Source organism: Triturus cristatus, chromosome 1_2 (genome assembly GCF_964204655.1).
Source record: "Triturus cristatus chromosome 1_2, aTriCri1.1, whole genome shotgun sequence".
NCBI lineage: Eukaryota > Metazoa > Chordata > Amphibia > Caudata > Salamandridae > Triturus > Triturus cristatus.
This window is the reverse complement of record NC_140580.1, coordinates 680,248,907-680,537,264: the sequence shown is the minus strand read 5'-3', so window position 1 is coordinate 680,537,264 and position 288,358 is coordinate 680,248,907.

Genomic DNA, 288,358 nt, shown 5'->3' with positions numbered 1-288,358 from the left:
AAAATGTTTGTAGCTATTTTAACCACCGACTTCAAGCCATGCCTACGTTCATCTGCAACTAAAGAAATCCACTTCTGGGAGATTTTACTGATTTTTTTTAGCGTAAAGAGTATCAAGCGAGAGGTGCTCCTCATATTCATATGTTGTTGCCGATCAAAGATGCACCAAAATTTAGAACCCACAAATGAGTCTATACTTTATTTTATAGAGCAATATGTTACATGTTACATCTCAAAAGACAGTGATGAAAAAGTCCTAAAACACCAAGTTCTCATTTTAAAACACATGAATGTGTGAAGTACTGTCTGCGGAAGTACAGAGCAAAAGGAAAGGTTTACACTGAATGTTGGCTTGCATTTCCAAGGCCTGTTTTTTCAAAAGGAAGAGTCAGCAATTTTTTTGTCTGCAGTCAGACATACGATTACTCGAAAATCAACAAGTACAATCTTGTGATTCTGAAAATGTGGAATGCGAATATGGATATTGAGTTTTTGGCGACCAACTCCATACCTGTTGCTGGTTATGTTACTTTATACATAGCGAAATCTGAAAAGGCGGAGATGAAGGAGATGTGGGAAGAGATTCTTGCTAAAAAGTCTTTAACCAAGAAATTCTACAGCTTCAGTTTGAAGGTGCTTTCACACAGGGAAATTGGATCCTATAATCGCTATGACAGATTGAGTTCAGCTAGTTTATTCTCAAATCTAGAGGGATTGTTTGGGTAAGTTTAGGCCTAGCATGTAGGCGAAATAGAGTGTTGAAGTCGTTTCCTGAAATTCAATACCTTGCAGAATTTGACCCGAAAGTACAGATATTGTCAGAACAAACATGCTGGTCATCTTCTATCCAAAACAGATTCCAAAACTATGTCTGTATGAAATACTCCAAAACTACAAATATAGAAACAATGTGGCTGAGGCCTGGGCTGAACATTCTGCTCTGCTTGCAGAGATTGTGGTATTCAAGAACTCCACGCTATGCGGAAAATGTGAATTCCCTATAAATTCCACTTTCGGCCATTTTTTGGTTGGCGAACTCGAACCATGTTTTTGTGCGTGGTGGTGAGCGGGATGAGTCTTGCCGGGCGCTCATGAGCACCCATGATATTTGCAAGCCGCCTGCAGGTTTTTTATTGGGAGAACCCTTTTTTTTTCTTTTACTTTTTTCCATCAATGGAGGAAATGCCCAGAGACTGCCAGCAGGTATTCTGGGTATTTCACTTCTTTTTCTGCAAAATATGTATAGTGGGGTAATAAATACTTTTCTTACCATGTTTGTTTACCATGCCACCTTTGTCTGGTCAGTGAGTAAGTGTGTTTACCATAGGCCACTATTTGTCATTGCTTCCAATGCTATGTGGCCAAAGGCCATTTTGTATAGTCAGTGTCTACATGCCTGCATGTCTTCTTTGTTTTTGATGCCTCCTTGCTTGTTGTTTGAACATGTGTCTGGCCATTTTGTGCAGCCAGCCAATGTGTTTTTGCCATAGACCTGCATGTGTTCTTTGTTGTGGCCATACCTCCTTGCTGGTTGTTGTTGTTCGACCATGTGGCGGGTGGCCATTTTCTGTAGCAAGCCAATGTGCTTTTTCCATAGGCCTGCATGTGTTCGATGTTTTGGCCATGCCTCCTTGCTAGTTGTTGTTGGCTGACCATGTGGCCGGTGGCCATTTTGTGCAGCCACCATTTCTTCCAGTTTTCAAGCCATTTTCAATGGAAATTGAGAAGCCTTTTTGTTTGTGTTCACTTTTTTACTTTTCCTGATATCAGTTTAATAATGCGCTTGAGGCCTAGTAAATGTGTTGTATATTATGAATATGAACAGTGTTTTGTATTGCATGCTTTTTTAACATTTGTCACCAGCACCTCATTGCAGCCTAAGTACTGATTTGTTTCTCATAGTCTCCTAGTGTATCAGCAATTATTTTTTCTTGATTTTTTATTTTCTTTTGTCAAAATATTATTTATTTTTTTACATTTTTGTAATTTGTTAAATTTTGGATTAGGGGCAGGACAGTAGATTGAGCTTTCTGCTGAGCAAATAGATCCCTTTCTTTCAGAAGATCCATTGGCTTCCAGATCTTCAGCATGAAAAAGGAAGGGTACTCCACCATCTTTTCCAATCCCCCATTCTGCTGATCTGGACGTGGATTGGAACCCGCCACAGGCCGAGACATGCCAGGAGAGGCAAGGGAAAAGGAAAGTTCCTGAAAGCCTTAGAGTTATGGATCAAGAAGAGGAGGATGATGAATCACCCATCATCATGGACGCTACCCCAACCCCAGAGAAGACCAACATTACCCCACCTCAACCTGCTCTGAAAGATGTGGCACTGACAGCCATGGTCCATGCATGTTACAGCGGTGGGGCGATGGGCCATGTAAGTGGGGATTCCGAGGGACGATGCAGAGGAAAAATTAATTATTTAATACATTTTCCCTCTGCATCGTCCCTCGGAATCTTCCCTTAAATGGCCCTACCACCCCACTACTGTTACCTGCACAGACTGCGGCTGTGCACTGATAACACCACCTCCGCCAGCTCCCATATTTGCAAGGCCCCCATGACTTGCATCCACAGCTAGCTCAGTAGAAGTACGCTTGGCTGTTAATACAAGGCTGCAAAGAGACATTGTGTTGTCCAAATATTACATCCATTCCACAGTTCTTGATCCTTGGTACAAACAATTACTAGCTACTTTCATTCCTTTTTCCGAAGGGGATGTTTCATATACAAGACGTGGGTTGCTGAGCAAGCCAGTGACCTGGAAGAAGGAGTGGAAATTAGAGGCTTACTCCCAGCTAGAAGTTCTTGAGTGCAGGCTTCAGGGTTCTAAAGATGGCAGGACTATTGGATCACAACAGCCAACACTAGCAACAAGAACGCCAGCAACAACCACAACTACAGGAGCATCAGCCCTAACCTCTGCACTGGCTTGGTTTCAAGTGGCAGGTGTTAAGTACCCTGCAGGCATGAAGGCAAACATAGGTAGAGCAAGTTGCAGCACCAATGACCATTCAGAAACTAAACTAAATTGATGGCTCAACAGAGATATAGCTGGATCAAAACTCATTGGTGTATTGGTATGGGAATAGGCACCAATGGCCAGCAGACTGGCAATAAAGTATCTGGCTTGTCCGGTAGCCAGAGTGTCTGCTGAGTGTGTGTTTAGTACAGCTGGCACAGTTGTCACAGTGAGAAGGGCCAGTCTCTCACCTCAAAACATGAAGAGATTAATCAAAAAGAACCAACAAATTTATCTCACCAAATTACACCATACCTGAAATATGAAAGGAGGAGGATGAGGGTGATTTGTCATACTCAGGTCATAGTAGTGTGTTAGATGACTAACCTCTGGGCAACCCACCAGAGTTTGAGGATAATCTCTACTTCCCTGACTGATTAGGTCTGGACCACAATAGAACATGATGTTGCTGAACTGTTTTGCTAAAAATAGAATATAGATAGATATAAACTAGGGGAACATTATATATTTTGTTTGTTTGTGCCTGATTGACTTATGCAATCCCACTGGAGGTTACTTGTATGGCTGGATTAGAGTTGGATCAGTGTGCAGTGAATAAGCCTCCCCTCCTTTCCCTTCAAGAACATTGGAGACACAATGCCTGCCTCCGTCCCATGCCTATCCTTTTTTTCATCCACCAGCAGGACTGCCCCATAACATTTGATTTACAAGACTGGCCAATGTGTGTTGCATGCATCAGAGGATCAATTATTGTGTACCACCGTCCTTGGATTGGAACAGCAAACTATTGCACAGATGAGTGATATATGAGTGATTGTGAGTAATGATTCATGTGGTTGTGGACAGTGAGGGAGAGTGTTCAACTATAATTTGTAAGCTTGATTGTAATGATTGGCAATGTTTGTGGCCTGCTGGGTGATCATTTATCCTGAAGGAGATTGGCCCTACCCCTTTCATACTTAGAGAGATTTGCTTGTCTTGTCCACTCCTTTGTTTTCTTGTTCACACTCCTAAAAGACCAGACCAGTCTGTTTAGTTAACAAACACAAATCTACACACACAATTACTCGAATGTTTCTCTTCTTCTTCATCAACAGCAGTGCACTACAGGTGGATCTCTCTCATTTGGGTCGGGAGTCTGAATGGAGTTTGAAGGATTTGTTACTCAGAGTCAGGACTAGGGAGTATGATGGAAGGACTCAGAATGGGACTACCTTAAAAACAGCCATAAGAAGGAAGTTATCAACTTCAGGGAAACCATCATGATGGTGACTCTAAGAGACCTACTTAGATCTGTGGACTGGTTAGATGTGCATTAATTTGGGAAATGCAATGCTGTAGATTGTGTGTCCTTGCTCTAATTTCAAACTCCTCTATTATGTGGTCGGATAGGGGGATGTGGTTGTGGCTTGTAAGTAAATGGAGACAGATATGTGATTTCACATCACCATATTGCTATATACATGCGCTTGGCTAAATGTTATGATGACAGTTGTGAGATTGATCTGCCCAGTACATGCAGCCACTTGCCTGTGATTGGTTGCAATTTGCACTCACTTCTCAGTTAATTGATCACACATGAGTCATAAAATGAAAGATTGCAGCAAATTATGCTCTTTCTCTACCTCTGAGCCTTCTTGGTACAATCCTCATGCAGCTTACCTTCTGTCCTCCTTGACTCCACAATATCATTTCTGTTTTGCAATCCATAGGCCTTCTCTTCTTCCTCACAAAAGGTGAACGCTCCATTACACTCCTGCTTAACTTACGGGACCACTTTAGCCATGAATCCAAGATTGATGGGCAATCTGAGAAGAATGCAGACACACTGCCGAATTTGGCAATACAGTATCATTTTTCTTTTCAGAAACAATTTTTAGAACTGTGTGGGTTCACTCCATAATTTGTATGTTTCAAACCTAAATGACAGATCATTTGCTATATAATAACAACATGGGCCTCTGGGGCGGACAGACTGTTTGAAATGTATGTAACTGAACTGTGTCATACTGATTACTTCATTTCTCTCCACAATATATTTATGATGTGCTGCTCATCGTCGACCATATTAATGTTATCATTTTGTAGTGGTTGTCTTTGTCACACCTTTCCCCAAATCCCCAATCCCATCCATTCATCAAACCCCTAACCCTCTGTCCCCGGCTGTGTGATTTATTAAGGTGTAAGTTAATTTATACCCTAAATGAATCACACACTTGTAGTGAAAGTGACATAAATTAACCGCTGGATCTTCTATTACCTGAGCAACAGCCCACACTGGCCCCATTTACCCACTCACGCATAAAAGTGATCCATATTTTAGATATAGAAAAATATCATTTGTCAGAATCATCACTCAATCCTTGTGTTGCGTAAGTGCTTAACCTTGTCCACTCCAGACTTTGAGTCCACCTTTCCTGACTCAAGTATTTTGTAACTTTATTTTTAATTAAATATTAGCTCCCCATTGCTCAGAAAAGTTACTTTTGCTATTTTTTGTTATTTTATCAGGTATTATTTGTTCTGAAATGATGGTAGTAGCTTGGTGACGGTCTCAGTCTTTGGAAAGCTATGATATAAATGTACCCAGTAACTTTGTGTTTTTCTTTCAATGTAGTTGCCTGTGATGGATAATCCCTGTGATTAATCCAACAGTTAGTGCTCACTTAGGTGGGAGTGGGACCTCCTTCTGATGCCTTTCCTGTTAGCACACTAGCCTGCTCTACTACCACCACCATTAATAATAATAACAGCTACTTGAGAAACCCTGCAGTAACTAAAGGTTTGGACAATCGAGAGAGGTAGCAGCCTTCTCTTTATCTATTGAGGTAAGAGAACTATGAAGTGAAGTAAACTAATTTAGTTAGCAAGCAAGCACCTAACTTCTACTGTAGATAATTAATTGTTTATCTAGGATTTTGTTGTAGGCAATATAGGCCATGCCAGCAATACCCCCAATGGTCAAGATAGTTACAGAGGGTATTAAGACAAGGGTATATAACTAACTATAACTAACTGGTATACACTTCAATAAACAGATTAAAAGGCTCCACAAAATGCAGCCGTGTAGAGTAAAAGTAAAGTGCAAACAAACTACATTAGGCATAAAGTATGATAAAAAATCCCTTTAATATTTAATATGCCCGCCCCTCTCCCTCAAAAAATCACCCCATCCCAACCAATGTCCAACAGAGAAGAAAACCATGCAAGAAAGTCTAAAAACAGCCGGTCCCAACTCCCTTCCCACCCTCTCCGGCCACAACAAAGTCCCTCCCACCAAAAAAATAACATATAAAAAAGGGTTCAGAAGAGGGCATTGTCAATTCAGGTCCAGAGTTGATCCAGGCTTTGCTCTAATCTTCCTTTCGATCAACTGGTAAATTCACTGCAGGAGGTGATGCTGGAATAGCTGGTCTAAGCAGGAGGGGGGGCAGCTGTGGTGGTTAGGGCGTTTGACAGCTGACAGCGGTGCCAGTGATGTACCGACTGGGAGGCTGGAGGCTGTGGCTGGCTGGATAAACTGGGACAGAGGCAGAGACAGATGCTTCTGCCTCCTCATTAATCAGGACCACCAACCTCTGGTATTTGGTCTGGATGGTCTCCAGCCTCTGCTGCTAAAGCTGTGCCACAATCTCTTGCTGTCTCAGTGGGGTTGGTGGACCAGCAGGAGTAGCTATATCAAGTAAAAAGAAAAAAGAAAAACATTAGTAAACAATGCTCTGTGCAAACACTTGTTTAAAATTAAATAGTGGTTGGCACAGCATCAGTACATTGCTGGTCCTCTAAGGCCATTGGAATTGAATGCAATTAGAAGAGTCAAAGGGCCATATTTTACCCACACATGCCTCATATAGAAAGCAATGGCTGTCTGGCTGAGAAGAATTAATGCAGAATAATACAATATTAAAAAACAGAGACATTTTATGTTTTATTTTAAAGGCGGTACCAGTGATGTACCGACTGGGAGACTGGAGACTGTGGCTGGCTGGATAAACTGGGACAGAGGCAGAGACAGATGCTTCTGCCTCCTCATTCATCAGGACCACCAACCTCTGATATTTGGTCTGGATGGTCTCCAGCCTCTGCCTCTAAAGCTGTGCCACTATCTCTTGCTGTCTCGGTGGGTTTGGTGGACCAGCAGGAGTAGCTATATCAAGCAAAAAGAAAAAAGAAAAACATTTGTAAACAATGCTCTGTGCAAACACTTGTTTAAAATTAAATAGTGGTTGGCACAGCATCAGTACATTGCTGGTCCTCTATGGCCATTGGAATTTGATGCAATTAGAAGAGTCACAGGACCATTTTTTACCCACACATGCCTCATATAAAAAGCAATGGCTGTCTGACTGAGAAGAATTAACGCAGAATAATACAAGATTAAAAAAACAGAGACATTTTATGTTTTATTTTAAAGGCTTTCCTAGTAACAATCTAAACAAACACTTTGTGTGGAAAAATTAAAGAAATTACCTCTCATTAAGAAGTATCATGTACTATGGAGAACAAGTTGCTGTGCTAAATTAATGGAGGCATGCTAGCCAGTGCACCGGGTACTTTGTTACTCTGCAGTCTGCAGCTGTGTCAGCTGTGATGGACCGTTATGTTACTATAATTCCAGTGGCCCTGCTCTTCCCCAAATACCTTTCAAATTCTACCCTGATTCCGGAGAGGAAGATGAATAGCAAATAAGATACTATGTCACCCATGTCATGTATAAAATGTGGATATCCTGTCTGCTGTAAGCAGACAGTGGGAAAAACAATGCACTGCACTACAGGGAAAAGAACGAGATATAGAGTTTGTATTTGGCACATTCATCACAGAGTATCCCATCCGCCAAACTTGAAATCATGCACTTAGTCCCACTTTACTCCTTGGCTTTGCCCTCCTCGCCCTCCAGCACAAATTATTTCCAATAAATGAATTTGCTTGACAGTAAGGAAAGCAAACTTGACTTACTCTACTGCAGAGTAAGTTAGAGTAATTAGGCCTGGTAAGTAGAGCTTTTGCTTTAGAATAGCGGGGTGACACTGTTCATCATCATGTGTCTAAGCTTTAGCTTATTCACTCACTGTAGATGGCAAAAGCTGAAAGAGAAACATTTGAACAGTAGCAAATCTTTTATGGGAAACCATGAAATATATTTATGAATCACTTCACATGGTCATAAAAATGTGGCACATGCCAATAATAGATTTCTCAATTTGTTTGGTAGGCTAGGACAGAAGAACTTAGGAAAGAATAAAGTAGTGAAGTACAAAGAATTGACCGAGTGGGCGAAGGGAAACACACCTTGAGTTTGGTTTCCAATGCATCGGAAATTGTAAATGCTTCATTAACTGAAGCAGACACACATTGCAAAGCCAACATTGCAGTCACAAAAGGAACAATACTGCACTTAGGTCACGGGTGGCAAAATGCCATGGGCAGGGAGGGGAGTGATGAATGAGTGGGATACATTCTACCGCGTTTAACAAGTAAATTAGTCTTGAGTGTAAACCAAAAACTAAAATACCCCCCAATTTGAACCATAGTTTTGATAATCATAAAACCAAGTAAGTGAACTAGATGAGCATGCCCTCTCCATATGAGCTCCCTTGTTTCTACATCCAAGCAATTTTTCATTCATCCTTTCATTCTTCTTTATTCACCCAGTGATAGCCACCAGAATGTAAGATTTTTTTCTTTCATTGAGTTTTCACCGAAATCTCCAATTCATATTATCCATCCATATGAACATCCATTCAGTAGCTACCCTTTCACCATACTTTCACCATGTATCCATTTACCGAGTACCCACCCACACATCATCTCACCAATCTACACATCCTTTCACTTACATACCATTTCACCCATCCTTTGTTTTAACCCTCCGTTCTTTCCCGTTTTCATCAACCCATCATATTTAGCATTCATTATGTGAGCTTTGCTGAGCTGCAGAAAGAAGAGGCGATAAGAACTCAAGCATCTCTGTATCTGCTAAAGCAGTGGGTTCATGATCAAGAGTCATGTGTCACAACACCCTTGTAGCTAGTAAGTATAATAGTAATTGTCAATAAGCAAGCAATGTAACTTACAAAAGCCCGTCCCTGTCGCTGCCGTATCTCCCCCTCCGACCGCCTTTGCAGCAGAACCGGATCAGCAATGGTGGTCTGATCGTCTAGGAAAAAAACACAACACAAATTTGTTATTTGCCAGATACACTGCCCCTTGGTTTTTTCAATCGAAAAAATACAACGGCAATACATCACTACAGTTTGATTAGCAGTATCTTCTATCAATAATATCACTCTGGGCATTTTGTTGGTTGACAATGTTAGAAAAGCCAGGTAGTCAAGCCAACCAAAAATGTTTTGCAATGGAGGAGCAGAGTTACAGCCTATGATGATGTCTTTGAGTCATTGAAGCACAATGAAGCGGTGAACTAATGGCCACTGAAGGCCATATCATATGGTGTTGGTTGGCAAATGATTTACAACTGCATAATATCCAGCCATGCTGCCCTGTCACGGAAACTGCTGGTCTACTATTAGGATTGAAAAGAGTAGGTAGGATTGCATAAACAGGCAAGCACCATCAACAGAACAGAAAACAAGATTGTCGCACCCATGTGAACCATGTTGTGCCGTTCGCACGCAGTTTCCGGCGTGAGAACTCACTTTGTGCTGAGTACAATGTAAAATGTCACAGGAACGGATGGAGAGGGCAGCTCCGACCACTCGCAGAACTCAGAGTAGTGCTGCAGATTTTTTTTTACACTACACAGAGTTCAACGTACTGCGACGCCGCAAACTCTGCCCTGACCTAAACGTGACAGAAAATGTAGATGAAGGTAAATTCCCAGAAGTTAGTTGTGATGGTTGCATGAAGGATCAATGCATGCATTCACCAAGCATTCCTTTACACCGCGCACACAACCATACACGACCCACTACCACACTCCCCATTACCATGCATGTCATTACAATGCGCATTCATAATGACACATTAAAAGTGCCATTACCCCGCAAACAGTAACCGTGCATACCACTGCACTGCAAATGTTTGCAACAAAATTGTGCTATATACGGTACTGCTTAAAACAGTGAAAGCTGCACTTACTGCATACCTGATGTAGAGGATGTGAGGTGTGAGGAGGCTTGGGCAAGACATTGCAAAGTGTTACGACTTGACTGTCTGGCTGGAAAGATGGGCTGGAGAGATTTTGGAAGTGGGTGGAGTCTGCTGTCTGGTGAAACGCATCTGCGCGTCAGGTCAGCCTTTGAGAGGCTGTATGCTCCATTGATAAATCGTATCTATTGGTATATATGGATAACATGCCAGCAACTAACAAGCCTTTATCCTTTAACATTTTGTAGATACAACTGCTTATATTAATGTGAGAAAACAGCCATCCTATGTCTCCAAGTGTGCAAGACCCAAAACACACCTATTGTAAATCTGCAAACTAAAGCTCGATCTCTCTTTCTATCATTGTCTTATGTCTCTCACCTATCCTAAGCACTGCTGCTGGGCTCTGTGGCTGCATTCCTGCAGGCATCCTCTCAATCAGAGCTGTAAAAAAGCACATGAACGCTCAGAAGAAAAATGAAAGATTCCATTTCAATGACACTGTGTTCAGGTTTCTCCAGTCCTCCCCTCCAGCAACAAGGAGCAGATGTTAGAGGTAGGGGTAGTGCCCTGCAGCCCCTTGCCGTACCTCAGGCTGCTCAGAGTGCTATACAGTAGGTGATTCCTGACTTTGCCATAGTAGTAAAGGCAGATCAGCCACTGCTTACAGCACTTCCTGTTCCAGTTGAACGCGTGAGGGCTGGGTTTTCTGGAAAGATGGTCAGGCTGCTGTCTTCTCCTTGGCATTGCAAAATCATATGCTTGCCCTTTTAAACAAAGTGATGTAATGCCCCAATATGTGTAATGTTCTGAAATGTCACAGTCTCAAAAATGAACTGAAAACATGTCAACATTTTGAAGAGTGGTTGTCTATTATAAAAGGCCTTGTTTTTACATTATCACTTGGTGTGTCAACTGGACACATCATGTGCGAATTTTTACCCAACACTGCAGTGCATTATGGGAAAATATAGCTTGAAAAATGCCAGGTTTACTTAAAATGTTATGTTTTGAAGCATATGTAGATCAATTTAAAAAAATATATAATATGCAAAGTGTTTCCAGGGAGAAAATCTAGTGCTAGTTTCGGGGTGCTTGATTTAATATGGCCATTGGATGCTAGAATGCATGTTGATTGGATTAAAGAGCTTTGTATGAAATAAAGCTTTAAATACGTATTTCTAGTTTGCCCCGCTCTTGAGTATTTGTTGTGCACAATTCAAAAACTAACCCAAAACTCTCCTTCAGTAGCTTTCCAACATGATGACATGGCACTTTTAGAAGGAGATAAAAGTGTGGCAATTTAAGTAATATTACACTTGTGCAACACTACAAATAAAACACATAATACTTTACTATGCATATGCCTTTATCATTCATGCCTTTACAATGAAATCCATGGTAAAGGCATCCGTACTAAAGGCATGCGTGGTAAAGGCGTATGTGTGGGAATGGCTTTGTGCTAACAGTTATGCATGGTTATGATGCATTGTAATGGCTGTTTTCCATTGTGATGCTTGTTTGGTACAACACACAAAATACATTCTAATTAATCATAGAAATCTGAGTTGTGAACCCCCTGAAAACAGACCGTTCTTCTATTTGGCACTTCTGCAACAAAGCCTTGTTGTTCAGAATCAGAATGACTTGCTGACTTTGACTCCTACAAAAATTGTTTCAATGCTGTAAAAGATACAATTGAGTGCTCTGTATTTCCTATCTATTTGGAAATGTTAAATGATGAGATTGAACAAGAAGAAACACTTGCTGCTGAGATAGCTGGGGGGGAGTTCACAAAGCAGCCAAAGTTCAGGTCCTCTAAGCCAAGATTCTCTTGGACAGCCACAAATTGAAAATGAAGCTGCCATTGATAGGAATGAGGTGGAGACTGCAGTGCAAAAAGCAAGACAGGATAGTATTGATTTGGAAGACTTAGTTGACCAACTGAATGACGAGCAAAAAGAAAAATATTTGGAGGTGAAGGACAAGAGTTTAGCATGGATTCCCCCATGACAAGAAAGAGTGTAAATGCATGTCATTCAAGCCTTTTCTGTTGTATGTCAGCAGTCAAGCTGGCAAAAGCTTTTTAATACACATCCTCACTGCTTTCTTACAGAAGACTACATATTGTGATTTGTTGTGTGACAGTAACAGCACCCACTGGATTAGCTGCACACAACATTAAAGGAATTGTGTTTCATCATCATACTGCCTTTGGAACATGACAATAAACTGGAGTACCAACATTTATCCGTTGAAGCTTGTCATGAAGTACTGAAGAAGTTGTGACCATTAATGATGTGAACATGGTTTCAAACTTAATGCTTGCCTTTGTACTCTTAAGAATGCAACAGTTCTTAGGGGCAGAGAATGATGGAGGAACACACTTGATTGTGTTCAGCGATCTATTACAACTTACACCTGTCAAAGGACAGCCTGTGTTCAAAACACTGCTACACAATGAAACTCAGAATTCTTTGGAGAGTATTGGAAATGTTAATATTTGGTTAAACTTTGAATGCAAAGAATTACTTAGGAATATTTGACAAGCATCTGATGTTGAATAGTGGAATATTTGGAAGGATATTAGAGTTGGTGTTCTTTTGAAAGAGGAAAGCGTCTGCAACAAAGTCGTCTTGTTAAAAACCTGTTTCCAATAAACAAGGAACTGATAGCAAAAGACAGAATGGAACACCAGGGATTCACAGTAATGCTAAATGAAATATTGCAAACAATACTGGATTAATTGAAACAATCTGTTTAAAAAACTACAGGATTAAAGAAATGTTTTAAGTGTTTGCAAGAACTCTAGATTAATGTTGTGCTGAAATATAAATGTTGAGGAAGCATTAGTTAATGGTGCTATGGGTAAAAGTATTGATTTCATTAGCTTTCCTAAAAGAAATGAAATAGAGCTCCTGGCAATTAAATTTGATCAAATTGATAGCATAAAGCAGATTGGAAGTCTCAAAGACTTGTATGTGCGAAGGAACCAGATTTCATCTTCTCTGGCATACGCTTTAAGTATTAATGAATCTCAAGGTTTTAATGTAAATTCAGCATTGGTTAATTTTGGGAATACAGACTTTTAGGAAGGAATGTCATATGTAGCTTTATCTCGAGTTAGAACATTGTGCAGTTTGTATTTGGTTGCATTTGATGACAGCAAAGTAAGTGCTGATCCAAGTTGTGCGAAAGAGTGCAATCGATTAAGAAGTGTTTATGCACCTCATTCAGGAGAGTATCCCATTTGTAAAAAAATGCACCATCTGTCCAAAGCGAAACTTCTAAATGACTGAATGTAGTGATGTTGAACAGATGAAAACGATGGAGAACAAGGAAACTGTAAACAAAAAAAAGTGACAAGGAGGGAAATATTCTAGGTTACCATTTGTCAAACCCTTCTGGTGTCAACTGCTATGCAAATGTTGCTTTCAGTGTACTCTTTCAATTACCTCATCTTGTATTTGCAATTGAACAGAAAGCACTGAAGAAGTGTTCTACACTGTGTGGTTTGTTGCAATGTTTACATAGCGATAGGAGTGTAACACATTGCTCTTCACACATTCGAGACCTTGTAGATATTTGTAGTGGATCTGTACAATTTACTCCAAACACTCAACAGTATGCTCAGGAGTTTATAATGGTCATCCTTGGAGTTTTAGATGAAGAGAAATATGTATTGATGAGTTATTTGGACTGACTTACTCATGGAACCATGAGTGTGAAGATTGTTCTTTCACATCAAGTACACAAATAGATTTGAAGTGGATTCTTTACTTAACACTACCGTATTGCAAAACTGTGTCCTTTGACGGATTGCTCAAAAAAGCTACACAAAACAATACCTGCCCAAACTGTTGATCAGATCTTATGTCAACATTACATTAACAAAGAAGTGCTAAAGTATCTTATATTAATGCTATGACAATGCAGAGCAGATGGAAGAAAATTGGAAACAAAGATTACAAACTTCAAAGCAGGACAAATATCTTTTTCTGGAAGAACGTATACTAATATGGCTATCATCTTCCATGAAAGACTTACAGTTACATCTGGACACTACATTGTCTATTTAAAAATTGAAACTGGATGGGCGGGATGTAATGACAGCAACCTAAAATACAAGCAAAAACTGGCTTTTAAGGCACCAAATTCTAATCTTTTGTTTCTTCAACCAAAGTTTTAAGGAGGATTACAGTTAAAAAAGTGGTATAGTTGATAAGTTGTAGATCCATTGTCAGTATTTAAGTCAACATTCAGCCTACCAGGGGTGATGTCTTTCTAAAGCTTACTATATGCTAGTATTTCTTATATTTCTATTAGTAGTTCTGGTGATGAGGATTTCTTATTTAGCTTAAGATTTTAAAAATTAGTAGTGTAAAAATTGGTAAAACAATAATTTAAAAAAAATAATAATTTAGTACAATGCAGTGTTGCTTAACTGCAACAAGATAGTGTGCATTTTGTTCTACAATCTATGTGATTGTTTTTACCCACTGTTCATTAATGATTCTTTTAACAGTACATCTTTTATGGTGTATGAATACAGAAATTGAGAACAGTAAACAAAGGAAAATGAAATGCTTGTTGATATTTTAACATACCATTACAGCATGCCAAATGTCTGGTGATTTCTTTCAATTATGTCCTTAATCATTGTTCACATTGTAAGTTCATTTTGAAATTCTATAAATTGTGTAATTTACTTTACTAATTAGCTCTTGCAATGTTATTCCATAAGTTTACATTTTTAGGGTATACACTTGTGCACACACTCATACATTTACTTAGACACCCAGGCACACACCAGTGTAGCTACTCACATATCCAGCTACACATAGATACAGACACTCACACACACAGGGACACAATGATACAACAATTAACACACCCAGGCACACGTTGATACTGCCAATGACACACCCAGCTACACATCGATACAGCCACTGAAAAACCCACTTATTCCTTCATACAGCCACTTATGCACCAAGACACACACTGCTACAGATACTGACAAACTCAGGCACACACTGATGCAGGCCCTGATACACCCAGGCAGAGACTAATACAGCCACTAACACCCCTAAGAACACACTGATATAGCCACTGACACACAAATGGATACACTGTTACAAACACTGACACGCCGAGTCACCCACTGATGCAACAACTGATAAACACAGGCACACATAAATACAGTCACTGACATACCCAGGCACACACTGGCATAGCCACTTACACACCCACAGACACACTGATACAAAAACTGACACAGCCAGGCACACACTGATAGAGACAGTGACACAAACTGTCACTCACTTACACAGACACTCATACACCCAATCATTCACTCGAAAGCCACTCACACACCCAAACACTCTCCTATATAGCTACTCACACAGCCACTCACTCACCCATATACCCACTCACCCACCCACTCACTCACTGATACACCCAGTTATACACCCAATCCCTATTCCACACAGCTACTTACACAACTACTCATTTATCCATACAGCCTCTCACACAGACATTCACTCACTGTTACAGCCCCTCACACACCCACCAATTATGCAAAATAACCACTGGCATAGCCAGCCACTTACCCATGCTTTGGCCAGACCTCAGTGATATGGAAGTGGTTGATAGGTCCGAGAGCGATCACAATCCCTTATTTATGCAACTCAGGTGAGGGCTCGTTACTACTTCTATTGAACCCTCAACTATTCAGAGGCCCGGGGCTAGAGAGGTTGCCCCCACGAATTGTAACAGATGCCTGAAGTGGCCAAAGGTGGTAAAGCGAGAGAGGGACCTGTGTAAAATCAAAAGCATAGTCGAAGAAGGCATTGTAGCTCTGGACTTGCCCACAGGCTGTCTCTCGATGACTCTCCCCCAAAATGACTTCTTAGAAGTCTATCATCGGACGGTAGCACGGGTTGGGAATTTCTTTGTGACTCAGGAAAAGGGGGATCAAAAGCGGCATCCCCCAAAAACAGAAAACCCCTGGTTCTCACAAGATTGTAGGGCTATGAGACAGACTCTATCTAGAGCCATTAAATCCAAGGATCAGCTAGCTATCACCAATGCCCGGAAAATGTATTATACCACCATAAGAAAGGCAAAGCGTCTGTGGGACGAATCCCTCTGGCAGGATTTAAAGGTCGCAGCCCTATTAAAAGATTCATCCTCCTTCTGGAATCTTATAAACATCAGTACCAGGGGCGGGGCAGATCCAATCCCGAATCATATAACGGGGTCCCAATGGCATTCACATTTCTCTAACCTTTATTCATCCAGGGAAAGAGAAGGCCATGAGGAGCAGTTGCCGGCATTGGAGCATCCGGAACATCTGGAGCTAGAGCCCATCTTTGGCCTAAATGAGGTCCTTTCTGCAATTAATACAATTGCCCCGGGAAAGGCAGCTGGCCCCGATGGTCTCCCAGGTGATCTACTGCTCCATGAAAAAGATCTCTGGGCTGAATTCATCCTTCGGATCCTAAAAAATCTAGCTCTAGGCTGCCCAATTCCGGACTCCTGGAAGGGGGCGGAGGTGGTGGCTATTTATAAGAAAGGGGCTAGAGGGGACCCTGCCAACTACAGACCGATTAGTTTAATCGACGTAATTCAAAAAGTGGTTGGCAGAGTCCTCTTGACCAGGATTAAGGAGTGGATAGACGAGGAGGGCATTCTGAGCCACCTACAAGCAGGTTTTAGGGAGGGAGTAGGTACCATTGACCAGGTCTTTAGATTCTGTATTATATACTGGAAATCCGTGGTCATCGAAAAAGGCAGCCTATATTTGGCATTTATTGATTTAAAAACAGCCTTTGACCTGGTGCCACGTTCACAGCTGTGGCAGGTACTGCATGACCTGGGCATCCCTCCCCTAACTCTGGACCTCCTGAAACGTCTCCACGTAGGCAATTTTGCTAAAGTCAGGTGGGGACAACAGGGGCAGCTCACAGAGAGGATCTCCGTCGAGAAAGGTGTGCGCCAGGGCTGTGTTATGGCCCGACCCTGTTTTCTCTCTATATAAATGGTGTGGCAGACTATTTGAGAGACGACAGGGTTGATGCCCCAACCCTGTGCGGGGAAAAAATATCTACCCTACTCTTTGCTGACGACACTCTCTTGATCTCGAAAAGCCCTATGGGCTTACAAAGACTGTTGTCCCGCTTCTCAGAGTTCTGCGACTCCAGGGGGCTGCAAATAAACACGCTGAAAACTAAGCTGATGGCGCTATCTCCCTCTAAAAACTTTAAGAACAACATCAAGCTCAATGGTACATCTCTCGAGCTAGTGGATGCTTTTGATTATCTCGGAGTGAGGGTAAATAACAAGCTTAAATGGGCTCCGCACCTCTCAAAAATGCTCCTTGCCCACAAAAGAGCTGCAGGTGCAATATCGAGACATCAGAGGCTCTCATATAGCAGGCCGATAGCGGCGGCTGTTAAAGTCTACGAGGGGAAGGCACTGTCTGCAGCGCTCTATGGGGCGGAATTGTGGGGTTTCGAAAATCTGTCAGAGCTACTTAGATCCGAGAACAAGTTCTTTAGGGACTTAGTCTCGCTTCCCCTGTCCACCCCGCTGGTTCCACTCCGTAGTGACCTTGGCAGACAAAACATCAGTAATATGGCAAGGTTGCGCCCTATACTATACTGGGCAAGGATTAGAAGATCCCCTGAACTCCACCACTTTGCCGCTGCCCTGGACGAGTTATTAAACCTGGGAGCAGATCATAAGATTCCATGGGTATCAAACTTGAAAAAACATCTGCAGAAGATTGGTCTGGAAGAAGCCTGGGCGAGCCAGGTTCCCCCTCCCAAATTTATGATAAAAAAAATCTATTGGGATTGGGTTACGGCCGATACCCCAAGAAATCAGGAGGGTGTGCTTACTGCAAACTTCCTGGATACAAAACCAGCTCCCAGCCTGGAGTCCTTTACGGACCTCATTGAATCACCTGAAGACAGATCTCTATATCTCAAATTGAGATATGGCACGCTCCCACTCTATGATTTTCAAACCCGCTGGAGTAAGGTCATCACGCACTCAAAAGGCTGCCCAGGGTGTGCCTCGCCCACAGAGTCTATTGGCCACTTCATGTTTGCCTGCCAGGCGTACAGGCAACCAAGACTAAGGTGGCTTAAACCTGTTTGCAATAATCTGGGTGTAAGGTCCGCAAGGGTGGCACTGCGTATCTTGACCTACGACACTACTGTCCCTAGTGTAATCTGTGGGGCTGCCAAATACCTGGGATGGGCCTGGAGATTAAGACGCAGGTTGCTCAAGGCGCACCACCGACAAGCTAACCACCCACTCCCCTGACCCTGTGACCATTACTGTTCACTTTATCTATTACAGGGTATTTGTGAAATTGATACGTGTATATACATGCTGTTTTTTAGTCTTTTTAACCATGCATGGATTGAAGCCACTTGTTGTAGTATATTTTTAAACTGTTTTTATCACACATTGCACTGCACTTTTATGATATTTTTATATGTCGAATAAAGTACTACAACAACAACTTACCCATGCAGCAACTCATACAGCCACTCTCTCACTGTTACAACCAATCATACACCTACTTGCTCTCCTATAAAGGAACACACTTGCTTATACAACCAGTGATAGAGCAATCACTCTCCTATACAGCCACTCATACACCAACTCACTCACCCATAAACATACATGCACATCCACTCACTGACCTATACAGCCACTCACACAGCCACTCAGAGAGTCATAGAAGCACTAAGATACCTACTTAGTCTGCCATACAAGCACTGATATATCCATTCACCCATAGAGCCATACAAAGACCCACTCACTCACGTATATAGCCACTAACATCTTCTCACACTCATACATACAGACACTCACATATCCACTCACTCACTCATAGAACCACTCACACACCTTCTCACTCACTCATATAGACACTTACTCACTCACTCACTCATTCAGCCACTGATATACTTACTTACTCACTCATACAGCTAATGACACACCCACTCAGAGAGTCACCCACACACTTATACAAGCATTCAGATGCCCAACTACTCACTGGTGCAGCCACTGACACACACAATCATTCTTTTCTGCAACCACTCATACACTGACTCCCTAAAGCATAAACACACTCACACACCTACTTACTCACTCACCCATACTGCCACTCACACAGGAACTCAGACTCATACAAGCACTCAGACACCCACTTAGTCAGCCATACAGCCACTAACATTACCAGTCACATGCAGAGTCATTCACAAAGGCGCTCACAGACTCATACATTCACTCACACATACAAACAGATACAGTTTTTCTTTTTTTTAAACCAAGAAAGGTGGAACCTTTGATATGTTTTTAGCTTTCTGAACTTTTTTGTGTTTTGTAACATTTTGGGTTTTTGGGTGGTTTCTTTTCACTTAAAATGGCAACTGGAAAAATTCATTTTTAAAAGAAAATATTCAAAACTAGAGTAACAAGTGTCAATGTAAAAAAACAATGAACACTTGTGATTTCTGTCTCCTTCTTGAACAGAAGCAACAGTCACCCACAGTCAAAATCTTTTTGCAATCAGTGCAAACTTTGCCAATTTTTTGTAGTTCTGTGCTCTTTCTGGGAGTGGTTGTTCTAATACTGCTGGAAAGCCATCACCGGATGCAATTGGCATCACCAATGAAGTGGAAGGTTGTGATGTAGGACACTGACTCCCTTCCCTTTCCAGTTGCCTTTTTGTATAGTTTTCAAATGTTTCAGCATGCTTGTTGTTCCATGCAAATATTTTTTTTCTATACCTCCGGAGAGGATCTTATCACAGAGGTTATATTTTACATTTCGGGTGACTCTTTTCTTTCCACGAGGGATGCTGAAACACTTCCAAGATATTGCTCACTTCTTTACAGGGCGTTTTCTCCTCTGAAGAACTGGCATCTCTCGCCTTCTGGTGTTCTTCATCATCTTCTCCAGATGCCATTTTAAAGTAAAAAAGGGTGAAAAATATCTTTTTTTAAGTATTTTTAGACAAAAACTGGAGCTCCAGCAAATATTAGCTTTAATTTTAGCAATGATAGTAAAAGGAGATGAAAACTGGGATGGGACTGTCTTTCCAGAATCAGGAAAAGTGTTTTATCCAATGAAACCCTTTATTCTGTAGTCACAAGGGATTATTTTCCTTCTTTTCTTTACTTTATTTTGGCCAAAAAACATAAAAGCAATATCTATGATAATACAGTACGAATAAATTACTTCAATCCTGTCTAAAAGCAATACAGAAAAGAAGCATAAAAACAGCATAGCAATAATAAAACACTGGTCTAATCTATAAATTCATACAGCGTCATTCTGGATATACAGTTAGATAACCTCTGCTGATGCGTTGGGTTTTAGCGTGGGGTTAAAAGATGTTAAGACTTTACACTAAATGCGGCAGATTCTCTCTAAAAATTTAGCAAGTGAAAAACCTATAACTGGGGACGTATTGGCTTTACAGATTCTCATTCCTATCCTGGTATTTACACACACTGACGTAATCGTGATTTTCAGAAAATGTAAAAATAAAATCTTATAACATAAATGACATTTTTATAATGTACCTCTTTAAGTTGTAATAGTAAAACTCTGATCTGAATCAATACTTTTATAACATGTATATGTGTTTTTAAGTGTTCTTGAAAATCATGCCGATTTCCTGAATGTCTGTGGTACTGGAATGAATGTGTCACAACTGTTTGTGACAAATTCATGATTGTTTTAAAAAAAAGAAAAAAAGCTTCTGGATGCATTTACATTTCGTAGCACCAAAGTAGAGAGAGGGAATATGTGGAGAGTAATAGCAGGAGTTAGACAGAGGCTTTCGAAAAAGTGTTATTCAGTAGTATAGCAATAATGCCTTGGGCCCTGTTGCAAGCAAGGAAAATTAACACTTTGCCTGTTGAACAGGTTGAAAATACAGGTGGTCAATGGGCCCGGTGCATCTTCACTTGCTGCACCAATGTTAGTGCTTTTGTTGTTCAGGAATATTTAATTAATTTTGTCACACTTTTGATCGCAGCACAATGCAATTCTTTTGTGTGATTCACATGTATTTTCTTGCATATTTTATGGCTCATACATTTGGCGTATGGTGCATGCAAAAGTGTTTTTGAATCATTCCAACATTCACATATTCTCAGAGATTCTGTGCCACATAGTCCCGTTCCACAGCCACTATCTCATTGTTGAAATGTGGTTTGCATGGGAATCCACCCAAGGAACATGCATCTGATGACAACATTAGATTGTGACAGGCATTCAGTCAAGGTAGCACCACTCTGGCAGAGGGGTTACTATAAGGGAATCAATTATAAAGGTGCATCAACATGAAAACATTTAGTGATACCCCTCAAGGAGCACTGTGGTGTCAGCAGGTTGCTGATCCAAACTGAAATACAAAGACCGGGAGCTTTGCAGTGAGCTGCTGCACTATCAGCAATTCTGCAGTTGTAGAACATAGGGCAAGGGCGTTATTGCCAATTTCTACAAAAATTCCCACTCACAGTATTTCTTCAATATTATAGAACATACCAAGAGGCTTAAAACGTAAGCATTTTCTTTGTGAGTTGCTCACTGATATATGTAGTATAATAGTACCTATTTGGCATTTTTGATACCTCATTTTCATACTATGTGAGACCAAAAAGTATTTCTGTATTTATTTGTTTATTCATTTTTTATGTTTTTATTTATTTGTTTGTTCCATTGACAAGTATCAGGGTTTTTGGCAGGCTTGTGCTAATGAGGCAATCTGCATACAAAATAAATAATGAGTGCTATCTGAAAAGTATAAGAAAGCACACATTACTAATAACATTTACCCACATGTATAAACTGTTATCTCCTTCTTCCCATAATCCTAGGCATGTCAGATTTCCCTTTACAGAAGTCTAAGAATTTATAAAATGAAGCATTTTAGAATTGGAAATTATTTATTAAGAAATATAATTTTAGTTTATTTTTACCCACTCACAGACCCACACACAGATTCAGACACTAACTCACAAACACACACAGCCACTCACACACCCACAAACCACTCACATACCCATATAGCCACTCATACACCCATACAGCCACTTACACACCCACTCACACACCCATACAGCTACTCACACACACACTCACACACCTACAAACTACTCATACACCCATACATCCACTCATACACCTACTCACAAACCTAGTCGTTTGTTTGTTCGTTCAATTAACTTTATTCAACCTTAACCATTAAGATCATAAATGTGTGATAAGTCATGCATACTATTAATAATATATGTCATTTCCAAAACATAATGATCAATAATTACTAATAAAAACAAGGTAAAAAGAGTTAAGTTAAAAATACAATGTTAAAAACATGTAAATTCATTAAAAAAGTAAAAGATACATACTAAGCAGTGCCATCATTAGTTAAGGTGCAAGCTATGGGCTAATCGATCTCTGATTTACTAGGGCCAGAAATAGATAGGACACAAGGGAAAAACATACATAGGGATCAGGTAACATTTGGAGGAAGAACAGAGCTGGACAACATGGGGTGAATTTTTACTTCTGAAATATTGGGCAAATATACTTTTTGCACTCAATAGTATGAAATTTACAGGAAAATATAAAATGAAGATTAGACTGAGGGGAGGTACTGTTGCATGGGCATGCTGGCAATTCATCAATTCAGTACACTCCCGAGGGAAAGCCCAGCATACAAGGGTTGAGATTTAATCTAAAACGTACTAATACATATCAGTGGCGAATGTTGGTACGGCAACCAAGTATGAGTTTGGGCCCTGAGGGACAGAAGGCAGTCCCAAGTATAATGCTATCATGGTTTTGCTACAATTAGATGCATATCTCTTATTTTCCCGAAACATTTGGAAGCTACATTTAATTTCTGCTTTAGGGATTTTCTGGCAATTAAGAGGTTCATTAAATAATGCTTCTAGGCCCAGACTTACTAAAGTTTCTCTTACATATTTGAGCCAAGGGGCCGTGTGGGCCTGTTCACAATCAAGGCAATCCCTAATGATATTTTGGGTTAGGCCCACCGTGTCTCTTTGCCAGATTGAATGCCATAATAAAACTGGTGCAAGTGAAGTGACATCTGCAATATATGGTACATTCAATTCATGATGCATTATATAGCTCGATCAACTATTAGGTAGGGATAGTAGATTTTTAAAGAAACAATCTTCTAAACCTTGTAGGTGATCAGCCTTCGATGTTCCCCTGATTCCATCTCCATATGTCGCAGAAGAAATGGCTTTAGCAGAATAGATCTTTTTGATTGGCTCTAACGGCTTAGGGGCATATCAGCAACAACCGGCGATAATTATCGCTAAGCGCACTTAGCGCTAGGGTAATTATCGCCGGCTAACGTGGATATTTTTATCGCTGAGATAGCGTGTTATTAGCAACGTTTATCTCAAAAGCGATAAAAATCCTAGCGCTAACTGCCAAACATGAGATTATCGCTGGAAACCCAGCGATAATCTCACGAAGATTGGCGTTAGCTTGATGATAGGGCCTCACATACTTTGCCATGATATCCACCTTCCATAGGATATCATGGCTAAGTCAGTCCTGAAGCAGGCGTAAGGAAAGTAGCACTAACAGGGGTTATCGCTACTTTTCTTGCCGCTATGCTTCATAGCGTGGGGCTTGATGATAGGAGAAATGTCGCTTAGTGACATTTCTCCAGTCATGTCAGGTCAGGAACGCCCACTTTGCATCTCATTAGAGATGCAAAGCTGGCCGTTAAGAATTGGGTGCTAATGCAAGGTTTCACGTGATAGCGTGACCTTGCTGATTAGGGAATAACATTATCGACGCTTTTCGCCCGAAAACGGATGCAAAAGCGGCGATAATTTTATATCGCCTCGTTCCTGATATGCCCCTATGTGTCCAATTTTTTATGAAGGAGAACATAGCCACAGTACATTTCTCTAGGGCGTTGGATCTCTGACCCATACAGCCACTCACACACCCACTCATGACCTGTAGAGTCACTCACACACCCACTCTCAAAGGTTGCAGGTTATAGTCAGGAAATATAATTTTTAAAAACTTCGAATTCACACAAAAATAGAGGTTACAGGGACGTTATAGTTAGGAAATAACATTAGAAAACCTTAGAAATTCACAGGAAAAAACAAAGGTTACAAGGACATTTTAGTAAGGCTCAGATTTCACATGACCATACAAATATAGCAGTTATCTAAGCTAACCATATCTTACACCTCAGCAGTGCATTGCTGATGACCTCACATATTACATCACTCATGACATGGTCAGTGATTTCACTGATAACATCTCAAATGACATAATCCAAAGAACCACTCACATACCAACTCATACCGCCATAATGCCTTGTATACATCCACTCACTTAACCACTCACATACCCATTCATAGACCCATACAGCTACTCAAACACCTACTCACTCATCCGTAGAGCTGCCCACTCATACAGCTACTCACACAACCACATACTCACCCATACAGCCACACACAACCACTCCCTCACATATACAGCCATTGACACAGCCACACACTCACCCATATACATACTCACACACCCCTATTCACCCATACTGCCATTCACATACCCACTCACTCAACCATACAGTCTCTCAGTACAGACACTCACTCACCCATATAAACACTCATTCACTTACTCACACACCTACACAACTACTTACATACCCATTCACACATCTATTCAATCATTCACACACCCAATCAATCAAACATAAAACCAGTCACACAAACACTCACTCTCCAATACAGTCACTCACACACCAATCTGCTTAACCAAACACCCACTCAAACAGCTACTCTCTCACCCATACAGCCACTTACACACTCAATCACTCACCAGTAGAGCCACTTTCACAGCCACTCACTCACTCATACAGCTACTCACACACCAACTCACACACCCATGCAGCTACACAGACACCCCTCACAACCGGATACACACAATCACATAATCTATGTTAGAAATAGTATAACTCCTTAGTAGTACACAAAGTATACTAATATAACTTTTGAAGTACCTTAGTATATATATATTTAACACTCATAAACCTTTAGAAAACACTCACAAGTACTGGATGATGATACCAGTGATGTCATTTTTAGATGTCTGTCCTCAGTGATGTCATCAGTGATGTCACTGACCATGTCATGAGTGATGTAAAATATGAGGTCATAAGCAGTGCAATGTGGTGAAGTAAGTCATAGTTAGCTCAGGTAACTATAACTGCTGAAAGGGGGAGGAGCTTGCCTAGCTGCAAGATGGCCGCTAGGTGATCGAGCTCTGCCATTCACTGCAACTATCCTTCATTATCCGCAGCCTCTAAGACTCCCGACGAGGGTGAGACGGTCGGAGCTGTGATCCTGACCTCCCGCTGAGTCCGCCGATGCTATCCTGCATTTCAGAGTCCCTAGACCCGAGGATACGGATTGCTGATAGCTCGGCCGGCGCGCGGCTTGGCAGCGTGGCCGGCATGTGCGTCGCCTGAGACAGGGATGGTGAGGCGCGTTGCTGCAGTTCAGCCCCTGCTGGCTCCCACTGCGGCTCGGCTCTGGAGAGCCGTCGGTGCTTGACATCCGAGGTTTGACTGGCGCGAGGTATCCTGTGGAGCTCTGCCGTCCACAGACCTGGGACACTGTCCCCGTTGTGCATGGACCACGTATCCGCACTGTGGAGCTGGCGCGGCATGGTGCCCGACGATCGCCAGGTGAGCTGAGTCATCAGGGGTCCAGGGGGTGATCCTTGGCAGGCGCCTACACCACTGCTTCTTTTTGGCCACTCTCACCATTGCCTGTGTCCCGTGTGCTGTGTTGCAGCCTAGGTCGCGCTGCCGGCGGTCCCCTGGGGCCAGTAGACAGAGACTTGTTTGGGTTCTGCACACCACGGGCCCTACTTTACAGTGAAACTGGGATCGTTGTCCGGCTGGAGGTGTGAGCTTGGTGGTCCTGCGCTGTGTGGTGTGCTCTGCCTCTCTTACCATCATCAACTGCTCAAGCGCAAGATAATAACTGGGGCCATATTGTCTGTCTAGTTTTTGGACTGATTCTCCACCCTGTTTACTGCGCAATACCTGGCCTTCCTGGACCCCTGGTCCTGAGTCTCGAGGGGAGGTAGACAGTGTCTTGGACTGCACGTTCAGGGCGACGCCTGTAGATGCTCCCTGAGCCAGCATGGGTAAGCCAGATAAGTCCCAGGCCAAACTAACATTCGAGCACCGCAAGTCGAAGTGCCATGAGGAGGCAGTGGACTCGGCGTTGGTAGATTCGGTTAACTCATTCCGATGACCCAGTGAGTGACATTAAGCAAATAATAGCTGCCATGCAGAGTGGTTTGACGGCTATAGATGCCAAGATAGACACCCTGGTCTACAGGATGGATCGGATGGCAGAGAGATTCGACAAGCATGCCTGGATATGGCGGAACGTCGTATCACGGAAACGGAGAAGCTCAGACCGATGCTAACAACGTGAAGCGGCAAGTAGAGAAGGCTCTGGTTGCGCTGCAGGATTGCACTGAGGATTTGGAGGCCAGGTTGAGGAGATGCAACCTACGAATCATGGGCCTCCCTGAATCCACTTCCACCAGGCCCATGGAGCTCTTCATTGAACAGCTTCTCAAAACGCTGCTGGGGGCTGACACCTTCTCTGCTATGTTCGTAGTGGAGACGCCACATCGCTCACTGGGCCCGCGGCCCCGTCCTGGTGCTCCACCCCGGCCCATTATCGCTAAGCTTCCCAACTACCGGGATAGGGACGTGGCACTTCACAGAGAGAGAGAGACTTGGGCACATTGCAGTATGAGGGCTCCTCTCCCTTTTTCCGGACTTCATCATCAAAGTTCAGGAGGCCCGAAGGCAGTTTGTCCCCCTAAAGCGCAGGCTGCGCAATTTCCGCATCGAGTATGCTATGCTCTACCCAGCGCGGTTGAAAGTGCTTTTTGGCAGCAAGCCACGCATTTTCACTGATCCGCAGTCGCTGCAACAGGCACTGAAGTCCTGGGAGGTGGCGGGCAAACGAAAAAGAGCGCAAGCCGAAGGTACAGACGACGATTCCGCGCCGAATACTCTGGATGACAATGACTGAACGTAGGAACTGGGTCTCATTTGTTTCTTCATATGTACTTAATTGGGCTACTCATTGCTCCGTTGTCGTTTTTTCTGGCCAAAATGGGGGGGGGGAGATTATTTCCCTTATAATGATGATGTTCGATGATTGTGGTATTGCTTCACTGCTTGACGTTATTTCATAACTGTTTGCTTCTGCAATGCTGTTGACATTTACCCAGACCTTCCTAAGATCTTGAGGCTCCATATCCGCTCAAGGTGATATGGTTTTTGGAGACTGTAGCTCAAGATTGCTGGGTAACATCTGCCCCTAAGCGTTACCCGCTGTCATTGAAAATGTTTTGGTGTTTGGTGTTCGGGGTTTCCCTCCTCCTTATTTTAAGGATGGATAGAGTTAATTTTTTCTTTCGCAGGGTTGAATGTATCTCTTGCTCGGTTGGGGTATGCAAGGCGTGGATAGGGGATGTTTTTGGGAGTGTTTTTCTGTATGTTTATGATTTTTCTTTTTGGGGATCACGGGGGATGATTGCCATTTCTTGTTCGGGGGGCTGGGAGGTCCATTAAGTGAGGGCACAGCACAGATATTTGCTTATTCTACATCCTAATTATTTGACCGTATGCCTAATCGGAAGTGTTTGAAATTTTTTACATGGAATGTGAGCGGTCTTAATGACCATAGAAAGGTGCGTAAAGTCCTAGCCTATTTGAATAGAAAAGAGGTTGATATCGCTCTATTGCAGGAAACGCACCTCCATCCCAGCTGCAGTCTGCTGACTGGAGTCGTATGTTGGGGGTTATTCATGCTGCTGGTTTTACCTCACACTCCGGGGGCATTTTGACCTGGGACAATCCTGGTGCGGAGCTCCAGATGGACTGTTGTGAGACTGACCCCTCTGGCAGATACACCATTACGCGATGTTACAATTCCACTATAGATATACTGGTAGTAAACTCCTACGGCCCGAACTATGACAATCCACAGTTTTATCTTTCTCTCTCTCGGGCTATTCAATCACGTGCCCCCTCTTCTGTGGTGTGGGGTGGGGATTTCAATTGCGTGTTGGATCCAATGTTAGACCGTTCTAAGGGTCCCCTGAGGCCACCTTCGACTGCTGCCAGAGCGATTGTTGATGTGTCTGTACAGTTGCAGTTGGTTGATGTGTGGAGGGCTCGTTCGAGGGAGAAGGGTGGGTTTACATACTACTCAGCTCCTCACGATATACATACACGGATCGACTACTGGCTCATTTCGCAGTCCTCGCTAATCACGGTGCAGGATTGTGTTGTGTTAGTGCAGACGTTTTCGGATCACTCACCTATACTGTTGACTTTATCCATCCCTCCTCGTGGTCCCTCTCCCTTCCTATAGCGGTTTCCTCCCCACTCGCTGCTGGGTGCAGTCTTCAAGGCAGAACTAAGTGCAGCTATATCAGAGTTCTTCGAGTTGAATATCGGTTCAGTTAATTCTTTTGCCACAGTCTGGGAATCATTTAAGGTCTACATCAGGGGCATAGCCATCAGTAAACATGGGGAGGTACTCCGTTCCATACGGGGTAGACTTGCGCTGTTGGAAATCTGGATTGCCACGTTGGAGGACGAGCTGTCTCGGGGGTCCTCTCCACAGCTGCTTGACCTACTGAAATCCATGATGGCTGAGTTCAATGATGAGGCAGACGCAGAGGTTAAGCACAAGGGAAAATATGCTACAGCGTGGGTCTATGGGGAAGCGGATCGGCCGGGTTTGGTCCTGGCAGCCATGGCAAGGTGTAGGGTGCGCTCCGGTTGTGTCCCCGTTCTGACTTCGACTAATGGCTCCACTAAATCGGACCCAGTGATTGTTACTGAGCAGTTCTGGAGTTATTATCAAGAGCTATACAGCTCTAAGGTCTCCCCCAGGGATGCAGACATTGTACAGTATCTGGAATATATCGAACTCCCTTGGTTACAAAACTGGCACAGGGAGTTTTTGATGTGACCTATAGAGCTACAAGAGATCCGACTGGCGTTGAACTCTATGAGGGAAGGCAGTGCGCCTGGTCAGGACGGGCTAACAGTTACGTTCTATAAAGCCTTTAGCGATTTACTGCTTCCCCACCTGGCCACGCTGTTCCAGGAAATAGTTGCGGTTGAGATAAAGCCACAAACAATGCGGGAAGCCTTGATCATCACCTTATTGAAGCCCGAAAAAGATCCACACCTGTGTTCTTCTTATCACCCGCTTTCGTTGCTGAATGTGGATGCTAAGATATTCTCCAAGATCCTCGCAAACCGTCTGTCCCCACTGTTGCCTCAGTTAATTGGCCCTGAACAAGCCGGTTTTATCCCCAGTCACACACTTTCACACAATCTTCGTATGGTATTCGGAGTCCTAAAGCATCCCCGTTCGGATGTACCAGCAGTGGTGGTCTTTTTAGATGCCGAAAAGGCGTTCGATTCTATCGAGTGGCCGTTCCTCTATGCAGTCCTGAAACGTGTAGGGGTTGGCGCTGTCTTTTTACAACTGGTTGGGATCCTTTAAAATAAGCCGGGAGCTCGAGTTCTGGTGGGAAATGTTTTATCTGATCCTATTGTCAGCTCCAGAGGCACCAGGCAGGGATGTCCCCTATCCCCGCTACTGTATGCGCTGGCAGCTGAACCCCTGTTGAGAGCCTTGAGAGAAAATCACGGCCACAGAGGCCTCCGCTTCCCTAATTACAATTTGATAGTATCGGCCTATGCGGACGATAATCTTCTGTACATAGGAAATCCGGAAGTGCATCTCACTCTGATTATACGTGAGGTGTTGCGTTACGGGATTTTATCGTGTGTGAACATCAACTGGGATACGTCCTTGATCTTCCCGCTGACTCCCTGCACCACCCCAGTGGAGTTTGATTACCCTTTGCAATGGACTTCTGATCCAGTCCGCTGTCTCGGAATCCGGGTTCATTCGGATGCTGAAACGGTAATCAGAGTGACCTACAGCAGAGCGATAACAGAGTTGAGTGATGATGTGTAACGTTGGAGTCATCTCCCGTTGTCCCTAGCGGGGAGAGTCTCCTTGATGAAGATGGTGGTATTGCCTAGCCTGCTATTTTCATTTGTGAATATCCCTATTATTGTCCCGCGTCATCTATTTAAGGAATTGCGGGTGCTGATGGTCAGATTGGCTTGGGCAGGCAAGGCGCCACGAGTCTCTATGGACACTCTTATGTTGCCATGTTCTGCTGGTGGATTGGGTGCTCTGGATTTCGAACTTTACTATAGAGTCGCTCAGGAGTCCCACGTGCATTCCTGGGTTCACGGTCCCCACACTTTACCACATCTTCATATTGAAAGAGTTGCAGCGGCCCCCGAGCCATTGCCTTGGCTCTTGACTAAAGCTCCGGATCGGCGTTGTGGTATCCTTGACTCGGTAAATTCCGTTGCCCACGCGTGGCACACTCTGCTCGGTATGTTTGGGGGAGCCCAACTGTATTCGCCGCAAATGCGTATAGAATGGTTTGTTTTTAGCTTGGACAGGGGAGTGTTACGTGCCCTGAACAGTCTTGGAATGTCTGACATGGGTGACGTTTTTAAGGATGGCAAGTTGGCTAATTGGGATGACACTATTGAGAACAAGGAATGACCTTCTGCACTCACACAGTTTCAATTTTACCGCACAAAACAAGCATTGCGCGAGGTATTGGGAGAGGAGCTGGCAGAGAATATGGAGTCCCCTCCTCTATCCCTCTTACTCCGATCTTAATCCCCAGTCAAGTTGATCTCTAAACTGTATGTTTTGGCCTTACAGACTAAGATATCTCCATTCACAAAGGCTCGGTTGGCTTGGCAAACCAACATCGGGGGACAACTCTCGGACGACATATGGTTTTATTGCTGTGAGGTCACTAGGAAAATCTCTTTAAATGGCAGGCATAGACTACCACATTTTATATTCCTCAATAGGGTTCATTATACGCCGGAGCGCTTGTACAGATATGGGTTGCGTGAGTCTGACTGCTGTGCTTGTTGTGGCTTTTCGGGTGCAGGTTTTTATCATCTGGCATGGTCAGGTCCCCCTGCGGCGAAGTTTTGGAGTCAAATCTTCACGACTCTGACTGCTATAGTGGGCTCCACTATCACTCCTGATCCACTATTAGCCCTACTGGGTTATACGAAACCCCTGAAAAAAAATGCGTAAGTTGGTAGCCATGGGTCATCTCTTAGCCAAACGTCGGCTGGCAATGAGGTGGATGCGGGGGCCTTTACCTACACTGGCCAAGTGGGAAAGAGACATGGTGTACTGCAACACCCAGTCAGATGTATACAACGAGCTGCTCTTACCTTCTTCCCATCCCTTACGTTTTTGGGGCCTTTTCGCTCAATATCAGGAAGCCATTTGTTCTGCCGACAGTGTACATACAGACTAAAATTGTGTGTATATAATTTACAATTTATCTGCTATATCATTATAGTGGTGAAGCCATTGACACATAAGATTCTAATGTGGGGTGATTACTTATTAAACTAGTATATGTCCCTTTGGAGGAAACGCCACTGTTGTATTGATGATGCTCGGTACAAGGAAAGTTGACTTCCCCTCTTCCCCCCTCTATATTCTTCAGTGGAACTTTGTGGATTGTACATGGCCTGTGTATTTTTTTTAGTTTTTCCTTTTTTACTGAAAAAGTCAATGTGTATTTTGTTTCTTGCAAAAGTTCAATAAATAAATTGATTTAAAAAAAAAAAACTAAAACTGCTGAATTTCCATAGTTTTGTATGTGTGAAATCTGAGCCTAACTGTAACATTCCTGTAACCTTTGTTTTTTTTCAGTGACTATATATATATATATATGTATAGATATATGTATAGATATATGGATAGATAGATAGATAGATAGATAGATAGATAGATAGATAGATAGATAGATAGATAGATAGATAGATAGATAGATAGATAGATAGATAGATAGATAGATAGATAGATAGATAGATAGATAGATAGATAGATAGATAGATAGATAGATAGATAGATAAAGCTACATATAGATAAAAACAAAATTTCACTGGAAAAACCAAAGGTAAAAGTAACAAATATTCAATAACTATGTAGCATATTTGACTCTAAAAACCACAGAAATTCACCGGTTATAATTACCTCAAATAACTATACCTTGTGCCCTAAGAAAACTATAACTTTCACCCCAGCAATGCAAAGTTTTCTCATCAATAATTTCATCGATAATAATTTCCTTGCAAATGTCCAGTGATAATATTAATTATGTCACAGAAGATGTTATGAGTGAGATAATATGTGGGGTAATTAGCAGTGCATGATGAGGGCAATATTACAGTGCAATTGCCCTTTGACCATGGTGCATCATATTTTCTGTTAAATGTGAGAATTCGCCCTGTCTCATAATCCTCACAGTCTCCATGAAATTTTCTCTGTTTTCTTATATTTGTTTCTTCCTCTAGTATATCAAGTCTACTTTCCATCTCTGTCACACATTTGTCAACATACTCTTTATCTTTCCATTTAAAGTTTCTTAGTTCCTCCTGAATTAAATAATTTCATACAATGCTTTGAGAGTTTATAAATGTTTTTCAATCTATGGTATTATGAACAACATGTTAGACTTGAGCATATTTTTTGCTTTGGGAGCAGATGGATACTTTACTGACAGTGGCCCTTTTATGCTCCTTTGCTTCCCTTACATGCAGGAATTTAAAACATTTATTACTTCTTATATGATGTTTATCGATTTGTTCTTTCTATATTCCTTAAAGGAATCCATCCCTATACCTCTTCATTTATTTGTTATTTCTTTCTTTTCTCCAACTTTTTTTATTGCTGGGATGCTTTTCAAAGACTGTCTCTCTATTTTAATATTGTACAGTGCCCTTTCTCTCTGTTTGACACAAGTATTCACGAAGACTACTATTTCTTACGAACTAGTTTGTCCTTTAATTATGTTTACCACTTATTTGTACATTAGGAGGGTTTTGACAGACTTCTGGTCGAGCAATCAAAACCATTAGGTAGAAAAGCGTTATGGGTTGTCTGTATTGCAAATATACTTGGACTTTTTCACTAAATTACTGCCTTGCATGAATGGCTTCATTGTTGTATTCCAAAACTGTATTTTTTACTGAGCGTGCTCCCTCAGCTGCCGTTCCATCTCTCCTGAGGTTGGGGGCTTTTCATTGGAGCTACAGAAGGACTGCATGTATATATATATAGGTGTATAGATATATAGATATATCTTTTTTCTTTTGTCTTTTTTTTTAGCTACTGGCGATAGCCAGTAGGTAGTTATAGTTGAGATCAAAGTTTCCATAGGAAAAACGTTTTTTTGTTTTGCCAATAACTTTGGCACCACTAGACAAATGTTCATGAAAGTATAAATGATCTTCCCCTTTTTGTTTCAACTGTTGTGTTGAAAGTTTCAGGGTGATCTGTCAAGCAGGGGCCTTGAAAAAAGGGGGGCCCCAAAATGCGTTTTCCCCATGTTATTCCTATAGGGATTTCTCAATTTTTGAACACAACTACAGCCTGAACCGCTGAACGGAATTACACAAAATTTGGCAGAAAACTAGATGTGTGTCCACAAAGCTAGCTTTTTGAGGTTTGTTGTAAATCCATTCAGCAGTTTAAGAGATATTTGAGTTTAAAAAATATAGATTGAAAAAACAAAGTTTACAGGGACGTTATAGACAGACTGACATTTCTCTCACGCAAAATCAGCAGAAATTCATTTTCGGAACTCCAATGAGGTTTGTATCCAAAAGTTATCTATTTTGGCAAAGGAAAGTTATGCTTTTTTTCAATCTGCCTTTTTCAATCATGAAGTAATTCACGCCTTAATGTTACTTCTTTTTTAACACATCAATAGAAATGACAACAGATACAATCAACTTTTCTCCATTTAATATTCACTTTGACCAAATGACCGACTCAGGGACTATGAAACTCTGCGAACTATTGAGTATTTTCAATTTGACACCATATGTATCGCTTCCTACGCATGAAAAAGGTCACATTTTAGACCAAATGTTTTCAACAACTGGACTAGAACCAATCGTTCCTTTGCCAATCATTTGGTCAGACCATTTTCTGCTAACCTTTAGGATAGAAAAGGTTCAGGCCAAGTCTCAGTCTTACTGTAAAAATTGGTCGAAAAATTTCAGATCTTTCGATCAAATAATATCTGAGGCTTTAACTGCTATGCTTAGCTAACATCCTATACCAGCCAACAATAATTTAGAACATGATGTATCTTCCTTGGAAGACTGGCTTCAGGAGGGTACCATGCAGCTTGCCCCCATAAAATTACAAGTGGCCAAACAAGGCAGAATTTCAGCACCTTGGTTTACTGAGTCCTTAAGGAAAAGTAAAAGTGCATGCAAAAATCTAGAACGCCTATGAAGGAAGAATTTCGATCCTATAAACAAACTTACATATGAAGCGGCTTTGAAAGCCCACTATGAAAAAGTCTGAGTCGAAAAGAAAAGGTTTTTGGCTGTAAAAATTGAACAAGCTGAAAACTGCATTAAAGAATTGTTCAAGATTGTTAAGGATTTCTTCGCACCTAATGCTTCCAAAAGCTTTTTTGCCCCTACTGATGTATGGACAAACAAAATTGCACAATACTTTTATAGGAATATCCAAACTATACAGGACTCCTTTAGTAGCCCCCGCCAGGACGGGGATAGCAGTTCTGACAGACTTCTCCCCATATGCCCCACTACGGAGAACACCCTTCTGGAGTTCCTGCCTATGCCCATGGCCACCTCACTTAAAATCATAAAGGCCCTGAAATCCAGATCCCCTTCTGACCCCTGCCCAGCTAAAACATTGGCATCGATTGCTGAGGTAATAAATCCAGCTGTCAATCGGACATTGAATCTTTCTCAATCCGAAGGAAGGATGCCAGAAAATTGGAAGCATGGGTAAATTCTTCCACTCCTAAAAAACCCAATAGCCGATCCCTTGGTAGCCAGTAATTACAGACCCATATCGCTTCTACCTTATTTCTCCAAGGCTTTGGAGAAATATGTGAATGCCATCATCACAGATTTTATTGAGGTCAGTCAAGTGCTTCGCCCGAGTCAGTCAGGTTTTAGAGCAAACTTCAGTACAGAAACGGCTCTATTGGAAGTATCAGAGATGATCAAAACCTCCCTTGATAGAGGAGGAAAGGCTGTGCTGATATTATTAGATCTTTCGGCGGCCTTTGACCCCGTGCCACATGACCGCTCCTTCATAGATTGAGGGAGAGCGACATTGGGGGCACGGTGCTTAGATGGTTTACTTCCTTTTTGGACAACTGCCAGCAAACCGTCTGGGCTCCTCCTTTTTCAGCCCTCATTCCTCCACTGAATGTAAGGGTCCCACAGGATTCCCTCTTAAGTACGACCCTGTTTAATATATATATGGCCCCTCTTGCTCCTTTAGCTGAACAATACGGGGCAAAAATCATATCATACGCAGATGACACGCAATTGCTGTTCACCTGTGAGAAGGATGAGGTGCTTAAAGGTAATGAAGTCAATGTTTGCCTAACAAGGTGTTCGACTGGTTTAGGCAAAATCAGTTGCTCTGCAACTCTGACAAGTCGGAAATTATCTTTTTTGGACACAATCCAGGTGAAGAGTGGCATCAATGGTGGCCTAAAAATCTATCTTCACCTGAGAGACCAGTCTCCACCGCAAAAAATCTAGGAGTGAAGTTGGACTCCGACATGACTATGAAGACCCAGGTTCAATCGGTTGCTGGCACCTGTTTCGGGCTTTTAAAAATGATGAAGAATTTCCTCCCTCTGCTTCCTATCCCTCACAGGAAAACCGTGGTCCAGGCACTGATCATATCAAGGTTGGACTACGTAAATGTGTTTTACCTGTAATACTTACTGAACTGCCTGCAGGTAGTTCAAAATGCGGCAGCTAGGGCCATGCTCATGATCGGACCCAGGTCACACATGTCCCCCCACCTTAGATTTTTGCACTGGCTACCAGTGAAACAAAGGTTCAGTTTTAAATCCCTGGTGCTAACTTTTAAGGCCCTAAATAACATCAGGCCCCCGTATATTAGGAATAAAATTCAGCCCTGCAAACCGCTCAGAACTCTGCGGTGATCATCACAGCAACTGACAATTGTGCCTAAGTTTTGCTGTTTTTACAAAGGAGGTCGCTCCTTTCAGGTAGTATCGCCAAAATTATGGGCTAGCCTCCCTTTTTCCCTTAGACAAGAATGTGATCTCCTCAGCTTTAGGCGAAGTTTAAAAACCTGGCTTTTCCAACAGTAGTGCAGACTAGTTAGCTACGGCTGGCTGTTCCTTCATTTGCTCTGTTCTGGGGTCAAGATAGGGCTGGGACACTCCTCGCAGTAGCCATGCGCTTAACAAATACCCTATAACATAACATAGCCTTAAACAAAAATAAAAATGAAATTCATTGTGCATGACAGAGGATTCTAACCCCAATTCTTTGTTGTCAAAAGTAGAGTGCTTGCCAGTGTGCTAATCAGCAGATGTTAGCATGCTCCATTAATTTGAGCTGTACATTTCTATTGATATTGTTCCAAATAGGTATTGCGAAGGCATTGAAAGTATTGTGTTTTTGTTACATCAACATCGATAATTATGACATAATAATAAGTACCTTTAAATTCATATACTCAAAAAAGGATGGATCCAAGTGGGAAACGCCATCCTCCTCATTATTAATTAAACAACAAAACAGTGGGCATCATTCCTGCACATAAACAATCAAACATGGCATGAAGCATTTCTCCTCGTTTCGCCTGTTTAAGACCAGGTTTACACTGGTCTTAATTTTGGTGGTGCCCCATAATTACTCCACCCTTGTAAATATGGGGCAGCATCGAAATCAATGAATGTTGTGGCTAAACGTCCAACGCAACACCTATTGTCGACCCCTTTCAAGCTAAGTATTGCGTGAAAGGGTGCCTTATTCACAAGGCGGCGTTAAGCCACTTTAAGTGGCTTAACGCCACCTTGGGAATAAGACGGACCCCCATCGCCACAGGAAAGTCAATAAAAGTGACATTCCTGTGGCGATAGGGGCCTGTAAATATGTCCGAAGGGGTGACAACTGCGGTTGTGTAGCTGGCTGCTACCTGCCCTTGGTCTATGTAATAAGCTGCCTCCCTCTACCATTACTGAAACATCCACATAAGTTACACACCTATCAATCTCAAATTGGTGTTGTAGGTTCAAGTTGTTGGAATACCGATTGTTTCACTTTTAGTCATACCTGAATCCGAGATCACAAAAATGTCATCAATATGGTTAAGCCACAACATACTTAAGCCACAATATATTGAAACCCTAAATATAGCTAACGAGCATCAAGTGTAAAAAAGATTCTGAGGAAACATTGGGGATTATTCAGTATAGACACTAAACTATCAAATAAATATAGGTGGTTCAGTGACTAAATACCGAGGGACAAAATATAGACTGCCCAAAATATCGACTCCAAAATAACGAGGGACAGAATATAGAATGCCTATCTACAAACAGGTAAGTACTAAAATATCGAGTTCAAAATATAGAATGTTAAAATATAGTTAACTAAAATATAGAATTTTTTTAATGTAATAAAAATACTATAAGAGTAATTAAATAAAAAACACAATTAAATAAAACAGTAAAAATAAGGTAAAACAGATTAAAATGTGAAAATAATAAATGTAATGTAAAATGTTTTTTTAAATATATATTTACTTAATAATATTATAAAATAATTATTCATCTTAATTATAAAATATTTAGAACATTAATAAAAATATATTGACGTGTATATATATAAATAAACATATTATTTAAATATAAAAATAAATAATATATAATAATTAAAACAATTAAAGTAATAATTTTTATGTTAATTAATAATGAGTGCAACAGTAGGGAAAGCGTTGGACGGCGTAGGGGTAAAAATTACTATTCCCACTCCAGAAAGTGCAACAGTAGGGAAAGCGTTGGATAGCGTAGGGGTAACAATTACTATTCCCACTCCAGAGAGTGCAACAGTAGGGAAAGCATTGGATAGCGCAGGGGTAAAATGTACTATTCCGACTCCAGTGAGTGCAACAGTAGGGAAAGCGTTGGATAGCGTAGGGGTAAAAATTACTATTCCCACTCCAGAGAGTGCAACAGTAGGGAAAGCGTTGGATAGCGTAGGGGTAAAATTTACTATTCCCACTCCAGTGAATGCACCAGCAGGAAACATTGGATAGTGTAGGGGTAAAAATTACTATTCCCACTCCAGAGAGTGCAACAGTAGGGAAAGTAATGATTTAATATTTAAATAAAAATAAATACATTAATTACTAATTAATAATTAATTAACAATTAATTAATTATTAACATATATAAATAAAAAGACATATTTACTTAATTACAATTAAATTACTTCCCACCCTATTCCCCTATAGCACACAACCCACTCCAAGTAATAAATTAAAACAATTAACATAATTATCAATTAGGCAATAAATTAAACTTAATTACCAATTAATAAAAATTAATTACCAATTAATAATTAATTATCAATTAATTGTCAATACATACAAATAAAAATACATATTTACTTAATTACAATTAAATTACTTCCCACCCTATTCCCCTATTATACACAACCCACTCCAAATAATAAATTAAAACAATTAACATCATTATCAATTAATCAATTAATCAAAATAAATTACCATTTATCAAAATTAATTACCAATTAATAATTAATTAACAATTAAGTAAGTATCAATACATACAAAGAAAAATACATATTTACTTAATTACAATTAAATTACTTCCCGCCCTATTCCCCTATAAACCCACAACCCGCTGCAGAACTAAAACGCAAGATTAAATTATAAATAATTATTAATTCATCAAAACTAATATTTAATTTACTATAATTAAATTACTTTCCACCCTATTCCCCTATAAACCCACAACCCGCGACGGAATTTAATTACCCAAAAATTAAACAACATAACATTCATTACGTTAAAAATATTAAACATACATTAAAAAAATAATATATATTTTTAACACATATACTAACATACATAACACTAAAAAAAATAGATATTATGGTAAAAAGATATTTTAAATTCGATATTATAGCAATCAATATTTCTTACCTTAATTTCGATATTCTGACCTACTATATTTTGGTGATTCGATATTCTGTCCACTCTATATTTTAAATTCGATATTCTGGGCAGTCGATATTTCTGAATCGATATTTAGGGTGTTCACCATTATAGGTACATCGCCGCCGGTGACTATCAAAAGGCCTACAACCTTAAAAGACACGCTAGTAAAAAAGCGATGTTCATCCAAAAACACCAGGAAATCTAATTTTGAAATAAAGGGTTTCAGAAGATGGTGAAACTGCATGGTATGTAAAAATTTGCATGAGTAAGCAAAATGGCAGAAAAAACTGTGCTTAATTACACAAAATTCAAATCTGTTATTAAGAGCTATATTTTAGGGCAAAATGTGTCTTTGCTTCTATTTTTGACACAAGAATGAATTATTCACAAACAAATAGTTTAAAAAAAACAAAAGCACCATGAACAACAGCCACACATGTTCTGTTGCTGCAGAGCACTTTTGGTAATTTTTTACCAAAAATTATGCATAATTACACAAAGTACTGAAATCATTTGGGGGATTTGTGTAATAAGTAATGTACAATTCCACAAATTATGCCAGCATAATTTACATATTGCTCAGGCCTTTTCAGGATGTGTTAACACTTAAGTATTAAAACAGCAGTGCCAATGCAAACAAGCATTGGAAACATTTGTCTTTTAAAGGCAGGACCTCATGGCTTTGCTAACGTATGTTTTTAAATGATGTTAGCATAGAAAAGATCCAACATTGAGGCAACTAATTTGCACTGACTAACTATCCGCTCTTTTGAGATAGTATTCTCTTATTGTAATTTCCTCCAATATCTCTCGATGCTTCATTGATTTTCTACCTTTACTATAATCACATTCAATGCCTTTTATATTCCCATTCTCACAGCATTGTATTCATATATATTTAATGTTATTTTTTGTTTGTAAAGCACTATCTATCAAACTTCCTGTTTCCACGGAAGTTCATAAGACGCAAGCTCAGTAAATGTATTTCTTAATATTCCATTGTGAAAATGATTTTGTCCCAAAACCTGGCTCTTCAACAGACCCCCTCCTTGATGGACTGGAACCTGCACCCCCCCCCCCCCCCCCCCCCAGCGCCTTGAGACCATTACGGGTGAGTAGTCGCACTTTAACAAACACCTGATTGAATGATTAAATGCAAATCTGATTTTGTTTGCTTTTCTACCCTACATAGTATCTTTCATTAAAATTCAATCTTGAAATGAAAGCTAAAATGTATCTTTTGACATTTTTAACTGTTGGCTTTGTCTTGGCTGCTGCCCTACGTGTGAGAGCAACATCAATAGCACTTCCAGTGGATCTACCATTCTAACTGGTCAATTCAATTCAATTGTGGGTTACTGTAAGAAGTTGGGTTATTGGTTGAGGGGGGTGGAAGCAGCAATTAGGCCACAACCACAGTCCTGGTCAGGGTCAGCCACAAAACTCATGGAATTATCATGTGCTTAACCCTGTGGGTGCTGGACAGAAGAAGTCAGGCTCAACTTAGAGGCAATATGCAAAGTGTGTTATACAGCACACAAAAAGTGAAAGCACAACACAAGAAAATGAAATCCCAAAGCAATTTGGAAAAATAGAGCACAATCCAATAAATAAAATAATACCATAATGGCAAAAATCCAATTGGTAGAGCTGGAGATATTACATTTAAAGTGTTTAGTGAAAATGGCACCTGGCTGAGTCCAGCATCAGGGGTCACCTCTTGGGGATCAGGTCTCATTATAGCAGAGGCCAGCAGCAGAGTTTGGGAAGGTTCAGTTGCAGTTGATCAGCCAGGCAGTTGTGGGAAGCCTATGAAGCTTGTTGTGACCTGTATCTCACACAGGAGGACAGCAAACTTACCCCTTGACTCCCTCTGGGTAGCCTGGAATCAAGGCAAGCAGGGCCAGTCTTCTTTCTTCAGACAGCTGGGCAGTCCTTCAAGCAGCATTGCAGTCTTCTGGCAGCAGGGCAATCTATGTTCTGAATCTTTCAAGGGTCCAGGGTGTTAGGATGAGTCCAATATTTATGCCTGGTGTTGGAAATGACCCTTTCAGCAGGATCATCTTCAAACCTTTTAGATTCCGCCTTCCCTTTTGCTGATCTTGTTTTTGTTTGTCTTAGGACTCTGTGCACTTTGCCACTGCTAACCAGTGTTTAAGTGGTTTGCTCTCCCCTAAAGATGGTTTGATTGGATTATCCATGACTGCCATATTTCATTTACCTCTAGGTCCCTAATAAAGTGCACTATATGTGCCCAGGACCTGCAAATTAAATTCTACTAGTGGGCCTGTGGTACAAAAATATTCAGTCCAGCAATATATGCTGAAACGCACACCAATATATCATTATTGGTGCCACCCCAAGATCCCTCAACAGAAATTACTAGTATGCATTCATTGCAGGGATATAAGGAAGCACAAAATCCTCCTAACAGAATAGATTGATAAATCCACAATCCCAGTAGTTAAATCCTTATATTTCAACTTAGTCGAAAAGGACTGGAGCACCACAAGGTGTAATCAATGATGTTAAAGATCAACTGTTGAAGTTTCAGTCTCAGGTAGCCAAAAAGGTCCACAAGACCATCATAAGGACTCAGAGGAATCAATCATACAGATACTCACATAAACCACACAAGCATACTAATGAGACACAAAAATAACAATACACCAAACCATTAGTTGCACCACTTGACCACAATCAGAACACCACAGTGTCTCTTAGAAAATGAAATTCCAAAACCAAATACACCAAACCTAGCAGGGAAATGTAAAAACACCTAGTTAGCATTAAGTAAAAATTATAATTAATAGGGTACCCAAAACACACCATGTCTAAACAGTAATCAAGTGTGCAGAAAAGTCCACTCATAGTAGATACCGTGTCTCGAAAGTGTATCTTGCCGACATACAGGCAAAGCCAAAAATCATTATGCAACACGTAAATCATGCCAGGAGTGAAGCACATATATTCTTTGAATGCTGTCGTTCAAGCTACACAACACCCTGAGTCAACAAATCATATGAAGGCACTCAATTCTCTAACTCTCAATCATGCTACACAACACCCTGATTCACCCAATCATATAAATGCACTCAATTCTCTTACCCGAAACAACTCAAAGAAAGGTCAATCAATCTGAAAGATAAATTACAAACAACACAATGTCTTCCTGGATGACCATGGACATTCCCGGTGAGAAATACACTTCAAATTAAACTCACATGGCAAAGCACTTATCAAAACTCCTTCCCAACAAATGTTGCTCCTGTGAGGATGGAGTGCATCACTTCTCCATCGATGCCGACGCATCGCCGTGGCTGCGAGGATTGAGTGCTTTGCATTGCCATCGCCGACTCTGCGCAACTCAGAGCAGACGCAGTGCCTCCATCCTAAGGATCGACGACGACCCATTGCCTCCTCTGTTCCTCGCATCATCTTGGCAGTAGATCAAGGCTAGTCCCTGCATCTGAACCACCCTCCATCTCTGTCGATCTGAACTTTTGGATTTGACTCGTTCTTGCGTGATCAGGCTGCCCCGGTTGGTGCTTTTAAGCAGTGTAACTCAGTTTATACTTTAAAAGTTCATAACTGCAGTTATATTTATTGGATTTTTGTCATTTCCATCTTGTTTTATTCGTACAATAATTCTACAGTTTTCTAACCAGGTATGGAATCTTTTTGTGGTGTTCTCACCTTGTTACTGTTTGAAGTGTTGCACAAATACTTTACGCATCACCTCTTAAGTTAAGTCTGACTGCTCTATCAGAAACTAGCAGGAGGTGAACCTATGTTAATTTAGGGTGTTTTGTGTGTTTGTGACTTACCCTTACTAGGATTCTGGTTCCTGCTTGGACAGGGTGTCTACCTTTGCCGACCAGACACCCAATTTCAAACACCTGGTGTCACCCATTGTGTGGGAGATTCCCTGTCCTACCCCCGACACCAGACCTGGAGAGTTCTACCCCTTCCCCTTGTCAAGGTTCCAAAGTGTCTGGGGTGTCAAAAGGTAATGCAGGCCTGGTGTCAGATTCCTTTGTGTTTGCTCTTTTCAAAGCCTTTTGAAGTATAAGTGGGGCTGGCCCCACTTCCCTGACAGAATGTCCCATCCTGTCCATACCTAAGTCCCCTGAGTGCCATTGTCCGGAAGTAATACACAAACCCCAACAACTGTGCCATTCACAATCACATGACCCAGGACACTGGCAGAAGGCACATTTGGCTGGGAGAATAAAATGGCAACTTTCAAAAGGTGGCCCTTTCAAAATTATAACTCAAAATCTGACCCCACTATTAAAAATGATTTTAAATTACAATTAATTTGCATGGACATAGTATATTTTTATCAGCCCCCGTTCCAAAGTTAGCACTTATTAAATGTAATAATATCACCCAGTGTTAGTCAGTGGGAGAGACAGGGCTTACAACAGTGAAAAACAATTACAGCAATTTTTCACTGCCAGGACATGTAAACCTTAAGTACACATATCCTACTTTTTAAATACCTAGCACCCTGTCCCATGAGCATTTAGGGCCTATATTAGTGGTGACTTATGAATATTGAAAGGAAAGGTTTAGCCCTGGCAAAAGGTTTATTTTGCAGGCCAAAATGACAGTTTAAAACTGCACCCACAGGATGCAGCAGCAGACCCACAATGCTACTTTTAGTAGGTGGCACAATGAGTGCTGCCGCCCACTAGTTGCAAATAATTTACAGGACCTGGGTACCGGTAGTACCTTTTGCTAGGGACATGCAGGTAAATTAAATGTGCCTATTAGGTGTAGATCAATTTTATCAGGTTTGAAGGAGAGAGCTCATCACTTTAACACTGGTTAGCAGTGGTAAATTGCACAGAGTCTTAAAGTCACCACAACAAATTGATCAAATAGGAGGGGTGAAGGTGAACATTTTGGGGGAATATCACATCAAGGATGTCAGGTTTAACAGTTACTTGATATATAAAGAAAAGGGGAGTGACCCTATTAACCAAGAGACAGGGTACCACAGGTACAAGGTAAGAAAGAACTCTCTTGGACCATATATTATTCCCAGATATCATACAACTATATTTCAATCTTCAAACATCTGATCACTCAAGAATGTCTAAATGGTCACAAACACGGGCCAAAAGAACAATTATATACACATTGATAACGACTATAACTGGTATAAAAATAATTTTATTAAAAAAGATATTTTCTTAAAAAGTGTTCACGGTTAAAATCAAAATGACACCAATGTAATTACAAACAACAAATAATCAAATTCTAGAATAGACGAGAGACAAGAGACATGTGAAACATTCAGATCATCATAATACGGTTATTTCAAGTGAATCAATTAAAGTCTATCAATGAATTGTGTGATTGGAAAGAGAGAGTTCCTTGAATATAACCTAAAAGAAACTAAGGGCGTTGACGCGTTTCGGTGGCAGTAAATTATTCAAAACACACCTTTATCAGGACAAGAGTAATAATTGTCTCTCCTAGTGATACAATTGCTGGTGCAATTTCATGTCACCTTCTCGGTACATAAGGAATGATCTGCCAACCTCCATCATGATTAGGGCTCCCGGTTTTATGGTATTTATTTTTTTGCCATTTCCGTCTGTATTTATCCATATTTATTTTTTGGGCTTTTTTTCTGTATTTATCCATATTTATTTTTGACACAAGCAAAAGGCGACACTACAGCTAGCATTTTTCCACATTTATTTACATTGACAAGGCACACCTGCGCCCAGTTGTTATTGTTCAACACAATACATTCAGCTGAAAACTTTGCCATTGTAGTACAAGCACATGTTCAAGCTCCTAGAGTCAGAGTGCTCGGAGGACCATATCAGCAGTTTACCTTTGCAACCTGCCACCAGTCGTGTAGCACTTTTCATGACGTGTGTAATTATTGGTATACAAAGCAGGATCGATGACATAGGACAAGTTGTGACCCACTGTTATATGTGCTTCCTAGGAGCTCCTATACTTTAGTTTTAAAACGATCTTCAGTACAACACTGAGACGGATGTCATGTAATAGCTACAATGTACACTGTTCCAAAACAATAAAGACAAAATAGGCCACCGGTGTCTGTAAAAAGTTATACGTTCCCTATCCCGGTCAGAGAAAAGCAACCAGCAGTAATTGTTCGCCACCCACTGCACACCAGGAATACATGCCGATCTCGTACCTCATTCTGTCCAGCTATTATTTTGTGAACTTCCCTCTACACACCCTGCTTCGCCTCCCACCCCCTGCAGCTAAAAACCTCAATGTCGAAATAGTGCACTCTGATACCCTGGTCACAAGGCATGCAGCACGTAGAGGGTATCTGCACTAGCCCCATCCAGCTGTAGTTTCTCCCTTAACACCAGTCAGGAAAGAAACCACGACACCTGTACCAGATATAGCGCCCAAAACCTGAGTTTCAAGGTGGCGCAGAGAAGTGTGATTCAGGCGTGAAGAATCGCTCACCTCTCCACTTAAAGTGAGGTTTGCACTACAAAAGGCCATTCCCCCTCCCTCGCTCCGCGCTATTCAAATAATAAAACGTAAATGAGCACCCTCCCTTTCACTTACACTGGATTTGAAGTGGCTGAGGGGGGCTGTTATGCCCACGCTGTGACACATGCGTCCGACCAAGGTTAGGTGAAAGAAACTAATTAGGAAATGTCAGCAGGGGGTTGGGGGCAGGCAGAGTGCGTCCACAGATCTAAATCAGGCAGAGTGGCGTGGCAACCCTGAGCTGGAGCATGGCTGCACAGCACAAATTTCTAAATCAGTTTCGGTAGTATTTTACCGTTTCTATTTATAAATACAGACAAAGGAAAAATAGTTTCCCGTCTGTATTTATACGTAAAAATCCGTTTAAACGGAAAACCGGGAGCCTTAATCATGATATGGAGACACTGCGATGTTAAAATACTTTAAATATCTTAGGCCAGTAAAAGTCCGCTAATAATGCTTTTCAATGTAAAGACTGAGCTTTTAAAAAAAAAAATTAAAGTATTTTATCATCGCCGTGTCTCCATATCACGCTGGAGGTTGGCAGATCATTCCTCATTTACCGAGAAGGTGACATGAAATTGCACCAGCAATTGTATCACTAGGAGAGACAATTATTACGCTTGTCCTGATGAAGGTGGTTTTTGAATAATTTACCGCCAACAAAACGCGTCGACGCCCTTTGTTTCTTTTAGGTTATATTCAAGGAACTCTCTATGTCCAATCACACAATTCATTGATGGACTTTTATTAAATTGCTTGATTCACTTGAAATAACCATATTATGATGATCTGAATGTTTCACATCTCGTGTATTCTAGACTTTGATTATTTGTTGTTTGTAATTACATTGATGTCATTTTGATTTTAACCATGAACACTTTTTAAGAAAATATATTTTTTAATAAAATTATTTTTATACCAGTTATAGTCTTTATCAATGTGCTTATAATTGTTCTTTGGGCCCGTGTTTGTGATCATTGGGAGATCTTTGAGTGATCAGATGTTTGAAGATTGAAATATAGTTGTATGATATTTGGGAATAATATATGGTCCAAGAGAGTTCTTTCTTACCTTGTTAACAGTTACATTTCCATGGCTGTATGCATTGTATTATTGCCTTTGAATTCTTAGCATTCTGTTTAGATTTCTGAAAGGTTTCTGTGGCGCCTTCTGAAGGGGAGCTTCCTGGCTCTTCTCCTCAGTAGGCTTTGCAATCCTATTACTAGCCACAAAGATTTGTTTGTGATCTTCTCTCACAAAAATGCATTTACGTTAGTTCAACTTCTAATACTTATGCACTGGATTATTCAATAAATGTTGCTCCTAGATAGGGTATAACACTTTTTGGCTTGTGCCCTAAACTAACCGCAAGAAGAATTAGTATTATAATAAACTGTGGAGGATATTCTCAAGAACATGTGATAACCATCAAAAAATTAGCTTAATGCAACTCTTCACATCGCAGTCTATCGCAGGAAAATAACTCTGTGTTAATGTGGTATTCTCAAGCCGACAGCACCATGCAATAGTCCCACGATAACGCGCCAAATGACCACGTTAAAACCAACGCGACGCCGCAAAAATGCGAAACACGAACGCGAAAAAAGTTGCGATGAGGCCAAGCGCAATGCAAAAATCACCGATAACCAGCGACAGGCTGCAATTCCCACGCGTCATGCGGGAAAATGAACTATAAAAGCAGAACAAGAAAAACACCCCAAAAACAAAATAAACTGCGTAGCAACATGGATGCACCCGGACCGAGTTCCAGGTCAAGGCGAACCCCACAAGCCCCACAGACCACCAACAAGGAACCTTGGGCCCGGGGAAGGCCAAGGAGAAGAGGAAGAGGAAGATGGGGTACAGTACGCATGACTTGACTTGACTTGACAAGCGGATCATCGTCACGGAGGTGACAGAACAATAACGACAACTGTCTATCACCTCTGCCGTGTCATTGGCAACACAGACGGAAACATTTTATTCCATCGTGAATGCAGACAGAGTGTCGAGGAGGTCAAGATGCGCTGGCATAATGTGAAAATCCAAACCAAGCAGAAACCAGCTGCCAACAGGAAGGCAGCAACGGAAAATGGAGGTGGGAGTCCAGCGCCACAGGAGGAGCTGGAGGAAATGGCGGCCACAGTCATCAGTGTGGAGATGGTGCAAGGAGTCGGGAGTCCAGACGCAGCTTGACATGACCTGACACAACATCAACAGGGTGAGTAACGAACGGGACTGGGGGAATGGGGGTTACGGGCACTATGGCACACATGCACAACGACATGCAGCACACCACACGCCCACAATGACCCTGGGTCATGTCCCTGATCCCCGTGGCACACTGCAGCATACATACAAACATCAAGTAGGCCCCTGTCCACCATGTGCCCTAAGGGGTCCCCCACACACATCACCAATTCCACAACACACACATGCACCCGTGCAAAACACAGCAAAGATGCGTATTTGTGAGCCACACCGACAATGCAAGTGACACTAAATGACGAGTAGCATGGCTGGAGTACATTCACCATGACATTGTGCACTCCACAACACTGAGGTGGCTGAGTGTGGACCACATTCGGAAACGAGCAGTTCACACTCTGAGACATCCACGTGCACCTACAACCCATGGCATCAAAAACACATCTGCAGACAAACAATGCACAAGAGTGCAAAAACTATCCAAGAGCACAAATGACCCAAGTCGCTAACATCACAGCAATTCAAAAGTCAAAGGCAAACCGCCTCCAAGGGATAAGGTACAGCAAAATCACAGCTGCAGGGGCGACTCTCCCACAATGCAGCACACACACATAGCAATAACAGCACATCCACATGGACGACAATGTGGTACACAGTGCAACTATTACACTGCAGAACAGAGGACACAACTGGGTCAGCTAGTGCGTAGAAAAATGCCAATCACATCTGACATAGCAGGAAACTGTGAGATGAAAATGTACCTGTACAATCTCACCTACGTCATGTAGTCCAAATGTCCACTATCCCGCATCAAATAGTCCGCTCCTCCCAAACAGTCACAATGTACATTGTCATGCAGTCTGTATGTACACTTGAACAATGCGTCAACATACATGCCAGCACAATGTCAACAAGCGTCTCCCCTTCAGATTGCAGAGGGACAAACAACACCTCCAGCAGAGACTAAACAACTCTACAGTGATGCTGAAGAGGACCTCCACACTTCTGACACCGACGCCCTACAACAGTTCATGGACATCTGAGGCAATCGACCTCCAGGAGCAGGGCAGCCCAGCTGCACCGAGGATATCCCAGCTCCTGCACAGACCACACAGCTGGACGCACCCACCACCACGGCTGGCTCCCAGCAGCCCACCGAAGCACACATCGCATTCCAAGGCCAGGTGTCTGACTGCCAGAAGGGGGTGACTGAAAAGGTGCGGGTGGGGTTCTGCCTCATGGGAGCAGAACTATGTCTATGTCTATGTCTATGTACTGCTTCTTGTTGAGCGCATATATCACGCTGGGGTCTCATAGCGCTTTGCCGAGACTCAGGAACAGACAAAAAAGATAACTGGAGAAAGAGAGTAGATTAAAAATAGCCAAGTCTTAAGAGACCTACAAAACTTCTTGTGGTCTATCTGAGTACGAAGATGAAGTGGCAGGGAATTCCAGAGAGTGGGAGCTAACTTCAAAAATGATCTGCTGCCGTACTTGACTGTTCGGACCTTCGGGATTGTTAATAGATGTTTATTAGCAGAGTGAAGAGTTCTTGTTGGCTGATACATTTTCAGTTTGTTAGCCAGGTAATGGGGACCCTGTCCATTGAGAGCTTTATGGATAAGACAGAAGATTTTAAAGTTTATCTGTTTCTTGATTGGCAACCTCAGACTAGGTGCAGAAGGGGAACGAGCGGGAAGGTTTAAAACCAATCTAGCTGCTGTATTCTGCAGAACCCGGAGCTTATTTAAAAGGTCTTCATTTATGGATGCAAATAAAGCATTCCCATAATCCAGACGGCTGATGATTTAGCCCGGGGTCAATGGCATACAAGAGGGCAATGGAACTCATTTAAAGATTTTGCAAACGGCATGCATTAGCCCGTAGCAGGTACGCGCTACATGATTGACATGGTCACACATGGAAAGTTGATTGTCAATCATTACGCTGAGGTTACGGGCTGTTACCTTTGGAAGGGGACAGGTGCTCAAGGTAGAGGGCCACCAATCATTTGTCCATAGCATCAGGGCATTGCCAAAGAGAACAATTTCCGTTTTGTTTGCATTTAGCTGGAGGTTGTTGGTTGACATCCAATTGTTTATATCCAGCATGCATTGCTCAAATCTATGTTTAGTATCGGCAATGTCAGGTCCAAGAGTAATTAACAACTGCGTATCATCGGCATATGACAGTGTGTCGAAGCCGTGATCCTTGATAACTTTAGCTAGGGGGGATACATATAAGTTAAAGAGCGTAGGGCTCAAAATAGATCCCTGGGGGACGCCCCTGTTGATAGATTGAAAGCACCGATTTGAAGTCTGGAAGTGCGGTCACTCAGGTAAGACCTGAACCAAGCCAATGCGGGGCCTCCGACACCTGCCTCTCTCAGGCGCTCCAACAGGATGGAATGGGAGATGGTGTAGAAGGAGGCCGACAGATCTAAACGGACCAAAATGTCAGTTTTTCGGTTGTCCAGAGAGAGTTTAATGCTATCCACCACTTCCAGTAGGGCCGTTTCGGTACTATGGAAGGCTGGAAATCCTGACTGAGAAGGAACCAACACTTTGTTATTTTCCAGGTGTTTGATTAATTGGCCGTTTATCAATGACTCCAGGATTTTACCGAACAGGTGGAGAAGGGAAATTGGTCGGTAATTGTTTGGCTGTTCAGGATCTGATGTGGGTTTCTTTAAAATAGGTCTAACTATAGCCTCCTTCCACCTGATGGGTACCTAGGAATGTAATAGTGAAAGGTTAAAGAGTCTGGTTAGGCTAGGAATAATAGCTAGACTGATTCTTGATAGAACCTGAGAGGATACTGTGTCAGTGGGAGAGCCTGATTTCACCTTTTTGTGTGCCAGGGTGACTTCTTCCAAAGAGAATTCAGAAAATTCGTTGAGGGTAGAAGCCATCAAGGGACAGTTGTCATAGAATCTCTGAATTGGCAGTTGAATAGTAGTATGAGGAAACTGGCTGTAGATACTATCAATTTTATATATAAAAAAAGTAGATAGAGAGTCAACCCACTCCTGTGAAGCTAATTGTGGGGGCTACATAGAAGAAGGATTTGTAAATTCTTTCAGAATCTTAAACAATTCTTTATGGTAATTGGAAGCTTTATTTTTTTTTTTTCCCCAGATAAAAAAAAAAATTGCCGAATCAATATGGACTAGATAACGCCTATGTAAAAGTTTATAATCATTTTGATCAGTGAGGCTTTTTGAGTGTCTCCATATACGTTCCACCTTTCTGGCCGCTAATTTGTCTATTTTAAAAATCGGGAGTGAACCAGGGTGAAGATTTGTGAAGGTGTTTAACTTTTTTCTTTGGGGTAATTTTTTTCAAGGGCCTGACAGATTGCAGTGTCTAGAAGATTGGCTGCATCATTATGGTGGTTAGAATTAGACAGCGGGGGAGTGATAAAATATGAAGAAAATGATTCCAGATTTATTTTGTTCCAGGGTCTATACCATATTGGTTCTGATATAGAATCTTTTTGGCAATTGGATGTAATTGGTATATTGAATTTCAACAGGTGATGGTCGGACCAGAGAACAGGCAAAGGTGGGTCAACCATTACGTTTGGAGAATTTGTAAATAAGAGATCTAGGGTATGGCCGGCTGTGTGGGTGGGACCACTCAATGTTTGTTTAAGCCCTAGAGTACTTAGTCAGGAAATGAGATCGATTGAGTGTGGATCATTGAAAACGTCAATGTGATAATTAAAATCTCCCTGCAAAAGAAAATTATCAGCAGTAAGAAAATGGGGGACGATCATCTCCATGAGACAGCTGGAAAAGTGGACTTTGCTGCCTGGGGGGGCGGTATAATATCACTCCCATCCAGGATCCCTTAGATAAGCTGTTAATTTTAAAGATACAAATTTCTACCCAATCTGCACTAAGAGAATCAATTATAGTGAGTTTAATGTTAGCTCTAAATGCGATGGCTAATCCTCCGCCCCTCTTGTCATTCCTATCCACTCTACTCAACTGGTAGTCCTGGGGGAAGGCTAGAGAGATGTCAGTGGTAGAGGACTCATGGAGCCAGGTTTCCGTGATAAAAAAGAGATCTGGTTTCTCGAAATCAAGCAGAGTCCATATTTCTAAGGCATGTTTAGGGAGGGATCGAACGTTACAATATAACCCTGTTATGTTGTTAGAGTTAAACTTTGGGTCGTTATTATCTGACCTGTTGTGGCCCATTAAAGTAAGGGATAGACCATCATGGCTCCCGCTAGTGTCCAATATGAGGGAAGAATTAATATTTTGTTCAGAGGGAGAAAATCTGCTAAAAGAATGAAGCTCCTGACTTGTATATTGTATGGTGGCCATGAGTATGGAGATCGCCAGGAACCTGTAGATAAAAAAACTTAAAATATGAATGGGAACAGGCAGCGAGGCAGGCGGCAGGCGACGGCCAGGTGCAGACGGGCATAGATGGGCTTGCCTTTTGCACGCTGCCGGCACCCCACTGTGCTCATCCGCTGCGTGTCCAGACTGCATGCCTCCTTATGAACTAGGTCACATAGGTGGGTGTCTAAGTCCCATCAGGACCACCTACACTCACCAACGGAGACACACACTGCAACAGAGACACATGACTTTGCACATTTCGAGCACTGGACCACACCCAGAGCCACAGGATAATCATCCACACCCCCACACTGGACTGGCGTATGCCGGCCCAGTTCACTCCTCTTACGTATTGAGTGGGGGACGACAAAGCTACATGTCCAAGGTCTCACCCGCTGCCTGCAGTGACATGGCTGCGTCCGCTGTACAAGGCACAATGTTCTGTTGTAGGGCACGGTGCCCTAATGCATACATCATGAGCACATGGACACACTCAGAGAGTTCGTTGAACTGGCTACAGGCCCATGCACTCGACACCTATTTATTGCCAGGGTCACATGTACAGTGACGCCTGTGCTGGATGTGTGTGGGGTGAGTGTAAGCCAGTCCTCACGGAGTCGTTGGTGCTGACAACAACTTGAACAGTGATAACAATTGAAGTGCAAGGGATGCCCAGACTTGGGTCCTGGGCTCACTGTGCTACTGGAATCAAGCTATCCTGGCTGAAGAGGGGTGAAACCCCGAAACCAGTCCTAGGATGTTTGTTTCCGGTCCAGGGAGGACCTGGCTTGGCAGTTCGGGCTGGACTGTTCCCATGAGGCACAGGGTCAAGACTGATTTGCATATGGCCAGGTCTAAACTGGGGTGGCATAGTGAGCAAAAGAATGATGGATTTAACCCAGAGCTCTTGAATGGGGGTGAATGTTTTGATTCGTTCTGCATTCCGTCCATCATTTGTGTGTCTTTTGCTTTCTCGCCCTAAGTGCGCCAGGGATGCCCAGACATGGGTCCTGGGCTCACTGTGCCACTGGAATCAAGCTATCCTGGCTGAAGAGGGGTGAAACCCCGAAACCGGTTCTAGGATGCTTGTTTACGGTCCAGGGAGGACCTGGCTTGACAGTTCTGGCTGGACTGTTCCCATGAGACACAGGGTCAAGACTGATTTGCAAATGGCCAGGTCTAAACTGGGGTGGCATGGTGAGCAAAAGAATGATGGATTTAACCCAGATCTCTTGACTGGGGGGTGAATGTTTTGATTTGTTCTGCATTCCGTCCATCAATTGCGTGTCTTTTACTTTCTTCGCAAAGGGTACTAATGCAACATGTGCTTTTTGAGACAATAGTAATTATGTTTCCTTTTAGATAATGTGTTTTTTTAGATTGGGTTGAGGGCCCAGCAGCTTCTTTAACAATAAAGGTTTATAAAAACCATGACAAAACTAAACCAACATAGACTAAGCCAAAAGGCTGGTGTCCAGCACCAGATCTGTTGTCTTTGCCCATGGTTGTTTCTGTTGGAGGAGAATCCCTCAACTTGCTGGACGAGATCAGATCTGCTTTCTATGTGTACTTGCAAAGTAAATGTGAGGCTGGTCTGAACATGTTTGGCACTGCTGCTCTTGCTCCCAGTTCAGCCTGCTTGACCTGTTTGTGTCACAGTTATCTTTTGAAAGTATGTTCTTGTATTGAACACAGAGCTAAAATAGTCCATCACAAATAAACTAGATTCATTTGTGGAGAACACTGTTGAATAAAGTTCATGCATTACACAAATCTTATGTAACTGCAAACAGTACTGAAAAATAAATGCAGACTATTTTTATAGCTACAGAAGGTAAAGTACTTGAGGTTTTTTTTATAGTGGGTGATTGCCATCTTTGCAGCGCACAGTATGTTCTGCGATGCCTAAAGGGGCATTTCAAAGAGCTGATCACGTCAGGCCAACCCAATTACCTTCTTAGAATTCAATAGCGTCAACTGCAAGCAGCAACGATGCAGGTCCTGACTGTAAATATAAGTAATAACATACAGCAGAGGCCGTTTTCTGAAACACACGGAAGCGGTGTGGATGCTAACACTGCTCAGAGCCAATGATCTGATCTTCACAAGCAGAAATAACTCAGGGGAAATAAAGCGAAGGGTGGATCTCACTAGGGTGAATTCTGGGCACAACAAAAAATAAGTAAGTTACTTTATAGAAAATGCTGACTTTAGCTCGGAACTTGATTAGAAAGACAGATGGTGTCCCTAACATTCTCATATTGGAGCTAGAACAACAGCATTGGTTTGAGTGTACTGTGTGTTTCGTTCTTAAATCTTTTCAAGAGTTTTACAATGGTGTATTAATTGTAAAGACATACATAATAATCAAGGTTTTTGACCCCCATGGAGAAAGAGTGGTCAAAGATATATGCTGGAAAATATAACAAAGGCCTATGTATCACAGCAGGTTTGACTATGCAAAGTATTACTGTTGTACCTCCTAATCTCTGGCCTGTGATGCATGCCTAACCTATCTCCTGTGTATGGAGGACTCAGTACAAGGAAGCCACATTTGTTGGTGTAAATGTGGGATGAGTAAGGGGAAGTGGCATTAAAAGGTGCAATGGAAACTATTAAATTTGAGTAGCTAAGGTCAAATTCTGAGGGGCATAGGGAAGCACGTGCAATTATTAAACAAACCCTATAAAAAACTAAGGCTTCTTGCAATTGACCAAAGTTACACCCACCTGTACTCCAGTAGTAACATTGACCAAACTGGCAAAATCTACTTCATACAAGACTTAGAGTAAGGCGCACGCCACATTTGGCTGGTTGATGGTACACTAAACCACTCTCGGAGAAATCATGGTAAGTAGGAAAAAACACGACCATAACATTGTGAAAAATAAAAAAATACACACAAAAATCATTTTTTGCGCCAAAAATTAAAAGGGTAACGTGTAAAAAAGTTTGAAAAAAATAAACACACATACAAAAGTAAATACTACTACAATTAGTAGTCAATACATACTACAACAAGGCTCCTTTCACAATCCTCAATCCTAGGGGAAGTGAACAGGGGGAGTGAACTTCACAACACCCATCAACACGAGAAACTCACACTCTCATCAACCATTCGTACAAACAATTCCCACATAAGAAGGCAAGCCATGGGCAAAGGCATTTTCTCACCACCTTGGTGAATATCTTTGTTGCCTTGGTCATCATTTTAATGAGCAAATACATTAGGAGGAGGCAGAGCATTTATAGGCAGCAGATCAACTGCTTTGGGATGTCTAGGGAAAGAGCCAAAGCGATATAGTTGCAGAACTTATAAGCTGCCTTGATTCTAGAAGCTTCTTCACTGATGTGTAGGATATCTTACTATGGGGCAAATGACCGTTGCAGTTTTTAAAAGCCTGCTTGTTAGACCGGACATCCTTGTTGTGGATTCCCCCAAACATTTTACCTTCACTCTGTTTCCCGAATTTGTTTTTGTTGGCATTAGGACTCCATGAAAGTGCGTGTGCTCTCTCCCTAAAACACGGTAAAATTGTTCCTACACCTGATTGTTACATTTAATTTACTAATATTTCCCTACAATATAGGACTACATATACCCATGCCCTGTAAATAAAATGCTAATAGTGGGTCTGCAGAACTAATTTTGACACCCACTAATGTAACTCTTTAAAACATGTCTCAGGCCAGCCATTGCAGCCTGTAGTGCAGTTTTAAAATGCCATTTTGACCTGGCAAAAGAAATCTTTTGCTAGGCCAAAACCTCCTTTTTTAATACTTGCAAGTCACCCCTAATGTAGGTCCTAAAAGCCCACAGGGCAAGGTGCATTGTTTTTTAAAATTAGGACATGTGAGTTTAAGTTTTAGATGTTTTACATGTCCTGGTAATGAAAAACTCTTAAATTCAGTTTTCACTACTGTAAGGCCTGTCTCTCCCAATGAACAACATCAGGTTCCTGTGTTACATTTAATAAGTGCTAACTTTGGATGGGGAGCAGATAAACATGTATTTTTTAATTGTAAAGTCAGAATTTAAGTCACAATTCTTAAATTGCCTTTTAGAAAGTTGGCGTTCTCTTGTCCTATCCATTTGTGCCTTCTGGGGAAATCCTGGGTAAGGTGACTGAGAATGGCTCTGCCATTAGGTTTTGTGTATTCCTCCCAGACAAAGAGAGAAAAGGGGACCAGATGCTGGCAGGATGGTCCATCTTGCCAGGATGGCTGGGGTGAAGCTGGTCCCTGCCTCATTTACACTTCAACGGGTTTGCCTCCAGCACACACAAAGGAACCCGAGACTAGCCTTTTGTCACAGACATCTTGGAGCCTAGGCAGGGAAAGGAAAGTACTTTCCATAACCGGATGTGTGGGTAGTATAGAGAAAACCCCCACTTCAAAGTATAGCACCAGGTATGAATTGAGGACCCCCAGAACACCTCTTCACTACACTCCTGGACTTGTGTAAGACTTCAGAAGGACTGCCTTGACCCCCAGAGGACTGTTGTACTACTACCAGATGACTGCCCTGTTGCTTGAAGGACTGCCATGTTGATTGAAGGAAAACTGGTCCATCTCCTTGAAGCCAGGACCAACAGAAATGACTCCTGGGCTAGTAGGCTGGCCTCTTGTGTGTAAACTGCAAGGACAAAACACTTTGCTTAATTGCCTAAACCACTGCACCTGGCCTCCGCTGGAGTGAGTCCTAATGCCCCCAAGTGGTGCCCTCCAGGTCCTGGACCCTTAGAAATGGTGTTAGAGGTGTCATTCCTGCTTCCACTAACACTTGGCTCTTAGAGCCAATTTCACCAAAAACTTCTGGGAGAACCAACCAAAGACCAGAATCTACCTGCCAGCCGATCTATCCAACATGCATCGCCGGTTGGCCTGACTTCACTGTAGCTCCCAGTACATTCTTGTCCGTTACAGGAAATCCTCCTCAGTGGGAATTCTCGGTGACACTATCTAACCTCATGGAGACCTGTTTGGCTACAGCCTACAACTTTGTCCCACTGGAGGTTTTTGACTTCCATAAAGTTGTCTGAGTCCAAAAGTAAAAATCTTTACTGGGCTTGACGGTGACCAGCTCTCCATCAATGACGATGATCCAGCATTTCCTACTCAGAGCTTTTTCCAGTCATTGTCGACAGCTTCACAGAGACTTCATATGCATCGATGACTCTTCCATTGACACAGCCTGATGCCTTACCTGCTGAACTTTACCTTCTTTCTTCAAGAAATTTGCAAAGTCCAAAGGTATGCAGAGAGCGGGCCCAACTCGCCCATTGTAATCAACTTGCACACCATTGTTATTGGCCATAATATTTGAATTGACCCGGTCTTGGGCGACCAGTTACCTGTGATTGGCACTTTAATATTTCAAGCACCAAATTTCACTAAAAACACTTTTAAATTCATAATCCGGTTTTACTGATTGGATGTATTATGTTTTAATGTCATTTTATGTATTTGTAAACATTTATTTTACTAAATTGGTTTAGAATTTTTGTCATGCAGTGTTCTCACTTTATTATCATTTGTGTGCTGCATAAATACTTGACACAATGCCTCTAATTCATCCTGAAAGATTTTGTGTCAAGCTACTAGAGGGTTGAGCACAGGTTAATTTAGTGACTTTTGGGGTTCACCCTAACACGGATTGTGGTTGGTGCTTGAGAAGGGTTTCTGTTCACCTTAACCAATAACCCAATTTCTAACACTGCTCATGCACATTAGTTAGCTGCTGGGCATTTTAGTGACATGTTACTATTAGGTAAGTTTAACTTACTCACACTGGGATTGCAGGCATACATAGGAAATGGCATCACACACATAACTTTATCCCATCTCTATATACTCCCATAGATATATTTGATGCACCTTTAGCAAAATATGTCCATGTTTTTTGGATCCCTTACACATATAGTAAAGTGCAGACTGAGCCATCTATCAACTGGAACCAGGAATAAGGCAGACTGGGACCCAAATACCATCTATGTATTAATTGAGCATGATGTATTTCAAGCAACATCAGTGCTGTGAGTCTACTGGATTTTGTGTTGTAAGTGAGTTCTGAAACTCTGAACCACAGATGGACATCTAAAACAAAACCACGCTGTTTATAATCTAGGACTTAAATACTGTCTTCATCTAGTGCAGTTGATGTCTATAGATTTTAAAAATGAAAATCAACACAACTGTAGCAATGACAGTGATTAATAAGCAGTATATTAAAAACTGAAACATTGTGATATAATTTCACAAATGTATTGCATGAGTGACAAAATCAGTCTTTGGTAACCAACCTCTCCCTTCTAGCTTAAAGATAAGGTTTCTTATCACAAAAAGTGATTTTCTAAGTTTCTTAGAAGGCCCCCAGCCAGTGCTTAATTTGTAAATGAAAAGGTGCCGGTGCTCAAAACTCAGCTCAGATGCTTGAGGCTAGTGCAACTAAATGTAGACGTGCCAAATTCCAAGACTGGTGGTCTTTAAACCACCTCATGTCTTTTTAATTTACTATCAGACACTCCCTGCTCCTTTATCTCATCCTTAGTCTTTCAAAGCTCTGTGTTTTTCCCTGTCTTGTGGTCAGTAAATAGCTGCCTTCCTATGATTGGCTAATTACTGCAGTCAATAAAACAGACAGTTAGAAAAATTATCTTTCATTAAACACGGCATTAGTAGCCAGTTTTTTACAAGGTAACTGGTACTCTTTTAAGAGCAATGTGTCACACAATGTAGATTTTCGCTATTTGTTTTAAAATGCAGATAATTACACATTAACAACTTTGTATTTTTTCACATGCACATTCATTTATTTAGCATTCCTTAACAGAATTTTATAATTCTTAACAAACTGTGTAAAACTGTTGGAAGATGTTGTCACACATTAGGATTAAAAAAAAAAATCTGCCTCCTGAAGTCCGTTCCATCACCGGTGCTGGGTTCTATTTTATGGTGTTATTCCCCATTTCTAGTGGCGCCAGGCAGACAGGAGAAACCACTATGATGTAGCTCAGAGTTATCCTCAATTGCACAGCTTTTAATTCATGTCATTCATAAAACATGTGGACTACTGCGTTTTTGAAAGAGGCAAACAGCGATTCGCATTCCTTTTCTCAGCCGGAAAGTAGTGGCAAGAGGGGGGGGTCCTGGGCGAGATGTTAACACAGGCTTGAGAACATAATGTGTGGTCGCAGCAAACACAGGGCTGAGGGGTCATCTACCTTCTCAAAACTCTCACGGCTTCCCAGAGGATGTGCATGAGGGTGTCTCGCTAGTAATATTAGTCTCACTCAAGGTGCACGTGCAGCCTTTCATTTCCTACAGAACAAATTCAGGAGTGCAGACTGGTGCAAGTTTAAGTTCAAATAACATTTATTATTAAGGCGTGAGTGACATGTAGGCTTTAGACAGATTTCTGGAACGGGTTAAGTAAATCACTAAGAGTTATATGAGTGTGGGTTTTGAGTGAATATGTGGGTTCTAACACCATTCTCGCTTACCTGTAATCCATGTCAGCACTCTGAAAGTCTTGCTGCTGTCACTCAGAGACCTGCTATTTGTACTGACTCTTTGGTGTTCTCCATATTGGAAAGTTGCTGTTACCTAATATGACATTACTGTTTTGAGCCGCCCAAACACAGAATAAGTGACTATGCTCTATGCAGGCACACAAGTGCCAACTTCTTCAAAAAGATATTGGGTGCATGTGCACGAGACGATGTGCAATCCCAACTTATGTGGTGCCTGCCCCTATGTAAAATGTTTACGGTCGCCACTGTGGTGTCACATAAGCAAAGCTCATGTTTACTCTGACCGCTTATCTGTGAGATGAGTTTGGGAGAACCTCTTCCTTACTCTACACACTGACTCTACAGTGCTATGACGTAGGCGCCTCTTCTCATCTGGACCAAAAGTCCCCTTTCTGGCTGCACATAACTTCTGATATCCATTTAATGAGACTGTCTTTCATCCAGTGTTGCTTTTCCAGCTAACTACACTGATCATGCAGAGATTTGCAGGCCTATGGCAATAAAAGGAATATATGAACTACAACTCCCAGCATGCTTAGTGCTGTTGGCTGACAAATAAGGACTGACTAGCTGGCACCCTCACAACATGCGGATAGGTGTCAGTTAGGAACAAACACTTATACAGCCCTCTGGTCTTTTTGATCAAAAAATGTATATCCATTTCATGTGATCTCTCCACTTCATTACCTGCCCGCCCTTTAAGTAAAGGACAAATGAGGACTGGATACACAACATAAACACACAAATACACCCCACTTTTGTCTCTAGGTTTAGAAATGTACACTGTGAGTGAAGCTGCTAGTCAAACATGGATCTGGGAAATTTGACAGAATGGCTCAGAACCCAAACACCATACTTGCTCATTAGCACCCAAAACAGGACTCAATGTATGTTATCAGTTCTTGTATATGGTTATGATATACCTCCAGGCCACTGGATTGTAACTCACCAGTCTTGGGCTTCATGAAATGCTCGTTTTAGTTTGTGTCAGCCCAGTTGATTTAATCCATCTGAACCTGGTGTACAACATATCTAATCCAGGTTCAATAGCCCTGTTGGTGCCATTATAAAATCAGGACTACGAGTATCAGAATGCAGTGGGAACATGAATAGCATTGACTGGATGAGATACTCACACCTGGGCTTGTGACACATGCGAGGTCTGCATATGTCAGCTAGCAAACCCATCCATATCCCTTGAAGTTAATCCTATCCAGGGTTATTGAAGACCAAGTTTGGTTCGACCGTGTTTTGCCGTCACCCACGCTGAATCAGCTGGTGCAAGAGTTGAGCGCTGTTTGTTGCGAAACATCTTCCTTAATATTTCCAGCTCTGGTCTCTTTACGAAGGTCGCAAGTGATGGGCGGGGAGGGGTTTACAGAATGTCCCCATAGGGTAAGCTATAACCTCCTTCGATGAATTGGTTTGTGTTTCTGTTTGCTGAGTGTTCCCGTTACATGGTGCGGTTGAGTAAGCACACATTTATTCCTTTGATCTTGCAGAAGCTTTCTGCCTTCTAACCTTTGCTATCCCTCTGCCTTCTAACCTTTGCTATCTTTATGGCGAGGTGTTTTCACAGTAAATGAATGAACAATACATAATTCTTTAAATGTTCCTCATTTCCCTCCCTCCTTTCCTCGCCCACCAAAGCATGACAGGCATTCCCTTCAGGTGGAAACTGCACGCTGCCTTTGCGGCCTCCGTTGCCAACCTTAATGCAAACTTCACTTTAAATGAGGCCAGGAGCATTATTAGACCATCTTTTTCACATACCTAATGTATATGTCCCGCCCTCCCATGAGACAGTCAATCAGGTCAATCACGACATGCAGGCTTGGGCTGCAGCCTGGCTCTAATCCACAAAGACACACTGCAGCTCCAAAGGAGTGGGCATGTGGCAGCACTGATAGGAGTGTAATTCTGCTGCTCGCAGCTCGAGGCAACACTGTTGACAGAGCAATGCACACCATGCCAAGTTGCAAACAAAATTATCTGCACCTGTTACTTCTCTCACGTGCGCCAACTGCCAAATAAACAGTGGGCCCCTCTTCCAGCTCCTGCTATTTGAAGCAAAAGCATTCCAGGCCAGCATGGGGTGAGGGAGGGATTCACATGTTTACTCCACGTCAACCCAGCCTCTCTTGTCTCTGGTGCTGTGTGCACCCTGCCCCAGGCTAGAGGACTTAACAGCTTATTCTCAACAGGGAGCTTTAGAGGGAAAATTGTAGCCAGATCACCCTCCACCGTTCAATCATTTAAACAACAAAAATTTGGCTGTAATGGGCAATATCCATTTATTTTGAGTAGGACTGGTGTGGGGGGTATCCACCTCGACCCAACAACTGTTTTCATCAATTACACAGTCTGATCCAAACGTCATTACTCACTATTTTGATTATTTTATAAAAAAGAAATGTAAGTCAGATCACTCTTCACAAACATGCCCTCAACAAACAGGTTTATGTGTACCACAGAAAAATGAGTGTGAAAATGAGAGAGTACCTCACGTGCGCAACACCAGAGGAGCCACTGGCAGGTTCTCACCAGCTTGCCCACGCTTTTATCATCATCGGCAACTTACTAATATAGAAAGAAAAATTGTGTCCAGTGAAGAAAGTGTAAAGAGGTGATGATTAGTGATGAATATATTTTCAAAAAGAAAAGGCCCTGTGATATACAAGAGACAGTGTGTCTCAAAAGACAGTAAAATTGAGCTAAGACTCACATTTATGGTTTGACCCTTTTTAATCCGAATAGTGATCTTGCTCAACATTAAAAACACAGCATGTTGTAGACCAATTCAAAGTAGGCCAACATGTAGTGTTGGTGAACTATATTGCATTATTCTTCTTTGATCGCCTACATAATGAATAATTGAAACCTTTTATGTTGCACCTTGTTGTTAATTGTTTAGTTTAGGTTTATTCGCTGTTTTTTCACTGGGACACTTTTCAGGATTGTCTAGAAAAACTGTCATTTTGTTCGGAATGTATATTGTGAAATTGTTTTTAGTAAAGGCTTTTTCATTGTAAATATAAAGAACAATGTTTTTTACAAAGTTTCTAATGTGTATGGTCAACTTTTCTTTCTGACATCACGTTCAACCCCTTTTTTTGTCATTGCCATTGGGCTTTATATATTACATATTGGGTCATTAATCCATACGAGCCATTGTTTCTGTTTAATAGATGTTTCTGATAGGTCCGAAGTCCTAAGAAGCTCAATGGAGTTTATAGAGTCTTCCTTTATTTCTTGGTGTATTACTGATATAATTGAATTTTGTTTTTTGTTCTTGAAGTCAAAGATGGGAAAAAAATTGGTCACCTGTTGCTTTGCCCTATTGTTGGACTGTTGGCTCTTTCTCACCTTCCTTGCTCCCTTTTTCTGCCTTTTCGTTTGATGGAGGAGAGGTATGTTGGATGGATCATTTTGGGCATTTACTTGCTGCTGGGTAGAGAGTTGACTTGTGGCGACTACAGGATTGGCTAATGAGGCTGGTAGCGGTCTAGTAGCAGCTGTGATCGTCTGATCTATTTCTCCATTTGTTGCATACTTGGGCTGGGCTTGGTTAATATTAACTGAGGGATTACATGGTAAAACTAGACATTCTTCAGTGACTTTCTTTGCTGACGCATGCAATGGTTGCACTGACCGCGGCTCATTTGAGACAATTTTGGGAGTTATATTTTTTCCCCGAGGTGATACCTTTATATTTGGTTGTGCTGGAATTTTATTAAAACACTTGCCCTCCTGCAATATGGACTTTAGAATTGTTGGAACTTCACTGGGTTTATCGATTATTGGTCTACATGAGCAGTTGGTTACTGGCTGCGGGGTTGATATACTATTGTTCTTTGTTATTAATTCTGTTAGTGTATCAAGTTTAGTATTTATGCCTGAAATATAAGCAGCTATGATATTCATCAGGTCAATCTGGATATCAAGTTTGTCTGACTGCATGTTTAAAATGCTAATAGAAGTTAGCAGAGTATTTGTTAGGGTGAGGTGTAGATTTGCATGATCATCTGGTCTTATGTTGGATTTATCCTCCTGGCTCTTTGGCGGGAAAATATGAGTTGGTACCCCAGGGTTGCCATTATTTGTTAGACTGTCACTGCTATGCACTAGAATTAATTTGCTTTGCTGTTCATCAAATACTGAAGTTTTATTAACTGGCATATTGTCATTGATGTTTGGGCACTCTGAGGTGCTAGAGATTTCGATTATTGTTTAATCTTTTAACCCCTTCGATGCTCATGAAGGAATGATTCCGTCATGAGCATCGGTGCCCCTGTGCTCATGACGGAACCATTCCGTCATGAGGCCAGGGGCACGAAATACCTCTTCTGCAAACAGCAGAGGGATTTCTATTATTCCCCTGTGGCCTTGGGAGCTGGGGAAGAGCTTCCCCAGCTCCCAAGGCCCCTTCCCTGGTCTCTGTGCAATGATGATAAGCACGCACATCGCGCTGCCATCATTGCACAGAAACCGAAACTGAAATGAGCCTTTAGGCTCATTTCAGTTTCACTTTCAATGTGCTCAGGGGACTATCTCAGCCCCCCGGGCACGTAGAAAGACGGGAGAGGTATCATTGGAAAGGGGGCAGGGATCCACCCACTAGACACCAGGGAGGGTGGAGCAGCCCCTTGGGCAAGGGCTTTTGCACAACCTAAATGTTTTGGGTGTGATTTAGTCTTTTTGCCCTCTTGGGGGCAGATGGGGGCAGTAGCCCCCAATCTGCCCCCCCAGGGGGGCAAAAAGCCCACTAGACACCAGGGATATATACTTATGGTCACATAATTTATTAGGGTGGGGGCTGCCCATAAAGGGCATGTCCATGCCCCCACCCCGCAACATGTACAACCTTTCACCCCTAATCTTCCCCCCGGGGAGCAGAAAGCCCACTATACGCCAGGGATTCTTTTTTTAAATAATAATTTGTGGTGGGGGCTGCCCAATATGGGCATACCCATGCTCCCACCACCCCCCACAAAAATGACAGCCTTTCTGCCCCCCCTGGGGGGCAGATGGGGCATTAGTCCCAAATCTGCCTCCCCGGGGGGACAAAAAGCCCAGTAGACGCCAGGGATTTTTTAGGCAAATTTTTATTATGGTGGGGGCATTGGCATGCCTGTTTTGGGAAGCCCCCACCCTAATTAAAATGTGCCCCAAAATACCCCTGGCATCTTGTGGACTTTCTGCCCCCCCTGGCAGGCAGATGGGGGCATTAGCCCCCAATCTGCCCTGCCGGGGGGGCAAAAAGCCGACAAGACACCAGGGATTAGTTTGGGGCACATTTGAATTAGGGTGGGGGCTCCCAAAACGGGCATGCCCATGCCCCCCCTGCCCACAAAAATAACACCCTTCCTGCCTCCACGGGGATAAGATGGGGGAGTAGCCCCCAATCTGCCCCCCCTGGGGGGGCAAAATGTCCATTAGATGCAGGGATTTCTTTTGGTAATTTTAATTGGGGTGGGGGCATTGGCATGCCCGTTTTGTGCAGCCCTTACCCTAATTAAAATTTGCCCAAAAACTGCTTGGCGTCTAGTAGAATTTCTGACCCCCCTGGGGGGCATATGGGGGCATTAGCCCCCAATCTGCCCCGCTGGGGGGGCAAAAAGCCCACTAGACGCCAGGGATTTTTTGGGGGCAAATTTGAATTAGGGTTTGGGTTGCCCAAAATGGGCATGCCCATGCCCCCACCCCCTCCCCGCAAAAATTACAGCCTTTTTGCCCCCCTGGGGGACAGATGGGGCAATAGCCCCCACTCTGCCCCCCGGGGGCAAAAAGCCCACTAGACGCCAGGGTTTTTATGGGCAAATTTTAATTAGGGTAGGGGCTGACCAAAACGGGCATGTCAATGCCCCCACCCCCCACCCGCAATAATTACAGCCTTTCAGCCACCCCTGGGGGGGAAGATAGGGGCAGTAGCCACCAATATGCCCCCCGGGGGGGCAAAAAGCCCACTAAACGCCAATGATTACGCTGGCTTTTTTTATGCGTGGGGGTGGGGGCTGCCCAGAATGGGCATACCAATGCCCCCACCCCCCACAAAAATAGCCACAGAGTTTCTGCCCCCCTTGGGGGCATATCGGGGCAACCCCCTCCCCCCTGATACCCCTCCAGGTGGCAGAAAGCCGACTAGGCACAGAGTTGTTTTTAGCAATATGCCTACCTGTGGATTTTGGGCCCTAGCGCAGCCGGCACATAGGGAAACCTACCAAACCCACACATTTCTGAAAACTAGACACCTGGGGGAGTCCAGCAAGGTGCCCGGACATTTTCCTATCCACAATCCCCTGCAAACCTCAAATTTTGCTTAAAAATTCACTTTTTTCTCAAAGCTCTAGGTGGGAAAGTTGTGGAATCTACGTGGATCCACAAATTTCCTCACACCCAGCGTTTCCCCAGGTCTCCTGATAAAAATGATATCTCACTCGCGTGGGTTGGTCAAGTACCCGAAACAGGCAAAGGCCCAAAACCTATTGAGGCGATATCAAAATGACCTTAAACAAAAAAAACTTGTTTTGCAAGGGGGTCACCTGGGTTTCTGTCCCCGGGCTTGGCGGCAATCTTGGAAAACTACCAAACCCAAACATTTATGGAATCTAGACACCCGGGGGAGTCCAGCGAGGTATGGCTTGCGTGGGTCCCCCATCAATCTCCTACCCAGAATCCCCTGCAAACCTCAAATTTTGCAGAAAAATTAACTGTGGGAATGTTCTTGAATCTGGGTGGATCCACAAATTTCCTCCCACGCAGTGTTCCCCCAGGTCTCCCAACAAAAATGGTACCTCACTTGCATGCGTGGGTCAAGGACCCACAACAGGAAAGGGCCCAAAACCTATTGAGGCGACATCTAAATTAACTATCACAAACCAACCTGGTTTTGCATGGAGGGTCCCAAGAGTTTTTGGCCCGGGGGCTCGGCAGCTATCTAGGGAGACCTACCAAACCCACACATTTCTGAAAACTAGACACCCGGGGGCTTCAAGGGAGGTATGGCTTGCATGGATCCCCCAACGTTTCCTTACCCAGAATCCCTTGCAAACCTCAATTTTAGCTGAAAAAATCACTTTTTTCACACATTTTTGTGTGGGAAAGTTATGGCATCCCTGGGCTCACACAAATTTCCCACCACCCAGCATTCGCCCAGGTCTCCTGATAAAAATGGCGCCTCACTTGTGTGGGAGGCCAAAGTACCCGCGACAGGCAAGGGCCCAAAACGTAGTGAGGCGACATCAAAATTGCCCATCTCAAAACCACCCGGTTTTGCAAGGGGGGTCACCAGGATTTTTGGCCGCGTGCTCGGCGGCCATCTAGTGAAACCTACCAAACCCACACATTTCTGAAAACTAGACAGCCGAGCACAGGGCCAAAAACCCATGTGACCTGGGGGAACGCTGGGTGGTGGGAAATTTGTGTGAGCCCGGTGATGCCACACTTTCCCACACAAAAATGTGTGAAAAAAGTGATTTTTTCAGCTACAATTGAGGTTTGCAGAGAATTCTGGGTAAGGAAAAGTTGGGGGATCCACACAAGTCATACCTTCCTCGAGGCCCCCTGGTGTCTAGGTTTCAGAAATGTGTGGGTTTGGTAGGCTTCCCTAGGTGCCGGCAGAGCTAGGGTTCACAAACTAGAGCTAGGCACTTTGCCAAAAAAGGGTAATTTTTCACTGCGAAATTGAGGTGTTACCACGTTGCGTTTTGCGCCATTTCCTGTTGCGGGCCCTAGGCCAACCCACACAAGTGAGGTACCATTTTTCTCATAAGGCTTTGGGGAATGCGGGGTGGGAGGAAATTTGGGGATCCACGCAGATTCTAGAACTTTCCACCACAGAAATGTGGGGAAAAAGTGTTTTTTTGGACAATTTTCGAGGTTTGCAAGGGATTCTGGGTAACAGAACCTGGTGGGAGGCAGTCTAGTCACCCCAATCTTGATTCCCCTGTGTGTCTAGTTTTCAAAAATGTATAAGTTTGCTAGGTTTCCCCAGGTGCCGACAGAGCTAGGGTTAAAAAACTACAGCTAGGCACTGTTCCAAAAAAGGGTCATTTTTCACTGCGAAATTGAGGTGTGACCACGTTGCGTTTTGCGCCATTTCCTGTCGCAGGCACTAGGCCGACCCACACAAGTGAGGTACCATTTCTCTTGTAAGACTTTGGGAAATGCGGGGTGGGTGAAAATTTGTGGATCCAACCAGATTCCAGAACTTTCCACCACAGAAATGTGGGGAAAATGTGTTTTTTTGGACAATTTTTTAGGTTTGCAAGGATTCTGGGTAACAGAACCTGGTGGGAGGCAGCTAAATCACCCCATCCTGGATTACCCTGGGTGTCTAGTTATCAAAAATGTATAGGATTGCTAGGTTTTCCTAGGTGCCGGAAGAGCTAGGGTTCAAAAACTACAGCTAGGCACTTTTCCCAAAAAGGGTAATTTTTCACTGCGAAATTGAGGTGTGACCACATTGCGTTTTGCGCCGTTTCCTGTCGCGGGCACTATGCCGACCCACACAAGTGAAGTACCATTTTTCTCGTAAGACTTTGGGGAACATGGGGTAGGTGGAAATTTGTGGATCCAGATTCCAGAACTTCCACCACAGGAATGTGGGGAAAATATGTTTTTTTAAATACTTTTTTAGGTTTGCAAGGGATTCTGGGTAACAGAACCTGGTGGGATTCAGTCTAGTCACCCCATCCTGGATTCCCCTGGGTGTCTAGTTTTTAAAAATGTATAGGATTGCTAGGTTTTCCTAGGTGCCGGTAGAGCTAGGGTTCAAAAACTACAGCTAGGCACTTTTCCCAAAAAGGGTAATTTTTCACTGCGAAATTGAGGTGTGACCACATTGCGTTTTGCGCCGTTTCCTGTCGCGGGCACTAGGCCGACCCACACAAGTGAAGTACCATTTTTCTCGTAAGACTTTGGGGAACATGGGGTAGGTGGAAATTTGTGGATCCAGATTCCAGAACTTCCACCACAGGAATGTGGGGAAAATATGTTTTTTTTTACACTTTTTTAGGTTTGCAAGGGATTCTGGGTAACAGAACCTAGTGGGATTCAGTCTAGTCACCCCATCCTGGATTCCCCTGGGTGTCTAGTTTTTAAAAATGTATAGGTTTGCTAGGTTTCCCTAGGTGCCGGCAGAGCTAGGGTTCAAAAACTACAGCTAGGCACTTTGCCAAATAAGGGTAATTTTTCACTGCGAAATTGAGGAGTGACCACGTTGCATTTTGCGCCATTTCCTGTTGCGGGCACTAGGCCGACCCACACAAGTGAGTTACCATTTTACTCATAAGACTTTGGGGAATGCGGGGTGGGTGGAAATTCGTGGATCTATGCAGATTCCAGAACTTTCCACCACAGAAATGTGGGGAAAATGTGTTTTTTGGGACAATTGTTTAGGTTTGCAAGGGATTCTGGGTAACAGAACCTGGTGGGAGGCAGTCAAGTCACCCCATCCTAGATTCCCCTGGATGTCTAGTTTTCAAAAATGTATAGTTTTGCTAGGTTTCCCTATGTGCCGGCAGAGCTAAGGTTAAAAAACTACAGCTAGGAACTTGGCCAAAGAAGGGTCATTTTTCCCTACGAAATTGAGGGGTGACCACATTGCTCCCTCGGTGCCGGCAGAGCTAGTGTTCAAAAACTACAGCTAGACACTTCGCAAAAAAAAGGGTAAATTTTCATTGTGAAAATGTGGTGTGTTCACGTTGGGTTTTGAGCCATTTCCTGTCGTGGGCATTATGCCTACCCACACACGTGAGGTACCATTTTGTATCGAGAGACTTAGGGTAATTCAGATTTGTAAAGCAAGTGTTATTACCTATTGATTTCTGATGCATTTCTGCCTTCCAAATGAAAGACATTGTGTAAAAAAGAAGCCATTTTGAAAAATGACTGATAATTCTCATGCTAGTATGGGTATTCCCAATTTCGAAAATGTGCAAATATGTACTGTTTCTAAACTCTATAATTTGTTCCCATTTCAGAAATCATAGGTGTCTTTCATACCGATTTTTCCATGTATAAATTTTCCCACAATAAATGCTATATACCCGTACCATAATACAAAACCATTGCAAATTGCTGCTCAGTTTTTGACTCTGGGTTCGTCGGGTTGTTGGTGAACCTACAAGTCCTATATATCCCTACAACCCGGAAGGGCCAGCAGATGTAACGGTATATTGCTTTTAAAGAGCTGTCATAATTAGAAGAAGTTACAGGTGAAAACGTTAACACAAAAGGCTATTTTTTTCAACTAATTTTCAATTTTTCCTACATTTAACTGTTAGTTTTGATGGAGCGGGTAGTACAAAATGTGTATACCCCCCTCTTAGTTTGCATACCTATATTAATTAGAATAATCTATTAATTATAATATTAATGTGTTTGCATGAAAACGAATCGACATTACTAATAATCAAAATACATGTGGGATTAGCATTTGCATGGCTGAATAATTTTATTTATTAACCCATGTACGTATACTAACTGTAGAAAATAGGATACTGCATGGTATATGTTACTTTTGTGATGTTTTCGTAATGTTGCACCAGATGACATCAATGGGTGACTATGAACGCTTTGAATGTTGCTATATGCTAGATAATTGCAAGCACATAAGGGAATTAGTGAGGGTTTAACACTTTATTCATTATTTCTATGTATTAATTATTCTTTTATGTTTGTTTCTTTTAAGTTATCGTTTGGGCCTAAAAACAAAGATGGCCGCCAACGTGACTCGACGAAGTGACCACTGTCCCACGAGGCATGGAGCGAAGTGCGCCGATGCGACAAAGGCTTCTAGACCTCAACATGAACGCTAAACGTGGTGTACCCGAACAAGGTCACTGTGGGATGACGGCCAAGATGAAAAACAATGGACTTCCACAAGCAAACCAGTATGGACTGACTTCAGAAGAACCCATGACATCCCCACTTGAATTATACCAAATTTGCTAACTCCAGCATTAGACGATCCTAACTAACCAATGGATGAAGCCCAAATTTTGTAAAATCTATCTTTCAGACTTGACTTTCATTATAAAATGACAATAGAATATAGAGGGTCGCTTCTTCTTTTTTCCTTATAATTAATAATAATAATTGAAATATAACTAAGGGCAGAATGCATGGTAAAGACATGAAGATACCGTAGTTGTGCCCCGGGACATTAGTATTAATAGGCCTCAAACCCCACGGTTGAGCCCAGTAGTCCCTTCTTACCCCGTGGCCCCCTGAAAGGGGTTTTGTTAGTGGACCATGCTACTCGTTTAGAAAAAAATCAAAATATAGACCTTTAGAACAAAAATGAACTTGACTAAATCTTTCCAGTTCAAGATATAATAATTTCTCACTATGATCATCTTTAAAACACTTACTTGGACACAAATCCGGTGTTTCATGGGGTCCAGTCTGGTTGTGTTTTTAACATTTTAATTGTTAAAAATTATTTGCTCTTTTTTAAAACTGAAAAATATTAAGCAAATTTTATTTTGAGTAATATTTAAAAACATTTTAAATACTGTAATGCAAAAAATAAAGAACTCCTAAATATATGTAAGGAATATTTATTATTGTAATATTTTAATTAATAATTATTTAATACATGTTTAATTTGATGGGTAAATGTGCTGTAACATTTTGTTATATCTTGGTTATTAATAATGATCTGCAATAATTTATATATTTATTTAATATTGAAATATTGTCCACATTTTATTTTTAGTTTATTTTTATGATTTAATAAACATTAATATTTTTCCCTACTCTTTACCGCACAGGAATTTCTGCTCTGGTGGTGGGGATCTCTGCCTACGTGTAAAAAGTTAGTAGTAGTAACATTACACATATAAATTCATTCTTATATGTCTCCATATCCTGACTTGAGGGCATGGAAACATGTAAGTCTGCACTTTAGTGTAAATCTACACTTGGAAATAGTGATTAAAAAGTGTAGACCTACATCTAGGTGAAGCTTACGTGAGTAAATCTACATGTGTTAATTTACCTTTAATAAATTGGGCTTATTATGCCTGCCTTAAGGACACCCAATTCACTTGTGAGATACCGAGGTAAAAGGAAGTTTTAAATTACAGACATCAGTAAGATCTCGCACGGTGCCTCCCCTGCGAGGATCCACATATCTTAAAGTTTCACACGTTTTTGCCTTCTTCTAATCATCAAGCAAATGATATAAGAAAAACCCCACTTCTTCTTGCGAGCAAATGATTCCGAGGCACTGCTGTTGGAACTGCTTGACTATTGGGGATGCAATTGTCATGTGTGACATCCAACCTGTCGTTCTGTCAGTGCATATTAAACGGTTCGTTCGATGGGCCACCACAGATAGATAGATGTGAGAAAAGAAAAGAAACCAACGAGGACAAACATGCATTCGGACTTCTAGTGTACCATGGGCTAACTGACAGATTCGTTCAGCTACTGCTTCCCTAAATTAATTGTCAGGTGATGTCCAAAATGAGGTGTCAACGCGACTTTAATACCTCAGTATGGCCTGCTTGACCCTGACGTACTGACGTCAGGGTCTGACGTAGTGTAGTTCGCTTTGTGTACACGTTGCCAACATATCTGAAAAATATCCACACATAAAAAGGTGAGAGGGTTTATTTTTCGTATAGCCTCCAATAGATATGTGGGCATTCATTGACGTGTGAGGATCCTATTCAAGCCGCATTTCCCGCCTCAACACAATCACGCCCTGCATTCATGAATTCTACACAAAACCTACCTTTGGTTCTATTTGTCGAGTTAAACAATCAGACTTATTCATTAAGCCAAACATCTAAAAAGCCTTCCTGTCTACTGACTCATCCCTATTTCCAGTCAAATAGCCTTGGAGAGGAAGTTACTTCTACAAAATATATGACTAATCCGTTCAATTATCAATACGAGCCCTTAAAGAAGCTCTTCCAAGTCTACCATGGAAAGGATCTGCAATTACAAATGGAGTATTGGTGTTACTGTTAAATTGCAGTTGAATTATTAATGTATGGTACATTTCACATTACAAGACACTATTAAAAAAGTATACATTATTTAGGGTATGGCTATAGTCTATATGACACGGTCTAACAGAGTAAATGTTGTCATAATGTACATTGAATATGCATGATTTGAACTCACTTTCCTCGAGATACGCTGTATTGTATTTCAATTATTGTGAGGTTGGTAAGAAGCCATTATTACTTCACTAAGAACGTTTTTCCCCTTGAGCTGTGCAAGTAGTCAGATAACTTTTTCAATATCTGTAGCCGTCCCAAAAAAAGCAAGCTATATTGTAATATCGACCCATTCTTTGCAGTTTCTTCCTACTATTTCATTGTATGTGTTTCAAAATTACTGATAAAATACAATCCTATTAATTGGTGAACCTCATAATCTTGCAGCGACATTGGACTTTCATTTCTGTAGTTCTCCTCTCCAATCCTTCATGCTGAACCTCTGATTAGGTCGTACCAAATTATCTCGGGTAACATTCCCAAATAATCCCATTCCTGTCTCCTGCACACATTTTAATTTATAATATGCTTAGTCAGCATCTAATGCAAAGACCATCACGAACTGTACATCCACTCTTCGATATGTTCATTACATTCCTACAAAATGTGATTACCAACCATATTGCTTCACACAACCTTTGTTCATCCTCCAATTTCTCTAATTACTTCTTATACATCCTTTATGCATTAAACTTGTCTGACGCAATATATCCATCTACATCTTGATCTCCACTTTGCACGCTTTCTGCTATTTTCAACAAGGCCTTTAAACACTGGATGCACATTTTGGGCCTGATTACGATGGCGGTCGGATGGGCATCCAACCGCCAACGCAATAGTATATGGGACCAACCAACAAGTAGTCAGAGGTCCCACCTGTCAAACTATGATGTGACCACTGTGTAGGTGGTCAAAATCATAGCTTTTTCCATTGTGACATGTGCTGTGGCCCAAAAAGGGCTGCAGCACAAGTCTCAATGGAAAAGGGGATGTTTTTGAACATCCATGCACCGTGTGCCAGGCACCGACAGCCTTTCCATCGACAGTCTTTCCATGGCGGTCGGACCGCCATGGAAAGGCTGTCAGAAAGGGACATCGTAATCCCTACAGCGGTGCGTGTGCAGGCACTGCCCCTATTGTAGAGAATACAATCCGACCAATGGCACGACGGGCTTCTTGAGCCCATCGGAAGTGTCAGTCTGTCCTTCCGACCGATGCGGTCAGACCAACTGCATCATAATGCAGCTGTCAGACCGCTCTGCTGGATGTCAGTCGGACCACCACCAACGGGTTGTCAGCAGTGGTCTGACCGCCATCCTAATTAGGCCCTATGTTACTTGCCTTAGGCATGAGAGCGTCTCTATCATGTTTCCACTCTGTGCCCTTTCTTCCTAGACTACACAAATGTAAGTCCTTGCATCTCTCAGCAAATTATTAGTGCAGACCATTTACTCTTTTGGTAGTTTTTTGGGGGCGTTGCATGTGGTTTGCCTTTATTTTTAGAAGCAATAAACGTGAGATAAAATATGGGGCATTATTAATGCCTAACCTTCAGTCCTCATTTTGAGCAGGTAACTTCTCTCTGTGATTCATTCAAATTTTGAGCTTTCTTGCTCACATGTCACCCTATTAAAAAGCTGGTGGTTATCAAGTAAGATACACCCTAAAAATAATTCTCCTTTTCTTGATGACTTTCAATATATCAACTTCCATCTTTTTCTCTTCCAAAATGTATTTCTTATCCAAATATTTTTCCATGTATAGTTATGCATTACATTGTAGTGAGGTAAGACTTTTCACCTAGAGCAGTGACAGTTGAGACAGTGCATTGTATTCATGTGCATTCGGCATAGAGTGACATGCCACAGGTTCAGTACGGTATACATATAAGAGTTTTGTGACCATTGCTGGCCTTGTTTGGACTGTGCGGCAGATGCAATTGCATTTCCATACCATTGTATTGACCCTTCTTTCCTGGGGACCACAGCATCTGCCTCACTGAGGATAAGGTTAGTAAATGGACTCAATAAGATAGAACTAAATGTAAACAGCCGTCTTTGGCACAGGGAGCTGCAGACAGGCTCTCAGCATTAGCAACTGTGTCCCCCAGGCTGAATCTCTCATGACAATGTCTTTGGGGCAGTTGAAACCTCTGGACCAGTCCCGGCTCTCTGCTTCAGTGGCACTACGGCTGTCCTCTCCTCGTGAGCAATGGCAGCAGCAGCCTCTCAAGCCCATGACAGGCCACCAGGGGAATAGAAATGCAAGCATATGTACAATGTTTTAGGCAGTTCATTCATGAACTGGGAGAATATTCTCCTAGGAATGGTCAAACCTGGGTCACTGTCCTGGGTTGTCCGCTTTCTGTAGGTATTCCTCTCTTTATGAACACATTGGACTTCTCCTCCTTGACATTCTTTCCTTCTGCAAGGTCAGGCGCATTCGTTCATTTTCTCTAAAGGCCGACAGGCAGGCTTCTAGGCTAATTAGACAGACCCTAAGTTTTGCTGGCAGAAGGTGTTGAATTTAGGTGATCGCCATTCTTCTCTGGGAAGCTAGCTGTCAAGCTGACATCAGCCTTGGTTAAACAGCAGCACTTCAAGTTTTGCGTGAAGCACTACCTTCCTTAGTCAAATGGAACCTGGGACTGAAACGAACTTGGATCCAACTTTAACTTTTTTTTGGGGGGAAGAGATATGAATCCACTGTCTAAGCTACAATGAGTCTTCAGAACAGGTTTGTGTTGGTTCTCTTTCAAATGTAACTTCCAGGCTGTTCTGCATGCACAGTCTTTGTGTCAATTGGGCTGGCTCCAAGCAGGAGTTCCCACAACATGGGACAATGTAATGTGAGTTCTCTGCACCTGACTCATTAGCCTTGTTAAATCTGTAATTGGAGAGAGACAAAAGGACAGGCCCTGCCTATATTTAATCCCTTTGAACAATAAAAACTGCAACCCAACCCATCATTCCTCTTTCTACCAAAGGGCAGAGCTCAAGAAGAACTAATCAGCAGTACTTTTTTGACAAGGCCCTCAATGAATTTCTAAAGATAGCCCTCTCTGCACCCTCCTCATTGTCTGAGTATCCAGTCTCCAGCCACAGAATTGTAGGCAATACACTTCCACTATCTGGAGGAATATGTCCTTATCCTCCATGTTGTGACAGGCTAAACAGGGGCAGGGAAAATGGGTCCCACTGGAATGAGTCCTCAGACAAACAACACACAAAGGTCTACTAACAGAGTTGTGACACACTCACTAAAGATATATGCATTTGGCATTCACACAGGATGTCTGAGCAAGATTGTGGGTTTCACATCACAGAGGAACTTTACACTAGACTGAACAGTCCACTGTACTCTTACTGAGACAAGCAAAAGATCTAGTCAAACTATGGATTCAAAAATACATTACACTGCCCCCACTGCTTTATGTGATACACTGAGGCCATGGACAGTACTTCACTGCCTATTATGAGGCCATGTTAGGTCCCCCCTACAGATCACATAACAGGTAATGGACCTCACATTGTCAAGGATATACCTATGTCTCTGCACACATGCTACATTAGTGTGACACAAGAGACAAAATTAAAGTAAGGATACTAATTTCACTAGCAGTTGGCACCTAGTGGCAAGAGCCGGGTGTCTGGTCAGGCACCGGTTCGTCATCTTCAAATGCTAGGAGGAGGTAAGGGCATTACAGTGACCACTATGATGCCGGTGTCTAATAACACACCAGGGAACAGATGCCCCCTAGAAAGAACTCGGGCAATGGAAAAAGAGGAGTAGCGAAAAACCTTTCTAGAGCGTGAGCAAGAGAAGAGGTACTAGAGGGGTCTAAGCTGATTCTGAATGTTGATCTTAAGTTGACAGTATACATAGTGGCAGAAGGCCCTATGAAAAAGATAGGGGAAAAAATCCTTGGAAAGAAATAAAACCAGGGGGTGAAGAATGCAATGAAAAAATACCCCCTGAGTACAGCGGGAGCAGGGAGGTGTTCAAAACATCCTTCTTTTATAGGCTCCAAACAAACTATCACATAATTACATTATAAGTATAGAACTCAATAGTGACCGCCATCTTTGATTGGGACTGGATTCGCAAATTAAGGACATAACCTTTTGCAATTCCTGAAGTAACTGCTGAGAAGTAAAAAACATGCCAATGGAAAACATGGGCAGGTAGATAATCCATGTTGGGTGCCTGAACTCCAGCAGAGAGGAGAATCTCTAAAACCCACTTTGTGGGTTCTGCCACTGCCAGGTAAGTAGGGCATGCAAGCTGGGGCTGTGCTGATGTACAACAACACTCACCCACCTGAGGCAGACTGCATGGTTTAAAAATAACTCAGAGTGACCCTGGAGGTTTTTACACATGGCGCCTCTTATTCTAAATAAAAACAAAGGATGTATTTGTTGGAGAGAATGATCCGGTACAGCTCACAGTGAGGAGAGAATGTCTGTCAATATGTTTCATGCAATGTAAAGTCCCTGCAATTCTGGGCACTTCATCGGGACCATGTAACCTAATCTACCAATGACTGGGGTTATAGTAGTGGTAATTAGCAACAATACCCAGTGTCGAAAATCACCCTCAAAGTGTAGTTATGATATCTAAAATCCGACCCAATTTGAGTAACTAAGTGGCTCCTCAGGTGATGGCAGACACCGCACTTGCTGAGGAGGGAAATGCGTCCAACAAGCTAGGAAAGCTGAGATCTACACTATTTATAACAAGAGGTCCTGTGTATTAAATCTTTCAGGGTCTCTGTTAGTTATTTTGATACCACACTTACACCAATCTACACACACAGCACCTCCACTTACACTTCATTACAGTGTCTTATTTTAAAAGACCTCCAGCAAAGCGCCCTCTCGAGGGGCCCGTTGAGCATTGCAATGCCGGCCCAATGAGTAGCTGCCCGATGATGAAGCATGCCACCCATCTGGGTGTGTGTGGGCTCTAGCGTCTGAGAAATCAGATCCCCCCTGCCTTTTCTGATTCATTTAGAAACTGCATACTAAACTTGTATACATGTACATTTAAGGAGCTTATTGCTGGACCTAGACACGCTCCCATCTCCCCCATTATCATGTTCTGTCGTAAGTAAATGTGAGCCATAAGCTTGGCAGAAAGTAAGGTTTTCAGAATGGTGAGTTGCCCCATCTTAGAGAAGGAATCAACTATTGCCATTTTCATATGATGGTTCATCTACAATAAAGTTAGTGGACATTGCATGCAAGAGCCTGGAATGTATTGGGTGTGGCTGTGGGTTTAAATGAGAATATTTTTTTTGACCACAGACCAGAAAGGAAAACACACACAATTCAGTATCCTTATGAATGGTTGGCCACCAATAAGATCTAAAAAGTAATTGTAGAGCTACCTTAACTTCTCTGTTTTTCGATCAATGAGTTGGGGCAAGTTTGAATAGCTTGCTGTTTTAATACAAAGGCTGACATAAATAATGCTTGCTCATTAAAGTAGAGGCCATCATGTGGGGTTAAAGTGTCTTTCATTTCATCTTTAGACACTTGGCCCCATTTTAGAACAGATTGAACTTCTTCCAGTACTCTGAGATTGAATTAAGCATTGGTTATAGGTGGTGAGTGGAATCTCCGGATTGCTGTGACAGGACATCGGCCAGAATGCTTCTGGACCTGATATATAAGTGATGACAAAGTCCCAGTGATGAAAGAAATATAGCCTCTGGGCATGGTGGCTGTTTCTGCATTGTACGTTTCTGAGAAATTGCAAGTTCCAATGGTGGGTGTGATTCTTTAAAGGCTCCCTAACCCCCATCAAATACCATATCCACTAAAGCATGTCAAGTTCACTTTCTAGAACTGATAACTCTTTTCACCTTCGATAAAGCTATGTGTCTAGTAAAGAATGGGATGCAGCAACCCTTCATCTTCTTGGAGTTGGAAATGGACAGCCCCTTCAGTTCTGACAAAGGGATCAGTTTGAACAAAACATTTCTTCACCAGATCCAGATGTCGTAAAACTGGGGCTTGGGAAAAAGCAGACTTCAAATTTCTGAAGTCCTGTTCAGCCTTGAGTCGCAGCAAAACCCTTGTTCCAACAACTCCCTCTTTAATATTTGAGTAATGTTACTGGTTAAATAGACACAATTGCCAAGAGAAATTGTCTTGATGCAAAAACACATTCACCCTTATGCATCAAGCCAAAATCCAGTCGGTAAAATACCGATTCGGTAATAGCTCCCGGTATTGTGTTAAAAATACCCAATCCCAATGCATCAACCCAAAACCCGAGCAAATAACGAATCGCTAAATAAATAACCTCGGACATACCGAATCGCTAATACCCAAAATGCTAATTTACCGAATCGCTAAATACCGAATTCGCTATTACCGAAATCACTATTAGCTCCCGGAAATTGCCAATAGCAAATAACGAATCGCACCCCAATGCAACAAAACTCGCTAATAACGAAAATCCCCAAAATCGCTATTTTGCCAGAGCTAAATAAGGGGAATCAAAACCGGGAGGTAAAGTCACAAAAAAAAAAAACAAAAAAAAAAAAAAAATTCCTACATGTGCAAATGATTGAGGCAATCACTAAACCCTTAAATTTGGCCCAGGAGACCCTGTTGGCTCCCACAAAATGGCTGCCCTCTACGTGCTTGCAAGGAGGATGCGGATCAATGCAGCAGGACAGCGCAGGAGAAGGGTCCAGGAGCGAGTGTTCAGACTGCGCATAACCCTGCTCGGCCAGAATGAGGACGAGGTGTACCAGAAATATCGCCTCAATCGCGCTATGATCATGCGCCTGATTGCAGACCTGGAACCATTACTGCAGCACCAGACCCACCGGACAAATGCAATCCCTGCGCACGTTCAGGTACTATGCAGCCTGCACCTACTGGCCTCAGGGAGTTTCCAGGGGGTAATTGCGGTTGCCGGAGGTGTCTCGCAAAGCGCACTGTCACGCTTCTTCCAAAAATTCCTAGATGCCATGCTGACAATGCTCCACAGACACATCAGCTTCCCCACAACCCCACAGCAGTTGGACCGCACCAAACAGGCATTCTACCAGGTGGCACAATTTCCACATGTGATTGGATGCATCGACTGCACGCATATCCCCATATGCCCTCCGTCAGCAAATGAGTACCTTTTCAGGAACCGCAAGTCATACCACTCGATCAACGTGCAGGTTGTGTGCGATGCCAACAACATCATAACGGACCTAGTGGCACAATTCCCAGGGAGCACACACGACTCATACATCTTCCGCAACAGTGGAATGCACAGGCGACTACTCAATGGCGAATTTGGAGAGGGACTCCTGTTAGGTAAGTAGAACTACGCTTCCCCACACCAACACCACACATGTATGTACATCACCAATGCTAAGTCTATGCTTCTATCTTCTAGGTGACAGTGCTTACGCCCTGCGGGAATACATACTAACCCCATACCTAAATCCAGCAACCCCGCAGGAACATCGCTACAACGCTGCACACATCAGCACGAGGAATGTGATAGAGCGGACTTTTGGGATTCTCAAGAGCCGCTTCCGTATCCTCCACAAGACTGGCGGCGCAATGCTATACCAACCAGACACATGCTGTCGAATAATTGCTGTATGTGCAATGCTGCACAACATTGCCACCAGAAGGGGGATACCCATGGAGGTGGACAGGGATGACGACCCCCAGGCTGACCAACCACCCGCCCAACGACGACCGGCACACATCCCTAACACAGCAGAGGGCCATAGGAGGCGGACAGACATAACGCAAAATCATTTTTGACCCTGGGTAAAATGAGACATTACAAGTTGGTGTTGGGTGCAACTGTTTAATGCACAGTAGCACAGAGGATTGTGCAACAGAACTAGCATTGTGAATCATGCTCCGATTGCATAAATGTAAATAAAAGGTTCCTTAAAGTCAGGCCTGTGCAAACAGAATAATTGGATGGCCATGGTTGCTCCACCATGGACCTGCAGCATGTCCAAATTTCTAGTGCCGCTTGCCACGTACACCAAGCCTCCGCTCAGGTGCATCCAAACCCTCACCACGGCCTGTCCCCGTGGAGGCACGCGAACTTCGGCGCCTGGTGCTGGCCTCTGCCAGTGACACGCTGCTGACACTGGAGGCAGCCTCACTGGTGTCATCCCCTCCCAATGCTGCAGCACTGCATGTGCTGCTCTGAAGTTGTTCCACAGCAGTGGTGATGTGTCCCAGTGACTTGGCAACATCACCGCAGAAGTGCCCAAGGTCCACCTGCAGGGAGACTGTGCGGCGTGCCAACACAGCGGTGCAGTTGCTGTGCCGTTGTATGGCCTTGGTAGCGGCGGCAGAACGCAACATTAGCTGCCGGTTACTCCTCCTCTGGGACTCATGGCCCTCCCTGATGGCACGGGTGAGCTCACGTACCTCCTCCCTGAGCTGAGCATTGCCATCAGCAACCGCAGTGGTCTGGTCCCTGACCGCCGTGCCCATGTCCCTGACCGCGGAGCCCATGTCGGTGACTGCTGCAGTCATGGCGCGCATCTCCCTCGCTAGGCGCACGATGTTGCAGCTGATGCTAGCCACATGTCTTCCCTGCAGGTTCTGTGTGCGCAGCATCCTCTCCTCAATTGCAGAGGTTGTTGGGACATCCTGGTCAGCTGAGGAGACGGAACTGCGACGGGCCCTGTGACGCCGTGCGTGTCTTGAGCCTCCATGTGGTGCAGCAGGTGGTGTGGATGTGCGCTGCGTGGGTGCCAATTGCGGGGGGGGGGTTGCCATCTCCTGCAAGGGCGCAACTTGGTGCCTGTGCCTCTGCGGTATTGTGGCTGCACTGGCTGCAGGCTGGCTTGCTGGTGCCGTTGCTTGTGGCGCAGGTGGTGGTGCCTTGGCTTGTGGCACTGGTGCTGGTGCCGATGATTGTGGCGCTGGTGGAGGTTGTGCTGGTGGGGTGGCAGGTGTTGGCGGTGCGTGCGCATCCTGCACAGTCTCCTGGTCTGACTCCACGGGTGTCTCAGATATGATCAGCTGGTCGCTGTCGTCAGAGTCCCCAGGTGATGCATCTGTGTGTGAAACAGTGCATGATTAGTGGGATGATTACACCTACATAGTGTTGTACCCATCAATGTCCCTCTGTGGTCCAACAAATGAACAGTCTACAGCCATGTACAAAATATGTGTTGTGTGAGGATTTACGCCTGTGCCTGCACTCTGGGCTGACTAGACTACAACTCCCAAGATGCAGTAGTGTCATGTGTGGAACTGTCTGTGCCAGAGCTGCAGACACAGTGAGATTGGGCTGGGGGCATGGGTATGGATTTACGCTATGCTGGGTGTGGCACAGGCATGCATCTTACCTTGGGCACTTGTGGCTGCGCCGGACGTGTCCATCTGGATCACCCCCACGACGGCTTCCCGCTCTATCGTCCCTTCCACAAGGTCCTCCAGGGCTGTGTTGGATGGTGCAGTGCTTGTTCCGCCTCCAGTCCTTCTTGCCTCCCGGAGCCTCTCAGCAATCCTCTCTTTTGCGCGCTTCCGGAGGTCATACCACCGTTTTTTGAGATCGTCGATGCTGCGGCTAGTGACGCCAACCGCATTGACCCTCTCACGGATGCGCTGCCAGATGCGCCGCTTCTCGGTCTCAGGCACCTTGAGGGACAGCTTGCCAAAGAGGCGGTCGTGTTTGCTGGCCACTCCCTCGATGAGGTACTCCAGCTCCCTGTCTGAAAACTTCTTCTTGCGCTTGCGTGCAGATTCAGCGCTGGATGGCACTTCCTGCGACATGATGGATGTGTGCTGTGACTGGCAGAATCTGTGTGGCCTCACTCTGCACAGCCTGTCCTTCTTTCCAGCTCCTGTCTGCTCCTCTGTCGAGGCTATGTGGGTGGGGCAGCAGTATTTCCTGGTTGGTGATGTCATCAGCCTGTTCCCGGTGCGACGCGGCAATTTGCGATTTCGCTATTACCGATTCGGTAATTGCTAATTCGGTATTACCGAACTCGCTATTAGCCAAATCGGTATTACCGAACTCGCTATTTGCTAGTGGGGCCGTTTGCGTGCCCCGCTATTAAGGAATCGGTAAATTTAGCGATTTTTAAGGAATCGCTAAATTTTACCGAATCTGTTGATGCATGCCAATTACCGATTCCTTAATGGCGATTCCTTATTTTTCGCTATTAAGGAATCGGTATTACTTTGGTTGATGCATATGCCCCATTGTGTTTCTATTACATTAGCTGGAAGATGCTAACGTGCGATTCCTTCAACCTTCTGGGAATTCACGAAAATTCTGTGCACACTCAGTCCCCAGCCTTAATATTCCACTTCATTCTTGTCAACTTCAACCTTCTCTGGTTTGAAAAATAGATGTCCCTTTCTTAACCTGAACAGGGCGTGGGCAACGTGTTGATGATATGTCTGAAAGATCTTAGAATAGGTAAGAATGTAGCCCAAATAGATTACGACAAACTGGTTAAGCATGTTGGAGAATATGTGATCCATAAGTCTTTGAAAATTGTCAGGTGCATTGCAGAGACTGAACTGCATTACCCTGTACTCATAATCCTCAGTAGTGTTTAGAAGGCTGTCTTATGTTCCTCTCTCGTCTTAATTCACAAATGGTGGTAGGCTCTAGAGAGATCTAATGCAACACTGCTATAGACTCCAGGATTTCTTTCATTAGTGAAAGAGGTCAATGATCCTTAGTGGGGACTTTGTTTAGCATTCGATAAGGTATGCAAGGTCTTAACTCATTAGAATTTGTGGACCAAAAACCACTGAACCCCCAGCTGGAGAGGAGGTACAGGCAAATAGACCATTTTGGAGGCTTTCTCTGAGAAATTGTCTCAAAACGTATTAAAGAGCAAGGGAACTATAGTGCCAGGTTCGATTAGCTTCCACAAGATGGTATTTTTACAAAATATATTTTAGGCACAATATTTCTGTCAGATAATATTTTGGTTATGGTATTCTAGTGCTATAGATATACACAAAAGGAGGTATGGCGAACTTCAGTCGCAAATTGTTTTATGAGTATACTATGTAGTTGCAAAAAGAGCACACACACTTTATTAAAACTGCCCTCACCCACAACAAGTCGTGGCATGCTTCATCATAGGGCTGCTACTGAACGCCTCTGCGCAAACCAACTCTAGAGGCGGAGCAATAGGGAGGGGTAGACACTACACACAAATAGAAAAAGGAAGAGAAGAGGATCCTGCAAAGGTGCAAACAGGCAGTGAATTTAAAACTGGCTATGAGATATCATCACAATAGTTTTATTCTCAGATTGCCTGGTCCGATATTAAAAGGGATATTCAAGTTCCCTCGGATGGTGGTGGTGTGAGTGGATTATGAACTCACCACCGCTCCATTCTGCATTGAGGCCAACATGTTTCTTCCAGGTTCTGATTCTTTAACCAGCATTCATCAGGACAAACAGGATCCCTATGCTACTTCTCCTAATGAAAAAATCCCCTCTAGTATACACACTGTACTAGGTATTACTCCACCTGTAAGTCTAGAGCATTCGAGTACACTACTCATCAGATGGTTACTGTAAATGGAAAGAAAAAACAGTGAAAGCAATCTGTACAGTGCTGAAACAGTATATACACACAATAAAGTGAAAGATGTGTGCTCACAGTGCTAAACTACGTAAAAACAACCCATTAGGTGCGACTAGGGTGTTATAAAATTCACAAATAACACACCCTAAATTAAGCGCAAACAATGGCCCTCTCGATCGTATCTATCAGAATCACAAATTGTGAGTGACATACGTTCAAAATATAGCATGCTTAAAATAATCATGCTGAAAAGGCACACAAAAGTACTGTTGTCCATAAAGCCAAGACTTACTGAAAGTGTTATCAGTTGCATGATGCTAGGTGGCAGCTGTGGAAAATGTCATTTAGAAAGGAGAAGGGAAAATGTATAAGGGATAGCAAGAAGGAGATTTTTCTTCTTTATAAATGGCAGCATAACAATTTGGGACATTCATGCTCTAGAAAAAGGATTACAAAAATTGGAGATGGAGGCAGAGTGGGGTGGGACACAGAAATCACAGCAAATAGTAAAACAAGGAAGGTTATATTAAAAGGAATGAGGTATGCCAAATTCTACATCTCAATGACATTGAGATTGTCCTCAGAGTTCTATGGCCTTATACAGGCATGTGGCATTCAGACTGGTGCCTCTATATTGTCAAATAACTCTCTTAATTGTAGAATCCTGGCTCAATGTTGACACTAGTGTACCTATGAGAGTATTATTTAAATTATTCTTTGATTGAAGTCTGCTCCATGAAATATCATAAGGTAGCACATCAATGGCACATTACACAACACTCATTATCACTATTTATTAGTACACAGCACCTAATCATCATTATATTAGACACCAGTATCCGTTCAAATCATACTGATTGTCACTAATTATTCATTATGTGTATTACCACTGATTATAGAGTTTATATTGCTCGACACTGATTGTTCCCAATATACTATGCACCTCTTATTTTCTGAAGTATTCCTATAAAGAATGAGACACCAAAATTAGAGCAGGTTTTCTAATACAATTACAACAATGAAGCAGATGAAATTAATGAGCACAGTAGACCCATACCTTAATCACATGTATCCGTTTAGCATGTAAGCGTGTATGTGAATATCATGCTCTAAAACATTAACACCTCCTTGGCAGATTAATGAACACCACAGATGTAATTAATTGTTAAAGCAAACACATACGAAAGTAATGTAAAAAGATTTATTAAACCGATAAAAATGACCAAACAACAAGAACAACTGTAAATAAAAATGGCAGTTCATAGAATTTGCATTACTTAACATAAGAATTAAACCTCCTCCAGTAATGAATGGCAATGGGATTGTCAGCTCCTTGCTCTTACTCCAGACAAATGCAAAAGGCTATCATGATACACACCTATCACCCAAAAGACAAAAGGGGCATTTTACAAATTAAAATTTACATGTGAGTAAATCTGCATGTGTATGTTTACTTCTTCACTTTGTAGTAAATTTACTACCTCGGTCTATTCACCATTTACAGATGTAAATTTATTACAAAGTTTAAGCTTACATGTTTCCTCTCCCTGAATTCAGGGGATGGAGCTTCATTTATGAGAGTAAAACCATGACTTTTCACACTAAGGGCCTGATTACAATACCGCAGGAAATGGCTCCGACCCTCAGTCGGAGCCCTTCCTAAGGCATCATAATCTCCGGTTTGTATTAAGTTCCGAACAACCCATTTGGATAGATTCGGTCGGAAATTAACCCAAACAAGCTTTCCGAATGGCTTACGATAATAATATTAATACCTTTTATAAAGCGCAACAGCTACCTCAAACAGAGGTGTCCCGGCGCTAACGCTGTCAAGCAGGTCAGATAGAATGTGAGGGGACTGGCATTGGCTGAATAGCTATGTCTTTAGTGCTTTCCTGAACTCCAATTCTGATTGAATTAATCAAAGTCTATCAGGGAGGGAGTTCCATAATCTGGTCGTTACCACCGTAAAAGATCTACCCCCGTGCGGGACTTCGCGAATTGGGGTACGCACTACAGATTCTGGGAGTTCTGTCTTAAAGTGCATTTTTGTTGATAGGGACCAATACGTTTCCTAATGTAGCTGGGACAGATACCTCTCTGGGCCCTGAGAGCTATCGTCAGGGCCTTAAATTCTATCAGTTTAGCGACCGGCAACCAATGGAGCTGTTTGATATGTGGAGACATGTGTTGTCTAAATGGTACTCTTCTGATTAATCTCGCAGCCGCATTCTGCACTATCTGCAATCTCTTAATCAGATATGTAGGCAGCCCCAGGTAAAGACTATTTGCGTAGTCCAGAATAGAGGTCCACTCTAGCATGAACAACCGATCTTCGACAGCTCTCAGGAAGAAAGTGTAGAAATGTCCTCAAGCCTCTCAATATGCCAAAGCAGGAGGATGAAATACAGCGTATTTGGGTTGAGAAAGTCAGATCGGATTACCATTTTACACCCAGATTTTTCACCGTGGTTGAGGGGCAGCGGCGGGAGACCCATTTCCTCTGGCCACCACAGTCCAGCCTTTGCTGAGGGATCCTTGCCAAAAAACAGGACCTCTGTTTTCTCTGCATTCAATTTTAGCTTATTATTGTTCATCCAGCTGGATATATCCCTCAGATATCCCCTGAACCTCGCAAAGGAATTTGCTGATTCGTCCTTGAAGGAGAACACCAGCTGGGTGTCGTCCGCATAGGAGATGGGTTTTATTCCCCATTTCGCAATGAGTGAAAATAGTGGAGCCAGATAGATATTGAAAAGTAAAGGGGTCAATGCCGACCCCTGTGGTACCCCACACCATAAGGGTTTGGCTTCTGATTTAAAAGGGTGAAGAGTGACCCTTTGCGTGCGGTTGCTAAGATAAGACTTTATCCAGGCGATGGGCTCTGAGAGCCCGTCTGCCACTAGGAAAGAGGCCTGTAATCCCAAGGGCAGCTCTTTCTGCCCGAGGAATTACGATGGCAGATTCAGACAGCCTTTCCGTGCTGGCCTTTCCGACACAGAAAGGCTGAGGGAATCTGAATTAGGGGGCACCCAGCAGGGCACCCATGGGTTCAAGGCCTCTGGATGGCGGCCTATGGGGCACCTATGGTGCCACCCTGTTGATCCCTGCTCCCAATGGCAGGCACCTTGAGGTGCCTGCCACGGGGTGCAGGGATAAACTGCACCGCTGCTCTTTACAATGAGAGCATGCATTCCATTCGGAATGCATGCTCCCATTGTAAAGAATAGGAGTGTTCAGTCGCATCCTAATTGCTGGGTCGGGACCGACAACAGGAGGTCGTTCGGTCCCAGTTCCCAAACGATGTTGGATGGGCTCAGGTCCATCTTGACGTCATAATCGGGCCCTAAGCTGGAGACATCCATAACCAGGGCAGAGTTCTCCCTATGGTAAAGTATAGGAAAAGGTAAAAAATGTATTACAGTTCTAAAAACTTTTAAAAACATGTATTTAGTTACTTATTTATGTAAATTCAAATATTTCCTTTAAATTAAGAACAAACTAAAAGATGCTACAGTATAATTATCTTAGTTTTTTTAATAAATGTTTGTTTAATTTGAACTAAATTATATAAAAAATAAGATTTGCTTTTAAAAATACCTAATGAATAAAATGTATATTTCTGAAGTGAAGATGGTGATGCAAGATCAAGCTTTATTATCACATGAAGAAACTAAATCCACTGTTACATAGGTCAGACACCTCAGCCCTCTCCAGCCATCTCTAACTCCCACTTTCAAAAGATGCATTCCGAAAGAGAATGCTTATGGCAAAATCCAATACAACAAAGGGGGAATAGAGAGCATACCAGTAAAACATCAAATAGATATAAGATGCTCAATACCACACCCTGGCACTACCCCAGTGACAAGGAAATCAAGGATCAAAACAAATCTACCAGAAAATATACTTTAAGGCAGTTCAAAGCACGATAAAGAATCCGGATGTGAACTTCCTCCACCTTAATTGCTCTTTTGAGCACTTTGATAACTATAATGGTTCATTAAAATGTGTAAAACCATTTCCTAGATTTCTGGGTATTTTTATTTTGACCATCTCCCCCACCTTGACCTCAAGATGTTTGAGAGACTTCAGAATATCATATCTCATTTTCCTTTGTTTTTGAACACGAAGTTCTCTCATCCTACCCTCCTTCATCTATGCCATCACATCAGACAGTTCTTTACCATTCAATCCTACCCAGGGTGGTAATAGCTTGGTACAGGGAACCTGTATCCTGAATTGTACACATGGACTATTGCCCCGGTAGAGTTAGGTGTGTACCTATATTCTTCCACTCTACATCTTACCATTTCAATCCAACTGACTCCTCTCTGTTTAGCTATTTGAATCACTTCCTTGAGTGTTCTGTTAAATCTTTCAACCATGCCATTCATTTCTGGGTGGTACAATGCACATTTATTATGTGAAATTCTTCTAGAATCCCAAAACACATCCATTGCTTTTGATGTAAATTGCACCTCATTGTCTGTCAAAACACTTCAGAAAGATACTTCAAAACAGATGCTGTAGTAATCTCAGATGTCACCATCACTTCCGGACAGCTTAAAAATGTGTGTCCATCAGGACCGGCACATATTTCGACATGGAGCCCCAGCTAATGGTTCCCATAATATTCAAAGAAACATTTTCCTACACTTCTTTTTTGAATCTCTCTTTTTACCATTCAAGGTGTTCTAACTTTAAGAGCCTTATCTGACAATTTGTATTTCTGACAATCCCCAACCATCCTTTCCACCATCAGATCTATCCCATGCCACCAACAAGTTGTTGTCAATCTTTCTTTTATTGTACTTGTGCCTAGGTGTCCTTCAAGAGCCAAGCATACAAGGCGCTCCTTAATATTATTGGGAAGGATACATTTGCAACCTCTCAGTACATTAACATTGTCGACTGGCAATTCCTGTGAAACTTTGATGCAACCCAACAAACTTTTATCATGAGATCACAAACCATCCCCTGAAAGAATACTTTTTCTCACAGCCTTCAACTTCTCATCCTCATTTAATCCTTCCAGCCACTCATTTTCTGACACACAAACTCTGGCTACAACACACACTTTAAAATCATCTTCAATCCACCAAGAACCAACTTCCTGAACTTCACTTGTTAATCTTGATAAACTGTTTGCTGACTTATTCTCACTTCCTGGAATGTATTTCACTGCAAATTCAAATTCTTGCAAACACACACTCCATTCACAAATATGAGAAAAGACACAGTCCAACCCCTTCATACCAAAATTATCTTGCAATGGTCAGATTGTACAACAAAACACACAGCCCATAAAAAATATTTCTTTTCCTGAGAGCCCAAAATACAGCTAGAACCTCCTTTTCAATAGTGGAATACTGCATTTCTGTTCCTCTTAGAGCACTGGAAGCAAAGCTATTATCCAGGTTGCATCTGCTTAAGAACACATCCCAAACCCTTGTTACATGCGGCGGTAATGACACAGCATCGCAACCCTGGCTGGAAACGTTTCGGTGATTGCTCTGATGACAAGGCAGATTTAATATCATCAATCTCATTATGACAAGATTCAGTCCATTCAAACTGAGCTCCTCTTTTGAGTAACTGTCTAAATGCAACACAAACATTTAGCAAAATTTGGCGCATATCTAGCTTAAAATTCTGTCATACCTAAGAAAGATTAAACTTCTTCCTTTTTATTGGGTTGTGCCAAATTTGAGATACCTGTCACTAACCCGTTCCGGTTTTATACCATTTTCAGATATCACATATTGCAAGTAATTTATGGCTTAACAACTGACTTTATACTTCCCACGTTTCAAAGTGATCCTTTTTGAGTGCAAAATACTCAATACATCTCTTATGTTAGTAAATGTTCCTCTTATGTATCAGTGAAAATGAGGACATCATTCTGAAAGAGTTTAACCACTTTAATGCCTCCTAGTAACTTTGCCATTAGTTTGTAAAAGACAGATGCTGCCAAACATAATCTGAACTGCATCCTGTTAAACCTCTACACTCCAAACAATGATATAAAGGCAGTCAAATTTGTTGATTCCTCACAAAATTCTACCTGGTGGTATGCAGAACTTAAGTACAATGTGTTAAAATACGGGCATTCTGAAATAAGCTGATCATTTCCATAATATTGGGTAAGGGACATTTGTCTTCAATAACCAGTTTATGCCTAAGATCCATGCAAAGTCTGATGTCCCCAGAACTTTTCATGGCAACAACCTCTGGAGCAATCCATTGGGAATCTTCAACAGGCTCTATAATACCATCAGGTTTTAACCTTTTAAGTTGACCATCACCTGTAAACTAAAAGGAATGTTTCGCACCTTGCATGAGACAGGCACTGCATCCTTTTTATGACATATACGGTGTTTGTACCCTTTAACACATCCTACTTTTGATGAAAATACATCTGAGAATTCATTCATCAATATATCTTTTGTGATGTCAACTTTGCGAATGACTTTTGTAACTCCTCGAATCAGGACATTAATACTGTACTTTTTTAGCAATTATTAGTACCTCAATAAGACTTGGGTCCCTTTTCAACCACACTTCCTCTCTAGTTTAATCACATTGGAACTCAAGCATGAACTGATTTCGTTTGCCCTCTTCAACACACTCACCAAAATTGTATGAAGCTGCCAACTTACAGAGAGCAGTAACAAGATCTTCAACCAACTCTTCATCTCCTTGTTTACATTTACCAAAATAATATCTTTGTAATATAATCAAAATGTCTGACAAAAAATGATTATCTAATTTTAAAAATATACTCTCAAATTCATTGAGAAACACATTTTCATCCCCTGCTTCATAAGAATCAATATTTGGTAATGTTTCCAAAAACTTTGCCCCTCTGCACCAAGACAGTTCATCAATAATGAAGTTTTCTTTCAGGAGATAGATTAGCTACAAAAACTGTGAAATAAGTTACAAAAATCTTTTCCCACTTCAGCCAAGGAAGAGAAGGGTCCCCAGTGGTTGGGAACAAAAAAGGTCATGTGGTGATATGTTGCATAGTGTAATAAGTGAAAGAGGTAAATCCAATCAAAAACTAAAATACCAAATAAATATAATAAACATATCACCGGTACATGAAAAGAGTACCCAAATCTAGCTAAAGGGGAAAGAAATAAGGTAAATTTAAATAATGTTTAATATAGAGCTAAGCAGCACTCAGTAGCATTAATGAAAGGTTACATTCCCCTTTCTTTGTTTGCAGAAATAATTTAACTCTTGACAGTCCTCTTTCCATCTGTGCTGATATTGAAGAAGGATATGATATTGAATCTCTGCGTTAATGCTGTGAAAGTGGAAACAAAGGGGGGATATTCACAAGGAAGTGGCGGAGAGAGACGTGAGTTTTCTTGGCTTAACGCCTCTCTCCGGCACTTCGGAAAAGCAAGGCTGCACCATATTCACAAGGACATGGTGCAGCCTTGCTTTTCCCCCTGAGATGGTGCTAAGTTTCACAATTTAGCTCCAACGCTGGCACCCTTGCACCAGAGTGCAAGGGTGTCTGCAAGCAGGGAGGTTAATTCATGTACAGGAAGAGGTCTCTTCCTGCAACTAAACAAACCGAAAATGCCAGTTTGTAACTTACATGTGTGCTGCTTCAAGCAGCACACATGTAAGTTACAAAATGGCATTTTTAAAAAAAGGTATGTTTATGTACAGGAAGGTACACCTTCCTGTACATGAACAAACCATGGCATTTTGCATTTTCCATGTGTGCTGCACAAGGCAGCACATATGGAAAATGCAAAACCGAGGAGAAATAAAGCATTTTTCCTCGTATCGCCAACTTAAGACCAGGGTTTTCCTGGTCTTAAGTTTGGCGTTAGCTCCTATTTACGCTACCCTTGTGAATAGGGGGCAGCGTAAATATCAATAGGTGTTGCGATGGAATGCCCACCACACACCCACTGCACGCCCCTTCCACGCTAAACACAGCTGAAAGGGAGCCTATTCACAAGGCAGCGTTAAGCCACATTAAGTGGCTTAACGCTGCCTTGTCAATAAGGCGAGGCCTCTATCCCCACCACAACGTCACTGAAAGTGACGTTGTAGTGGCAATAGGGGCTTTTGAATATGCCCCAAAGTTTTTCGTCAAAGCAGTCGGAGGGTGAAGTTCAAAACAGGAAAGTAGAAGCGCTGGAACTTCACTCTCACATGAGTGCGACAACGGAACAGCGCAGCCAACGTGTAAAATGGGAAAGTGGTAGCGTGCTCCGATCATGCTGCAACTGTAGGCTTCTCACTCATATGAGGGCAAGAACGACACAGCACTACCTCAAGCCACCGGTATGTAGCAGTCCAGCTCGTGTTCCCTGAAGTTGCGTGCATTGTTCTTCTGACACGCAATGTCCAGAGCAAGAACAGCATTGGAAAATGCAGGTAGAGATAGGGTAAGAAACTATGAATACAAACGCTCCCAATTAAGGCTGCAGCATGGAAAATTTAAGACAGAAAGACTCCTCAAATAATGAAGTAAATGTAACCACAAGAAATTCCACAAGACAGTACCTTGCAGTTGAAATAGGCAACGTGTTGAAGTTCCTTGACAGCACAGAAGTAGAAATCCTCAGTTTGTCACCAAATATGAAGTGTAATCCAAAGGCAATGATCCAGACAAAAGATGATAAAGCGAGATTAAGCTTTATTGTCACATGAAGAAACAACAGCCACTGTTACATAGGTCATCATTCTCAGCCCATCCAGCCATCTCTAGCTCCCACTTTTAAAAGATACATTCCAAAATGGAATCCTCATGGCACAATCAAATATAAGAAAGGGGGGATAAAGAACATACCAATAAAGTAACAAATAGATATAAGATGCCAAATACCACAATATTTCTGTATAAAAGTAATACAAGTTGTGTACAAAATTAATTTCAATTATTTTAATAATTCTTAAAAAAAATTACATTATTTTTAAATATTTAAAAGGTTGTTAACATTTTATTACAAACTAATGTATATGTTCTATTTATATTTAATTTCTTAACACTTAATTAATTTTTCTTTACATTTTTTAAAAGTTAAAATAGGTTGAAATAAACATTAGTTCCTAAGGGTTTTTATTTTAAGTCCCAATCTCCATTTATGTTTGTGTGAGGGTTTTTCAGTATCAGTGGATAGCCATATAGATTTAGTCAAGCTCGGAGCTGGAGAACAACTGCTTTTTTTGGCTTTCAAAACTATAGCAGTGCAGTTTGTGAATGTAAATAAGCTTCCTCTTTTCAGGGTAGGTGCATGACTCCTTACGCCTCCCTTAACCCATCTCATTTTTTCTTTAAGTATTCCTCATTTCCAGTCACTCTCCCCATTCCTTCCACGTTTAACTCTAAAATGAATGCTATGTGTGCAGAGACCTCTGCAGTTAGAACAAACATCTCCCCACATAAAAGATAGAGGAGGCCTAGGAATGAACCTCTGCATGTAGGTTTGTCAATAGCGTTTTGTTGGTAGCTAGTTGTACTATTGTAGCACATCGATAATGTATTACAAAATGTAGTTTGTAAATAGGCCCCAAAAATGTGCTGTATACAGTGGCCATCAGAGGATGGCATCCTGTTAATATTGATAAATAAGATGTCGATATACACCATAATATATGTACATATAATAACGAACTCGCATCTCCATTGTTGAATTCACCCAATATGACCTCTTCCTCAACACTGAGTCAGAAATTGTTAGTCAGGCAGGCCCTGCGACCCAGGCCTGAAGCAACTGATTGAAAGATCACAGGTGGGGGACACATTTAATGATTAGACAAATGCGCAAACAGGAAAACCCATATCCATCTCAGAGATAGGAAGTAACACCACAATGGTCTCATGAGACTGACCCCCAATAAAACACGTTTGGCCGGGGGGTTGCACTTTCCCAAAACACCATAATCAGATGTCACACTAAGTTAGAAACGCTCAGCCATTCAGAGCACTGCGTGCACACTACACGCAGTGATCATGCGCTCCCCATTTTCGGACATCTGGACACCTACCAAACTACCTCTGCATTGTGTCCAAGCAGGGTCAAGACCCACCTGTGCTTCTTATCAAGTGACCATTATTTATGACTCTGTGACTCGAACCAGATTCATGTTCTGAAAAGAAGGCATAAATCATTTAGTATACTTTTTTAAATGTATAAAAAGATGGCCAAAGCCAAAACACTTTGAGATCGTATTCAGACTCTGACTCTGTTGCCTGCTCTCCCGGCCGCTGCATTTAGTTAAATCAATTGTTACAGTTTTGTCAAACACCTTTTGTCTTTCAAGGTAAATTCATAGTCAAGTATCATTTTGGTGAGCCAGATAGGAAAGATTGGTTCTTTGAGCCTAACTTCAGCTGAAGGAACAGGACCCCACCTGTACTGATTCACATCTGCGCGGCATGAACGGTGAGCAGATGCCACAATTTATTTTAAGTTCTGCTGAATCAGTGGGGTAAAGATTCATTCTGAAGCTGCCATCAGCGGGTAAGAGACTAAATCTGATCCTTAGTCCCAGCATTTGGTTTTATCGCAAACTGGGATGGCAATCATCTTTCTTTGATAGTCAGCATGCAAGGAAAGGTGAGAGTTTCATTAGTCGTATGGACCACTGGATGTGGCACAGAGGGTACGCTTGTCTCTGGATGTGTTACAGGGACCACTTGGACCACTGGGCAAGACACTGAGGGTACGCTTGTCTTTGAGCGTGATACAGGGCTGCTTGGAACACTGGGCATGACACAGAAGGGACACATAGGCTCTGGGTGTGATATAGAGCCAACATCTCGATCTTAGATTTTTAGTCTAACCTAGTTTTCTTAGTGCTATCAGTTTCTTAACATTAGCAGTATCTGAAAGAAGTGAGAGGTGTTATTCGCTAGGACCACTGGGCATGACACAGCTGGCACGTATTACCGTTGGGTGTGACATTTTGTGAATTTTGGACATTAGGAAAAAAGTTGGACCTTGGAGAGTAAAGTTCAGCTTGTGCTTGGCCAAGAAAGGCCTATAGTTGTCAAGTCGCTCCTCTTCTCTGTGTAAATTGTTGCTATCTTTGTTCCCCAAGCCAATATTGAAAGACTATCGGGCTCACTTAGTTCAGTTTAATGTGCAGAGCCTCTCCTCATCATTGAGTGGAATGCGCTAAGAGTGGTCTAAGGTTTTTTGGACGATGTCATAATGGTTTTCTCTGTCTTTTTTCTCTTCTATTTTCATTGTGATTTTCAATTGGTGCATTTTTTCTTGATATTGTGGTACTGATAAAAGTATTGCAGACTGTGTTTTATGTTGAATGTTATGCCCAGTTAACGATTCTATGTGCATATTAAAAAGTTGTCATTTATTTATGTCTTGCTATTCCACTGCTAAAAGTGCAGTTCATCACGTTTTTGAGTTAACCAATGCATTTTCTTACAGGTTGTTATCTTCCATATGTGTTGTTTTATATATTGTGAAAGTCTGCTCGATGCATCCTTGTCCTAAGCTGAGTTCAGAGTAAAAGTAGTTATTGCCGGTATAATCACTTGTACATATTTTCCCCATGATCAGAGTAGTGTTTAAGTTTGTTTTAAAGACATGTAAAGATTAGAAGTGTACTAGCTCTTAAAAAGTTCCCAACCCATCATGCAGTCAATGCTAACGCACATGCAAACTAGGTTCCCCACGCAGGCTAAGAAGCTCGATAAATTCTGCCATGAATGGCAAGCTCACATTACGACACAGGCGTTCTCTTGGCCAGATGGAGAACCTTCAATACCAACATAATAGAAAACATAAGGACACACATTAAGACCAAGTAGGTGGGACTGAAGAAGGCTAGAAGAGAAGCATTGTTAGAACTTTTGGCCATCTTTGAAGTGGCCCCACCCTACAATTCTGCCACAGACCACGCAACAAAGCATCTGCACTGCCCCCACTATACGCAGGCATAGAGTTGCTCCCTGTAAGCTGGCTCAGATATATATATTGATTTAAAGGCTATTTTCTCAGAATCTACTGAACAGATTTACACCAAACCTACAAAAGGCACTTCCTTGACCTGAGGACTACCTCTCTGCCAAATTTCATTTAACTCTGTTCAGCCGTTCGGGCTGTAGCTGTGTCTAAAGGTCCTATGGAAAAATGCATGGGAAAAACGCGTTTTGGGACCCCCCTTTTATCTCAGCCCCCGCTTGACGAATCCCCCCGAGACTTTCAGGGTAGGAGCGGAGCACAGCGCCCCACCTATTTTGAAAGTTTGGCGAGGATTCGTCGACCGGCGCCAAAGTTATTCAAAATAGAATGTTGCGGATTTCCTATGGTAAGAGGGTCCTAACTATAACTACCTACTGGCGACCGCCAGTAGGTAATATATATATATATATATATATATATATGCCACAGGAGATTCTTAACTGGAAAGAATCGGAGGAACACAATGGGGGATACCGGAAGGATCTTTATTTTCGTCACAAGAGCAATGGCATGACGCGTTTCGGTCTGTGCCTTCATCAGATGCCTGCTCCATCACAGCTCTCCCGCCAAAACACTCACATTTGTAATCCCATTAGTTCCGCCATAGGTGGTTATTCAGGCAGGCGGAGTCAAAGTCCCAAACAGTACTGCAGCCGCATTGGCGGACTGCAAGTACCAGCATGCACCTCTCACGGCTTGCAAGTAAGTGGCTTGTCGTCTGTCCAAGTATCCTCGAAAGGGCCCTGAATTGAAACCGGAACGTGGGTTGGGGTATTGAGGCAGAACTGGGCTGGTGAAACAAATATCCTTCTCGGGTCCCCTAGACGCTTCAACCGCATGGCTCCACTCTCAACATGGCCTGGGAACACAGTTACAGTAATCCAGGTTCCTCCGTGCAATCACGGACTGACATGAGCAGCAGTCGATGCGTTGAAAGTAGATGCGGTGTGTCTGAGCTGTCCAATACCTTGGATAAACAAAACAAACGCCGAAGCTGTCCTTGAATGCTCTGACCTCTTAATGAAGCGGGATACCTCCAGTACGCCCAGGACTGGCGCACAAAAATGCCACAGGAGATTCTTAACTGGAAAGAATCGGAGGAACACAATGGGGGATACCGGAAGGATCTTTATTTTCGTCACAAGAGCAATGGCATGACGCGTTTCGGTCTGTGCCTTCATCAGATGCCTGCTCCATCACAGCTCTCCCGCCAAAACACTCACATTTGTAATCCCATTAGTTCCGCCATAGGTGGTTATTCAGGCAGGCGGAGTCAAAGTCCCAAACAGTACTGCAGCCGCATTGGCGGACTGCAAGTACCAGCATGCACCTCTCACGGCTTGCAAGTAAGTGGCTTGTCGTCTGTCCAAGTATCCTCGAAAGGGCCCTGAATTGAAACCGGAACGTGGGTTGGGGTATTGAGGCAGAACTGGGCTGGTGAAACAAATATCCTTCTCGGGTCCCCTAGACGCTTCAACCGCATGGCTCCACTCTCAACATGGCCTGGGAACACAGTTACAGTAATCCAGGTTCCTCCGTGCAATCACGGACTGACATGAGCAGCAGTCGATGCGTTGAAAGTAGATGCGGTGTGTCTGAGCTGTCCAATACCTTGGATAAACAAAACAAACGCCGAAGCTGTCCTTGAATGCTCTGACCTCTTAATGAAGCGGGATACCTCCAGTACGCCCAGGACTGGCGCACAAAAATGCCACAGGAGATTCTTAACTGGAAAGAATCGGAGGAACACAATGGGGGATACCGGAAGGATCTTTATTTTCGTCACAAGAGCAATGGCATGACGCGTTTCGGTCTGTGCCTTCATCAGATGCCTGCTCCATCACAGCTCTCCCGCCAAAACACTCACATTTGTAATCCCATTAGTTCCGCCATAGGTGGTTATTCAGGCAGGCGGAGTCAAAGTCCCAAACAGTACTGCAGCCGCATTGGCGGACTGCAAGTACCAGCATGCACCTCTCACGGCTTGCAAGTAAGTGGCTTGTCGTCTGTCCAAGTATCCTCGAAAGGGCCCTGAATTGAAACCGGAACGTGGGTTGGGGTATTGAGGCAGAACTGGGCTGGTGAAACAAATATCCTTCTCGGGTCCCCTAGACGCTTCAACCGCATGGCTCCACTCTCAACATGGCCTGGGAACACAGTTACAGTAATCCAGGTTCCTCCGTGCAATCACGGACTGACATGAGCAGCAGTCGATGCGTTGAAAGTAGATGCGGTGTGTCTGAGCTGTCCAATACCTTGGATAAACAAAACAAACGCCGAAGCTGTCCTTGAATGCTCTGACCTCTTAATGAAGCGGGATACCTCCAGTACGCCCAGGACTGGCGCACAAAAATGCCACAGGAGATTCTTAACTGGAAAGAATCGGAGGAACACAATGGGGGATACCGGAAGGATCTTTATTTTCGTCACAAGAGCAATGGCATGACGCGTTTCGGTCTGTGCCTTCATCAGATGCCTGCTCCATCACAGCTCTCCCGCCAAAACACTCACATTTGTAATCCCATTAGTTCCGCCATAGGTGGTTATTCAGGCAGGCGGAGTCAAAGTCCCAAACAGTACTGCAGCCGCATTGGCGGACTGCAAGTACCAGCATGCACCTCTCACGGCTTGCAAGTAAGTGGCTTGTCGTCTGTCCAAGTATCCTCGAAAGGGCCCTGAATTGAAACCGGAACGTGGGTTGGGGTATTGAGGCAGAACTGGGCTGGTGAAACAAATATCCTTCTCGGGTCCCCTAGACGCTTCAACCGCATGGCTCCACTCTCAACATGGCCTGGGAACACAGTTACAGTAATCCAGGTTCCTCCGTGCAATCACGGACTGACATGAGCAGCAGTCGATGCGTTGAAAGTAGATGCGGTGTGTCTGAGCTGTCCAATACCTTGGATAAACAAAACAAACGCCGAAGCTGTCCTTGAATGCTCTGACCTCTTAATGAAGCGGGATACCTCCAGTACGCCCAGGACTGGCGCACAAAAATGCCACAGGAGATTCTTAACTGGAAAGAATCGGAGGAACACAATGGGGGATACCGGAAGGATCTTTATTTTCGTCACAAGAGCAATGGCATGACGCGTTTCGGTCTGTGCCTTCATCAGATGCCTGCTCCATCACAGCTCTCCCGCCAAAACACTCACATTTGTAATCCCATTAGTTCCGCCATAGGTGGTTATTCAGGCAGGCGGAGTCAAAGTCCCAAACAGTACTGCAGCCGCATTGGCGGACTGCAAGTACCAGCATGCACCTCTCACGGCTTGCAAGTAAGTGGCTTGTCGTCTGTCCAAGTATCCTCGAAAGGGCCCTGAATTGAAACCGGAACGTGGGTTGGGGTATTGAGGCAGAACTGGGCTGGTGAAACAAATATCCTTCTCGGGTCCCCTAGACGCTTCAACCGCATGGCTCCACTCTCAACATGGCCTGGGAACACAGTTACAGTAATCCAGGTTCCTCCGTGCAATCACGGACTGACATGAGCAGCAGTCGATGCGTTGAAAGTAGATGCGGTGTGTCTGAGCTGTCCAATACCTTGGATAAACAAAACAAACGCCGAAGCTGTCCTTGAATGCTCTGACCTCTTAATGAAGCGGGATACCTCCAGTACGCCCAGGACTGGCGCACAAAAATGCCACAGGAGATTCTTAACTGGAAAGAATCGGAGGAACACAATGGGGGATACCGGAAGGATCTTTATTTTCGTCACAAGAGCAATGGCATGACGCGTTTCGGTCTGTGCCTTCATCAGATGCCTGCTCCATCACAGCTCTCCCGCCAAAACACTCACATTTGTAATCCCATTAGTTCCGCCATAGGTGGTTATTCAGGCAGGCGGAGTCAAAGTCCCAAACAGTACTGCAGCCGCATTGGCGGACTGCAAGTACCAGCATGCACCTCTCACGGCTTGCAAGTAAGTGGCTTGTCGTCTGTCCAAGTATCCTCGAAAGGGCCCTGAATTGAAACCGGAACGTGGGTTGGGGTATTGAGGCAGAACTGGGCTGGTGAAACAAATATCCTTCTCGGGTCCCCTAGACGCTTCAACCGCATGGCTCCACTCTATATATATTCACTGAAAAAACCATGGGTTTCACACACGTTATAGTTAGGAATTAGCATTTAAAAAACCTTAGAAATTCAATGATAAAACCAAAGGTTTCACACATGTTATAGTTAGCTGGACATTTCACTCGTAAAAAACCAATGAAATTCCCCCGTTATAGTTAGTTCAGCTAACTATAACTCGCGCGCCCGCAATGCACTACTGATGACGTCACATATTACATCACTCATGACATGGTCAGTGACATCACTCATGACATCACTGATGACATCTCAAATGACATCACTGATGACATCATCCAGTGAATGTGTGTTTTTCTGAAAATTAAATATGTTTTATATATGTATATCTCAAGGTCGATGGAAGAATAAATGAGTTTATAAGTGTCTAAATTGATGATTTGTTTCTGAAAAATTGATTGTATAACTGACTGATTAAGTGTATCTTTTTGAATACATGGCTTAGTGAGTAATGTTTAAATGTGTAAATACCTGTATCAGTCTCTCACTTTGTATATAAGTGGCTGCATGGGTTGGTGAGTAGCTACATGAGTGTCTATATAGGTTAATAGTTGGTTTTTTGAGTATCAGTATGAGTGTCTGAGTGTCTTCATGGTGCGGTGGGGGGTATTACGTAGTGCATAGATGCATGAATGAGTGACTCACTGTTTGTATGTGTTGAAGACAGCATGTGTGCAGGACTGTATGGGTGGATGAGTGTGTGCATGGGTGTGTTAGTGAGTGAATGACTGTCTCAATAGTGTCTTCATAAGTAACTACATATGTTTTAAACTAGTATATGTGACTATTGGTGTTTATAAGTGAGTATATGAGAGAGTGAGAGATTGGAAGAGTTCCTGTATGAATAAGTATGTGTTTCTATAAGTGATTGTTAAAAAGACTAAGTATGTGTAAGTTTCTGTAAAAGTAAGTGTGCTGGTGTGTGTATAACTGTATATGCAAGTAAATGGATGTTTGATTCTTTATTAGCATGAGTGACTATGTGTGTGAGTAACTCTATGGATGAGTGGGATTGTGTTACAGGATGTTTAGGTGTATGAGTACATATGATGTGTGAGTACATGTATGAGTGACTGTATAGGATTGTTGGTGGATGAGTGGATGTGTATGTGGATCTTAGAATTACTGAATAGGTTGTTGTAACTGTTATTGGTATGTCCATTGTTTTGAAAATTTTAGTCTCTATTTTTGAATGTTTGTATCAAAGGTTATATTAGGGTGAGAGGAGGTCTACCACTCTGTCACAAGGATAATGTCATCAGTGATGTCATTTGAGATGTCATCAGTGATGTCATGAGTGATGTCACTGACCATGTCATGAGTGATGTAATATGTGACGTCATCAGTAGTGCATTGCGGGCGCGTGAGTTATAGTTAGCTGAACTAACTATAACGGGGGAATTTCATTGGTTTTTTACGAGTGAAATGTCCAGCTAACTATAACATGTGTGAAACCTTTGGTTTTTTCAGTGAATTTCAAAGGTTTTTTAAATGCTAATTCCTAACTATAACGTGTGTGAAACCCATGGTTTTTTCAGTGAATTTGCAAGGTTTTTTAAATGCTAATTTTTTTTTTTTCTTCTTTTTTTTTTTACATATTTTTATTTTAATTTTCAATCCTTTTTTAAAGACTATGGTTAAATTTTTTAAATTCTACAATATGTTTTTTTTAACATATTTTATAAAATAAACAGGTAAAATTTATTAGCAATACATTTTTTCCTTTTTTTTAATTTTTTTTTTAGTACGCGTACCGTAAGCTTACGGTAAGCGTACGGTTTACGCAATGTCCGTAATTTATCTACGCTGTTTGCGTATAGTTACGCAATTTGCGTAGCCGCGCGCACTCCGCGTGGGGCGCGTACGCGTGTACGCTACACGCGCACGTTACGCGGAAGTGTCGGGGAGTGACTGTTATGCGCATGCGCGCAAGCGCGTGTCTTTTTTACGCGCATGCGTACTTTTGCCGTAAGCGTACCGTAAGCGTACGGTAGGTCATGTGATCATGAAACACAACTTTTGATTGGTTGAAACTACTTTCAGTTCTAGAACTCTCCTACACCACACCCATTCCCCTCATTTCTGCTTGTGATCCCTTAGGAGAAGGAGCTGGGTTGTATTTGTGATACGATGGCAGAACAGCAGAGCTCTTCTGAGAGTGAGGCTAGCAGCACTACCTTGAGGCAGAGAGCGAGGAAACAAAAGACCTCTTACGTATGGGAGTATTTTACTTTTCCAGAAGGCCAGCAAAAGGTAAATGCACCCTTAGTGACTTGCAAGCTGTGTAAGCGTGTACTTTCAAGAGGTAATCCTGACAGGAAGTATTCCTTTGGGAATCACACCATGATGAGACACCTTAAGGATGCACACAGAAGGACACATGCTCGACTTACTGAAGGTAACCCTTCAGTAAATCAACCAAGCACATCCACAGCAGCTCAGCCTGGACCATCATCTGCAGGGCCGAGTCCTTCTTCTGCAGGTCAGGTGAGCCCTTCATCTGTGGGGGGAGCATCTCCTTTTTCTGGTCCTCTGGAAATTAACCCTCGGTTTGCGAGGGTTGAAGTACGGTGCGCCACTTGTCACGATCTAATTACTGATAGGGAGACCAGTGTTTCCCTAGTGAACAGTAAAATAGATCAGCACACTTTTCGTACCGTCTAATATTCCCAATCTTTCTTTCCTCTGTCCCTGCATGAACACAACGGCTCTTTTAAGAGCCAACCTTACCTTTCATCTATTTTTTCTATATTTTTTTTAAAACTTTTTTTATTTATTTTTTTACCGTACGCGTACGGTACGCGTAATTTTTTTTTTTTTTTTTTAAAACACTAAAAATCAATTATCACATTACAAGGTCCTTGAGAGACTACAATTAAAAACTGCAAATGTGATTGTAGAGAAGTGGAAAAAAGGGACCATGACATTATTGACTTACCATACCCACTCAAAAAAAGATTTATTCATTTAATTTATTTTTAATTGCTTTTAAAATGGTTCTAGTTTTCGAAAATTTTCTATCTCAATCTGAAAAAAAAGAAAAAAGTATTAATATTTAATAAAACATTTAATAATACAGTACACATATTTACATATTTTTCAAAAAATATTTTTGCCTTTTTTTTGCTGTTTTCAGAAAATATTGCATTTCACTATAAATTGTGAAAGCAATTGCATTCATCATTTAACAGCAGGCAAAAAAAAATTAACAATCTCAAAGATTGTTTTTAAAAAAGCCCACAATCTCTTTTTCCATAAACATAACTTTAAAGAAATGCATAATATTCTAAAAAAATATCATCTAATATCAATACTTATTTCTTTAAAATACCGTCTGATATTTTTGTTTCAGAAGTATAATCACAATAATATATGTCAAATAACTCCACAATACATCTGGTTCCATTTCCTTTAGGCCAAATAGTAATTTTAAAATTCTTTTTTTGTTTAATTTCCAATGGTAATCCAATAAAAAACAAAAGTTTAAATTGTACAGATGTCACCGATTCTCTGTAACATTTTGGTTTCCGAAAGATTAATTAATAATTAAATAAGTCCACAATAGAATTGTTTACTTTTCCGCATGGCCAAATAGTAATTTTAAAAATCTTTTTTGAAAAAATTTCCAATGGCAATCCAATAACATTCCAAAATTTAAATTGTGCAGATGTTACCGATTTTTTCTAAATTTTTGGTTTTCCAAAGTTTCCTTAAAAAATGGAAAAATTCCACATTACAATTGGTTACCTTTCCATTAGGCCAAATGATAATTTGTTAAATCTTTTTATTTGTAAATTCCAAATGGTAATCCAATAAAATGGTAAAATTGTTTTCTCCAGATGTTGTCAAATCTCTCTAAAATTTATGTTTCAGGAAGATTAGATAGGAATTTGCTAAATCAAAAGGCAAACGTTGCTTAAAAATCAATTGGGAATCATTACACAGTGTCCAGCCTTTTTCACATTTAAGATAAACTGTGTAATGACCAGAAGTTACAGTAGGTCCATCATGGAAAATTATTGCAACTGTTACAAAAGTTTTTCCTGAAATTGATAATTGCTGTCCTGTAAACTTCTTTATTAAAGTATCCAATTTTGAACCATCAGCTCTACATCGTTGCATCATTAAAATTACATACTGTCTGTATTCCTTTAAAATTAATGTTGAAAACATGTCAGATTTACACTCACCGCATTGCATGCTATGATTAGCATCTTTAACTAATTTAGCAAAAGTGACTGTTTTACTCTCTGGCAATGTTAAATAAATAAACCTTTCAGAATCAACATTAGAGCCACATATATTATAACAGTTTTCACAACTATGTTCCCATTTATAAGAGAGACCAAATACATTTTCAATGTTAACCCCTTCTTCTTCCAGTACCTGAAGAAAATAAATCAAGAATTCCTGTGCGTCTTGCTGTACATTTTGAGAAAACTGTGTTCGTCCTGAACATACATCTAAAACTTTTCTAATTTCAGTAGCACTTTCTATTTGAGTTTTATCATTACTCAGCTTTTCAAAAAGGAGACTCAGCACAGTACAGAATCTTTTTCCCTGATTTACTATTATCTGCTCTTGCAAACTTTCCAGATAAAATGCAACATTCAGCACTACATTAGCGTAGCAGTTGACACCAGAGCTATTTTCAAAATAACATCCTACAACCTGTTCTTCATTTTCCTTATTCTTTTTGCTTGCAATTACATCACTCCTCTTTTTTTTCCTCCTCTCTACATCTTCATTACAGATATTCTCATTTCTCCTTTTACGAGAAACTACACGTTTCTCCAACACAGGATACTGACCTAAATGAGGAGCATAGCTTCTTCTTAATCTATTATACTCCTTTACACAATTTGTATCAGCATTAACTTTTGAATCATCAAAGTCTATCATGAATAAACCTGATAATGTTTTCACTCGTGACAAAGCAACATATGCCATACCTTCTTTGAACACAGTTGAACCAATGTTCACAAATGCACAATCTACAGTCAATCCTTGAGACTTGTGAATAGTTACAGCATATGCTAGAGAAAACGGAAACTGCTTCCTACGTACATATAAGTCTTTCACAAGCATGAAACGAACTGTACAACGACAAATATCTTTAACTTCTTCTATCTGATCAAAATTTATTTTTAAACATTCAATTCCATCTTTTTTCTGATAATTAATAAAACCCACAACTCTTCCCATAGCTCCATTAACTAAACCTTTTTCAACATCCAAATTTCTCCTTAAAAATACTCTACAGTTCATGCAAACATATAGATTTTTTTCTAATCCAGCTGTTTTGGAAATCTTCTCTAGTGAATCCAATTTATTTTTCAGTGTGCCTGTTAATGTGACAGTAATTCTTCCATCCTCAATTTTGTCCACTGCTTCCAATTTCCTGATATCTTCCTTTTCCAATTTCAAAAGCTCCTCATTGAATATTGAGCATTCACGTAGAGTTGGCATTAAGCAGATGACACTTTTGTTTTCTGCAATGTTCTTGTATATCTTCTCTGCAACTATTTCTTCCTTTGGAAATAAATTATGTAGCAGCCGAGTCTGTAATGCTTTTTTGCCAGCTTCTGTGAGTAGTCCAATCCTGATATCTTTCAGAATACTTCCATATTCTTCATCGTTTGCTTGCCTCATATTAGTTGTAAGTTCCTTGTACTCAAAGAAGGACCAAATATTTGTATTACCGATGCTTCCCAATGACTTCTTCGTGTCTTCATGTGTCACAGTATTAAACACTGGTTGTCCTTTAACTGGAGTAAGTTGCAAAAGATCTCCAAAAACTATGACGTGTTTTCCTCCAAATAACACGTCATAGTCTGACTTCAGAATTTGCTGCATTCTTAAATGCACAAAGGCAAGCATTAAGTTCGATACCATGCTCACCTCATCAATAATGAGAACTTGCATCTTCTTCAATACTCTTGAAACTTCCAAGCATGCTTCTCCAGTTAGCTTGTTGTATTGTATTTTGTTCTCATGCTCCACTGGTAACATTAGCATACGATGTAAAGTGATTCCTTTTATGTTATATGCTGCTAACCCAGTTGGAGCAGTAACCACACAAGACAAAGTAGAATCCGTTTTTTGCTGTAGGTAGCTTCTGATGACTTTTATTAGGAAACTTTTTCCAGTTCCAGCTTGTCCGCTTACATACATCCTGATTGGATGAAATGATGTGCATGAGCAATCTTTTTTTTCATGTAGAAATCCGTGATCAATTTTGTTTCTGATCTCTTCATAAATTTGTTGCTGCTCTTCGTTCAGTTGTCTTTCCAAATTTTGTAAGTCTATAAATTCTCCTTGAGCTTGATTCATAGCCGTTTCCACTTCATTCATGGCTATTGATGCTTCATTTTCAACGATTGGTTGTCCTAGGGGATCTTGACTGAGTGTTCCTGAACTTTGGCTGTCCTGAGAACTGTCTCTAGCTATTTCTGCTGCAATTGTAGTTTCCTGTTCAATTTCTTCATTTAACATTTGCAGATAAGTTGTGAATGTACTGCATTGTATGCTGTCTTTGCAAGCATTAAAAGAATCTTCATAGCTTTGAAATTCTCCCAGTAGTTCATCCTCTGTACGCCATGGTTTAAACAGCTGTAAAAGAGCCAAGTAGTAAAATTCTTTTTTGTCAGTAGTGTCGCAACTCAGCTTCCGGTGATTTATCACACTTCCTTTTGTTTGCTTCACCAAACATCCTTCCTCACCAATGACTTTATATTTTCCATTGTTGATGTCTTCTGCGGCTTTCCGTGAATAAATGTAGTTCTGCAGCACTTCATAGAGACACATGTTCTCCAGATGATGACTTCTCTTTGGGTAATATGTATCCAACATGTTTGATTTCAAAATATCTGTACTTTCTGGGTCATTCTCGGCCAAATATTCAATTTCTCCAACAGATTTCAGTACCCGATTTCTCATTGCTGCAAGGCCTAAACTTGCCCAAATTATTCTTCTTGATTTCGAGTAGAGACTTGCAGAAGATAACCTATCTGAACATTTGTAGGATCCAATTTCTCGATGCGATAACATCTTCAAACTGAAACTGTACAGCTTCTTACTGACAGTTTTCTCGTGAGAAATCTCTTCCCACATTTCCTTCAATTCTGTTTTTTCTGATTTCGTAATGTAAGACGTTACATATCGAGCAACAGCAATGGAATTGTCAGCTACATACTGTATATCCATGTTAGCGTTCCACATGGATAAAATCACTGGGTTGTAGTCATTTATATTTTTTGATTCTTCTTTTCTTTTAAGGTTGTAGGTATTCTTAGGTGATTTTCTTGTGATAGTATGTCTCACAGATGACATAAAACAGTTAACTCTTCCATTTGAAAGAACAGGTCTAGGAAATCCAAATCGACATTTAGTGTAGTATTTATCTTTGCTCTTGTATTTCCGTCGACAGTATTTTCCACACCGATGACTTTGGAAACGTAAAACTTGCTCCTTTAACTTTTTCTCTTCTGTGCTTTTTGGTATAGCACATGTTGCATATTCTTCAATGTAAGATAACACTGCTTCATCAGTATCTGTTCCAAACTTTGGGGCATCCTTGATCCACAACAGCATATGAATATGAGGAGCACCTCTTGCCTGGTACTCTTTTCTCCAAAAGAAATCCACTACTTCTCCTAGAGGTGGATTTTTTTATTGCAGATGAAGGACATCATAGCCTCAAATCTATGATTGAAATATCTGCAAACATTAACCGGATCCAATGAGCACAGTTCTCCTGCTGTCTTGTATTCGATGTTTTTAATGTTTGAATTTGCCTCTCGTAGAAAATCCAGTAAATCATCCCAAGCGTACTCGGCACAGCTTAGGGTAAGGAACCATGTTGAAGTTCCTAAATTCCGTAACATGCATTTTAATTCACCATGGCATCGGTACCAATATTCATTTGTCCCACGCTGACAAGCCATCAGATTGATCAGTTGTGTTTCCAAATGATCATCTCGGTGCTGCACTTTCTCCATAAAATCCTTAGCAGACACATTTTGTAAATGTACTCCACTTTTTAAAATGTGATTTACTGCATAAGACAGTGCAGACAAGTCGCTTTCAAATAAAAGATGGAACAAATAAGGAATACTTTGTCGAAATCTGGGATCTTCAGCATATAGTCTTGTAGTCCGATACTCAGAAGCTGGAATCTGTTCCGGACGTTCATCGTATCGTCCTCCTTTTCCTTTAGGAAACAGCTGGGGAAAACATCGAGCTTCCAAGCTCTCCTCCCATACACTCACGGGAGTTCCTTTTGCTTTCTTCATCTGAAATAGATCAATATTGTCTCCCATAACTTCTTTTGAATGAAGAGGATGTATGCTAAAATGTTCATAAATTTCTTCTTCCTTTGACTTGTCCACTTTTTCAATTTGTCCAGTTGGTGTTTCTGTGTCTTCTTGTAAATCTTCTTCTTCTTCTTCTTCTATATAAATTGATTCATACCATTTGTTATTCCTTTTCAAATACAAATTTGCTCTTTGTACTTTCCGTACATCTACCAGCTCCTGCCAAATCTTCTTATTCTTTGTAGGTACACCATTAACCAGAATAATTAATGGTTCAGTTTCCAAAGTATCCGCATCAATAGTTTCCATTTTTTTTTCAAATCCAAGGGCAAATGCACCACTCTACCTTTTAAACCTCTCAGTAAATCTGAAGGAGGTAATTTACCAGTTTTGGGCTCCATACGTACTATGGTCTGGAACGGATGAACACATTGAATGAGTATAGACTCATATGTATTTAATTCAGAAAGTTCAGCAGGAATAGCATCCAATTCTAAATTATTATGTACAGCTCTGGTCGGCATTCTATTTTCCTCTAACTTGTTGTAACAGTATTTACAAATACGCTGAACTTCACCCAATTCAAAACAATTTTCAAGAAATATATAGGTGGCAAAATCCTTCCACTTATAATTATCTTCATTTTCACTCTTTCTGTAGAGATCAACATACCTGGTTTGTTTTCTATAATGAGTTCTGCGGCAACAAATACAAGTAATATTTGGTCTTTCATTAGAGATTATTGCAAATTTTGTTATGTGATCATTAAATGTCTTACTTACAGAGGGTTCTACATTTTCTTCCACTTCTTCCTCATTTACAGTGTCCTTCTCTGCACTGTTTTGTTCAGGACCAAAGTAACAAAACTGAATTTCATCAACAACCTTCTCTACATCTGATACCGTTCCACGGAACAGAGCCCTATTCAATTCATCTAACTTTATTGCTGGACTTTTAGCAAAATACAACCGTCTCACAAACTTTCTCATTTCAGTATGATGAACAGCCAGCATCCTAAAATGATGGAAAACACTATTACACACTTTTCTAGATAGACAAGCCAGAGAATGACCCTGCAAACCAGTATTCTCTCTCACTCTGCATGGATCTAGACTTTGAAGCACCTTAATCTTCTGTTTCACACTTTTTTTGCTATCTTCTCTTAGAAACTCACAAAATTTATCAATAGATTCCTTACGCACAGTGCAAATACTACTACAATTCCAAGTGTACACTGGGGCTTTAGGACGTCTCCCCATAGCCTCATCCGCCATCACTTGTACCTCATCTCTTGGAACCATTATCTCCTTCTCCATTATGCAACCATTTTTCACTTCATAAGCACGACCTCTGGTGTCAACTGCATGCAGCAAACTATTACTTTGAAAATAACTCTCTTCATTAAAAAAAGGTTCACTACTTGAACTATGCATCCATTTTCCTAAAAACACTTTACAAAAGTTTGTTCTGTTCACTACTCTTTTCCTTTTGCTATGTGATTTCAGTACATTAACCATTTTGTCTAATGTACGCATCCTATTCAAAATTAAAATGAATAGTTTCCTTTTTAATTCTAATGCCTTTGCTGCAATGGCTTCAATTTCTTTTTTTCTCTTATAAAACTTTGCCTTTTGCTTATATTTCTTCACATCCTTTATCAAATTGGACATAACTCTCCTCTGAAACATTTTTCTACGTATCTCTTTAAACGCTGTTTTTCTGTTTAAGTTTATCTTTTTAGTTGCAGAAGGTATATTTGCATTAACTAAATTCTCAATTTTTTCCTGTCCTTTTCGATTGAAATCATTCTTTCCAGTACAGACATTTTGTACATTTTTCCTTTTTTTGAATATGTTCCTTAGAAAATCTTTTGTTTGCTTACCAGAAGATTTTTTCTTCTTCCCAACATGAGCATCTTCAACTAACTTAGGTCCTCCAGTTGTCTTCAAATATAGGGTTTTTTTTTGCTCTTTTTTTACTCTGGATTTTGTAGGCATCTTAAATTTTGTTCACTGCTCTTCAGCAATACCTGAAAAAAACTAAAAAATTCCTTTATTTTATTTAAATATATTACTACATTTGTTTTCACATTAGTCACAAAACGAAATTTCTTTGCCAATTTGAAAGCACACTTACTGCTCTTTTTTTTGGCAAGTGATAAACACTTTTACAGACTGACACATTATGAATCCACTTTTCAGATTTTTTAAAAAGCACATGTCCAAACTGCTTTTTCAGACCATCACCATTTGTAACCTGGGTGACTGCCTACACTCCAGCAAGGGCAACCAGCCTTAGTGATGCTGAATGTATTTGCATTACTGACTGAAACCTCAAACCCCACTCGCTTGTGAATACTGTGCATGATTCCACATGGTAAGTAGCTGGCTGTGTGCTAAGAGTCTGCTTCTGCACCAAAAAAAGGCTCCCCCTTTCCTTCTAATGCAACTGTGAAATCACCAGAGCAATACGCAATAAATCTCTGCCTGTAATTCCTATTTGCACACAGAGTCATGTTTTCACATTAGTCACAAAACGAAATTTCTTTGCCAATTTGAAAGCACACTTACTGCTCTTTTTTTTGGCAAGTGATAAACACTTTTACAGACTGACACATTATGAATCCACTTTTCAGATTTTTTAAAAAGCACATGTCCAAACTGCTTTTACAGACCAGCACCATTTGTAACCTGGGTGTCTGCCTACACTCCAGCAAGGGCAACCAGCCTTAGTGATGCTGAATGTATTTGCATTACTGACTGAAACCTCAAACCCCACTCGCTTGTGAATACTGTGCATGATTCCACATGGTAAGTAGCTGGCTGTGTGCTAAGAGACAGCTTCTGCACCAAAAAAAGGCTCCCCCTTTCCTTCTAATGCAACTGTGAAATCACCAGAGCAATACGCAATAAATCTCTGCCTGTAATTCCTACTTGCACACAGAGTCATGTTTTCACATTAGTCACAAAACGAAATTTCTTTGCCAATTTGAAAGCACACTTACTGCTCTTTTTTTTGGCAAGTAATAAACACTTTTACAGACTGACACATTATGAATCCACTTTTCAGATTTTTTAAAAAGCACATGTCCAAACTGCTTTTTCAGACCAGCATCATTTGTAACCTGGGTGTCTGCCTACACTCTAGCAAGGGCAACCAGCCTTAGTGATGCTGAATGTATTTGCATTACTGACTGAAACCTCAAACCCCACTCGCTTGTGAATACTGTGCATGATTCCACATGGTAAGCAGCTACCTGTGTGCTAAGAGTCTGCTTCTGCACCAAAAAATGGCTCCCCCTTTCCATCTAATGCAACTGTGAAATCACCAGAGCAATACGCAATAAATCTCTGCCTGTAATTCCTATTTGCACACAGAGTCATGTTTTCACATTAGTCACAAAACGAAATTTCTTTGCCAATTTGAAAGCACACTTACTGCTCTTTTTTTTGGCAAGTGATAAACACTTTTACAGACTGGCACATTATGAATCCACTTTTCAGATTTTTTAAAAAGCACATGTCCAAACTGCTTTTTCAGACCAGCATCATTTGTAACCTGGGTGTCTGCCTACACTCCTGCAAGGGCAACCAGCCTTAGTGATGCTGAATGTATTTGCATTACTGAGTCCAACCTCAAACCCTTAAACTATTCTTTTATTATACCAGTACACCTTAATTTATTGTGAAAACATAGTCCGTATTATTTTACTTGTTCCTCACATTTAAATTTCTCCCAAAACAGAAAATAATAAACACAACTTCAACAAAAAGAATTGCATTTCTATTATTCATTTCTTAATTTACCATATACATCCCCTCTCAAACTCTAAACTCACCTTTAAAATTAGTTAGTTGTGAAAGAAATGTGGCACTCAAACAGCAGATTATCAGAGCCAGGATGTCTGTTCTTTACACCTCTCTCCTTTCAGCAGAACCAGATAATGGCAAACTTTAGCTCTCTTTTTCCACACATATACATGTTAGTTTCAAATCTCAGTGCTTGCCCCTTTTTCACACATTTCTATTGGTTGAAAACCAACCCTTTTCCAAAAGTACCCTTCCCCCAACTTGACTTCTGCCTAGTACCCTTCCCCCAACTTGACTTCTGCCTGCTACCATAGCAACAGCTCATGGAACACTGCTGTGTGGAGTCAGGTCAGAAGTTCGCCAAACAATGTTTCAATTCCACAGAGCAAGAGTGCTTGACTTTTCAAACCTAACAGCAAATCCATAGTACTGTTCTTTGGTAACACATTTTTCTGTACCAATACAAAACATGCTTCTATTAATTTACACATACAGCCTAGTTTTTATTCTAGAATGGTATGAAACAGCCAATCAGTTCTTTTTTTTATGAAAAAAATATGTATGCCTCCATTTCCAAACTGTCTTTCTTTTCATATTGCCATTCTACTGAATTACACATCCTGAGTGCATCCAGTTCTCCTTTGAAGATGTTCACAGTGTGGATTGTAGGGCACAGCTATGTCTTCTGGAGTGAAAAGTTTGCAGAAAAAACAGGTATGGTGAGAGACCTTGCTTTGCCAAATGTAGACATTAAATGGATTGGTCAGAGAGGGTTAAAGTGGCACCAATTGATGCCATTGGTGAAATCCTTCATGCACATCCAACACCCTGACCTCATAATAGTGCACTGTGGTGGCAATGACCTAGGCACTTTGACTGGGGTAGGTCTGGAAATGCTTATGAAGGACACCTTTGCACAACTGTTTTCACTTTTCCCTAAAACTGCCTTTGTGTTTTCTAACATATGCCAAAGGCAAAAATGGAACTGGTCCAATCATTTCTGTCCGCAGATTGACAAAGCAAGAAAGCACGTCAACAAATCTGTTTCTGCTTTCCTCCGTGACTATGGTATGGGTTCCATTTACCACAACAACTTGCGTTATGACATGCAAGACATTTATAGAGGAGAAGGTGTGCACTTCAATGATGAAGGGAACAGAGTCTTCCTCTTGAACCTTAGACTCTGCATCGGTACTTACTTGTAGGTACCACAAAAAAATCACTTCATAAACACAACGGCTCTTTTTAGAGCCCCCTAATATCTAAACACTTAAATCTGATTTTCATTTCTTTTTTTTTTTTTTTTTTACCGTACGCTTACCGTACGCGTACCCCGTGATTTTTTTTAAAATCAATAAATGTTTTCTTTGTACTTTTCTGTCCTTCTTTGACCCCCTTACAAATGTTAGGGGGTCTGTAACTCTCCTCCTTGCCCCCTTTTCTTGTTATCACTCTTTTTTTTCTGAGTGAAACACACGAAATGGCGGCCGCCGCTTCCTGGTTTCGACCGATTCGAATGTTTACTAAGATCTAAGAGCCAATCAGAATCGCGCTCGCGCACGCCACCGTACGCGTACGGTAAGCGTACCGTAAGCGCACCGTAAGCTGGCTCAGATATATATGTTGATTTAAAGGCTATTTTCTCAGAATCTACTGAACAGATTTACACCAAACCTACAAAAGGCACTTCCTTGACCTGAGGACTACCTCTCTGCCAAATTTCTAGTAATTCTGTTCAGCCGTTCGGGCTGTAGCCCTGTCTAAAGGTCCTATGGAAAAATGCATGGGAAAAACGCGTTTTGGGACCCCCCTTTTATCTCAGCCCCCGCTTGACGAATCCCCCCGAGACTTTCAGGGAAGGAGCAGAGCGTAGCGCCCCACCTATTTTGAAAAATTCGCGAGGATTCGTCGACCGGCGCCAAAGTTATTCAAAATAGAATGTTGCGGATTTCCTATGGAAACGTGGTCCTAACTATAACAACCTACTGGCGACCGCCAGTAGGTAATATACATACATATATTAGATCCCTGTAGTAAAGCTACTGCTCACCACGGAAGTCTGCTGCTGGTATTAAAAGTGCATGTTTCAGTCTGCATGTCAGAATGTTTTAATGAAATAGAAGAGGATTTGAGAAGTCACTCAAAATGTGCCCTAATTTTTCTTTTTTCAGCACTAATCATAATTGCTATGGCAAAATGAACCCCCTCATTGTGTTCCTTTTTAAATTAAATGTTTTAAGTGTTACCAGTTTATTCCAATCAAGATGGCTTCAGGTGTGCCATACTTTTGTCATAAGTAAGACAGTAAGCGCTCTAGTTGTTCTTAAGAACACTCTGGGACATTCTGTCATTGGGCTATACTTGGGCTACATCTTGGTGATATTTGTGCTACATTTGGGCTCTTTTTTTTCCGATTGATTACACTTCATCCGGCCCGAGCAAGAGAGTACGGCCCAAGCCGGAGAGTATGGCGCTGGTGCGAAGAGTACGGCCCATGCCGGAGATTTCGGTCCGACTGTGCACGTGAACATATGACTCGTAAATGACCCCTAGGAATTCCAAAAGTCGTAAAGTTAGACTCTTGTCTCAGATTGCCTTTGTGAATTGGCCCAATGTGTGCAGTTTACACGGCCATGTTGACTTGGCATTTAAAACCACTTGCCAAGCCTCCCCTTTTATTATGTATACGCCACCCCTACGGAAGGCCCTAGATAGCTCATAGGGAAGGGTGCTGTGTAATTAAAAGGTAGCAGATCCCCTTTTAAGTTGTGCATGTCCTGGTAGTGAAAAACACCCACATTCATGTTGCACTATTGTGAGGCCTACCCCTCTCAAAGGTTAACATTGGAAAATCCTCATTACACTGTTAAGCTCGATTTCTTGATTGAGAAGGAGTTGATCTGTCATATTTGTTATCATTGGAATGGTAATTATCAATCCTCTTTACTGGTAAAGTCAAATTTACCATTACCCATTTAAAAATGCCACTTTTAGAAAGTTCAAGCAAAAGGACTTGGGGTGAAAATGTGCATTGTTCAGCATTCCTCCTATCAATTGTTCCATTTACTTTTAGAAAGATGGCATTTTTCTGCTCTTAGACCTGTGTGCCTGCAGCCGGTCTCCAATACACATCTGGGGTAGGTGACATCTGGACTTTGTTCATTTCCTTCTAGACAGTCACACACAAAAGGAGATTAGATGTGACTGATGGGTCATACACATCCTGATGGCTCATCCTGGGCATGACAAGAGGGAGGAGCTGACTGACCTGAATAGGCGGTGTCCTGTTCCCACACAAAAGCCTGCATACCCCGCCTGTAGTGAGTCTGGAGTCAAGGCAGGAAGAAAGGACCCTTGTGCACTTCAAAGACCTTTATTTGAAGTCACCCCACAATAAAGGCACCACTGGGTATAAAAACTGGACTTCTGACACTACCATTTCAGTACAATATTGAACTTGTGGAGAACCCTGTCAGGAGGAAGGACTGGACCCATCTCACTTAAACCCAGAGTGACTTCAAGGGCATGTTGGCTTGCCCTCTGTTTTAAGTCCCAAGGACATCAAAGACTTCAACTCATGCTGCAAGTCTTGCCCAACCAAGTGGTGCCAATCAAGTTCTGGGCCCATGGAAGTAGGTATAAAGTGCTGCTACAACCAGAACCGGCACATCTTCCTCAACACTGACGCACCTCCGCTGAGAGATTTACAGAAAGAGGCTGAGGCAGCAAAACATACCATCTATCCCTAAAGTGAGTAGAATCAGAAAGGCCACATCTCTTAGCCTTCCATATAGGCGAAACTCCTTACACAGTAAACAAAACAGTTGACTCAGAGTTACTGCTTGTACCCCGTATATCAATTTATAAATCAATTCTCAAGTGTCAGCATAAATATGTCACATTATCACCTTTGTTATTGAAAATTGCTTTCTTTATTGATAGTCATATAGAATCATCTTTTTATGTCTGGTCATAGCCAATGCGTTTTGTCCAATAGGACTTCTTCAGGACTACAAAAACAGATAAAAGATGCACATTTTAAAATTGTGTACAGTAAATAAACTGCATACAATATCCTGAATATTAAATAGAAAATTCTTCGAGTTGAATACATGATAACAAATTATCATAACATTAATTTACAGTCCAACACACAAAAAACATACAAAGTCACAAAACACAATATAATAAGCATTTCACTATGCAAAAACTAGCTTCACTCCATTGTAATGTGTACTAAAAAACATTCACAATTAAGTTGTGAGGATAATCTGTGCCGTCTTCAAAAGTATTATCAAAAGATCAGAGGATGGGTACACATTTCTTTGATTTTATGATATTCACACTTTATAGCACAAAAGAGACATAATGTAGGTTTGCTTCAAAAGATATACAGGCAAATACATGGCATCAACTCCTTCAGATGGCCAGCCCGAAGTGTTGACAAATTTCAACAATATTACCTTCTGCCCTGTAACTCACATGACTGTTGTAAGCACAAGAGAATAAGCAGCAGAATCCACACTAATTCATTTTTCTTCGTATACATAGATATATTGTACCATAGAATATAGTTGGCTCCTGTATATAAATATTCAGTGCTACATCTTGAGATTCCACAGTATTGAAACAACAGTCCCACAAGTAATTGTACCAGTTGCACTGAGTCTTCAGTACAGTTAATATACCTTACATCAGGTCGAGTCCTCCTGTTCCTAAAGGTTTTTAAAAAATCATGATTTAAGAATTGTTCATTTTATAATGTGCAAATATACGCTGATTGTGTCATACTCCACTTGTAATTATAGGTGGTGAAACTGAAAATGAGTCCCATATTGTGACTTATTCAGCCTTGCATTGTACAAGGAGAAATGAAGAGGCCAAACTGGAAAAATAAACTTCTAGAACCTACCACTTTTTAAGCTTACAACGTATCACTTCTTCTAAGGACAAGATACATCATTCATTTCTGCGGAATGGAGGTAGTGTCATATGCTGACGACACACAGATCATGGTATCAATTCTTAAGAACACAGCACTGGCTGAGAACGTTTGATGCTGTATGACTAGGGTGGCAGAATTGATGTCTGGTAACTTCTTAAAATTGAATGGGAATAAGACGGAGGTGATGGTCTTTGGCCCAGGGCCAACAAGCTGGAACAGCAGCTGTTGGCCTCATTCTCTAGGAACGTGTCCTATTCCAGGAAACAAGGCCAAGAACCTCGGAGTTCGATAGACCTAGACCTTAATTTTAACTCCCTAACTAACCGCACTGTTTCCACCTGCACCTGGATCTTAAGGATGTTGAAGAAAGTGTTCCCTTTAATCCCGCACCCTGCCCGCAAGCAGCTCGTTCTCGTCCTGGTAATGTGCAGGTTGGATTATTGCAACTCACTCTACCTAGACTCGAACAAGAATGCGCAGCACAAACTCCAACTGTTGCAGTATTCCCTTGCGTGACTGGTTCTGGACATTCCCAAAAGACATTCTGCTGCCAAGGGGCTGGAAACCCTACACTGGTTTACAATCAACAAACACATCATCTTCAAATCTTTATGTATGGTCCATTAGGCTCTCTGTCTCCCCTACCCAAAGAGACTATAATCCATGTTCACTTGGCATTCCCCTAGCAGATCCCTTCGCTCATCTTCTAACCTACATCTCCACGTACCCAGAACAGTAAGGGAGAGATGGGGCGAGAGAGCATTCTCGACTGCCGCCAGTAAGCTCTGGAATATCCTGCCAAAAAACATAAAGGCCATTTCCCAGCACCTCCCCTTTAGAAAGGCCCTAAAGACCTGGGTATTTTGCATGTAGCTACCCCCGCTATCACCTTCTCTCATGGAATCTCTTTCTGGATGGTAGTCTACAGAGCCTTGATGCCCTCGGGTAACTGCTGCGCTCTACAAATTCAAGAATCAAATCAAATCAAGGGGTCAGTCACCTTCCCACCACATGCAGCAAGGTCAGCACATCATGAAAACAGGTCAATAGAACTAACTAACCAGTCATCTACAATGGGAAATTTCCAACATGGGTCGTTGTGCCCCCTTTACCAGTTACCCATTAAAAAAAACATTGGAGCAACAGTAAGTGCAGATATGATTATACATCCCAACTCTTCCAGATCGTACCGGCCCAATGTGTAGGTTCCCCAGAGACAAACAATCGCAGTTATCTGTACTATCGTATGCACCCCTTCAAGACATTGCAATGTAATGAAGATAATAGCATCCCAAATTTAGTGCAAGTAAAGTAGATGACATTTACCACATATATTGTAAACCCATCAGCCAATTCAGAGCTATTCCCTTCAAATACTTACTAATGAGTCTGCCAAACAAAGCCTGCCATCACCTTGAATGGGAGACCAGCAGGGGCCAGGACTCATAGCCCCACAAGCCTTTGCGCTATTGCCTTAGCGCGCAACTTCACTCTCACGCCTGGAGGCATCGTATTTAATCGCCAGCGGGCCCCCACAGCACGGGACACACGCGGGCAGCACCCGGGCAAAGCCCGGGCCAAGGGCAGGCCCGTCCTTGCCCATCATCGTCCGGAGGAGGCTGGGCAGGGCCACCTCCCTAACATCGCAAGGACTGGAGCATCAAGCCAAATCCTACTAAGGTACTGTTGCTGACCTGTCCTGCCCCTGCAGTTCCCTGCACTTGTGGAGTTTAAGATTGGACAAACAGTTGTTTGCTGTTTGTTGGCTGCTATAGTTCTGTTGGGGCTAGTATTGTCTGTAGTACCCTGGTTGAGGTCCGATTGATTAACTTGTGACATGGGGAAGAGAAAAGGGACTGAGACTGGGCTGGGCTGTACCATTAGGAAAAGTTCAAAAGAACAACATCAGCCGCTGGTGTGGGGTACAGGGTGTGACGGAGGGACAAGAGAGGATGTTCTCCGTCACATAGAGTACATTGTTGCGGATTGTGAAGATTTGTTACTCGCTCCAATACCTTCTCTCCTCAATAAGGATACTACCCACACCAAGTCCCCATGTTCCTCAAATTCCAATGGACCCACTGTCATAGGGTACGGGACTATCCCCAACTTATTTAAGAAGGCAGCACGAAAAAGTGAAACTACCGCAGCGGTGGAAGTGCACAGTAGTAATATTCTAATCCCCTCATCAGCCCAAAGGGAAGAGAGCCTTCCTGACAGTGATAGTGTTATAATTGATGAATTACCACTCAGAAATAGATTTGCTCTTCTAGCTGATGAACCTTCTACAACTAATGCTCACACAAACACGAACAGCTCCCATACAACTAATTACGATCTGACTCTACACGGAGAAAGGGAACTTATCCCCGGTTGTATGCCCTCAAATCTCGAACTCCAAAGGGAAATTATAGCTCTAAGAAATAGAGTTGAGACTTTATCTACCTTGGTATTCAAACTCCATCAGCAACTAGAAGGCCATATTAGTTCAAACTCATACCAAACATCGCAATCCCCACAATTGCCACACTTATCTACCACCATTGCCTCAAACATGGAACCTCCAATGTCCTTTGGAAGGCGACTTGATTGCAATGTCTTGCCCTCTCATACCGACCATCAACCTATCTCCAGCTCAAGAGCATCTAATGGTGCATTCCAAGAGCTACGTGGGCCAAATGTTGAGCAGGGTAGGAAATGCATTGGGTTGCCACAGAACCGAGGTGGGCATGGGCTAATGATAGGGCCACTAGTACAGAGTACGGCTATAAGATACAATAGTATATCTCTACCCTGCCAGCCTCCTCTACCTTAACATTGTAAGCAGAGCAACCCATCACCATTATCAATTTACATGACTAATGTCCCTAAAGTAGACCCTCAACATACTAAGTATGAGAATGCTGATGCTCTTAAAAACAAAGCTATATATTGGTTGAGACAATTAGGGCTGTAGGTCAGTAATTAGGGATGATATTGTTTATGCCAAAAGGGGCTCATTACATCTGAGCACAGATGATGCGATTGAGCTAAGATTAGTGTCTGAGCATCTGGTGCATGATTTAATTGCCCTAGAGACCAGATCACATCCTAGCCCCTTCACTAAAATAAGGTTGAGACTAAACATCCCCTTATTACCAGTTCAAGCTGGAAACACACGTCTGCTGCTTGGGGATTCACCCATTTTATCCTTATCCCAGAACGATTGACTGACCTTAGATCCCAATAAGGTTCTCCCCCGCAACTCTATTATAGCTCCTATGATCCATTCTGATGTGATATCTAGAGAGCAAGAGATTATGTTAGACCATACAAAGTTAGCTTTAGTCCTTGATCCAGTACCGAGGATGAGTGATGTTATCCGGGCTAGCTAGCCGGAGACGACCATTGATTGCTAGGTATTGCCTAAACTGGATGTTCCCTCCTTTATTTTACCTCCTACTCCTAAAGTAAATGGGCAAATGTTGAGAATAACGACATGGAATATGGCGGGTATAAGGGGGAAGCTAGACCATCCGTACTGGCAGGAACTCATCGCACAGACTGAGATTTGCCTACTCCAAGAAACATGGAGTTGGACCCCTACGTTTATTCCAGGCTTTATGACCTTCCACAGACCCGCAATACCATCAAAACAGGGTCGGCCCTCAGGAGGGCTGCTCATTTTTGTAAGTCTTGCACTAAATTGTGATGTTAAGGAGTTGGTCACGTATAGCCCAGAGGTCCTAGTGCCTTCCAGGTCTTGGATAATTTATTGGAAGCCAGGCTTGATAGTCACCCATTAATAGTTGGTGGGGACTTTAATGTAACCTTTGAACCACTCGACTGGGTAGAGGTCAATGATGTGAATGAGGAGGATACATTTTGGAGGGTACCCCCGCTGGAACTTACTCTGATTAAAAAATGGTCGCAAGCTGCACTTCAGTTAAATGCGATATCTTTAGAATACAGGTTAGGGGCTACAAATGGTAGAACAACTTCAGACAGAGGAGGAGGAATGACCTTTGTTGGACCAAATGGGTCAAGTAGGATCGACTATTTATTCGTGGATCTGACATTTTGGCCATTGGTACAGGATATGGTCATAACACCTTCGTGTGATAGTGACCACAATCCCCTTATTCTGTCTATTTATAACCCCTGGGGCGGTGTTTGGAGAGAGTTTCCGTCACCAGTAAGTTCAAGGATTTTAGTCCCCACTAGCGATAAACGACGACTCAAATGGCCTATGGTATTGGCGGACGAATCCAAGACTAAATCGATTAAGGATGCCTTAACTGAACATTTAGAGACTCTAACATCAGTGACCACTGACTTGCATAAACAGAGCAGTTGTAGTACCCTTCATAGGGAATTCTTTGATCGTCAGGCCTGTTTTTTCCATGCCCCGATTAATAAGTCCAGGTTATCACAGGGAAGACCTTTGGGAAGAAACACATGGTTTAATGAAGAGTGCAGGACCTTAAGAGGGAGACTGACTGTTGCTATTAAGAACAAAGAGCCAGCCAGTATCCGTAAAGCTAGGAAGGACTATAAACAGGTGCAGGATAAAGCAAAAAAAGAATGGGATGAGAGGAGATGGGAGGAGCTAGGAGAGGCCATCGGGCATCCTGATGGTCGGATGTTTTGGTCCATGGTGTCCAAAAATAATTTTGAACGTACACCTCCTTTGGCTAATAATATTCCGGCTGTCGAATGGCACAATCATTTTAGTGAGTTATATTCTAGTGGTCCCTCTATTGACAGTTCCCAGATGCTCAACGATATAGGTCTTCCTGCATGCACACTCACGTTCACTGGGGAGGAAATATTGAGCTCCCTTGATGCCATTATTCCAGCAAAAGCTGCCGGCCCAATGGCATCCCTGGCGACCTTTTTCGTGCTGATAAAGAACACTGGGCAACCTATTTTATGAGACAGGCCAATGATATTACTAGCGGGGGGAGCATCCCAGACACCTGGAAGGGGGCAGAAGTAATACCCATATTTAAGAAGGGGGACAGGTTGAAGCCCGCTAACTACCGTCCAATTAGTTTGATAGATTGGGCCCCGAAGGCCTTCTGCCGTTCGCTCCTTAATAAAATCCAGACCTGGATGGAGGCGAATTACATCCTTTCTCCTCTACAGGCGGGCTTTCGGTGGATGTCCGGCACCATAGACCAGGCGTTTCGCCTGGTTCTGCTGTATTGGAAGGTAGTTGTGTTGGGCAAAGGCAGTTTATATCTTGCCTTCATCGACCTTAAAACAGCTTTTGACCTAGTCACCAGGGATTTACTCTGGCATGACCTTCGGGACATAGGCATGCTCCTGGAATTTTTAGCACCACTTATCAGGCTACAGGAGGATAATTTTGCCTGTGTAAGGTGGGGAAGCCAGGGCCAAAACACTGAGCCATTTAAGATCAGGCGAGGGGTACGCCAAGGGTGTGTCCTGGCCCCTACCCTCTTTTTCCTCTATGCAAACCAGGTGGACGACCTTTTGTCTTCTACCCCGGACGATGCTCCCTCGCTGGCAAACCATAAAGTAGCTACCCTGTTGTTTGCAGACGATACCCTACTGGTGTCTAAAACTCCTATGGGCCAACAAAAACTCCTAAACTGTTTTAAGACTTTTTGTGATGAGAGGGTCTGGCCATCAACACTACTAAAACAAAGCTGATGATGCTAAATCCCCATAAATCCTTTAAAGGTAACTTGTTCCTTGATAATGTTCCGCTCGAACGAGTGAGTTCCTTTGATTATCTGGGAATCAAGCTGTCAGAGGGAATGACATGGAAAAATTTCTAGAGAGGGCGTACTTGAAATTTTCCCAGTTAACTGGGGCTCTGCAACGGGATCACTGTCTCTCTTACACCAGGCCTGTAGCCCCCATACTTAGGTTGTCTAGCTCCCAGGTAGTGAGTAGTGTGCTTTATGGGGCAGAACTCTGGAGCTCCACAAATGTCAACATCCTCTAAACAGTAGAAAACAAGTTCCTTAGGAGTCTGGTATCACTCCCACAGAGCACTCCCCTCCTTCCCCTGAAACTTGACATGGGTAGTAAGCCTATTAATGATCAGGCGAGCTTACGCCCATTGCTCTTCTGGCATAGATTGGTTACAACCCCCAAATTGATGTCCTTTGATGCTGCCTATACAGAAGTTTCAGCCTTGGACATAAACCATAAAATCGGGTGGTTTAAATATATAAATATCATGCGGGCAGACATAGGTATACCTGAGGAGCAAGAAGGTCACCCCCCCACATACTCTAGGGATACATTAAAATCACAGTTTTGGGCACGGGTGGAAGAGACGAGTTTCTCGAAAATACATCACGGTTGTTTAACTGATGTGTTCGCTGATATTAAATCAGGCAGCCGGCTAGAAAGTTACCTTGATTTTATAAAAGTGCCGGCAGATAGAAAATTATACACCCAGTTCAGATACGGCTGTCTACCAATTAATGCTTTTACTTATACTTGGCTGACAAATACATCAAAGCACAAGGGCTGTCCCTCTTGTCCATGCCCAAATGAAACAACAGGCCATGTATTCTTTGCCTGTGTTGCTTATGCTAGACCCAGAAGGAACTGGCTAACTCCAGTATGTAAAGAACTCGGGACACATAGCCATAAAAATGCCCTACGCATCTTAAAGTCAGATGCGAGACCACTTTATGCATGTGCCGTAGCAAAATTCCTGGGTCAATTTTGGGCGATAATAAGGAGGGCTCTACCCACTCACCCGTTTGGTGCAAATAAAATGTACTGAGATCTAAATGACCAGACCAATTGGGTGTTTACAAAAACAAGTGGAACTGGGGGTCTACCAAAACATTTGAATATACAGTGATATATGCAGATGTGTATGTCAACAGATGACAGATCTAAATGTGCAACCAAGGAGTAGAAAAAGGAGAACAGAGGGGAAAAAGACAAAGAACAATCAAAAGGGGACCCTAGAGTGGAGCTTGGATACCCATCAATTGTCTAAGTGATCAATCCTATCATCTGGTCATCCAACCAAAGAGAGATATATCTCTTGATCATAGAGATTCTCTTGTCTGGAGTGAGCCCACTCAAACAGGTCCAGGATCAACAAAAGGATCGGAGCCAGGAGATCATATGTATTATTGATGATAGAACAATTGAGAGAAGAGCAGTGTTTGAAAAGAGGAATGTGGTGTGTTAAAATAGAGTTGTGAGAAGGCGCTACTAATTTAATATGAAAGAAAAATTGCACACTCTAAATAAAGGCAACAGTGCAACAAGCAGTGTTCAACAAATAACTGCTGTGTAGAAAGGTCGACATGTTTCAGCCAGACGGGAACGATTTCACCCTAAGGCTTTCTTCAGGACCCAAGTTGTCAAATATTTGCTACTGCATCAGTGTATCAAAAGGAAAAAAATATATGTGATAATAATAGAATGAAGTGAGCTTATTTCACTAACATCATGAGGTTGGACTTAATACAACCTTTGTATGATCCTCCGCCTCAAAGGATGCAGTAGGCATCTGTCAAAAAAAATATATAAAAAAGCCTTAATCTCCAATTATTATCCTTAAAGAAATTTTACTTCAAAGTGCACATAGTAAACACACCTATTGTTAGTGAGTGCTTACCCGTATTGATCGAGGGGTGGACCTCACCTCGCCTGGAACCTTACTCAGGACTAAGAGGCCCCGCTCTATATGAAAAAGACAGAGTATGGTTACAGTAATCAGATTATTTCCGTAGCATAAAAAAATGTTTAGCTCTTATAAAGTGCCCGCCACACAAAAGTGCTAGCACCTATACAACTGATGTCTGTATTCTCAGTGTTCACAAACATACAAAACAATGTGAGAGATCTAGCTGAACATAGTACAATGGTCATTGACTGATAAAGATATAAAAATGGTAAACTGGCCGCATGTAGTAAGTAGAAATGCTAGTAATCAATGCCACATTCCAAAATCAAGTGTGCACTGATTAATGTGCACAGAATGCGCAGTAGGAGTATCGCTATTCTCCTTGGTCTATGCGCTTGATTAGTGAATTTGTAAAGTTAACTAAGCGTCTCTGTATGCCAACAATCATTAATAGCCCTTCTATGCTGTGCTAAATCCAAAGAAATGGATGCTCTTTTGATTGAAAAAGCATCATAACCCAACAGACCCACTTGATGGTTTCCCTCAAAGTATGAATCACTAAACTTAGAGAGGAGTTCTGAGTGGTCCAAAGACAGCCATAATGTAATCCATTAATACCCCGCCTCAAAGGTACTAGGAGAGGGTACAAAACAAACCGCTACCCAATTGGCCAAAGTCAATAAGCGAGTTTTCTCACCTCTCCATCGTTGCCTCGATATGGCATGTGAGTCAGGGAATGGAGGTAGAAAACACGAGCTACAAGAGCGTTTATAAAGAACAGGAAGCAAATGAACAACAAACGCCAGCGCACTCGTTACACATTCGCGCATGCCCCCTGGCTCGTGATGATTGCGTTAGTAAAACTACAAAATGACGTCATGAAAATGGCGTCTGTAGTTCGTTCCATTACTGATGGTCAATGAATCAGAATTCACGGCGTAACAGAGTTACTGTGATATCTTCCCGGATACCTAATACATATCTGGATGCTCTGCCCGGCATTAAAGTATTAATGTTTTTAATGTGAGGTTACTGCGGACCGGGAAAGAATTAGCGAAGAAGCCGTGCTTTATTTAGACAAAAGGACACTAATACATGCTTGAGGTTACCCTTCTTCATGCAACCCGGTAAAAATCATGATGACACAAACTATGATGTCAATGGTGAAAGTAAATGTTTTTATCAGCCTTGTAGTGTTGAATATAACAAAGGCCAATACCGTTACAGTTACAAAGGACTAGTAGTAGTATTGAGGAGCCGGAAGGTTCGTAGGGCACCTCAAAGGTCCGGTGGTGTTAAGATGTACATAAACACCTTCATGTCAAAAAAACACAAAGAACCAAAAAACCCCAATCTCAAGGTCAGAAACATAGGGGCAACCACAAAGGCAAAACCCTTGATCCAAACTAGTTGATACTCTGTGCAGTGCCCATATTCCACAACAGATGTATAAACGATCAAAATTAGTTATATCCAAAGCCATAGCTGGACTAGCTTATGTAACCCACAGGTCTATACTATCAGAAGATAGCTATAGTGTCCATTAGAAGACCAGGGGATATTTTACAAAGTTGTCCACGGGATGTCATCATTAAGCCCCCTGACATCACTTTGAAGTTTGAAAACCCATTTCTGTTCCTTAGTGAATAGATATTTTGAAATATCACTGATATGGGTTGGTATAACAGGTTTTTCAAGCACTGTCCATTTGAAGTCCTCTGCCTGGTGGTTGTTTTCAATGAAGTGTCTGGTAAGTCTTGTGGCTGATTTCCTGCATCTGAACGAACTTTTATGTTATAACATGCAAATCCTCACTTTACGGGTTGTCATCCCTACGTGCTTGCATTGACAAGGGCAAGTGAGTAGGTAAATCAGATTGTCACTATTGCAGTTAGTGAACTTTGTTTGAACCCATGGTCTATTGGTGCCTATATCGATGGAGGTGGTATGTGTAGTATGTGGGCAAATCGAGCAATTGCCACACAGGAAGTGACCTGGGAGATCCCATAGAGTCCCTACTGCTCTCTGGGGAATCGATTTAGGGTGTGTGTGCACTAGCCGGTCTCGTATGTTCCCTGATCTCTTGAACGAGAACAAAGGAGGGGCAATCTTAGCATCACAAGAGTTTAGAATGTGCCAATGTTTGCGGACGCACATTTGTATCCCTTTAGCCATAGTACTGAAAGTACTGACAAAAGTCAGGCGTTCAAGTGCTGGTTTATCAAAAGCTGGTTCCAGAAGCGCCTGACGATGGTTGTTTCTGGCTCGCTTCAGAGAGCGTTTAACCAATTTGTGGGGATAGTGCCTCGAGACCAGTTGATCAGTTAAAGCCTCAGCATGTATTTTAAAAGTACTGTCAGTGGAACAGTTTCTACGAACACGTAGAAACTGGCTAAAAGGCAAATTGTCCCTTAGTGATTTGGGGTGTTGGCTGTCATATCGTAATAAAGAATTACGTGCCATTGGCTTACGGTAAAGTTCACTTTCTAGCCCTGTAGCAGTGACAAAGATCGACAAATCCAGGAAAGATAACCTGTTCTTATCGATTTCTACCGTAAAATTCAAAAATTGGTTTCTGGTATTGAGCCATTGATGGAAAAGGAATATGGACTCACGATCACCTCGCCACACTACCAACACGTCATCTATATAACGTTTCCAAAGTCGAATAGATGAAAAGAAAGGATTGGTAGGTGTAAAAATGTATTGCTGTTCAAAAGAGTGTACGTACAGATTGGCCAGACTCGGCGCAAAGATGCTGCCCATACTGGTACCGGAGACTTGCAAGTAGATCTGATCTTCAAATCTGAAAAAATTGTCCTTCATGGCTAGTTTTGCCAATGCCATGATGAAATGAACTGAGGTGAAGGAATTCAGTTCTGTTTCATATAAGATGGGAGCTATTGTGTCCAAAGTTTCATCTTGGGTAATCGAGGTGTATAATGCTTCAACATCAAAGGAGACTAAGAAGTCTCTCTGTGTGTCAAAGTCAATGGTAGGTAACAGACACAAGACATCTTTTGTGTCTTGAAGATACGTAGGCATCTTACTCACAATAGATCTCAAGAAAAAATCTACAAATGTAGATAAGGGTTCTAGAATAGCCCCTTGTCCAGAAATTATCGGTCTGCCCGGAGGAGGTCATTGAGCCTTATGTATTTTTGGTAGAATATAAAAATACGGCATGATGGGATATTTAGTCTGTAAGAAATGACACTCCTTGGTTGTTATCTATCCTTCATGGAGTGCTTCATCCGACATATCAATAATGATTCTCTTGAGTCTGTCAGTGGGGGTCATCTTTCAGTGGTAGATAGAAACGGCGGTCCTCCAATTGTCAGAGGCACTCTGTCCTATAGTCAATTGTGTCTAGGATGACTTTAGCCCCACCCTTATCTGCTGGCTTGATTGTTATCAGAGAATCTGATGATAGGTCCCGAAGGGCTTCTTGTTCCACCAATGGCAAGTTGTTATATGTAGACTTATGGGTACTACACAGCATAGAGATATCCTTTTGGACTGCTTTTTCAAAGGTCAAAACCGCCGACGGTACTGAGTGAGTCGGAGGATTAAAAACAGAGCGTGTCTTAAGGCCAGTGTTGATATCAACTGGATCCTCTCCGATCACCTCCTTGTCCTTGAAAAAATAATGCAATCTAAGTTTGCGAAACAATTGTGCTAATTCGCACTGTATTTGGAAAGGATCTCCATCAAAGGTAGTGACAAAGCCCAGACCTCTGTTGAGGACTGATTCTTCATCAATAGTCAATGTCTTAGTGCTCAAATTGACAATCAGGTCAGGTTGGAATTGTCCGCCAGAGGAGTTGTGTTCCTCGATGTCTGGCTACTGAGGAAATATGAATTTTTATGGTCAATTGTGTCCCCTATCTTAGACCCCAACGGCTCCATGTACATGCTACAAGTACATGTATGTTCCCTCCACTTCAAGCTATGAAGACGCAAATACAATCGTGTCCAACGTTAATATGTACTCTTTCATATCCGCCATGAATGGGCCAGATATTCCGTTCCTAAGTATGATTGGCCACCGACTTTATATGGTACACTTTTTACGTTTTACAGCTCTGGCAAGGTAGGCCCTGAATTCTGCCATCGAGCCTTTTCCTGCTTCTGCCTCTGAATGCTCCAGCCTGGACCTACATCTGTATCCATGAACTCTGTCCTACTCCCTGCACGGCTAACGGTGCCTGACGCGGCCTGTTGCCTGCCAAAAACTGTATTCAGCCTTCAAGTTATCTGCTCCGCTTCTCATCCGATGCATTCCTGTCTAGTAGTTCAGGTAAACATCCTTCTAGCTACCGAGCAAAGGGGCCGGCCTCGCTGTCTTTATGCAAGTAATTCATAGCCCTTGTTACCAGGGAAGATTCCTGCCCCCTCGCATCTCATGTAGACACATAGACGCCTGTACACGTACTAACAGTCAGTATAGAATAGGATCTGTCCGAGGAGACCTTTCCTTCCAGATAATATAGTTCCTTAAACACAAGATACTAGATACGATTTAGGACTAGGTTGTCCTGACACCCCAGACTTCTGTCTCCACATGTAGAGCTAAATGTCAATTCCCCTTCACCCTCTAGTTGCACGTCAATCACACGTCATGCGGCTGCGCGCGCATCTTTGCCAAATATTTCTGCTGACACTGCAGGATTCTCTTATGGATCCACCCACTTGTGACATCACTTTAAATGACGTTTCTAGTATACGCCTGTATTTACGCCTATTTTCATTACGTATGTGTATTCTTATCTGTATTATCAGCTGTTACACCTCCTGCATCTGTCTTAATGCAATGCTTCTCATATATATATTGTTACTTGTCAATAATGTATTGCTGATCCCTTCCTGAACCTTCGTGGTGATGGAATATGACTGCCTGGTTCGAACCATAATTCCTTTGTAAGGAATAAAGTCCTTTTCAGAACCTCTAATACCACGGATTCTGCCTCTTATTTTGACTGAGTTATTCTTACTAGACTTTACCGCATAAAAAATAGTACAGGTAATTTAAATATTTACCACATAAATTGGCGCCCGAACAGGGACACTTTCCCATCTCACGCGCCGGAGGTGCGTTGCAGGCCCGGTCCCCTGCCACAGCTGAACGGACAAAAACGCGTACCCGCAGGATTTCCTGTATCTCCCTCCGGCCAAGCGGGGGTGACTGAGGCTGCGATCAACACCCAGACGAGGCGGTGAGAAGTGCGAAGTATCCCGACCAGAGCCTAGCTGAGAGAGCAAGATCCGAGGTATACAGAGGTCCACCAGGTTCCGAAGTTCCGAGTCGAGTCGAGTCCAGTCCGGTCCAGTTCAGTTCAGTTCCGAGGCCTTCCGTTCCGTGCTACCCGGTGAGTACCGTTGCCGGGGAGGCATTTAGACGTGCACATTAATTTGTGCCGGTCCTGACGGGTTTGGGTACACAAATCCGGTCTGCACTGTTTTAGCAGTGTATCTGTACTGTTTAGCAGTATATCCAGTATGTTCATGTATATAATTCAGTATTATCTAGTATTAGTATTATGTCAGTAACTAGTTTTCTTCTAATTATCATTGTTCGTTAAATGTTAAATGTTAAATGTTTTAATAGGTTTAAAAAATTGTGGTATGAATGAGTGTTCATTATTGTGTTTATCGTATTAATTGTGTTCAAGTCCAGTTCGAGTAAGAACCAAGTAGCAAGGTTTAAAGATGCCGTTCTTTTCAAAATTAAGACAGATCAAAACTAGAAAAGGAGTACTCGAAGAAGCTGTTCCCATTCCACCTAGGGACACTCCAGGGTACTTTATGTATCATAAACATGGCCTAGATGCCGTATTATATCTTGACTTATGGGTGGACTACACCAAGGATCTAGCAGAAAGTCAGAGGTGGCCCGCAGCTGGGACATGGGATGCAGATTGCATCATGAGAGTAGAAGAAGAATTATGGAAAAAGAAAGCCAGACAGTCACAGAAAGATGCCATTGAACTATGGCGTAAAGAATCGCATAGGCGCACAGAGAAAGCGCTCAGACAGGAAGAGAAAAGTAGGGAGAACTCAAATAAAGCCCGAGAAAACGTATTAATTGAGGAAGGTATTCGAGTAAAATCAGAACAAGTAGACAGACAACGAAACACTTTTATGAATGGTATGTATCCTCTTCTGGCCGAGGGTTTACCCAAGGCCACCCCGGAAGTACCGAAAGATTTGCCACCTCCATTACTCCCGACTAAAGCACATCCCAAGACCGCAAAAGATATTTTCCTTTCCTCCTATTTAGACGATGTAGCTCCCGAATATGTTAATGATCCACCACACACGCCACCTGTCGATGGTGCTCAACCTCGAGATCATCTACCCCCACCTCCGCAACAACAAACTCCTCCGCATAATCCAACAGGTTCATCTGTTTCCACCGCTTTTCCTGCATCCACAGTTTCTACCTTACATCCCACAAATCCTTTCGTGCCTAGCACCTCAGAAGGTGCGACAGCAGTTTTTGCTACGCCACCGTCACGAAGTAAATCGTCTCTTAGAGATTTAGCAAACCAACGTACACCCCAAATAGCAACGTCCGACACGTTTAAAGAACATCTTATAGATTGTAGATATGATCCAGTGCCTGGTAAAAATGATAGAATGCTGCTATCATCACTACGTATACGACGAGCTTCACTATATTTAACGATGCTACCAGGAATGATTAAACATTTAGACAATATATATCGCTTTGTCCAAACAGGGCAAGGCCCTGAAAGTATTGACGAAGCCATGGAATACCAGAAAGCGGATATACAGAGACAACTGTTACGTTTCTTAATAAACTGCTTGATCAGAGACAGAGACAGGTCCGAGGTAGATCAGGATGAAATGCAAGTACTTACCAGATGGGGTCAGAATATATCAGAGGGAAAACATGATAAACAGACATGTATAGTAGTTATGTGCCGAAAAATACGCAAAGAAGTAGAACGAATACATAAAGCCAGATTGGAGGCAGACAAAACTGAATCAGAGGGAGAGGAGGAGGACGAATCAGCAATGCCCACAGGACAATTAGAAACGATAGCTTATGTAGGTAGGGGAAGACCTTGTAACAATACCAGATACTTTAATGATCCGATACGTCCGATACGTCCAGACAACAGACATTTTCAAGCCCCTATGCTAAATACGAAGTCCCCTGAACACTTATTCCAGGCTGCTGATAAATTACTCCGAGACCGAAGGGGGTATCATATGCTCGATGCCATGGATGAACAAGAATTAGCCAGGTCAGCAGTACAATGGGCTGACAGTTCTGAAAAATACAGTGATGATGCGTTAGCACACACGTTTTTGAACCTTACCCCAGACGAACAACGTTTAGCTGGTATATACATGATACAACACCTCCTTATATTATATAGAAGCCAATACTCCGATCCTGGTCCTCTACCTGATATACTGATAGAATTACTCACGAACAAATGGAGAGGTTCAGGTACTGACCTAATTAAAGAAATTCTGGAATATCGACACCAGTACATTGTCTTCGTATGCCCAGAACATGTTACAGTTCCCCCCAAGTTGGAAAGAAAAATGTATCACATAGACAGACAGAATCCCTTACGCGAAGTACACCCAATCAGAGGTGAGGACAATATTTTTAAGCGCGTGTTTGTGCACGCGCCCATAACTAAAATTGAATTATTAGAAATGAAGAAAGTAGTACCTAGCCATGACAAAGACCCAGCAGGTTTCCACCGTGAGATAAAAGACATGTTACTCATGGGAGAGTATACTTACCCTGACATTATGAAAATATTAAAAGTCCTATTACCTGCCGGTATTTACGAGAAACTCAAAGAAAAGGAATGGGAGGTGGGAGACCAAAAGATAGATTGGACAGCGTTAGAAAACGAAGAAAAGGCCCGAGCTGCAGGTTCAGGGCTTGGGGAAAGGACTACAGCATTACCAGGATTATTAGTGCAGGCACTACCACGTTTATTAACTACGAAAAAGGAAGACTGGGGTGCAATCTCAGCCTGTAAACAAAAACAAGATGAAGACACTAGTGATTTCTATTCCCGATTTGAAAAATGTTTTGGTATTAATAGTGGCATAAAAGCAAGTAGTGAGTCGTATCCACATCTGTTTGTGACAAAATTAGTTGAAAATTCTCTGCCCCAAGTTAAGAGTAGAGTACTGAAATTCGAGAGTACCTGGCAAGGAAACACACCGTCACAGATGTTACAAATGTTACAATATCATCACAATAGAATTAGGGAAGAACAAGAACATGAACAAAGACGTATGAAAGACACGAAAATGAAAATGCTTGTTGCTCAGTCAGTTCCAGCTGACGGTCATAAAAAGGGTACGACACAGTCCAATAATTCAGTAGGTCCTGTTAGAGGGACATGCAACTATTGTAAACAGCCAGGTCATTATATACACGATTGCGCAGTTTTAAAACATAATATCTCTACGGGTATAACGAAGGAGAGACCACGTCCGCCTAGACAGGATCAGATCCAACCACAAGTACCTCAGAATATACAGCCTATGCCAGCTGTACAACAGACCGCACCACAACAACAACAACAACTACAACAACAGCCACAGCCTATTGCTGCAATACAAAACACGACACAACAGATGTACCAGTATGCACAAAATGACTACCCAGAGTATCAGCGCTACACATGAAATAGCCTAGAGAGGGAAGTTGGCCTACCCCTTATTGAGGTTCCCGTAGATCAAGAAGGTCCTTACGTACAGAGTCAAGTATTAGGGAAAGACAGAAAGTTTCTACTCGATACAGGGGCAAGCAGACCCACTATCAGTCACAGCGAAGTCCCAGGGGCACCCCTCTCAGGCTCACAAAATATTTCCCTTGGTTTTTCAGGAAAGCCCACTATTAACGAAGTATCGCAACCGCTTGCATTCACAGTCGGTCCATTAACACGGACTACAGATCTATTGCTTACGAAATCATGTCCAGAAAACTTGTTAGGTATAAAAACATTGAAGGCTCTAGGAGCTGTAATATGCTGTTCTCCGGAAGGAGTACGATTATTTTTGCGTGACTTTAAAGGTCACTACGTGTCTAGAGACATGGATCACCGGTTACAGAATCTGCCTGCACATTTATGGGCGCAAGGCCCCACTGATGTAGGTTGTATGCACATTACACCATATCGAGTCACACTCAAAATAGGAGTGGTACTACCACGAATGCGACAATACAAGTTACCGCCAGATGCTGTAGTGGCTTTACTGCAAATCATTGACGAGCTCATTGCACAAGGAGTGGTTGTGGAAACCGACTCCAACGTATGTAATTCCCCGATAATTCCGATTCTTAAACGAACTGATCCAAAAGCACCCCCAGTATATAGATTAGTTATTGATCTGCGAGAATTAAATAAATGCATTGTACCACAATACCCCGTGGTCCCAGATATCTCTTCATTGCTAACAGCCATAGATTCAGAAGCAACGTTCTTTACTGTAATTGATCTCAAGAACGCTTTCTTTAGCGTCCCAATCGATCCGGAAAGCCAATATTTGTTCGGATTCAGTTTAAATGGACGAAGTTTTAAATTCACACGCGCACCTCAAGGATTCACAGAAAGCCCCAGCATCTATAGCCAAGCACTGAAAAGAGAACTTGACAGTATCCACATGCCAGCTAACACTGCCCTGCTTCAATATGTCGATGATCTGCTGATCACCGCCCGAAGCGAACCCGAATGTGAAAAAGCATCACTGACGGTTTTACATTTCTTAGCCGACAAGGGGCACAAAGTGTCCCCTTCAAAGCTGCAATTCTGTGTCCAGCAAGTTGTGTACCTTGGGCACTTACTGTCCAAGGGGGGAAGACAGCTTACATCCGACCGTATCCAGTTAATTGTTAACATGCCGCCACCCAAGACACAAAAGGAGGTACGGGCATTCATAGGCCTCACTTCGTACTGCAGGCAGTGGATCCCTCAATATGCATTTCTAGCGAAACCACTCATTCAGTTGACAACACAGGAGGCAGCGACATCGACTGTCCTCCCTTGGACTCAGGAACATATGCAAGCTTTTGAAAGCTTAAAGAAAGCTTTATGCCAAGCACCTGTTTTAGCAACACCATGTTACAGCAAACGTTTTACACTCTTTGTCACAGAACGTGAAGGTACTGCTTTGTCAGTACTCACGCAGGAACAAGCAGGATCACACAAGCCATGTGCTTATTTTTCTAGTACATTAGATCCCGTAGCTCAAGCTCTTCCTGCGTGCCTGAAATCAGTCGCAGCAACAGCTTTAGCAATCAGACAAAGCGATGCCATAGTGTTAGGACATCAATTGACAGTACAAGTGCCACATGCAGTAGAGGTTCTCTTGAACCGGACCCAAACACAACACTTGACTATAGCAAGACTGACGGGTTATGAATTGACATTGTTCCAGCCACACATAGAAATCAGACGTTGTAGTACATTAAATCCTGCCACACTTTTGCCATTAAGTGGAACAGACCCATTGGCACATGATTGTATTGAAGTTATCACTATTACGACGAAACCCAGACAAGACTTGACAGATATTCCATTATCAGATCCAGACCTGACATTATATGTAGATGGTTCATGCATGAGAACAAGTACAGGAGAGTTAGTGGCCGCTTATGCAGTCACAACAGACACTGAAGTTATTGAAACAAATTGTATCGATACCTTGTCAGCTCAAGCAGCAGAGCTCGTCGCTCTGACACACGCCTGTATTCAAGCCAAAGATAAGAAAGTCAACATATACACAGATTCACGTTATGCATTCGGAGTCGTCCATGACTTCGGCGTGCTTTGGCGAGAGAGAGGTTATTTAACTTCTCACGGTGCCCACATCCAGCACGGCCCCCTTATTCAAGCTCTGTTAGATGCAATACATCTGCCGACTGGAATATCGATTATGAAGTGTAAAGCCCATACAAAAGTGACTGACGTTATTTCTCAAGGTAACGACCTAGCTGACAGAACAGCTAAACAGACTGCTCAGAATCAGATTCATCCAACTGACACGACAAAGACAATAGTTCCGACACCAACACACTGCATGACAGTTAAGGATCCCGCCCTTGATGTAATTGATATACAGACACATGCTACACCAAAAGAAATAAAGAGATGGACTGAAGTAGGAGGGATCCAAACGGATCAAGGATGGATGACGAAGGGAAAATCTATATGGTTTCTCCCCGACTCAATGGTTCAAGTCATCATTAACACAATACATAGTCCAGCGCACCTAGGAGAGAAAGCTATGCTAGACAGTATTCAACACATTTGGTTCAATAAACACTTGCGAGCAGCAGCTAAACAGAAAGTACGTACCTGTATGATTTGTTGTCAGTTCAATCCAGGAAAAGGCGTACCTGTAGAGCAGGGTGGATTTCCACCCCCCGATCACCCTTTTGAAGTCCTCCAGATGGATTATATCCAGATGGAACGATGTCGAGGATTCAAATATGTCCTCGTAGTTGTATGCGCTCTTTCCCGGTGGACAGAGGCGTATCCCGTCTCAGATTACACTGCCCCGACTACTGCCAAACAGTTAGTTCGAGAATTCTTCCCACGGTATGGTTTGCCCCGTATCGTGTACTCAGATAATGGCCAACCGTTCTCATCAGAGCTAATGAAACATGTTTCACTTTTGTTAGGCTATCAATGGAAATTCCACTGTGTTCGACATCCCGAGGCAGCAGGTCTCGTGGAGCGGCATAATCAAACTTTGAAAATTAGACTGTCCAAAGTATGTAGAGAAAAAGGTGTCGACTGGATAGTAGCTCTACCAGTTGCGCTCTTTTACATGAGAATGGTAGCACACTCTCGAACAGGGCTATCCCCGTATGAGGTGATGTTCGGTAGACCACCAAATATGTGGGGGACGCCTATACCCCGTAAAATAACTGATGTTGATTGTAATATGCTGACAGATTACCTGGCTTCCTTGATGTCTGCACTACAATCTTGTCGTTCACAGGTAGCTGCAGCTTTTCCCGATAACACTGAGGTGAAGCCCCATGAAGTGGTTCCAGGTGACCTGGTATTGGTGAGGAACTTCGACAGAAGGAACCCGCTGGAGCCTCGCTGGCAGTCACCTAAACTTGTCTTATTGACCACAAGGACAGCTGTGAAGATTGAGGGACGTAAAGGTTGGTTGCACTCGAGCCATATCAAAAAGTTTCATGGACTATCATCCGACTTGAATTTTCAGCCCTACATTCCCTCACAGACTGACTCAAAACTCCCCCTGGTTGAAAAGACTGGAAAAGAGAACTATAAACTGAAACTAAGGTCTAGCAAGTCAGACAATTCGATTGTTTAAGTCCTCTCCAAGGTGAATCGGTTGAATTTGTCTCTGACATGTATCCTCTAGACCGAAATAGAGAGAGAAATAGACAGAAACAGCTTAAGAAACAGGCGTACTGTAAATCACTTCGTGGTCACTGCATAGTGACATTGTTAATTATGTTTTTTCTAAGTCTTCTGATTATCATTGCCAGTATATTATCACACATGTATTACCCAATTTCCAAGCGTGCTTTCAATGCTACTGCCGAACATTCTTTTAGCGAATTACCCCCGCATGAGTTGTCCTATAGACTTGCGCTGCGCAACAACACATTCATTAGTATGTTACATCATTCCCATCAGACCAGCAATGCTACAAATTGTTGGATATGTGGCCGACTCCCTCCCTATCAGAAATACAAAGGAGTTCTGCCCCTCTTTCCGTATCCATTCACACACAATGGCTCCTGTGGAGCATGGTTTAGTTTGATTAATTCCCTAGATTCAAATTCAGTAGTTTATCAAGACAACTGGGTATGGGGAAACCTGAACCTAGTTTTACTTAAAGTCTGCTACCCTAACAAGGAGGGACTTCCCAAAAGAACAGGGACTGATCTAGAAAATGAAGTATATGGATTAGGTAACTTTACACTTAACCTCATGATCCTGAATGTTGAATCCGAAGCTACACCAATCTTGCCCGCTATGTCAGTATTTCCAGTTAGAGGCGAATTATGTGTAAGAAAGAATGGTTCAATACACATGGGCCATAGTAAATGTACCACTGTAATAGAATTCAGTGATAAAGGCAAATCTACATTTAGAGCTTCTCGTCACTCCTACTTCATCTGTGGTCATACATACGCCTACCCCTAGATTGGGATGGTACCTGTTATATTGCATTCCTTCTGCCACCTGTTTTCCTAGCCCCGCCTGATTATCATAGGAACACCCATTTAGTACACAATAGACAACAGAGAGATCTCCCGATTGTCGACTACACCGAAACAGCATGGGAGCAATACACAGATTTCAATAAAGGTTTCTTTCCCTACATAGGTACAGTCACTAATAGTAAGTTAATACGTAGATTAACTAGAACCCTTGAAGCAGTAGTGAATGAAACTACTTCCGCCTTAGGCAACTTAACAGAGGAGCAGTCTGCGATGCGGATTGTTGTTCTTCAAAATCGTCTTGTCCTTGACGTCATTCTGGCCGATAGGGGCGGAGCTTGTAGGATCATCGGATCAAGTTGCTGTGTTTTCATACCAGAAAACGCGCCGTCAGTATATAAAGCCATAACTCGACTTCATAAAATCGTAAGCCAGATACATCAGAACCCAGGCACCTGGACTTGGTCCGGTTGGCTCTGGAGCATGTTGTCAGCCTGGGGATGGAGGATCCTATCCTTCCTAGGTATTGGTTTTCTCATACTATTCAGTTGCTGCTTGTGTCTACAATGTGGGCCAGCGATTTGTGGTCTGTGTGCCACATCGTGTATCCCGCCTTCAAATTTTCATTCAAGATCCCGGAAGAAGAAAGAAGAACAAATGATGCTATATGAACAGATTGATGGATTGATGAAGATGGATATTTCATGAGGGTCCGTAGGGGACAAGGAGGGAATGAGGAAATATGAATTTTTATGGTCAATTGTGTCCCCTATCTTAGACCCCAACGGCTCCATGTACATGCTACAAGTACATGTATGTTCCCTCCACTTCAAGCTATGAAGACGCAAATACAATCGTGTCCAACGTTAATATGTACTCTTTCATATCCGCCATGAATGGGCCAGATATTCCGTTCCTAAGTATGATTGGCCACCGACTTTATATGGTACACTTTTTACGTTTTACAGCTCTGGCAAGGTAGGCCCTGAATTCTGCCATCGAGCCTTTTCCTGCTTCTGCCTCTGAATGCTCCAGCCTGGACCTACATCTGTATCCATGAACTCTGTCCTACTCCCTGCACGGCTAACGGTGCCTGACGCGGCCTGTTGCCTGCCAAAAACTGTATTCAGCCTTCAAGTTATCTGCTCCGCTCCTCATCCGATGCATTCCTGTCTAGTAGTTCAGGTAAACATCCTTCTAGCTACCGAGCAAAGGGGCCGGCCTCGCTGTCTTTATGCAAGTAATTCATAGCCCTTGTTACCAGGGAAGATTCCTGCCCCCTCGCATCTCATGTAGACACATAGACGCCTGTACACGCACTAACAGTCAGTATAGAATAGGATCTGTCCGAGGAGACCTTTCCTTCCAGATAATATAGTTCCTTAAACACAAGATACTAGATACGATTTAGGACTAGGTTGTCCTGACACCCCAGACTTCTGTCTCCACATGTAGAGCTAAATGTCAATTCCCCTTCACCCTCTAGTTGCACGTCAATCACACGTCATGCGGCTGCGCGCGCATCTTTGCCAAATATTTCTGCTGACACTGCAGGATTCTCTTATGGATCCACCCACTTGTGACATCACTTTAAATGACGTTTCTAGTATACGCCTGTATTTACGCCTATTTTCATTACGTATGTGTATTCTTATCTGTATTATCAGCTGTTACGCCTCCTGCATCTGTCTTAATGCAATGCTTCTCATATATATATTGTTACTTGTCAATAATGTATTGCTGATCCCTTCCTGAACCTTCGTGGTGATGGAATATGACTGCCTGGTTCGAACCATAATTCCTTTGTAAGGAATAAAGTCCTTTTCAGAACCTCTAATACCACGGATTCTGCCTCTTATTTTGACTGAGTTATTCTTACTAGACTTTACCGCATAAAAAATAGTACAGGTAATTTAAATATTTACCACACTACGGGTTCCAGTGTGTGGTCTCGTTTGCGGGTCCCAATGTACCTGGGACCGTTGGTTTCTTCTTCTGCCTCTTGATCTGGGAGGGCCAGATCCTAAAAAAGATTGAGTATTAGGGTCCGATTGGAAACCTTGGAAAGGTGCCATCGGTGGTTGAAAAGGGTGTGGAGGATATCCCCACGGAGCTGGTGGCCACCATTGTTGGAATTGAGGCAAGGGATGTCCTCTGTATCCATTAAAACGATTGAACCTGCCTCGTCCTCTATGTTGTTGTTTTTTATATGTCCCCGAGCCTTCTGAATCACTTGCGCTATCTTCAGTGCTGGAGCCTAAATATGTAGATCCATATCTCTTACCATTATTCGTAAACTCGGGAGGGGAGTAGTTCTCATTAGTGTAGGGGTAAAGGTCTCATGTTTGAATTTTGCTAGGTCTTTCTTAAATTTATCAATTTTAGTTAGTAAAATAGAGTCTTTAAACTCTTTATTGTTCTTGTTAGACTCTTCTTGGTTTTTCCTAAAGAGTGCCACAGTAATTGTCGTTTTTATTTGAGATTCCAACAGTTTTATTTCTACTAAAATGGAGTCAGCAACTTTTTTGGCAGTGCTGATGATCAATATGAGCCAATCGCGCGTATAGCGCCAGGCTATAAGGGACCAATCTTTCAAAAACCCTTTGTCTGGTGTTTACCCTGAGGTTGCACTTTGGATTGTAAATAATTGTTTTTTAAACTATTATCTTACCTCAAATTTTTAGCTCCTATTGGTAACTTGGGACATTTGGTTTTAAAATGGAAGCTGTTGTGCAATTGGGTTGTATATTTGTAAATTTGACATAAAAACAAAAGTCATACAGGCACTAGCACTTTAGCTCTGTTTAAATAGGACAAAGCACTTAAATACTGAAACTTACTGAGCTTTGCGCCATCTTACGTATTTGTATTCTTGTGTTAGTTATGGTGGATGTATATTTGTTTTTTAATAACTTCAAGAGTCTGTATAAGAAATATTTTATAGTACCTTTTATCTTGTTTATTGTGATATAAGATTATTGTGGTTGCTTTTTTTTATGGTACTGTAAAACCGAAATAAAGACTTTGATGATGATGATACTAATGAGCATTGTTGCTCACTGCATCAAATCATCACGCAGTTTCAAATGACCGAAAAAAGCTGCACTATGACTCCACGATTTAACAAGCATTTGAAATTCAATAGGTCTTGCATTTGCAGAGTTAGAGCTATATAACAATGTCTTTTATCTATGTGTTTTGGTTTGGAGTGTATTGAATGTATGAACAGAGACACAGCTGCAGCACTGCCTAGAGGACTTAGAATGATCAAAGAGTAGCAGGTAGCAGCACTGTGTAGAGGACTTAGAATGAGGAATTATCTATGTCATCAGAGAAGCAGCTAGCAGCAGTGTCAAGAGGACTTAGAATGAGGAATTATTGATGGGATCAGAGTAGCAGCTAGCAGCACTGTCTAAATGACTTACAATAAGGAATTACTGATGGGACCAAAGAAGCAGCTAGAAGCACTGTCTGAAAGACTTAGAATGAGGAATTACCGAATGGACTAGAAAAGCAGCTAGCAGCACTGTCTAGAGGACTTAGAATGAGAAATTACCACTGGGACCAGAGAAGCAGCGGAAGCATTGTCTAGAGAACTAAGAATGAGGAATTACCACAGTGACCAGAGAAGAAGCTAGCAGCACTGTCTAGAGGACCAAGAATGGGAAATTACCACTGGGACAAGAGAAGCAGCTAGCATCACTGTCTAGAAGAATTAGAATGAGGAATTTCCCCTGGAAACTGAGACGCCGCTGCAGCACTGCCTAGAGGTCTAAGAAAGAGGAATTTCCTACACGGAATGGAGACACTGCTGCCACATTTGTGAACAGATAAAGAACACGATTTACAGCCCTGTTTACAGAAATGGAGCAACGGAGTTATGATCGAGAAAACATAATTAAAGCAAAAAGCGAAAGACCGGGTAAAAGAGAGTTAGCGAGTCAAGTTTACTAACTTCTAACATTCTAACTTTGTGACAGCTCAACTCGATCTTCAGTGACTCAGACTCTGTATATTATAACTGAAAGCTAAGATGCGAAGGGGAGAACACACGGAAAAACGGTGGGTGGGAGGGGAAAGCAGTAACACTGGTCTTCTGCTCGCGTTTGCAACATTTCCACAACACAAGGCAAGTAATCAGAAAAAGTAGCTGCGCAAAAAGAACTGAAATAGACATAAGCAGAATACTGCTGTGACAGGGCCAGTCACTATGGGAGGGAATGACAGACTAAAAAGGAGGGTCAAATGGGCACGATTTACCCTTCATTTAAAAGTAAGGAATTTAGAAAGGCACCCGGAACAATCAATTACAAGAGATGGATGTTTTGCAGCCTATGTAATGAATACACCATGCCTCCCAGAGCAGCACATGCGCTCTGCTTGGCTCGGCTTAAAAAGATCAGAAACGTCCCCAATTCCATTTCTATCCTTCAGTATCCCCCTTTTTGTTGGGGAAAATTAAGGGTGAAAGCCCTTAGGCTTTTCGCACTATTACGCATCAAAAATGTGCTTCTCATAAAATGTGTATGTATTTGGTATTTGAATTGAACAAACCTAACCAAAAGGCAGCAGAGCGCTGTACAGAGTCAAGGATAAGCACAGAGAGTCATGAGTAATAGGAGAGATTGTGGGATTCCCAAAGCAGTAGTATACTGTTATTCCAATGTGAGGCAGTGTTCTTTACGCTTTGTGTCTCCAACTCTTTAATAACTGAATTTGAGCAGCATTTGGGCGGTCGTGATGGATGCTGGGAGCATGCCAACCATTCTAATTGTCAAACATTCTACCATACGCTTCAGTCTGATCCAATACCCAAATTGAAGATTAAACGGAACACCAATTAATGCAAGATCTGCACAAATTCTTGCATTGAAACCTCCTCCTAATCTCACATGAATTTGACCTACTTTTCAAACCCGAATCCTGGTTCAATGACACATCTGCGACCTCTTGTCAGGTTCTGCTACAGTCAGAATACTCAAACGTCTGCAAAAACAGATCTGCGAAAAAAGGAGGTGTCATCACGGTCATTTAGAAAAACTCCTTCAAACACCTCTCAAGCTTAATACAGATAATGCAATATAAAGCTTGCTGTTTTCATACCATTTACCACCCTACTTTGTGCAACCAGCAAATCCCTGGACAATTTGAAAAACTAATCACAGCGATAGCAACAGCTGAAATCAAAAATATTTTTCTCAGTGACCAAAACATCTCATACATTGAGAAAAATCCACTAACTAGGGGGCATATCATCAAGGAGGTGATATAAAATTATCGCCGCTTTTGCTTCCGTTTTCGGATGAAAAGCGGTGATAATTTTATCGCCTTATCAGCAAGGTCACGCTATCGCGTGATTCCTTGCATTGGCTCCCTTTCCCGTAATGGCCACCTTTGCATCTCTAATGAGATGCAAAGTGGGCGTTTCGTCCCAAAATAACTGAGGAAATGTGGCTAACCGACATTTCTCCAATTATCAGTGGGCACGCTAACAAGCATAGTGATAAGAAAAGTAGCGCTAACATTGGTTGTCGCTACTTTCCTTACGCCTGCTTTTAGTTTGACTTTGCCATTATATCCAATGTAAGGTGGATATCATGGCTAAGTCTGGCCTGCCCTATCAACAAGCTATCGCCAAACTTTCTGAGATTATCGCTGGATTTCCAGCGATAATCTCACATTTTGCAGTTAGCGCTTGGAATTTTATCGCTTCTGAGATAAGCGTTGCTGATAGCACGCTATCTCAGCGATAAAATTCCACGTTACCCGGCGATAATTATCCTAGCGCTAAGTGCGCTTAGCGATAATTATCGCGGTTCTTGATGATATGCCGCAAGGAAATTAAAATGTATATGCACCTGTCAAGATCTAATTAAATCAATCTCCCAAGCAACACATAGAAGAGCAATCTATTTTGGTCTTGAGCTACCATTTAAAAAACAAGATTACTAAACAATAAAAACTTTAAAAGTTTGGAAAAGGACAATAAGTGAAATTCCCAGCTAGCACCTTTCAGAGGACACTGCTGATTCCCCCACAAACTAATTACACTGAATCAACAAAACTCACCGTAAACCCCTTCCACCACTGAACTTAAAGCCTTTAAAGAGGAACCCAAAGCACCATGCTACTAGAATGAAATCAATACCAGCAAAAGAAACCAGGGGTTAAAGAGCTATACAATTGCTGTACACTAGGTTATGGCGCTGCTGATATAGGCGCTAATGACCAAGAGCAGATTCTAACAGTTCCCTAACTCAATGTTGCTGATTTTATCAACCTTAGAAGGATGAAAGGCTGACTGGATCTGGTGACATTCAGAATATGTGGGTAAAACACAGATCACTGGAATAGATGCATTAGTCCACTGAACCACCTAATCCGGAATGTGACTATGTGCAAAATGCACATTTTTCCAATCTGTGCACAAGAATAGTGAATTTGATTTTCGTGAATCTGATCTATTTTCTGTTATAAATGGTGGGAAGCCTTCAAGCTGTAAGTTCTGGGGTGACTCTAAACATGGTGTAATATGTGAAGCACTGTATGCCACAAAAACGGTTAAACTCAAAATGATATTACTGGTGAAGACGTGCACACATCTCCATCTCTAGCTGTCAACTGATAACCCCCCAGGAACTGAAAATATTTCATTTTGGTTTGGGACATTCTCGGCTGAGACACAAAGCCTTTTGGGCACATAATGTGAACTTAGGTCATTGAAAAACATTCACTTGGGCAAACTCCCAATCTTGAATGACAGAATAGGAATGAACATGTTTTAACCCCCAAAAGACATTTGCAAATGTGGAAATTCATCCCCTGTGGTGGCGTTCCCTCCAATGCTAATGGGGGTTCCAAGTATACGGGTGGTGGACAGCCTCAAATCTGTACATTTGTAGATATTCACACTCACAAGTAGTTTCACGCCCCGGGAATTCTCACAGATTTACTCCCTTCAAGGGTAGGAGTAAGTATGTTTCCAGTGTGGGGATGGAAGGGAACATCTCATATCTGGGGGTGCGGGGTAAGGAGCTCCTCCATGGAGGAAAATAATTTTAGAGGCCAAAGAAAGTTACATGAAAAATTTAAATTTCTACCACATGGAAGTCTACATGCGTAAATGTTACACATCTGGGTACTCCTAGGAATGGCATTTCTTTTCAGAAAATCTCCTGAGATTCTTTGCGAAATTACCAAATGTAGGAATTTTGTCCAAATGTAATATGGCCTGACTCTTATTCCTTGGAGCTTGTGAATGGGGCTGTATTACTTTAAAAATTGGCAACGGGTCGTTGTGCATTGGCCTCCCTCCTCCAAAGTATCCCCCTCCTCCTTCCACCTCTGCATATTAATTTGAATGTACTTTATTATCCTGTCTGGTGCGGTTCAAAGCAGTTAAATACAGTTGTAGCTGTGAGAGAGAAAATTGGCTTAGTTTATTTCTTAAATTAGCAAGTTTTTATACTGACAACATGTGTCAATACCACCAAGAAACCCCTCTGGTCAATGAGTACTTAATAAACAAGCTTATTATGTTTAATGCCACGTTCCGGTCTTTCCTGTTATTGGTAACGTTTATTATTGAAGTTGTGAATTTGTATAATTATTTTGTGTAGAAATATCACTTACCTGTTATTTATACAGCATTTTTATCTAACGTGATTTACATAGAAAGACCTTTAGATGATTACTGTCACCCATTGAAAACTAGTTTCTCATAAAACTGTGTACAGAAGTTAGGGGCATATTTACAAGCCCCTATCGCTACAGGAAAGTCACTTTTTTCGAAGTTCCTGTGGCGATACAGGCTTTGCCTGTTTTACAAGGCAGATTTAAGCCACTTAACTTGGCTTAACGCTGCCTTGTAAATAAGGCATTCTTTCACCCTATACCTAGCATGAAAGGGGTGGGCAATGGGTTTTGCGGAGGGAGTTCCGCCGCAACACCCATTGATTTTGACTCTGCCACATATTTACAAGGGTGGCATAAATGTGGGGCAGAGCCTCAATTAAGACAAAAAAAATTGTCTTAACATGGCACAACGAGGAGAAATGGAAAACGCCATACATTATTGTTTATGTGCAGATAAACAATAATTTTAAAAATGACAGGTTGCAACTTCTATGTGTGCTGCACAAACCAGCACACATACGGTCCAACCCTGCGTTTCCAAAATGGCGTAGCATTGCGTTAAGCCAAGAAGACTAACTCCATGCTCCATCACTTTTCTTGTAAATATGACCCTTAGTTTCATGAAAAAAAGAAGAAAAAAAACCTAAGTAGGCATTTCAAGTTGGCCGGGAGACCTCGGAGGGCATGGACTATTATAATAATGACTTCATAGTTAATACAGAAGGAAAATATAGATCAAATCTTTCATTTATCATTTCAAATTTTCAAATTTTACACGTTGATTTGATAGATTAAAGAATAATTAATAAAAAATTATGTCCTAAAGTTTGATGCCTATTTTCATGTCATCCAAATCAATAATTCTTTGATTATTAACATAATTGTCACCATAATTTTACCCACAATTTAATATTTTTACATTTTAATGGAATCCTTAAGGTTACTCAAAAACTTCTCAGGAAAGAAAGTACTCTGATGACGCTCAGACTGAATGTTTTTTGTACACAGGACACTTTAGCAAGACAATCTTCAATTCACGTGTAGAAGGTATTTTCTGTACAGCGCCTAGTACCGCAGTTTTTGCCATTTGTCTGTGCTGTAAATTACAGGTGCCACTAATACCCCATTTAAGGATACCCAGGTTACTAACTTAGAAAGATGAATGTTTGAGTTGACCTTGCCAGTATGTAAAGTAATAACTTGCAGAATACAGCAGATGTCAAAAGTAAACTCTTAATTTAATGAGCTAGCTTGCTGCTTAACTCGCTGAGCCACCCTGCAGCTTAACTCGCTGTCTGAGCTGCAGTTTTTCCCCAGTTTATAAAATCGGTGCCTTGTTCACAGAGCTTGTTCTGTTGTCGAGGTCTCAATGGCTACCTTCCACACGCAGCTTAGAGCTGATAAGTTTGTTTTGTGTGCTTTACAAAAAGCGTGCTTTCTTAGTTAGGTAAAAAAATCGCCTTTTTGAGAAAATAAACAGTGTTTAAGGAGACATTGCTATTTTGGCCTCATAGAAGTACATTTCCCCGAGAGAGATGAAAATGTGAAGAGAAACAAGAATATTCATAAATTAATCGTACAGCTTCATAAACAAGTTATTCCATTTAACCGCAAACCAATAATCTGCATATGCATGGTCTTCTGTATTTAAAGGCTGGGTCATTTCTGTGGCACACACTGCAGACACTTTCGCCACTTGGTGTTTAAAAATAGGCATTATTAATGCACAGTACTGTGGAATGATGAGCTGAGTAAGCCCTGTCCAGGATGGTAGCCTGTGACGTGTGCCTTACACACACAAACACACACAATGCATGGACTGCCATGCATAGTTGTATCTATAGGGTGCAATCACTTTTGTTTTCTATAAAGTGTCTGCATCCAAGATTGGACACTTCCGGGAGAAGGGGGCGTGGCAGGAGGGGCGTGAGGAATGCCCCGGTTAATTACCGGTAATCTTCACTACTGCGAGTATTGTCTTCCTCGCCACATGATCAACGGAGTGAGCACATACCCAAGCCAAGAGGCTTCATAGTGAACAAGAAACCATCGACAAGGAATACATGATATCAAAAGACAGGATTTAATCCAGTACACCAAATATACAGAATAAACACCAGTAAAAAACCAGGGGGTCCAATCTTGGAATGGAGGACCCAGCCCCCAGAATCACCTCCGCAAAATCCCCAGGAGGAGAACCACCCAAAACCATCCAGTAGTGCTCCATGAGTATGTGCAGAGAGGCCCAGGTCGCAGCCCTGCATATATTTTCCATAGAAACCCCCTTAAAAGAGGCCCATGCCACAGAGAGGCCCCCGGTGGAATGACCCTGAACTCCGGCCCGGAGCTTTAACCCCTGAAACCCGTAGGCCAGCAAGATAGCCTGTTTAAGCCACCGACTCAAGGTGGAGACGGAGGGTCTGTGACCAGACCGAACCGGACCAAAGGTCACAAACAAACTGTTGCAGGGCAGGAGAACCTTGACCTCATCCGCTAACAAGTCCATCTGCGGAAGGCCAAACAGAGCCACCAGGCGCCAGAACACTGAGGACTTCAGGGAGAGGGCAGACAGAGGAGGAAACACCAGGCTCAGATGGTCCGCCACCACATTCTCCTTCCCTGGGAGTTACACAGCCTTGAGGGACAGGACCATAGACTTTGCCCAGGACATCAGCTCCTGGGTCAGCAACCAAAGGGAGGGAATGCAGCAACCCCCTGATGGCTGAGGTACCCCGTACCACCTGGTTGTCTGTCCGAACCAACACGTGCTGACCCCGGAGAGAAGGAGCAAACTTCCGGCAAGCCATCAGAACCACCTACTATTACTGGAAGTTGGAGGAGCACCTCAGCTGAAAATGATCCCACTGCCCCTGAACAGAACAAGATCCCATAGTCGCCCCCCCAGAAGAGGTGACTAGCATCGGTCGTGACCACCCGGGATGGGGAAACCAGGAAGGGAAGACCCCTGGAGAGATGATCCTCCACCAACCACCAGCCCAGGTCGGCCCAAATCTGAGAGGACACCATCACCGGGACCTCGTAGTCTCCCGAGCAGGGATCCCAGAGGGACAGGAGATGATTCACCAAGGGGTACAAGTGGAGGTGAGCCCAATGCAGAACATTGATGGCAGCCGACATCAACCCCTGTACCCTCAACCATTGATGAACTGGAGCGAAATCCAGACCTAGGAAAGAACCCAGCTACTGCCACAAGGTGTGCCGACGTTCTAGAGACAAGAACACCATCCCCTGGAGCATATCCAGCCGACCCCCATTGAAAACCAAGTTCTGGGTAGGCGATAGGTGAGGTTTCCTGAGGTTGATCAGGAAGCCATGGGAAGACAGCACCTCACAGACCCTCTTGACGTGAAGCGTCCCCATGGAAAAAGAAGAGACAGAAATCACCCAGTCATCCAGGTACAGAAAATCCCTTAACCCCTCCCGGTTGAGGATACGCACCAAAGGGGCCAGAACCTTAGTGAACACCCTTGGGGCTGAAGACAAACCAAAAGGAAGTACCTGGAACTGCTTGTGGCAGCCCCCTATGCAGAACCAGAGGAAACGCTGAGAGGCCGGATTTATGGGCACATAAAGGTAGGCGTCCAGGAGGTCCAGAGATGCAATCACCTCCCCCTGAATCAGCAGCGGCAGAATCTCCTGTAGAGAGAGAGAATTTTGAACTTAATATGGGGAATGAAAGAATTAACCTGCTTCAGGTCCAGAACAGGAAGAAAGTATCCAGACACCAAGATCAGGATGGAAAAGACAATGCATCCCCTCTGAGACGGTGGAACAGGTTAAATGGCCACCTTGCTGAGTAGATCCTGAATGCCAGCCAGCAGGGCCATCCGCTTGACTGGAGAGGAAGGCAGCGGGTTGGCGTGGAAAGCGTCCTGAGGAGTGGAGATGAATACAATGGAGAAACCTTCCCAGACAATCCATAGAGCCCACTGATCCATAACGGAGGACTCCCAAGTGGAGACAAAAAGGTGTAGGCACCCAACCACCGGGAAACTCCCTGGCGGGATCGGAAGATAATCAGGACTAAGGGGCGGAGGAAGAGGCCGCAGGCTGAGACTGGGATTTGTTAAAGAATGGGGTGCCTCGGCCGCGACCCCATCCACGAAAGGGCACACTGCCCCTAGCCGTCGATGTTGAAGGAAACGCCCTCTTGGGCCCAAAGAAACGGCCCCGGAAGATCTGATGGGAACCAACAGCTTCCGGTCCTCCGCCGATTTCTTCACCATGTCCTCCAAAGAGGCCCCAAATAGTTTAGACCCCGAGAAGGGTATCTTCATCAGTACTGCCTTCTGGGCAGCATCCGCCTTCCAGTGGTGAAGCCAGAATTGACGCCGAGTTTGAATTGCAGCGCCACCATTCGTGGCCCCAACATATTAAACGAGATGTCAGATAGGAGGTGAGTTTGTTGCTTCATCAGCGCCAAGGTAGGAACCACATCATCTCCCTGGTCCAGCAGCTCTGCTAAAGCCTGGAAGTTCTTCAACAAGGACTGGCCCATGTACGACAAGTAGGTGGAAGTGCGGATGGAAAAATTGGCCCCCGCATAGGCACGTTTGGCCGCAGCCTCCACCCACTTGTAAACCGGGTACGAAGGAGAGGCATCCTCAGATATGATGGTCCCTTGAGTGGCCAGCCCAACCATGAGAGAGTCCACCTTCACGGAGGGAGGGAACTCCTTGGCAAAGCCCTGGATGGCGTATCGCTGGGCTGGTTACCTAGGGAAGGCTTGCTTATCTACCTCCAGCCACTCATTCTCAAACACCTTCTTGATAGAGGCATGCAGAGGAAAAGAATCAGGCTCCTTGCAGTGGTACTGTAAGAATAAATCCTCCGACTGTTCATCCACTGCAGGGGCAGGAAAAGCCATGTTGTCCTTGGTGTGCTGTAGCACATCCCACAGCTCCTGACCCTGCACATACCACATACCGACCCCAGAGTTCCTCATCCTCCCCATTGACATCAGACACTGGAGGGGGTCTAGGCATGGCCATTTGGGTGAAGAAGGACCCTGTCCCCATTCGCACTCATCAAAGGCTACCGTAACGGCAGTCTGGATCATGGCCTGAATGGGCTGTAAGGTCAGAGCCTCAGCTGGGACCTGGGAGCTTGAGCCAGCCACCACCAGAGGATCTTCCCCCTGTTCCATGAGAAAATCACAGGCAAACCACCAGAGGAGAAAGGATGTCAGTTGCCAGAGCCAGCCACAGACTAAATGATCCACCGAAACCTGAAACTTAAATACGCAAAGAAACGCCATCACAAACCGCCCAGTGAAAGCCAGAACAGCTGCACATGTGAAGTAGTCAGCTGCGTGGGAAGCCGAACGAGCCCGGCCTGCAGAAATGCAGAAGAGTGCACCCCCCTCTGTAGGCCGACCCGCCTGAAGGCTCGGCTCATGAGGAATGCCGGTAGCCAGAGGACTGCGGTAGCTGCCCGTGCGGAAGGGGTCCAGAGGAAGAAGCCTGTGCCAGGAACTGCCCCATCCTGGACGCCATGCCGGTAAGCCCATGAGCACGTAGGAGCTCCGAAAAAAAAACGGAGCCGCTCCGACCACCAGTCCCTCGGGACTGACACAGTGCAGGCTGCAGCGAGGCCCCAGTGGGCCCCGTAACTGACAACAATAATGCGGAGGCGCGCCCGGGTACCATAGAATGGTCTGCCGTGCGCCTCTTGCTCACACACCTCTAAGCCGCCCAGCAACACGATATCTCAGGGAAAGCAGCCCGCTTGGGCCGAGAGCAACATAAGGGGGGCCCGAGCACAAGTAAACCTCACAAATCACTTTGCCCACACGGACAAGGGGTCAGGAAAAGGGCCGCTAGGCAGAGCCCCAGACCTCCTCGGCCAGCCTCCTGTAAACACTTTGCTCGCTAAGGCAGAGCCTAACCGGCCCTGAAAGGACACCAGGGGAAGGAAGGAGGAGGGTCCCTGAGCCCAAGGGCCCGCTAGAGCAGGGCCACCAACCAGGGACCCCTGTTCCTGCTACAGCAGGAACCACTTAACTGACAGCTCATCTGGAGAGTCAGAGCAGAACCAAAAAAACAGGCTGGGGGTTGGGCCGGCCCTCCTCTTATAAAGGTCACGGTTGATTTGGGCCGGCCATGTTGGGAAGGGATGGGAGGCATGGGAGGCTAATGTTTGCTTTGGAGGGATCTGGTGTGGAGCTGAAGCTCACTTCGTTGATCATGTGGCGAGGAAGACTTACAAGGAGGTAATGAGCACTGATCAAATTGCGCATCCAGTGAATACTGTCACAATGGGTCTCAAAACCCAAACTGACATCATCAAACAAAGGAACATTTGCAGGACGGGGTCGAGAGCTGCCATCTTCTCAGCATTTCATGGCTCTGTTAATATATAAATCAGTTGATGTGGCGCTGACAACATGGTGGGAGCTTGCCAGTTGGGGATTCCAAATGATGTCACAGGCAAAGACAGTATTGGCTAAGGTGTCTCCAAGCTTCAATTTATTCCCAATTCACATAAATATGGGGCACATTCACCCAGTGGTGTAAAGCAAATTGATGCCCCTCCGTGCAGATTGTGTTGAGGGCCCCCTACACCTTGTAAATCTCCTAGATCTTCACTAGCTTGGGTCTGTCTGTGGACCATTAGAATAGAAGGTGGCCCCTTTAAAGGACAAGGGCCTCTTTGCACTGCAGAGGCTGCAGAGCCCTTCATTACACCCGTGTCCACCAGCAAGGACCCTTAAAGAGGAATCGTGGGATTGAAAGCTGTTAATGCCCAGAGCAAAGGGCAAAGACGATAGAAGAAGCATGTGTCTCAAGCCAATCTCCCACAAATCGCCCATAGATTCTGTAAATGTTGGAATTTGCTACCAGATTTAATTTTTCATCCTCAGTTTCCAGAAATTCGGAGGGAAGGAAGAATGACCGGCCATGGAGGCACGGCTGTACACGCAGCTGTATGTGTGCTCTGGTGCAGCTGGGATGGAATGACATGGTGAGTGCAGCTACCCTGCCTGCATCATTCAGTCACCACACTAGATGCTCACACCTAGCTCGCTAGCCCCAAGGTGTCCTCATGCAAGAACATGCCCTCCACGAGGTACGAGCACACAACTTTGGGCTTGGTTTGTTAAGCCTGCGACCCGTAGTGAACAGTGATTGGCCATTGGCTCCTTAAAGCTTGCTGCCATTACTTTCCTGCAATGGGAGGAGGCGAAAATGCTGCCTATCGCCTGTGAGGCCTGAAGAAGAGACACCGGCCCCAGGAGAAAGCCATTGGTGTGCTTGCTCTTGGAAAGAGCATGTGACTCGTCTTTTGAACAATTCCCAGCCTGGTTGTGTGGATAGAATGCTCGGGCTGAAGAGCCTGGAATAAAGAGCTCCAGGTGACTGTCACACCAGGCTTGCAGTCAGCAGCAGTCCCAGCTGTCCTGGGCAGGTGACAAGAAAAAAGATTAGAGCAAAATTTACAAGCCTGTTTACAGAAACGAAGCAACTGACCAAGTGAAAACAGGACCATTGTACCAAATGCTTTTCAAGGAAGAAAAAAGAGTTCCTGTGCCCAGTGTATTTATATAGTACTAAGTCCCTGCTCTCCAGAGCGGTAAACACAGAAGATGCAGAACAACTGTGTGCCATGGACAAATGGGGAGAAAGAATAGGAGAGCGACAATGGAGCTAGCAAATGGGAAGCCTATGGGAGGGCTGAAGCCCACCTATGGAATGACACATGTCTCAAAGAGACAGCACAAGTACTGTCTAGCGGAGACCTAAAAATCCCTGGTAATTGACACTACCTCCGTGAGCTAGCGGATAGGCTGTGAATGTACAAAATCACAGTTGCCATCTCGGAGTCTCCAAGCCAATTTTCTGTGCACTCTGACTGCTTATACAAAATGCTCTAATGTATTGCCCGTACCGATTCGGACAAATTCAGTAATTTATTCTTATGTCGGTAGAACAGCCAGATCCACGCCTCTTTACATAACACTATATTAGGCAATTTAGATATCATTTCCACCTTCCACATGCTGTGACAGCGATTGGGGTGCAAAAAATAGTCAGAAACAGAAAAAAAAGTAAACCTACTTATGGTGTCTAGCACTTATATTCTATTTGTGCCGAAAACATCATCAATTTCCCAATATGACAAATTAAAATGTGTTGTATCCAACACCACTATCTTTCAATACCCCAGTAAGTTAAGGAACCGATTCTTATGCAATTGAAATTACGTTGAAGTAACAAACTTGCAGTGAAACCCCCATACAATGGTAAATGTTTAACTGATCATGCTAATTTCTTATACCTGTATCAAGATAATCAGTTATAATGTCGGGAAATTTAACAGAAACAATGTTTTAACATAACGAGTGTGCCCATTTGTTACTGAGTGTATAAGTCTCTTGTTAATTTCGCACTCTTGGGCTACCGATGTAGTTTTACTATTGCAGAACAGACAACCTATGGTTTTTAAGACTAACATCATGGTCAAACATTTTGCTGCAATCAAAAAGATGACAATCATTCCTACCATGTTCCATACAGTGTCTCCTGGGCAACTATCTAGCCCGTTAATAACACTTTGGCAAGCAGTGACATTGTCGACTAACAGCTGGGCATTCCACCTCAGTAGAGAACTGTCAATCATCTCATGCATAATGCTTTAATGGAGAGCTGACAATCATGTCTCGCAAGTTCCATATAATGTCCCCTGGTGAGCTGACTGCCAAAGTATGGGTGATTTGAAGAGCAATCACAACAATTTAAGTCAGCTTAAGACAGTTCTATCTGTAACTGTCCACAGTATATAGAACAGACTGCTTGTTATTTTATAAAGATATTCAGTAGCTGATACCCAACAAAACTGAGATCCTCAAGGTACAGTAGAGGTAAAATCCACAGAATATTACAGAACAACTAAACTAATGACAGCAGTCTAGTATTCAAGTAACTTTTGAATGAAGATACAATAACATATCCTTAAATCATGGACACCATTGAAATGTCCAAAGTTATTGTAGAATTACAGGACATAATGGAATTCACAGTTCACTGATGATGCGAGGACAACAGACACTGCATCTCTGACTGTGCAATGCTTTTTCTCCAATTTCTGACACATCTCAGTCTTTGCGCAGCGCCAATGCATCACCTTCAATCTTGTGCTTCAACGAAGATGCAGCGCCTTTTGCTTCACGCATCTCGGCTCCGTCGATGACACACCTGAGGTACTTTTCAGCGGGCCAATGCTGGTCCCTGTATCCAACCAGCACTCCATTGCGGTAGACACGAACATTTGTATTTTTCCCAGTCTAGCGTGACCACATAGCCCCCGGTTGGCGCTTTAAGTTTTTAAGCACTACAATTTAATTTAATCTTTAAAAATTCATAACTCCGGTTATACTTATTCGATTTTTGTCATTTTTGTCTTGTTTTTGTGCATAAAAATATAAGCTATTTTCAAGTATTTGGAATATATGGAGTATTTTTTTGGTATTTTCATTGTGATAGTGTTTGAAGTGTTGCACCACTACTTTCATCATTGCCAATAAAGTTAAGCCTGCCTGCTCTGTGCCAAGCTACCAGATGGTGAGCCCAGGTTATTTATGGTGTGTCTCTGACTTACCCTGAATAGGATTGTGGTTCCTGCTTGGACAGGGTGCATACCTCTGCCAACCAGAAACACAATTTCTAAAAGGGGGGGGGGGAGTTCACTGCAAGGACATGTAAAAATTGAGTACACATGACCTACTTTTTTGCACCTTCCCTATGAGTGTATAGGGTCAACATTGAGGGTAACTTACACGTATTAAAGAGGAAGATGAAAGCCTGGCTAAATGTATATTTTGCCAGATCTAAACAGCAGATTAGAAACTGCACTACAGGCTGCAGTAACAGGTCTGAGACATGTTTTACAGTGCTACTTTAGTGGATGGCATAATGAGTGCTGCACCCCACTTGTACCATTTAATATACAGGTCCTGGGTACATGTAGTACCATTTACTAGTGACTTATAAATAAATAAATGTATGAATTAGATATATACCAATAGTATCATGTTTGGAAGGCAGAAAACAAGCAACTAAGTACTGGCTAGCAGGAGTAAAGTGTGCAGAGTCCTAAAGCCAACAAAAAGGGGTTCAGCAAAACAATGGAGTAGTGAAGACAAAAATCTGGGGGAATAGCATGCAAATGATGGGCATTCCCGATACGTGTCTATACCCAACAGAGCAGGGAGAACTACTCACCTTCATGGGAGTTTTCATTGCTTAGGCGAAAAAACCTGGAAAGACCATCAGTATTGGCATAGTCAGTCCAAGTGTGATGTGCCACTGTAAAGTTCATTCCCTGCATGGAGATGGACCACCTCAAAAGTTTTGGTTCTCAACCCTCAGCTGCTTCGGCTACCTGAGGAGTCTGCGGTCTGTCTCAATTTTGAATTGATTTCCAGACAACTATGGTCACAACTTCAGAAACACACAAAATGAGAGACTAATGAAAAACACAAAATCAAATCCAAATTTCTTGCTGAAGTATGCAACGAGTCTGTTTTGGCTTGATTGATCTTTAATTTCTTGTCCTTCATCTCAAGGACAAAATAAACATATGCAGCCAATGCATTTCAACCAAGCATGGGCTTCTTTAGGACTGCAAACATGTCAAGAGAACATATACATAAATAAGTTATCTAAAAAAGTTTAAAAGGGCATATACAGACCCTCACAATAGCAATCAAACACTTGACATTCACAAACAAAACACAATTGACAAGTAAATTTACAGTAGAAAGGAAAGAAAATTCGCCTTGTGGTCATAAATACATCGCAAAAACAATAAAACACAGAAAAACAGCAAAAGAACAAGAAACACCCGGTAGGTGTAAAAACTCACATCATATTCACAACACTATATACCATAAAGATGAACGTTTATACAGCAAGACATTAGACATGAGTGACTTTTGCTGTCAAACACATAGATGTTGGGCGAGGTCTGAGATGTTCGCAAGCCTATGTGTGAACTAAGGAAAGTGAACAAAGATGAAAAGAAAAAACAGGAGAAAAAAAGCAAAACGAAAGAAAGAGAAAAGAGAAAAGGAAGTGGAGGATAAACTGACATTCACAAAGAGACCAGATTCTGTTCTTTTTCGAAGCAAAATAAAAAATGCAGAAAAGGCTGGATGGGAATCGATATGTAAAAAAACAGTACTAGCTGAGAAGGCCAGTGGCAAACTGGAGCTTCACCCAGAGTTCAGTTTTTGCAGTTTTTAGGTTGGAAGAGTAAACCTTGACAGCAACCAAAGGCCCATGACCCTGGGTGGCACCTCTTGGGGGTCAGAACTCACTCCAACAGAGGCCACAGCAGGGTCCAAGCAGGTCTAGTTGATGAGGGTTAGCTGAGTAATTGCAGGGAAGGACTCTGGAAACTTGTGGTGTCCCTGTAGCACAAGTAAGAGAATAGACAACTGACCCTTGGAGTCAATTCTGTGGTCCTGGGTTCAAGGCAAGTAGGACTAGACTTCCTTCAGGCTTCAGACAGTAGGACAGCCCTTCTTCTGAGTCTCCACAGGTCCAGGAGTGTTCTGATGAGAGGTTCTGATTGGGCAATTTTATACCAGTTTCAGTCTATGTGGGGAGGGGTCACCCCCTTGGTCTGAACTTAAACTTGTTCTGGTGAGTTATTTCCTTTCCCCTGGGTCTGGCTCCGATCTATCTAGAGCAGCATTTCCAAATCTGTGGGTTGGGAGTAGATATTTTGTGGGGTGTAAAAGTCCTAGCAATAATTAAAGATGCCTTGAAATTCTGTATTTATATTTTCAGCACATTTGCTGCACTTCAAAGACAGTGGTCAAATGTAAGGCTGTGTTTTCTGACAAATTATTAGTATGTTTCTTTTGTGAACAAATTTTATTGATATTTATCATAGTCGAAACAGAATATCTGAGCGACTTGAGACATCTACAACATCAAAGGATATATCAGATTAAATCATTAGTCCCCATTACTCCATATATATTCTGGATTGGAACCATAGTACAAATAACACAGGTGTCAACCAAAACCTGACAATGTGCCTTATTGTATATGTCATAGTCTTGTTTACTCGCATCTCTAACCTAGGTAATGGGATAAAGTTATTGACACACTATTCATGCCAATATGTTACTATCTCATTTTCTATTTGACCTTCGGCTACAATATGTGTCTCCAGGGGAATATTTCTTTGTGTGGCCCACCTCTTCCAGATTTTGGTGTGTTTCTGTGGGCATCCAGAGCCAAGAACACAGAAAGTTCTAGTTCCATAATGTAGTCCATTTCTTTCTTCCATATTTATATATGGGGTGGGGTGTCTGCCTTCCATTATCTGGCAATGGCATGTTTTGATAGTGTGAGGCCTATGAATAAAATATGTCTGTGAGTAGGCGCCCCAAACTCCTACACGAAACCCCAACTCAACTCCCGAATCACCACCATGGTATCCATTGCTTCCGTGTCTCGATGACGACAACAGGGGCTGAGGAAGAAACCAAACAATAAACCAAACAATAAAAAGGGACTACTGTTCATTCACACAGGACAGATGCGAAATTGTTGAACGGACTGGCCAATCAGGAAGCGGGGTTGTGCGCCAGGATGTCTAACAACCCCAGGAAGAGGAGAAAAGGAGAGGAGGAGAGAGGCGGGGGGGACCAGAACAGAAGAAGCCATCGTGGAAGACGTCAACGCGGAAGACGCCAACGCGGGAGACACTGAGAAGAATCTGCTACCAGAAAGTGATGCTGAAACCTAGGGAACTCCTGACGTGTAGAGTGCGGAGTGGTGGTCCCCCAGAGACGACATGCAGGAGCGGCTGCAACTCTGAAGAGTTGTGGCAAGAGGTTGTACATGATGAAGAGGGTAAAAGTTGGGAGGTGGGCTGGGCAATAGAGGTGCTGCAGCTTCTCTGCTACTCTTAAAAGCCTCGTACTCTCTTTATTTTTCCTTTTGGCTTACTTCCCGCCTCCCCTTTTTCGGCTCCTTTTTGATTAAACGGGTGAACCACATCTTTTCTTCATTGCACCCCACACCCCTTTTGCCACAGAGCCCATGGAAAAAAAACTAATGATATTAATTAGGCCACAACGGAGAGATTGAAACTGGGCATGCCACAGAGAACTGAGTTTTTCTTCTTTTCTCTTACCCACACAATTTCCTCCACTTGGGTGTGGTGAAGGTTATTGCGTCATATCGCCATGAGGCTACCCTCATACTTACTGTTGGTATTCGACTCCCTGCTCAAGCCTCCCGGGACCCCCTCCAGAATACTGAAGCGTCTAGAAGAGACCATAGAATAAGAAAGTGATGGGATCCATACATGTATAACTTAATTCAGTATTTGGAATAAAAACACCCCAACATTACACCAATAAGGCCTCCTCGCTTCTGTTTCCACGCATTCCTCCCACAGTGTCTTTTATATCTATTTCCCCCAATTCCTTATGCGCAGTGTAAGAGTACAAGTTTCAGAGCTCTGGATATGTCCCATGCTAACACCGCTGTCAGGCTATTATGCACGCCCGCTAGAGTCTATCAAGGGCAGGAAATGACCAAATTGTGTGTAAGAAGGTGTTTTCTTCTGAATGGCACCGAAGGCAATGCGAGGAGGCAAGCAGCCCAGCTGTCCACAATCTATGCCTAGTGTAGTGTGCCCTGTGCAGATATATAATTTGGATGAGGCGGAGTCAGGTAGATATTGCTACTTCCCGTGGTGATGAGTTTGCCTCTTCCCAGTCATCATCGTCAATCAGCCCCACATCTGTATTTCATGTAGCTCATAGGGTAGCCAGGGCAGTGAAGCTACTCGTCACTAAGGTTTGATACATTTTGAAAATGTTATGGTCACCTAGATCTTCTATCTAATGGACTGAATTCTGGGAGAACGGTTAGATCCTTGATATGGGGATGTAGGACATGCCACAGTTGTAGGAATTTGTAGAATTGGGAATGGGGCATAAAGAATTCTTTTCGGAGGACTTGGAAGGATTTCAGGACAATTTCCTTCCTGACATAACCCATGGTTGAGATTCCAACACGATCCCAGCCACCAAAACCCTGAAGATCCACTACCTGCGGAAATAAGCAATTTGCATAATGCGACCCCACCAGCCAATTCGATGAAGGGTCTGTTGCCAGGTCATGACCACAACATGTGTTGTAGAGGGGAGGTCTTTGGGGTCAGACCAGCTGTATAGGAGTGAGTATAAGGAGGGTTCTCCCATAATCCACTGTTCGACCTTATATGTGGGTTAATCTCGGGGCTCATACCACCATTCGTTCAGCATCTGTAAATGTGTAACTGCATAGTAGGATTTACATTGGCTGTGGCGATACCCCCACAATATGAGGATTGTGTGCATATGCGTAAGGCAACCCTGGCTGTGCTACTCCCCCACAGGAAGTGCCCCTGGGCTGAGTTCATTTGACGGAACCAGGACATAGGATCAGGTAGGGGTGGGATTGTAGCTGATATAGTAATTTAGGTAGGGATACCATCTTACAGGTGACTAAACTTCCATAAAGGGATAGGGGAAGTGAGGACTGATTCTTCATCTCAGCTTTAACCCTAGCTGTCATTGCTTACAGGTTTTTTTCCCAGGAGATTGCGTGACTGATGAGTGATTTAGAGACATTCATGTAGAGGCCAGATATTTCGCCAAAGATGTGCATAACTTGAAGTATTCTGGGACTTGTGCGGTGAGGGTCGGTCAAGAAGAATAGGATATTATCAGTATATAATGCTATACAATCAGAAATTTCAGGAGTCCATTGGAAACCGCGGTAGAGTGCAGCTCATCTCACCCAGGCTGCAAGTGGCTCAATGGGAAGGGCAAATAATAAGGGGTAGAGGGGGCATCCCAGTCAGGTTCCCCTTCGGATTGGAAATTGGGCTAATGTAACTCTCGCCACCCGAACGGAGGCCGTTAGGTCTGAATATAGTAATCTGACCAGTGCCTATGTTTAGGTGTCTCTGCAATATAAAAGTCCAGGTCCTACTGACAGAATCGAATGCCTTGTCCATATCTTCTAAAAGTAGGGCGGCTGTTCTAACTAAATGATCAATGGAGGCTATTGCGTTATGCACTCCACGTATGGTGTGCTGGGTCGCTCTTTGCGGCATGAAGGTGGCTTTATCTGGATGAATGAAGTCTTTGAGATGTGGGACCAGTCTATGTGCCAGCACCTTAACTAGTAGGTTGGCTTTGATATTTAAGAGAGAAATTGGCCGGTATAATGTGCATGATTCTAGAGTGTGTCCTGGTTTGAGGAAGACTACGATTTCAACATGTCTCCAGTCTAAGGGCAGATATTTGTTTTGAAGGGCTTCATTGAGGGTCGCAAGATAGCGTAGCCCCAATCGATGTGCAAACGCCTGATCTTATCCAGACGGCCTCGTACGTTCCAAGTGACGACCTTAGGTTCCCTTAGCTAAACTGGCATGTTCTGGTGTGTCATCGTGGTATGTGGTATGTAAGATTTAAAGGCATAGAACATGAGCACCAAGGAGGCATGATATATTTCAGGAGCAATTGGACTGCCTCATCTACGAACTGTTGTAACTTTAACTCCCACCCCCTTTCCTGTCCCACATCATCTCACCCTAATACCTAAAAAAGCAATGAAGTATCTGTCGCAGAAAGTGAGCAGTTCCTACCCCGGCCGGGGGTGAGGGCTGAAACAGTTCAAGATTCCCCAGAGATCCCATCCCTTGTGAATGTCTCAGGGACCTGGAAAAGGCAGTTTATACATAGTAGCCCATGTTGTTGCCGCTGAGAGATAGTTTGGGCAAATGATTCACGTCCTCATTGACCACGTGGCCTGAGGTGTCGAGATGTTGGGATTTATAGATCAATTGTCGAGGGTCCCAGCTTGTTTGTCGCCACGTGAATGCCAGGATGACCCTGATCAGTGTCTTTGTTTGTCTTTTTTGGTGTCATTCTGATGGGGGTGTGGGTCGCCTGAGGATGAGTCCGAGACGTGAGGAGGTGGCGTATGAGGTTTAACCGGGCGGCACTTGTCTGCCCACTGAAAGACCTCCTCAGGAGTATCAAAGAACAGGGTACTGTTTTTAAAGCTGACTCTGAGACAGGCCGAAAATAGCAACATGTGCGGCCGTGAAGGATTGTTTCTGTTGTTGTACCAATTTGGTGTAGTCAGGGAAGATCATTATCGAGTGGGGTCCGAAGGTAAGGCACTTTTGCACTCAGGATTATGTCTTGGTCATGATAGTTTAGGATCCGTGCAATGACTTGACAAGGACGGGCGCCCGGGGGTGGCTTGGCCACAAGGGCACGGTGGGCTCACTCAAGGGCAAAGAAGGAAGACAGGTTGCCATCTGGGATCCAGGATTGAAGCCTTTGATCTAGGAAGGCACACGTGTTGGAGCCCTCACACCCCTCTGGAAATCCCACAAATCACAAATTATTATAGCGAGCTCTCCCTTCTGCATCTTCAACTTGTGTGACCAGCCTCATGTGAGTTTTTCAAAAGTGCTGAGTTTCCCTTGTAGTACGGTGATGGCGTCTTCAGCTGCCAAAATCCTAGTCTCTGCCTGTATCACGCAACCCACAGCGTTTCGAAGATCCTAACGTAGCAGCATGACGTTAGCTCCGACCATGCCATTTTTAGCATCCAGCATGTCTCTTGATTGGGTTATCGTGGCAAGGAGCATGGCGTTATCTGGTGATGTGGTTGGGGTGTCGTTTGTGGCAGTGTAGCGGGTGCCTCCACCGGTACATTTGTCCATCGTGTTTTGTTTTGTTTCATGACAGGCCTGTTGTCTGCCTTTTAGACATGCTGGTCGTTTAGTGGATGTCAGTGAAAAGTGACACTGATATCCTAAGCCTTGGTGTGAGGCGCAGGATCATTGTTTTCCCAATGGGTTTTGTAAGAATCTCAGGGCTCACGTTTAGGGAGTCATGCGCCAAGGGGGTCACCCTACATGCAAGCCGCACTAGGACCTGGCCCAGCTGCTTCTGCAGGCAAGACCGCAACCCCAACCTCTAACGTACCCCTCTATGGTCCGCTACAATTCAGCTAAATGGCATCGGTGCAGTCCTGAATGTGCTTGGAGGATTCACTCCAGACATTATTCGCCCCGATAAAATTTAGCTGACCGCATTATTACCGGCCCACAAACCAACTCATCTTGGTGGGTACTCTTGTGGCTACTGCCCTTTATTGTTTGTGTAGCACTTATTTATATTTAGTCGCTCCATATAGCAAGTCCACATGACAGTTATAACAGACTAATATGGTTCATGGTTTGTAGAATCTCATGCGGTGGCTGCCATGCCCTCTAATCAGGACGCTCTCATGGGCCGCATGGTGCACAGGGCTTTTCTGTGCCCTCACCTGTCATTCTCTTGTGGTCGGGTGGCTGCTCTGCTCATCCCCTGAATCCGGTGTGCTTCACTCAGGGGTGCCGTGGCCCTGTTAATGCCCAAATGCCGTTCACAGGCAGCCCCACACTGTCAGTCAGCCGGCACAGCTTGCAGCCCAGGCCGCGCCACCTTTTGTCCCAGCGCAGCTCTCCAGCCACCCGGGGTGAGAGACACAGTGAAGGGAGAGCCGGTCGATGGCAGCGAGGCTGTATAATCAGGGTCACAGCAACACCCTCAACAAAGCAAGGCTCCAGCACAGCCACTCACTGGCAGGCCGAGGCCTCAGCGTCACCCGAGCATCAGCCACGATCTTCCGGATTGCAAGGACAGCAGGGCGTGGCTTCAGTATGCAGCCCAGGCTGCACCATCCACCGCATACACCTTGGCCTCCTCTGCTCCTCGGAAGTGTATCGCTGTACCGGGGGACCGGATCGCATCCCAGGGCATCAGGTGGCAGCGATGCTGTTGAATTGGGGATCAGTTAGAGGGCTTGCCGGCAGGATGATGTAGGATTTGGCAGGGCCACGGGAGCTGGGCTAGAACACGCCCTCCATGTTGGACCGCTTGGCCACACCCCCTATTACTATGTTTTTCACATGCGGGTTGCTGTTTACAGCTCCTCTCACTTTGCAGTCAGAGAAGGAAAACTAAAGTGACTTATGTGACAACCTTGTTGGGGGTACAAGGCGTGTTAAAGTAAAGGTTATATGATATCATTTTTTGTAACACACAACAAAATATAAATACCTGTAAAAAAATGGTACACCTTTAACAGTTAGATAAGCACAAATTAGGCTACTTTGTGTAATTCTGAAGTGTGATGGAAACAAAGATTTTAATAGGATCCAAACAAATCAAGGCAAGTTACATAGTGATGCATTATTCACATTCACTGAAACATGATTTCTACATATTAACATTTGTGTGCAATATAGTTTTATCAGTAAAACTGTATGTTTATGCAAATATAGTGGCCATTTCAATGGACAGTGTGCTGTCTGTAAATGACAATGCACTATCACACAATGCTTTAGTAAAATTTCAAAAAAATTGCCACCTAATGCCATTAAAGCTAGATGGCTTGTGAACATTTGTTGTTCTAAAAATTGGTACAATGTTTTAAACACTTTGGGAAGGACTGGTCCTGGGTAACAAATGGCAGGCAGACCTAGGTGTTGGCTGCAGTTGTCAGTGACAAGGCAAACATCTACATAAGTGAGGAAGGTTGGATACAGTCTCAGGCTACCCTGTGAAGCTCAGGAAGAGCAGAATACAACCCCTGGTCATTCTGCTCAGGAGAAGAATACTCATCCCCACAACCAAGGCCCTTTTGTCCCCTGTCTGGAAGGAATATACATAACACAAATGGAGAGCTATTACCAGTCTCATGACCCTGGACATTGGCAGAAAGGCTTATTTGGTTTAGGCTAAATTCCAACATTCTAAAAGTGCTTTTTTCAGAATAGTAATTTAGAATGTGAATTTACCAGCGAAGAGCACTTCCAATTATAATTTTAATGAGTGGAAGACGTATTTCTCTATCTGCTCCCAAACTGAAATTATTATTAAGTGTAGTGAAGTGAGCCTTGCTAGAGTGACTTTGGGGTATTTTCACTGCCAGGACATTTAAAACTTAAGTACACATACCCTACTTTTTAAATGCTCTGCCCTATGAGCTTTTAAGGCCTACCTTAGGGATGACTTATAACTATTAATAAACGAAGGTTTAGCCCTGGTAAATGATTTTATTTTCCAGGTTTGTAAAGGCAGTTTGAGACCAAAATATACTATAGGCTGCAGTGACAGGTCGGAGGCATGTTTTATAGTGCTACTATAGTGGATGGCACAATGAGTGGTGGAGACAACTTGTAGCATTTAATTTTACAGGCTCTGGGTACATGTAGTGTCATTTACTAGGGAATTATAAGTAAATTAAGTGTGCAAAGTGGGTGAATACAAACCCTACCATGTTTAGAAGGGAGAGCAAAAGCACTTTATTACTGGTTAGTAGGTGTAAATTGTGCAGTGTCCTAATGCCAACAAAAACAGGTTCAGCAAAACAATTGGGTAGGGAAGGCAAACATTCGGGGGACTACAAAGAAAACGATGGTCATTCCCAACAAGGATTAAGAGATGCCTATCTGCATGGTAGGGTGTTTTCAGTGGACTTGTAGTGGCTCCATGAAAGTCACTGATCCTTTGCTGAGAGAGTTTTTATTTGCATGCTCAGGAAAGTATTTTCTTCTGCAAAAAAAGGGTCCAAAGCAGAGGTTTATCTTGCGGAACACAATAATATTGGCACATAGGAATTTTTCTCCATGAGTGTGGGACATTTTCCGATTTTCCTACCTCGGACAGCCATGGCTGTCCCAGGTATGGATAACAAGCAGGGGTGGCTGAGCGGTTAATGTTGCCCTACTAGCCAAATTACCCCCAAATATGGAAAAATAAAATGGTAATAAACTTCATTTATTACCATGTTATTTTACCAAACCCTGTCCTGAGCTGAGTGTCAGGTCTGGGGGCAAGCCTTTCTGGTTTCTGCTGCTACCAGTCGGGCAGCAGCAGAAAGCAGTCATAGGAAGGGCACTTGGGTTTAAACTACGCATTTCCTTTTAGACGGCCCTCTTGGGACTGCCAGCCAGAAATGCATAGTTTAAACCTCTCTAAACCAGAGAGCTGGGTTAAAGATCACACAGGGCTCCAGTGCCCTTGGGAGACCGCTCCCTCCAATCTTGGTGCTACTTACCTGCTGCATGAAACCAGTGCCAGGGTTCGTTACTACAGCATCTTGGTCCAGCCATGTTGGGGCCTGCTTACCTGCCTGAACCCTAGTGAGGAGGACATCACTCCAGGATCGAAGATAAGTGCATTTTCTGTTTTATTTGTTAGATTATTTTGTTTCCCTCCTGCCACTCTACACTCCTTTCATGCCCGCTGCCACTGATAACAAGTAATGATTGCCCCATATTAAATAGGGTGAAGGGATTGCCACTTAAGTGGAAAGACTGCCAAGTCAAGGGTTACCACCATTGGAGCCCTGGGTTGCTCCACCAGTAAGGACCCAACTGCCAGCACAGCACTAAGGGCCTCATTATTTATGTTGGTCGGAAAGCAATCCGACTGCCTCCTTGGCAGAATCGGTTTTGACTGACTCGGGTTCGGAGAGTCCGACCGACCGATTACGATGTTTCCGAACACCATTTGGTCGGGCTCCTATTGACTTCAATGGGAGCTGGTGTTCCGACCAACAACACAGGCTCCCATTAAAAAAAAGGGTGGGTGCAGAAAAACCTTCACCCTGTCACAGGCACCCCATGGTGCCTGCCACATTGTGCACGGTTTAACAGGAAGGTCCCTTGGGTAGCCCCATGGCCCCCAACTGAAGGCCTCAGGATGAAGGTAGACTGCTAGGGGACCCCAAACTCAGTTTCCAACAGTCGTTTCATGACGGACAGACCAAGTTGGAAAGGCTTTCAGAATCGGACACCGCAATACGTCAGTTGGAAACGCGGTCCATAGAGCTGTACGATTCGGCTGTATGACTCAGAGTTTCCAAATCCTGGTTGGAACTGATTCTGAATGACCGAATGGTTACCTTCCATCGTAATCGCTCAGTCAGAAATATTTCCGAGTCAGTCGGAAACATAGGTTTCGACACGGGTCAGGAAAATCCGAATGACGTTGTTATGATGGATGCACTGTTCTGCCAAACTCTAAATGACTCCTAAATAAAGGGTACCTGTTCTTAGTATGGAACACATAGCATCCCAATTGAGGCCTTATGTCTACTACTATCATGAGAATTCTAAAATAATAATGTAATGTTTGGGTCATTTCATTACCTCAGTACACAAACTGTAACTGTTTCAGATTCAACCATTTGCTTTTAATAAGATATTCAGATTCCAACCCCTAATAGTGAGATGAGAGTGGATCATAAGAGGCCCTTATCATTCAGAGGAGTGCTGTGTACTGTAGTCAGGGTAGTCCACCGTGCAGATGTTTATTCTGCCCCCCACAAGGTGTTTTGTATGTCTATCACAGTGCGGCTTCTCCCTGCCATTCTTGAGTTAATAAGGAAATTGGGATGGAAAAAAAAAACATTGCATCAGGCATACCAGGTCCAATCAATTATGGCAAACCACAATTACTCCTCCATTGAGATTATGAGCGAACGTAAGCAGTACAGAAACACGAAATTGATGCTTGCAATTAGAAGCATCATGCAGCTTGCCTGGAAAGTAAAAGAAATTGCAAGAAGAGGAACCCTACACAACAATCCCTAATAGATGCACATAGAGAGCCGAGGAAAACTGCCAATTAATTGGTAACAGTTATTTTAACACAACAGGGAAATCTTTAAATCAGAGTTAAAAAGAGGGACAGAGTCAACTTTGACAGTATTCATACAAATCACGTAATTATATGAGAGCTCCTAACATCGCTGCTTTTCAGACTCATAGGGAGTGGATCCCATGGGGGCAAAGCACAGGTTTGAGATGTCTGCATTATTCTGAGCTCGTTTAGTGCTCACAGTGGACCTTATATGTAGGCTGAGATTTTCCCACCAAGTACTGCTGGATCACAGTGTGACTCAAAATCCACATCATGGGTTTAGGAATCGTGAGTAGGGCATGAGTTAATAATCCCACTCCCAGATTTTGGAATGGGGGATACGGGGGGACAGCCAGGCAAAAATGCAGGCCTTGGTGCCTGTTACTCAATAGGTACGGAAGGGTGGGGACCTTACACTACACATCAAAACATGACATCTTGTCAGGAGCTCGTAGGCTAGTTCACACAGCATCCACTGAATTGCAAATAGATCAGAGGACCCACAATTAGTGTGAAATTAACTTTTAGGAAGTCATTACTGCATTACAACATTATTGTGTGTCACTGTTTCAGACACAGCACAGCATTCTAACCTGAAATTAAGCAACTTTTGTAGTCAAATTATTTGTTCTGCCTTTCCTGCCTCGAAGCTGAAAAAGGGCCGTTTTAAGCCGTAGGCCAAGTAATACATTTCCGAGAGTCGCAGCCTTCTAAGGGCCCAGCCCTTCTAGTAAATTTAAAAACATTGTCAAAAGTCCTACTTTAAAAACTGTAAAAAAATAATTATTTTTTAATTTGGCAGCAGGGCATGCCCACTTGCCCAACCTTAGCCCTTGGGCTCTCAGCCAGTTTGTGGCCATTTAATTTCAATTAACAATCATTGGCCTTCCCTGGTAAGCTAGATTTGATGGTTAGTTGTTATTTTCTTACTGCAAACATATGTCACAAGAATAAGAAAAAAGAGAAACCATGCGGCGACCTATAAGTGGCTGACACATGCATGCAATAACAATTTAAAATTAAAAATAGAAAACAAATTTAGTAGAACATGGTGCATCACAGCAGGGAGGTGTATTTAGAACAGGTATGGAGGCCCTTTAATGCTATAACGTACATTACAGGAACACATCATTCTAATTGATGCAAATAAAAGGTGTGATATGCTTCAAATTATTGTTTAAACTCACAAATATTTTTTGAAAAGATAACAAATAGAAAAAACACATTTTGATGGTTAAAGTTTTGGCCCACCAGCCCTGTCACACAAAAGTACATTTTATTTTAGGTGGATGTGCACATGTGATAAGAAAAATGCTTCACTCACAGTGCCATAGTGCCAATGGCTGAATTGGTATGACCCCTTCCCCTTTCTGCATGATGTGATGGGTGGAGGCAAACTGTTAATGACAGAAGAATAGAATAATGGTTGAAGGGTGCAAATCCAAAGGCCCGTCGTGGTATTTCTATTTATGTCCAATGTATGACTAGTTTTATTACCTGCAGCAGGTGAGACAGCAGACTCCAGGCTAGTCTTAAACGGGAATGCGTCTGTCTTATGTCTATCTGCTAACTACACCTTCTGCCTCACCCTTCTCTTTACCTTTCCTTCTCTCTCACTACCTTAATGGCTAACTTCTTCTGCATCTCGCATTCATTACCAATACCACTTTTTTTTCTCTCTTCTCCGCCTTCTCTATTTCAACTCACCCTTTCTACCTCACCTCCAAGCTGCATTTATATATCTTTCTAGCGCACCTGTCTGTCTCTATCTCTAGCTCACAGCTCTCTCTACCTCACTTTCTAACACTGTATCAACATCATCCCTCTTTCTGTACCTCGCCTCCATATCTCCATCTTTCTCTACCTACCTTGTCCTCTTTCTACCTCTCTCTATCTTTCTATCTGGCTACTTCTCTTTATATTACATGTCTCTGTACCTCAACTGTTCCTCCCAATTCACCTACCCAGAGGTCATTGTCAGGCCATATCAGAGTACATAAGAAAAAGGAGGTTAGGAACAATGACAATGATGGAGCGTCATGTTATTCTGAAAGTTTTAGGGGTGCATCATATTCACTGTTAGTCAGCACCCGCATATTAATCGATGTAGGTTAAATGTGCCATAGAAATGTATTGCTAGAATTGTTTAACATAGAGGTGATTAGAAATGTAATAATGATTTCGTGAAGAGTGACACTGCAGATTATCGTGAATGCATTTTAGTAAATGCATAATGATTAGTTTATGTAATGCAATTTATTAGGTTAAACGCGTGCCATGTTAAAGTTACACGAGCAAGTTTGCTTATTAACATATATAAGAATAATGAACTAATGCTTAGAGTGTGATGTAGTAATGTGTTTGACAGTGTAAAGGCCTGATCGCATATACGTTTGAAGAGAAAGGCCTGTTCATTTTTCTTATGTTAGCTAAATGTTGAAGGCCGAAATTTATTTCCCTTGGTAAAGGCTTTGGGTTGTAGGACGAAGAAAAATCTTAGAGCAGAGAAAAAGTTTTTGTTCCCATGTTTCTGTTGCAGGTGCAAGGACATTTAGCTTATTAGTGAGACTAGGTCTTTGTTTTAGGAGTTAAGATGCTATGAGAAGCCAACAGGGGAGTACGATGGAATGTGAGGATGAGACTTTCAGCGGAGAAGGTGCCTGGGACCCAAGGTTTTGATGGACAAGTACTGGAAGAAGACCTGGCTGAAGAGATATGCCTAAGGGCGTGTTCTACGTTTTTGGGATTTTGTATTAGGGACAGTGCCCCGAGGGCTGAGCAGCTGAGGTTTAGACGGGAAGCTAGAAAGAGCATCTTAGAACGAGCTCTGACTAAGTGAATGTACTTCTTAGGAAGTCTTCACTTCTGACACCTTTTGTTCTCTTGCCTTGGAAGGGAAATGTTAAGTAGGGATGTCACCTTAGAGGGAGAGTAGGGAAAGTCTAACGGATTTTCTTTAGGCTAATGATCCTAATATAGATATTGGATTGACCATTGCATTCTTTATGCTTCTTGATCTTGTCATTCTTTTTGTTCTGAGTCGTATGAGACTTTTGGGCAGATTGGCGTTTGTATTAGTGCCCATATATCTTCTTCACCTTGTGCTAAGGTGTTTGTATGTGCAGTTATTTTTGGTTGTAATAAAATCCTACAAATTTTAGATTCAGAGTCAGTGGTCCTTTCCAAATGAGATCTAATTTTGGCAATTATGTTTTAATAATTATATTTCCTCCCTTCTACACTATTTAGCAGATAAAAGATCCTGGCGACCTGAGAGGATTCTTGGAGATAACCAGGTAGGCAAGAATCCGGTCCTATCAGTTGGTAGCAGAGTAGGATGGTTATCTGTGATAGTGAGGGGAGATCTAGATCAGGATAAGAGATTCTAGAGGCCCATAGAAGTCAAGTGATGGTGACTCATCGGATGGCGAGCAGCGGACAACGGTGGTTGATGGAGATTGATGGAAAGTAGCAGTGCGGCAGAAAGCAGCAGTTCGTGGAGGAGTGATTATGAATAGGGTGAGATGTTTGTAGATTGCGGTGTTGAATTTATTGTGTGATGTCTTGCGGAGTTGGAATGAGTGTTGAGTGATTGTGAGATCAGGCTGTGAGCACGCGCAGCCCGGGAAAATCTTAGGCTCGACGAGTAGCTTAAGTGATTGTGGTGTAGAAGACACCCAAGGTAGATTTTGTTGACCACCGAAAGGGGATCGTGTGATGTCATCGATTACCCGGACCGAGATAGGAGGTGCGAATGTGTGAGTGCATGAGGAACCGACGCTGGTTGTGGGTTGTTGTATGTGGAATTTGAGCACTTGAAACCTTTCAGAGAGGTGATTGTCTGGTCGTTTTGCGGAAAGGCAGTTGCCAGTTGAGGTCGACAACTTCGAGAGACTGTGGACGGACAGTCAGAGAAGTAACTTGTTTGGGACAAACGGTTATTTCAGCGTGTGAATGGGACAAATGCAAGGGTGAGACGTGAATTATAAAGGAGGGGAACAGCTGCGAACGGAGGAACAGTGACGTCAGAAGGAGTCGCGCTGCGATAGGTCGGTTGGTGTGAGTTGCGCTGCTATTGGCGGATTTCACATCAGGAAGTGAACGAAAACATTGTGTGCGAGCGAAAATCTGTGCATCATGAAATGTTTAAGGTTTTCCGAGAATTATGTAGAAGTGATAAACATGCGGTTACTCAAGGAGGAGAAGAAGCCCCTCCCGAGGATACTCCGGTGCATTATAAGGCAAGAAATGTGGGTTTGCATACCATAATTTAGCTTGAAAAGTGGCATAAAATGACCCGAGGTGAGGGAGAATTGGCTTTCCCACGATATGGTTCCTTCAGGTTGGAAATGTTGTATCAGTTGAAATCTGTAATGGCGGCACTACGACCTTTGCCGAGACCAACTCAGTTTGAGGCATTGCATGCATGGATCAGAGCAGCACATGACAAGTAGAGAGACCAAAGTCAAGAGAGGGTGAAAAAGTCAATTAAGGCATTCCAGGAGGCGAGGTGGGACGCACATGAAAAGAGGTGGAGAGTACAAACTATAGAAGGGGACTGGTTGTACCCAGTACTGGAGAAATCAGACAGTGCTAAGTCAAAGAGTGTAGATGAGGACGACAGTGATACGGATGACAATCTAGTAGAGAGGTTGTTGTCTGAGAGACCACCTCGATACAATCCAGATTCCTATGAAGGGAAGTCGGCTCAAGCAGAAGGGACTAGCGGATTACAGACTCAATCGTAGGTTAGAGTAGAAGGGAAAATCTCGACAGGAACTGAGGGCATGAAAAGTAAGTCTGTAGCAAGTACTGAGGTTGTGAGAGGTGTGAGGTTACCGGATGCTGTAAAGGTACCGGTTACCATTGGACCTATCGTTTCAGTTTATGACCCAGATCAAGAGAAGGTTGGGAGTTCAGTGCAGTCAGTTGTAGGAGCGAGGAGTGTGGTCGAGGGAAATGGATCTGTGAATGGAATGGAGCAGACTCTGAAACCTATAGAATGGAGTACGCCATTGCCAGCTACAGCAGACTCCTCTAGGGGACAGGCGGAGGCGAGACCAGTGAGGCCGAGGTCTTTGGTTGAGTCAAGATCAGACTTGCGGATGTGGGCACCGCCAGTGAGAAATCAGAATCAGAGTGAGAGGATGGTAGAAAGTGAACGAGGCACTGTAGTGAATCATTCTATTCCTATGAGCATGTCAGAAGAGAGTAGATCTCAGGAACGGGAATATGATTATGATGAACGGAATGGAGCAGCTTGTCGAGAAATATTGAAGGGAGCTCTGAAAGGAAGAATGTTAGATGTTGTAAGGTTGAAGGCAGAAGTAGATGAGATAATAAGTGGAAATTTGCCTCTTGAAAGAACGTACATGTACGAGCAAGACGAGTTACTGTTTGTAGAGAAGGGTGTTACTCGCAAGGCAAGAACTTCACATGAGAAGTTGTCAGATTTGGCTAAGAAGTATGATGTGGACCTGTCTAAAACAAAATCTTTGCAGGGAAGCCATAGATTGCAGTATAACGACCAAGAATTGGAAGGGAAGAGGGTCATGGGATTGAGGACCCATATCAAAGATTTGATTGTAGCAATGCGTGCATGGATCATGCTTGACAAGTAGGAAGAAAGCTGGTCCAAGAAGAAGAGTTCTAGAAGGACGATAGGAGAGATGCCACCTCCAGGTGGGGGAGTGATGGATGTAGGAAATTTCCCTTTACGAGAGGTACAGAATGGAGGATACGTGCATGTACCTTGGAATAGGGGTGATTTGGCTGCATTTACGAACAATTTTCCCCGCTTGAGGGAGCAGCCTGTCGAGTGGTACAGGCAGGTTGACTGGTTTGTCAAAATCTCGAAGGTGTTGTGGATTGACTTGAACACATTGTTTGACATTGTGGTTCCAAGTGATTTATGGTCGGCATGTAACTTCGCTGTTGAGTGGCCAACTTCAGAGCCTGACAGGGAACCTATCTCGAATGGTCCGTCACCCATAGTTATGAAGAAGTTTGAGCAGGTGATCACGTGGCTGAAGTCGAAAATTTCACCTGAGGATATTGATTGGGTCAAAATAGATCGGACAGTGCAAGAGCCAAAGGAGACAGTACATGAGTTTTATGAAAGACTCTTGCAGGCCTTCAAGCAGTACAGTGGATTAGATGTATTGGATACAAAAGACATGGGACAGTTTGTCTCGAAGTTTGTTTTGGGATTGAGACCAGAGGTTAGTCTCATGATACAGCAGCATTTGAATTGTTTGCAGAATAAGCCGGTGGATGAGATTTTGCGGTGTGCCAGGTACTGTAGTGATGAGATAGAGTGGAAGCACAGAAAGTTGAAGGACAAATTGATGCTTGTTCAGATGCAAACGGCTCAGGGACAGCCTAGTGGAGGAACGTTAGGAAGGAAGCAGGGAAATAACCAAGGAGGAAATCAGAATGTCCAAGGTCAGGGAAGACCAAAATCAGTTGATCCTAGGACAGGAATGGATGTGGCGACATTGAAAAAGACCACTGCGTGTCATCCTTGTCATCAGGTGGGACACTGGAAACGTGAGTGTCCCTTGAACCCGATGAATCAGGTGCAGCAGGAAGTAGAGATAGTTCAGGGACCTGTATCTGACATGGTTCCCACTGTGACTAGACCTAGGATGGTGAAAGGGGGGACTAGTAGTCCGCAGGTACAAGTTCCTCAGCCACCTAGGGTCCAAAATGTTCAGCAAGGAGTTCGAACTTACCAACAGATGCCCTTGTTCGAAGGGTGCGGGGAGTTTGACCCAGACCCGTTGGCATGACAGTGCCTGAGAGGGAAGGAAGACTGCATGCTTGGAGCAGTCTTGGAGGTAGACCAGAGGGGACCATTTGTAGAAGCAGACATCGATGGTCACCCTACCACCTTTTTGGTTGACACTGACGCCACCCAGTCTACTGTAAGATCAGCAGTAGTCCCTAACCTACCCCTTTCGGGACAATCGATCCAAGTCTTTGGCGTAGCAAAGAAGAAACTGACTAGCCCACTGACAGAGTCAATTGAATTGCACCATCTATTGCACACCAAAGGGAGTTGAAGTACAGACAAAAGATGATGATGCGACCTTTAAGGTTGCAAATCAGCGCGTGTCTATAGAAATGCACCCGGCGCTGACAGTGGAGGAGCTTCCACTTGACTTGAGGGATTCTGTGTCAGTTGACGTGTGGGACTTGAGTGGAGAAGAGATCAGATTGGTCAAAGGTGTAGATCCAGTGAAGATACAGGTCAAGCTGAATGTAGAATTCCCTAGGACGCCCCAGTACAATTTGTCACCTGAGACAATTGCAGGGATCAAACCCGTAATTGAGTCTATGATCAAGCAGGGAATTCTGAAAGAGATTGTGGTAGCCCATGTAATTCACCTAGCATTGGACCACAGAAACCGAGTGGGAAATTCAGGATTGTGCAAGACCTGCGAAAAATCAATGATGTAGTTGTTCCATGTTGTCCGGTGGTACCGAATCCATCTGTGATCCTGTTTCAAATCTCATGTGAAGCTGAGTGGTTTACAGTGATTGACTTGTGTCAAGGGTTCTTCTCGATCCCACTCCATGAGGAAAGCCAATTTCTTTTTGCTTTCCAGCTGGAGAATAGTGTGTTAACGTGGTGTAGGATCCCACAGGGGTACACGGAGAGTCCATTGATCTTTAATCAGATCTTGAAGAAGAATCTTGAAAGTCTTGTGTTGCCGCAGAACTCCGTTCTGGTGCAATACATCGATGACCTGCTTGTTGCTTCTGAAACTGAAGACGCTTGCAGAATCGATACCATTGCTTTACTGAATCATTTCGGAGAAAATGGACACAAGGTGTCTCCGAGCAAATTGCAGTATTGTCTGAGTGAAGTGCAGTATTTGGGTCACAGAATTGAAAAGGGAAAGAGAAAGGTGTCACCAGATCGTAATGAGGCAATTATGAACATGCCTGTGCCCACTACTCAGAGAGAAGTCAGAATGTTCTTGGGGATGGTCGGCTACTGTCGTTAATGGATTCCCAACTTCTCCTTTGAAGTGAAGCCTTTACAACGGCTGACGCACAAAGATGTGAGTGATCCGGTACCTTGGGACAACGACTGTTTGATGTCATTTTTGAGGCTGAGAGAAGCCCTGTGTCGCGCTCCAGCTTTGGGAATGCCTGATTACAACAAGGCATTCACATTGTTCTGTTGTGAGAGAGAAAGTTGTGCATTGTCAATCCTGACTCAGAATCATGGAGGTGTCCGTAGACCAGTTGCCTACTTTTCAGCTACTTTGGATCCAGTAGCTTCTGCATTGCCCGGATGTCTTAAATCCGTTGCTGCAACAGGTGACAGTATTGAAAGATGTGAGAGCATTGAAATGGGACATCCACGTACAGTTCATGTGCCAAACTCTGTTGAACTGTTGATGACTAGGACTAAAACACAGCACCTCACAAACAACAGGTTGACACGTTAAGAGCAAGTTATACTTGCTGCAGAAAATGTAACATTGAAGAGGTGTTGTGTTTTAAATCCGGCAACATTGATGCCTATTCCAAATGTGGATGATGAAGATTGTGAGGACCACAATTGTCTTGACGTGACCGAACTATGCACCAAACCAAGACCAGACATTGTTGATGAACCGCTCCTTGACCCTGATGAAATTTTCTTTGTGGACGGTTCATGTCTAAGAGACAATGTCGGTCGATTGAGAGCAGGGTTTGCTGTATGTACCATCACAGGGGTGGTTGAAGCTGCATGTTTAGAGGGAGTACACTCCGCACAGGTAGCTGAAATCATTGCCTTGACCCGTGCCTGTTTGGCTGCTGATTAGATTCGGATAAAGATTTATACCGACAGTCAGTATGGGTTTGGTGTTGTTCATGATTTCGGACCGTTGTGGTCACAGAGAGGGTTTATGACATCTTCAGGTTCTCCAATCTGAAATGGGGAATATGTGAGACAGTTGTTGGAAGCATTACAATGTCCGAAAGAGATTGCTATTGTCAAATGTTCTGCCCATTCTAAAGGAAGTGACTTTGTGTCTATGGGGAACAACTACGCCAACGAAGTTGCCCGGTTTTGTGCAGAACAAGGATGCATATTTACTGGAGGGTACACTGGAGAAAGCCAAGAAAGAACCGATCTCAGCATGATGCTAGCCATGGCCGATACATGGGAGGAGCTAAAACAATTGCAGGATGAGGTTCCTGATCAAGAAAGGGATGCCTGGATAAGATTGGGATGTGAGAAGGGAGATGTGGATGTGTGGGTTTCGAGTGATGGACGAGCTGTGCTACCGGAATGTCTGTTGAGTCCAATGGCAGGATTGATACATGGTGCAGTACATCTTGGCAGAGATGCGATGGTGTGAGTTTTCAGACAGACATGGTACAATCCGAAGTTTCGTGCAGTTGCTGAAGCTGTATGCCAGAGGTGTGTTACATGTCAGCAGATGAATGCGGGAAAGAGAACTGCTGTGACTTTAAGTCACATTGCGATGTCAGGGGGGCCTTTCAATAGGATGCAACTGGACTTTATCGAGATGCCAAAGTGTAATGGGTTGAGGTACATCTTAGTTGTGGTATGTGTCTTTTCAAGATGGGTGGAGGCTTACCCAACACGTAGATGTGACACACTCACGGTAGCTAAGCTGTTGTTGAGAGAGCTTATTCCAAGGTTCGGTTTTCCGACCTCTTTGGAGTCAGACAGAGGGACACACTTCCATAGTGAAATCATGAAATTGCTTTGTGCTGCCTTGAATGTGGATCAGAGATTGCATTGCAGTTATCGACCAGAGGCTTCTGGAATTGTGGAACAAGTTAATGGGACTCTGAAACCGCGGATGGCGAAAGTGTGTTCATCAACATCCCTGAAATGGCCTGATGCACTGCCCTTGGTGCTCATGAGCCTTCATAGTGTTCCTGATAGAACTGAGTTGTCACCACATGAAATCATAATGGGGAGGGCAATGCGAGTACCAGCGATACCTGCCACTGCTTTGATTAACATCACTGATGACTTGATTCTCGACTACTGTAAGCGACTGGCTGACGTTGTCCGTTCTGTGTTCCAGCAGGTGCAAGCAGCAGCTGTTCCAGCCGCAAGTGACCTGTGCCACGACTTGTGCCTGGGAGACTGGGTGCTTGTGCGTAAACATGTTGCCTGGATGTTCGTTGGCGTGGTCCATACCAGGTGATACTGGTCACGAACACGGAAGTGAAGTGTGGGGGACTGCCGAACTGGGGGCATGCCTCCCATACCCACAGAGTTCCAGCACCCTTGGAAGATACAGCCCCTCTCGTAAATCAAAATCCATCTGAGGTGGCAGGGCCATCTGAGAGGGCAAGCCAAGCTGTGGGGGTTGCTGATGCAGTTGGTTGTGCACTAGATCGAGCTGAAAGGGGTTGTGCAAATCGAAGCCCCCAATTTGACTCAGACAGAGAAGGTGTTGCGGTGGGTGGCCCGTGAGTCAGAGGCGGCTGAATTTGAGATTGGCACCTGAAAGTGATCTTGCCCCAGTTTCTGAAATGTCTGAATCTGAACAAAGTGACGAAGAGCAAGCTCGAGCTAATCTGAGAAGGTCAAGGAGAACAAGAGTGCCGTGTCAAAGGTACGCCTCACCAGAGTGGATATACGCTGTGACTGATGCCAGGTGTATTTAGCACGGGGAGGTTGAGGTCAGCAATTCTCCGAACTTGAAAATCGACGTGCTATTACTGGTTGCAGGGGTGGAAATCGAAGGAATACTATATTCCGAATCCAAGACTTCTGAGCAAGATTCGTGAATTGATCTTGGAGACACTGGTTTTTCCGACTTTTGTTATTGTACCACAGCATCAAGAGTTAGTGGTACTTCGTCTTGAAATTTTGCAAGGTGTCTTAGAGATTTTGGGAGCTGATCTTATCCTAGACTGAAGGTAAAAAACGTTGTTGTACATAAAAGTCCAATGAAGAAGATAACCTAGGCCCGAGTGGAAGAAGAATAAAGTTAGGGACTTTCCGTCAAGATGACGAAAGAGGGCTAGGGAAGTCTTTTGGTGGACTAGGTAAATAAGGAACTGAAAATTGCAAGGGGATTTCCAGCTTTTGAAGTGTCGTCTGAACTGTTTGACAAGCAATATCTTGAGGAGAAAGAGACTCTTACTTGTTGCTGTCTAGCCAAGAACTTTGAGAACTTTGCAAAGATGGCAGATGCTGGAAATACTCACGGTAGAGCTAAACTAGTGATAGGTACACTCTAAGGGTTGGTGATAGTTTCTATAGTTGTAATAGTTGTAGCCTCATATACCGTTGCACATGAGCAGGAAGGGGAGGTACAGGGGACACCTACACCTACCACCTCTAGCCAGAAGGAGGTTACTATAGGAGCTAAAAGAGCTTTGCTACTCGAAGAGAGTCGTAGATTGCACACAGATATATCTAGAAGTGATTTTAAGCTTAATGCGTATGCAAAATTGTTGTACGAATATGTGGATGCGATGGATGCGAAAGACTGCTATGTGTGTATGCAGCTACCTTCTTCTGTAGATGAGGGTATTAGATATCATCACCTTCCACTAACATATGGAATTTCCTGTAGTTTGTTGCTCAGTATCTTTTATGAGAGAAAGCAGTTTGAGCATTTCTTTTCCAATTACGATGCAGTACTTTCTGAAGTTCCAGCTAACAAGCATTTGAATAAATATGATTATTACAAGTCATAGGACAGACTCCGGAAGTATTTCATACCGTCTTTGGAACTGGATACGGCTTATGCTCACCGACATAATTTGACATGTTCATTGTCAGATACAGAGGTTTGAAGGTCAGGTAGAGGATAGATATAGAAAACTAACACAGACACGAAACACAGGATATAGTCCAGTAGATTGGACTGATGAGGAGAGATTACACAGATCTAAAGGGAGTTATGGTCCCATAGCATTGGACCAGGTGCAAAAGGGGACGTTGTGTGTGAGACTTCCCCAGACTTACTATGAAAAGGTCTCGGTAGGACAAAGTACGTGTGACCATATCTTTACAATGGAAGATTCTGCTAAGAACTTTTTGCAAGGTTTGGTGCAAGTGATTCCAACTGTTTATTATGTGTGTGGTAGGAATGCTTATGTGAGGTTGCCTGCGAATTGGTATGGTACATGTTACTTGGCTATTATTTTCCCGAAAATCTGTCATGCGGAAGATCTGGAGCTTTTGGAGACTGGACATCATTCTAAAGTACGGAGAGCTGTGAGTGCAGGAGCAGTGATTGGGGATGTTTTTGGAGCAATGATACCAAGCTTGGGTGTGGTTCTGAATGATGTGAAGATAAGAAGGTTGGCAACTGTAGTTGATGAATTGTCAATGAATACAGCGAGGTCATTGATACTGGTGGTTGGAGAGATGTTATCGATAAGGACAATGGTTTTGCAGAATCGCCTTGCTTTAGATGTACTATTGGTAAAAGAGGGCGGAGTCTATAAATTATTGAAAGTTCAGGAACGTTGTACGTATATTCCAGACAATAGCAAGGATCTGGAGAGATATATAGATAACATTACCACGATTCATCAAGAGATTGAGTATTTGGCTAAAGAAGGGGTGTGGGAAAAGGTTGGTAAAGGATTTGGTCATGTGGGAAGATGGTTTGCGAATCTGGGAAAAGGTTTCCTTGGATTTGTGCTCAAGCCTCTCATTATTGTTGTGGTTTGTGTGATCTGCTTGTGGGGTCTCATCAGAGCCTATAAGTGGTACAGAGGAAACAGAATTGAAAGAGCTCTCAGAGCGAGTGAAGTGCGAATGGCTAGACTGCAGGACAGTCAATATCAGAATATCAAGAATATGGAGCGGTTCCGAAGGGGGAGGATGGTGACAAGTACTGTTTAGGTCGGTTCTGTCTCCAGGGGAATTAATTGCGTGATGGTGTGATGACATTTGTCATCAAAGAGGGGAACTCATAAAGCGTCATGTTATTCTGAAATTTGTAGGGGTGCATCAAATTCACCGTTAGTCAGCACCCGCATATTAATCGATGTAGGTTAAGAGTGCCATAGAAATGTATTGCTAGAATCATTTAACATAGAGGTGATTAGAAATGTAATAATCATTTCGTGAAGGGTGACACTGCAGATTATCGTGAATGCATTTTAGTAAATGCATAATGATTAGTTTATGTAATGCAATGTATTAGGTTAAACGCATGCCATGTTAAAGTTACACGTGCAAGTTTGCTTATTCACATATATAAGAATAATGAACTAATGCTTAGAGTGTGATGTAGTAATGTGTTTAGCAGTGTAAAGGCCTGATCGCATATACGTTTGAAGAGAAAGGTCTGTTCATTTTATTTATGTTAGCTAAATGTTTTAGGCCGAAAATGATTTCCCTTGGTAAAGGCTTTGGGTTGTAGGACGAAAAAAAATCTTACAGAAGAGAAAAAGTTTTCGTTCCCATGTTTCTGTTGCAGGTGCAAGGACATTTAGCTCGTTAGTGAGACTAGGTCTTTGTTTTAGGAGTTAAGATGCTATGAGAAGCCAACACCGGAGTACGATGGAATGTGAGGATGATACTTTCAGCGGAGAAGGTGCCTGGGACCCAAGGTCAAGCTAACCGTCGTTGGATGACTTACAAGTTTCGATGGAAAAGTACTGGAAGAAGACCTGGCTGAAGAGATGTGCCTAAGGGCGTGTTCTACGTTTTGGGGATTTTGTATTAGGGACAGTGCCCCGAGGGTTGAGCAGTTGAGGTTTAGACGGGAAGCTAGAAAGAGCATTTTAGAACGAGCTCTGACTAAGTGAATGTACTTCTTAGGAAGTCTTCACTTCTGACAGCTTTTGTTCTCTTAAAAATACAAAATAGACTGGGTCTACGAAGGTATCATCAACATGTATCAGAATAAACTGTGGTATAGATACCTATTGCTCTTGTATCTCATACGCCTCACCTTTCTTAACTTGAGGTAGTCACCAACAGCTTTTCACCTTCAATTTATAAAAAAAGAAACTACAAAATATTTTACTAATGGCAATCCCCACTTGTTAATTCCCCCCGCCAAGAGTGCAGGAGGACAATAATCAAGTCCCAACTCAAAACTACCAAATCATTGAATCTTGAAAAAATATTGAAAAAAATGTGAGAAGACAAGATGACACCTCACGTGCGCACCGCCAATTGAGCCTGCTTGTTGGTACTCACCAGCTATGCCCACTTTTATCATCATTGGTTGTCATCTTGCTGATAAACAATATGTGTATAGTGTCCAAACAATTACACCCAAATTGTGGTGTGTTAAATGGTGAAACAATCACATACCACGATGCGACCCAAGTGAAAAGTAAAATTGAAAAAGGATGCACTTTTCACAAAACCCACTTCATTCTTCTTTATATGTGCACCTAGTTCAAATTAAAAAGGTTGCTTATTATGCATACCATTATGTTGTGCCAACATGTTTCATCGTCAAAGGAATTTTTAGGCGATTTCTTCAGGGCAAACTCGGTCGCCTGGCACCAGTTAGGGACACTTCTAGCACTTATTCCGGGGACTGCCAGAAGTAAAAGACAAAACACACACAGTTCTTACTAAACAACCAACTCTCCACTAATGGTCATTTTTTCAAAACCAACTCTCAGACACAAATGTATTCTTTACCCTTCTTGAGCTACACTTCCTCATACCAGCTCGTTTTTTATAGGTCACACATCGAGCTCCATATATCAGTCCTCACTGTGGATTCGTATTCATCTGTAATGCAAATCTAGGAATAACAAAGTTTATGGTTAAACCCTGCGCACTCCTGTTCATTTCCCATCAACTTCTACTATCTTCGGGGATAAAACTTTCGAGTGCACTCATCACTCCTCAACCCACTAAGCATGCTGAAGGTGGAAGTCATGGCACCCGGGAACCGGCATAAACTCTATTCAACTGTGCCATACTCAAACAATTCCCGTACTCTGCCCCCATTCGTAACGAGAACATAAAATCTGTGACATTAAAGAAGCCCACATACTCCTCCCAGCAGCCATCCCTTCTTACCACCCAGGGTCTCACGGAGCTTCTTGTCTCCACCGATCAAACTTGACCAACAGCCGCCTATATTTTTGTATAATACCGCGAGAAGTGCCCGGCGGTGTAACCTTACAACATCATCAATGGGCGCCATCTTAGAATGGGTTGATACTCTAAACACTCCCATTCACTAACGGTACTTCTCGCCATCGAATGCTGACCAATTTTTCAAAAGCCAATATTTTATCCTCTATATCTTATAGCAGGATCATACATGATGTTAATTTTCTTTTTAATTGTATTAATCGGTTATATTTCTATACTCTCACTAGGAGACCCGGTAACATCATCTTATTATATCATTAGGCGCCATCTTGAAATGGGACTATTTAGTTATTACTTAGAAAAACCTTTTCGCTACCGGTACTTCGCAAATTAAATATTTTCACCGGTCTTTTCGTCTTATACCTGTCTTCTTACAAAGATTGAGACACACACACAGTTTTGTCAACTGTCTCCACTTTTTTCAGTTGTTTCCAATTCTTAGTGTATTGTCTGTTTTTCTTTGATTTTGAGTACAAATTAGATCCGTGCCCAAAAACTAGCCAAATGGATAGAAGTTGTCTGGCTTTTTCAGATGAGCAGATAGCAGCAATTTTGTCAGGTCCTTCGCTGTTCCCAGATGCCCCTCTATTGAATGTCACCTCAGTAAGGGAAAAGTGGGAAAGACTTAGCACGACTAAGAAAAAACAAGTGAGGATAGCACTCCATGGGGCGTTAATGACCGAATATTTGAGAGCGGGAGCAGCCCCGGCAAGTCTTCTGGTGAGGATAGAACCCAAGATCTTCCTAGAAGATAAAACATTTAGAGTGGATTGGAGTTATATAGCCAACAAGTGTACGCGCGATTGGCTAATCCTCATAATTAATACTGTTAAACAATTAAGTGAAGAATTAATAAAAGAAATCTTGGATTTAGAGGAAAGCATTAAGCGAGATACTACTCTTATGGACACCAAAGAGCATCTTCTAACAATCCAAGAGGATCTTAGTGATTATAAGAATTATATGATCAACCAAAAAATTAAAGGTTTGAAACGGATTTTTGATCGTTTTTCTCACGAATGGGCATTTCCCTACGTAGAGGATAAGCATTATAATCCAGCTCCTGAACAATCATATATGGGGGGAAGAGGAAGGGGTGGAAGACAACAAATTAAGCGTACACCTATTAATTGGACCTTTGATAACACCTCCAGTGAAGAGGAAGAAGTAGGCTCACAGACTAATCCAGGTAGAGTGAGATTCAACCAACAGGAGAAGAGTAACGAAGATTTAGGTGCCCTCCTGCGCTCTTTTTTAGGGCAGAACTAAAGGGGCAACTGAGGGGGTGGTCAGGGCGGCGGAGGCCGTGAGCGGGGCAATCAAAACCAGCAATGACAAACTCACTCCCCGAGGATAACACGCAGTCGCGGACGGAATCAGGTATGATGAAAAATAATATTGTGGTTAATCTATCAGACCATATTCTTACCACGAGTGAGGAGAGGGTTTTGAATAAAGGCTTAGGGTTTGTTCCCACCCCTACCCATGATGCTTTTAAATGTAGGGTTGAATTTCACGAGACTATGCGAAAAGTGAAACTGAAAAAATTCTTTGCTAATAAACCTCAAGATCCACTCCCAATGTTTAACACGACATTAAAGAAACATTCAAATTTCTGCCCGCCTACCACGATGGTTGGTCGAGAAGTTGTGGTCTTCGAAAATAAGGTGTTGCAAGACATCATGATTTTTGAACAGGAAGGTAAAACTCGTAGATGTAACAATATGAGTCGCAAGGATTGGGAAGCAGTTAAAAGTTTGCAGAATAACCCTCTATTCACTATAAAAACTGCTGATAAAGGCGGAGCGGTTGTCGTGATGAACTCTATCGATTACGACAGTGAAGTGATGAGATTGCTGGGAGTGCGTAACAACTATCGCCCACTTAAACAGCCTTCCCTTGATGAACTTCAGGAGATTATTAAGAGGATGGTAAGCTTTGCAAAAGAAAACAAATGGATTACGACCAAAGAGGCGGAGTTCCTAGTTAACAACAAGCCTAGGACTCCGGCCTTTTACATTTTACCTAAGATTCATAAGCCACAACGCCCCCCCCAGGGTCGGCCAATTGTGTCAGGGATCCAATCAGTGTTGGAGCCCCTCTCACAGTTTGCCGACTTTTTTCTGAGAGAGTCAGTGATAAATCAACAATGCTTTGTAAAGGATACAACTGAGATCCTTAACTTCATAGAGGATTTATGTTTTGACCCATGTTGTGAGTTACTGGTCACGATTGACATAGAGTCACTCTATACGTGTATACCCTAGGATGCCGCGCTGGTGGCAGCAGCGCGAGCTCTTAGTGGGCAAGAGTGGTTCTATGATGCACCACAATCATTCGTGCTACAGTGTGTGGAACTTGCCTTGACGCGGAGCTATTTTAGTTATAAGAACAATATGTACTTACAAACAACAGGTACTTCCATGGGCGCTACGATGGCGCCCAGTCTAGCCTGCATTTATGTTGGCCAGTTTGAGGAACACGTCATATACCATCAGTCTAACCCCTTCCAGAGGAATATACGCCTCTGGAAGCGGTATATAGATGACGTGTTTTGTATCTGGTCAGGGCAAGAGGACATGTTGCAGGATTTTCTCAACTGGCTTAACCAACAGGATGCCAGTTTGAGATTTACACGGACATATAGTCGCCAGACGGCGGTCTATCTGGACCTAGACATTCATGTTGAAGGGAATACACTCTGTACTGGAGTCCATCAAAAACCAAAGGATAAAAACTCACTTTTATCCTATAAATCTTATCATCAGAGAGCTCTTAAAGATAATTTGCCAGTGGGACAGTTCTTGCAGTATCGAAGGAATTGTTCGTCTACCGCAGCATTTCTAGAATAATCAGAAGGGCTATGTGAGAAACTTGAGATGAGGCAATATCCACGAAAAATTATCAGACAAGCGAGAAAAAGAGTGATTAACACCCCACGTAGTGTGTTACTCGAGAAGAATGAAAGGGCAAAAGATGAATGTGTGCCCGTAGTAATGACGTTTGACCCTTTAGCAACACACATTCAACAGTCTATACGTAAACACTGGTCATTATTGTCGACAAAGGAGTTTACTATGCCTCCACCTAGATTTGCTTTTAAAAGATGTAGTAATTTGAAAGATAAGCTTGTGCACACCCGGGTGGAAGCATTTCAAAAGCCAATAGAGACAACACTTCCCTCAGGGCATTATCCATGTGGGTCGTGTTCAGTGTGTACTTTGACTAGGAAGACATTGAGTGTGGTTTTGAATTCAGGGAAGATCTGGCATTTAAGACGTTTCAGCAATTGTAACACCATGAATGTGGTGTACAGATTGACCTGTCAATGTGACCTACAGTATATAGGTCTCACGACGAGAAAGGTTACAATCAGAATGCAAGAACATCTCAGCACGATTAGAACAGGGAAGTTAACTACGAGACTGGTACAACATTGCCATGAGACAAAACACAGGTTTACCTGGGTGGTACTTGAGAAAATAGTAGGCGACCCACAAAACATCGAGGGCCTATTAGCCTCAAAAGAAGCACGTTGGATTTTTCAAGAGAGATGCGACCAAATTGGGTTGAACGACCAAATTGAATGGAAAAAGGCAAAATATTGAGCACAGGGGAAGGGGACCCTGACTATTTGGTTAAACTCTGTTGGTGTCTGTAAGAGATAGTATAAGCAACATCTGCTGTGTATAATCAATATGTTACACATGTGTTGTATATACCAGCGAGCTATATTTTGGCAATGACTGCAAACATCTTGGTGATATTCTAAATAGATCCAAGATGAGGATAAAAAAAGTCTTTGAATATGCTAGACATTAACATTAATAAGAAAAGAGACAGTTTAATTCTGTGGTGTGGGTGCTGTAGTGCCTATGTGAATGCACAGAGGTGGTTTCAATGAGCAGCATTAGTAACTTTGTAGACCTTATGATGGTTGCAGAATGATGGATATTGCTGTAGATAACATCTATGTATCCAGACTAACTGCGAATGACTTGAAGATTTGATTATGTAATGACAAAACTAGAAAAAGAAAAAAAGTAAGACAATCTCAATCTTTGTAAGAAGCCAGGTATAAGACGAAAAGATCGGTGAAAAGATTTAATTCGCGAAGTACCGGTAGCGAAAAGGTTTTTCTAAGTAATAACTAAATAGTCCCATTTCAAGATGGCGCCTAATGATATAATAAGATGATGTTACCGGGTCTCCTAGTGAGAGTATAGAAATATAACCGATTAATACAATTAAAAAGAAAATTAACATCATGTATGATCCTGCTATAAGATATAGAGGACAAAATATTGGCTTTTGAAAAATTGGTCGGCATTCGATGGCGAGAGGTACCGTTAGTGAATGGGAGTGTTTAGAGTATCAACCCATTCTAAGATGGCGCCCATTCATGTTGTAAGGTTACACCGCCGGGCACGTCTCGCAGTATTATATAAAAATATAGGAGGCTGTTGGTCAAGTTTGATCGGTGGAGACAAGAAGCTCTGTGAGACCCCGGGTGGTAAGAAGGGATGGCTGCTGGGAGGAGTATGTGGGCTTTTTTAATGTCACTGATTTTATGTTCTCGTTACGAATGGGGGCAGAGTACGGGAATTGTTTGAGTATGGCACAGTTGAATAGAGTTTATGCCGGTTCCCGGGTGCCATGACTTCCACCTTCAGCATGCTTAGTGGGTTGAGGAGTGATGAGTGCACTCAAAAGTTTTATCCCCGAAGATAGTAGAAGTTGATGGGAAATGAACAGGAGTGTGCAGGGTTTAACCATAAACCTTGTTATTCCTAGATTTGCATTACAGATGAATGCAAATCCACAGAGAGGACTGATATATGGAGCTCGATGTGTGACCTATAAAAAACGAGCTGGTACGAGGAAGTGTGGCTCAAGAAGGGTAAAGAATACATTTGTGTCTGAGAGTTGGTTTTGAAAAAATGACCATTAGTGGAGAGTTGGTTGTTTAGTAAGAACTGTGTGTGTTTTGTCTTTTACTTCTGGCAGTCCCCGGAATAAGTGTTAGAAGTGTCCCTAACTAGTGTCAGGCGACCGAGTTTGCCCTGAAGAAATCGCCTAAAAATTCCTTTGGCAATGAAACATGTTGGCACAACATAATGGTATGCATAATAAGCAACCTTTTTAATATGAACTAGGTGCACATATAAAGAAGAATAAAATTGGTTTTGTGAAAAGTGCATCCTTTTTCAATTTTACTTTTCACTTGGGTCGCATCGTGGTATGTGATTGTTTCACCATTTAACACACCACAATTTGGGTGTAATTGTTTGGACACTATACACATATTGTTTATCAGCAAGATGACAACCAATGATGATAAAAGTGGGAATAGCTGGTGAGTACCAACCAGCAGGCTCAATTGGCGGTGCGCACATGAGGTGTCATCTTGTCTTCTCACATTTTTTTCAACATTTTTTCAAGATTCAATGATTTGGTAGTTTTGAGTTGGGACTTGATTATTGTCCACCTGCACTCTTGGCGGGGGAATTAACAAGTGGGGATTGCCATTAGTAAAATATTTTGTAGTTTCTTTTTTTATAAATTGAAGGTGAAAAGCTGTTGGTGACTACCTCAAGTTAAGAAAGGAGAGGCGTATGAGATACAAGAGAAATAGGTATCTATACCACAGTTTATTCTGATACATGTTGATGATACCTTCGTAGACCCAGTCTATTTTGTATTGTTATTTGTTGAGAGGAGGGCGACTTGGGATCTTGTTTTCCCTCTATAGCTTCTAATTGTTTTGCAGCTTTTGTTCTCTTGCCTTGGAAGGGAAATGTTAAGTAGGGATGTCACCTTAGAGTTAGTGTAGGGAAAGACTAATGGATTTTCTTTAGGCTAATGATTCCTAATATAGATATTGGATTGACCATTGCATTCCTTATGCTTCTTGAGCTTTTCATTCTTTTTGTTCTGAGTCGTATGAGACTTTTGCGCAGATTGGCATTTGTGATAGTGCCCATATATCTTCTTCACCTTGTGCTATGGTGTTTGTATGTGCAGTTATTTTTGGTTGTAATAAAATCCCACAAATTTTAGATTCGGAGTCAGTGGTCCTTTCCAAATGAGATCTAATTTTGGCGATTATGTTTTAATAATTATATTTCCTCCCCTCTACACTATTTAGCAGATAAAAAGATCCTGACGACCTGAGAGGATTCTTGAAGTTAACCAGGTAGGCATGAATCCGGTCCTATCAGCAATGAAGGAGAAAAGTAGTAAGGAGTAAATTATAAAATTATAAAAAAATTATAAAATTTCACAGATGGAATAGAGACATTTTTCAGAGAATTGTTTTGCTTTTCACTGTTGCAGGGAGAGTACAAGTTTTGAAGCGGAATATATTTCTGATTATGAACAGTCAATAATTAAAGCTACAATTTCAAACTTTATGTATCCATATATTAATTATTAGTCCCTTAAGCAAGCAACACGTCCACCCTACCATATCTTTCCTTCATTGGAAGGAACGGGCAGTTTAGAGTCCACCAATATATTGTTCCAAGAATAAAAAAATCTAGATGCATGCACAAGAAAAATATTTTTTCTATGCTTGTTTGTACTTTTCTTGGGAAACATTTGACTAGGATTATAATTCATGATTACTTGGCATTACGAGGGTTTGAATTATCGGAAAATGGCAGAAACTGTCAAAGTTGATCCGAACATAAGGCCCTGAAATAGGTCTTGCTCGAGCACCAGAAACCATTAAAAGGGCACTCATTTGAACGAACATTTTTGTCAACAAATAAACTGAAGATAATGCTAAAACTAAGTTGGAAATTGGCGATATTGTGTATCACAATTTTTTTTTTTTAGTAATACATATTGTGTTTGTTGGTAAAATTTGCATAATTGCCTTTTGGGTAATTTTGCGCAATTTCAGAAAAATTATGCAAAATCCTAATATGGCATTTTGTGCTACTCATGTAGCATGAAGTGAGTCCTTGTGTAAAAATGCATGTGGAACAAAATTAAAGAGCTTGCATTCTGGGTCTCATTTATGAGGCCCTACCGGCACTTTTGCGACACCGGAGCATCACTTTTTTGACGTTCCGGTGGTGCAATGTGCCACTGGCATATTTATTAGACTACATAAAGCCATGGTACGTGGCTTTTCATGGCCTTATAAATATGTGCCCCTTTCATGCAGGAAACTGCATGAAAGGGGCATTCCATGACTGTTGTTGGGGGTGTTCCCAACATCTTCCATGATTTTTTGACACTGCCCCAGATTTACGAGATATCGAAAATCTAAGGCAGCGCCCACAACTTACGCCTCCCCAGGCACACCAAGGAGATGTATCTTTACTTCTCCTCATTTTTCCTCTTCCTATGTGTACTGCATAGAGGAAAAAGCCTCTTGTGATTGTATTTGTGCAGGAACGTTTTCCTTCCTGCACAAAAATAATCATACTCACAATACAGGCACCCTTGCACCATAGTGCAAAGGTGCCTGCGTTGGCGCACGGCAGCCCATTGTGCACCGGCGCTGGGGAAATGGAGAGGAATGTGCCATATCTAGGCCTGCTGCACTGCCCTATGCAAAAACCCCATAAATGAGGGCCTCTCTGTCCTACGGCAAAAGAAAAGGGCAGAAATGTGCTGTATCTATTAGATACAGTGCATTCCTGTCCTTTTCCCCTGCGCCGGTGCACAATGAGCTACCATGCACCAACGCAGGCACCATTGCGCCATGGTACAAGGGTGCCCACAGTGCAGGGATGACTAATTTTGTGCAGGAATGGAAACCTTCCTGCACAAAATAATCACAAGAGGCGTTTTCCTCTTTCTATGTGTGCTGCAGAATGCAGCACACTAAGAAAGAGGGAAAACGAGGAGAAATAAAGATATTTCTCCTCGTTGTGCCTCCTTTATTCCTCTCCTGGGGAGGCATAGGTTTTTGGCGCTACCTCAGACTTACAATTTTTCGTAAATCTGGGGCTGTGTCAAAAAGCCATGAACACCCCTAGCAACACTCATGGAATGCCCTTTTCAATGCAGTTTTCTGCGTGAAAGGGGCACATATTTATAAGGGCCTGAAAAGCCACTTAATGTGGCTTTATGTGGCCTTAGAAATATGCTAGTGGCACATTGCGCCAATGGAAAACATCAAAAAAGTGATGTTCAGTCGGCGCAGAAGTAACGGGCCCACTGTCCATTTACATTATTCCGATACTCCCGCAATATAATTGTTTTATATTTGAGCGACCTCCAAAAATCCATTTGGTGTAATTTCACAGAAGAGGGTCTAAAAACCGAATGCAAAATGCTAGAAATTTTACAATTACGACGCAGTAATTTAACGTTTTTGTCGAGGCCTTATATTAACCCCATGGCCTACAAATAAAAAATAAAAACTCAATTTGCTAAAAGATCACATGCACCATAACGGTTATGTGCATCACTATCATCTAATGAAGTATTTTCATTAAGAAGGAACCATTTATGGACCAAGTAAAATATATTTTAAAAAGTTGGAGAAAATAATAGAAAAATGCCATTTTAAATGAAAAATCTGCTGCTGGAATGTACAAAGATTTTAGGAGACATTTGTTAAACCAGCCATTTTTTTTATTGTATATTTTTTAAAATATCAACAGAGTTGCACTTCATTACGCTCACCTACAACAAAGTAGGAACACACATACTTTCCAGTGAACTATAACAGTATCGTGTTTACCCACCATGGTAACAAGCAGGCTTTATTTGGCAGAGTCCTTCTGGGACAGTGTGTGCAAAGAAGCTTCCTCTGTTCGCAACCCATATACAGTGTACAGTATGTCCCTCTGGAGCTGGTCTTCATTTTCACTGGAAGCACGTGCTGAACCAAAACTTTTGTCATTAAAAAGGTAGTAGGAATCTCATCTCTCCATTGCTGGGAACCAAAGCTTTCAATATTATATCACGGAATCCGACTATAGCCCAGATTATGAGTTAAGCAGAGTGGAGTTCCAGTTTCGAATTCCACTTTCCTTAGCCATGAACGGACTGCTGTTCTAGTATGTGGATTTACCTAAGTGGCAACAATGGACACAATTTTACTGGTTGGAAAACTCAAGAGGTAGAACTCGTGCGTATTTATACCACATGGAAAGGGAATACCCTGTTGAACACTTCCGAGTATTCCGGGTTTGCACTGTTACTCTTCTTTCCGTGATGTTTAACTTTTGATAGGAATAATGATGCGCAGAAACATTGGTTGGAGTGACAGAGCAGAATTTCCACACGCATTTACTTCTGACTTGCAATCAGCAGTGTCTGGCATGGCTCGTGGGGGCAGGGCAGGGCAGGCGGGTCACACGGGGGCTGGTCACGTATATTTATTTAAAAAATGGCAAAAAAATAAAAAAACTTACCTTTGCATTGGGACACATGTCTCTTCTCCTGCTCTTCTCCGTCTTGGACGGAAGCACAGCCAGGTAGGGCCAGACTGGCCGTAGCGGGCACCGGGCAATCCCCCGGTGCGCCGCACGGGTAGGGGCCGGTTTTGGGACCCTGGGGGCCGTTTTTGTTACAGGGCCGTTTTTGCAGCATAGCTGCAAAATCGGCCCTTTAACAAAATCGGCCGAGAACCGGCCCTGGCAAAGAGCTCGGCGGCACCCCCAAGCCCTGGGGGGGCCGGCCGAGCACTTTGCCAGGGCCGGTTTTGGTTCCCAGTCCGCCCCTGCAGCCAGGCCCCATTAACCAATCACAACACTGCAATGCAGCGTTGTGATTGGTAGGCACCCAGGCTCCCCTGACCAATTACAACCAGTGGCGGCTCCTCCGATATAGTGGAGGACCGCCGCCCCACTGCTTTTAAGCAGTGCGAAGAAGAAGCATTAAATGATAATAACAGTAAGTTATTATCATTTAATGCTTCCTGCTGCCTTTGCGGGCGAGATGGTGGGCGGTCTGCTCTGCTCTCAGACCGAGGCAGGGTAGGAGTGGTTTGCCCACTTCTAAGTGCGCAGTGATTGTTTGGTCAGCCCTCTTGGGCTGCCCAAAGCAGTCATGCACACTTTCCCCCTTTTCCATACAGGCTGCATTACAGCCTGCATGGGGAACAAGCCTAGGATCCCATTCCCTGGTTGAGCGTTCAACCAGGATGCTCCAAACCAATCAGAATGCTGCATTGCAGCGTTGTGATTGGTCAGGGGAGCCTGGGTGCCTACCAATCAAAACACTGGATTGCAGTGTTGTGATTGGTCAGGGGGGCCTGGCTGTGCTTCCGTCTGAGATGGAGAAGAGCAGGAGCGGAGACACGGGACCCGGCACAAAGGTATCTTTTTTTTCTTCTAAATATGCGCGATCCCCCCTGTGTGACCCGCCCTCCACCCGCGAGCCATGCCGGCCGGCTGATCACAATGCTGCAATGTAGCATTGTGATTGGTTTTGAGCGTCCTGGTTGGATACTCCACCAGGGAATGGGAGCCTGGGCTTGTTCAGAGAATGGGGAAAGTATGCATGACTGGTTTGGGAGGCACCTGTCATGCTCTTGTGGTCGGGTGGTCGCTCCACTCATCCCCTGAATCCGGTGTGCTTCACTCAGGGAGGTCGTGTTCCTTGTAATGCCCAAATGCCGTTCACGGGCAGCCCAACACTGTCAGTCGACCGGCACAGCTTGCAGCCAAGGCCGCGCTGCTCTCCGTCCCAGCGCAGCTCCCCAGCCACCCGGGGTGAGAGACACAGTGAAGGGAGAGCCGGTCGACGGCAGCTAGGCTGTTTAATCAGGGTCGCGTCCACACCCTCAACACAGCAAGGCTCCAGCACAGCCACTCACTGGCAGGCCGAGGCCTCACCGTCACCCGAGCATTAGCCACGATCCTCTGGATCGCGAGGACAACAGGGCCTGGCTTCAGTATGCAGCCCAGGCCGCACCATTCACAGTGTCCACCTTGGCATCCTCGGCTCCTGGGGAGTGTATCGCTGCATGGGGGGACCGGATCCAATCTCAAGGCATCGGGTGGCAGAGATGCTGTTGGATAGGGGATCAGGTACATGGCTTGTTGCTGTTTGCAGCTCCTCTAACTTTGCAGTCAGATTATATTTCGTTTAGGCAAAATTCCCACATTCTAAAAGTGCTATTCCTGAATAGTAATTTAAAATGTGAATTTACCAGCGTAGAGGACTTTCAATTACAATTTTAATGAGTGGAAGACGTATTTTTCTATCTGCTGCCAAACTGAAGTTATTATTAAGTGTTGTGAAGTAATCCAGTGTTCGTCTTTGGGAGAGAGAACCTTGCTACAGTGATAAATTACTTTGGGGTATTTTCACTGCCAGGACATTTAAAACTTAAGTACACATGTCCTACTTTTTAAATTCACTGCTCTATGAGCTTTTAAGGCCTACCTTAGGGATGACTTATAACTATTAAGAAAGGAAGGTTTAGCCCTGGCAAATGATTTTATTTGCCAGGTTTGGAATGGCAGTTTAAGACTAAACTATACTATAGGCTGCACTGACAGGTCGGAGGCATGTTTTATAGTCCCATTATAGTGGATGGCACAATGAGTGGTGGAGACAACTTGTAGCATTTAATTTACAGGCTCTGTGTGAATGTAGTATCATTTACTAGGGAATTATAAGTAAATTAAGTGTGCAAATTGGGTGAATACAAACTCTACCATGTTTAGAAGGGAGAGCAACAGCACTTTATTACTGGTTAGTAGGAGTAAAGTGTGCAGTGTCCTTTTGCCAACAAAAAATGTTTCAGAAAAATAATTGGGTAGGAAAGGCAACAATTCGGGGGACTACCACGAAAAAGATAGTCATTTCCAACAAGGATTTAGAGATGCCTATCTGCATGGTGGGGTGTTTTCAGTCGACTTGTAGTAGCTCCATGAAAGTCACTGATCCTTCCTGAGAGAGTTCTTATTTGCATGCACAGAAAAATATTTTCTTCCTCAGAAAAAGGGTCCAAAGCAGAGGTTTGTTCTTGCTGAGCATAATAATATTGGCACATAGGAATTGTTCTCCATGAGTGTGGGACATTTTCTGATTTTCCTACCTCGGACAGCCATGGCTGTCCCAGGTATGGATAACAATTAGGGGTGGCTCCTCGGTTAAGGTCGTTCAACTAGCCAAATTACTCCCAAATATGGAAAAATAAAATAGAAATGAACATAATTTATTACCATTTTATTTTTGCAAACCCCATCCTGAGCTGAGTGTCAGGACTGGGGGAAAGCCTTTCTGGTTTCTGTTGCTGCCAGTCAGGCAGCAGCGGAAAGCAGTGATAGGAAGGACACTTAGGTTTAAACTACGCATTTCCTTTTAGCCGGCTGTCTTGCGACGGCCAGCCAGACATGCATAGTTTAAACCTCTCTAACCCAGACAGCTGGGTTAGAGATCGCATAGGGCTCCAGTGCCCTTGAGAGGCCGCTGCCTCCAATCCTGGTGCTGCTTTCATGCTGCATTAAAGCAGTGCCAGGATTGGAACTGCAGCATCTTGGTCCCGCCGTATTGGAGCCTGCTTACCTGCCTGGACCCTAGTGAGGAGGACATCGCTCCAGGATTGAAGATAAGTGCATTTTCTTTTTTATTTGTTAGTTTATTGTTTCCCTCCTGCCACTCTACCCTCCTTTCATGCCAGCTGTCACTGATAACAAGTAATGATTGCCCCATATTAAATAGGGTGAAGGGATTGCCACTTAAGTGGAAAGACTGCCAAGTCAAGGGTTACCACCATTGGAGCCTCGGTTGCTTCACCAGCAAGGACCCAACTACCTGCACAGCACTATGGGCCTCATTACGATGTCAGTTGGAAAGCAATCCTATTGCCTCTTTGTCGGAATCGGTTCTGGCCGACTCGGGTTCTTAGAGTCCGACCGACCGATTACGATGTTTCCAAATACCATTCGGTTGGACTCCCATTGACTTCAATAGGAGCTGGTGTTCCGACCGACAACACAGGCTTCCATTGAAAAAAGGGGTGGCTGCAGAAAAACTTGCACCCTGTCACAGTCACCCCATGGTGCCTGCCACACTCTGCATGCTTTTACAGGAGGGTCCCTTGGGTACCCCCACCGCCCCTAACTGGGAGCCTCAGGATGAAGCTGGCATGCTAGGGGCCCCCAAATTCAGTTTCCAACAGCCTTTTCATTTCAGACAGACCGAGTTTGAAAGGCTGTCAGAATCCAACACCGCAATACGTCAGTCGGAAAAGCGGTCCATGGAGCTGTATGATTTGGCTCCGACCGACTCGAAGTTCCCAAATGCTGGAGGGAACGGATTCTAAATGACCGAACGATTACCTTCCATCGTGATCCCTCAATCGGAAATATTTCCGAGTCAGTTGGAAACATGGGTTCCGATGCTGGTTAGGAAAATCCAAACACCGTTCGCAGCCTTTCTGACCGACATGGTAAGGAGGCCCTAAATGCGGGGAGGTAAACGTGAATTTAGCGGCTCAATACGTTTTACTTGTTATGGTGGATGCACTGTTCTGCAAAACTCTAAATGTCTCCTAAATAAAGGGTACCTGTTCTTAGTATGGAAACACATAGCATCTCAATTGAGGCCTTATGTCTACTACTATCATGAGAATTCATGTAATGTTTGGGTCATTTCATCACCTCAGTACAGAAACTGTAACTGTTTCAGATTCAACCATTTGCTTTTAATGAGATATTCATATTCCAACCCCTAATAGTGAGATGAGAGTGGATCATAAGAGGCCCATATCATTCACAGGAGGTCTGGGTACAGTAGTCAAGGCAGTCCACAATGCAGATTTTTGTTCTGCCTCCCACGAGGTGTTTTGTATGTCTATCACAGTGCGGCTTCTCCCTGCCATTCTTGAGTTAATAATGAAATTGGGATAGGAAAAAAACAATGCATCAGCCATACCAGGTCCAATCAATTATGGCAAACCACAATTTCCCCTCCATGGAGATTATGAGCGAATGTAAGCAGTACAGAAACACGAAATTGATGCTTGCAATTAGAAGCATCATGCAGCTTGCCTGGAAAGTAAAAGAAATTGCAAGAAGAGGAACACTACACAACAATCCCTAATAGATGCACATAGAGAGCCGAGGAAAACTGCCAATTAATTGGTAACAGTTATTTTAACACAACAGGGAAATCTTTAAATCAGAGTTAAAAAGAGGGACAGAGTCAACTTTAACAGCATTCATACAAATCACGTAATTATATGAGAGCTCCTAACACCGCTGCTTTTCAGACTCATAGGGAGTGGATCCCATGGGGGCAAAGCACAGGTTTGAGATGTCTGCATTATTCTGAGCTCGTTTGGTGCTCACAGTGGACCTTATATGTAGGCTGAGATTTTCCCACCAAGTACTGCTGGATCACAGTGTGACTCAAAATCCACATCATGGGCTTAGGAATCGTGAGTGGGGCATAAGTTAATAATCCCACTCCCAGATTTTTCAATGGGGGATGCGAGGGACAGCCAGGCAAAAATGCAGGCCTTGCTGCCTGTTACTCAATAAGGTCCGGAAGGGTGGGGACCTCACACTACACATCAAAACATGACATCTTGTCAGGAGCTCGTAGGCTAGTTCACACAGCATCCACTGAATTGCAAGTAGATCAGAGCTCCCACAATTAGTGTGAAATTAACTTTTAGGAAGTCATTACTGCATTACAACATTATTGTGTGTCACTGTTTCAGACACAGCAAAGTATTCTAAACTGAAATTAAACAACTTTTGTAGTCAAATTATTTGTTCTGCCTTTCCTGCCTCGAAGCTGAAAAAGGGCCGTTTTAAGCCGTAGGCCAAGTAATACATTTCCGAGAGTCGCAGCCTTCTAAGGGCCCAGCCCTTCTAGTAAATTTAAAAACATTGTCAAAAGTCCTACTTTAAAAACTGTAAAAAAAAATTACTATTTTTTAATTTGACAGCAGGGCATGCCCACTTGCCCAACCTTAGCCCTTGGGCTCTCAGCCAGTTTGTGGCCATTAATTTCAATTAACAATCATTGGCCGTCCCTGGTAAGCTAGATTTGATGGTTAGTTGTTATTTTCTTACTGCAAACATCTGTCACAAGAATGAGAAAAAAGAGAAAACATGCGGCCACCTAAAAGGGGTTGACACATGCATGCAATAACAATTTTAAATTAAAAATAGTTAACGATCGAAAACAAATTTAGTAGAACATGGTGCATCACAGCAGGGAGGTGTATTTAGAATAGGTATGGAGGCCCTTTAAAGCTATAACGTACATTACAGGAACACATCATTCTAATTGATGCAAATAAAAGGTGCGATATGTTTCAAATTATTGTTTAAAATCACAAATATTTTTTGAAAAGGTAACAAATAGAAAAAACACATTTTGATGGTTAAAGTTTTGGCCCACCAGCCCTGTCACTAAAGTGCATTTCATTTTAGGTGGATGTGCACGTGCGATAAGAAAAATGCTTCACTCACAGTGCCATAGTGCCAATGGCTGAATTGGTCTGACCCATTCCCCTTTCTGCATGATGTGATGGGTGGAGGCAAACTGTTAATGACAGCAGAATAGAATAATGATTGAAGAGTGCAAATCCAAAGGCCCGCCGTGGTATTTCTATTTATGTCCAATGTATGACTAGTTTTATTACCTGCAGCAGGTGAGACAGCAGACTCCAGGCTAGTCTTAAACGGGAATGCGTCTGTCTTATGTCTATCTGCTAACTACACCTTCTGCCTCACCCTTCTCTTTACCTTTCTTTCTCTCTCACTACCTTAATGGCTAACTTCTTCTGCTTCTCTATCTCGCATTCATTTCCAATACCACTTTTTTTTCTCTCTGCGCCGCCTTCTCTATTTCTACTCACCCTTTCTACCTCACCTCCATGCTGCCTTTATACATCTTTCTAGCTCACCTGTCTGTCTCTATCTCTAGCTCACAGCTCTCTCTACCTCAGTCTCTAACACTGTATCAACATCATCCCTCTTTCTGTACCTCGCCTCCATACCTCTATCTTTCTCTACCTACCTTGTCCTCTTTCTACCTCGCTGTATCTTTATATCTGGCTACTTCTCTTTATATTACATATCTCTATACCTCAACTGTTCCTCCCAATTCACCTACCCAGAGGTCAATGTCAGGCCATATCAGAGTACATAGGAAAAAGGAGGTTAGGAACAATGACAATGATAGAGCGTCATGTAATTCTGAAATTTTTAGGGGTGCATCATATTCACTGTTAGTCAGCACCCGCATATTAATCGATGTAGGTTAAATGTGCCATAGAAATGTATTGCTTGAATCGTTTAACATAGAGGTGATTACAAATGTAATAATGATTTCGTGAAGAGTGACACTGCAGTTTATCGGGAATGCATTTTAGTAAATGCATAATGATTAGTTTATGTAATGCAATGTATTAGGTTAAACGCGTGCCATGTTAAAGTTACACGTGCAAGTTTGCTTATTCACATATATAAGAATAATGAACTAATGGTTAGAGTGTGATGTAGTTATGTGTTTAACAGTGTAAAGGCCTGATCGCGTATACGTTTGAAGAGAAAGGCCTGTTCATTTTTCTTATGTTAGCTAAATGTTGAAGGCCGAAAATGATTTCCCTTGGTAAAGGCTTTGGGTTGTAGGACGAAGAAAAATCTTAGAGAAGAGAAAAAGTTTTCGTTCCCATGTTTCTGTTGCAGGTGCAAGGACATGTAGCTCATTGGTGAGACTAGGGGCCATATGTAGGTAGCTAAATACCGGTCGGTAACGGCCGAAATTCGGTAAATATGCCGTTACCGACCGGTATTTAGTCAAGTGAGATGTAGGAGGCCAAAAACCAGTTTTCGGTAAATATGAAGCGGTAAATACCGATTCATATTTACCGAATACAGATTTACCGAATCAGTAAATATGAAGTGGTAAATATGAAGTGGTAAATATGAAGTGGTAAATATGAAGTGGTAAAACTGAAAAAGACATGTAGGTAAATTCGGTAATTAAGAAATCCATGAAATTCGGTAATTAAGAGTCGGTAATTAACACAGATTGAAAGCAGGTGGTAAGCATCAACAGTGCATATAAGCAATCCCAAAATGCAACAGCGTGGACAACATGGCCGCTCTGTATGTCATTGCAAGGCGCCTACGTCTACAGGCAGCAGGTCTGAGGATTTGGAGACGGGAGGAACGCATCTACAGACAGCGCATCACAGTCTTTCAACAGACTGACGCAGAGATACATGAAAGGTACAGGCTACACCCACAAACCATCATGGACCTGATCAGGGACCTGCACCCACTCCTGGACCAGCCAACAAGAAGGGCGCATGCCATACCACCACATGTGCAGGTGCTCTGCAGCCTACATCTATTCTTCGCATCTGGCAGTTACCAAGGGGTGATAGCTGCGGTGGGCGGTGTATCCCAGAGTTGCCTGTCCCGTTTCTTCAGGAAGTTCCTGGATGCCATGATGCAGAGAATGCACCACTACATCAGCTTCCCAAACACACAGGCTGAACTGCAGAAAACTAAAACTGACTTTTATCACATGGCACAGTTCCCCCATGTCATTGGCTGTATTGATGGCACACACATCCCAATCTGCCCACCAGCTGCCACTGAGCACATCTACAGGAACAGAAAGTCCACCCACTCCATCAATGTGCAGGTAATCTGCGATGCAGGGAACATCATCACTGATATTGTTGCGAAGTTTCCTGGGAGCACCCACGACTCCTACATCTTCCAGAACAGTGGGATCTACACACGACTGCTTGCCGGAGAATTTGGAGAGGGATACCTGCTAGGTAAGTAACAGTGACGCCCCATGAAACTTGCAAATCATAGTGTATTGAGGCATGTGACTGATGTTTCCCTTTTACTTACCTAGGCGACAGTGCATCTGCCGTGCGGTCATTCATCCTCACTCCCTACCTACACCCAACAACCCAGAGTGAGAGACGATATAATGTGGCACACAAATCTCCACGCAACGTGGTGGAGCGCACGTTTGGACTATTGAAAAGCAGGTTCCGCTGCCTCCACAAGAGCGGAGGCGCACGCCAGTACACACCCATCATCTGTTGCAAGATCATTGCCACTTGTGCAATGCTGCACAACCTTGCCACGAAGAGAGGTACAGAGGTGGAACTAACAGATTTTGAGGACAATGAGGATGATTCAGGTCAGCCAGAGGCCAACGCTGCTGGAGGGCCAACAGCAACAGATGGGAGAGAGAGACGGGCAGAGATCACATGCAACTATTTCTGAGTAAGTAAGGGGACACAGCCAGTTGTTGTATGTCATGACGTAGTTTTAATGCGGCACTACGCCACAACACCAAAAATATGCCATTCTGGCAACATTGCGTAAGTACAAGTAGTAAGTCCAGGGTTACGTCACCCAATAGTCTTTGGCTATGCGGTGCTGCATTAATGCTTGCGTCCACGCGCTACAGTGTGGGATGGCACGGATTGAGCCTCCTCACTAGTGCCAGCCCCAAGCCGCCTGCTGCTCCTGCGGGTATCTGGGACCGGGGGTGTTATGCTGCTCCTGCTGCTGGTGTCGAAGCTTTCTGCAGCATCCCCTGCACCAGTTGTGGCCGCCTGACTAGTCAATAGCACCTCAAGTGCACTTGTGACCTGCACCATCCCCCGAGACACGTCGCTGCTGCAGTGTGTCAGGCCCTCCTGCATAGACACAGAGCGCCGGCAGAGTAGTGATGTGGCAGTTGCCAGCCGGTTGAGTGCCCTGGTGTGACTGTCCCTCCTCTGCCGTTCCCGGCGCCGTGCAGCTCTGTCAGCATCATATTTGCTGCACAACAGCTTGATGGACTGGGAGATGTCCTGAATGCCCACTGCCATGTCACCCATCCCCACCGCCATTGTGCTGATGTTCCTGTCCATGTTGGCAAAAGTGGTTTTCAGTCCCCGCATATGTCGCTGCACTGACATAACTGCCTTTGTTTGCAGGCGCTGTTGCTTCAGCATGTTGCCCTCGAGCCCCGAGAAGACCCCATGGCTGTCGATGTCTGCTGGTGGACTCTGCACCCGCGACCTGCGGCGCCGTCTTGCACCCGTGTGTTCTCCCTGTGAGGTGGAGGGCACAGTGGCATGGCTCCCATCCTGGGGCATAGTGTTTGGCTCCGGGCCCCTGCTGTCGTCAGATGGGGTGTCTAACGCTCGCAACCTGGCAGCAGCATGCCTCCTCGACCTCACAAATGCAGGCGGTGATGTGGCCGGTGACTCAAACATGAGTGGCGATGCTGGCTGTGGTAGAGGTGATGCTGGCTGTGGTTGAGGTGATGCTGGCTGTGGTAGTGGTGATGCGGGCTGTGGTGGTGGTGATGCTGGCCGTGGTAATGGTGATGGTGGCTGTGGCAATGCTCCCTGGGCGGAACTTGTGCTGGCCAGAGCTGACCTGTCTTGCAGGTGTGCCCTCTATCCTGTAGCATGTGCAGTCCTGCGCGATGTTACATCTGTGGACAGAAATGCAACATCAGCTCAGTGTACCTGAAGCCCTGCATTGCTAGCATCACAATAAATTTATGTAACACTCTCACATTGTCCCCTGCATCCTTTTGGCTAATGTGTGTACCATGCATTGTTGTTCTGGGCTATTCAGTTCACGGTTGGGGTTTCCCTGACTACATCTCCCATAATGCATTGCCTGTCTGCACTAACACATGGACTGGAGTGGGATACTCATTTCACTATGGGGGATGTGGGATAGGGGTAGGGGCGGCTACATTGCTGTGCATTCGTCTTACCTTGTTGGGTGGCGGCTCTGGCAGAGCTGTCGGCATCCCCAAGGCCCACGACGCTCTCGTGCTCTATTGTGGCCTCCACCAGCTCCTCCAGTTCGGTGAGGGCAGGTGCCCTGTTAATTCCACCTCCTGTCCGGCTGGCCTCCTTCTGTATTTCCCCCATCTTCCTCTTTGTGACGATCCTCAGGTCGTACCAGCGCCTTTTCAGGACCTCAATGTCCCTGGGGGTCACTCCAACCGCATTGACCTGCGCCTGGATTCCCAGCCATATATTGCGCTTCTCTGACTCTGGCACTTGCAGGGACTGCCTCCCAAACAGCTTCTGGTGCTGCTTCACCACCTCCTCCACTAGCACCTGGAGTTCCCTGGGGCTGAATTTCTGCTTCCTCCTCCTTTCCCCGCCATCTCTCTGTGTCCTCTGGCTGGACATGGTGGTTTTGAGCTGCACAATCAGGCACTGGCTCCCTGCCTCTCCTCTGCACTCCCAGCATCTCCAGGGTCTGTTGATAGTGTGCACCTGCCTGGGTGTGGCCACTTCCTGGTTGGGTGGGGTGTGGTTGCACAGGATTGGCTGTTTCATCCAGTCATGTGTTTTCGTTTTTCCGATTCGGTAAATACCGATTCGGTATTTACCGATTCGGTAAATACCACCTCGGTATTTACCGATTCGGTAAATTCCGATTCTTTAATACCGAATGTTACCGAATCGGTAATTATTACCGAATTATTACCTACATATAACTTTCCGATTCATAAATACCGATTCGGTAAAGTTCGGTATTTAAGAATCGGTAAATTATATTTACCTGCATGAGGCCCTAGGTCTTTGTTGTAGGAGTTAAGATGCTATGAGAAGCCAACAGGGGAGTACGATGGAATGTGAGGATGATACATTCAGCGGAGAAGGTGCCTGGGACTCAAGGTCAAGCTAACCGTCGTTGGATGACTTACAAGTTGCGATGGAAAAGTACTGGAAGAAGACCTGGCTGAAGAGGTATGCCTAAGGGCGTGTTGTACGTTTTTGGGATTTTGTATTAGGGACAGTGCCCCGAGGGTTGAGCAGTTGAGGTTTAGACAGGAAGCTAGAAAGAGCATCTTAGAACGAGCTCTGACTAAGTGAATGTACTTCTTAGGAAGTCTTCACTTCTGACACCTTTTGTTCTCTTGCCTGGGAAAGGAAATGTTAAGTAGGGATGTCACCTTAGAGGTAGAGTAGGGAAAGACTAACGGATTTTCTTTAGGCTAATGATTCCTAATATAGATATTGGATTGACCATTGCATTCCTTATGCTTCTTGAGCTTGTCATTCTTTTTGTTCTGAGTCGTATGAGACTTTTGCGCAGATTGGCGTTTGTATTAGTGCCCATATATGTTCTTCACCTTGTGCTAAGGTGTCTGTATGTGCAGTTATTTTTGGTTGTAATAAAATCCTACAACTTTTAGATTCGGAGTCAGTGGTCCTTTCCAAATGAGATCTAATTATTTAGCAGATAAAAGATCCTGGCGACCTAAGAGGATTCTTGGAGATAACCAGGTAGGCAAGAATCCAGTCCTATCAGTTGGTAGCAAAGTAGGATGGTTATCTCTGATAGTGAGGGGAGATCTAGATCAGGATAAGAGATTCTAGAGGCCCATAGAAGTCAAATGATGGTGACTCATCGGATGGTGAGCAGCGGACAACGGCAGTTGATGGAGATTGATGGAGAGTAGCAGTGCGGCGGAAAGCAGCAGTTCGTGGAGGAGTGAGTATGAATAGGGTGAGATGTTTGTAGATTGCGGTGTTGAATTTGTTATGTGATGTCTTGCGGAGTTGGAATAAGTGTTGAGTGATTGTGAGATCAGGCTGTGAGCGCGCGCAGCCCGGGAAAATCTTAGGCTCGACGAGTAGCTTAAGTGATTGTGGTGTAGAAGACACCCAAGGTAGATTTTGTTGACCACCGAAAGGAGGTTACAATAGGAGCTAAAAGAGCTTTGCTACTCGAAGAGAGTCGTAGATTGCACACAGATATATCTAGAAGTGATTTTAAGCTTAATGCGTGTGCAAAATTGTTGTACGAATATGTGGATGCGATGGATGCGAAAGACTGCTATGTGTGTATGCAGCTACCTTCTTCTGTAAATGAGGGTATTAGATATCATCACCTTCCACTAACATATGGAATTTCCTGTAGTTTGTTGCTCAGTATCTTCTATGAGAGAAAGCAGTTTGAGTATTTCTTTTCCAATTATGATGCAGTACTTTCTGAAGTTCCAGCTTACAAGCATTTGAATAAATATGATTATTACAAGTCAGAGGACAGACTCGAGAAGTATTTCATACCGTCTTTGGAACTGGATACGGCTTATGCTCACCGACATAATTTGACATGTTCATTGTTAGATACAGAGAAGAGGTTTGTAGGTCAGGTAGAGGACAGATATAGAAAACTAACACAGACACGAAACACAGGAGATAGTCCAGTAGATTGGACTGACGAGGAGAGATTACACAGACCTAAAGGGAGTTATGGTCCCATAGCATTGGACCAGGTGCAAAAGGGGAAGTTGTGTGTGAGACGTCCCCAGACTTACTATGAAAAGGTCTCGGTAAGACAAAGTACGTGTGACCATATCTTTACAATGGAAGATTCTGCTAAGAACTTTTTGCAAGGTTTGGTGCAAGTGATTCCAACTGTTTATTATGTGTGTGGTAGGAATGCTTATGTGAGGTTGCCTGCGAATTGGTATGGTACATGTTACTTGGCTATTATTTTCCCGAAAATCTGTCATGCGGAAGATCTGGAGCTTTTGGAGACTGGACATCATTCTAAAGTACGGAGAGCTGTGAGTGCAGGAGCAGTGATTGGGGATGTTTTTGGAGCAATGATACCAAGCTTGGGTGTGGTTCTGAATGATGTGAAGATAAGAAGGTTGGCAACTGTAGTTGATGAATTGTCAATGAATACAGCGAGGTCATTGATACTGGTGGATGGAGAGATGTTATCGATAAGAACAATGGTTTTGCAGAATCGCCTTGATTTAGATGTACTATTGGCAAAAGAGGGCGGAGTCTGTAAATTATTGAAAGTTCAGGAACGTTGTACGTATATTCCAGACAATAGCAAGGATCTGGAGAGATATAAAGATAACATTACCACGATTCATCAAGAGATTGAGGATTTGACTGAAGAAGGGGTGTGGGAAAAGGTTTGTAAAGGATTTGGTCGTGTGGGAAGATGGTTTGCGAATTTGGGAGAAGGTTTCCTTGGATTTGTGCTCAAGCCTCTCATTGTTGTGGTTTGTGTGATCTGCTTATGGGGTCTCATCAGAGCCTATAAGTGGTACAGAGGAAACAGAATTGAAAGAGCTCTTAGAGGGAGTGAGGTGCGAATGGCTAGACTGCAGGACAGTCAATATCAGAATATCAAGAATATGGAGAGGTTCCGACGGGGGAGGATGGCGACAAGTACTGTTTAGGTCGGTTGTTTCTCCGGGGAAATTAATTGCGTGATGGTGTGATGACATTTGTCATCAAAGGGGGGAACTGATAGAGCGTCATCTTATTCTGAAATTTGTAGGGATGCATCATATTCACAGTTAGTCAGCACCCGCATATTAATCGATGTAGGTTAAGAGTGCCATAGAAATGTATTGCTAGAATCGTTTAACATAGAGGTGATTAGAAATGTAATAATGATTTTGTGAAGAGTGACACTGCAGATTATTGTGAATGCATTTTAGTAAATGCATAATGATTAGTTTATGTAATGCAATGTATTAGGTTAAACGCATGCCATGTTAAAGTTACACGTTCAAGTTTGCTTATTCATATATATAAGAATAATGAACTAATGCTTAGAGTGTGATGTAGTAATGTGTTTAACAGTGTAAAGGCCTGATCGCATATACGTTTGAAGAGAAAGGCCTGTTCATTTTTCTTATGTTAGCTAAATGTTGTAGGCCGAAAATGATTTCCCTTGGTAAAGGCTTTGGGTTGATGGACGAAGAAAAATCTTACAGAAGAGAAAAAGTTTTCGTTCCCATATTTCTGTTGCAGGTGCAAGGACATTTAGCTCGTTAGTGAGATTAGGTCTTTGTTTTAGGTGTTAAGATGCTATGAGAAGCCAACAGGGGAGTATGATGGAATGTGAGGATGATACTTTCAGCGGAGAAGGTGCCTGGGGCCCAAGGTCAAGCTAACCGTCAGTGGATGACTTACAAGTTTCGATGGAAAAGTTCTGGAAGAAGACCTGGCTGAAGAGGTGTGCCTAAGGGCGTTTTCTACGTTTTTGGGATTTTGTATTAGGGACAGTGCGCCGAGGGTTGCGCAGTTGAGGTTTAGAGTGCAAGCTAGAAAGAGCATCTTAGAACGAGCTCTGACTAAGTGAATGTACTTCTTAGGGAAGTCTTCACTTCTGACACCTTTTGTTCTCATGCCTGGGAAGGGAAATGTTAAGTAGGGATGTCACCTTAGAGTTAGAGTAGGGAAATACTAATGGATTTTCTTTAGGCTAATGATTCCTAATATAGATATTGGATTGACCATTGTATTCCTTATGCTTCTTGAGCTTTTCATTCTTTTTGTTCTGAGTCGTATGAGACTTTTGGGCAGATTGGCGTTTGTATTAGTGCCCATATATCTTCTTCACCTTGTGCTAAGGTGTTTGTATGTGCAGTTATTTTTAGTTGTAATAAAATCCTACAAATTTTAGATTCGAGGACAGTGGTCCTTTCCAAATGAGATCTAATTTTGGCGATTATGTTTTAATAATTATATTTCCTCACTTCTACACTATTTAGCAGATAAAAAGATCCTGGCGACCTGAGAGGATTCTTGGAGATAACCAGGTAGGCAAGAATCCGGTCCTATCAACAATGAAGGAGAAAATTAGTAAGGAGTAAATTATAAAAATATAAAAATAATAAAATTTCACAAATGGAATAGAGATATTATTCAGAGAATTGTTTTGTATTTCACTGTTGCAGGGAGAGTTTGAAGCGGGATTTATTTCTGATTATGAACAGTCAATAATTAATGCTACAATTTCAAACTTTATGTATACATATATTAATTATTAGTCCCTTAAGCAACCAAAACGTCCACCCTACCATATCTTTCCTACATTGGAAGGAACAGGCAGTTTAGAGTCCAGCAAAATATTGTTCCAAGAATAAAAAATCATGATACATGCACAAGAAAAATATTTTGTCAATGCTTGTTTGAACTTTTTTTTGGTAATATTTGACTAGGATTATAATTCATGATTAGTTGGCATTACGAGGGTTTGAAATATCAGAAAATGGCAGAAACTGTCAAAGTTGATCCGAAAATACGGCCCTGAAATAGGTCTTGCCCGAGCACCAGAAACCATTAAAATGGCACTCATTTGAACGAACATTTTTATCACAGAATAAGCTGAAGATAATGCTAAAACTAAGTTGGAAATTGGCGATATTGTGCATCACAATTTTTTTTTTTATTAGCACATAATGTATTTGTTGGAAAAATTTGCATAATTTCCTTTTGGGTAATTTTGCGCAATTTCAGAAAAATTATGCAAAATCCTAATATGGCATTTTGTGCTACTCATGTAGCATGAAGTGAGTCCTTGTGTAAAAATGCATGTGGAACAAAATTAAAGAGCTTGCATTCTGGGTCTCATTTATGAGGCCCTACCGTCACTTTTGCGCCACCGGAACATCACTTTTTTGACGGTCCGGTGGTGCAATGTGCCACTGGCATATTTATAAGGCCATATAAAGCCATGTTACGTGGCTTTTCATGGCCTTATAAATATGTGCCCCTTTCATGCAGGAAACTGCATGAAAGGGGCATTCCATGACTGTTGTTGGGGGTGTTCCCAACATCATCCATGATTTTTTGACACTGCCCCAGATTTACGAGACATCGAAAATCTAAGGCAGCGCCCACAACTTACGCCTCCCCAGGCACACCAAGGAGATATATCTTTACTTCTCCTCATTTTTCCTCTTCCTATGTGTGCTGCATAGAGTAAAAAGCCTCTTGTGATTGTATTTGTGCAGGAACGTTTTCATTCCTGCACAAAAATATTCATATCCACAACACAGGCACCCTTGCACCATGGTGCAAAGGTGCCTGCGTTAGCGCACGGCAGCCCATTGTGCACTGACGCTGGGGAAATTAACAGGAATGTGCCATATCTAGGCCTGCTGCACAGCCCTATGCAAAAAAAAACATAAATTAGGGCCTCTCTGTCCTACGGCAAAAGAAAAGGGCAGAAATGTGCTGTATCTATTAGATACAGTGCATTCCTGTCCTTTTCCCCTGCGCCGGGGCACAATGAGCTACCGTGCACCAACACAGGCACCATTGCGCCATGGTGCAAGGGTGCCCACGGTACAGGGATGATTAATTTTGGGCAGGAATGTAAACCTTCCTGCACAAAATAATCACAAGAGGCATTTTCCTCTTTCTATGTGTGCTGCAGAATGCAGCACACTTAGAAAGAGGAAAAACGAGGAGAAATAAAGATATTTCTCCTCGTTGTGCCTTCTCTATTCCTCTCCTGGGGAGGCATAGGTTTTTGGCGCTACCTCAGACTTACAATTTCTCGTAAATTTGGGGCTGTGCCAAAAAGCCATGTATGTTGCCGGGAACTCCCCTAGCAACACCCATGGAATGCCCTTTTCAATGCAGTTTTCTGCGTGAAAGGGGCACATATTTATAAGGGCCTGAAACGCCACTTAATGTGCCTTTATGTGGCCTTAGAAATATGCCAGTGGCACATTGCGCCACCGGAACATCGAAAAAGTGATGTTCGGTCGGCGCAGAAGTGCCGGTGGGCCCACTGTCTGTTTACATTATTCCGATACTCCCGCGATAGAATTTTTTTTTATTTGAGCGACCTCCAAAAATCCATGTGGTGTAATTTCACAGAAGAGTGTCTAAAAACCGAATGCAAAATACTAGAAATTTTACAATTACGACGCAGTAATTTAACGTTTTTGTCGAGGCCTTATATTACCCCATGGCCTACAAATAAAAGAAAAAAAATTGCTAAAAGATCACATGCACCATAACATTTATGTGCATCACTATCATCTAATGAAGTATTTTCATTAAGAAGGAACCATTTATGGACCAAGTAAAATATATTAATAAAAGTTGGAGAAAAAAATAGAAAAATGCCATGTTAAAATCTGCTGCTGGAATGTACAAAGATTTTAGGATACATTTGTTAAACCAGCCATTTTTTTATTGTATATTTTTCAAAATATCAACAGAGTTGCACTTCATTACGCTCACATACAACAAAGTAGGAACACACATACTTTCCAGTGAACTATAACAGTATCGTGTTTACCCACCATGGTAACAAGCAGGCTTTATTTGGCAGAGTCCATCTGGGACAGTGTGTGCAAAGAAGCTTCCTCTGTTCGCAACCCATATACAGTGTACAGTATGTCCCTCTGGAGTTGGTCTTCATTTTCACTGGAAGCACGTGCTGAACCAAAACTTTTGTCATCAAAAAGGTAGTAGGAATCTCATCTCTCCATTGCTGGGAACCAAAGCTTTCAATATTATATCACGGAATCCGACTATAGCCCAGATTATGAGTTAAGCAGAGTGGAGTTCCAGTTTCGAATTCCACTTTCCTTAGCCATGAACGGACTGCTGTTCTAGTATGTGGATTTACCTAAGTGGCAACAATGGACACAATTTTACTGGTTGGAAAACTCAAGAGGTAGAACTCGTGCGTATTTATACCACACGGAAAGGGAATACCCTGTTGAATACTTCCGAGTATTCCGGGTTTGCACTGTTACTCTTCTTTCCGTGATGTTTAACTTTTAATAGATAAATATGCGCAGAAACATTGGATGGAGTGGCAGAGCTGAATTTCCACACGTATTTACTTCTGACTTGCAATCAGCAGTGCCTGGCATGGCTGGTGGGGGCGGGGCAGGTGGGTCACACTGGGGCTGGTCGCGTATATTTATTTAAAAAATTGCAAAAAAATAAAAAAACGTACCTTTGCATTGGGACATGTGTCTCTTTTCCTGCTCTTATCCGTCTTGGACGGAAGCCCAGCCAGGCCCAATTAACCAATCACAACACTGCAATGCAGCATTGTGATTGGTAGGCACCCAGGCTCCCCTGACCAATCACAACCATTGGCGGCTCCTCCGATATGGTGGAGGAGCGTTGCACCGCTGCTTTTAAGCAGTGCGAAGAAGAAGCATTAAATGATAATAACATTAAGCTATTATCATTTAATGCTTCCTGCTGCGTTCGCGGGCGAGATGGTGGGCGGTCTGCTCTGCTCTCAGACCGAGGCAGGGTAGGAGTGGTTTGCCCACTTCTAAGTGGGCAGTGATTGTTTGGTCGGCTCTCTTGGGCTTCCCAAACCAGTCATGCGCACTTTCCCCCCTTCTCCATACAGGCTGCATTACAGCCAGCATGGGGAACAAGCCTAGGCTCCCATTCCCTGGTTGAGCATTCAACCAGGGAATGGGAGCAAAAATTGCAGCGTTGTGATTGGTATGGTGGCCTGGGTGCCTACCAATCAAAACACTGCATTGCAGTGTTCTTATTGGTCAGGGGGGCCTGGCTGTGCTTCTGTCTGAGACGGAGAAGAGCAGGAGCGGAGACACGGGACCCGGCACAAAGGTTCTTTTTTTTTTCTAAATATGTGCGATCCCCCCCTGCGTGACCCACCCGCCACACGCGAGCCATGCCGGCTGGCTGATCACAACGCTGCAATGTAGCATGGTGATTGGTTTTGAGCGTCCTGGTTGGACACTCCACCAGGGAATGGGAGCCTGGGCTTGTTCAGAGAATGGGGAAAGTACGCATGACTGGTTTGAGAGGCACCTGTCATTCTCTTGTGGTCGGGTGGTCGCTCCACTCATCCCCTGAATCCGGTGTGCTTCACTCAGGGGGGTCGTGTACCTTGTAATGCCCAAATGCCGTTCACGGGCAGCCTAACACTATCAGTTGACCGGCACAGCTTGAGGCATGGCCGCGCTGCTCTCCGTCCCAGCGCAGCTCCCCAGCCACCAGGGGTGAGAGACACAGTGAAGGGAGAGCCAGTCAACGGCAGCTAGGCTGTATTATTAGGGTCGCATCCACACCCTCAACACAGCAAGGTTCCAGCGCAGCCACTCACTGGCAGGCCGAGGCCTCACCATCACCCGAGCATCAGCCACGATCCTCCGGATTGCGAGGATGGCAGGGCCTGGCTTCAGTATGCAGCCCAGGCCGCACCATCCACAGTGTCCACCTTAGCATCCTCGGCTCCTCGGGAGTGTATCACTGCACGGAGGGACCGGATCTCATCTCAAGGCATCGGGTGGCAGGGATGCTGTTGGATTGGGGATCAGGTACATGGCTTGACGGCAGGATGATGTAGGATTTGCCAGGGCAACGGGAGCCGGGCTAAAACATGTCCACCATGTTGGACCGGTTGACCACACCCCCTATTAATATGTTTTTAACATGCGGGTTGCTGTTTGCAGCTCCTCTCACGTTGAAGTCAGATTATATTTGGTTTAGGCAAAATTCCCCCATTCTAAAGTGCTGTTCCTGAATAGTAATTTAAAATGTGAATTTACCAGCGTAGAGGACTTTCAATTACAATTTTAATGAGTGGAAGACGTATTTCTCTATCTGCTCCCAAACTGAAGTTATTAATAAGTGTAGTGAAGTAATCCAGTGTTCGTCTTTGGGAGAGAGAGCCTTGCTACAGTGATAAATTACTTTGGGGTATTTTCACTGCCAGGACATTTAAAACTTAAGTACACATATCCTACTTTTTAAATGTCCTGCCCTATGAGCTTTTAAGGCCTACCTTAGGGATGACTTATAACTATTAAGAACAGAAGGTTTAGCCCTGGCAAATGATTTTATTTGCCAGGTTTGGAATGGCAATTTAAGACTAAACTATACTATAGGCTGCACTGACAGGCCGGAGGCATGTTTTATAGTGCTATTATAGTGGATGGCACAATGAGTGGTGGAGACAACTTGTAGCATTTAATGTTCAGGCTCTGGGTACATGTAGTATCATTTACTAGTGAATTATAAGTAAATTAAGTGTGCAAATTGGGTGAATACAAACCCCACCATGTTTAGAAGGGAGAGCAAAAGCACTTTATTACTGGTTAGTAGGAGTAAAGGGTTCAAGCCTTTCTGGTTTCTGTTGCTGCCAGTCAGGCAGCACCAGAAAGCAGTGATAGGAAGGACACTTAGGTTTAAACTACGCATTTCCTTTTAGCCGGCTGTCTTGCGACGGCCAGCCATGCATGCATAGTTTAAACCTCTCTAACCCAAACAGCTGGGTTAGAGATCGCATAGGGCTCCGGTGCCCTTGAGAGGCCGCTCCCTCCAATCCTGATGCTGCTGCTTTCATGCTGCATTAAAGCAGTGGCAGGATTAGAACTGCAGCATCTTGGTCCCGCCGTATTGGAGCCTGCTTACCTGCCTGGGCCCTAGTGAGGAGGACATCGCTCCAGGATCGAAGATAAGTGCATTTTCTTTTTTATTTGTTAGTTTATTTTGTTTCCCTCCCACCACTCTACCCTTCTTTCATACCAGCTGCCACTGATAACATGTAATGATTGCCCCATATTAAATAGGGTGAAGGGATTGCCACTTAAGTGGAAAGACTTCCAAGTCAAGGGTTACCACCATTGGAGCCCTGGGTTGCTCCACCAGCAAGGACCCAACTGCCTGCACAGCACTAAGGGCCTCATTACGATGTCAGTTGGAAAGCAATCCTATTGCATCCATGTTGGAATCGGTTCTGACCGACTCGGGTTCGGAGAGTCCGACCGATTACCATGTTTCTGAACACCATTCGGTCGGACTCCTATTGACTTCAATAGGAGCAGGTGTTCCGACCGACAACACAGGCTTCCATTGAAAAAAGGGGTGGTTGCAGATAAACCTGCTTCCTGTCACAGGCACCCTGAGGTTCTGGACTTTTTAGAGTCCAGAGGTGTCAGGGAAACAACACCCAAAGACCCCTGAGTTCCTTCCTGCCTTGGTGCACAAATAAACAGAGACGCGGGCTTCTCGATGGTGGCGTCAGAGACCAAGATTTATTTACTGCAGGGACACAGAAGTCATAGGAACCACACAAAGGCAGAATCTACGAGACTGTTCGAATTGTAAAAAGTGGGTTGCTCCTTAAATACACAAAATATGTCTTCAGGCAACATTACACGAATATCTTTCATGCCCAACCCGGTATCCCAAACAGACAATAAACATACACCAAACAATAAATAGTCGTAGGTTTTCAGTATTCGATCAAGTCTCTCTGTCAGTTTTCCATTCTTTGACCGATCCTCCCCATCATAAAAATCGTATCCTCCCCATAGTAAAAGTCCAGAGGGAGAGGAGCAGAGCCAGGTGTAAGAGATAGAAAAGTAGGATAAGAGGTGTTTATGGATCATAAACGGGCATGGCTACCGTCTTCGGCCTCTTAATCAGGACAATGGACACGAGAACCAGTATAGCAGGGCTGGCCTCAGGCAGGGGAGGCAGCTTGATTCTGCCTAGTCACGCAGCGTCAGCTTCCTCGGGTTCGAGCTTACGTGTCCTTAACAAGGCGATTCTGCCGGGGTCATTGCTCATTCATTGACTATGTGAGGGCAAGAAACAAAATGGGTGCCGTATCTAAAATGGATGCCATGACTTTACAACAGAATGCCCTATTTCTCAGTGAATTCATGCTCGTAGCGCAGCGAAAACACGGTCATGCATAAAATGGATCATTTACGGTTCATTGATACCAAAATCGTGTCGGTACTACGATACCGAATACACGGGTTCGGATCGCTACAGAACCTCAGACCGTCCTTTTGCCCTTACATAGGCAATAACTTACTCTATGTCAGAGTCCATCTCTACGTTCATCAGGTCACTGATATGTTGCTGGAGCATTATTCTATCTCGTGGCGTATCTCCAAAAACAGGTGGTCTTCTTACGCATGTTGAAACACGAAGGCCACATAAGGCAGGACCACACTGAACAATGAGACAGCACGAGAATAAAAATACCAACGCAACACCGGTGACTATCAGAACCTTCCATCCCCACGCAGATAACAGATTCCAGAACCATCCCATTAGTGACCAGTCACCTTCCTCTACATGAATAGAGTCAGAGATTTTGTGTAACTTAGAAATGGCCTTATATACCGTTGGCGCATTATCTGGGATAAAAACACAGCAACTCGATTGGATCATCTTACATACCCCACCTCGATCTGCAAGTAATACATCAAGGACCATACGATTCTGTAACGTCATGGGGCGATCCGCTTGAAGCTCAGCTGTCAGGTTACTAAGGGCACCCGCAGTTTCGGTAATAGTGGATTCAACTACCCGTGTTAATTGACGTAAGTTTCTACTGTTGGCCATAGGCCCCCAGAACGGAAGGAAACCTTTGAAGAAGTCTCCTGCTTCTTGGCCAGCAGTGTCTTCCTTATTGAAAACACCTCTCACAACTCTAGTTTTGTGATAATCCGGTGCAGCAGTGTATGTCGGAGGCAACAGTTGAGCGATATAACATGAGCCTGAAAAGTCAGCAGGCAACCATGTATATGCTCTGTCTTTGCAAACAAAATAGGTGCCCTTAGCAGCTAAGAATGCAGGGGAAGACTGTGACGGGAAAACGTATGTTTCGGTACAGTCACTCTTGCCTAGTCGTGCTTTCGGATTCCTCCCATTTCCTTGCAAACAGACCTGACCTTGGTGGGGTACGACCCATATCGGAGTCGAGCTCTTACGTTTGTTCTCACCCAAAGTAATGCCATACTCCGTAACATTCCAACCCATGTAAACTCGCAATTCATCCTTAGGAATAAACGGAGTGTTATTGACATCTCTAACCATGTCAGTAATTCCTTTTACCAAGGCTCTATTAGCGGAGTTATACCTAGTGGAACGCGGAGGTCGCGGGGAATAGGTCTCTAGAGCATAGACGAACATGGTCTGAAATGCCCAGAATGATCCATTATAACTAAAGGGCAGAACCTGATAAGGGATACCCTTGTCCATGGTATGTGGTATCAAGCCGCACACCCAGCAGTTCGTTGTGTTTACCACTAGTTGGTGTTGGTGCAAGAGCTGAATGAAAGTGTTATTTATAAACTCTGAGCATCGAGCTTGCTCATGTGCAGGAAAAGGATGGAAAGAATGAAAAGAAACATCAGTCGGAGAAACAGAAACATGGGGAGATACTGTAGATGTAACAGGTGCAAAGATCAATTGAATACCAAAAATAATTCCGCCTACCAGAGTTATTAAAACAATCAGAAATGTCAGAGCACATTGCATTAGGAAACATTTGCTATTCAATATTTCATACAGTTTTGTCTTGCGAGCATTTATGACGTTAGCCCGTCGCAGTTCAGGAAGCTCCATCTTCTACAACCGTTCGCAACGGATGGTGTGTACCTGTTAAAAAATTGCCTCTGTCTACCCTGGGAGTTCCCAAAATAAACAGAAGAAACCGACCTTGTGTCTGGTTCCCTGCAAGTTAAAACAAGGCACACGTTACGACCCTACGGTAACCCAGATGGCAAGGTGAGAGAACAACACAAAAAAACAAAAAAGGACAAAAATTATAGAGCAAACTTCCTGACTGAATGGAAATGTGAAAAGAGTTTTTTTAAATAGAAAGGTAATTATGCAATGTTATTGTTTTCTAAAATGAGAACGTAGATTGTATCTAAATTTTCCTGGTCTCGTCTGATCTTGAAACAATTGATCTACAGGTGCAGTAATGTTCAAATCCACAGGTGACAAATGTTCACCTTGTACAACACTCTGTTCAGGGTTCGAAGGAACAGTTCCTGGTTTGGTATCAGAGTTCTGCGTTTCAGTTTGTTTGTCCGTTATGTACTCTGCATCACTGAAGGGGATGAGCCTAGGAACAGGTTCTGTCTCGGATACACCAAATCCCTGTCTAACCCAGTTGTCGTAGGGGAGTGGGAGAGGGACACGCTTCGTATGTCTAGCGTGCACCCAATTCTTCCTTCCAGCTAGGCGTACAGCAGTTCTTGTGGCCAAGAGCACTTAAAACGGGCCCACAAATCTTGGCTGGAGGTTCCGGGTTCGTTCAAAATTCCGCACCACAACTTGATCACCGGGTTTCAACATGTGGCCTGGACTCTCTGGCAGTTTAGGCAAGGATTCAAATACCTGTTGATGAATAAGGCTCAATTTAGCAGTCAGGTCAAAAAGGTAATCAATCAACATTGGATATTCGATCTGTTTGAATTCCTTTGGCCTAGGAACTCCCCAAACATTAGCAGGACGACCAAACACAATCTCATATGGGCTAAGCCCTACTCGAGAGTGTACAGTCGCTCTGGTGGACAGTAAAGCTAAAGGCAGTGCGTCTGGCCAAGATAGACCAGTGGAAGCTTGAATTTTAGCAAGTTTCAGCTTCAAGGTACCATTGTACCCTTCAATCAAACCTGCTGACTGTGGGTGATTCGCACTGTGGAATTTCTGGGTGATTCCCAGACCCGCACACACACTTTTCATAACTTTCCCTACAAACTCACTTCCATTGTCCGACCATACAATCCGTGGCATACCATACCTGGGGAAGTACTCTTTGAGGAGGATTTTGGCAGCAGACATAGCAGTGTTATCCTTTAACGGGTACACCTCAATCCATCTTGAAAAAGCACAGACTACCACTAGGACATATTTAAGATTATTACACCTGTCCATGTGGATAAAATCCAACTGAATCACTTCAAAGGGACAAGAAGGGGGAGCAAAGTGACCAGCTGGGGTTGGGGTTCCCTTGCCAGGATTATGCATCAGGCATATCATGCAATTTTTCACCACTCTTTCCGCACACTTAGTAATTCCATCGTTCTTCCATACTGGAGCTAACATTTTACAGATCCCTTTCGAACTAATGTGCGCCGCTCCATGCGCCATCGTGACTACCGCAAGTACATACGCATCAGGTAACATCCAACGCTGCTGCACAGACAAATCAACCCAACATCCACTTGATTCCATTTTACCCGTTTTCTCCTTCCATTCATTCTTCTCATTTTTAGTTGCTTCATTCTGGATTGCCTTCACACTTTCAATCGTATTCTCACACATTCCTGATTCAGCAATCCATCTTGCAGACGTTGCAACGTACATTCGACTCATCATGTTCTTGGCCGTCTCTTTGGCGACTTCATCAGCAAACGCATTCCCACGGCCAACATCATCTGTAATCTTTCGATGTGCACTGCACTTCACAATCGCAACTTCATTCGGTAGGGTCAGAGATTCCAACAGGTCATTGACTAACTGTCCATGTTGGATCTTAGTTCCATGAGACGTGAGAAAACCTCTTTCTTTCCACAGACGTCCAAAACTATGTGCTACGCCGAAGGCGTATTGGCTATCAGTAAACACATTCACTCTCTTTCCCTCAGCTAAAACACACGCTCTTGTTAATGCAATTAATTCTGCAGCTTGGGCAGAATTCTGACTTACTCTTGCGGTCTCAACAATCGTACTCAAGGTCGTAACTGCATACGCGGCCTTCACATCACCATTCTGTAGTTTAAAACATGACCCATCGACGTACAAAGTGCCATCTGGATATAGTAACGGAGTATCATTTAAATCAATCCTACCTTTTGTCTCTTCCTCAGTTCTAAAACAACAATCATGGGGCTCTGAATCACTCGACCCTTGAGTAGTCGGCAACAGCGTTGCTGGATTCAATATGTTGCATCGCTTGATCTGAATGTGACTTGCCAAAAGCGCCAGCTCATAGCCTGATAGTTTAGCACTGGTGAGGTGTTGAGTTTTCGTTCGATTCATGAGTGTATCCACAGCATGTGGAACCATGACTACTAACATGTTGTTCATGACTAGTCCAGCAGACTGTCGAATAGACACTGCAGCTGCTGCTGTAGCTCTCAAGCAACTTGGCAATGCTCTGGCTACCGGATCTAATGTGGATGAGAAATATGCACAAGGTCGCTGTTTGTCAACAAATTGTTGCGTTAAAACACTCAACGCACAACCTTCTCTTTCATGGACATATAAAGTAAACGGCTTACTGTAGTCAGGAGTACCCAACACAGGAGCTGAACACAGCGCATCACGTAAATCAGAGAAGCTCTGTTGACATTCATCAGACCATGTCAAAGGGCTCGGAACACCTTTTCCAGTGAGGGCTACCAATGGTTTTGCCATGAGAGAAAAATTTGGGATCCATTGCCTGCAGTATGATGTAATACCCAAAAACGCACGCACTTCTCTCTGTGTGCTTGGTACAGTCATCTGCGAAATTGCTTTGATTCTCTCTGGGGTCAACCTTCTTCCCTCCTTTGACAAAAGATGACCTAAGTAGGTCACTTCTTGGCAACAATATTGCAGTTTAGAAGGTGAAACCTTGTGATGTAAGTCTGACAAATGACGTAATAAGGAAATTGTAGCTGTTTTGCAAGTTTCCTTGTCATCAGCGGCCACTAAAAGATCATCTACGTATTGGATTAGAGCAACACCAGGAGGAAGTACAAGAGCATCTAATTGACTTTTTAATGCTTGGCTGTAAATTAAAGGGCTCTCACAATAACCTTGTGGAGCGCGCTTGAACCTGAAACTGCTACCTCCTAAGGAGAAGCCAAAAATGTCTCTACTTTCCTCGGCTATCGGGATGCTGAAAAAGGCATTCTTCAAGTCTATCACTGTAAACCATGAGGCTGAGGCAGGAATCAACGTCAATAATGCAGTGATATCTGGTACCACAGGAAACTGTCGAATCACTATTTTGTTAACCTCTCTGAGGTCAATCACAAATCTGTAGATTGGAGGTTTGGAAGGGTCAGTGCGTTTCAAAATCGGCAGAACAGGACTATTGCAGACATTTCCTCTAGTTTCCTCTATCACATCTTTCTGTATCAAGTCTTTCACGATCAGTAAAAGTGCACGTTCACCTTCATTCTAAATCCGATACTGTGGGATTCGTGGGAATCTAACATTCGCTTTCAGGCTCACCACATAAGGGGGAATTTCCAAAAGACCTACATCATTAGGACCAGTCGCCCAAAGAGTATCAGGGAGAGAGCGCAGCTCCGGTGGGAGCTTATTCATTGACATGTATATTGGAGAAATGACTCTCTTACCCAACGTGAGCTGTACTCCCGAAGGAGAACAGTACAGTGTCGCATGCAGGCGTTTCAACAGATCTAAACCAAGCAGATTCTCATTACAACCGGTTGTTAGAATAAGGGTTGCTTCTAATTCGCATGGCCCAACAGAAATTGACAAAGGACTAGAAACAGGATTGTGAACAGGGGCGCCTGAGAAACCTACTGAACTGTTCGTTAAGCCAGACAAAGGTGCGCCAGGGAGTTTCGCATGCATAATTGAACTTTTTGCCGCACCAGTATCCAACAGAAACAGTTCGACCACGCCTGATGTAACTACTGCGACATAAGGTCCACTCTGATCAACTGGAACTGATACTACTCCCTCTCTTTGCCTGTGGCTGTCCTAGTACTCGCTTCTCTGAATCTCTTCATTATGTTCATAGTAATCTTCAACATGATACTGTGGAGATCTACTCGGTTGCGTAGATTGTACATTTCGCTGATCGAAATATTTTGATGGGCGATTAGCCTGTGGAGTCATTGTACCACGTCCTCTACCTCTAGGAGCTTGCATAAACCCACCATTACCTCTCTGAGCTGGGACACCACTGGTTTGTGTATGCAGTACTGGACACTCGTTCTTATAATGACCCTCCTTTTTACAATAGGCACACTGATTCCATGCTAACTGTTGTCGGGGAAAACCATAATCAAATCTTTGGGACATCCCTTGCTGGAATTGTGGCTGTTGCTGAAACTGGCGTCGCTGTTGTGAATCTGACTGATTTGAGCGAGGCGGGTATGCCTGTTGCAAAAGAACTTTAGTTTTCAAATCTTTTGTCTTCTTTTCTGACTTTTCCTTCTCTTCTTTCTCTCTATTCTCGTAATACTGAGCAGTTGCAAGTATCGGTGCTGTCGTCGACACTGCCCATGCACTCTCAGAATCCTTTAACTTGTTACTAAGCTCAGGCAGTAAATTAAACACAAACTTGTCGACAAACAACCTCTGACCTCCCTCAGTACTCATATCTTGCCCACTATGGTCTACGAAGGTCTCTTCAAATCTAGTGAAGAAGTCAGAGACGCTTTCGTCCTTCTTCTGCTTGCATGCTGATTATTTATCCCAGTTGACCCGTAACGCTGGCATCAGTGTTTTCATCAGATTAATTATTCTGCCAGGTAAAGCAGCAATCAGAGGCTCAGGTTTAGCACCACCAACTTGTTGCGCGTCTGCCGCTATAATAGCTGGCCAATCACCTCCTAAGGCAACTGGGTGATTCTCTTGCCGAATCTTGGCCCATATAGGCTGTGGCACTACATTGCCAAATAGCATTTCGATGTCTGCTAAATTCATGACACACGCTTGAACTGTCTGCGTTAACTCTTTATAATAACCAGGATTTTTACGTGGATCCGGTAATGCCTGTTTTACTGCTAATACTTCAGCCCGCTTCCAAGGGATGTGTATCCACACTCTATGGAAATGTGCTGGAGCAGCTGCAATACCCAAGTTCGCATCAGCTTGGACTGCTTCGCACCATATGGGTGGAACTTCCCTCATCGGATATTGACCTCGTCTTTTCCTAGTAATCGGTGAACCATCAGAACCCCTTGGAGACCGAAGAGGAGAATCATCCCTATAAGCTAAAATCAGTTCTATCGCTTCCCTTACTTCTGAACCTATCACCATTCCTGCGGCGAACTTTTGCTGAATATTTATCAAATCAGAGGGAATGGAATCTATGTCATCATCATCCCATTCCTCACGCAAAAGAGAACACATCACGTCAAAGGCATAACGCTGAGTTGGTTCATTCCATTGCATAAATGTATCTGACACTCTTCGTGCATCATACTTCGCAGCTTTCGACATCCACCTAAGAGCTGTCGAATCTAATATTTCTCGTTCCTGGGGACCAGGAAACTGGCTACGTCTCTGTGTAGAGTCAGAAACGGGGGTCCCAATTAAAGACCTGTAGAGAGGAGTTAAGATATTAGTTACAGAGTCGGTTATTTTCCGACGAACAGAAAGCGGAGTCAGAATGTTTACAGAGTTCGGGAACAGGGAAGCTGGAGCAGATGAAATGGTAAGGGTGGGAGTAGCAGGTAAAGTAGTTTGCGAAACGATAGGCAAAGGCGGAATAGGCAACCCAGGAAGAGGGGGTGCCGAGGGAACATTAACCACAGGAAGGACAGGAGCTTGAATCAAAGGAAGTGGAGCTACTATTCCAGGCTGACCAGCAGCTGGCTGCACAACAGGTAGTAACTGTGGTGCTGTATTACCCTGTGCATACGGTGGAGGTGATCTCAACAGATAAGACAACAGAGGATCCTTTTCAGAGTCCTCTATCGGCTTAGCAGGACATGATGGCAAGACAGGGTAGCATTTATCAATCGCCAAATTATGTTTTCTATTCGCCATCTCTATTGCTTTCTCAGTCTCGTTGACATGCAACTGTCTAGCAGACTCCAATAATGTCAACCCTTTCTCTTTCTGTTCCTTCTTCATCTTCCTAATTTCTCTCTGTTTGGCTTCTTTACGTCATACGCGAAAAGAATCAAACATTGCCGGCCGGGCTTTCTTTTTAAACAACTTCATTTCTAGATTGTCTAGAATTTCAATTTCAAAGCTGCCATGCGATGGCCAACTAAGGACACCATCTTTCCTGGTGTAACGGACCCATACTTCATTATAAGCGATAGGACCTACACCATGTTTACAATAGAGCTCATATGTAGGAGTTCCAATCGGAGGAACCGAACACGGATCCTCCAACCGGGAATCCCCGTTGCAACTTAACCAGGACAGGAAACAATTACTACTGTTAGTCATTATAAACTAAGGACGGATTCCAACCAAAATGCGCAAAGAACTTAGGCCTACCAAATGAACCAATAAAAAAACAAAGATTATCTTAACAAGAGCAACCAATGATAATCTACGAATTCAATAACAAACGTATCCAGAGAACAAAACAAGAGCAACAAAGAACAACCAAACTGAGCGCAACCCACTTAATACTTAACTGAAATGTGGAAGACGTCACCAAAGAGAACCCGTCTACGTTTCGCCGTACTAAGGTCTGCACCTCGGGTCCAAGACAGGGCGACAGTCAGGGCAGCGGTCCTCTGTAGCCGTCTAGGAATGGGAACCCTCGTGGAAGAGATCGTCGGGCCACTTTTACGACATACAGGGATCGATGAAGCGGGGTACCTCCCTCCGGAATCTTCACACGAAGCTCCTCGAAATTTTCAGGCTTTGGACCGGTACCGGATGACGTCGCCCCACGTTGGGCGCCAATTTGAGGTTCTGGACTTTTTAGAGTCCAGAGGTGTCAGGGAAACAACACCCAAAGACCCCTGAGTTCCTTCCTGCCTTGGTGCACAAATAAACAGAGACGCGGGCTTCTCGATGGTGGCGTCAGAGACCAAGATTTATTTACTGCAGGAACACAGAAGTCATAGGAACCACACAAAGGCAGAATCTACGAGACTGTTCGAATTGTAAAAAGTGGGTTGCTCCTTAAATACACAAAATATGTCTTCAGGCAACATTACACGAATATCTTTCATGCCCAACCCGGTATCCCAAACAGACAATAAACATACACCAAACAATAATTAGTCGTAGGTTTTCAGTATTCGATCAAGTCTCTCTGTCAGTTTTCCATTCTTTGACCGATCCTCCCCATCATAAAAATCGTATCCTCCCCATAGTAAAAGTCCAGAGGGAGAGGAGCAGAGCCAGGTGTAAGAGATAGAAAAGTAGGATAAGAGGTGTTTATGGATCATAAACGGGCATGGCTACCGTCTTCGGCCTCTTAATCAGGACAATGGACACGAGAACCAGTATAGCAGGGCTGGCCTCAGGCAGGGGAGGCAGCTTGATTCTGCCTAGTCACGCAGCGTCAGCTTCCTCGGGCTTGAGCTTACGTGTCCTTAACAAGGTGATTCTGCCGGGGTCATTGCTCGTTCATTGACTATGAGAGGGCAAGAAACAAAATGGGTGCCGTATCTAAAATGGATGCCATGACTTTACAACAGAATGCCCTATTTCTCAGTGAATTCATGCTCGTAGCGCAGCGAAAACACTGTCATGCATAAAATGGATCATTTACGGTTCATTGATACCAAAATCGAGTCGGTACTACGATACCGAATACACGGGTTTGGATCGCTACAGAACCTCAACCCCATGGTGCCTGCCACACTGTGCATGGTTTTACAGAAGGGTCCCTTGGGTACACCCACCGCCCCCAACTGGAAGCCTCAGGATGAAGTTGGCCTGCTAGGGGCCCCCAAAGTCAGTTTCCGACAGCCTTTTCATGTCAGACAGACCGAGTTTGAAAGGCTGTCAGAATCCGACCCCACAATACGTCAGTCGAAAAAGCTGTCCATAGAGCTGTACGATTTGGCTCCGACCAACTCGAAGCTTCCAAATGCTGGTTGGAACAGATTGTAAATGACCGAACGTTTACCTTCCATCGTGATACCTCAATCGGAAATATTTCCGAGTCAGTCGGAAACATGGGTTCCGATGCTGGTTAGGAAAATCCGAAAGCCGTTCGGAGCCTTTGTGACCGACATGGTAATGAGGCCCTAAATGCGGGGAGGCAAACGTGAATTTAGCAGCTCAATACGTTTTACTTGTTATGGTGGATGCACTGTTCTGCCAAACTCTAAATGACTCTTAAATAAAGGGTACCTGTTCTTAGTATGGAAACACATAGCCTCCCAATTGAGGCCTTATGTCTACTACTATCATGAGAATTCTAAAATAATAATGTAATATTTGGGTCACTTCATCACCTCAGTACACAAACTGTAACTGTTTCAGTGTGGATCACAAGAGGCCCATATCATTCACAGGAGTGCTGTGTACTGTAGTCAGGGTAGTCCACCGTGCAGATTTTTGTTCTGCCTCCCACGAGGTGTTTTGTATGTCTATCACAGTGCAGCTTCTCCCTGCCATTCTTGAGGTAATAAGGAAATTGGGATAGAAAAAAAACATTGCATCAGTCATACCAGGTCCAATCAATTATGGCAAACCACAATTTCTCCTCCATGGAGATTATGAGCGAACGTAAGCAGTACAGAAACACGAAATTGATGCTTGCAATTAGAAGCATCATGCAGCTTGCCTGGAAAGTAAAAGAAATTGCAAGAAGAGGAACAACCTTCACAACAGTCCCTAATAGATGCACATAGAGAGCCGAGGAAAAGTGCCAATTAATTGGTAACAGTTATTTTAACACAACAGGGAAATCTTTAAATCAGAGTTAAAAAGAGGGACAGAGCCAACTTTAACAGTATTCATACAAATCACGTAATTATATGAGAGCTCCTAACACCGCTGCTTTTCATGCTCATAGGGAGTGGATCCCATGGGGGCAAAGCACAGGTTTGAGATGTCTGCATTATTCTGAGCTCGTTTAGTGCTCACAGTGGACCTTATATGTAGGTTGAGATTTTCCCACCAAGTACTGCTGGATCACAGTGTGACTCAAAATCCACATCATGGGCTTAGGAATCGTGAGTGGGGCATGAGTTAATAATCCCACTCCCAGATTTTGGAATGGGGGATGCGAGGGACAGCCAGGCAAAAATGCAGGCCTTGCTGCCTGTTACTCAATAAGGTCCGGAAGGGTGGGGACCTTACACTACACATCAAAACATGACATTTTGTCAGAAGCTCGTAGGCTAGTTCACACAGCATCCACTGAATTGCAAGTAGATCAGAGCTCCCACAATTAGTGTGAAATTACCTTTTAGGAAGTCATTGCTGCGTTACAACATTATTGTGTGTCACTGTTTCAGACACAGCACAGCATTCTAGTCGAATTATTTGTTCTGCCTTTCCTGCCTCAAAGCTGAAAAAGGGCCGTTTTAAGCCGTAGGCCAAGTAATACATTTCCGAGAGTCGCAGCCTTCTAAGGGCCCTGCCCTTCCAGTAAATTTAAAAACATTGTCAAAAGTCCTACTTTAAAAAATGTAAAAAAAATAACTATTTTTTAATTTGGCAGCAGGGCATGCCCACTTGCCCAACCTTAGCCCTTGGGCTCTCAGCCAGTTTGTGGACATTTAATTTCAATTAGCAATCATTGGCCGTCCCTGGTAAGCTAGATTTGATGGTTAGTTGTTATTTTCTTACTGCAAACATCTGTCACAAGAATAAGAAAAAAGAGAAAACATGCGGCCACCTAAAAGTGGCTGACACATGCATGCAATAACAATTTTAAATTAAAAATAGTTAACGATCGAAAACAAATTTAGTAGAACATGGTGCATCACAGCAGGGAGGTGTATTTAGAACCGGTATGGAGGCCCTTTAAAGCTATAACGTACATTACAGGAACACATCATTCTAATTGATGCAAATAAAAGGTGCGATATGCTTCAAATTATTGTTTAAACTCAGAAATATTTTTTGAAGAGATAACAAATAGAAAAAACACATTTTGATGGTTAAAGTTTTGGCCCACCAGCCCTGTCACACAAAAGTACATTTTATTTTAGGTGGATGTGCACATGTGATAAGAAAAATGCTTCACTCACAGTGCCATAGTGCCAATGGCTGAATTGGTATGACCCCTTCCCCTTTCTGCATGATGTGATGGGTGGAGGCAAACTGTTAATGACAGAAGAATAGAATAATGGTTGAAGGGTGCAAATCCAAAGGCCCGTCGTGGTATTTCTATTTATGTCCAATGTATGACTAGTTTTATTACCTGCAGCAGGTGAGACAGCAGACTCCAGGCTAGTCTTAAACGGGAATGCGTCTGTTTTATGTCTATCTGCTAACTACACCTTCTGCCTCACCCTTCTCTTTACCTTTCCTTCTCTCTCACTACCTTAATGGCTAACTTCTTCTGCTTCTCTATCTCGCATTCATTTCCAATACCACTTTTTTTTCTCTCTGCGCCGCCTTCTCTATTTCTACTCACCCTTTCTACCTCACCTCCATGCTGCCTTTATACATCTTTCTAGCTCACCTGTCTGTCTCTATCTCTAGCTCACAGCTCTCTCTATCTCACTCTCTAACACTGTATCAACCTCATCCCTCTTTCTGTACCTCGCCTCCATACCTCCATCTTTCTCTACCTACCTTGTCCTCTTTCTACCTCGCTGTATCTTTATTTCTGGCTACTTCTCTTTATACTACATATCTCTGTACCTCAACTGTTCCTCCCAATTCACCTACCCAGAGGTCACTGTCAGGCCATATCAGAGTACATAGGAAGAAGGAGGTGTGGAACAATGACAATGAAGGAGAAAAGTAGGAAGGAGAAAATTATAAAATGTTACAAATGGAATAGAGAACATTTTCAGAGAAGTGTTTTGGTTTTCACTGTTGCAGGGTGAGTCCAAGTTTTCAAGAGGGATTTATTTCTGATTATGAACAGTCAACAATTAAAGCTACAATTTCAATCTTTATGTATACATATATTAATTATTAGTCCATTAAGCAACCGACACGTTAACCTTACCGTATCTTTCCTACACTGGAAGGAACAGGCAGTTTAGAGTCCACCAAAATATTGTTCCAAGAATAAAAAATCTAGATGCATGCACAAGAAAAATATTTTTTAAATGCTTTTTTGAGCTTTTGTTTTTTGTATCATTTGACTAGGATTATAATTCATGATTACTTGGCATTACGAGGGTTTGGATTATCAGAAAATGGCAGAACCTGTCAAAGTTGATCCGAACATGAGGCCCCGAAATACGTCTTGCCTGAGCACCAGAAACCATTAAAATGGCACTCATTTGAACAAACTTTTTTGTCAACAAATAAGCTGAAGATAATGCTAAAGCTAAGTTGGAAATTGGAGATATTGTGCATCACAATAGTTCTTTCATTAGTAGCACATAATGGGGCGGATTTACAAGCCCCCTGCGCCACCAGTACGTCACTTTTTGTGACATACTGGAGGCACATTTCACTTCTCCATATTTACAAGGAGAGGAAAAGCCACCCTGCGTGACTTTTCCTCTCCTTGTAAATATGGCCCCTTCACACGCAGCACTTTGCCTGGAAGGGGCATTTCATGGGTGTTGATGTGGGTGTTCCACGCAACACCCATGGAACGAGACACATTTCCAGATTTACAAGGAATCGTAAATCTGGAAATGCGTGTCAATGCTACGCCTCCTCATGGGAGGCGTAGTGAGGTGTAACGGGGAGAAATGTTTTCATTTCTCCTCGTTTTTTCCTCTTTCAAAGCGTGCTGCATTCTACAGCACGCATTGAAAGAGGAAAATGCCTGTAGTGATCTGTTTTTGTGTAGGAAGGTGCCCCTTCCTGCAAAAAACAATCTCCCCATGACGCAGGCATCCTTGCACCATGGTGAAAGGGTGCCTGCGCTGGCGCATGGCTGCAGTTTGTGCGCCAGTGGAGGGGAGAGCACAGGAATGCAACATATTTTTGTAAATATGTCGCAATTCTGCGCTTTGGAAGTGCCACAGCATGGCGCAGCCAAAGGGTTTGCGTTGCCACGCTGCGGCACTTCCTTGTAGATCTGCCCCAATGTATTTGTTGGTAAAATTTGCATAATTTCCTTCTGGGTAATTTTGCGCAGTTTCTGAAAAATTATGTCAAATCCTAATATGGCATTTTGTGCACTCATGGAGCATGAAGTGAGTCATTGTGTAAAAAATGCATGTGCAACAAAATGAAACAGCTCGCATTCTGGGTCTCATTTATGAGGCCCTACCAGCACTTTTGCGCCACCGGACCGTCAGATTTGTTTTACGTTCCGGTGGCGCAATGTGCCACTGGCATATTTATAAGGCCACATAATGCCATGTTACGTGGCTTTTCATGGCCTCATAAATATGTGCCCCTTTCATGCAGGAAACTGCATGAAAGGGGCATTACATGGGGGTTGTTGGGGGAGTTCCCAACATCATCCATGGCTGCCCCAGATTTACGAGTAATCGAAAGTCTAAGGCAGCACCCACAACTAACGTGTCCCCAGGCACAACAAGGAGAAATATCTTTACTTCTCCTTATTTTTCCTCTTTCTGTGTGTGCTGCATAGAGGAAAAAGCCTCTTGTGATTGTATTTGTGCAGGAACGTTTTCCTTCCTGCACAAAAATAATCATACCCACAACGCAGGCACCCTTGCACCATGGTGCAAAGGTGCCTGCGTTGGCGCACAGCAGCCCATTGTTCACCGGCACTGGGGAAATGGACAGGAATGCGCCATATCTAGGCCTTCTGCACTGTCCTACAGCAAAAAACCCCATAAATGAGGGCCTCTCTGCCCTACGGCAAAAGCAAAGGGCAGAAATGTGCCGTATCTATTAGATACAGTGCATTCCTGTCCTTTTCCCCTGCGCCGGTGCACAATGGGCTGCCGTGCCCCAACGCAGGCACCTTTGCACCATGGTGCAAGGGTGCACACATTGCAGGGATGACTATTTTTGTGAAGGAATGGAAACCTTCCTGCACAAAATAATCACAAGAGGTGTTTTCCTCTTTCTATGAGTGCTGCAGAATGCAGCACACATAGAAAGAGGAAAAACGAGGAGAAATACAGATATTTCTCTTCATTGTGCATCCCTTATTCCTCTCCTGGGGAGGCATAGGTTTTTGCCGCTACCTCAGACTTATGATTTCTTGTAAATCTGGGAGAGTGTCACAAAGCCATGTATATTGCTGGGAACGCCCCTAGCAACACCCATGGAATGCCCCTTTCACCCAGTTTTCTGCGTGAAAGGGGCACATATTTATAAGGGCCTGAAAAGCCACGTAATGTGGCTTTATGTGACCTTATAAATAGTCCAGTGGCACATTGCGCCACCGGAACATAAAAAAAGTGATGTTCTGTCGGCGCAGAAGTGCCGGTAGGCCCATTGCCCGTTCACCTTATACACATACTCCGGCGAAATAATTTTTTTTCATTTCAGCTACCTCCAAAAATTCACGTGGTGCAATTTCACAGAAGAGTGCCTAAAAACCAAATGCCAAATGGTAAAAATTTTAGCAATTGCGACGCAGTAATTTAACATTTTTGTCGAGGCCTTATAGAACCCCATGGCCTGCAAATAGAAAAAAAAAACTCAATTTGCTAAAAGATCACATGCACCATAACATTTATGTGCATCACTATCATCTAATGAATTTTTTTCATTCAGAAGGAACCATTTTGGACCAAGTACAAAATATTAAGAAAAGTTGGAGAAAAAAAAGAAAAATGCCATGTTAAATAAAAAATCTGCTGCTGCAATATACAAAGATTTTAGGAGACATTTGTTAAAACAGCCATTTTTTATTGTATATTTTTCAAAATATCAACAGAGTTGCACTTAATTACGTTCACCTACAACAAACTAGGCACACACGTACTTTCCAGTGAATTATAACAATGTCGTGTTTTCCCACCATGGTAACCAGCAGGCTTTATTTGGCAGAGTCCTTCTGGGGGTGAACACCCTAAATATCGATTCAGAAATATCGACTGCCCAGAATATCGAATTCAAAATATAGAGTGGACAGAATATCGAATTATCAAAATATAGATAGGTCAGAATATCTAAATTGGGGTACGAAATATCGATTTCCATAATATAGAATTTAAAAATATAGAATTCCATAATATCGAATTTTAAAAATATAGATTACCATAATATCGAATTTAAACATATAGATATCTATAATATCGAATTTTGTTTAGTGTTATGTATGGTAGTATATGTGTTAAAATTATGTATTATTTTTGTAATGTATGTTTAATTTATTTAAACTAATGAATGTTATGTAATTACATTTTAGCGTAATTTAATTCCGTAGCGGGTTGTGGGTTTATAGGGGAATAGGGTGGGAAGTAATTTAATTATGGTTAATTAAATATTCATTATATGTATATGTTTTGATAATTAATTGATTGATAATTAATTATCAATTGGTAATTAATTTGTATTAATTGGTAATTAATTTATATTAATTGAGTAATTGATAATTATGTTAATTGTATTTTTTATTATTAGGAGCGGGTTGTGGGTTTGTAGGGGAATTGGGTGGGAAGTAATTTAATTGTCATAAAGTAAATAATAATTTTTTTATTTATGTGTATTGATAATTAATTGATAATTAATTATTAATTGGTAATTATTTGTATTAATGGGTAAATATTTTGTTTGAATTGCTAATTAATTTTTATTAATTGCAAAATTAGTTTTTATTAATTGATTCATTGATAATAATGTTAATTGTATTTTTTATTATTGGGAGTGGGTTGTGGGTTTATAGGGGAATTGGGTGGGAAGTAAATTAATTGTAATAAAGTAAATATTAAGTTTTTTATTTATGTGTATTGATAATTGATAATTAATTATCAATTGGTAATTAATTTGTATTAATTGGTAATTATTTTTATTAATTGCTAATTACTTTTTTTAAATGGTAATTAATTGTTATTAATTGGTATTTATTTTTTAATTAACTTTTTATTGGTATTGATTATTAATGTAATCTTATTTTAAAATTAAATCTTTACTTTCCCTACTTTTGCACTCTCAGGAGTGGGAATAGTATTTTTTACCCTCCCGCTATCCAATTCTTTCCCTACTGTTGCACTCACTGGAGTGGGAATAGTCATTTTACCCTCCTGCTATCCAACGCTTTCCCTACTGTTACACTCTTTGGAGTGGGAATAGTAATTTTTACCAACACTATCCAGCGTTTTCCCTACTGTTGCACTCACTGGAGTGGGAATAGTAATTTTTCCCTTACCGCTATCCAACGCTTTCCCCACTGTTGCACTCTCTGGAGTGGGAATAGTACATTTTATCCTCCCGCTATCCAACGCTTTCTCTACTGTTGCACTCTTTGGAGTGGGAATAGTAATTTTTACCCCTACGCTATCCAACGTTTTCCCTACTGTTGCACTCACTGGAGTGGGAATAGTAATTTTTATCCCTACGCTATCCAACGCTTTCCCTACTGTTGCACTCATTGGAGTGGGAATAGTAATTTTTCTCTTCCTGCTATCCAATGCTTTCTGTACTGTTGCACTCTCTGGAGTGGGAATAGTAATGTTTACCACTACGCTATCCAATACTTTCCCTACTGTTGGAGTCACTGGATTGGGAATAGTAATTTTTCCCTTCCCACTATCCAACGATTCCCTACTGTTGCAACCTCTGGAGTGGGAATAGTAATTTTAACTCTCCCGCTATCCAATGCTTTCCCTACTGTTGCACTCTTTGGAGTGGGAATAGCAATTTTTACCCCTACGCTATCCAACGTTTTCCCTACTGTTGCACTCACTGGAGTGGGAATAGTAATTTTTACCCCTACGCTATCCAACGCTTTCCCTACTGTTGCACTCACTGGAGTGGGAATAATAATTTTTCCATTCCCGCTATCCAACGCTTTCCCTACTGTTGCACTCTGTGGAGTGGGAATAGTAATTTTTACGCTCCCGCTATCCAACGCTTTCCCTACTGTTGCACTCTCTGGAGTGGGAATAGTAATTTTTACCCCTACGCTATCCAACGCTTTCCCTACTGTTGCACTCACTGGAGTGGGAATAGTAATTTTTACCCCTACGCTATCCAACGTTTCCCTACTGTTGCACTCACTGGAGTGGGAATAGTAATTTTTACGCTCTCACTATCCAACAAAAGCTCTACTTTTTTTACATTACTTTTATTATGTTTACATTTTAAGCTTTTTATATTATATTATGTATGCTTTATTTAATTGTTTTTAATATTTAATTACTTTTATATTATTTTTAATACATTTAAAAAATTCTATATTTTAGCTAACTATATTTTAACATTCTATATTTTGGAATCGATATTTTAGTACTTACCTGTTTGAAGATAGGGAGTAGATATTCTGTCCTTCTATATTTTGGCGTCAATATTTTGGGCATTCTATATTATGTCCCTCGATATTTAGTCACTGAACCCTTCTGGGACAGTGTGTGCAAAGAAGCTTCCTCTGTTCCATATTCAGTGTACAGTATGTCCCTCTGGAGTTGGTCTTCATTTTCACTGGAAGCACGTGCTATGCCAAAACATTTGTCATTAAAAAGGTAGTAGGAATCTAATCTCTCCATTGCTGGGAACCAAAGCTTTCAACATTATATCACGGTATCCGACTATAGCCCAGATTATGAGTTAAGCAGAGTGGAGTCCCTGTGTGGAATTCCACTTTCCTTAGCCATGAACGGACTGCTGTTCTAGTATGTGGATTTACCTAAGTGGAAACAATGGACACAATTTTACTGGTTGGAAAACTCAACAGGTAGCGCATTTATACCACACGGAAAGTGAATACCCTGTTGAATACCTCTGAGTGTTCCGGGTTTGCACTTTTACTCTTCTTTCCGTGATGTTTAACTTTTAATAGGAATAAATATGCGCAGAAACATTGGTTGGAATGGCAGAGCAGAATTTCCACACGCATTTACTTCTGACTTGAAATCAGCAGTGTCCGGCATCGCTCGTGGGGGCGGGGCAGGCGGGTCACACGGGGGCTGGTCGCGTATATTTATTTTAAAAATGGCAAAAAAATTCAAAAACTTACCTTTGCATCGGGTCACGTGTCACTTGTCCTGCTCTTCTCCGTCTTGGACGAAAGCACAGCCAGGCCCCATTAACCAATCACAACAATGCAATGAGGCGTTGTGATTGGTAGGTACCAGGCTCCTCTGACCAATCACAACCATTGGCGGCTCCTCCAATATGGTGGAGGAGCGTTGCCCCACTGCTTTTAAGCAGTGCGAAGAAGAAGCATTAAATGATACTACCTTTAAGTTATTATCATTTAATGCTTCCTGCTGCTTTTGCGGGCGAGAGGATGGGCGGTCTGCTCTGCTCTCAGACCGGGGCAGGGTAGGAGTGGTTTGCCCACTTCTAAGTGCGCAATGATTGTTTGGTTGGGCCTTTTGGGCTGCCCAAACCAGTCATGCGCACTTTCCCCCTTCTCCATACAGGCTACATTACAGCCTGCATGGGGAACAAACCTAGGCTCCCATTACCTGGTTGAGCGTTCAACCAGGACGCTCAAAACCAATCACAACGCTGTTCCATCTGATTGTGTGGAAGAATACCAGCATCCACCATATAATTTTAGAGAGGACACACAACTTTATGTGTCACAGCAGTAAATCAAAATCTTACATCTGCCATACAGTGCACTAAATCACTACTTTAAACTATGATATGTGGTACTGTATGATGCTGTCTACTTGTTCAAAATCACCCACGAGGGTGCGGGAGACCTAAAAATTGAGAAAAAATCAAGAAAAAAGGTGAGGAAAAGTTGGCAGTGCCTCACAGGAGTAACACCATGGGAGGTTATAGGATGGTACTCGCCTGTGTCCTCTGGTTCTCATCATTAGCGCCAGCCAACTAGAAAAACAAATAGATAGTGAGGAGAAAAAGAAAACCAAAAATGTGGTGTATGTGCCACAAGTGACCCTATAAGTGGTACCGGGATCTAGCATAGAAGCACGGAACACCTTAGTTTAAAAACGAGCTAGACCCACTAGCTACACTATTTTATTCCTTGCTGTGTGTCTGCTCAATTAAAACCAACATGTTTCATTGCCCCACAAAGTTTACGGCAATTTCATCAGGGTTAGGGTCAGCATCCTCACTACATCTCTTTTCTCTGTTTATTATACCGGGTGGTTGCCCCTCGTTGGCATACCTGCAACCCCGTAAAAGTAACTGTGAATTATTTACAGGTCCCGTCTCAATCGCTGCAATTAGTCAGTCGATGTATCGGGGGTGTCCGGCCAATGCTCAGTCCCTCCCTGGGTGCCTATCAATCAGAACACTGAATTGCAGTTATTAGATTTGGGGGTCTCTAGTTGGCAGAGGTAGGTACCTGTGACAAATAGGGACCCTTGCACCTAGTCAGGGTAAGGGGGTACACTCCTAAAATAACCCCTGCTCACCCCCTTGGTAGCTTGGCACAAGCAGACAGGCTTATCTCAGAGGCAGTGTGTAAAGCTTTTGTGAACATATACAGTAATCAAGTGACAACACTACAGATGGACACCACACAAGTTTCATCTAAAAAATAAGTATTCTTTACATATACTTATCACAAGACCACAAACGACACAAATCCACAATACTGTTACTTTAAAAAGGTAGAATTTAGCTTAGTTCTCTTAAGATGGTAAATGCGACACTCAGAGTTCAATGTCCCTTGAGATGCGACACGCAGGGCAACGAAAGTGTTGCAATGACGGTGATACGTTGAAGATCCGATGCAAAGAAACAAAGATGGCGCTTTCTTCTTGATGCGACACGCTTCTCGGTGATGCGGCGGCACCTGATGCGACATCGATCCTCTTCTCCGGTGATGCAAGATGTTTCCTCACGATGCGAGCCCTGACAGGCCCTGCAACACGCTTCCCAGTGATGCGGCGGCATCTGATGCGATGTCGAACCTCTCCCGTGGTGATGCGAGTTGCTTCCACAACGATGCGAGCTGTGACAGGCCCTGCGACACTCTTCCCGGTGATGCGGCGGCATCTGATGCAACGTCGATCCTCTTCTCCGGCGATGAGCCGCAACTGGCCCTGCGACACGCTTCCCGGAGATGCGGCGGTGCCTGATGTGAAGTCAATTCTCTTCTCCAGCGATGACCCGCGACAGGCCCTGCGACACGCTTCCCAGAGATGCGGCGGCATCTGATGCAACATCAATCCTCTTCTCCGGCGATGCGAGGCGCTTCATGTTGTGAAGCGGCAGCGGCAGTTCGGTGACACGCTTCTTGTTCGTGAGTCGCGCTTCCAGCTCCTTGCGACACGCAAGTTCTCAAAAAATCCAGCACAACTGCAGGCACTTCAAAAGAACTCTTGGGGAGCTGGTGGGTGAAGTCTGTTGGCCGTGAGACTTCAGTAGGAGGCAAGCTCTTTTCCAAGCCCTTGGCTATCCTTCACAAGTTGAATAATAGTGCACATAAAGTCCTTTCTCCTTTCTTTGGCAGTCAGGCAACCACTGCAGGCCAATCCCCCAAGCAGTACTTCAGCTTAGGGATAGTCTCTCCTCAGTTTCTTCTGGCTCCACTCCTCAGCAAAGGTTTCTTCTTGTTTCCCAAAGTGATCTAAAGTTCTTGGGTTTGGGTCCCAATAGTTATACGAAGTTTCTCTATGTTCTCTGAAGGCAGAGAGGCCTTTGCTTGGTCCAAACCAGTTCTGGTCAGTCCTGGAGCACTTTGTGGACAAGACTCCTTCTTTCCTTTCAGAGTGCAGGGCAGAGACATCAGACGCACCACAGGAGATGGAGCCAGCATTGTGGAGGGAAGGCACAGCCCTATTCAGGTCTCAGGTGCAACTCCTCCCACCCATCTAGATGCAGATCTCTCTATTCAGCCCTGTGCTGACTCACCTTGTCTCCTGGAATTTCCCCAGCCCCTGTCACTCAAACTCCAGACAAGGAATACACAGCCTAGCAGAGGCATGTTTGGATGGTTAGACAAGAAAATACCTACTTTCTAAAAGTGGTATTTTGAAACACAGAATGTTAAAACCAACTTCACTAAAAGATGTATTTATCATTCTGAGTTCAGGCATACTAAACTCGAATTTCTACCATGTTCCCTGAGTCAGTTAGGATTATAAGATGTAATAATCAAACTGCCCATTCTGGCCTTTGGAGAACAGACAGCCTTGCAATTGTGAAAATGAAAATGGCTATAATTCACTATTAGAACATGCCACACACACCAGGGCATGTCCTACCTTATACTTACAATGCAGGGTGCACTGGCCCAGTTATCATGACAGCACCAGACTGCATGCAGGCTCTGCAATGGCAGGCCTTAGACACACTTTTACAGGCTGCTTCTGTGGGTGGCACAACTAGTGCTGCAAGCCCACCAGCAGTATTTGGATTACCAGCCCTGGGCACTCCTGGTGCACTGTACTAGGGTCTGACAGGTAAACCAAACTAACCAATCATGGAATCACCAATTCATACATCAATTTACAATAGGGAGAGCATATGCACTTTAGCACTGGTCAGCAGTGGGAAAGTGCCCAGAGTTATAAAACAGCCAACGCCAGGTCAGAATAAATATGGGAGGAAAGCAAAAAGTTCAGGGATGACCCTGCCAAAAGGGCCAAGTCCAACAGCAGTGTTGTGATTGGTCAGTGGGGCCTGGCTGTGCTTCCGTCTGAGACGGAGAAGAGCAGGAGCGGAGACACGGGACCCGGACAAAAGTACTTTTTTTTTGCTAAATATGCTCGATCCCTCCTGCGTGACCCGTCCACCACGCCACCTGCGAGCCATGCCGGCCGGCTGATCACAACGCTGCAATGTACCGTTGTGATCGGTTTTGAGCATCCTGGTTGGACACTCCACCAGGGAATGGGAGCCTGGGCTTGTTCAGAGACTGGGGAAAGTAAGCATGATTGGTTTGGGCGGCACCTGTCATTCTCTTGTGGTCGGGTGGTCGCTCCACTCATCCCCTGAATCCGGTGTGCTTCACTCAGGGGGGCCGTGTCCCTGGTAATGCCCAAATGCCATTCACGGGCAGCCCAACACTGTCAGTCGACCGGCACAGCTTGCAGCCCAGGCCGCGCTGCTCTCCATCCCAGCGCAGCTCCCCAGCCACCCGGGGTGAGGGATACAGTGAAGGGAGAGCCGGTTGACGGCAGCTAGGCTGTATAATCAGGGTCACGTCCACACCCTCAACACAGCAAGGCTCCAGCGCAGCCACTCACTGGCAGGCCGAGGCCTCACCGTCACCCGAGCATCAGTCACGATCCTCCAATTGTGAGGACGGCAGGGCCTGGCTTCAGTAAGCAGCCCAGGCCGCACCATCCACCGTGTCTACCTTGGTGTCCTCGGCTCCTCGGGAGTGTATCGCTGCATGGGGAGACCCGATCTCATCTCAAGGCATCGGGTGGCAGCGATGCTGTTGGAATAGGGATCAGGTACAGGCTTGACGGCAGGATGATGAAGGATTTTCCAGGGCCACGGGAGCTGGGCTAAAACATGTCTGCCATGTTGGACCGCTTGGCCACACCCCCTATTACTAGGTTTTAAACATGCGGTTTGGTGTTTGCAGCTCCTCTCACTTTGCAGTCAGATTATATTTGGTTTAGGCAAAATTCCCGCATTCTAAAAGTGCTATTTCAGAATAGTAATTTAAAACGTTAATTTACCAGCGTAGAGGACTTTCAATTACAATTTTAATGAGTGGAAGACGTATTTCTCTATCTGCTTCCAAACTGAAGTTATTATTAAGTGTATTGAAGTAATCCAGTGCTCGTCTTTGGGAGAGAGAGCCTTGATACAGTGATAAATTACTTTGGGGTATTTTCACTGCCAGGACATTTAAAACATAAGTACACATGCCCTACTTTTTAAATGTCCTGCCCTATGAGCTTTTAAGGCCTACCTTAGGGGTGACTTGTAACTATTAAGAAAGGAAGGTTTAGCCCTGGCAAATGATTTTATTTGCCAGGTTTGGAATGGCAGTTTAAGACTAAACTATACTATAGGCTGCACTAACAGGCCGGAGGCATGTTTTATAGTGCTATTATAGTGGATGGCACAATGAGTGGTGGAGACAACTTGTAGCATTTAATTTACAGGATCTGGGTGCATGTAGTATAATTTACTAGGGAATTATAAGTAAATTAAGTGTGCAAATTGGGTGAATACAAACTCTACCATGTTTAGAAGAGAGAGCAAAAGCACTTTATTACTGGTTAGTAGGAGTAAAGTGTGCAGTGTCCTAATGCCAACAAAAAAAGATTCAGCAAAAGAATTGGGTGGGAAAGGCAAAAATTTGGGGGACTACCACGAAAAAGATGGTCATTCCCAACAAGGATTTAGAGATGCCTATCTGCATGGTGGGGTGTTTTCCGTGGACTTGTAGTAGCTCCATGAAAGTCACTGATCCTTTCCTCAGAGAGTTCTTATTTGCATGCACAGAAAAGTATTTTCTTCTGCAGAAAAAGGGTCCACAGCAGAGGTTTGTTCTTGCTGAGCACCATAATATTGGCACAAAGGAATTGTTCTCCATGTGTGTGGGACATTTTCTGATTTTCCTACCTTGGACAGCCATGGCTGTCCCAGGTATGGATAACAAGCAGGGGTGGCTCCTCAGTTAAGGCCACTAGCCAAATTGCTACCAAATATGGAAAAATAAAATGGTAATAAACATGATGTATTACCATTTTATTTTTGCAAACCCCGTCCTGAGCTGAGTGTCAGGACTGGGGGCAAGTCTTTCTGGTTTCTATTGCTGCCAGTCAGGTAGCAGCAGAAAGCAGTGATAGGAAGGACACTTAGGTTTCAACTACGCATTTCTTTTAGCCGGCTGTCTTGCGACGGCCAGCAAGACATGCATAGTTTAAACCTCTCTAACCCAGACAGCTGGGTTAGAGATCGCATAGGGCTCCAGTGCCCTTGAGAGGACGCTCCCTCCAATCCTGGTGCTGCTTTCATGCTGCATTAAAGCAGTGCCAGGATTGGTACTGCAGCATCTTGGTCCCGCCATGTTGGAGCCTGCTTACTTGCCTGGATCCTAGTGAGTAGGACTTGTGCCTGGATTGAAGATAAGTGCATTTTCTTTTTTATTTGTTAGTTTATTTTGTTCCCCTCCCTCACTCTACCCTCCTTACATGCCAGCTGCCACTGATAACAAGTAATGATTGCCCCATATTAAATAGGGTGAAGGGATTGCCACTTAAGTGGAAAGACTGCCAAGTCAAGGGTTACCACCATTGGAGCCCTGGGTGGCTCCACCATCAAGGACCCAACTGCCAGCACTGCACTAAGGGCCTCATTACGTGGTCGGTCAGAAAGCAATCCTACTGCCTCCTTGTCGGAATCGGTTCTGACCGACTCGGGTTCGGTGTGTCCGACCGACCGATTACTATGTTTCCGAACACCATTCAATCGAACTCCCATTGACTTCAATGGGAGCTAGCGTTCCGAGACAACACAGGCTCCAATTGAAAAAAGGGGTGGCTGCAGAAAAACCTGCACCCTGTCACAGGCACCCCATGGTTCCTGCCACACTGTGCATGGTTTTACAGGAAGGTCCTTTGGGTACCCCCACGGCCCCCAACTGGAGGCCTCAGGATGAAGCTGGCCTGCTAGGGGCCCCCAAAGTCAGTTTCCGACAGCCTTTTCATGTCAGAAAGACCGAGTTTGAAAGGCTGTCAGAATCCGAAACCGCAATACGTCGGACGGAAATGCAGTCCATAGAGCTGTACGATTCGGCTCTGACCGACTCGGAGTTTCCAAATACTGTTCAGAACCGATTCTAAATGACCGAACGGTTGCCTTCCATCGTGATCCCTCAATCAGAAATATTACTGAGTCAGTCGAAAACATGGGTTCCGATGCGGATTAGGAAAATCTGAAAGCCGTTCAGAGCCTTTCTGACCGACATGGTAATGAGGCCCTAAATATGGGGAGGTAAACGTGAATTTAGTGCCTCAATACGTTTTACTTGTTATGGTGAATGCACTGTTCTGCCAAACTCTAAATGACTCTTAAATAAAGGGTACCTGTTCTTAGGATGGAACACATAGCATCCCAATTGGGGCCTTATGTCTACTACTATCATAACAATTCCAAATTAATAATGTAATGTTTGAGTCATTGCATCACCTCAATACACAAACTGTCACTGTTTCAGATTCAACCATTTGCTTTTAATGAGAGATTCAGATTCCAACCCCTAATAGTGAGATGAGAGTGGATCATAAGAGGCCCATATCATTCAGAGGAGTGCTGTGTACTGTAGTCAGGGTAGTCCACCGTGCAGATTTTTGTTCTGCCTCCCACGAGGTGTTTTGTATGTCTATCACAGTGCGGCTTCTCCCTGCCATTCTTGAGTTAATAAGGAAATTGGGATAGAAAAAAAACCCATTGCATCAGGCATACCAGGTCCAATCAATTATGGCAAACCACAATTTCTCCTCCATGGAGATTATGAGCGAACGTAAGCAGTACAGAAACACGAAATTGATGCTTGCAATTAGAAGCATCATGCAGCTTGCCTGGAAAGTAAAAGAAATTGCAAGAAGAGGAACCCTACACAACAGTCCCTAATAGATGCACATAGAGAGCCGAGGAAAACTGGCAATTAATTGGTAACAGTTATTTTAACACAACAGGGAAATCTTTAAATCAGAGTTAAAAAGAGGGACAGAGCCAACTTTATCAGTATTCATACAAATCACGTAATTATATGAGAGCTCCTAACACCGCTGCTTTTCAGACTCATAGGGAGTGGATCCCATGGGGGCAAAGCACAGGTTTGAGATGTCTGCATTATTCTGAGCTCGTTTGGTGCTCACAGTGGACCTTATATGTAGGTTGAGATTTTCCCACCAAGTACTGCTGGATCACAGTGTGACTCAAAATCCACATCATGGGCTTAGGAATCGTGAGTGGGGCATTAGTAAATAATTCCACTCCCAGATTTTGGAATGGGGGATGCGAGGGACAGCCAGGCAAAAATGCAGGCCTTGCTGCCTGTTACTCAATAAGGTCCGGAAGGGTGGGGACCTTACACGACACATCAAAACATGACATCTTGTCAGAAGCTCGTAGGCTAGTTCACATAACATCCACTGAATTGCAAGTAGATCAGAGGACCCACAATTAGTGTGAAATTAACTTTTAGGAAGTCATTACTGCATTACAACATTATTGTTTATCACTGTTTCAGACACAGCAAAGCATTCTAAACTGAAATTGAGCAACTTTTGTAGTCAAATTATTTGTTCTGCCTTTCCTGCCTCGAAGCTGAAAAAGGGCCGTTTTAAGCCGTAGGCAAGTAATACATTTCCGAGAGTCCCAGCCTTCTAAGGGCCCAGCCCTTCTAGTAAATTTAAAAACATTGTCAAAAGTCCTACTTTAAAAACTGTAAAAAAAATAACTATTTTTTAATTTTACAGCAGGGCATGCCCACTTGCCCAACCTTAGCCCTTGCGTTCTCAGCCAGTTTGTGGCCATTTAATTTCAATTAACAATCATTGGCCGTCCCTGGTAAGCTAGATTTGATGGTTAGTTTTTATTTTCTTACTGCAAACATATGTCACAAGAATAAGAAAAAAGAGAAAACATGCGGCCACCTATAAGTGGCTGACACATGCATGCAATAACAATTTTAAATTAAAAATAGTTAACCATCGAAAACAAATTTAGTAGAACATGGTGCATCACAGCAGGGGGGTGTATTTAGAACAGGTATGGAAGCCCTTTAATGCTATAACGTACATTAAAGGAACACATAATTCTAATTGATGCAAATAAAAGGTGCGATATGCTTCAAATTATTGTTTAAACTCAGAAATATTTTTTGAAAAGATAACAAATAGAAAAATCACATTTTGATGGTTAAAGTTTTGGCCCACCAGCCCTGTCACAAAAGTGCATTTCATTTTAGGTGGATGTGCACATGTGATAAGAAAAATGCTTCACTCACAGCGCCATAGTGCCAATGTCTGAATTTGTCTGACCCATTCCCCTTTCTGCATGATGTGATGGGTGGAGGCAAACTGTTAATGACAGCAGAATAGAATAATGGTTGAAGAGTGCAAATCCAAAGGCCCGTCGTGGTATTTCTATTTATGTCCAATGTATGATTAATTTTTTACTAACTAAAAAACTAAACTTAAAACTAGCAGTCTCTATGCTAGTTTTAAACGGGAATGCCTCTGTCTTATGTCTATCTGCTAACTACACCTTCTACCTCACCCTTCTCTTTACCTTTCCTTCTCTCTCACTACCTTAATGGCTAACTTCTTCTGCATCTCTATCTCACATTCATTAACAATACGACTTTTTTTTCTCTCTGCGCCGCCTTCTCTATTTCTACTCACCCTTTCTACCTCACCTCCAAGCTGCCTTTATACATCTTTCTAGCTCACCTGTCTGTCTCTATCTCTAGCTCACAGCTCTCTCTACCTCACTTTCTAACACTGTATCAACATCATCCCTCTTTCTGTACCTCGCCTCCATATCTCCATCTTTCTCTACCTACCTTGTCCTCTTTCTACCTCTCTCTATCTTTCTATCTGGCTACTTCTCTTTATATTACATATCTCTGTACCTCAACTGTTCCTCCCAATTCACCTACCCAGAGGTCACTGTCAGGCCATATCAGAGTACATAGGAAAAAGGAGGTTAGGAACAATGACAATGATAGAGCATCATGTTATTCTGAAATTTGTAGGGGTGCATCATATTCACTGTTAGTCAGCACCGCATATTAATCGATGAGTGCCATAGAAATGTATTGCTAGAATCGTTTAACATAGAGGTGATTAGAAATGTAATAATGGTTTCGTGAAGAGTGACACTGCAGATTATTGTGAATGCATTTTAGTAAATGCATAATGATTAGTTTATGTAATGCAATGTATTAGGTTAAACGCGTGCCATGTTAAAGTTACACATGCAAGTTTGCTTATTCACATATATAAGAATAATGAACGAATGCTTAGAGTGCGATGTAGTAATGTGTTTAACAGTGTAAAGGCCTGAATGCATATACGTTTGAAGAGAAAGGCCTGTTCATTTTTCTTATGTTAGCTAAATGTTGAAGGCCGAAAATGATTTCCCTTGGTAAAGGCTTTGGGTTGTAGGACGAAGAAAAATCTTAGAGAAGAGAAAAAGTTTTCGTCCCCATGTTTCTGTTTCAGGTGCAAGGACATTTAGCTCATTAGTGAGACTAGGTCTTTGTTTTAGGAGTTAAGATGCTATAAGAAGCCAACAGGGGAGTACGATGGAATGTGAGGATGATACTTTCAGCGGAGAAGGTGCCTGGGACTCAAGGTCAAGCTAACCGTTGTTGGATAATTTACAAGTTTTGATGGACAAGTACTGGAAGAAGACCTGGCTGAAGAGGTATGCCTAAGGGCGTGTTCTACGTTTTTGGGATTTTTTATTAGGGACAGTGCCCCGAGAGTTAAGCAGTTGAGGTTTAGACGGGAAGCTAGAAAGAGCATCTTAGAACAAGCTCTGACTAAGTGAATGTACGTCTTAGGAAGTCTTCACTTCTGACACCTTTTGTTCTCTTGCCTGGGAGGGAAATGTTAAGTAGGGATGTCACCTTAGAGGTAGAGTAGGGAAAGACTAGTGGATTTTCTTTAGGCTAATGATTTCTAATATAGATATTGGATTGACCATTGCATTCCTTATGCTTTTTGAGCTTGTCATTCTTTTTGTTCTGAGTCGTATGAGATTTTTGCGCAGATTGGCGTTTGTATTAGTGCCCATATATCTTCTTCACCTTGTGCTAAGGCGTTTGTATGTGCAGTTATTTTTGGTTGTAATAAAATCCTACAAATTTTAGATTCAGAGTCAGTGGTCCTTTCTAAATGAGATCTAATTTTGGCGATTATGTTATAATAATTATATTTCCTCTTCTCTACACTATTTAGCAGATAAAAGATCCTGGCGACCTGAGAGGATGCTTGGAGATAACCAGGTAGGCAAGAATCCGGTCCTTTCAGTTGGTAGCAGAGTAGGATGGTTATCTCTGATAGTGAGGGGAGATCTAGATCAGGATAAGAGATTCTAGAGGCCCAAAGAAGTCAAGTGATGGTGACTCATCAGATGGTGAGCAGCGGACGACGGTGGTTGATGGAGATTGATGGAGAGTAGCAGTGCGGTGGAAAGCAGCAGTTCGTGGAGGAGTGAGTATGAATAGGGTGAGATGTTTGTAGATTGCGGTGTTGAATTTGTTGTGTGATGTCTTGCGGAGTTGGAATAAGTGTTGAGTGATTGTGAGATCAGGCTGTGAGCGCGCGCAGCCCGGGAAAATCTTAGGCTCGACGAGTAGCTTAAGTGATTGTGGTGTAGAAGACACCCAAGGTAGATTTTGTTGACCACCGAAAGGAGGTTACAATAGGAGCTAAAAGAGCTTTGCTACTCGAAGAGAGTCGTAGATTGCACACAGATATATCTAGAAGTGATTTTAAGCTTAATGCGTGTGCAAAATTGTTGTACGAATATGTGGATGCGATGGATGCGAAAGACTGCTATGTGTGTATGCAGCTACCTTCTTCTGTAAATGAGGGTATTAGATATCATCACCTTCCACTAACATATGGAATTTCCTGTAGTTTGTTGCTCAGTATCTTCTATGAGAGAAAGCAGTTTGAGTATTTCTTTTCCAATTATGATGCAGTACTTTCTGAAGTTCCAGCTTACAAGCATTTGAATAAATATGATTATTACAAGTCAGAGGACAGACTCGAGAAGTATTTCATACCGTCTTTGGAACTGGATACGGCTTATGCTCACCGACATAATTTGACATGTTCATTGTTAGATACAGAGAAGAGGTTTGTAGGTCAGGTAGAGGACAGATATAGAAAACTAACACAGACACGAAACACAGGAGATAGTCCAGTAGATTGGACTGACGAGGAGAGATTACACAGACCTAAAGGGAGTTATGGTCCCATAGCATTGGACCAGGTGCAAAAGGGGAAGTTGTGTGTGAGACGTCCCCAGACTTACTATGAAAAGGTCTCGGTAAGACAAAGTACGTGTGACCATATCTTTACAATGGAAGATTCTGCTAAGAACTTTTTGCAAGGTTTGGTGCAAGTGATTCCAACTGTTTATTATGTGTGTGGTAGGAATGCTTATGTGAGGTTGCCTGCGAATTGGTATGGTACATGTTACTTGGCTATTATTTTCCCGAAAATCTGTCATGCGGAAGATCTGGAGCTTTTGGAGACTGGACATCATTCTAAAGTACGGAGAGCTGTGAGTGCAGGAGCAGTGATTGGGGATGTTTTTGGAGCAATGATACCAAGCTTGGGTGTGGTTCTGAATGATGTGAAGATAAGAAGGTTGGCAACTGTAGTTGATGAATTGTCAATGAATACAGCGAGGTCATTTATACTGGTGGATGGAGAGATGTTATCGATAAGAACAATGGTTTTGCAGAATCGCCTTGATTTAGATGTACTATTGGCAAAAGAGGGCGGAGTCTGTAAATTATTGAAAGTTCAGGAACGTTGTACGTATATTCCAGACAATAGCAAGGATCTGGAGAGATATAAAGATAACATTACCACGATTCATCAAGAGATTGAATATTTGACTGAAGAAGGGGTGTGGGAAAAGGTTGGTAAAGGATTTGGTCGTGTGGGAAGATGGTTTGCGAATCTGGGAAAAGGTTTACTTGGATTTGTGCTCATGCCTCTCATTATTGTTGTGGTTTGTGTGATCTGCTTGTGGTGTCTCATCAGAGCCTATAAGTGGTACAGAGGAAACAGAATTTAAAGAGCTCTCAGAGCGAGTGAAGTGCGAATGGATAGACTGCAGGACAGTCAATATCAGAATATCAAGAATATGGAGAGGTTCTGAAGGGGAAGGATGGTGACAAGTACTGTTTAGAGCAGTTCTTTCTCCAGGGGAATTAATTGCGTGATGGTGTGATAACATTTGTCATCAAAGGGGGGAACTGATAGAGCGTCATGTTATTCTGAAATTTGTAGGGGTGCATCATATTCACCGTTAGTCAGCACCCGCATATTAATCGATGTAGGTTAAGAGTGCCATAGAAATGTATTGCTAGAATCGTTTAACATATAGGTGATTATAAATTTAATAATGATTTCGTGAAGAGTGACACTGCAGCTTATCGTGAATGCATTTTAGTAAATGCATAATGATTAGTTTATGTAATGCAATGTATTTGGTTAAACGCGTGCTATGTTAAAGTTACACGTGCAAGTTTGCTTATTCACATATATAAGAATAATGAACTAATGCTTAGAGTGTGATATAGTAATGTGTTTAGCAGTGTAAAGGCCTGATCGCATATACATTTGAAGAGAAAGGCCTGTTCATTTTTCTTATGTTAGCTAAATGTAGGCCGAAAATGATTTCCCTTGGTTAAGGCTTTGGGTTGTAGGACGAAGAAAAATCTTACAGAAGAGAAAAAGTTTTCGTTCCCATGTTTCTGTTGCAGGTGCAAGGACATTTAGCTCGTTAGTGAGACTAGGTCTTTGTTTTAGGAGTTAAAATGCTATGAGAAGCCAACAGGGGAGTACATTGGAATGTGAGGATGATACTTTCAGCAGAGAAGGTGCCTGGGGCCCAAGGTCAAGCTAAACGTCTTTGGATGACTTACAAGTTTCGATGGAAAGTACTGGAAGAAGACCTGGCTGAAGAGGTGTGCCTAAGGGCGTGTTCTACGTTTTTGGGATTTTGTATTAGGAACAGTACCCTGAGGATTGAGCAGTTGAGGTTTAGACGGGAAGCTAGAAAGAGCATCTTAGAACGAGCTCTGACTAAGTGAATGTACTTCTTAGGAAGTCTTCAAGTCTGACACCTTTTGTTCTCTTGCCTGGGAAGGGAAATGTTAAGTAGGGATGTCACCTTAGAGGTAGAGTAGGGAAAGACTAATGGATTTTCTTTAGGCTAATGATTCCTAATATAGATATTGGATTGACCACTGCATTCCTTATGCTTCTTGAGCTTTTCATTCTTTTTATTCTGAGTCGTATGAGACTTTTGCGCAGATTGGCGTTTGTATTAGTGCCCATATATCTTCTTCACCTTGTGCTAAGGTGTTTGTATGTCCAGTTTTTTTTGGTTGTAATAAAATCCCACAAATTTTAGATTTGAAGTCAGTGGTCCTTTCCAAATGAGATCTAATTTTGGCGATTATGTTTTAATAATTATATTTCCTCCCCTCTACACTATTTAGCAGATAAAAAGATCCTGGCGACCTGAGAGGATTCTTGGAGATAACCAGGTAGGCAAGAATCCGGTCCTATCAACAATGAAGGAGAAAAGTAGTAAGGAGTAAATTATAAAATTATAAAAAATTATAAAATTTCACAGATGGAATAGAGACATTTTTCAGAGAATTGTTTTCTTTTTCACTGTTGCAGGGAGAGTACAAGTTTTGAAGCGGGATTTATTTCTGATTATGAACAGTCAATAATTAAAGCTAAAATTTCAAACTTTATGGACACATATATTAATTATTAGTCCCTTAAGCAACCAACACGTCCACCCTACCATGGTGCCAATTCCGATCCGGTAAAAAAATTCCCCGTCCGACTCGTATCCGGATTTATTTCCGTCCGAATCGTCAAAGTAGCGTACAAACTGCCAAGTACGATTCGAACGGAAAAAAGTCCATACGAATCGCATTGGGAAGATTTCCCCACACGTCCTCGGGTCGGGAAAAGTCACCGACACGTCCCCGGGCGAGAAACCCACCGTGCGGAAAAATAAAGTCCGACTGCGCAAGTACGATCCCTCCCGTCCTCCCCATTTCACAACCGTACGCAAAAAACACCGTCCGAACCGAACTCCCATAGCAACCATGGAGACATGTGCCCGCATACGCGCCGAACACCCCACCACCCCCCGCCCGCGTATGTACGCCCCGAACCCCCACCCGTGTATGTACGCACCGAACCACCAGCCGTGTATGTACGCACCAAACCCCCCCCCCAGCCCTGTATGTACGCACCGAACCACCAGCCGTGTATGTACGCCCCCGAACCCCCCCCAGCCGTGTATGTACGGACCGAACCACCAGCCGTGTATGTACGCACCAAACACCCACCCGTGTATGTACGCCCCCGAACCCCCCCCAGCCGTGTATGTACGCACCGAACCACCAGCCGTGTATGTACGCACCAAACACCCACCCGTGTATGTACGCCCCCGAACCCCCCCCCAGCCGTGTATGTACGCACCGAACCACCAGCCGTGTATGTACGCCCCCGAACCCCCCCCCAGCCGTGTATGTACGCACCGAACCACCACCCGTGTATGTACGCACCAAACCCCCACCCCAGCCGTGTATGTACGCACCGAACCACCAGCCGTGTATGTACGCACCAAACACCCACCCGTGTATGTACGCCCCCGAACCCCCCCCAGCCGTGTATGTACGCACCGAACCACCAGCCGTGTATGTACGCACCAAACCCCCCCCCCAGCCCTGTATGTACGCACCGAACCACCAGCCGTGTATGTACGCCCCCGAACCCCCCCCAGCCGTGTATGTACGGACCGAACCACCAGCCGTGTATGTACGCACCAAACACCCACCCGTGTATGTACGCCCCCGAACCCCCCCCAGCCGTGTATGTACGCACCGAACCACCAGCCGTGTATGTACGCCCCCGAACCCCCCCCCAGCCGTGTATGTACGCACCGAACCACCAGCCGTGTATGTACGCCCCCGAACCCCCCCCCCAGCCGTGTATGTACGCACCGAACCACCAGCCGTGTATGTACGCACCAAACACCCACCCGTGTATGTACGCCCCCGAACCCCCCCCCAGCCGTGTATGTACGCACCGAACCACCAGCCGTGTATGTACGCCCCCGAACCCCCCCCCAGCCGTGTATGTACGCACCGAACCACCAGCCGTGTATGTACGCACCAAACACCCACCCGTGTATGTACGCCCCCGAACCCCCCCCCAGCCGTGTATGTACGCACCGAACCACCAGCCGTGTATGTACGCCCCCGAACCCCCCCCAGCCGTGTATGTACGCACCGAACCACCAGCCGTGTATGTACGCCCCCGAACCCCCCCCCAGCCGTGTATGTACGCACCGAACCACCAGCCGTGTATGTACGCCCCCGAACCCCCCCCCCAGCCGTGTATGTACGCACCGAACCACCAGCCGTGTATGTACGCACCAAACACCCACCCGTGTATGTACGCCCCCGAACCCCCCCCCAGCCGTGTATGTACGCACCGAACCACCACCCCACCAGGGAATGTACGGACCGCACCCCCACCAGTGCATGTACGGACCGTACTGACGCCAAAAAAACACGTACTGAACCCGGACAAACCATATTTACACAAGGAGAGTCAAGTAGAGTTTCCCCACACCACCAAACAGGCCCAACAACCCCACAAACATCACATACACTCACCTGCAACTGCCAAACTGCCAAACAGAGGCCCAAAACTCAATCACTCCTCATAACACACCCACACAAATTTCAAACACAGCCACACCCACAAATGGACCAATAAAAATGGACCACACACACAAACCATGAGCCTTTGCAACAGACCCACTGCTGCCAGAGCCCACAGACGACCCACACCACCATACTTGAACCTCACACTTGCATACCTTCACACAACCACCTACACAAACACCCCCTCATCACATTCACACACACACCTCCACTACCACACCCACACACCCACAGCCATCCACACCCACACCCCCACAACCACACCCCACGCCATGTCCACCACCAAGAATCCAAAGTTCACAAAGGAGGAGCTGGAGATCCTTGTCGACGAAATCCTCAGAGTCGAGCCACAGCTCTTTGGGACATTGGTCAGACAGACCAGCATATCCGAAAAAACCGCCATGTGGCAGAGGATCGTCGATTCTGTGAATGCTGTTGGGACAACCAGAAGGACCAGGCACGAGTGCCAATCCAGGTGGTACGATCTGCGGAGGACGGTCAAGAGGAAGATGACTGACAATCACAACCAGGGGAACATCACTGGAGGAGGGCCGCCCCCCAGACCGGTACAATACCATCCCTGGGAGGAGAAGGTGATGTCCACGCTGGCGGTGGAGGGACTACACGGACTGCCAGGACTCCCAGACCCTGGTGAGTACACAAACAACTCACCTCACATGGGGGGGATGCCATACACAATCAATCATGCATGCCACCCCCCCCAAGCCACCACCGGACACAACAACACTCCACAAACACACACATGCCACTGGCACCTCCATGCCCCATGCATCAATCAGGGCCATGCCAAGTCACAGGCCACACAATACACCAACACAACACAGGATGTGGTCGATGCTGGGAGTGGGGGCAGCAAAACTAACATTGAGCAACTCACAAGCACACAACAATGCCCTCAGCCCATATGGCCCAGGGCACAGCCATACAAACTGTGTGTACCCACACAGTACTGTCTTGCCTGCAAATGATGGCTGCCATGCAGGATGCCATGGGTCTGAAGGCACAATTTGCACATAACAGCAGACAATGAAGATGCATCGCTCTGATAGAGTCTCAGCACACACCGCCACAGCAGCAGCCTACACTCAGACACACTGCCCAATGGGTGCCCGGAGAACAGGGACTAACTCACATGAACAAGCCAATGGCCATTCAAAGACCGGCTAACTGTGTGTGCCCAGGAAGCTGGCCTGAGGTGACAGAGAGTGACAAAGAGAGGGAGGGAGAGGGGGAATGAGAGGGAAGGAGACAGAGGGGGGACACAGGGAGACAGACAGAGGGAGGGAGTAGGGTGACAGAGGGAGACCGACAGAGGGAGGGAGGAGGGTGACAGAGGGAGGGAGGAAGGGAGACACAGGGAGACTAAATCACCCTTGGGTGGTGTGGCCATGTCCACTCGTCAGCCGGTGGACTGTGTGCATGCAGACCAGGTCTGGCAGTGCCTCAACCCCCCCTTCCGTAGATGAAGACCGGTCCATGTGTCAATCTGTGCACGAGTCCATCCGTGCTGCAGGCACAGACCTAACCACACACCCAGTATACCCACCCACCGTGTCGGTAAGAACCCTGTCACAAATGCTTCAGTCCCCTACCTGCAACATCAAATTGCCTTGCCAAAACACCATTTGGCCACGTACAGTGCAACACGTAAGGCGCCTCTGCATGGCTCGCTACGCCCGCACACCACACTGCTGACTGTGTACCCAAATAGATGCATCAACTAAGATTGTGTCTCACACATGCGTAAAGCCCTGACAGCTGTGGCCAAGGGACATAGCCATGCACAAGTGCACTGTGAGAGGAATGCAGGACAGATCCAACTACCCAGAGGAAGAGTGCCAAATCAGAAATGCATGCAACATGGATGCCACATGTGACACTGTCAACATTGTCTCTCTCACACACAGGTCAACGTCGACGAACACCCCCCAACACTGGGGGGGAAGTCACACAGGACCAGGCTCCGCGGGATGATGACCCCACCGCCAGCGATGACTCTCACCACTCCGTGGATGACCCAGACCAACCTGGCCCCTCTGGTGTCCAACCACCTGCAGCACCTGCGTCAGGTACAACTGTGCCAACCACCACCCCCATTCCTGCCACATCCCAGGAGACGTCCAGGAGCCCTGCCCGCACACGACCACCCAGCCAGTCTGCCCAGGAGGGACACGGTCCTCCGGGCACCCAGGAGGAGGCAGGCGGCAACGCAGATGCCATCCCTCAGGGGTCCCGGAGACCCGATGCACCCACAACGGCAGGCCAGGTGCACGTGGGCAGGGGTGGCGGGAGTGGAGGACGGCGGAGGCGCGAACCTGACCAGGCAGCTCAGGACCCGGTAGTGTCCCAGGTCAGCAACATCCTGGATACATACCGGCGTGACACCAGGGGCATGGACCAGATTGCGTCCACCCTCAATGACATCAAGGGGACCCTCCAGGAGATGAAGACCCTGCAGTCCCAGCAACATGCCTGTCAACTGCAACACCAAGGAAGGATGGAGGATAGACAGGCTGAGCTCGTGGCGGTGCAAACCCAAATGACCGGTGTACTCCGTCGGATTGCCGACAACATGGGCAACCCTCCCTGTGGCACCAGGCGAAGGCCATTACCAGACACAGGGAGGGATCAGGAGGAGGAGGATTCATCCGACGGAGCGTCACAGACATCGTCACGGACTGCTTCCGAGGGTCCCCGCAGGAAGGTGGGTCGTCCACGAAAAAGACTGTGAGAGTCAGCAGAACATCACCATCTCCCAGGTCACCTGGCCTGGCACCTGGCCCTCTGGCCCAATAGCAGCACATGACATTGTCTGCCACATGGACTTGCTGGTCACTGTCTGACCTATGTTGACGAAGACTGTGGCATGGACTCTGACATTTTGCTACGACAAGGATACCAACTCCCCCAGTGAACTTTGGATTCTACACTCCCGCTGTGCACCTCTTGTCATCCCCACAAACCCGTACCCCACCACAAATAAATTAATCACACTTACAAGATGATGCCGTGATTCTACATTATTACAATACATGTGTGTGTCGTACAGTCAAAGCATGCCTGATCTCAGAATTAACTCCAACCATCCAAACCGTGGGGTCGCAGTCTTGCACAGGACACACATGGGTCCCAATGTCTCATCTGATACAGACATGGAGTACCAAACTCACCTGTGCTGGGCCCAACCAGCTGAGTGGTTCCCGCACAACTGTGGCTACAGACACATTCAGGGGAGCAACAGTCATGCGCAGAGGTCAGGGATCATGTGGAGTGACCTGGCTTGCCGCTCCCAGGTATGTCTAGACATGTGTCCCTACAATGTGCAGCATGCTTGCGTCAGGCGGATGTTGAGAATGGTGGCTAGGCCAAGGTTGGATGCATGGAGATGCCAGAATGCAGTTTAGGATCACTGTGCCACATGGTTGTGTTGGGGTTGTGGGCTGCATCATGAGTGTGGGCGTGGATCTAGAAGGTCATCCTGCAGCTGGCTGTGAAACATTCCCCCCATCCCGTTAGGACGTTGATGTGGCCTGGTTGCCCGACGCAGTAGCAGAGCTGTGCAGATGCACTCCGGATATGGACAAGTACCATGGGAGTCGTGAGGCACATGTCCGTAGACTGCAGGGTAGGATTCTACACAGATGTTGTAGTTTCCCTGGGGGATGGTCTCTCTTGCCTTGAGGTGGATGGAACTGTGCATCTTGTGCATAATACAGTTCCCACTCCCTGACAAACCCCTAGCATCTTGTCACTCTACACATAGACACATATGCACCACCTATGAAAACTATGCCAGACCTGCGGCACGCACAGTGGCAACAGGGCACCATTGACAGGGAAGAGGCACCTTGGAGACAGAGGGACAAATTTATTAGTCATGTGTGTTGGAATGACAATGATACTCTGTCAACACATACACAGGTCATGTGGATGTACATGTGGGAGCAACACTGGCACCCCCCATTGCAACACAGATGCTGGCATCCCATTGACCTGGCACACAAGTGACGGATAACAGCTAAACACCCCCTGCTGCCACGGAGAGGCCGCTATACACCATTGAGGCCCTGATGGGGCAATCACACACCATGTCAACCCGGTGCAACCTGTATGTTTCCGAGGCCAGTGTTACACACAATGATGGCCTCATCACAATCCCCAATCCCCTGCCACATGACAGTCACCAAGTCTGAGCATGGCTCCAGGTGAAGCCTGCCCCATGTCATGTTCCCCATGTAGGATCACCATGTATGCAAATGGAACACACATGAACCGGAGAAGTGCACACAGACTACAAACAATTCACACACCCAAAACGACGTGAGGCATCCCTTACCCTGAGGAGATTTCAACACTTGCCCGTGCATGTGACGCTGAATCAGCACATGTCGCTGTGTTCATGAGGAGTAGCAGGAGCACAACAATGCCACCAGCAGACAGCATGCACATGGACCTGTGGAAGAGAGACACACAAGGATTCAGCACAAAGGAGCACATCCGCAAGCATGTACTTAACACGTATCATGTTGTTAACATGACAGGTGACAATGATGACCCTCAGACAACATCCTTCCATTGCGCCATCACTTGAGTGACACTTCAATACACACCACTGACTCACTTGGCAGACATGCAGATGGACACACACATTGCAACACATGCCACACACGGCCCAATGCGTGCACACTCAGACACTGGAACTCACCACTAAGCAAAGAAGTTGCGTATGAGCCGACTCCGCATGTCCTCCACAGCCTCCTCCTCCTCCACATCACTTGCCCCGTCACCAAGCCCTTCATCCTCCACGGGTGGATGGTCCTGGTCATCTTGATCCAGTATGAGTGGAACAGCTTCCTCCACTGCCATGTTGTGCAGCATGCAGCAGACGATGATGATCTTGCACACCTTCACCGGGGCATATGGGAGTGCTCCGCCGGTCTTGTGGAGGCACCGGAATCGGCTCTTCAGAAGTCCAAACGTCCTCTCAATGACTCTCCTGGTCCGCCCATGTGCGTTGTTGTAGAGGTGCTCGGCAGCCGTGCTGGGGTTGCGGACAGGCGTCATCAGCCATGGCATGTTGGGATAGCCAGCGTCCCCTACAAGGAAACATCATGGACAGAAGTGTGTCAGCACAGGCAGTGAGATTGGAAGATGACGCCAAACACAGAACTGCCAGAGTCTACCCACCAACAATACATGCTCGCTCGTTCCGCAGCTGCAGCATCATTTCTGGCACCCTGCTACGCCTCATGATGAAGGCATCGTGTGCTGATCCTGGAAAGCGAACACAGACATGTGAAATCACCATGTTGGACAGACACACCACAAGGGCATTAATGGAGTGATAATGTTTGCGATTCCTATACACCACCTCCTGTGCCTGTGGTGGTACCAACGCAACATGTGTCCCATCTATGGACCCAATGACATGGGGCATCCCTCCCAGGGCATAGAACTCACGCTTGACATCTGTCAACTGCTCACGATTTGGGAATTTAATGTACTCATCCAGGTGAACCAACATGGCCTCTAAGAAATCATGCAGAACACGGCTGAACATCGTCTGGGACATGCCCCCGACATCAGCAATGGTATGTTGGAACGTACCCGTGGCAAGGAAATGTAGGGCTGCCATCACCTTCAACTTGGGTGTCAGTGCACTTGGATACCTGTGGCGCGGGAGGAGTTGTGCTTCCAGCCGGCCAGTCAACTCATCAATCAACCGTTGGCTGAATCTGTAGCGGCGTATACAGTCCCGTTCATGCAGGGCAGCAATGTCTGGCATACGTCGAGGGAGAGGCGGAGCCCTGCAGTGAAATGGAAGGAACACCTAAGAGTGAGCACTGTACAACAACATCGTCAATGCACTGAGCACATGTTACACAGCCAATACACATATGCCACGTTGTGAGTCAGGTCTGTGCCACAGTTCCTGGACACGAACGCCAGTCAGGTTACACTCCTACCAAGGGACAGCCACTAACGGAGGGGGGCAAGATCACGATGACATGGCATGAGACTAGCTGTGGGCCAGTGTAAGTGAACATGCACACGCATCACAGGATTCACAGACATCCACACATGTGCAGAGGTAGTATGCGTATGGTACAGACAGGTAGTTGGATGCGATATGCACTGGTCACATGTCATAGGAATAGGACAGGCCACACACATTGCCTTTGAGGAGTACATGTCGAGACAGAACATACATAGGGAGCATGTGGATATGTACTTGTGTTGATACTCCGTGTAGTTGGATACATACACACCTCATGGCAAATCACATATGTGGGCTGGTGTGCGGAACAGTGTGCCATGCCCATCGACACACAGACACATGTTGGCAGCAGCAACTGCTGACACATTGAATCACACACCTACAGCAAAATCATGGAAAGACATGCCACACACATGACATGGTTGCAGCATGCAACGCAGCCATACACGTGTCATATGTAATATTCCGTGTACCTGGCATCAGGGGACAGGTGCGGGTGTCCGTGACTGGGACATGCAAGTGACTCATGGCTCCACTAGTGTGTACGACATGCACACATGTCAAAGGAGTGCAGGGGATGTGTGGTACAATGCGCACCATCACACACGACATGTGTACACAGCTCATCGTACATGTGCTTTGCCCACACCTCAGGGGTAAAGTGCCACATCACATCCTGACACACCTGTGTCACACACAGGTGGTATTGCACAGACAATGCATTGGTGTCCACCCTTGGCAATACCTGTCCGCTCCATTCCTGTCTGTGTGCCGCCTGTCACCACTGACAGTTGTTATACGCACCGTACATACGCTCGGAGCGCGTGTATAGGGTCCCTGGGCCAATATTGCCGCTGGCGTATGCGTACGCCACAGTAGTACGGACTGTACACGCGCTTGTACGGTCCGGATCACAATATGTGCGCTGGCGTATGCGTACGCCACAGTAGTACGGACTGTACACGCGCTTGTACGGTCCGGATCACAATATGGGGGCTGGCGTATGCGTACGCCACAGTAGTACGGACTGTACACGCGCTTGTACGGTCCGGATCACAATATGGGCGCTGGCGTATGCGTACGCCACAGTAGTACGGACTGTACACGCGCTTGTACGGTCCGGATCACAATATGGGCGCTGGCGTATGCGTACGCCACAGTAGTACGGACTGTACACGCGCTTGTACGGTCCGTACTACTGTGGCGTACGCATACGCCAGCGCCCATATTGTGATCCGGACCGTACAAGCGCGTGTACAGTCCGTACTACTGTGGCGTACGCATACGCCAGCGCCCATATTGTGATCCGGACCGTACAAGCGCGTGTACAGTCCGTACTACTGTGGCGTACGCATACGCCAGCCCCCATATTGTGATCCGGACCGTACAAGCGCGTGTACAGTCCGTACTACTGTGGCGTACGCATACGCCAGCGCCCATATTGTGATCCGGACCGTACAAGCGCATGTACGGTCGGTATCACTGCTTGTGGGGTGCCCTAGGGCGTGGAACGCACCGTACCTGTGTGTAAATGTATGAAAACACATAGGGGACACATGAGGGACAAGTATAAGGGCCTAAATGCCTGATGGTTGCCATGGAGACTGAGTTAAATTTTTGAATTTGAGCACCAGGTGCACAGCAGAAGTCAGTTTGAAAGAATCTACATTGTTGCAATGTGGATGTTGACTTGACATCATTATCAAAACTGAAACCATGCAAAGCCACACACTGGGGTAGGTTTGAAGGGATTGGATGAAACGTAGGATGCTAATGTGACTGACCAATCAATCTGTACTCCTATACATGAACAGGCCAGCCAGGCATATATAAGGCAGCCAGGTCCCATGAGAGAGCACTTGCCTGCACATCCATTCATCCCTGACCACTGCTGCTGATAGTGATTCCTCTGGCACCATGTCCAGGACTGTGGAGAGGTCACAGCCATTCACCCAGGAGGAGAACCTTGCCCTGATAGATGTGATCCTCCCACAGTTCCAGAGCCTGTATGGTCGACCAGGGGTTCAGGTGAGTGCAGACTCCAGTAGCTTAGACTGTGCCCCTTTTGTGTGACAGTGACTTCTGGCATTGTGTCCATGTGTGACAGAGATGCACTGTTGTTTGGAGTGGGTCCCAGGGTGTGGAAGGCCTCATGTCACCCATGCAGAGCATGCTGTGTTTCCTGTGTGCACTCCTCACTTGCATAGTGCCTACTGTGACAATGAATGCAAGGTGCATGCCACATTCTGCCTGCATACTCCTCCTGGGGATGTTGTTTCCACAGTCCTGATGTGATCCTGTGTTCCCCCCAGTGTGACAGGTGTCAGTACCCATGGATGTGTGTTTGTTCAGTGTACCTGTGCTGTGAGTGTCCAAAGGCCGTGTTCGTCCCCTGCACATTGGTGTGTGTGTTAGTCCCCTGTCATGTGGGTGAGTGCATATGGGGAGTGTTGCACACAAGCAGCATGAGGGATGGATATGGCCTGGCCATCGGATGTGAGCAGGGAGCAGTGCTGTGTGCATGCCGTGCTGAGCCAGCCCCACACCTGTGACACCCACGTCTACTGGCACATGGGCAGAGTGAGGTGTGTACCCGCAGTTGGCAATGCCATGTGATTGTCCTGTACCTGTGTGTGTCTGTGTACTCTGCTGAGGTAGCATCAGTGTGCTGGGGCAGGTGACTGCTGTGAGGTGCTGTACATAATCCTGGTGTAGCCTGTGAGGCACAGTGTGATCCCTGGTCAGTGAGTGTGTGGTACCCCTCATGCCACCCGTGTGCTTCCACTGGCACGTAGTGCATTTGGCCTTCCACAGTGGATAATGTCCCTATGACAAAGGTGCAATTAGTTGCATGCATACCATGGCCTGTTCATAATGAGGATTGTTCTATATGTGTGTCTCTGTGTCTTTGCTCATGTGGATTAATGTATTCTCTCTTTTGCATCCTCACAGGTAGGCGCCATTGCCAAGGGGGAGATCTGGAGGGAAGCCGTCAGTGCCGTGAGGGGTACAGAGGGTCGGAGGCGGAGCCTGTCTCAGGTGAGGAAACGCTGGCAGGACATCCGGTGCTGGACGAGGAGGATTGCACGGCTCCTGCTGGGGGACTCACCTGAGAGCCGTAAGAACCGTGGCCGCCGTCGTCTGACCCACATCCAGAAGCGTGTGCTGGCGGTGGTCTTCCCCGATATGGACAGGCGCCTACAGGAGAGGCAGCAGCAGGAAGGGGGTAGGTACATGTGTGTCAGTTGTGTGTCCCCAGCCAATGTAAGTGTGCAGTTGCATGGATACACTGCCAGGGTTTGATTGTGCAGTGCGTCAACTTCTCCACAAAGTAGCACAGTGCTGTTCTCACTCCCTCCCTTCCCCTCCTTGCAATGTGTTCCCTGGTCTGTCGCCACTCTTGCACAAGGTTATTTATGCAGGCAGTTCATGCAGGTGCCCTATGCTATCAGCATCATGTGTGGGGGTGATGTGCCACAGGTATGGGGACCTTGCGTGTGCCATGGCCAATTTCAGTCATTGTGGTGTCCATGTCACTTGGCACTGATTGTGAATCACGACATAGGGGTGTGTCTCCAAAATGTACAGCCTTCCAGCATGCATGTCCAATTGTGTGCCCTCTGACATGATGTGCCTGAGTGGGAGGCCTGCTAAGTGCAGGGACGGTTGCTTAATTTGCAGTCATGTCCATCCTGGACCATGGAGGAGTGTGGGCACTACTGTGCCCTGGGGCACCTCTTCCTAGGTATCATGTGCGTCATCCAACAATATGGCCATTCACTGTGTCTTTGCCATGGGTTGCGTAGGGTGGCATTGTACCCTGGGCTCAACTGTTAGGACCTACAGGTTGCTACATGTGTCCACTGTACAGGGGGACCCATTTTGCTTGTGCATACTCACAGTGGGCATTACCTGTGTGTGTTGTTGAGACAATCTGATGATGTTTGCCTGTCAATGATGTGTGGACATGGCCACCAGGGGCTGTGTGTTTACAGTCATGAATTAGTGGAGGCCATGTGTTTCCATCCCAGAGTAAGAGGTGTACATACTTTCTCCGTCTCAATGAGATTGTCTCAGGTGTGGGTGGTTTGTGCGTACAAGGCCTACATGTCAGAAGCTTCATCCTCCTTGCTGGGTTTAGCCTGTGTGTGATGTTTGACTGGACATACGCTCAAGGTGCAGTGACCCTGTCATGTGTGGCCTGGTTTCATGTATTGCCTTTGCAGCATGCGGCAAGAGTAAATGGATATGATTCATGCTCATCCCTTTTTGACGACGCAGTGTGGTGCAGGTGCTGTGCACATTTGTCCCCAGAGGCTGACTCCTCTCTAAAATTTCAGGTGCAGTGATTTGCTGTTGTGTCATGATCTCCATTGTGTCTCAGTGGCATGGTGGGTAGAAAAACTGTGTGTTCCATGGCCTACATGTGTACATTGTTTTGTAGGTGTTACTCCTGTTGCTTTTCAGGCTATGCAATGTGACCTATGTATATTTGACTCATGTGACATAAGTGTACAGGTGTCTGATTTTCTCCTGTCTCTTCACCTTGCCCACAGCATCGCCGGGGGACACGGAAGGAGACACTAGCACGGACCGGGAGGAGAGATTGAGCACCAGTACCAGCAGTGCTGTCCTGTCTGGCACATGGAGTGGCACGGAGGCCGAAGGGAGTGAGGCGGAGGACCTGTTGACTGCCAACACAGACTATGACGCAGACGGGTCCGAGGCTGAGCTCCCAGAGGTGGCGGAGTCTGCCCCCCCAGCTGATGGCAGCCCTCCACATCCCCCCGCCACCTCAGGTTCCATCACCGGCCTCCCACATGCTCGTGGCCCTTCCCTCCGTGCTCGGTCCCCACATGTCTCCTTCCTGCCAGGCACCGCACCCCCTGCCCCTGTCACCACTGCTGCGGTGAGTGCGGAGTCTGTGGACATCCTGAGGCAGTTGCAGGTTGGTCAGACTGCGATGCTAAATGTCCTCCATGCCCACACCCAGGTGCTGACCCAGATGGAGGCATACATGGAGGGCATGTCGGCTGCGCAGTCTGACCAACGGCAGTTGCTGAGGTCCATAGACTCCACACTGACTGCAGCACTGGATCTCCTGCAGCGCTGCGTAACACCCCCTACCCCTGCCCCATCCACAATTCCCACTCCCGTGCCTGTCCCACGCACATCCAGACGTCAGCGTGCACGCACCCCAACAGACACAGGCACCACACCACCAGGGAAGTCGAAGCGCACACCTCCTGTCACGCACACACAGGGTGAGGAAGGCACACCCACTGGGTCGGGGGGGAAACGTAGAACACGCAGCCACAGTGGGAGTCCGCATTCCACACAACCCACTCCCTCCAAATCCACTCCCCTTAGCTCTCCTGGCCAACAGTCAGTGACAGCATCATCCACTGCGAGTGTGCCCCCCAGCCCCAGGATGACACCACCCCGCAAGCGGTGGAGGCGGGACCCGGCCAGGGGAGTTGAGTCCCCCACCCTGTCCACACCCTCCCCCAGTGGCGCTGCGACCCATCCCTTTGCCCCCCCCCCCTCCTTGGGGCCTGTGGTTGGATTGGGTACGGGGGAGTCGCTGGGGGAACTTGCCGACGTGTGCAGCGCCATTCTGTCCTCCACCTTTGGCGCTGGCACCCCCCCTGTGGCAGATTCATCCCTCCCTGCACCCACAACACCTACCCTTTCCCCTCCTGTCCCTGCGGTGCCTGTTTCCACCCTCCCCCCTGATGCCCCCTCTTCTGTGGATGAAATGGACTTGTGAACTGTGCAGGCAAGCTAGGGGACACACGTCCCGATGTGTACCCCCCCCCCGGACATTGCTGCTGGGCTGGCCCATGGCCCTTGTACATAGTGGACATTTTCTCTGATATATTTTCCTGCTGAATAAAGCCTTTTCTTTTTGTTTTGCACACTGATGCTTTCCTGGACTTGCTGTTGGTGCTGGTGCTCCCTGCGTTGGGGTGGTGATAATGTGTTAGGGGTCTGTGAAATGTTGGAGTGTGCTGCTCATGGGGTGTACCCTGCCATCTGCGTGCCATCACAAAGGTCTCTGCAAATGGTATTTGGTCATGTTTGCTCTCACTGTATGGTGACATTGTCCCAAGGTGTGTTCCGTCCTCTGTGGCCCAGGCCATTTTTCCTGCAGGGTGTCTCCCAAATGCTGTGCTGTGCTGTGTCTACATTTCCTGGATGTGTGAGGGTTGCCTTTCAATATAGCCATGCTGGCTCAGCGATGGCTCCGCCTGCATCTGGGGTATCACCCTTGTAGGTCACTGAACTTGTTGATGGGGTATATTGTCCGATGTCTGGGCACTGCTGGGAGTGATAGGTACACACCCCTCCTGTGTCTGGGCACTGCTGGGAGTGATAGGCACACACCCCTCCTGTGTCTGGGCACTGCTGGGAGGACCCTGCACCCACCCCTCCTGTGTCTGGGCACTGCTGGGAGGACCCTGCACCCACCCCTCCTGTGTCTGGGCACTGCTGGGAGTGATAGGTACACACCCCTCCTGTGTCTGGGCACTGCTGGGAGGACCCTGCACCCACCCCTCCTGTGTCTGGGCACTGCTGGGAGGACCCTGCACCCACCCCTCCTGTGTCTGGGCACTGCTGGGGGTGTTTTGCACACCCCATTCTTATAGCAGGTTCGGTGCGTACATGCACGGGTGGGGGTTTGGTGCGTACATACACGGGTGGGGGTTCGGTCCGTACATACACGGGTGGGGGTTCGGGGCGTACATACTCTGCTGGGGTGGGGGTTCGGTGCGTACATACACGGGTGGTGGTTCGGTGCGTACATACACGGCTGGGGTGGGGGTTTGGTGCGTACATACACGGGTGGCGCTTGGGTGCGTACATACACGGGTGGGGGTTCGGGGCGTACATACCAGGGTGGGGTGGGGGTTCGGGGCGTACATACCAGGGTGGGGTGGGGGTTCGGGGCGTACATACACGGGTGGCGCTTGGGTGCGTACATACACGGGTGGCGGTTCGGGGCGTACATACACGGGTGGGGGTTCGGGGCGTACATACACGAGTGGGGTGGGGTTTCGGTCCGTACATACACGGGTGGGGGTTCGGGGCGTACATACTCTGCTGGGGTGGGGGTTCGGTCCGTACATACACGGGTGGTGGTTCGGTGCGTACATACACGGCTGGGGGGGGTTAGGGGGCGTACATACACGGGTGGTGGTTTGGTGCGTACATACACGGCTGGGGTGGGGGTTCGGTCCGTACATACACGGGTGGGGGTTCGGGGCGTACATACTCTGCTGGGGTGGGGGTTCGGGGGCGTACATACACGGGTGGTGGTTCGGTGCGTACATACACGGGTGGTGGTTCGGTGCGTACATACACGGCTGGGGTGGGGGTTTGGTGCGTACATACACGGCTGGTGTGGTGGTTTGGTGCGTACATACACGGGTGGGGGTTTGGTGCGTACATACACGGCTGGGGGTTCGGGGCGTACATACCAGGGTGGGGTGGGGGTTCGGGGCGTACATGCACGGGTGGCGCTTGGGTGCGTACATACACGGGTGGGGGTTCGGGGCGTACATACCAGGGTGGGGTGGGGGTTCGGGGCGTACATACACGGGTGGCGCTTGGGTGCGTACATACACGGGTGGCGGTTCGGGGCGTACATACACGGGTGGGGGTTCGGGGCGTACATACACGAGTGGGGGTTCGGGGCGTACATGCACGGGTGGGGGTACGGGCCGTACTTCCACGGGTGGGGGTACGGTCCGTACATACCCCTGCCCACGCTCTGCGTGCCTGGGTACGGGCCGTACCCATGCCTTTGGTGTGTGGGTACGGTGCGTCCCACCATTGTTGCGGGCCGTGGGGTCCGCACCGTACACAGGCCTTGGGGGCGTGGCTACGGGTCGTACCACGCGTACCCCTACATGACCCCAGCAATGCTGGTACGAGCTGTACCAAGGCCTTTCTGACGTGGGTACGGGCCGTACCGCTATTGTTGGAGTGACGTAGGGGGACGCGTGGTACGTTCCGTACCCACGCTCTTGCGGCCTGGGTAGGGTACGTACCGGTTCGCGTGACCATCCACTTCCGTTGTGGCGGACGCTTGCGTTGCTGGCCTTGCCCCCACCCCCTGGAAGTGACCAGGCCCTGATGGTCAGGTATGTCCAGGCCATGTGTGATTTGGTACCATGTGTTGGTGTTGTGTGTCCTGCCCCTGCCCCCCCCTTTGCCCCTGGTTGTTGTGCTGACCTTCTGCGGCGTCTGCGTCGGTTCCTGTACGCCAGGTGGACTGCTAGGAGGGCAGGGATGGCACGTAGGTTCGGGTCCATGTCTGTTCGTCGCGTCCAGCTGCTCCTTGCGTGTGTCGTCCTGATTTCCCGGCAGTTTTTGGCAGCCGGTAAATATTTTCCGTGCGGGATGACGTCGGTTCGAATCGTACTTCCTGGTTCGTGAAACGTAGGCTGGATGCGTACCGACGTCACGTCGGCTCCTTTCAGGATCGGAATTGTGTTTAGTTTCTGTTCGGTCGGTGTTTTGTTCGAATCGTACGGAAATGGTGTTTCCGTATGAATCGTACTTGCATTTTCGGATGGATTTCGCACCGGGTACGAGTCGGACGGAGAAAAGGCTCCGTCCGACGGTTCGTACCCGGTTTTTACCGGATCGGAATTGGCACCCATATATTTCCTACATTGGAAGGAACAGGCAGTTTAGAGTCCACCAATATATTGTTCCAAGAATAAAAAAATCTAGATGCATGCACAAGAAAAATATTTTTTCAATGCTTGTTTGAACTTTTTTTTGGTAATATTTGACTAGGATTATAATTCATGATTACTTGGCATTACGAGGGTTTGAATTATCAGAAAATGGCAGAAACTGTCAAAGTTGATCCGAACATAAGGCCCTGAAATAGGTCTTGCCCGAGCACCAGAAACCATTAAAATGGCACTCATTTGAACGAACATTTTTGTCAACAAATAAGCTGAAGATAATGCTAAAACTAAGTTGGAAATTGGCGATATTGTGTATCACAAATTTTTTTTTTTAGTAGCACATAATGTATAAGTTGGTCAAATTTGCATAATTTCCTTTTGGCTAATTTTGCGCAATTTCAGAAAAATTATGCAAAATCCTAATATGGCATTTTGTGCTACTCATGTAGCATGAAGTGAGTCCTTGTGTAAAAATGCATGTGGAACAAAATTAAAGAGCTTGCCTTCTGGGTCTCATTTATGAGGCCCTACTGGCACTTTTGCGTCACCGGAACATCACTTTTTTGACGTTCCGGTGGTGCAATGTGCCACTGCCATATTTTTAAGGCCACATAAAGCCATGTTATGTGGCTTTTCATGGCCTTATAAATATGTGCCCCTTTCATGCAGGAAACTGCATGAAAGGGGCATTCCATGACTGTTTTTGGGGGTGTTCCCAACATCATCCATGGCTTTTTGACACTGCCCCAGATGTACGAGACATCGAAAATCTAAGGCAGCGCCCACAACTTACGCCTCCCGAGGCACACCAAGGAGATATATCTTTACTTCTCCTCATGTTTCCTCTTCCTATGTGTGCTGCATAGAGGAAAAAGCCTCTTGTGATTGTATTCGTGCAGGAACGTTTTCCTTCCTGCACAAAAATAATCATACCCACAACACAGGCACCCTTGCCCCATAGTGCAAAGGTGCCTGCGTTGGCGCACGGCAGCCCATAGTGCACCGGCGCTGGGGAAATGGAGAGGAATGTGCCATATCTAGGCCTTCTGCACTGCCCATGCAAAAACCCCATAAATGAGGGCCTCTCTGTCCTACGGCAAAAGAAAAGGGCAGAGATGTGCTGTATCTATTAGATACAGTGCATTCCTGTCCTTTTCCCCTGCGCCGGTGCACAATGAGCTACCATGCACCAATGCAGGCACCATTGTGCCATGGTACAAGGGTGCCCACAGTGCAGGGATGACTAATTTTGTGCAGGAATGGATACCTTCCTGCACAAAATAATCACAAGAGGCGTTTTCCTCTTTCTATGTGTGCTGCAGAATGCAGAACACTTAGAAAGAGGGAAAACGAGGAGAAATAAAGATATTTCTCCTCGTTGTGCCTCCTTTATTCCTCTCCTGGGGAGGCATAGGTTTTTGGCGCTACCTCAGACTTACAATTTTTCGTAAATCTGGGGCTGTGTCAAAAAGCCATGAACACCCCTAGCAACACTCATGGAATGCCCTTTTCAATGCAGTTTTCTGCGTGAAAGGGGCACATATTTATAAGGGCCTGAAAAGCCACTTAATGTGGCTTTATGGGGCCATAGAAATATGTCAGTGGCACATTGCGCCACCGGAACATCGAAAAAGTGATGTTCCGTCGGCGCAGAAGTGCCGGTGTTCCCACTGTCCTTTTACATTACTCCGATACTCCCGCGATAGAATTTTGTTTTTATTTGAGCGACCTCCAAAAATCCATGTGCTGTAAATTCACAGAAGAGGGTCTAAAAACCGAATGCAAAATGCTAGAAATTTTACAATTACGACGCAGTAATTTAACGTTTTTGTCGAGGCCTTATATCACCCCATGACCTACAAATAAAATAAAAAAACTCAATTTGCTAAAAGATCACATGCACCATAACATTTATGTGCATCACTATCATCTAATTAATTATTTTCATTAAGAAGGAACCATTTATGGACCAAGTAAAATATATTAATAAAAGTTGGAGAAAAAAATAGAAAAATGCCATGATAAATGAAAAATCTGCTGCTGGAATGTACAAAGATTTTAGGAGACATTTGTTAAACCAGCCATTTTTTTATTGTATATTTTTCAAAATATCAACAGAGTTGCACTTCATTACGCTCACATACAACAAAGTAGGAACACACATACTTTCCAGTGAACTATAACAGTATCGTGTTTACCCACCATGGTAACAAGCAGGCTTTATTTGGCAGAGTCCTTCTGGGACAGTGTGTGCAAAGAAGCTTCCTCTGTTCGCAACCCATATACAGTGTACAGTATGTCCCTCTGGAGCTGGTCTTCATTTTCACTGGAAGCACGTGCTGAACCAAAACTTTTGTCATCAAAAAGGTAGTAGGAATCTCATCTCTCCATTGCTGGGAACCAAAGCTTTCAATATTATATCACGGAATCCGACTATAGCCCAGATTATGAGTTAAGCAGAGTGGAGTTCCTGTGTGGAATTCCACTTGCCTTAGCCATGAACGGACTGCTGTTCTAGTGTGTGGATTTACCTAAGTGGCAACAATGGACACAATTTTACTGGTTGGAAAACCCAACAGGTAGAACTTGTGCGCATTTATACCACACGGAAACGGAATACCCTGTTGAACACTTCCGAGTATTCCGGGTTTGCACTGTTACCCTTCTTTCCGTGATGTTTAACTTTTGATAGGAATAAATATGCGCAGAAACATTGGTTGGAATGACAGAGCAGAATTTCCACACACATTTACTCCTGACTTGCAATCAGCAGTAGCCCACATTGCTCGCGGGTGGTGGGGCAGGTGGTTCCTATGGGGGGAGGGTTGTGCATATTTTTTTTTTTAATTGCAAACAAAAGACAAAAAAACTTACCTTTGCGTCGGGCCATGTGTCTCCGCTCCTGCTCTTCTCCGTCTTGAATGGAAGCAAAGCCAGACCCCACTGACCAATCACAACATTGCAATGCAGCATTTGTGATTGGTAGGCGCCAAGGCTCCCCTCACCAATCACAACCAGAGGCGGCCCCTCCGATATGGCAGAGGAGTGCCGCCCCACTGCAGTGCAAAGAAGAAGCATTAAATGATAATAACATGAAGTTATTTTCATTTAGTGCTTCCAGCTGCTTTTGCGTGCGAGCGGGTGGGCTGGCTGCTCTGCTCTGGGACCAGGGCAGGGAAGGAGTGGTTGGCCCACTCCTAAGTTCGCAGTGACTGTTTGGTTGGCCCTCTTGGGCTCTGAGAGCAGAGCAGCCCTGCCCACCCGCCCGCCCGCAAAAGCAGCAGGAAGCATTAGATGATAATAACTGAAAGTTATTGGCATTTAATGCTTCTTTTTCGCACGGCATAAAAGCAATGGGGCGACGGCTCCTCTGCCATAGCGGAAGAGCCGCCACTGCTTGTAATTGAGTCCTAGAGTGGTTTTCTTTGTAAACTTCACAATGTTTCATGAACTGATTGTATTTTATTAACACTGGTTTGCACACCCTTTCAGCGAGCACTATTGTCATGCATTTGGGAGTAGGTGTAGACAAGCCGGGCGAAGTGTGCAGATAGCTGGGCATAGAAATAAGCTGTGGGGCATCAAGAATGTTCATGGATGCCAGCTTTCTCTCAGTCAACAGCTTAGTGGCCTTGGGGCTTCATGGACGAATGGATCTTGAGGTGGTAAATATGCACTTTTCAAAATCACACGCTTTGCAATCACACAATACAGGCTCACAATGTATTAAAGGAACAGTACCATTTTCAACTGTCATTGTGAGCCAAAGTTTACAATTTGTCACCTGTTAAGAGTCATTAAGGAAGGGGCTGAAGAAAGGAATGCAAGGATGGTATGCATGTAATCACGCATGTGCTTCACATTAGGATAGAGGTCCAAAAGCATTTTGAGGTCATAAACGGCCCGATTTGCAGAAATGGCCCTTTTGCAACTGAAAACTGCTTTTTTAAAAGTCCAAACATCAAATTGTGACATGGTAACTTGTTACCAAATCGCAGTTTGGGTTTGAAACCAAATACCGATTCGGGATTTGAAAGGAGCGTGTTTGGGGCATTACTTCAATATCCCGATTCGTAGTGGTATGTATTGTTTTGCAACTGAAATGCAGTTGCAAAACATTCATATTTTACCGACACTTTAAAGGAGGTAGTAAGATGTTTGCAAATGGGAAGGGGTCCACATAGGACCACTCCCCCTTTGTGAATGTTAAAAAAAAATATGTTTAAAGAGTAGGTATGCATCCTGTTTTCTTTTAAGAAAAATGAGTTGCATTTAAAAGTTGTTTTTTTTAAAAGCAATCACAGACATAGTGGTCTGCTGACCTAGTAGGCCACCATCCCTTTGATGGCTGCAATTCCTAGTGGGCCATAATATGCAACCTACCTTATTAATATTCTTGAGGTATGTCGAATTGTGACCCACTCCAACTTGTTAATTTGCAAAATGACCAATTAGAATATAGGTGGCTTCACAAATTACCACACTGGTCACAAAAATACTGGCCGCAAATTGCTACCAGTATTTTGCAACCAGTTCTATGTACATCTGGCCTATTAGGTCTATTGTTTTCAATTGCAGTTCCTGTCCCTATAACAGAGAGAGCGTTGCAATTAAATAAAGTTGTGGGTAGTGGTTTCCAGTGGAGGGCCGGAGATCTGACGGATTTACCAGGCCTCTAACTCTTCATTCCCAGCCTTTTTAGAAGAATTCCCAATCAGAATCCTGCCCCATCAACATTAAAAAGAGTACAATTCCCCAAATCCTACTTAAAGACCTTTGTGTACCATGACGGATCAGTACTTCCATTACAGCATCAAATAATTGCAGGGTCTAAAATCAGTTTCTGTAGAAACACAGAGACTGTTTTGCTACATCAGGCCCTTCTCGGCTGGATTGGGTGTGAAACCACACTCACTTCCAGCCTGTACATTGAGAGAGAATGCAATAGCGAGAACGGTTGATCCCTTTGAAACTTTTCACATACGTGATACATTTCTAGTTACTTTTTCACTGCAACAGTATTAGTATTTTTCCAGCTTCTAAGCCCTATATGCCTTGGTAAATAATCGACCTTAGGCTGTTGAAGTTATTTGCCCAAAATCACACAGTGCGGTGAAGTGAGGAAGCTTGAATTCGTAGCTAGGTCACCCGAATTCAAATTTATTAATTAAGCTGAAAACCTAAGTGCCTGATATTGAGTTTGGCAGACGGATTACTCCTTCATAACCACAGGTAACAGTCCTTATTACAAGTGCATTTTATCCTATGGCACGTATAAATTGGCAGAATAGATATTTGTCAATTCTATATGAATATTTTTTATTAATATACCTTTTAAGGATTGTTAAGCGCACCTTCCACATTATAATAGGATATAGGTATTCCTTAATTTTAAAGGGTAGAAATTACAAACAAATGCCGTCTAGCAGGAGATGGAAAAAGAGGTGTAATGAGAAGATGGAGGCTGGGTAGGGCCGGGAGTTTCCAGAAAATCCATAGGAAATTCTAAGCGATGGGAAGACTTACTTAGATGTCGCTTATCATTAAAATTATTGCACCGCACATTTCGTCTTCAATCACCGTCTTTGTTAGTACATAGTAAGAAACTAGGAAAAAGCGCAATCTGGAGATTGCCCTTGTGAGTCCAAATTAAGGGGCAGATTTACAAGCCCCTTGTCCTGCCAGTACGTCACTTTTTGTGAGGCACTGGCAGCGTATTTCTCTGCCCCATATTTACAAGGACACTCTGCATGGCTTTTCCTGTCCTTGTAAATATGGCCCCATCACACGCAGCACTTTGCACGAAAGGGGCATTCCATGGACACCCATGGAACAAGACACATTTCCAGATTTATGAGGATTCGTAAACCTGGAAATGCGTCAATATGCTACGGCAACTAGGGGTGGCGTAGCGAGGCGCAACAAGGAGACATTTTTTCATTTATCCAAGTTTTTTTCCTCTTTCAAAGCGTGCTGCATTCTACTGCACACATTGAAAGAGGAAAACGCCTGTAGTGATTGTTTTTGTACAAGAAGGTACCCCTTCCTGCACAAAAACAATCTCCTCATGACGCAGGCATCCTTGCACCATGGTGCAAGGATGCCTGCGCCAGCGCATGGCAGCTGTTTGTGCGCCAGCGCAGAGGAGAGCACAGGAATGCCACATATCCCTGTAAATATGCTGCATTCCTGTGCTCTGAAAATACCGCAGCGTGGCGCAGCCAAAGGGCTCGCTGTGCCCCGCTGTGGCACCTTCTTATAAATCTGTCTCAAAGAATCCTTCTATCATTTTCTCTTTGTAGTTAACTAGGAAATGATCGGTTATTTCAAACGGGGCAAATTCCACTGGAAAACTTTTGAAAGTTGGGAATCTTTAATATTAAAACGTAGGGGGAAGCTCAACAAAAACTGATTTTGTGGTACAAAATTATTTTCGAAGCCTACATTGCTTTACAAAAGCCTATCAGACAAATGTGTTTTTGCACTGAAAATATTCTGCAAACTGAGGGGCAGATTTACAATAACTGGCGCATCCCTGCATATCAGCAGGGATGCGCCAGTTATTGTGCTTCACGGCTCCGCCACCATGGATGCACCGCATTTACAATGCAGCGCACCATGGGTCAAAAATGGACAGATGCGTGACGCATCTGCTGCCGTAAAGGCGGCGCATTGCTGGAGTTGCGACGCAGCTCCAGCAAGGCTCGGGGGTGCCCTCTCTTTAAAATGCTGTGCCAATCCTTACGCCTGCTTCAAGCAGGCGCAGGGTTTTGACGCAGCATGGCCTTAAAAGTGTCTGAGTGAAATCTTGTAGATTTCACTCAGCCACTTTTAGGAGGTGTTCCTGCGACGGAATGCCCCCCCTGCACCGGAACGCCTACATGTGGCGCAGGGCTTTACAACTTGATGCATCTCTAAGATGCATCACGTTGTAAGTATCCTGCACCATGGTGCTGGCTTTGCGCCGCCGCTGCGTCACAAAAGTGACGCAACGGTGGCGCATTGAGGCGCAAGGGCTTGTAAATCTGCCCCTATGCATTTGGGTCAATGGGTTGGGGATCTTGGGTAGTAGTTTGGGAGGGGTACTACTGTCTGTAAGCAGTGACACGAGAAGCTGATAAACTTCACGAAGTTGTGAGCTAGAAAAGTTGATAACAGTCAGTTTGGTTAATTCACTCGAGGTATCGCTATAAAGAATATCTGTGCATGTATTTTATGAAGCATCATTATAATGGATTTACATAAACACAAAATGAACTATTTGGCCGATTACTGACAAGCACATTTACCAACTTCAGCGGCTACAGAGTTGTAAACTGCACATTATTGTACTGGCACTAGATCCCACAAAACACACAGTAAATTTGAATGCTGCGCATACTGCAAAACAAATCATCACCCTTGCACCTTTTAGCGTCCCCAACCCCACATGTGAGCCTTCATAATGATTTTCTTCTGCACCTCAATGCATTCACACTCTTACCTATAGCACTTACATCACATTTCAAAAAAATTATTTTCAGCGACACACAACGTACCCATATTACAATGACCTCATGGCTCAGCTCCAAATAAAGCCACACCCCTTGCTTGGGACTTGTAAATTTACATAGTAGAAAGAATTGGAAACCGAGTGGCCCTTTTAGCAAATCTGCATATCTCCCCTGCTCTAGGTTTATTTGTGATAGAGCTTTTTAAGGTCTGCCGTTCCCATGAACCAGATTCCACCAGACAAATTCCATAGATTGCCAAACTCTCCAACCCTTTTCAATACTTCCTTTGTAGGTCTCGCCTGATCCAGCGCATGCGCTGGATCTGGCTGAGACGTTTAGCGTACGGGTTTTCAAAGTGCTGCCACACGGCCTAGCACTTGCATTCATGCGAGCGTGCACGCTTGCAGCCGGCAGCTTTCAGCGCCCGAGGCGCCATCTAGAGCTTTCACTTTTTCCGCTGCTGCGCGTGCACCACTTGCGTGTTTGCCATCCCCTGCTTTCACTTTTACCATCTTGTTATGCAGAGTGTCTGTTCATCCGTTCTATTCTCATTACCCCTGCAGGCATTTTTATTGTCTCCAAGGTCCTTACCTTTTCTCACAACACCCCATGACTAGTGGTGGCGGCATTTGTATAGAGGCCAAGGTTTGAATGGGCCTTCAGACTGAAGTTGGTAACGTTACCAATGATTCCATGTCACCAACAGTGCGGTCTCCTAAGGATTTTATTTAACCACCTACTGCATTCTGTGAGCTGTCCATAAGTGATTGTTCACGTTGTAATGTCAAAAAACCAATCATTTGTAACAGAACAGCACAGCCTTTTGATCTTGGGGTGTGCATCAGTGCTGACGTAGAGGACGGGCATCATCTGCAGTAGTCAGGCGATGAAGACGCGATTTCATAGAATGTATTAAGAAAAAACACTTGCTGCTACGTTGAAACTTGCATGGCTGTTGAATGGAAACCTGAATCCATTAAACACTGCTCTCCTACAATTGCGGCAGATTCCTAGCATGTGACTAGCACTACCCCAGCCCCGCTGGCTTTTCTGAGGCCCCTCACGGTGTAAAACTCAGGTGCAGACAAGATAAGAATGTAGCAGTTTACATGATCAATTGTCTGGGGATGAAGCCCGAGTTGTACTATGACCTTATCCACGAGCTATTTGGCCACATATCTACTTTTGTTGATGGCACTTTCAATTGTACTCCTACTTGTTCTCCTTGCCTCTCAAACCTTCTTAGGAAAGTAGTCTCCCGCTACAACCTCCACCAGCCCCCAACAACTTAAGTGTGTCCTCTTGACCCATAACCTAGCAACATTTTAAAGGCCTGTGCTCTCAGTCCACTCGAGAACTTTGGCAGCAATTTTGTGGCTTCTCTATTTCTGCGAAACACCCTTAAAGAGGCATATGTAATTTCTCGTTCTTAAGAAGACAATTTTAAGGTCCCAAACTTGGAGAAATTGAGGCGCTTTTTAAGAGTTTGCTTCATACTTAAAGGCATGTGTTTGAGTAGCTGCTGAACAACTTTGAGGCTTTATTAACTGAAACATGTCCTCTCATTATTACAGTTAATTCAAATGAGCAGAGAATGCAAACACCCTCAGAAAAGTTTGTTAAAAAACAAGTTAAAAACTGTGAACACATCTGAAATTCAAGAGATATTAAATGAAACATTTATTAGAATCTCTTTACTTAATACTGATATTTATAATAAGCTACTGACCACGTAAAACTGTAGTCCCTGTGTGCATTTTTTCGCCTCTTGCTAATATTTAGAAATTCACATGAATGCATATTTCTTTCGTAAACACTTTGTGATTAATCCTGCAACTCTCCTCAATAAAAGTTAATCTTTTATTTATTTAAAATTGGGTTTAATATTCTTGTTGTCTTTTACTGTCAATTAAACTTGCATTTGTATTTAGAAACAGTCACTGATAAAATAGATCTGCAAGCACTTTACAAACAAGCATTGGCATAGCCAATAGGTCTCGCCTTTGGGACCTTATAAGTGTTTAGCCATGCAACAGTTGATGCTGTTGCACCAAGGATATTCTGCTGCATAACTAAATACTTATAAGGTCCCAAAAGCGAGACCTATTGGCTATGCCAATGCTTGTTTATACTGATAACACCCCTCAACCTTCTTCTCCTTGAGTAGGCCATCTGCTTGGTTTTAGTGATTTCAATTTCAAGGCCATACTCCAGACAGAACTAGCCAAAACATTTGATCAAATTTTAGAGACCCCCTCATGGTTTTGGAAAACAGATGGATGTCATCAGCAAAGAAAAGCACCAGGATGTTAAGTCCAACTGAGGTAGGTGAGTCATTGACATAGTCCAAAAACACAATTGTTGATGAATAGGAGGAAGGGCGTGGGCGCCAGGACACAATCTTGGGGCACACCTTGCATAACAGGGATAGCCACAGTCAGTTCCGTGATTAAACAACACCATACCTTAGCAAAATTCCCCTTGCAGAGAAATATAACTATGTGCAACATATTTGGTGGAACGTTGATCCCTTGGTGAAGCACTCACAGCTTCTTTCTGGTAACCAAATCAAATGCAGCATGAAGGTTGAGAAATGCCACAAAAAGATCTCCCCCTCCTTTATCCACGGTTTACCGCTTAACGAAAAGAAAGTGGAAAACTTGGTCGATAGCAGTAGTGTTGACCTGCTTGTTTGTTCCAGCACCTGTTTGCAAAAAACCTTTTTAAGGTTATCTATAATACGAATAGCAAAATAATTTGAGGGGTATGCTGGGATTCCCTTTATTGAAAATCAGCACACATTTGGCACCCTTCCATGATGCAGGAGTAGCCTCCCCAGCCATAATTGCATTGGAAATGACGTTAATATAGGGAGCCCATATAGAAATATCTGATTTAAAAAGATAGGCCGGAATCTTATCCAACCCTAGTGCCTAGTAAAAAAAGCTACTAGATATCTCTTCAAAAGAAAAACTAGGGGCGGCAAATGGGGGTTTGACATGCAGCTAACTTCCAAGGAAAAATCAACCCTATTTGATTGATGTTTAAGAGAATACACATTTCCAAAATGGGCTACCCATTCACAGGGCAAAATTGAGGATTCTGTCAGTTTTCCCAACTTCCTCCTGCCTTGAATGGCAGAATTTCTTCTGGTCTTTGTTGGCCGAGGCTGCTAGCGGATCAATCCCGATTTCACTTTCCAATGCTATTTTAGCTTGTTTTAATGTGAGCCGATATAAGGCTCTACTTTCCTAATCTCCCAAAACCAGCTCCCTTTTTAATTGCTTACAAGAACTTGGTCTTTGCAGCTCTACAGGGTTTGGTTACCCATCCCTTTGAGGGATTTGTTTTTGGATGATCTGTCTCACAAATTCCTTAGAGAAGAAATCCTTAAGCCTTCCATATACTATGTTGTGCTCAGTCATAATCAATGCATTATTTCCCAATTATCAAACATAGCCTCCATATGGGAGGCAAGGATTAAGTATACTTCAGAGACAACATTTGGGGAAGAACACACTACCTCCCACTTAATGTTTTTGCGATTATTTGTGACTTCTAACTGGTCATCATGTCCCTCAGGCTTTGGAAGGAAAACAAGGGGAGTCAACAGTTTCATTTTGAGTGCTGGTGGTTATGGTCGCTCTTCTCATGCTCCAATACCATCATGTCACCCATTTGGCTCCAGAGTCACACTTCCTAGCGAATGTAATCAATAAAACTACAATACTGCCCTTTTCTAAAAGTGTGAGCAGGAATTTTATCAGAAAATAAACAGCCATTGCAGGCTTGGAGGCCATGTGTCAGAGGGAGTTCCAGAACTTGTAGTGCAGACCTTGGAGGATTTCTCCTTACTGGTGCAATATGTTGAGGAATCCCCCATATTAAATCCTCAGTACTAGAGAGATCTTGAATAATACCACTAGGTTCAAAGTTAAGATCAAAGTTTCCAGCCACAAGAATGTAGTGGGACTCTGACTGGGCTACCAGTATTTTGTCAAGTCGTTGGAAAGTCGAAGATTCTTGCTCATGCCCATAACCTCTGGTATTGATGTTAATCAACAGGAGAGGTTAGCTCTTCAAGCAAAAACAAATTAGCCTTTGGATGTCCGGAGAATCCAAATGGACTTCAGTAACAGGACAGGATAGAGAAGTGCAAACCCATATGAGTAGCCCACCTGAAGGGCGCCCGGCAGAAGATTCAATAGCAGAGACGCTATAACTTTTGAAGCCACTCCAATACACTGGCTCGACCACCCATGTTTCCTGAAATAAACAAATTCTATAGCTATCAATGAACTAATGCCAGTCAGGATCATCAAGCTTTCCCTTAATGCCCACAATATTCCAGCTCAGAATGGCTAGCTGGTGGGATAAGGGACTTGGTGGTAATCCAATGGCATCTACAGCATCTAGCAATGGCTGGTCGACTAATCCAATTGAAGGCGATTCTCCCCTTACCATCTGAGAATCAGGTGCACATGTATTTTCAGATAAGGGTCTAATCTCACAATCAAGGGCTGGCAGGGGTAATTTGCTTTAGAGTTTACAATTGAACGATCTAAGGAAGATGGCTCAGTTCTGCAGGGTACAATGCATGGAGAGGCTACAGGATTTACATTAGGTTGCAGTCTGTCTACCTGGTTAAGGAGAGAGGGAACTACCAGCAGGGAGGGAGGTGGGGGGTTTCACACAAGAACTACTTCTACTAGCACAAGGGCCCAATGATCACAATGAAGCTAGTAACGGCACAAGCGCAAGCCCATACCACAAATGGAAATGGAAAAAGCCCAGTGGGAAGAGGAGGATGCTAGAGCCTAGCCACCTGGTTGGGGACAACTAGCCAATAGGTTTTGCACAATGTTGGGAACTGCGGGACTGTTACTATACTATGCTTGTGAAGGCAAGACATTGAGCTTTCCCCTGACGAATGGCTCTCTAAGCCTGAAATTCATTAGGATTGACTAATTGGAACCCACATCACGTGTTGTTGAACATGTTTTCTTTGAGTAAACCATTGAGTAAATCATTTGGAAATTAAAGCCAAAAAAGAATTTATGGAAGAAGACAAATTCATCTGATGTGGAAAACATTCTTTCAAGTATTTTGAAATACATGACTCGACAGCCTTGGAGACAAAGCTGAGCACTGAGGGGATGTCCCCACCGAAGGGACGCTTTTGAAGAAACCTAAAGTTGACAATAACCCAGTTGTTTCCAAATGTTTTTACCAACAGACTGACTCATCCCACCCTTCTAACCATCAATATATTGGGTGCTTCTGAGTAAGATAGGCCAGCAAAAGTGCAATCAGTGTAAAATCTTGTTCTTCAGTTGGAAAAACGACTCATCTGAATCAACAGCTAAACAGGGCACATTAGACAACACAATCAAATATGGGCAGGATTCAGGGGGCAAATTTATCAATATTAAATTTAACTCATTGTCCGGGACAACCTTCATAGTCTCTCGTAGACCTACCTCTTTCCCTTCCTCTTCTCCTTATCCCATACAATGATGTTGCATCTACCCTCACATGTGGCCACACTAGATTGATTTAGAAGCATGCTACATAAAGAATGACCTCCTGCCGGTTCAACCACAATACATTCTGGTCAAGTGATCCAGGAGCTAGAAGTAGCGTCTACAGTAAGGGAATCAACAGTTGGCTCCAGCACTGGCTGTTTGGCAACAGGAAGTGAGCTGATCTTACACAGCTCTTATTCAATCATCCCCAAGCATTCATAGATTGGTTCAAGTTTACCCACCAGAATCTCTAAGAGTTTATTGCAAAACTGCATCATTATGTCTGTTAGTTTGTCTTTTTCCACTACTTCAGTGACCCTGTAAGGAGAAAATGTGCAGGGACATGGCCTCTTTCATTTGATTCCTACTTCAGTTCTTTTCTTTTACCCACTTGGGCCCTAGATGAATCACCGCACAATTGAGACTGAAGTTACGGTTCCTCAGGCTTCAAAGAAGGAGTGCAAGCAAGTGGATTGGGTGCACCTGTCCCCAAGTCTGAATAAATGACTGTAGCTCTTGTATCAGTAGTTGATTCATCCCGCCAGGCCAGAAGTACACGGGGAGATTGAAAGAGTGGAAAGAGAGTGACAGGTGACATTCAGCTAGCTCAATTTCTTTATTAATGACTCCAACTGCGCTCTGTAAAAACCCATCAAGAGCGGTCCAAGGAGCAACTTTAGGGGCTTGTGCTTCCCCATTTTGAAAGTAAACTAAAGGCAAGATTTTTAGAGACAGTAGCCAACAGCCCTTGGTGCATCGAGAACAAAAATGGGGCGGTCCAGTCCAGCCTCTTCCATGCGATGACGGGTGAAGACGGGCCCACTGTTGGCCCTGTCTTCACCTGAGCACATCTGATTCAACGGGTTCAACAGGGTGCTTAAAAGTGCAAGGTGGTGGAGTGCCCCTGCTCCTGGTCTGAAAGGGGCTCCTGGGGGACACAGTCCCACCCCAGCAACAGAGTCCACAGTATCCACATCCACTCAGTGTTACCAGCAGTGGATAGTATTACCAAGCACTTTTATTGGGTAAATCTGAATTGCAATATTGGGAATGGATAAAGAGATGGGAAAGAAAAGTAAAGTTACTTTTCCATTTTCTATAGTTTTTTTTCCCACATTCTATTCCCATTTACAGGAAAATTTACACCTGCTTTTCATATGTTGAATTATTCCCAGGAGTGTTGGACTGGCTTTTCAGGCAGTCTGCCACTGTGGGCTATTTCTTTGGGCTAGGGAAGCTAATTTGATTGAAATATAGCTTCCCTGGCCTCTGTGTCTCTCCTGGGTAGCTTTGTTGAACAATTATGACCTAACTTAAAGGATTTGGTGCAAAAGATACAAAAAGTGACCACACATGTCATCTTTAAAGCTTCTAGATCCAGGTAGTATGGAAGGCAACTAAGCGAGTGTTAATATCCCCAAAGGCATGGCACAAGGAGATATCTATAGGGTCTCCTGCCTCTCAAGGTGGAGAATGGCCCACACTCGCTTGAGTCTAAAGGGTACCAGGGAAGGGCAAGAGGGTGCTGCCACAAAGATGAACGAAGAGTGCAATCATTGGCATAGGGAAGGAGTTCTTTCACATGTACAGTCATCACTTAGGTCACCAACACCTACCCTCCTCTGGTCTCTGGTGAGGGGTAGAGAGTGCTGCTTGTTGCTCTGCTCTTTCTGCCTGGACTGTTGGACTGCCTGGGAACTTCCATGCAGACAAGGTGAGCATTGGGAAAGCAGGCGAGCATAGCTTAATCAGGGAAACTAACTTATTCCTATTCTTCAAGAAATGGACAAGACACAGTTTTACATTCACAAGAGGGTTTAGGTAGATGTGAGCCAACATAGGTTTTTCCTTTGCAGTGGAGACTCCAGCTTATGTGATTAGTCATCAAACGTTAGGTAACAGCCCAATGCTAATCAATTCAAATGCATCCTAGAAGTTCAAAAATCCAACATGTTAGATTGAATCAGTTTCCCTACTGAGAGGATGTTGTGCATGACAGGCATTGTCTTGCCTCGAGAACACACTTTTGTGGCTGCGCCATCTCTCTGTTGCAAAACCTTCCATTTTGCATTGAAACGGGCAACTGGGATAACGAAAGATGGAATTTGAAGTAGGGAATGATTGTCCTTGCCTTTTGTTTGTAGTTGGCAGTCATCTAAAATATGACATTCACCATTTACATGAAAAGATATATATGATTTTTTTATGGAGGGCCCTAACAGTAGGTGCACCAAAGTGTTGTCTGATCATCTTTCCAACTGCATGGAACGTGGTGTTTGCATTCCATTTGGCAAATTGAATCTAGGCAATGTTTGTGACCATTGACATTCATTTAAAGAAATAAGCAGAGGTCACATTTACCCTTTATCACTGGACTTCTGTTCAAATGGAGGACATTAGCCATCACTGGTACATATAACTGAACTAGATAGACAGCTTGGAGGATCCATACAGATTAAATGTAGGCCTGGGTGAAATTTGCAAAATTTCTTTTGGAGAAATTACACACAGTGGCATCAAACAATTCTGCATGTTTCTATGGTATTATGTGAGAGCCTGCTTCAACATTGTGCATTATTTTTGAGTATGAAATGCATCCTCAATTCTGTTTACGATGGAAGAAAGCAAGGAAGCATTTCACACTAAAAAAAGAGCAAAATCACACACGAACCACGCAGTAGTAGGGGCAGATTTACAAGAAAACCCTTGGGCCACTTGGATCTGCCGTATTGATAATACACCGCACTATGGCACAAGGATGGACAAATGCACCAGAAATTCGACGCATCTGTTGGCGCAAAAGTCACGCGTTGCTGGAGTCGTGCCGCAAGCACGACGCAACTCAAGCAATGATTGTTGAGGCCTGTTCTCAGTACACTGCGTCACTCCTTACGCCTGCTTTTTTGACATAATGGTATCCTAGAAGTGTCGCAGTGAAATCTTGCAGATTTCACTGTGTCACTTCTACCAGGATTTCCTGTGTGGCAACGCCCACTCTGCATACATTATACCTGGCGCAGGGATAATGTGATGCAGGGCTTTACAACCGTGACACATCTCCCTTGATGCAACATGTTGTAAATTGGCCACATTTTTTACTCCTCTGTTGTGTCACAAAAGTGAAGCAAGAGTGCTGCAAAAGTGTCACAAGGGGCTTGTAAATCTGCCAATAAATGGCGTCATCTCATGCCGTTTCTGGGGCATTAATAAGTTTAATAACGTGAAATGTTGGCGTAAATACATTTAGGCCATGCTAATAGAAAGGCCCCAATGACTCAGCCAAAAATTGAAAAAAGTGGAAGAGACAGAGGAGCAAATGTGAATTAGCAGAGATAAAACAACTGCATAAGTACTTGGAGACTTATGTCTTTATGCCATATAACCCTACATGTGTTTGTCAATTCTGTGATACACTGGCTCATTTCTTCTCTCCTGTTTCTCAAGCTGCATACACGGCATTAATGTCAGGGCCCATTGTTCTCACAGGGACATTATGCAGAGAAAATGTAATACTCTAGTGCTTCTTCAGTGCTTAAGTGCAGTCTTAGCAATCACAGGAACATTAATTCTAATAATTTCTCCTCTGAAGTAGCCTGATTACTGCCTTCCCTATCAATACGGCTGCGATATTAAATTGTATTCCCTCAGCCCAAAACGCATGCAGAAACTCCTTCTCCTCACATATGGTATGCAGATCTGTCGTGAATCTAAAAATCTCCATATTCTGAAAGCGATTGGAATGTCATTGGTTTCGGCAAGTAGATGATCCTGCCTGTGCTTAGATTTAGTAACAGCTAACCACATAAATATCAACTTGTAAGAAACTGGATTTATCTGGAATCAGGCAGGGCTGCAGAGATTTCCAGATGTGCATCAATGAGACTAAGGGAGGAACCAGGGAAAGCTCCAGGTTTCAGATGAGAATATAATATTTAACACTTCAGCAACAGCATATCCTGCATTGCCCATTTTTTTTTAAAATAATTGGTTTCAGTGAGCATTATCCACTCAGAGACCAGAGTAAGGCAACGCAGCGATTGGCACTTCCTTGCCTTATCCAAATCTATGAGGCCATACACAGCCATGCATAGTGGCTTTGCGTTGCCTCGTAGATATGATTTTGTGATTTGCTCCACTGGAACGTCACAAAATTGACACTCTGGCGGCACAAGGGTCTCGTAAATATGCCATGCCATTTCATTTTTTTTTTTTTTTTTGCTGGGTTAGCAGATCTTCAAACACAAAAAACAATATAGAAATGTCAAATTCCATGTTATTTCAAAGTGCACTATAGTAATCACTGTCTAGTTTCTCACAAATTGCAGTAACTATGATTCTCATAGGGAAACAACCCTTCTAGGGTTAATTCAGTTAAAGTTTATTACCATACATACAATTCAGTTAAATTGTATTACCATACATGAATTTAACTGTGTGATTCCTGATTCTGATTGTTAGAGTGGGTATCAGCTAACCTGCTCCTCTGTTGCCGACATAAATATTCGGACCACAGAAAAGCAGGCGAGCTAGCACCCTCCAAAACATCCACTAATTATATCCACATCAATATGATAAGTGAACATAGCCACCATCTTACGATAAAATACTTCAATCATATTCAAACACACCCACCATCATACCTCAACACGTCTAACATTGTACATATAAACAACCATCACCTTGCAAAAATAACACCATCATTGTACATCAACACAACCAACATTATAATGCAACACACATGCACCATTATAGGCCAAGTCCCCTAGCATCATTCAGCCACACAACATAATCACAGTCATCTTTTACTAATGCACCCATCTTCATATATCCCTGCAGGCAACAACATTCACCAGCACACCCACCATCATATGTCAAACAGCCAACATCATATATCCACACAGCACATTTAGGGTTTAAAACACCTGCCATCATACGCCAAACACACATCATCATACATACCATCATCATCATTCACTGTGTACCCTGAAACGTGATATAATCGGTCCACACATGTACAATCATAGACTAATACACCCACTACCGTACGTCCTCAGCCAGGGCTTCAGTTTAAAATGGTGTTTAATGATTTTATTGGATGTGGTCCTTTTTGCAGGGGTGTCCCTAAAAGTTTTGCTTCCTTCCTCCTTTTTCTTCTGACCTGCTTTTGTTGGCTTTAGGACTCTGGGCAATTTACTACAGCTGATCAGTCATAAAGTGCATATACTCTCTGTGTAAATTGTGATTATGATTGGTTATCGATGATTGGCATATTTGAGTTACTGGTCAGCCCCTAGTAAAGTTTCACTGTGTGTACGAATGGCCTGAAAATCAAATGCTACTAGTTAGTGGGCCTGCAACACTGATTGTGCCATCTACCAAGTAGCCTTTAAATGTGTCCTAGACCTGCTGCTACTGCAGTGTCTGTGTGTGTAGTTTTAAACTGCCATGTTGGCCTGGCAAGTACACCCACTTGCCAGGCCCTAAACTTCACTTTTCTTACATGTAAGTCACCCCTAAGGTAGGCCCAGGGTACCACCACGGTCAGGGTGCAGTGTATGTTAAAGGTAGGACATGTACTGGTGTTTTTTTAAATATCCTGACAGTGAAATACTGTGTGTTTCGTTTTTCACTATTGCAAGGACTAGCTGTCACAAAGGCTATCATTGGAGCAGCCTTGGAACTTTTAACAAGTGTAACTTTAAATTGGGAACAGCTAGAGATTTGGAATTTGGGCTCTCTGAACTCAGAATTTAATAACACATCTTTTAGTAAAGGTGTTTTTTTAAATTGTGAGTTTGAAACCATCCTGTGTGCCTCTGCCTGCATGTGGAATCAGCAGCAGATGTTAGATTGACAGGGGGTTGTTTGTGCATTCACTACAAACATACACAGAGGAAGCTGATGAGCCATCCTGGGCTAGAGTGGTGGGAGGATTTGGCACTAGCACCTGAGTAGGCTGTGGCTGCTCTGCACAATGCTGACTCCACCTCCTGTAGTGAAACTGGACCAGGGAGGACAGGTCTTTCAGAGCTTTGGGGGATTTCAGACGAGAGTTCATACATTACTTATTATAAAAATACCCGGTCAGAGAACTGCACTAACACATACATTTACACTGTGACATGTAATAGAATTCATGTTACAGTTAAATTCACAGTAGGTGCCTGACTCTTACAAAAAATAAGAAACCTGTGATTCATGGATTTTCACTAATGAGTTCTGTAGATTCCCTCCATTTTGTAATTTACAAAATGCCAAGGATTATGTTTCAGAAATGCAAAGAAGGTGTATAATGCAGACTGAGAAACTGCAGAGAACCTTCAAAAGTCAGTATGACAGAAATGTGCATCGCATGCTTTGCTTTTTAAACTTTTTCTCTATATCATCTTTAAATTAGGCCTGGGCAAAATATCTATTACGCTGGCTTTATTCACATAATTTCTGTAATTTTGTGTTACACTTGTTACGGAAAATTCCAGAAATTACACCTATAAGAAAATGGACCATTAGCTGTGTGGCCTGCACAAGTAATGGGTCCACTTTTATCGTCCATTGGGAACCAAACAAACAATTGCAGTGCTTGACCCTCTCAGGGTAGCAAAGTAGAGCAGTCCAAGGCCTACTCCAAGGAGGTGTTATGGGCTAGTAATCACCATTTGCAGGCACGCAATAACAACACTCAATAAATGATTGTCCAGTCTGTGCATGTTCTTTTGAAGAAGAAGAAAAAATTACATTTATTGCATACACACTACTCAATACTATAATAATTTACAAATATATACCTAAGGTTGATGGAAGTACCTTTTGGGGACATTGAGTAATCCCTTTTGACCTTTGAAGGGAGCTCCACACACTCTATCTCCCAGCTCCAGTTTCTCTGGGATCTTTCTTCGTTATGACTTCTGGTCTCTGGTCCACCCAGGGGGATAAAATCAACCATGCAGCAGAGCTCCATGAGCTCTGGAATTGCGCTCGGAGTCAAAGGTCAGAACCCTTCTTAGGTTAATATCCCTGGCCCTATTGGGCCGTTTTGCGTGATCTTGGCCTTGGTTTGCTCCTCGTGGTTAGGCCTAGCCACTTTTGTCATGTTTCCTGATTTCACAGGCTCCCTGCGCCAGCCTTTCTTCTTGTTTTTCCTCAGGACCTCTCTCCTCCTTGGTGCAGAAGCCCAGCGTTTCCCTTTGGTTTCCTCTGGGCGTCTCTTCTTTGTGCAGAAACCCAGTTTTCCCCCAATTAGTTCTCAGGGGGTGTAAGGGGACCAGCTTCCCTGGTCCTGGGGTCAACTGAAGTCCGAGTCCTTAGTCCAGGGGTTTCATCCTTGCAATTTTCCACGGTGGCTGCTTCAGTCCCACTGTCCAGGAGAAAAACACAACAACGAGAGAGCTGTCCCCCTTGTTCAAGACCTTTTAGGTGGGGATGGACGGTTCCACCAGGGATGCACCTCCCCCCTATCCTTGGGTGCTACATCCTGTCTCTACCCACGTCCCAACCTTCTGGGACATTTCAAAATGGTGTCAACTAGGAGTCACTTGCCACATCTGCTCTGGGGGCTTTTCTCCACTCCTCGCTGACAACACTGCCAGGGCCTTTCTCAGCAAATCATTAAAGGAAGCCCCCTCCTGGGTTGGCTCCAGACGTTTGGGTTCCCTCTTTTGTTTAGTGGGCTGGTTCAGGCCTACCCCTGACACAGTATGACAGCTAACTGATTGATGCAGAGCATTCTGCCCTACCCTTTTCCTCTTAGGAGCTGAGAGAAGCACTGTAATTGCATTCTTTGCATGGGGAGGCCTTTTTCCTACTGCTTGAGAGAATTGTAATTAACTTAGCACAGTAGGATGACAAAAGACCAGAGATCTGCTCCTGAGCTGTGCCAGAGAAATATGACAATTCCTGGATGACCCATTAGTTGTACAGATATGTTTGTGGACTTTGAAAAATTGATGTTTTCATACAGGTTACCCCCTAAATCAGTACGTCTCTGGTGTCTGTAGCCCAAGGAGAAGCAAAGCTGAACTCTAAGGCGCTCCCCACAGGCGTTTAATGGAGTGTCACTGCAGACAAGACAGAAAACCATACTGACTTTCCCTATGAGTGCACACCAACATTACGAGGCCTACCCCATGTCAATACCCGATTCTGCAGAATCCCCTCTGCTCCAGGCTACCAGTGCTCAGTTACCGTGCTTCACACCACAGGCGTCTCCCATGTGCAGCCCTCACAATCGTGCATACATGTTCATCTGTCACGAGCCAAGTGCCTCTTACTCATGCTGCATCACAGTGGCCTTATCTTAAAAGGCAGACACTGCAGTAAACATGTGCAGTTCATTTACCATGAGTTCACCGTGTGTGAATCATAGGTTGTAAGGCTCACCCACAGTGAAAAGAAGTCATGCAAAGTGTTAAAAAATTTAAAGATCCGGGCAGATTTGATGGGCAGAACCCATTTCCTTACAACCCAATTACCTCACATTGCATAATTACAGGCCAAAAATGGTAAAAACACATGAACAGAACACGAGCGGATGTCGTTGCACACTGGTTTTATGTTAGTGCATCCTAGCGCCAAAAATTGACGAGAGGATGCATTCTGAGCTAAAATATAGATCAAAATGATGGAGTTGCAATTCGACTAATTACGTGCAATTTCACATTTCTTATTAGGAAAGATTTAGCTACAGTAAATCTTCAATCCACACTCTGATCTAATCTGACCAAAAATGAACATAGAATTCTCAGAGATTTGTCTCAGAATCAACAGATAATTTTTCAACTTGCTGAAGAAGGTCGAGTTTTAGTAGTTATGGACTACTGTTTTTACTTGAAGAAACTACGTGAACACGGTATGGACTCTTCAACATATTCACGACAAGAGAATGACCCAACACTTGAAATAAAGAAGACTTTGATTATGGTTCCAGAAAAAGCTACAGAAATGGATTGGATTTCACCAAACACACGGAGCTTTCTCTTAGTACAACATCCTAGACGTACTCAATTGTACATGCTTCCAAAGTGCATAAAAATCTTCAAGATCCCCTATTCAGACCAATTGTTTCAGGGTGCGATTCCCTGTTTGAACCACTGGGGAAATATGTAGATTACTTTTTGGAAATGTTTGTACAAAATTGGAAATCCTACATAAAAGAAACCATTAATTATTTACAACTTTTGGAAGATCTTGACTGTGGTACACACGAACAATGGTTACTCTGTACAATTGATGTTACATCACTATACACATCTACACCTTTACAAGAAGGCATTGACGCTTGCAAATGGTCACTACTACAACAGCCAGTGATTCAAGCCCAAAAAGTATTTATCCTGGAAATTCTCCAGTTTTGTTTACAGCACAGTAACTTCACATGGAACAATGAATTTTATTTACAGCTAAGCCACACTTCAATGGGCTTTGCAGGGGCACCAGCGTATGCTAACATCTTTATGTCGAATTAGAGCACAATCACAATTTTACAGACCCGGAATAGAATTTTAACTTGACTATCTATTATTGTTTCTTTTATGACATTTTCTTAATATGGAACAATACCCAAGAAAAACTGGAGGCTAAAATCAAGGAGATCAATTAAAAAACTCCATAATTCAATTTACTTACAACATCAGTACCAAGAGCATAACCTTTCTGGATGTACAAGTTACAAAAACAAATACTAGGTTGGAAACAACAGTTTACAAGAAAAAAACAGACAGGAACAATGTACTATTGTTCCATAGCTTTTATCCACCCAATCTCATTCAAAATCTACCATTCTCACAAATGTTAAGGATAAAAAGAATGTCCTCAACACAGGAAGCTTGTATGACAGCACTTGCAGAACATAAACGTAACTTTAAACAAAGGGGGTATCCTGAAAACATGGTAGACAGAGCAGAAGAAAGAACATCTTTAATCGAAAGACAAGACTTGCTATTGACCAGAGTCAAAGCCTCACAGGACCGCATGGTCTTTGTATCCAAATACTCAACCAAATTGGCAACAATAAAAAAGATCATAAATAAACATTGGGAACTTCTGCAGCATGAACCAGATTACAAAAATATATTTGATGACAAGCCTCTGTTTCCATATACAAGATGTCAGAACATCAAAGAACTGTTAACCAATCCTGAACCGGAACACAGTACTTTTGAAACTAGAACAAAGAAATGTTATAACTGCATAAATTGCAGTAACATAATTCCTCGGAATTCCATTACACATCCACTGATGGGAAAACCAGTGGAACTTTGGCACTCGCGGACTGCAACTCGACATTTGTAATCTATTGTTTCAAATGCCCGTGTGGCTTAATGTACATTGGCAAAACTGACAAAAAATCTAAATAAGAATAACAGAACTCAAAAGCATGATAAGAAATCATAATACCAACACTAACTTAGTTGTAAACTGGTTGGAACACAAACACAACATAGCTCAACTGAGGGTCCTTATTTTAGAAACAATACAAATCAGTCCTGATAAAGACAATTTCAAACTATTATCCCAGAGGGAAATCTTTTGGATTAAAAAGTACAATACAATGACCCTGTTTGGTTTGAACAATAAAATTGACTTGAGCTGTTTTTTTATAATTTACGCATGATAAAAAGGGTTGTTCTAAACATATCATTATTCAAACACACAAAACTTGCACTCTGATCCTTGAATTGATTATTTATGTCTGGTTATATGAATATTACATTATGCCATACTTGCTGAAATCATGTTGAATTATATATTAATTGAAAATTATAGAATGGTAAAGATAGAATTGCTCTTGATTGACTGTAACAACATATCATCAAGCATGCTACACAAGTCTCCGTTTTCTTCTATGCTACTTATTGCACCCCATCTGGAAGCATTGAATGGCAATTTACTTTATGCAGAAGGGCA